At 44.3% G+C, this 232,528-nt stretch overlaps 2 protein-coding genes across 2 annotated transcripts; one reads left to right on the top strand and one right to left on the bottom strand.

Moving 5' to 3' along the window:
• The first annotated feature begins 35,458 nt into the window (after positions 1-35,458).
• On the top strand, positions 35,459-109,427 carry LOC144499774 (heat shock protein 105 kDa-like). Its single transcript, XM_078222217.1, has 18 exons — positions 35,459-35,899; positions 54,294-54,351; positions 61,524-61,661; positions 62,261-62,383; positions 71,802-71,901; positions 71,988-72,121; positions 73,136-73,380; positions 73,804-74,032; positions 78,339-78,445; positions 78,588-78,721; positions 81,619-81,818; positions 83,490-83,630; positions 90,396-90,536; positions 97,006-97,131; positions 101,150-101,257; positions 107,409-107,528; positions 107,606-107,767; positions 108,734-109,427. Exons 1-18 carry the CDS (start codon positions 35,793-35,795, stop codon positions 108,950-108,952), a joined length of 2,592 nt encoding a protein of 863 aa, XP_078078343.1. The 5' UTR covers positions 35,459-35,792; the 3' UTR covers positions 108,953-109,427.
• Positions 109,428-117,793: 8,366 nt separating this feature from the next.
• On the bottom strand, positions 117,794-206,713 carry wdr95 (WD40 repeat domain 95). Its single transcript, XM_078221451.1, has 29 exons — positions 206,597-206,713; positions 204,279-204,332; positions 201,856-201,939; positions 195,680-195,745; positions 191,636-191,866; positions 190,419-190,501; positions 190,228-190,320; positions 189,737-189,782; positions 186,626-186,672; positions 185,037-185,154; positions 181,116-181,185; positions 178,416-178,659; positions 175,900-176,005; positions 174,396-174,547; positions 166,632-166,734; positions 160,552-160,658; positions 160,388-160,467; positions 153,227-153,278; positions 149,386-149,431; positions 143,659-143,718; positions 133,643-133,805; positions 128,748-128,806; positions 128,091-128,177; positions 126,334-126,475; positions 125,043-125,082; positions 124,865-124,953; positions 123,205-123,395; positions 121,921-122,015; positions 117,794-118,001 (listed from the first exon to the last, which is right to left on the bottom strand). Exons 1-29 carry the CDS (start codon positions 206,711-206,713, stop codon positions 117,803-117,805), a joined length of 3,024 nt encoding a protein of 1,007 aa, XP_078077577.1. The 3' UTR covers positions 117,794-117,802.
• Positions 206,714-232,528: the final 25,815 nt, after the last annotated feature.

Genomic DNA, 232,528 nt, shown 5'->3' with positions numbered 1-232,528 from the left:
GAGCAAAAAAAGGATGCACAAGAAGAAAAGGAACCAGTCTGAAAACTACTCTCCTGAATTATGTACATTTTAACTAACTTTTTTTAACTTTTATTAGTGTCACAAGTAGGCTTACATTAACACTGCAATGAAGTTACTGTGAAAATCCCCACACTCCGCCGCCTGTTCGTGTACACTGAGGGAGAATTTAGCATAGCCAATCCACCTAACCAGTGCATCTTTCGGACTGTGGGAGGAAACTGGAGCACCGGGAGGAAACCCACGCAGACATGGGGAGAACATGCAGACTCTGCACAGACAGTGACCCAAGCCAGGAATCGAACCTGGGTTGCTGGAGCTGTGAGACAGCAATGTTAACCACTGTGGCCCTTTGCACCACTTGGAGGAAGCACTGAGGGTGGCAGGGGTGCAGAATGTACTCTGAGTGTCCAACACCAAGAGTGGCTCGGTAGCATCACCTCAAACCAAGCTGGCCAGGTCATTCTGGACATGACTGCCAGGCTCAACAGTGAGGGAACCAACAAGAGGGGACCAATACTTGACCTCATCCTCACTAATATACCTACCACAGGTGCATCTGTCCATGATGTATTGGAAGAAGTGATTGATGCACAGTCTTGTGGAGATAAAGTCCCATCTTCACATTGAGGATACCATCCATTATGCTGTACAGCACTACCACTGTGCTAAATGGGACAGACTTCGAACAGATCGAGCAACTCAAGAGCGGACAAACATGAGACATTGTGGACCATCGACAGCAGAATTGTACTTAGCCACAATCTGTGACCTCAGGCCCTGCATATCCCCCACTCGCCCATTACAATTAAGCCGGGGATCAAATCTGGTTCAGTGAAGAGTGCAGAAGGGTATGCCAGGAGCTGCACCAGGCACACCTGGTGAAACAGGGCAGGACTTACTCAGTTAATGGTAGGGCATTGGGGAGAATTAAAGAACTAAGAGATCTAGGGGTACATGTTCATAGCCCCTTGAAAGTGGAGTCACAGGTGGGCAGAGTGGTGAAGAAGGCATTCGGCATGCTTGATTTCATTGGTCAGAACATTGAATACAGGAGTTGGAACGTCTTGTTGAAGTTGTACAAGACATTGGTAAGGCCACACTTGGAATACTGTGTACAGTTCTGGTCACTCGATGATAGAAAGGATATTATTAAACCAGAAAGAGTGCAGAAAAAATTTACTAGGATGCTACCAGGACTTGATGGTTTGAGTTATAAGGAGGGACTGGATAGACTGGGACTTTTTTCTCTGGAGCGTAGGAGGTTGAGGATAGATCAGCTAGATAGTCAATATCTTTTCCCAAAGGTAGGGGAGTCTAAAACTAGAGGGCATAGGTTTAAGGTGAGAGGGGAGAGATACAAAAGTGTCCAGAGGGGCAATTTTTTCACACAGAGGATGGTGAGTGTCTGGAACAAGCTGCCAGAGGTAGTAGTAGAGGTGGGTACAATTTTGTCTTTTAAAAAGCATTTAGACAGTTATATAGATAAGATGGGTCGAGAGGGATATGGGCCAAATGCGGACAATTGGGATTAGCTTATGGGTTAAAAAAAGGGCAGCATGGACAAGTTGGGCCGAAGGGCCTATTTCCATGCTGTAAACCTCTATGATTCTATGACCTAAAAATAACATGTCAACCTGGTGAAGCCAAAACAGAGGACACTTTGCATGCCAAAAGCAGAAGCAGCTATGTTGATAGTCAGAGTCAAGCAATTTCACAACTAATGGATCAAATCAATGTTCTGCCGTCCTGCCACATTCAGCAGTGAATGGTGGTAGACAAGCAAGCAACCAGTTGGAGGAGGCAACACCATAAATTTCCCCATCCTTAATGACGGGGAAGCTCAGAACATCAGTACAAAACAGAAGGTGGAAGCATTTGCAAAAACCCTCAGCTGGAAGTACCAAGTAAATGATCCAGCACAGCGTCACCCTGTGCTCCCCAGGATCACTAATGCCAGCCTTTATCCAATTTGATTCACTCCACATGATATCAAAAAAAGGCTAAAATCATTGGATACTGCAAAGACTATGGACGCTGAAAATGCCTCAGAACTAGGCGAACCCCCAGCCAATCTATTCCAATACAGCTATACCAAGTGCTGGAATAGTCTCAACATTAATTTTGTCAGAGTTTCATGATTTTTATGTGAACAGATTGAACACTCTATTTTTAATTTTAATGTATTCTTCAAGCAGCTGGTGTCAGATGTACGAATGCAACCAAAGTGGCTTGACCATCAGTTTTCTATGCTTTTGGAAAAGCATCCAGCTTCTATTTAGACAGAGTGGAGGTTATGGAATCAAGGGCACCAAGTGGTTTGATTTAAATTTTGCACGTGAAATAATGTGAGCTTATTCTAAGATTAAGCCCAACGATGGAGTCAGCATTAAAGATATTTTTTAATTACTTTTTAGTATGATCATTTATATCCACAATAATTTGCTGCTGTTGCTGTTATACATGCCTAGATTCAAGCTGACAGTGATACACTCCCTCAAAGATTGAACTCTGGAACCTGAATGGCATGTCACATGTTTAATGATGTAAAGAGGCAATTCCATTACCCTAGGTTCACTTTTCTAGGCAGTATCCTCATTGAGGTACAGTAGAATAGTTTACATTACTGGATTAGTAATCCACAGGCTTGGACTGATAATCTGAAGACATGAGTTCAAATTCCACTGCAACAGCTGGGGAATTTAAATTCAAGTAAACAAATTGGTAATAAAAAGCTTGCATCAGAAATGCTATCTATGAAACTATTGGATAAAACTTCGCTCATGTCCTTTACGGAAGGACATCTGCCATCCTTACCTGTTCTAGTTTATACACGACTCCCAACGCATAACAATATGGTTGATTTTAAATGCCCTTGCAAACCACTATGGTGTATTTAGGAAGGTAGCTGACCACTTGAAGGTAATTAGGGATGCACCATAAATGCTGGCCTCACCAGTGACACCCATGTCACATGAATAAATATGAAAATCAATCATGAAGATCCAATCATTTTACCACAATTTTTCTATGTCTTATTGTGTGTGGTGGCGTGTAGTGAACTTATTTCTTAGAGGAAATTGCCGAAAATCCTTACCCAAAAACAACGATCCCTTATAAGGGCTGTTTGGAAATTGATCCGCCGAAAGGGGCATGGCTATTCCCTGTGACCCATTTAAAGAACAAAGAACAATACAGCACAGGAACAGGCCCTTCGGCCCTCCAAGCCCGCGCCGCTCCCCGGTCCAGGATTGAATCCTGAATCCAGGATCCCCGCCCAATTTTCCAGCCTATCTACATACCAATATCCTATCCACCGAGCTGTCCCTCACAGCTACGATGCTTTGTTCATTACAACCTATTAACTCACCCCCACCCCCCTATTCCAGACCATGTGATCCCCAGGGAGAGGCGAAAACCCAGAGTGAAAAACCCCAGGGCCAATATGGGGAAAAAAAAAAATCTGGGAAATTCCTCTCCGACCCCCTGAGGCGATCGAAACGAGTCCAGGAGATCACAATGGCCCTGATCGGAAAATGCTTCCCAACCCTAGTCATTTCCACTTCCATGAACACCATATGAATTCCCTGCCCCCGAGACAGGTTCCCAACTATCCGCAGTCTCGCTCTGTACTGGCACCAGCAAGATGATCATAGAATGAAGCCTTGAAACGAGAAACAAGGAACAATTAGCCCGCGCTGCTCCCTGGTCCAAACTAGACCACTCTTTTGTATCCCTCCATTCCCACTCCGGTCATATAGCTGTCTAGATAAGTCTTAAACGTTCCCAGTGTGTCCGCCTCCACCACCTTGCCTGGCAACACATTCCAGGCCCCCACGACCCTCTGTGTGAAATATGTCCATGCTGTAAATTTGCCCCAATTTTCATCTCAAACCCAGCATACGCGACATTACGAATTGTGGAGTCATATGAGGGGCATCTTATATGTTGAGACTGAAGTTTGAAGTTATTTTGTCTTCATATACATTTCTTTAATACGTTGGAGAATCAGTCAGGAATTTTGCCACTATTCAAAGTCAACTCACACATAGGATTAAATTGGATATACACCATTTGTTATGCCCAGTAACAATATATCGTATTTCTAACTCCTAGTACAGACTTTCTTCAATGTAGACTCTTTGAAGTTGATTTTTCCTTTAAAAAGTGGACACTGTGCTGCAAAGATGGCCACCAAAGGTCAGGTCTTTTGTGATTTCCAAGCAGACAAGGATTAATTCATGTCTGAACACACTTCTGGAAAATCATTAAAATGTAAATATCCACCAATCTCCCCCCCGAGAGCTCCTCATTAGGCCCCATTCCATTAGGCCCTACCCCCTTGGCACTGCCCAATGCCTGGTAGGCAGTGCCAAGGGCCCCCTGGGCATTGCCGGGGGCCAGGCTGGCATTGCCAAGATGGCAATGTCCAGGGGCAGCCGCCTTACCCCCCACCCTCTGGGGGGCCTCAATGGCTCCCCTTTGCTCTAACAGGGTCGGGCCGTCAGCTCCCCGCTAGTGGGGAGCTATTGTAAACCCCACTGGAGTGAAACACTCCTGGCTGGGGTGCAGGGGGGGTTGGGGGGGAGGGGCAGATGAGAGGCTAGCGGGCCCAGAGATTTCAGTCCCGGGCCCCTAATCAAATGTAAATTATATGGAGATAATTATTTAAGTAATTTATGCAGCTCTGCACCGATTTCTGGCGTGGAGCTGATGGCACCGGAAATCCGGTGGCCGGAGACTCGCGGAGGCCATGATGCCCGGCAGGGGGCTCGCTAAACAGCCTTGACTTGAGTCTCCCAGCCCGCTGCGCTGCTAAAACAGCACAGCAGGCTGGGAAAATTGCCCCAAGTTATTGGTTTCTTATTTTTTATGACCTTGCTAATCAATGGCTCAACTTGATTGGTGTCTTTGTACATTTACTATGAATGAGAAAGACTATGTTGCATTCAAACTTAATACAAAATTCTGATCATATTATGGTCACTATTTCCCAAAGGCTCCTTTAGAGCAAGGTTATTAGCACTTTCTCATTACACAACACTAAATCCAAAATAACCCAACCCCTAGTTGGCTCGAGAACACACTGCTTCAATGTTTCCCATTGTTCTACATTATTGTTTGCCAATATTATTGCCCATTTTATTATCCCAAATTCTATTCTCAGCCACTCAAGATCAGCTTTTATCTTATCTCTTATTCTGGTTTTCATCATACATATGTCTTTCTTTATTACCAATCTAAAGCAGATCATATTATGGTAACTATTGCCGAGATAGAATCATAGAATCCTACAGTGCAGAAGGAGGCCATTCGGCCCATCGAGTCTGCACTGACCACAATCCTACCCAGGCCCTATTCCTGCAACCCCACATATTTACCCTAGCTAATCCCCCTGACACTAGGGTCAATTTAGCACAGCCAATCCACCTAACCTGCACATCTTTTGGCTGTGGGAGGAAACCGGAGCACCCAGAGGAAACTCACGCAGACACAGGGAGAATGTGCAAACAGTGCACATTCAGTGACCTGAAGCTGGAATTGAACCCAGGTCCCTGGCACTGTAAGGCAGCAGTGCTAACCACTGTGCCACCCCTAGATATTCCCCTAGTGTCACTTCCCTTATCTGCTTTTGTTTGTTTCCCATTAGTAGACTCAATAGTGAATCTTCCTTTGTTGGGATATTTACGTACTGGGTTAGAAAGAATGCCTGTATATACTGCAAGAACTCCATTCCCTTTTCTTCCCTCTTCTGTCCAGTTAATTTTGGCATGATTGGCATCCCCTATTATTCTTATTCTGTATTTTTTACTCAATTCCCTAATTTGTCTGCATATTTTCTCCTCCACCAATTGTAATTGGTGTTCTGTAAACTAAACCAATTGGTGTGTTGATCCTTTATTATCTGTTATCTCTATACATGTGGATTCTATTCTATTTTTGTCTTGTTGAAAGTCTCATCCCTTTTTCTACTGCCATTATATTATTCCTAATAAGTTGAACTACCCGACTACCCATTTCCTCAATATTTTCTAGACATGTTATGCCCTGCAATATGTAATTCCCAGTCGATTTTTTTTTGTCTCAGTAACACCCGCCATACAAGGTTCCTCCCAATGCATGATTACCTCCAGCTTGCCTGTATTATTATTGACAATGTATATTTTACGGCGGATACTGAGTTTTAATTGGATTTCCTCTCAAGTTACGTTTAACCACCCTTTTAGAGTCCTGCTCTAAAACTTTATTTATTCTCTGCCAATAGTGTCCTGCCTAAATTTATTCTTTCCTATGCTCTCCTTTTCTGTTTTGATTACATTTAGGTTGCTAATGCACTAATTTACATTCAGAACATGGATTGCCCAATAGAAATACTTCTATTTTTACTGTTACGATTTCAGTAGAGATGTGTAACTCTCAAAAATAAATTTGAATTCCCCGTTATTAACTGAAAAGACCACACACCGATATTCCATGTTTTGAAATGTTTATTGACAAAAGAAAAAGAACCAGCACTATTGCCTTAACATTATATCTCGTGAGCAATTATTATTTATATTTTTAAACCCTAATTCCGAACTGAATGGTCCCCATTCTACTTTTAATTTCAAGATTTTTTTTTACATTATAGTGTCACAAGTAGGCTTACATTAACACTGCAATGAAGTTACTGTGAAAATCCCCTAATTGCCACACTCTGGTGCCTGTTCAGGTACACTGAGGGAGAATCTAGCATGGCCAATGCACCTAACCAGCACATCTTTGGACTGTGGGAGGAAACCAGAGCACCCGGAGGAAACCCTCACAGACACGGGGAGAACGTGCAGACTCCACAGACAGTGAACCAAGCCACAATCGAACCTCGGTCCCTGGCTCTGTGAGACAGTAGAGCTGACCACTATGCCACCTTGCTCCACTTGATCCTACACTTGATCTTAGCCAAAAAGCTGAGAAATGATTTGCCTTCTCACAGACTGAATCCAGGCTGACAGCTTCCCAGACTGTGGAAACAGCAGAGATGTATTAAAACAAAGGAACCAAATTCCTTAGTAATGTAACAAACATGGCCTATCCCCAAATATAAATATAAATTACTTATCATTAACTTTAAGCCTTTGATCCAAAAACATATTTGGATACTTTAAACCCTTTCCTGGCATACCTAACGCAGTAGCCTTCAAACCTTCTCTGATATGGTGAAATGCATTAATAATTTAAGTCCCTCTGGTTTATATCTTAACTTCAAACCCTCTTCCAAGACACATTACAGACAGTCAGTCACCTCAAGAGATAGTTAATAAGGTTCCCATTATTTAACTTTTCACACTCACCATCATAGCTTCTCTAACATCACATGGATCTCCCTTTGATCTGTAATTAGCCAAGGCCTGTCTGTCAACCCCCCCCAGACCAAATGTTCTTTAATTCATCCTCCACTTAAAAATTACAATTACTAAACTAAAAATAATCTTACATATGTATTTTTAACATTCGACCATGAACAGGAGGAAATGGAATATGTGGCAATTGTTTAGAGTAAGGCATCACAAAAGATAAATTTTCCTGCACATACATAACCGTTCACTAGGATTTACACATCAAGAAAGCCTTACTTAGACTTTTCTGACAGTACTCCCACTTGGAGTACTGTGCTCAGTTCTGGTCGCCTCACTATAGGAAGGATGTGGAAAAGATTGAAAGGGTGCAGAGGAGATTTACAAGGATGTTGCCTGGATTGAGTGGCATGCCTTATGAGGATAGGCTGAGGGAGCTCGGTCTTTTCTCCTTGGAGAGACGAAGGATGAGAGGAGACCTAATAGAGGTGTTGAGAGGCATAGATCGGGTGGACTCTCAGAGGCTTTTTCCCAGGGTGGAAATGTCTGCTACGAGAGGACACAGGTTTAAGGTGCTGGGGGGTAGGTACAGGGGAGATGTTAGGGGTAAGTTTTTCACACAGAGGGTGGTGGGCGAGTGGAATCGGCTGCCATCAGTGGTGGGGTGGAGGCAAACTCAATAGGGTCCTTTAAGAGACTCCTGGATGAGTACATGGAGCTTAATAGGATGGAGGGTTATAGGTAGGTCTAGAAGGTAGGGATGTGTTTGGCACAACTTGTGGGCCGAAGGGCCTGTTTGTGCTGTAGTTTTTCTATGTTTCTATGGTTCTCCTTGGAGAGACGTAGGATGAGAGGAGACCTAATAGAGGTATATAAGATGTTGAGAGGCATAGATCGGGTGGACTCTCGGAGGCTTTTTCCCAGGGTGGAAATGGCTGCTACGAGAGGACACAGGTTTAAGGTGCTGGGGTGTAGGTCCAGGGGAAATGTTAGGGGGAAGTTTTTCACACAGAGGGTAGTGGGCGAGTGGAATCGGCTGCCATCAGTGGTGGTGGAGGCAAACTCAATAGGGTATTTTAAGAGACTCCTGGATGAGTACATGGGACTTAATAGGATGGAGGGTTATAGGTAGGGCTAAAAGGTAGGGATATGTTTGGCACAACTTGTGGGGCCGAAGGGCCTGTTTTGTGCTGTAGTTTTCTATGATTCTAAGATCATAAGATGTAGGAACAGAAGTAGGCCATTCAGCCCATTGCCTCTGCTCTGCCATTCAACGAGATCATGGCTGATCTGATATAATCCTCAACTCCACTTTCCCGCCTTATCCCCATAATCCTTGATTCCCTTACTGATTAAAGATCTGTCTATCTCAGCCTTGGACATACTTAATGACCCAGCCTCCACAGTTCTCCATGGTAAAGAATTCCACAGATTCACTACCCTCTGACTGAGGATATTCCTCCTCATCTCTGTTTTAAATGGATGTCCCTTTATTCTAAATTATGTCCCCTGGTCCTAGTGTCTCCCACAAGAGGAAACATCCTCTGCCCTGTCAAGCCTCCTGATAATCCCATATGCCTCAATAAAGTTGCCTCTCATTCTTCTAAACTCCAATGAGCACAGTGCCAACCCATTTAACCTCTCAAAAGAAAATCCTTTCATACCCAGGATCAATCTAGTGAACCTTTTCAGGAATGCTTCTAATGCCAGTATATTTTTCCTTAGATAAGGGGACCAAAACTGTTCACAGTATTCCAGGTGTGGTCGAACTAGAACCGTGTATATTTTTAACAAGACTTCTCTACCTTTCTACTCCATTTGCTTTGAAATAAAGGCCAACATTTCATTTGCCTTCCCTATCACCTGCTAAACCTGCATGCTAGCTTTTTGTGATTTATGCACGTGGACCCCCAAATCCCTCTGCGCTGTAGTTTTTTGCAGTCTTTCTTCATTGAAATAATATGCAGCTTTTTTATTCTTCCTATCAAAGTGCATAACTTCACATTTCCTTACATTATATTCCATCTGCCAAGTTTTTGCCACTCACCTAACCTATTTATATCCCTCTGCATACTCTTTGTGTCAACCTCAACACTTGTCTTCACACCTATTTTTGTGTTATCAACAAACCTAGCAATTGTACATTCACTTTCCTTGTCCAAGTCATTATTTTATATATTGTAAATAATTGTGGCCCCTGCATGTATCCCTGTGGGACTCCACAAGTTACAGGTTGCCACCCTGAAAATACACCTCTTATTCCAATTCTCTGTCTTCAATCAGTTAGCCAATCCTTTATCCATGCTGATGTACCAACCCAATACCATGGGCTCTTTTCATGTTAAGTGTTGTGCCTTTGTTTAAAAAGGGCTGCAGGGAGAAGCCTGGGAACTACAGGCCAGTGAGCCTCACATCTGTGGTGGGTAAATTGTTGGAAGGTATTTTGAGAGACAGGATCTACAGGCATTTAGAGATGCGAGGACTGATTAGGGACAGTCAGCATGGCTTTGTGAGTGGAAAATCATGTCTCACAAATTTGGTTGAGTTTTTTGAAGGGGTAACCAAGAAAGTAGTTGAGGGCAGTGCAGTTGATGTTGTCTACATGGACTTTAGCAAGGCCTTTGACAAGGTACCGCATGGTAGGTTGTTGCATAAGGTTAAATCTCATGGGATCCAGGGTGAGGTATCTAAATGGATACAAAATTGGCTTCTTGACAGAAGCCAGAGGGTGGTTGTAGAGAGTTGTTTTTCAAACTGGAGGCTTGTGACCAGCGGTGTGCCTCAGGGATCAGTGCTGGGCCCACTGTTATTTGTCATTTATATTAATGATTTGGATGAGAATATAGGGGGCATGGTTAGTAAGTTTGCAGATGACACCAAGATTGGTGGCATAGTGGACAGTGAAGACAGTTATCTCCAATTGCATTGGGATCTTGATCAATTAGGCCAGTGGGCTGATGAATGGGAGATGGAGTTTAATTTAGACAAATGCGAGGTGATGCATTTTGGTAGATTGATCCAGGGCAGGACTTACTCAGTTAATGGTAGAGTGTTGGGAGAGTTACAGAACAAAGAGATCTAGGGGTACATGTTCATAGCTCCTTGAAAATGGAGTCATAGGTGGGCAGAGTGGTGAAGAAGGCATTCGGCATGCTTGGTTTCATCGGTCAGAACATTAAATACAGGAGTTGGGACGTCTTGGTGAATTTGTACAAGACATTGGTAAGGCCACACTTGGAATACTGTGTGCAGTTCTGGTCACCCTATTATAGAAAGGATATTATTAAACTAGAAAGAGTGCAGAAAAGATTTACTAGGATGCTACCGGTACTTGATGGATTGAGTTACAAGGAGAGGCTGAATAGACTGGGACTTTTTTCTCTGGAGCGTAGGAGGCTGAGGGGTGACCTTATAGAGGTCTATAAAATAATGAGGGGCATAGACAAGGTTGATAGTCAATATCTTTTCCCAAAGATAGGGGAGTCTAAAACTAGAGGGCATAGGTTTAAGGTGAGAGGGGAGAGATACAAAAGTGTCCAGAGGGCAATTTTTTCACACAGAGGGTGGTGAGTGTCTGGAACAAGCTGCCAGAGGTAGTAGTAGAGGCTGGTACAATTTTATTTTTAAAAAAGCATTTAGATAGTTACATGGGTACGATAGGTATAGAGGGATATGGGCCAAATGCGGGCAATTGGGATTAGCTTAGGGGTTTTAAAAAAAAGAAGGGCGGCGTGGACAAGTTGGGCTGAAGGGCCTGTTTCCATGCTGTAAACCTCTATGACTCTAAGTGACCTTTTGTGTGATTGCTTATCGAACGTTTTTTAGAAACCCAAGTATACATCTATTGGTTTTCCTTTATCTATCCTGCTCATTATCACCTCAAATAATTCTAATAAATTTGTCAGGTATGATTTCCCCTTCATGAAGCCATACTGACTCTGCTTGATTATATTATGCATTTCTAAATGCTCTGCTATTACATCCTTTATACCAGTCCTTAACATTATCCTGAAACAGAAATTAAACTAACTGGCCTGTCAGTACCAGTTTTTTGTCTCCCTCCTCTTTTGAATAAAGGTGTTACATTGCCAGTTTTCCAACCCTCTGGAATTTAAGGATTGTTGAAAGATTACTACAAGTGCATCCACTATCTCTGTAGCTACTTCCTTTAATATCCTGAGATGCAATCCATCAGGTCCAGGGAATTTATTGGCCTTTAGTCCCATTATGTTCCCTAGCACTTTTTCTGTAGTGATTGTTATTGTATTTATTTCCTCTCCTGCTTCTGCCCCTTGATTTAGTATTTTTTGAATTTTATTAGTGTCTTCCACTGTGAAGACTGACGCAAAGTATTTGTTTGACTCATCGGCCATTTCCTGATTCCCATTATTATTTCGCCAGTCTCATTCTCTAAATGGCTTATGTCCACTTTACCCTCTCACTTCCTTATAATGTATTTACATAAGATCTTACTATCCATTTTTGTATTACTTGCTAGTTTACCCTCATAGTTTATCTTCTCCTTTATTATTTTTTGGTCAACTCTTGTTGGTTCTTAAAACTTCCCCAATCCTCTAATCTTTGTCACATTACTTGTTTTTTTCTTTCAGTTTAATGCGAGGATAATGTCAACAACATAGGGAGCACAAAATCATGGTACACAGGTGCATTGATGGTTATATAGGCCAATATGCAACACATAAGGCAGAATTTCCCTGTCGCGCCCGCCACGGGAATGATAGCAGGTGGGGGGCAGACCATGCAAAAGTCCTTTGACCTCAAGCAGGATTTTCCAGTTCTGGAGCAAGCACGGCCGGAAATTCTGTCCATATTGTCTACCACAAGTTTCACTTAACTATGTTGTTATTGGGGTGAAGGGAGGAGGCGGTGGTTCTCACTTTGATTCCTGATTTTGCCAATCCTTCAGTCCTAACAGCCTTCTGAGATGAGCTGAGGTCATGAAGCGCACTATGTACATGCGCTTTTCCAACTTTCACAATTTGCTTTCACACTGGCACAGCATTGTAGCTAAAATTTCTTCACTTCTTCCCTAACTTAAGCACATCATTGTTGGTGCATACGGTTTCTAAAGAGTTGATGATCAATGTTCAGTGCATCCTTATAGAATTGATGTTCTTCCTCCTGCTGTCTTCTACCATCTATCAGTTTTCCACAAAATACCTGCTTCAGCAACTACACACCTTCCATCCTAACATGTCCAGCCCAATAGAGCTAAACCATTGATTAGTATGGCCTCAATGCCAGTAGTGTCAGCAAGTTTCAGTACTGGTTGTTGATGAACTTGTCCTGTCATCCATAAAAATTAGTCTTGGTGAGCCTTTCAACTGGTTAGTCTGCCTTTGATACAACATCCATGCTTTGCATCAATGCAGAAAACTGGTATGGGCAACAAACTTGTAAAACTGCAGTATAACTAGGGTTCCCTGAGCCACAACCTGTCCTTACACATTCTTCCTTCTTTAGGTACCATATCTTAAGAGGGCATTGGTGACTGACTTCCATTGGTTTGGTCCATGATTAGGCTTGGCAAAGTGCTGCAGTGGTTTGCCAGTGATTTCTGCACTTTGGCTGACCAGAAAACTCTCCCACTCTTGCTGTCTATCATCAGATGCATTGAAAGAACTTACAGGCTGATAATCAATCTCTTTGGCCATGTTATGAATGCACCCTCCTTGGTCATCAAGTCCTAAAGTGGGACTTGAACCCGAAGCTTCTGGTCCAGAGGTAGGGACATCACTACTGTGCCACAAGGCCATTACACATTCCTGATGTGAGTACATCAATTACTAACTTCTTTCTGATTTCTCTGCATATCTCCAGGACATCTAATACACTGTGACAATCTTATGAACCTATTAAGAGCCAGCAATATCTGTGAACTTCATTTTCATGAAGATTCATGAAGATAGAAACTGTACTCTAGAGTACTAAGGGAATGCATCTAACTGCCTAAAAAGGCCAATTTCAGGGTCAGTTGATACTTCCTGGTACTATCTTCCAAGACCATTAACACTCAAATCTTTCTTACCTACAGCAACTTTAAGGATTATAAAAAACTTGTTCGTGGATGTAGCAAGAGTCCAATTAGGAAATATAATCTTACAGCAAGAGGTGCATTCCCACCTAAAATAGTCCTTGGACGAGCAACTGAAAATTGCAAGCAGAAGTGGGCAGGTTGCCTTTTTCCCCAATGTGATTGGGCGGGTAATTTATCATATTTATCAAAACAAGGCCCAGTGGTTAAAATGTCTCAGGCCCCGACCTGCCAATAAAAGCAAAATACTGCGGTGGGTGGAAATCTAAAATAAAACTAGAAAATACTGGATAAACTCAGCAGATCTGGCAACACCTGTGGAGAGAGAAACACAGTTAACAGTTTGAGTCCATACGATCCTTCTGCAAAACAACCTGCCAATGTTGTAGAGGTTTCCCTGTGTAGTATAGAGAGTTAACAGATGGCATATGGTAATATATGATGCTGATGTCACTAGATAGACAGAAAGCTTTGGTCCAGGGTGTTCATAGCAGAATAAAGGTCAGCAGAATCTGAAAGCAGAAAAGCAGAATATATTAATAGCAGAAAAATGGTCAGCACTGTCTCAAATCGAAAGCATGAGAACAAGATACAATCTGGCACTTAGGGGAAAATCAAAATGGAGGATAGAGTTCATGGTCTGAAGTTGTTGAATTCAATGTTAGGTCTAGAAGGCTGTAAAGTGCCCAATCAGAAAATGAGGCACTGTTCTTCCAGCTTGCATTGGGTTTCACTGGAACATTGTAGCAGGATAAGGACAGAAATGTGAACAAGACATCAAGGTGGTGAATTAAAATGGCAAGCAACAGGAAGGTTAGATAGAGTCATACCTGAGGACTGAGCGAAGGTTTTCCGCAAAGCAGTCACCTTGTCTGCTTAGTTTCCCCAGTGTAGAGCAGACCACATTGTGAGCAGCGAATGCAGTAGCCTAAGTTGAAAGAAATGCCAGTAAATTGTTGTTGCACCGAAAAGGAGTGTTTGGAAGCTTGGAAGGTGAGGAGGGAGGAGGTAAAGGGGCAGGTGTTACACCTCCTGTGATTGCATGGAAGAGGGATGAGGTGTTGGGACTTAACGAGGAGTGGACCAGTATATCATGGAGGGAACAGTCCCTTTGGAAAGCTGATGGGGTAGGTGAGGGAAAGATGTGTTTGGTGGAGGTATCATGGCAGAGTTAGCTGAAATGGCAGAGGATGATCCTTTGAATATTGAGGCTGGTGATGTGGAAAGTAAGGACGGAGAGACCCTCTCATGGCTCTGGGAGGGAGGTGAAGGAGTGAGGCCAATAGAATTTGTATTGTAGAAGGGGTTTAGTGGGCTGATCAAAAAAAAGTTGGAAAGGAGACAAGTCTGCAAAAGACTTGCATTTGTATAACACTTTTCACAACCTCAGGATGTCCCAAAATGACATACAGCAACAAAATTTTTGCAGTAGTGTAGAAAGGGGCGGCACGGTGACACAGTGGTTAGCACTGCTGCCTCACAGCGCCAGGGACCTGGGTTTGATTCCTGGCTTGGGTGACTGTCTGTGTGGAGTTTGCATGTTCTCCCCACGTCTGTGTGGGTTTCTTCCGGGTGCTTCGGTTTCCTCCCACAGTCTGAAAGACGTGCTGATTAGGTGCAATGACCCGAACAGATGCCGGAACGTGGTGACTCAGGGAATTTCACAGTAACTTAATTGCAGTGTTAATGTAAGCCTTACTTGTGACTAATAAATAAATAAACTTAAGGTGATAAAGATGTGATTCTGTTTTGATGATGCCCTAATGCCTTTGAAACTCAATTCAGCATTTAATAAGACACTGATGTTATACACCATGAATTTTAGGCAGATTGAACTACTGTAGAAGAATCAATGGATTCTTCAATAGAACTTCCTGGAGAGAACTGAACAGCATTGCTTTGATCTTTCCAGTGTTTGATTGAAGTGAATTCTAGGCCAACAGGGCAGTCGGGTATCATGGGCTGAATTTTCATATCAGGGTAGGAACTTAGCATGGGGGCTAGTTCTAGGTCCCTAAACAGTGTGCATTAGACATGCCGTCAGGCTGGAGAAATTGTTGTCCAATATATATTAGAGGCAGTCTCTTATGTATGCATTATGTCATCAAGGGGCAGCACATATCAAAGGAGCCTAGGATGCAATCTTAGTATGCATCAGATTTGGCCTAGGGATTAGAGATGATGGAGATAGCAAGAAGGATGAAGCAGTCAAACAAATTTTAAAGGCTAAGTAAGATGAAGAGGGACAGAATGATTTTAGTGCTGCCGTAATCAGCGAACACGTAGCCAATTTAAATAGGGATTGGTGATGAAATGGATGGTGATCCTTAAGAAAAATATTACATGCAGTATTAAGACAACTTATTTCAACTATTACATGACCTGCACCATCTGATATAAAAGGTACATTTATTTCAACGGAGTGTTTCTCCAAATGTTTCCAGATTTCAGTCTTTTAGGTAGTTCTTTTTTTATGAGGTGTGTAGACTGAGGATTGATTTTATTTATATAAATATACAGAAGCTATCACACAGAAACAGGCCATCTAGTCTGGACGGCATAGTGGTTAGCACTGCTGGGACCTGGGTTTGAGTTGGCTTTGGGTGACTGTGTGGAGTTTGCACTTTCTCACCGTGTCTGCATGGGTTTCCTTCGGGTGATCCGGTTTCAACCAACAGTTCAAAGACCATACAATTATGGAACCCCTACAGTACTGAAGACCATTTGGCTCATCGAGCCAGCCCCGACAACAATCCTACCCAGGCCCTATCCCCGTAACCCCACACATTCATCCGCCAATCCATCCATGATGTTACTGCATCTACCAATCTGCTCAACCACTTACCTCCACCTTCGATTCCCTAATCCCAGTTGGGACCATTACTCTCCCTCACTTTGGCAATTCCCTTTGAATGGCCCTCATTTTCACTTCCTTAAGTCCAAGACTTGAACAGATATGGCACACTTCATTGTACAATGTGACACCAACACCATGCCAGTTTTGGAACAGATCTAGCAGTTCAAACCTGGGCCCCAATGAGACATTGTGGGCCATCACCAGCAGAATTGTATTAAAACACAATCTGTAATCCCATGGCCTGGTAGAAATAATTTACCATGGCCAATCCATTTAACCTGCACATCTTTGGACTGTGGGAGGAAACCGTAGCACCAGAGGAAACCCACGCAGATACGGGGAGAATGTGCAAACTCCACACAGACATCCACCTGAGGCCAGAATTGAACCTGGGTCACTGACGCTGTGAGACAGCACTGCTAACAATTGTGCCACCTTACTGCCCAAATGTGTGGATGAGGTTGATTGGCTATGCTAAATTGACACTTAAGCCGGAATTTTACCGGCATGCCCGCCCCAATTCCGGGACAGGCAAGACGCAGAGAATGGCAACCTCGGGCAGACGTGTTGGTAAAATTCCGCCCTTAGTGTTAGGGAGACTAGCAAGGTAAATATGTAGGGTTATAGCGATAGGGCCTGGGTGGGATTATTGTCGGTGCAGGTTCAATGGGCCATCTGGCCTCCTTCTGCACTGTTATGATTCTATGCTTCTATATTGCAAATTACCGCTCAAGCAATTAGTTCTAATCATTTTTACCCACCTTATTCCCTCACATTTTAAACCATTTCTTTCATCAAGCTATCTAACTTAACCTTGAATGTTGACAGTTTCCACGTCAAGCACCAACCCTGGAAGTAATTTCCTGACCAGCACTGTAGCTTTTGGCTTTGTGTCTGGCTTTACAGTGTAAATGCTGTCTGTTTTTGAGTATATTATCAGGGCCTTATCTAACACCACATTCAAGGTGAGTATGACTCTGTGCAACAGATAGCAGTGCATGTCACATTGTTTCAGTCAGTGCAGGCCTTAATTGGCTCCCAATTACTGTCCAAGTATCATATTGCTGAGAAATGGTTTTAACTTTGCACCAGTTGGCAACTTTGAAGTGTGAAAACACCACAAGATGCAGTGCCTCTGGCTCATTATTACTGTTTCACATTTGTATTATTTTACTTGAATAGATATTTGTACTGTTAATCTGTCATTCCCTATATACTCCTAAATATTTCCTTCACTTCCTATTACAATGCAAGATGTTTGTAATCTTTTAAAAATATATTTTTATAGCTGCACTAGCATCATCTCTCCTTGCTCTCTCTCTCTCTCCTGTGTTTATTACCCTCCTACTCTGCATTAATCTCACTTTCCATAAAAATTTCCTAACCTATTTTCATAGCTAACCACTTTCTTTGCCATTTCATATGACCTTGCTATTCCCATTACTTCAATCACAGGTAAGGTCATTTCTGATCACTTCCTTGTATCGCTACCCACCTTCATTGCCTTTTCCCTTTCCAACCTGATGCGCGATTAAATCACTTGGGAGGCTAGATTGTACCTGGGAAATAAAGGCTTTTATTACTAACAAGAATGGAGCACACTATATACAATACAATCCCAGACTAAAGGGTCACCAGGCAGTGCAGTGACCTTTATACTTCCCCAGGTAGGCGGAGCCAACTGGAGTGTACCACAGAACAATATCAACAGGTAGAACAGCCCAACCTTAACCCCAACAGTGACAACAGTGACATATCTACAAACACCCATAGTGCTGACCATCCATGTCTCAGCACTCATAGTGGTAACCAACTATGGTTCACCACATTCACCCCTCCTTTAAAAACAAAGGCCGGCGGGGCAAAAAAAAACCAGAACAACTGTTCATATATTCACAAGTTCAGTCGTATTGGAGGACCGCACCGTCTCTGTGACCTCCTCAACACTGGCGGTAACGCCGGTTCTGGTAACCGTGGCGACCTTCTCTCCAAGGCGGTGTCCAGTGACTCCTCCAGTTCCTCACGGACAGGTGGACCACGAGGTGGCGACAATCTGCTGGACTCGAGCACGCCTCGAGGTGGCGACAATCTCCTGGACTCAGGCAAGCTGTACACGGGAGTAAGAGGATTAAGTGGTGGTCCCGATACTGCCCGTGCCATGTCAGGAGGGGAGATAAAGGTGAGGGGGTCCCTAACTAGGGGTGTGGGAGCGACTGGGGTTTCCAAGTCCCCTGCAGGCGCCAGATCTCTAATAGAGACCGTGACATCTCGCCCGTCAGGATATGCCACATAGGCATATTGAGGGTTGGCGTGGAGGAGATGGATCTGTTCAACCAAAGGGTCGGACTTGCGGGTCCTAACATGCCGCCGCAGGAGGACAGGTCCTGAGTACGTCAACCAAGATGGTAATGAGGTCCCAGAGGAAGACTCCCAGGGAAGGAAAACATCCTCTCATGTGGAGTAGCGTTGGTTGCCGTACACAGGAGTGAGCGGATGGAATGGAGCGCATCAGAGAGTACCTCTTGCCAACGGGAGACTGGAAGACCTTTAGACCTCAACGCCAGTAAGACAGCCTTCCAGACTGTAGCATTTTCTCGTTCAACCTGTCCGTTACCCCTAGGGTTGTAACTCGTAGTTCTACTTGAGGCAATCCCTTTTGAGAGCAGGTATTGCCTCAAGTCGTCACTCATGAATGACGAGCCCCTATCACTGTGGATATAGCTGGGGTAACCGAACAGGGTGAAAAGATCCCGTAATGCTTTGATAACCGTGGCAGCGGTCGTATCTGAACAGGGAATGGCAAAAGTGAATCGTGAGTACTCGTCAATCACATTGAGGAAGTACACATTCCGATCTGTCGAAGGGAGGGGGCCCTTGAAGTCCACACTCAGTCGTTCAAAAGGGCGAGTGGCCTTAATGAGGTGTGCCCTGTCAGGTCGGTAGAAGTGCGGTTTGCATTCAGCACATACCTGGCAGCTTCGGGTTATGGACCTGACATCATCCACTGAGTAGGGTAGATTCCGGGCCTTTACGAAATGGAAGAGCCGAGTGATCCCCGGATGGCAGAGATCATTGTGGAGGGCCTGTAATCGATTCTCCTGCACACTTGCACATGTTCCACGCGACAGGGCGTCTGAGGGCTCATTGAGCTTCCCTGGACGGTACATGATATCATAGTTGTAGGTGGAGAGTTCGATTCTCCACCTCAAGATTTTATCATTTTTGATCTTACCCCGTAATGTGTTGTTGAACATGAACGCCACGGACTGCTGGTCCGTGAGCAGGGTGAATCGTTTTCCCGCCAAGTAATGGCGCCAATGCCGAACGGCCTCCACAATGGCCTGGGCCTCTTTTTCCACCGCAGAGTGCTGAATTTCAGGGCCTTGGAGGGTGCGAGAGAAAAAGGCGACGGGCCTGCCCGCCCCTGGTTAAGTGTGGCGGCCAGGGTGAAATCAGATGCATCACTCTCCACCTGAAAGGGGATGGACTCATCAACAGTGTGCATCGTGGCTTTCGCGATGTCAGCTTTTATCCCTTCAAAGGCTAAGCGAGCCTCTGTTGCTAGGGGAAAGGAGGTAGACTTGATGAGCGGACGGGCTTTGTCCGCATAATTGGGAACCCACTGTGCATAGTATGAAAAGAAACCTAAGCATCTTCTCAGTGCTTTGATACTAGTGGGCAGGGGAAGTTCAAGGAGGGGACGCATACGGTCTGGATCAGGGCCAAGGACCCCGTTTTCCACCACGTATCCAAGAATTGCGAGGCGGCGCTTGCGAAATACGCACTTCTCCCTGTTGTAGGTCAGATTCAGGCGAGACGCAGTGCGTAAAAATCTAAGGAGGTTGGCATCGTGGTCCTGCTAGTCATGGCCGCAGATAGTGACGTTATCCAGGTACGGGAAGGTAGCCCGCAGCCCGTTCTGGTTCACCATTCGGTCCATTGCACGCTGGAAGACCGAGACCCCATTCGTGACGCCAAAGGGAACCCTTAAAAAGTGGTAAAGACGACCATCCGCCTCAAAGGCCGTGTATTTTCGATCCTCTGGGCGAATGGGGAGCTGGTGGTAAGCTGACTTCAAGTCAATGGTGGAGAACACCCGGTACTGCGCAATCTGGTTGACCATGTCAGATTTGCGCGGGAGAGGATACGCATCCAGCTGCGTGTATCTATTAATGGTCTGACTATAGTCTATGACCATCCGGGGTTTGTTTCCAGTTTTAACCACCACTACTTGCGCTCTCCATGGACTAGAGCTAGGTTGAATGATCCCTTCCCTGAGGAGCCGCTGAACTTCAGATCGAATAAAGATCCGATCCTCAGCGCTGTAACGCCTGCTCTTGGTTGCGATGGGCTTGCAGCCTGGCACGAGATTCTCGAATAAAGATGGTGGGGTGATTCTGAGTGGCGAGAGGCTACATGTGGAGCGCGCTGGGCAATTTGGAGGCTGCTGTGCTCCCACTGAAAGTAGAGGGAGTGGCCCATCGTACTGCAGGGTTACAGTCCTCAGGTGGACCATAAAGTCTAGTCCCAGGAGTATCGGAGCGCAAAGGTGCGGTAACACGAGGAGCCTGAAGTTCTCGTAAACTGTGCCCCGCACCGTTAGGTTGACCACGCAGCTCCCTAGCACGGTAACAGACCGGGACCTCGACGCCATAGAAATTGTCTGTCTGACAGTCCGTACTCGGAGACCGCACCGTTTCACGGTGTCAGGGTGAATGAAGCTCTCCGTGCTCCCGCTGTCAAACAAACAATGAATTTGGCATCCATTTACCTCTATGCCCATCATGGACTTGTTGAGTCTGTGAGGCTTGGCCTGGTCCAGGATGATTGACGCCACCGTTGGGTCTTGGGTGCAACTGCAGGCAGCTGAGATGGTTGATGATGATGACCCCTGCTGGTCGTCTGCGGTCGGTGCCGACCAAAATGGCTGCGTCCATGGATCGCACGTGGCCGGTGGCGCTAAAAGTGGCAGCCCCTGCAGGTCGCAGGTGTCTTGCGTCTCCGTCGTCAGGAACGGTGGCGCTCTGGAATCGCACGTGGTGGAAGACCTCGAAGACGCTGGAGACAAGGAGACAGGCTCTGGAGAATCACACGCCGCGCTGCTATGTTTGGAGGGTGGTTTGGTCCTGCAGACTTTGGCATAATGCCCTTTCTTTCCACACGCGGAGCACAATACCGTTCCAGCTGGACATCGCTGCCGAGGGTGTTTCACCAATCCACAGAAGTAACACCGCGGGCCTCCTGGAGCTGCCGCCGTCTTCAGGTCCGAGGTTGGAAACACAATCGCGCAGTTTTTCGGAGCCGCTGAATCAAGTTGAGTCGGTGGCTGTACTTGCCACGATGTTCCCACGTGGTCGGTGGGGTACGTTTCTAGACTTCTGGAGGCCGTTTCCATAGTGTCAGCCAATTCTACTGTCGTAGCGAGGTCTAGATTACCTTGCTCTAGCAGCCGAAGGCGAATATACGACGAGCCGATTCCCGCCACGAACGCATCTCGGATCAAGTCGTTCGTATACTGGGCCGCCGACACTGGCTTGCAGTTGCAGGCTCTGGCTAGCTGCTGAAGTTCACACAGGTACTGTACTGTCGTTTCGCCGGGCTGCCGCCGTCGAGTGGCTAGAAGGTGTCGAGCATGGATCTCGTTTGGCGGTTTGTTGTACCGTTTCTTAAGTAGTTCGATGGCCCCTTTGTAGTCTTGGGCATCGCGGATTGATGAGTATACGGTGTCGCTTACCCTCACGTGGAGGACCCGCAGTCTATCGGTGTTGTTTTGAATGGCTGTTGAGGCATCGATGTAGTCTTGAAAACACTTTAACCAATGGTCGAAAGTGTTCGATGCTCCTGCCGCACGTGGATCTAAAGTAAGCCGCTCGGGTTTCAACATTTGCTCCATGGTTTTTTTTTACCAAAATTTTGTTAGTAATAGAATTGATGCGCGATTAAATCACTCGGGAGGCTAGATTGTACCCGGGAAATAAAGGCTTTTATTACTAACAAGAATGGAGCACACTATATACAATACAATCCCAGACTAAAGGGTCACCAGGCAGTGCAGTGACCTTTATACTTCCCCAGGTAGGTGGAGCCAACTGGAGTGTACCACAGAACAATATCAACAGGTAGAACAGCCCAACCCTAACCCCAACAGTGACAACAGTAACATATCTACAAACACCCATAGTGCTGACCATCCATGGCTCAGTACTCATTGTGGTAACCAACTATGGTTCACCACACAACCCTACTGTTTCCTGTGACAACCCCTGGAAAAACCTTTCTCTATATTCATTTACAATTTCATTTTCAAATTCCAAACTATCCAGCCTTTGGGCCTTCATTTACCATAATGTTACTGCATCTACCAATCTCCTCAACCATACTCTTACCTTCACCTTCGATTCCCTAATCCCAGTTGGGATCATTACTCTCCCTCACCTTGGCAATTCCTTTTGAGTGGCCCTCATCTTCACTTCCTTAAGTCCAAGAGCTGCAGACTTGAACGGATATGGCACTCTCCATTGTACAATATGACACCAACACTATGCCAGTTTTGGAACAAATCTAGCAGTTCAAATCTGGGCCCCAATGAGACATTGTGGGCCATCACCAGCAGAATTGCATTAAAACACAATCTGTAATCCCATGGCCTGGTAGATACATCACTCTAACGTTATCAAGCCAAGAAACCAACCTGGGTTCAACGAGGAACGTAGGAGAACATATGAAAAGCAGCACTTGGCATTCTAAAATTGAGATGCCAACCTGATGAGGCTATAACACAGGATTACACAGGATTACATGCATGCTAAACAGCTGAAACAGTATGCTATGGACAACACTAAGCAATTCCACAACCAACAAATCAGATCAAAGCCCTGCAGCCTTGCCACATTCAGTGAATGGTGGTGGACAATTAAACAATGATCAAAGGAGGTGGCTCTGCAAACATCCCAGCCAAAATCTTGCTGTTGTTCATGCTGGCGGGATTTTATGGCCCCGCTAACCGCACACCTCTGCCGTGGGTTTCCCGGCGGTGGGGGGGTGCGTTCAACGGGAAAGCGCGTTGACAACGGCGGGACTATAAGATTCTGCTGCCAGTGAACAGCACTTGCCTCCTGCCGCCATTTAACAAACCACAAAAAGGGAGAAAAATCCTGCCCACCGCGCCCCCTCCCCCCATCCTCAATGATGGGAGAGCACAACATGTCCGTGCAAAGGACAAGACTGAAGCATGAGCAACCATCTTCAGCTAAAAGTGCCAAGTAGATGATAGATCTCAGCTTCTTCTTGAGGTTCCATCATCTCAGATGCCAGTCAAAGCTTCCAACTGTTTAGGCACGAAAGGCTGGAATTCCTCCCTAAACCTCACATCTCTTTCTTCCTTTAAGACGCTCCTTAAAACTCACCTTTTGGAGGTAGCTTTTGGGCACCTGCTAACATCCGGTCAGTGGCTGAGTGATAAATTTGTTTGGAGGCATTGATACATTTTACTACTACATTAAAGGCGCTATACAAATGCAAGTTGTTGTTGTTGCTGACAAGATGGAATTGAATTTTGATGATTTGGAACTACTGAAATAGCTTAGACTTTTCTGGTTTGATATTTTGTTAAGACTTTTGAAAAAAGCGACCAAAAAAATCAGTGGGCAAAATAAAATTAACACAAGCCAACCATTGATAGAAGTCTACAAAATTAAGAGAGGCATAGAGCTAACAATCAGAATCTTTTTCCCAGAGTTGAAATTTCGAATACTAGGGGGCAAGTTTTTTTTACAGAGAATGATAGGTATCTGGAACGCGCTGCCGGGGCAGTGGATACGATAAGGGCTTTTCAGGGGCTTTTAGATAAACACATGACTATAGAACATAGAACATAGAACAGTACAGCACAGAACAGGCCCTTCGGCCCACGATGTTGTGCCGAGCTTTATCTGAAACCAAGATCAAGCTATCCCACTCCCTATCATCCTGGTGTGCTCCATGTGCCTATCCAATAACCGCTTAAATGTTCCTAAAGTGTCTGACTCCACTATCACTGCAGGCAGTCCATTCCACACCCCAACCACTCTCTGCGTAAAGAACCTACCTCTGATATCCTTCCTGTATCTCCCACCACGAACCCTATAGTTATGCCCCCTTGTAATAGCTCCATCCACCCGAGGAAATAGTCTTTGAACGTTCACTCTGTCTATCCCCTTCATCATTTTATAAACCTCTATCAAGTCTCTCCTCAGCCTCCTCCGCTCAAGAGAGAACAGCCCTAGCTCCCTCAACCTTTCCTCATAAGACCTACCCTCCAAACCAGGCAGCATCTGCCGTGGTTCCCCGTGGACGGCAAGAAGAATTCATCAATCAGAATAGAGAGTCTGAGTCTTGATCTTCCAGGCAGCAAGGCTTTATTAGCTAATACATTTCAATAAAGCCGGGATTCCCAGATGAAATCCAAAAAACCAGTGCTCTCACAGTCCTTTTTATCCACATTTAGCTTCATATTTCATCATTCTTATCTTACAGTCAAGGTTTTTTTGTTGCAGACCCCAAGGCCACTTTTCGTTAGCCACCATGATTTACTAGACCTACGTTATCTGCCTTCTTTCTGTTTTTTCACTAATGAATGTGCTATGATATCACTGTGGTTACATCCTGCCTTCTTATCTGAAGTTTATTGTCTAATCAGCCAAGGTTGTTGCTTGTTCAACCATTGTAGGGCATCCTGCTATGCCAAGTCTTTTTTCCCGTTGTCTGACTTTCTCACGTTTATTTAAGAAATTACTTTCAGCTTCTATGTTCATTTATGCAAGTATCCATGTGTATGCTTAATAAGATATGTGATATATATGAGAACTTCTTAAGTAGTGATTATCTCTTCTATGTTAATTATTATCTCCTACTTGTCCTAATAATTATTCCTTCCAATATATGTTGTCTTAATGATTATTCCTTACATATCCCCTCTTTGAGACATCATTGTCTCACTAAACTATTTCTTGATATATTTTCCCAATATATGTCTTAGTTATGTTTGGTTTCACGAAATGTGGAGGAGCTTAAGTGTAGGATCAATATCCCTTTTTGTTTATTAATAGCCTAATTGCGAACTGCTCCTCCAGATTTCCTTTACCTGATAGTTCATTAAAATCCATTTTTGCATTAATACATTTCATACACTTTGTACTAACACATCTCTCCCTCCTTGATTTTGCTTGATCATTTAAGTATTTCCCTCTATGCGTATGGTATCTAGGGTCATATTATCTCCTCTTATTTTCAAACTATTGATAATGGTACATGCTGTCCATTGCCCTGTTAATTACACATCGACATAAGAATCCTGCTAACGCTATCCCTACTATTATAAGCAGCAGTAACATAAATGATTTAAAAATCCAATCAAACATCCCATTTCCTACCCATCCTAACCATCCAGGTGGGTTATAATCATGGAATTCATGACCTATCTTTTGGAGTTGGTCTGCTTGTGCCTTGATATGCTTTGCAAGGTTAGTTATATTCTCAGATTTATCTGGTATGTAAGTACAGCATTCTTGTTAAATTATGGCACATGTTCCTCCCTGCGAGGCCAATAGATAGTCCAAAGCCAGTCTATTTTGCAGGGCTACTGTGCCGACTGCCATCAGTTCTGCTGATACTTCTGTCAAGGCTTGCCCTGTTTATCGAGCTACAGCTGCAGTGATATTAGCCAGTTGTTCCAGGGCTGTGGCCATCAGAATTAACTCATTTGCCGTTCTTCCTGTCCCATGTAATGGAAAGGCCATCATAAAGAACCAGTCAGTCTTACTGATTGTTCGTTTTGCTCGCGAAGGGTAGCTTCGTAGGGAAGGCATGTGGTGCATATAGGGCACTACATATCCCAGATAACAGGAGCCTGTCCAGTTCGCAGGAAGCCAGGGATATGCCTTTGTACCGCATATAAAGTAAGTTCCATTGTAGGCCGTAAAGTTCTCAGCCAGCGTCATCCAAGGTTGTACAGCTTTTCCTTCCCACACGTTGCTTGATGTGATGTTGCATATTTCAGTCCAGTCTATTTTGAACATACCAGCTGTACTTAAATCTTTCACAGGTGGTTGCCATTCTACAGTTTGCTGACATTTACTTTCTCCAACTCTTGCTCCATCCACATTTTTCTTTAAACAGAAGGATCCTGGTCCATTTGATTTTAGGACCGTCGGTACAGGTGGGAACTGGGAATGGTCGTAGGTTGGTTGGTACCATGTAGCAAACCTGGTCATTCTATACCCAGCTGACTCCCACATTGTCATGCTTCCTCCTTCCCCTGTCTTATTTTGTCTCAATATCCATTCTATAGTTTCTGAAATCTGAAAGGGGAGAGACTGGAGTGGTAGGCCTTCTTGGGAATGGCTTGGGACATGAGTGCAGACCCAACATTTGCTTATGTTCAATCTTTCTGCATACATATATGACATATATAGGTAAGTATTTATATGCGATCTGTCTTCTTCCTGTTCATTTTTACTCTTGCCACCCCCCATACTAAGTACTAGTATTATCCCCATCCATCCTACCCCTACTTTTCCCATGCTATCACAAGGAGGGAGAGTACAATTTATCACAGTTTACACAATTCTTTTCCCGCGCTTAGTCGCCGCTACTACTATTTAGTTTATACAGTCTTTCAGCTTCAATTTCAGTGATTTCTCTTGTTTTGTCAGTTCAGTTGATAGCTCAGTTTCCTGGGTCGAATTCGGTGAACCATGAACTTGAGCGGTAGAGTTTGTGTCAACAGTCCTTGTTCCTGAGGAAGGAAAATACTGATCACTGGTATACAAATCAAATTTCCATCTTCTTTTAACGCATTGAAACAGATCTTCCCCTCTTTTGCAGTCTTTAGTGCTACATTGCAAAACAAGGAGCGTCAGTCTCAATCAAAGTTATCATGAGTCTATTCGGTGGGGGTAATTCAACTTGACCCCATTCCTGGACTTCTTGTTCGGGGATTTGTTCATTCTCTATTCGCACTACCATTTGTCGCATCATTAGTCTGGTAATAAAAGATCTCAAAGCAGGCAGTAAACAACAAAAAATTAGTCCAATTATGATTATTACTACTACTATTATAACCCCTGCCTTTGCAAACCATGCTCCCCATTGTCCGAATACATTATCAAGCCAATTCCAAATATTATGGCCAATTCTTTTGGGCCCATCATAGCTTGTATTAAGGCTTTTATTTGACTTTCATGCTGTATTGGTCCCCCACTACTTTTCATAAAGCCTCTCTGTTTCCAGATTGATCCAAACAGATGACACACTCCATGTGCATAAGCCGAATCTGTATACACTTCTACTGCCTCCCCTTTTGTTAGTTCACACGCTCTGGTTAGAGCCTTAAGTTCTGCTAGCTGGGCCGAACAGGGCTGTTCACATTTTTCTGCTTCTATAACTTCAAGTCCTCCTGGTCTTTGTTCAACTATGGCATAGCCTGCATGGTTTCCCAAGTGATCCCTGTAACATGAGCCATCTACATACAGTGTCCTCTTCTCTTCTGTCACTAGTCCCTCTGCTCTTAAGTCTTCTCTCAGTTTCATAAATGTTTTTGCTTCTCTTAAGCATTCATGTTCTTCTCCTTCATGAGGTAATGGCATGTAATCAGCTGGATTTACTCTGTTGCACTTTATTATCGTGATATCTGGGAATGTGGTTAGCATTCGATAATGATGGATCCTAGCAGGTGTCAGCACAAATTTTCCTTGCTCAATCAATTCAGCTACTTTGTGATGTACATGTATGTTTATTAAATGTCCCATTGTGATGGTAGCTGCTTTTTCGTAAGCCCACCAAGCAGCTGCCAAACCCTGATAACATGGAGGGTACCCCAGGGCCACATCATCTAACTTGGTGCTATAATAAGCTATTGCTTGTTTCTTTCTTCCTTTACAGCTGTCCTGCATTAACACAGCAGTTGCGAATCCTGTTTCCCTGTTGCTAACAAAAAGGTCAAAGGGCTTATCATACGAAGGCAGCATCAGTGCTGGTGCTTGCACCATCTCTTGTTTCACGTTATCAAATGCTTCTGAGGCCTCCCTGTCCCATATCAAGATCGCTTTTAACTCCTCACATCCGGCCTCTTTCATTATTTTCCTTAACGCTTGTGTTTTTTCTGCATAGTTTTCTATCCATTCTGAACTAAATCCTGTCATTCCTAAGAATGTCATCATCTGTCTCACTGTCTGTGGTTTTGGGATTTTCAATACTGCTTCTATCTGCTGGTGAGCTATTCTTTTTTGTCCAACAGTTATTTCCCTTCCAAGGTATTCTACTTTTCTTTGACAGAACAGTAATTTCTTTCTTGACACTTTATGTCCTCCTTTCGCCAGCTTTCCCAGCAGTTTTAAACTTTCTTCCCTACACTGTTCCTTTGTTTCTGTACACAACAACAAGTCATCCACATATTGTATCAGTGTTCCTTCTAGTTGTATCCCTGCCAAATCTGCTCTCAACACTTGGTTGAATACATGTGGGGAGTGTTTGAATCCTTGTGGCATTCTATTGTATGTGTACATAAGAACATAAGAACATAAGAAATAGGAGCAGGAGTAGGCCATCTAGCCCCTCGAGCCTGCCCCGCCATTCAATAAGATCATGGCTGATCTGACGTGGATCAGTACCACTTACCCGCCTGATCCCCATAACCCTTAATTCCCTTACCGATCAGGAATCCATCCATCCGCGCTTTAAACATATTCAGCGAGGTAGCCTCCACCACCTCAGTGGGCAGAGAATTCCAGAGATTCACCACCCTCTGGGAGAAGAAGTTCCTCCTCAACTCTGTCTTAAACCAACCCCCCTTTATTTTGAGGCTGTGTCCTCTAGTTTTAACTTCCTTACTAAGTGGAAAGAATCTCTCCGCCTCCACCCTATCCAGCCCCCGCATTATCTTATAAGTCTCCATAAGATCCCCCCTCATCCTTCTAAACTCCAACGAGTACAAACCCAATCTCCTCAGCCTCTCCTCATAATCCAAACCCCTCATCTCCGGTATCAACCTGGTGAACCTTCTCTGCACTCCCTCCAATGCCAATATATCCTTCCTCATATAAGGGGACCAATACTGCACACAGTATTCCAGCTGCGGCCTCACCAATGCCCTGTACAGGTGCATCAAGACATCCCTGCTTTTATATTCTATCCCCCTCGCAATATAGGCCAACATCCCATTTGCCTTCTTGATCACCTGTTGTACCTGCAGACTGGGCTTTTGCGTCTCATGCACAAGGACCCCCAGGTCCCTTTGCACGGTAGCATGTTTTAATTTGTTTCCATTGAGATAGTAATCCCATTTGTTATTATTTCCTCCAAAGTGTATAACCTCGCATTTCTCAACGTTATACTCCATTTGCCATATCCTCGCCCACTCACTCAGCCTGTCCAAATCTCTCTGCAGATCTTCTCCGTCCTCCACACGATTCACTTTTCCACTTATCTTTGTGTCGTCTGCAAACTTCGTTACCCTACACTCCGTCCTCTCCTCCAGATCATCTATATAAATGGTAAACAGTTGCGGCCCGAGTACCGATCCCTGCGGCACGCCACTAGTTACCTTCCTCCAACCGGAAAAACACCCATTTATTCCGACTCTTTGCTTCCTGTCGGATAGCCAGTCCCCAATCCACTTTAACACACTACCCCCAACTCCGTGTGCCCTAATCTTCTTCAGCAGCCTTTTATGGGGCACCTTATCAAACGCCTTTTGGAAATCCAAAAACACCGCATCCACCGGTTCTCCTCCATCAACCGCCCTAGTCACATCTTCATAAAAATCCAACATGTTCGTCAAGCACGTGTACTGTTTTCCCTCGTACTTGAAAGCAAATAAGTACTGACTCGCTTGTGCCAAGGGCACACTGAAAAATGCTGAGCATAAGTCTTTTACTGTAAACCATCTGCTTTCAGACGGTATGTTAGTCAATAAGGTGTAGGGGTTAGGGACTTCTACTGGCATATTTTCAACTACTTCATTAACTGCTCTCAGGTCGTGTACTAACCTCCACTTTTCCCCATCTGCCTTTTTAACTGGTAATAAGGGTGTGTTACATTTACTTCGGGTTTCTTTTAATATTTCTGCGTCTACTAATCCTCTGATTGTTTCTCTTATGCCTTTTACTGCTTCTGCCTTGATTGGATATTGTGGTTTATAAGGTCCTTGACATCCTGGCTTCAATTTTACTTTGACTGGGGTAGCTGTTTTAACTTTGCCTACATCTGTATTGTTCTTTGACCACAATTCCTCAGGGAGAGAATCTAAATCTTTTTCTAACTTTGCTCTCCATTCTTGCTCTACTTCTTTATCTTTTAACTCTATTTTTACCTCTTTTGGTCTTCCAGTCATCCTTGCATTAACAGATATTTTCATCATTTGTCCGTCAGTCGACATCCAAATATTCTCATTGTTTGCTTTAATAAATTCCAGTTCCTGTGCCCTAAACGTCATAAGTCCCAAATCCTTTGGTCTGTAATCAGGATTCACCTTTAGCGTAACATGTGGTTCTGTCTCAGGCACTGAGAACCATTTTCTGACCCATTCATTCTTTCTAATTGTGAGGGCTGCTCCCTCTGGTCCGATTAAAATGCTGTCTGAATTTATTTCCTGTTCTTGTCCTGCCTCTTTATTCCACTTCTCCTGTATCTCTGACTGTTGTATTTTATCAAAAATCATTGTGCTATGTAGTTCAGTTTTTGGCCATTCGGCGTCTGGAATCTGTGCCTCTACAAATGTCCCCCAAATTTCCCATACCTGCTTTTTAATTTGTTCTTCTATGTCCCCTAGCCAATATACATTGGCCCACTCTTCTCCCCTTACCCTAATTACGTACATGCCCGTCAGATTAATTCCTTGAGTTGTACACTCTAATTTTAACCCTAACCCTAAGATTGCATCCCGGCCTAACAAATTCAGTGGTGTTTTATTGCATACTAACACAGGCACATGAGTGGTTTTGTTTCCAACGGTGATAGGCACCGGCATCGTCATTTGAGTCAATACTGCTTTCCCCGAGAACCCCATAGTTTTTACAAACTGACCTGACAATGGTAGGTGTCCTGCATATTTTTCTTGTATGCACGTACAAGTAGCTCCTGTATCTATCATCATGGGGATCTCAACCCCCCCTATTCTAACATTGATTACAGATTCTTGATTTGCTGTGTCCATTATTTGTACATACTGGCCTACCATTTCGGGGTTCTCTGGGCCTCCCTATAGGAAACTCTGGTGATTTACTGGCCCCTGACTCATTGGGCAGTCACTGGTTGGCACTTGCATCATTTGCTGACTCATTTGTTGTTGACCTCCTTGTCTATAGCTGTTTTGGGGACAATTCCTTTTTATGTGTCCTGTTTCCCCACATCCCCAGCATACCCCTGGAGGGCCAGGTGGTCCTCCCTGCCTGGGGCCTTGATTATATCCTTGGTTTTGTCCCCTCTGGTTCTGATAGGGTGCTTTTCCCTGTCCCTGTCCTTTTCCTCCTGCACTTCCCTTGCTATATTTACATTTTTCATCCCATTCTTCCTTACCCTCCTCCTCTTCACACCTTGCCTCACTGTCCACTGCCTCCTCACCTTTTTTACTCTGTTCTTCCTCCATTTTTCTATTTGCCCATTTTAACACCCTTACCCGAACCAACTCTTCCTCTAACTCTTGCCTCATACGGCGTATGTTATCCAGTTCTCCTTTCACTTTAGCACCTTCTTCTTCCCTTTTTACCTTTCTTTCCACCTCCTGCTTTGCCCATTGTTCGCGGGTCATGTCCCTTTCTTCATATTCCCCCTCAAAATTCACTGTCCCCTTTATTACTGGATACAGCCCAGCAAAATCTTGGTTTTCCTTATAAGGGGGCGGGGCTATATTTGGGTCTTTCAATTTTTCCTTTTCCTGAATCTGAACTGGCATTTGCATTTTCCATATGCGCTTTTTCTCTTTTCCTTCCTTTTCAAATAATGTTAGTATCTCCAATTCTTTTCTTCTTTTCTGATTTCTCTTTTGTGATTTACCCCTTAGTTTATAGTTCTTTACCAGTCCTTTCTGATCCTCACATCTTTCTGTACACCAGGTGCCTCCCTCTGGCCACTGTGTGTTTAATTTACTTGTTCTTTTGGTCCATTTTTGGGAGATATGGGCTATGTCTCCTTTCAGGGCTGGGTACTTTTCTCCCAGAATTTCCACCGGTGTCTTAATTTGATATGGCATGTTCTGTTTCTTTGCACTGCCTTGCGGCTTAATATTTCCTGATATGTTGGTATTTGGCACTATTGTTATTTTTATGCGATATACTGTTTTCCTTTTTTCTGTCCTTGGACTATCTTCCCACTGCACTTCCCTGACTGACACCTGTATTTCCAACCGAAGTCTCAGTATTTGCTTCCCTGTTCTTCCCTCTCCTGGTGATAATCCTTTTTCTTCTGCTAGTGGATAATATGCCTCCACTTGCTCACTGATTTCCAACAGAGCCTTACTTGGTCTGATTTCTTCTATTAATTCTGTCAATGTTTCTTCTACTGCTTCACTCGTCCAATTTTTGTATATTATTTCGTCCCAATTTACGTATGGCCACTCCTTATTCACTTCCTCCAAATTAACTACTTCAGTTATTCTTCTTAGCAGGGCATTTCTCTCACCCTCATACCACTCCCTAAAACCTCCTCCAACTATTTTTACTAGATCTTCTCTAAAAAAATGTGTGTTAACACCACTACTTAAGAAATCTATTACTGCAATATTCCTACGTGACTCATCTGTCGTGATCCTGTCGTGATCCTGCTTTGCACTCCACATTTACCAACAGCCGCTTACACCGCTATTCCAGATCAACCTTTTCAGGCTTCTCCTTGTAGCCCCTTTACTTTATTTCACTACCTATCCCCTCTCTTCTTCCGGCGATCAACGTAGGTCCTTAATTACTATATCAGGTAGGAGACCAATCTCTCCTAGATCTCTCCTTCCTCTCGGCTGACGTCTCTCTCTCCGAGGTCCTGGGTAGGTTTGGACTGGCAGGCTTGCCTACACTTACTCTCCTTGGGCAAGTCGTAACCTGGAAGCCCGCTCCAAACCGCTCGACTAACCTAATTGCATCAATTAGCATTCGGTTTTTGTAGCGTCTCACTTTTTACCCATTCGTGGACAATACAGTACATAAAACTAAAGCGTGCTTTTTACATGCAAAATTTGCCCTTCCGATCAGACTCAGTCTCTCAATATTTTACACAATTTTAACTTTACCAATGCAGGTTATCTTTTGGGCAGGTGAGATCCAGGACCAGTGGAGAACCGGGTGCGCCAGGCCTCGAAAACCCCTTTCTGACAACAAGGATTTACATGCATGCAAGTCTGCTTACCTTGTTGACAGAAGGCCGGCTGGGGACTTCTCGGTTCCGGTCGGACCACCGTCTCCCTCGATCCCTCCGGGGTTGAGTCACCGGACGACCTCAACTCTGCCCTGCTCGCAGCGCCAAATTTGCCGTGGTTCCCCGTGGACGACAAGAAGAATTCATCAATCAGAATAGAGAGTCTGAGTCTTGATCTTCCAGGCAGCAAGGCTTTATTAGCTAATACATTTCAATAAAGCCGGGATTCCCAGATGAAATCCAAAAAACCAGTGCTCTCACAGTCCTTTTTATCCACATTTAGCTTCATATTTCATCATTCTTATCTTACAGTCAAGGTTTTTTTGTTGCAGACCCCAAGGCCACTTTTCGTTAGCCACCATGATTTACTAGACCTACGTTATCTGCCTTCTTTCTGTTTTTTCACTAATGAATGTGCTATGATATCACTGTGGTTACATCCTGCCTTCTTATCTGAAGTTTATTGTCTAATCAGCCAAGGTTGTTGCTTGTTCAACCATTGTAGGGCATCCTGCTATGCCAAGTCTTTTTTCCCGTTGTCTGACTTTCTCACGTTTATTTAAGAAATTACTTTCAGCTTCTATGTTCATTTATGCAAGTATCCATGTGTATGCTTAATAAGATATGTGATATATATGAGAACTTCTTAAGTAGTGATTATCTCTTCTATGTTAATTATTATCTCCTACTTGTCCTAATAATTATTCCTTCCAATATATGTTGTCTTAATGATTATTCCTTACACATCCTGGTAAATCTCCTCTGCACTCTTTCCAGTGCTTCCACATCCTTCTTATAGTGAGGTGACCAGAACTGCACACAATATTCCAAATGTGGTCTCACCAAGGTCCTGTACAGTTGCAGCATAACCCCACAGCTCTTAAACTCCAACCCCCTGTTAATAAAAGCTAACACACTATAGGCCTTCTTCACAGCTCTATCCACTTGAATGGCAACCTTCAGAGATTTGTGGATATGAACCCCAAGATCTCTCTGTTCCTCCACAGTCTTCAGAACCCTACCTTTGACCCTGTAATCCACATTTAAATTAGTCCTACCAAAATGAATGAATATGCAAGGAATATAGGGATTTGGACCAAGGGCAGGCAGAAGGGATTAGTTATATAGGGTGGCACGGTGGTACAGCATTGCTGCCTCACAATGCCAGCGACCTCAGTTCAATTCCTGGCTTGGGTCACTGCCCGTGCGGATTCTACATATTCTCCCCGTGTCTGCGTGGGTTGCCCCTGGTTTCTTCCCACAGTCTGAAAGATGTGCTGGTTAGGTGCATTGGCCATGCTAAATTCTCCCTTAGTGTACCCGAACGGGCATTGGAGTGTGGCGACTTTCATTGCAGTGTTAATGTAAGCCTACTCATGACACTAGGGAAACTTTAAACTTAATTTGACATCATGTGTGGCACAATATCATGGGCCGGAGGGCCTGATCCTGTACTGTTGTATGTACCCATTTTACTTGGAAAACACAAGGTAAAATATGCACCTTCTGGCTAAAAGAGCAGATGGGAGGAAGCCCTATTTTTTATGTAAAACGATCCCTTCAGTTGAATGGTGGGGTTGGGGAAGCGGGAGCCTGTATATATATATATATATATCTCGATGATGTTTTTCCCCCTCTTGACTCTGTGCTATGTGAGATTACGCGTGGGGCGAGGGGAAGGGCTGAATGGCCTCCTGCCCGGGGAGTCTCAGGCAGCGAAGCTGGCGGCGAGTGGAGAGAGCCGCCCAACGGCCGTGGAAGCTTCCAGGCGCCTCTCGGAACTTCCCCGCTCACGTCACAGCGTCCGCGGTCGCCCTGGCGACGGAGAGGGGCGGGCGGGCCGGCCGAGCGGCCAGGCTGCCGCGCCCTGATTGGCTGGAAGTGGGGTGAATGCGGATGAGCTCGCGCGCGGTTGGGCGCCGCGGGGCGGGGGGCGGGGGGGAGCGGTGAATGCTGACAGTTTCTGGAACTTTCCCCCTCCCCGTGCGCGAGCCAGCCAGCCGGCCCCGTATTTAAAGTAGAGGAGCAGCACCCCTCGAGGTAGCAGTCAGCGCTGGGCAGCGGCTGACAGAGCAGGGACAGGGAGGGTGTCGCGCGAAGGGACAAAGAAAGATAAAGTCGCATCGGCTCGACTCGACTTGACAGAAAGATGTCGGTGGTCGGCTTTGATGTCGGATCGCAGAACTGCTATATCGCCATTGCTCGAGCGGGAGGCATCGAGACCGTCGCCAATGAGTTCAGTGACAGATGTACCCCGTAAGTAACTTCAGTCAAGGTGTGCCATCGCTTAAAATGACCGCAGCTCTCATTATTCCTGTCACCGTCAAGTGTCTGTGGCTGGATTATTTCTACCATTTGGGCGGATTCACGTGTTGAGCACACAAAGTGCCCCCCATCCCCACCAACCCCAATCTTTTTTTTGTTCTCATCGCACACATTTTCTTATTAAGCCGGCAATATTTTTCACCCTTAACGCCCAGTGTTCTTGCTCACCCATATTAGACGTCAGGAATTTTCTTTTTCGTTTGACAACGATATTGCCAGAGTTCAGCGAAAATAAGATGCTGAACTTCAAAATGATGCCGTGTAGAGAGCCCCCCCCCCCCTCCCCCCCAAAAAAGCTTCCAATCTTAAAACATTTGTTCCCATAATCTGGAAAAAGAAACGGGAGCATCTCGCTATGAAGTTATTTCTTTCAATCGAGTTGGAGTTCTGCTTGAAGTGTGGGTTGAATGAAGAATGTGGAATGTTCTGGAAATTTCTAGAAACGAGGAAATGGGTCCTGCTCTTTCTCTCTTTTTGAGCTGGGTTCTGATCAAGTTTGAAGCCTGAGAATAATTCGAGGTTAAACTAATTGTTGTTTACAGGTGGGTTGATACAATCGCCAGGTAATATTTTATTTTTAATAAAAGCAAATTACTGCAGATGCTGGAATCTGAAACCAGAAGAGAAAATGCTGGAAAATCTCAGCAGTTCTGGCAGCACCTGTAAGGAGAGAAAAGAGCAGACATTGACTTCAGATGACCGGTTTTATTTGAATTATAACATGCAGTTGATAATTACTACACAGGTTCTGGATATTGTGTTCATTTGGGTAACAGGGTTGTTTCAGACCTTGGACTGGTTGTCCTTGCACCAAGTCTCCCCAGGTCCAGGTAATGGTCCCACGTTCAGGGCTACAAGCTACCGGTAAAGGTGAAACCACTGGTATTGGTGGAAAAAGAAGAACCTTGAGTGACAAAGGTGGAGAAGAGGATGAGTTTCCTTTTAAGCATACACGAGTGAGGCACCAGACAACTACCTCATCTATTATTTTCCCTAATGTTACTCAATGAGGCTGAAAATGGGAGGCATTTACTTTTTGTAAGTGCAGGACTGCAAAGCATGGAAAATGAGTAGAGGAGCTGCCCTTGGGCAGATCATATATATTCATTAGGATCCATATGTATGTCTCAGATCAGAGTCCTTTTATGTTTGATACATTTTGGTGTAGAAATTCCATCACATCTGGTTAATATTGTGAGTGCATTTTCAACTGAACATACACACTTTGCAGTCAGATAACCTGTACCAGAAGTGCATAGGAAGCAGAACGTCATCAAGCTTTTTTATTTTGTTCGTCGAATGTGGGCATTGATGGCAAGATCAGCATTATCATCCTTGAGAAGGTGGTGTGAGCCATCTTCTTAACAGAGTGGCTTGCGAGGCCGTTTGAAGGGCAGGTAAGAGTCCAGCACGTTTGTTGACGGTTTGAAGTTACATTATTGAATCATAGAATGGCTATAACACAAAAGAAGGCTGTTTGGCCCATTGTGTCTGTGCCCATTGAGACTCCTTTTTGAAAGCCAGGATTGAATCTGCCTCCTTTACACCTTTTCATCTAGATCATAATTTGTTACATGAAACGTTTTCCCCTCATGTTGCCAAAAGCGAATCGCTATTGACATGGTTTGGACTTGGAAGAGTTTCTCTCTGGCCCTTAGTGATTTTTGAACACCTTTAACAGATCTCTCTGCCTCCTTGGAAGTGAACAATATCAGATTCTCCAACTTATTCATGTAACTGAAGCCACTGGTCTTTGGAATTATTCTCGTAAATGATTTCTGCAACTACTTTAATGCCTTCACATCCATTCTAAAGTGTGCTCACCAAAATTGGACACACTTCTCCAGCTGCGGTTTAACCAGTGCTTTATGAAGATTCATCATAACTTCCTTGCTGTTGTATTCTGTGCCTCCATCTCTAAACTTCAGGGTCCCATAAGCACTTTTATCAACCAATCTTGCTTCCTTCGTCAAGATGCATTATAACCCCAGGGTGCTCTAATCCTGCACCTTACCCTTGAGTTTACATTGCTTCCTCCTCCCCCCAACCCCTTACAGGCCAGACTAGTCAAAGGTAGTAGATTCCCTTCCTCAAAGAATATTAAACTATTTTTAATAATTCAGTAGTTAAAGTTGCAATCACAATTTTTAAAAATTCCACATATACTTTAACTGGATTCCCCTGCTGCTTTGCGTTTTACATACTCGGAGGGTTACAGGGAGAGGGCCTGGGTAAGACACTCTGTTGGTGCAGACTCGATGGGCCAAATGGCCTCCTTTTGCATTGTAAGGATTCTATGGTCATAAAGTTTAGGTATTATAAGCGCAAGGATTCTATGATCACTTGTCCAGTTCTCTCAATTTATTGTGTTGTGCTCAACTTTGAGCATTGCCTAATGTGGCTCAGGCGCTCCACTCTGGCATGGCATTCACTGTCTTCCTGAGAGCAAATGCAGCAATGGGCTGAGAAGGCGTAAGATTTGCTAGTCCCTGTTTTCTTTGGGCCCTCTTCTAGGCCAGCTGAATATTTGGTTCTGTTCATTTTTTCCTAATGGTCACGGCCATAACTGACTGTCTTCCAATGAGTGTATGCTGCTGATGGAATTAATACACTCCTCTAAATTGGTGAGCTCGTCCTGCCAAACAATGCCAAGGATATGTCAGAGGCAATGAAGATGGAAACTGTTTAGCCATTTTTTTTTCTTGCCTTGTATGTGTTGTCCAGATCATACCACTGTTGAGGAGTATAGTGAGAACATAGGCTTGGATAGACTTGCAGTCTTGTGTTCTCAGTCAAGCTACTGCATTCCACACTGTTAGTCAGCTTGGACATAATGGTTGCAGCTTATTCAGTATATGTCCTATTTCAGATCAAGGGACAGATGCACTCAATTGTGGAGCCTAGGTATATGAAGATGAGAACAACCTCCAGTTCACATTGTCAATGCTGATGGTGGTATGGCAACATCCTGGACCATGACATTTGTCTTCCTGATGTTGATTATCGAGCCAAATTCTTTACAGGCATGAGGGATCTGTCCATTTGCCACTGGAGATGTTCCTCAAATGTGGCACTGTCATCAAAGAACAACTCTGAGGACTCAGCGCACATTTTGTCTTGAATCTCGGGCAAGCTAGGCTGAACAGCTTTCCACCGTTTTGGTATGCAAGTAGATGCCTTCTAACATCAAGATATATGACCACAGCAAAGAAAGGAATGACATCAAGGTATATGACCTGCACCAGAAGAATAAAAAGCGTCAGTGGCAGAACACAACCCTATTTGACCCCCGCTGTGGATTTCAAAGGGTTCCCTTGCTCCCCCATTTATATTTAACTTTGGCCATCTTTTAGTGCAAAGAGCAGCTTCATCAGGCAGACAATTTTGCCCAGCAACTTAATTAGGCTGCCTTCGCTCTCGTGGCTAAGCTTAGTGAAATAGATTGAAGGCAATATATAGTGGTCTTTTTGATCACAGCATTTCTCTTGTAGCTGTTGGACTGAGATGATCATCTTGATTGGTTCTGAAGCCACACTAGGATTCTGAATAGATGTGTTCAGTCAAGTTCTGCAGTCTGACCAGGGCAACATGCTCAACATAGATGCTTTAATTTAGTTTTACAATCACTGTAGTCAACATTCTTGCACAGTGTCACAATCTTTGTATGATGCATATCTTGGGATACCTGCCTCTCGAGGGGAGATGGTGATGTCGTGATAATATCACTTGTTCTATAGAGGCCCAGGTTAATGCTATAAGGTATGCGTTCACATCCCACCACAGCATCCAGTAAAATTTATGAAAAGTGAGTCTCAGGAATGGCAACCATGAAACTGTTGTCAATTCCTTTTGTTTAAAAAGCCCCATCTTGTTCACCAATGCCCTTTGGGGAAGAAAATCTGTCATCCTTTATAGTATGGCCTACATGTGATTCCAGGTCCATTCTTAAATGGCCTAGCAAGCCACTCCATTTCAAGGGCATGAGGGATGGGCAATGTGATGACTTCAGCCAGGCTAATGAGGTTGGCTTGCTAGAGTATGAATACCCAAGAAGTACCTGAGTCTTAATTGATGGTTAAATCAGGGAGCCTCATGCTCCCTATTTGAAGCAGGTGTGTCAGTCTCCCAGCCTGCATTCTGCAGGAGAGCTGGCTGTGTACAGATGTATAGGGTCGTAAAGAGTGCCTTTGGTACATTGGCCTTTATAAATCGGAGTATCGAGTATAAAAGTTGGAGTGTTATGGTAAGGTTATATAAGGCATTGGTGAGGCCGAATTTGGAGTATTGTGTACAGTTTTGGTCACCTAGTTACAGGAAAGATGTAAATAAGATTGAAAGAGTGCAGAGAAGGTTCACAAGGATGTTGCCGGGACTTGAGAAGCTGAGTTACAGAGAGAGATTGAATAGGTTGGGACTTTATTCCCTGGAGCGTAGAAGATTGAGGGGAGATTTGATAGAGGTGTATAAGATTTTGATGGGTATAGATAGAGTGAATGCAAGCAGGCTTTTTCCGCTGAGGCTAGGGGAGAAAAAAACCAGAGGGCATGGGTTAAGGGTGAAAGGAGAAAAGTTTAAAGGGAATATTAGGGGGGGCTTCTTCACGCAGAGAGTGGTGGGAGTGTGGAATGAGCTGCCAGATAAAGTGGTAAATGCGGGGTCACTTTTAACATTTAAGAAAACTTTGGACGGGTTCATGGATGAGAGGGGTGTGGAGGGATATGGTCCAAGTGCAGGTCAGTGGGACTAGGCATAAAATGGTTCGGCACAGACAAGAAGGGCCAAAAGGCCTGTTTCTGAGCTGTAATTTTCTATGGTATGGAGTAAATAAAGTAACTTGGTGATGGGACTTTCACCTCCATGGAGTTAGTACAGTGGCGAGGAGGAAAAAAGGAGTGATGAATCACTGCACGTATTGAGGGTAAGCCATTGTTGAGAAAACATGCCACTGTTTGGGAAGTTGGACTCTTTGACCCCGCAGTGGAGGACTGGACCCAATATGTGGAAAGGATGAAGTATTTCTTCAGGGCAAATGATATAATCTCCGATGAGAAGCAAAAGGTTATCCTGCTGGCTGCGTGTGGACCAGCAGCTTTTGCGATTTATGCACAGTTTAACTTTCCCGGACGCAGAGTCCTTCCAAGAGTTGTCAAACTTAGTTCAAGAATATTATGACCCTAAGCCACCCCTGATTCTGCGGAGGTACTGTTTTTTACTCCATTTAGAGAAGCGGGGGAGTCAATCACCAGTTTCCGAACAAAGCTAAAACGTCTGGTGAAGGCTTATGCATTCGGGGCGGGGGGGACACACACACACACACACTAAATGAGATGTTCCGACACTGGTTGGTGTGCGGAATTAACGATATGACTATACAGAAACACCTGTTGGTGGACTGTAAACAGGCATTACAGCTGGCCTTGTCATTAGAACAAGCGGAGTGCATGAGCTCCAAGGTATCCACATGGAAGTAGAGGCCAATACCAGGTGGACTACCACTACATAGCGGCCCTCCGGAAGGATTCGGATACAAGGGAGCCCAAGTCCGTCTATAGAATCACACCTAGACAAGGTCCAGTTAAGCCCAGAGTGACAGCAGTTCCTGTAGAGCCGTGCCTGACACGACATTGCTATGGTTGCCAGTGTCAGAATGCACAGAGGAAAAGCAAGTCTCCGAAACCAATATAGCTGAAAAGAATATGTGGGACGGGAGAATGCACAACCTGGAAGCTCACCCTATCTCTGAGGAACAGCTACTGTGCGTAGCGATGACAAAATCAGAACCCATCAAATTGTCAGGTGAGACTGAATGGAGGTCGACACAGGCGCAGCTGTATCGGTCATAGGGGAGACAGTGTTTAACAAGATACACACTGGACTCCAACTCTTAGCCCTGACCAAAATTTCAGCAAGGCTGAGGACCTATACGGGGGAAACCACTGAAGTGATGGGTACAACCCAAGTGCCAGTTGCTTATGGGAAACAATTAGTTGGGCTCCCATTAATGGTAGTGGAAGGTTTGGGACTGAGCCTATTCGGGTGAAGTTGGCTGACAGAGATCCAGCTGGAAAATGGTTGCTTGAGTGAAGCCCTGAGCAAATATCTGGAGATTTTTCTGGAAGGCCTAGGGACAATCAAAAGAGTCGAGGCAAAATTGCACGTTGACCTGGAGGCTGTCCCAAGGTTTTGCAAAGCCCGAGCGGTACCATTTGCGTTGAGGGAAAAGGTTGATGCAGAAATCAAAAGATTACAGCACAGAAGAATAATAAAACCGGTCCAATTTGCAGGAACCACTGGTGCCGTCCATTCTATCTTAAAGCCAGATGGCTTGGTGTGCCTTTGCGGCAATTTCAAACTGACAAATCATTATACTCAGCGAGACAAATACCCAATTCCCAGGATTGAGGACCTGTACACAAAGTTGGCAGGAGGGCTCCTAGTCACAAAACTGGACATGAGCCACGCATACCTGCAACTATGGCTGGACGAAGATTTGCAAAAATTCGCCATAATAAATATGCTGAAAGGCCTCTTTTACTATAAAAGATTGCCTTTCGGGGTTTCATCTGCTTGTGCCATATTCCAAAGGACCATGGAGAGCACCCTACAAGGGTTACCACAGGTTGCCACTTACCTCGATGTCCTCATTACGAGTAAAACGAGGGTGGAACATCTGCAAAACCTCAAAGTTCTGAGGAGATTTGCAACAGCAGGAGTGCGTTTTGAAAAGGGAAAAATGCATCTTTTTAGCACCACAAGTAACCTACCTCGGGTACAAAGGTGGATAAGTTGGGCCTACATCCTCTGGAGGATTGGGTACGAGCAATAAAAGACGACCATCCAGTAGCTACGGTTGTTTTTAGGACTGGTAACATACTATGGGAAAGTCATTCAGAATAGGGTCTCCATTCTGGATCCCCTCTCCCCAATTGCTGAAAAAGGGACAAACTTGGGAACGGTCAGCCCACCAAGAAAATTTATACAGCAATTCTCACCCGCAAATGTATTGGTACATTATGACCCCAAGAAGGAATTGGTACTCGCCTGTGAAGCGACCCTATATAGAATTGGTGCAGTCCTGGCACACCGGTGGCAGAACAGACAAATGGCCAATAGTGTATGCCTCCAGGACCCTGGCAATGGCAGAGCGAAAATATGCCCAGATTGAAAAGGAAGGACTGGCAGTAATCTTCGCAGTTTAAAAAAAATTCACTAGTATTTATATGGGTGAAAATTTACAATCATAACAGATCATAAACCCTTGCTGGGCCTACTGAAGGAAGACCAAAGTAGTGCTGCCGATAGTATTAGCCCGGATCCAGCATTGGGCATTATTGTAGGTGGCATATCAGTATCGATTTGGAGCACCGACCAGGGACTAGAGTGGCAAATGCCAATGCCTTAAGCCGGCTATCATTACTGGACACACACCATTGGCACCCAGAATGGAGGAGACTGTGATGATAAACTTTATGGATACCCTCCTGGTGGACGCAGAAAGACCCTATATTGGCGAAGCTAAAGCACCTGGTGCTATTGGCAGCTGGAAAGAATGGTCCATCCACAGTTCCACCCATACTGGAGCAGATCACAGGATACTGCTGTGGGGAGCACGGGTCATCATCCCAAGGCAGGGCTGTCAGGCCATACTGGCCGAACTACACCCTGGAGTATCAAAAATGAAGATGCTGGCCAAGAACCACATCTGGTGGCCAGGTCTGGACGCAAACATAGCGAAACTGGTAGGACAGTGCCCATGGGCAGAAGGCACCACCGGCAGCCCTGCTGCACCCGTGGGAATGGTCAAGTAGACCATGGTCATGAGTCCATGTCGGTTTTGTATTTTTGCAGGCCTGTTTATGGGGTCCATATTTCTGGTGATGGAATGGGCGTCTAAGTGCTTAGACGTCTATAAACTAAACTCTGCAAACAACGGCAACCGTTGAGAAACTGCACACCTCGTTCGCAACACACGGGATCCCAGAGGTATTAGTTTCTGATCATGGTTCAGTGCTCACCAGCCTAGAGTTGGCAATTTTTGTGAAATCAAATAGGATCCAGCACATCAAGACCACCCAGCATTAAATGGGCTAACAGAGAGCAGTCCAGATGTTAAAGGCCGAGTTGAAAAAAACAGCCAGCGGCCTCATTAGAGACACAACTTTCAAGGTGGTTATTTGGCTATAGGACCATTCCACAGCCACCACGGGAACTGCGCCAGCAGAGTTACTGATGGGCAGATGGCCCCACACCACACTGAGCCTGTTGCCAAACCTGGGAGGAAAGGTGGAAAGACACCATGAGGCCCAATGCAGGAGCCATAACACTCGCTGAGAGAGGCACTTTGAAGCGGGGTTGAGTTTCGGTCAGAAATTATGCAAATGGCCCCACCTGGGTAACCGGAACAGTCGAGTCCAGGACAGGACCAGTATCCTACCGAGTACGTGTAGGTGAGGCAGTGGTAGGGAAACACCTGCACCCTTGGTGGGGACCTCAGAGTCCAAAATGGACACGGGATGAAGCTGCAGCAATTTTTTTTCCCCCTACCACCTGAAGTGGACGGGGAACCAGACATCCAGCATTCGTTGCAGAACAGACGGGAACCCAACTGTTAGACAGCACCGGCACCAGAGGCCTAGTTGGAGGATCCTGACCCGGTGCTCAAGTGGGGGAAAAGACGCCTGAGGGAAGCAAACCGAGGGGATTCCTCAGACTTTGGGCGGGAGGGGAAGGAGGAGGAGTGTGATGATTTCAGCCAGGCTAATGAGGTTGGCTTGCTAGAGTATGAACTACCTGAGTCTTAATTGGTGGTTAAATCGGGGAGCCTCATGCTCCCTATTAAAAGCAGGGGGTGTGTCAGTCTCCCAGCCTACATTCAGCAGGGAGCAACCTCCGAGCTGGCTGTGTGGATATCTGGAGAAGTCCATTGCTGCTACAGTGATGAAAGGAGCTGAGTGAAGGGTTTTTGCTTATTGGAAGGAGAGAGGAAGAAGGAGGAAACAGCCATTGCCCCCACCTGCCACCCAGCCACTGGAAGGTGCTCCCTCTCTCCCTGGGAGAGGAGAGGGAGGGAGAACGAGCGTGTCCATATGCAGGAGGGAGGACAACACTTAACACAGCGGGACCAGAAACAGCAAAGGACTGAGTTGTTGGGCTGGTGCCCCCATCAGAAGCCAATGCCTGAAAAGGGGGGGGGGGGAGGAGGGAAAGACTAAAGAACTTTTTTTCATCATCTACAGGGGTGGGGGGTGAAGACACCCCTGGACCTTTTTATTGTTAGGCCTCGGGGCCGAAGAGGAAACCCCCCCCCCCCGCCATAATCCCTTCCCTCTCTGCGCCTGACTATAAAGGCTAGAGAGGCCTCCCTGCACACAGACACACACACACACACCCCCCCACATGGAAAAACCACGACCGATACGCCCTGTTGTGCACCTTTTTTATATTAATCACTAAACAACTCGGTCAAATGCTGCGCCCACCCCGACATGACCATCGAGGCCTGTGTTCGGGCAGTGGCTGGAGTTGTCAGCCCCTCAGCCATTGGAGCGACCTCAAAGATTTATGGCAAGGCCATATTCTTTCTGAAGGCCGAGCGGGGCGGTCCACTGAAAAAGGGGCTTACGGTGGGCGGGACGTTCTTGGCGGTGGACCTTCTGGAGGCCACTGCCCATCGTATTGTCATCTCTAACGTCCCACCCTTCATCCCCATGGAGCTCCTCCCCAACCTCCATCTACTGGGGAGATCGGGTCTGGGGTGGCACCGATCCCACTCGGCCTTCATGACCCTGCCCTCCGGCACGTGTACTCCTTCCGGCACCAGGCCTATGTCCGCCTGGCCTCGGAGTGCCTCGAGAGGGGGCGAGGGGGAGGGTCGGTTCTACGTCCCCTTCAAGGGGACCATCTACTGAATCTCTTCTGGTCAGCGGACGGTGTGCGGTGCCATGCCTGTAAGGAGGCGGGGCATATTAAAAAGAACTGGCCCACCTACAAGGCCCCCAAGGCGGCCGCAGCGGGCACCACAGCCCCCCAAACCAAGTACCACCTGGCCCCCTGCAAGGGGAGGCCACGCCAGCAGCGATTGCCACCTTGGCTGCCGGTGGGGGGAGAGCAGAGCCTCCGCGAGGCCAGAAGACCCCGGGAAACAGGAAGTGGGGGGGAAAAGCCAAGGGGCGGGGCAGGAAGGAGAGGGGCAGAATGCGAGGGGCATCCTCTGCCAAGGGGTTGCTCCTCAGAGGCACTACACCTTGGGGGAGGGGGAACGTGAGACCTGTGGGACTCCCCACACCCTTCCCTAGCTTAAAGGTTGTGGTGCCTACACCCCTCTCCCAGTTCATACCATCCCCCGCCCTGCCTCCACACGTCTTCGTGCCTTGCCCCCAGGAATGAAAGCTGATAAAAAGAAACACGTGCTGCCGCGGTCCTCCAAGCGGGACTCCCTGGGGCCAGGTGAGAGCAGGGCCCCCGTGGTCCCGTTCCACCCGGTGCATTTCAGCACCCCAGAGGAGTTCCTATTTAGCTTGCTGGAGGACTGCGGCAGCACCCCATTGTTTGGGTCCTTGGGTGACAGTGGCAAGGAAGGCCTGACCTCTGATGCTGGGCGCCCCCGACCTGAGACCGGAGGACTCTTCGGACCTGTGGGGTGCCCAGGCATCTGGGGCAGAGCAGGGGACTGAGCCGCCGTAGCTCTCGGACCCAAAAACCCAGGGAGAAGAGCCTGGGGGCAAACCCCTCCTCTGCCGATCCCGGGGGGGGGGTGGGGGGGAAGAGTCAGGACTAATGCTGCCCGCTGTACACCCTGTGGCGGGCACTCTGAGTTGAAGGGCGACGGCCCCAAGGAGGTAGACTGCTCGGTGGTGGGCATGGGGACTATTTTTTGGAGTCCACCTGGATAGTGGCGGGGAACTCGGGGCCTTTATAAAAGATCACTCTGGTCGCCCTGACATCGTCCGACTAGCTCTCGACCGTTGGTCGGACTTGGCTCTACTCACCCGGTCCGCACAGGCCTGCTCTCAGGCTGCGTCGGGCCTGGCTGAAAAAGAGCGGCGTCGGGTACAGGAGTTCCTCGTCTGGCTCATGGGGGAGTGGACTGGTGCGTCTTGCGCCCGCGCTCCCCTGCGCACTTATCTAAGTGGTGACGGTAGCACAACGCTACTGACATGAAAGTGACTATAGCCAGCCTCATCGTCAACTGTAGCAGTGAACCACTCCGCAGGTTCCAGAACTTCTCGATCCTCCGTGATGGGAAGTATGCGATATGTTTCCTGCAAGAAAGCTGTACCATTCTGGGAGACGAAGCCCGATGGTTCCTGGAGGGGTGGGGGTGGTCTACATGAGCCACCTCGCGCTCGCTTCTAGTGGGGTGGCTATCTTGTTGGCCCCGCATTTTCAGCTGGAGACCTTGCCCCGACCGCAGCCAACGACTTTCTACGAGAAAGTGTCCGCTCATCTCGACACCATCGCTGGGGGTGAATGCATCATCCTCAGGCACGGGACTGCACCGGCCTCTGGCTGCACACCTGACTGAGGAGGTGGTCCTGGTGAAAGACGGGCAATGCCTGCAAGGTCATCGGAATACGCCCCAGATTGATATGCAGGAGCTGCACGTCGCAATTCAGGCCGTGCAACTGGCGGAAGAAATACGTCGCCAGGGCACATCATCGTGGAGGAGGCTCGACGTAAAGGTATCTGCAGGGTCTGGAGGTGGAAGGTCGCTACCTGTGTATGAAGACACACCAGACCCTGGCCGCCGCCCTCAAGCGGGAGATGCAGACCCTCGGCAGAGACCCAGTGCAGTCAGTTGTCCCAGAAGAACCGCACAAGGGTTTTCTGTATATTGTGACAAAGCCAGGGGGAGGGGTCAAAGTGACCAGCCAGTACCACAACATGGAGGCAAGCAGCTGGTTTATGACGAGAACTCGCACCCTTTAGGACAGCACTCGGAGCAGTCCTGTCCAGCGATTCAGGTGGGCGGAGTCTTTGGCCTCCAGCTCCCACCAGTTCGCCGGCCAGGATTCCTCGGCTGGGAAGAGATGGACCCCCAAGTAGAGGAGGTTGGTCCTGCTCCAGGTGAAAGGCCTGAGCTCCTCCCGGAAGGGGCCTGTCTCCCACGGACCGACCTGGAGCCCGGAGCACTTGGACCAGTTGATCCTAGCGGAGTACACCGCCTGGCATTCTCGCATCCTCCGCAGGTCAGCCGGGTCCATGAGCATGAGGAGCATGTCATCGGTGTAAGCCGACAGGACCACCCCTACGTCCAGGCCGTGCAGAGCCAAACCCAACAACCTCAAGAGGAGCAGGAATAGCTCCACGCAAATCAAATACAGTTGGCTGGACAAGGGACAGCGCTGCCGTACTCCTCTTCCAAAGTGAAGGGGTGCCGTCAAGGGCCCGTTAACCTTAATTAGACACTCTGCGGCAGAGTACAGTAATCGGATCCGGGCGACGAAATGCGTCCCGAACCCGAATGCCCGCAGAGTTACGAGTAAATACTCGTGCTCCACTCTGTTGAACGCCTTCTCCTGATCGAGTGATAAGGCGACGCTCGACAGACCAGCCCTCTGGGAATGGTGGACCAGATGGAGATTATCATGTATTGATCAGCCCGGCTCCCGCATGAGAGCCGCTACTCCTGGAACATAGACCAGGGACACAAGTTGTTGACGCATAGGCCCTGAGTCGCCTACTTTTGCCCATTAGCTTGCCATCACCACTGAAAATGGACAGTCATGATGGCATTAAATTTTATGGATATTTTGGCAAAACAAGTTAGGACTTGGACTGGAAACAATTCCATGTTGGCAAATTTAAGCCACGTGATATTAAATGGAGGAATGCAAGAATGTCCAGCACAAGACTTGAAGCCATATGCGACAGAATACCCAGAATTAAGCATAGAAGACAGCTTTATCCTGTTGGGAGCCTGGGTAGTTAACCCATGTCCCACTCTTTAAGGCCTATCTTTCAAGAACTGCATAATGGCCATCCAGGTGTATCAAAAATGAAGATGTTAGTGGGAAACTGTCTGGTGGCCTGGAATAGATGGGGGCAAAGAGAAAATGCAGAATGTGCCAAGAAAACCAGAAGACACTACCAGTAGCTTCCTTACACCCCTCGGAATGGCCAGGAAAGGCATGGGTTAGGATACATGTGGATTTCGCTGGACCATTTATGGGTTCCATGTTTTGTTTGTTACTAATTGATGCCCAGTCTGTGGTTGGAAGTGCACCGGATGACGTCCACCATATCGCAGAACACAATCGAGAGACTAAGGCAATCTTTTGTAGTGCCCATGAAATCCCAGAGGTTTTAGTGATGGACAATGGAATCCCATTTTACCTGTAGGGAATTTAGGACATGGAAGCAAACACCGTATGCCTGCACATTCTTTACCATCGATCATCAAATGGATCAGTGGAACGAGCAGTTGAAGTTTTTAAAAGGGGCATGAAAAAACTGACCAGGGGTTTGTAGACACTAAACTGGCACATTCTTTGAATTACAAAATGATGCCACATGTCGTGACAGGTGTTGCCCTGGCTGAGTTGCCCAGTCCAACACCGGCATCTCCACATCATGAGTTACTGATAGGCAGATACCTATGGATCAGGCTAAGCCTTACATTCCCAGACCTAAATAGAAGAGAAGCAGGAAACCCCCCCCCAAAAAAGGACCATGGACTAAAAGCTAATAGTCTTTTCAGCAGAGACATGGTTCAAGTGCGAAATTTTGGAGGCAGTGTCCCATGAACGCCAGGAACAATTCTTTCTAGAACAGGGTCAGTGTGCTACATGATAACCGTTGGAGACAAGATTCTAAAGAAACATGGAGACCAGCTGAGCTGTCAACAGATGCAGCCAACTCAGTGAGCATGCCATTGGAGACCCCAACTATACTGGGGAAGGAAAACAACTCAACCAATGGGAGGCTCGACAGCATAAGAGACTTCCAACTCCAAAATGGAAACAGAGGCAATTGAGTCCCAGCCAGAAGCAGTCATTGAGGAAGAACCACCTCCAGTAATATTTCGGTCATCTGGTATACCCTGCCTGACCAGGCACAACGTGCAGTGCAGTCTACCCACGAGCCAAAGAGCGAGGAGAGGCCTCAGGCGTGGAGGGGAAGAGGTGTGTGAACCCCTCTGACTTTCATGGGGAATCACTGACCTCCCTGTAGAAGCCATTAAATACAAGCTCACTGGGGATTGGTAATTAACCAACCAGATGGAGCTCGTATACAGAGTCCTATATAAAGCAGGCCCCTGAGTGAGTCCATTAACCTTTTTCTGTCCTAATTGGGACCAGTTGTGTTCACAGGGTTTTGTTTTACTTTTATTTTGTGCAATAAAAGCATTGTTCCTTTACAAGTGACTCCTGGAGTTATTAGACCTATCAACCCAATCTGGATTTTTTAAAAAGCCATTGAAACAGCATTATCACTGGAGAATGCAGAAAAAGGGGCTCAGTAGTGACAAGGGGTGTCAGTCCTCAATGAAGAGTGCTTGTGTAAACCAGGTGGCCCTTACAATATCGAACCTCTAATAACACCACTAGACACTCGAGGAAAGGTAGTGAAGATCTCCAAAGAGTATTAAAGAACATACCGCAGGGGTGCAGATGCCAGACACTGGATTATTGCAAGCACTGTCAAAAGGAGCAGCCAAGGCAAAATTTTAGGAGCAGGCAAAACACATGTTGCTTAGTGAAAAGTCAAGGCTAGTACCCGACCGCACCATGCAGATATCCCCTCTTCTAGAGACAGGGACGCTGCTATTGAATCACGTCGTCATCACAAAGGTTGCCCCTGAATTACTAGTAAATGGCCATCCTTTTGAAGATGGTGGACGTGGGGGTTGCCGTCTCTGGTCCCAGACACCAGTCAGACAAGCGCCTCCAACCTGGCATCCAACTCCTTGAGTTTGGGAGACACATGGGAAACGCAAAGGCCAGACTATCCATCTACGTGGGGCTTTACAAAAATATGGCCCCAGTGACTTGCAGATAGCAATCAGCTCATCTCCCACTCAATGTATGAGGCAAGGGCCACCCCTTATGGGAAGAGATTGGGTCTGGCCGAATTGGTTGGAAATCTTCAGACTTGGTGTAAAGGAATTGTACAAAGTAATCCTCGAGTTTTCCAAGGACGACGACAAATTAAAAGGGTCCAAGGCCAAGATCTATGTTGACTCTGATGTCACATCTGGGTATTTCAGAGCAAGACCAGCCCCATACTCCTTGCTGGAGAAGGTAGAAACTGAACTAGGGCGCCTTGAAAGTTTAGATATCATAAGGTCTGTGCAATTTGCAGAACGGGCTGCGCCTGTTGTCCCCCTTCTTAAGCCTGATCAAATTAGTCCCCACAAAGTGAAAAACAATCAGGTTTCCAAACTTGATAGGTATTCCATGCCCAGAAACGTAGTACGGATCTTTGATTTGATAACAAATAGCCAGACATTCTCCAATCTCCAGCTTGAATTAGATGAGTCCTTCCCGGAAATATGTGACGAACATGCACAAGAGATTATAGAGTATGCTTGTTTGCCCTTTGGGGTTTCGTCAACATGTGCCAATTTCCAATAAGTCACGAATAACACTCTTCAAGGGCTACCCAAAGTAGCAGTGTACTTGGATGTCCTGATCATGGGTACTTCAGAACAGGGACAACTGGCAAACTTAAGTCTTGTAGAAATTTTCAAAAAGGGAGAAATGTGTATTCCAAGTGGTTGAAGTAACCTATTTAGGCTACCAGGTAGATGGCAAAAGGTTACATCCAGTGGAGGATAAGGTAAAAGCAATCAAGGGAACACCACAGGAGTTGAAATCCTTCCCAGGATTAGTAAATTGTTATTGATTTATCCTCACTTTGCCTTCCATGCCCCCCTCCTTGTCCTGGGAAGCTCTGCAGGCAGAAGTTTTCATTGAAGTCAAATGTCAGCTACCATCATTGAGCCTTGTTATTGGTAGCCTATGAATATCTTCTAGAGCACTGCCCTGGAACTGGATAGCCAATGCCAACGCATAAGTAACCTCCTGTTGCCCACAAGCCTAGCTCCTTTACCAGCCCCATGGCTCTAACATCCATCGTTAAGAAGTGTTTTGAAAGGTAAGTCATAGCTCGCATCAACTCCGGTCTCCTCCTAGATTGTCTAGATCCGCAATAGGTCCAAAACAGAAGCCATCTCCCTAGCCCTAAACTAAATCCTGGAACACCTAGATAACAAAGATACTTGTGTTAGACTCCTATTTATTGACTACAAGTGCTGTTGCAATTGTATAGGGTGTTGGTGAGACCACATGTAGAGTATTGTGTCCAGTTTTAGTCTCTTTATTTGAGGGAGGATATGGTTGCATTGGAGGCAGTTCAGAGAAGGTTCACCAGATTGATTATGGGGATGAAGTGGTTGACATGTGAGGAAAGATTAAACAGTTTGGGCTTGTACTCGCTGGAGTTTAAAAGGATGAGGGGGGAATCTGATCAAGATATAACATTTTAAAAGGGATTGATAAAGTAAATATAGACTAAATATTTCCTCTTATGGGGTAACCTAGAACAAGAGGTCACAGGTATAGGTTGTGAGGTGATAAATTTAAAACTGAGATGAGGAGTAACTACTCGGAGGGTAGTGAATTTGTGGAACTCGCTGCCCCTTAGCGGTGGAATTTGAATCATTAAATGGTTTCAAGAGGGAAATAGACATTTTTCTAATAAAAGAAAAAGGGAAAGAGGGATATGGGGAACAGATGGGGAGGTGGATTTGAGATAAAGAAGAGATCAACCATGATCTTATTTAATGGCGGAGCAGGCTCGAAGAGCTGAACTTTCCTACTTCTGCTCCTAATTCCTATGTTCCTACAGCTTAGCCTTCAACACCATTAGCCCTACAAAACATATCGCCAAACTCCGTGGCCTGGAGCTTGGCTCCTCCCTCTACAACTGGATCCTAGACTTCCTTACCCACAGACCGCAATCAAAAACGATAGGCACCTCCTCCACGATTATATTAAGTCGATCTAGGGTGCAACACTACATTTTGCACCCTCCCCGTTCCTTCTCCCCTATGTACTCTGAACAGTGTGCTTTGTCTGTATAGCGTGCAAGAAACAATACTTTTCACTATTCCAATACTTGTGACAAATTAAAAAACATTAGAAGATGTTGTGATGACACTCAAAATTTTGGAGGCGTTGTCGATGTCCGCAAGGCAAATTAAGGCCTGAACACACACACATCCAGTCTTTGTCTAAAATAAAACACATGATCCTACATGGTGGATTCCAAGGACCACCCTATGAAAAAACGAAACCCTACCTAGCTAGGAAAGACGAGCTCACTGAGGACTGGATCTTTGGGGGCCTCAAGTAGTTTCTCCACCTCAGGATGACGTCCAATATGAGTGGAGCTACATAATAGTCATTCTGAAATAATCAGAAATGAAAATGCTGACCAGGAGATGCATCTGGTGGCCTGGCCTTGACACAGACATTACAAACTTGTGCCAAGAAAATCAGAAACTCCCTCCCTACACCCATGGAGTGACCTAGCAGGCCATGGGTGCATGTACATGTGGACTTTGCAGGGCCTGTTATGTGTTCTATGTTTTTAATCATGGTAGATGCACACTCCAAGTGGTTTGAGGTGCACCACATGTGTTCCATGATTTAGGCTATGATCGAGAAATCACGACAAAGCTTTTGCACGCATGGAATACCAGAAGCCCTGACAGTCGCCTTTATTAGCCATGATTTCCAGAACTTAATGGTCTCTAATGGTATCCTACAAATCTCACTCTTTTTCAAAGGGATTGGCAGAGCAGGCGTTTGAAACCTTCAAAAATGGCATGAAGAAACAACCGATGGCATCATGGAGACTGAATTGGCACAATTTATGTTTGACTATAGGACCAGGCTGAACGATAGCCGCTTCATACCAGGCTAAGCCTTCTGTTCCCAAACCAGGCAGGGAGGTTGGTGTCCCGAGCAGAGAATCAGAAAGTCGCAATTTTTATGGTGAATGAGGATGTAGGTGTGGGAAATATGGCTAGTTTCTTGCCATTCCCGATAGATTACTCCAATGTTGAGAATTGAAAGGATGTGTATTTCTTCTCAGCACACTTAGATGTTCAGAAGGTGATAACATTTGGGATGAATTAATTGGTCACAGTTGCAACAGGATTGATTTTATTGCTACACTCCAGCCAGCCAAAATTTTGAATCCAGAACAAATTCCCTCCCGAAAGAGGCCATGTGTAGGATCTAGATTAATTTTGAAAAAAGGTTGATTTGCTATTCATATACAGAAATATGAAATCTTATTTTTTTTTCCACTTTAGGGCAGTTGTATCTTTTGGGTCGAAGAACAGGGCTGTTGGGGTTGCAGCTAAAACTCAGGTAACTTTTTTCTATTAAGATTTTCATGGAAGTTTTATGTATATGGAATTTCCTTGTTAGTCTTGAGTTAATAAGCATAACTCGTGTCTCATTAGATACCATTTAGTCACCAGGTAATATGTTTCACACTGTACCATGCATTCCTACTGTTAATTCCTAAACCTGTACTGATAAGAGGGAGGAGATGCAGGTTGGGGAGGAAAGAGACGCTGCCTGTTATGCAGGTTGGGGAAAGAAATGGAGAATGAAACTACAGATCGCATGCTCTGTCGGTACATTTGAATATGTTGTGAATTGTTACCATGACAACCCATGTTTTTCCAGAGTTAATAGTATCGAGTTTTGGCTTGATGCATCAAAATAATGGCTCTGCAATTGAGTTCTGCAGCTTGTGGGAACTGAGACTACTGTTTGGTGTAACAGATTTATTTTGTGTGCCTGAATGCATCTTTCAAAGAGTTAAATTTGGAATTCATTTCAAAAATCTATTTATCACTTATTTTGCCGCAGGTGGTGCAAACTTAAGGTTTGATGGCACAATGGTTAGCACTGCTGCCTCAGCACCAGGGACCCAGGTTTAATTCTGGCCTTGGGTGGCTGTGTGGCGTTTGACACATTCTCCCCATGTCGCATGGGTTTCCTCCGGGTGCTCCAGTTTCCTCCCACATTCCAAAGATGTGCAGGTTAGGTGGATTGGCCATGCTAAGTTGCCCTAACGTTTAGGTTAAGTGGATTAGCTACGGTGGATACACTGGGTTGCAGGGATGGGGTGGACCTGGGTGAGATGTTTTGAGGGTCGATGCAGACTCGAGGGGCCGAATGGCCTCCTACACTGTAGGGATTCTAACTTTCCAAGTCATTTTTTTTCACATATTAAAACTGCAGCTAATGTGAGAAAAGGAGCAAGAAAAATGGTGAAGACTATGGGATAGAAACAAAACAGTGGCACAATCAAAGATGAATAATGTGGTGTATTTCTATTTGGAAACTCCTTTCTGTTTCTAAGAAGCAAGTTGATCATTGGTTCTGTTGGGAGTTTATGTTGGTACCAAAGCATACCCTGTGCCATACCCTGTGCCATACCCTCTTAGAGATTCTTGACAACTCCAAGGAAATAATGTATTTAGCAATCATTCCAAGACATGCAAATCACCTGTGAATATTACATTTTAGGATTGTAATAGAATAATACACAATGAACAGCTTAAAAACCAGTTCCATGACTCTTGAAAGATTGCAAAACTAATAGGTCAGCAGATACATAAGAAACTAGGGGCAAGAATTTCACTTGTGTGGCTTCTAGTGGTGCTGTGAAGGCCTACTGGAATTTTTCAAATGCATGTGCCAGTGGTCATTTTCTGTGCAGCTGTGTGGTGTAATGAAGTGGAGTGGTGCATGCATCTATCCTCTACATGCACCCATAGACCTTAAATCGGCACTGTCATTACATCAGTGACATAAACAGGATGATGTAACACCAGAATATAAAGTTTGGTCAATCTATGCACAGACAGTCTTCAGTAATCACTGTTGAAACAACAAGTATCATGAAGCAAAAGCTTTTCTGAGGGCCAGCTTGCAAGTTTGAATGTACTGTGGGTGGGTTGATGGAACATTTAGGAGGTTTTTTGCTGACTGCAAGAAGGAAGATAGAAAACAATACTGTACACTGATATGGGAGTAGTAGTTGCAGGACATGGAGAGGAGGAAGCAAGTGCAGAGGAGAACAAAGTAAAGGAGGTCTCCCCAGAGGAGGGTTTGTCCTACCCTCTAAAGGATCTTCTGGGAGCACCACTCCTACTTGGCAATGAGCCAGGAGTAATGCCTACAGAAACTGGGGTTGGCAGAATGTGGAGTTGAAGCCACAATCCAACCAACCGTGATCCTGTTGAATGGCAGAGCAAGCTTGCGGGCTGAATGGCCTATTCCTACTGTTAATTCGTATGCTATAGAGTTATCATAGTAATGTCAGTTTCTTCATGCTAGCCAATCGTGGGTTGTAACTGGGATTTACTTGTGGTTCTATCAATAAGAACAGACAAGCTGTGGGGGCAATTATCCCATCCCGCCGTGCTAATTTTCTAGCGCAGCGGGGTGGGAGAATCTAGCAGCCGGGCATGCACGGGGTTCATGCATGCGTTCCCACCTTGAGCGCATCTCCGAGCGCTGGATTTCTGACGCTGTCAGATCTGCGCTGGAAACCGGCGAGAAGACCAGGTAAATCATTTTAATGTTAATGTAATTAGCAGGCCTGGGATTGAATTCTCTGGGCCCACTAGCATCTCCCACCCCGCCAGCATGTTTCAGTCTAGTGGGGTTTACACTAACACCCCACTTTCGGGGAACTAGCGGGACGACCCCGCTGGAGTGAAGGTGGGGCAATCAGCCCCCCCCCCCCCCCAAGGGATTGGGCACTAGGGGTGCCCCCTGGGCATGGGTACCCTGGCAGTGCCAGGGGGCAATGTGCCCATGTCCAGGGGACACCTTGGCACTGCCCATTGGGCATAGGGCAGTGCCAAGGTGTCACGGTCTAGGGAGCGATCGGTGGGGGTTGGGGGTCCAGCTGCCACTCTGCATTGGGATCGATGGGGGCAGGAGGGAGACAAGTGATCGGGGGTGGAGGGGAGAGAAGAATCGTTACTGGGAGGGAGACTGAAGATCAGGCCCAGCTGGAGGGGTGGGGGGGGTGCGGTGGTCTGCCTGCTGGGAGTCAGCACTGCCTTGAGGAGGGGTGGGGTCGGGATTACTGGGGGTGGGGGATTGGCACTGCAAGGGGGGTTGCTGGAGATCGGAGTGGTCCAGGATTGGGGGAGGTGGGGTCGAGGCTGGCTCGAATAGTTGGAGGGGGCTGCAATCGGGCTGAGGGTTTTGGGGGGGGGCAGCACTGCGGGGGTCCCGGGCTGGCCGGCAATCGAGCTGGACAACCAACAGGAGGCTGACAGTGCGGGGCCACTACGCATGCGCAGAGGACCACTGGTTTTGGCCTCCTGTGCGGCAATAGGCCACACCCCCGGAAATCTAATGATATTCACGCTGGTGGCTTCTGCATTGCACAGAGTATGGAAGATTCTAGTGTGAGCTACCACTGGAAAAGAAAAACAGCGTGAATTACCCCAGTTTTCCCACAAATTCGACACTTAGAATTTTTGGGGGAGAATTCCACCCTGTGTGTCATTAGGTACATGTTTCTGTCATAATGCAAATTAATACTTGTGTAAAATTGTGAAAAGGTGGACTCCAGTTCTATTACCAGGCTTATTGGAGTATAACATGGTAGGAGAGGATGATTACTTAAAAGCAAAGGTTGGAAACTAAAAAATATTTTCTCACAAAACTGAAATCCTAGTGACCTTTGTGGAAAATAGTAGAAAGCTGCAACTTGGCAGGTTATGATTAACTTTGGTGTCCTCAGTTCTGAGCCATATAGTCAATGGAAGACTTAGTGGACATGAGTTCAAACACTACCAAAGAGAATGCAAGATATGGATGTGGCATCATCGCATCCTTGTAGAATCAGAATTAGGTATTTTGTGAGATTGCCAGTCAGTTAGACTGCAAGAAAAATGATTTGATAAATGCCTAGGTGTATTCAAAATTTGATAGATTTCAGCAAACAGGCTTCTCTGTGGAAGAGTACCAAATTCAAGTTGGTGATCCCTGGATCAGTACTAGCATTTGAAGCAGTGGTTTGTGCTGAGGGCAACTGTTTCTAACACATGTTTGGTTCTCAAAGAAGGAGACTCCTATGGCTGCTGCCTTAAAATTCCTGGGGAAACAGTAATTTCCTTTAGCCTCCTTGGAACAATTGAGACATTCTGCGGTGACACAAATCATAGAAAACTCTGATTACTGAATTTCAAGAGGTTCACAAACTGGATGCCAACGTCAATACAATGGAGGTATTAAAAGACTAAAATGAAGGTGAAGGCACCTTTTTAGCAGACCTGACAATACAGCAGATGACAAGGTTGGAATAGTAATAATGGGCAAATGTCAACTAACTTTTTAAGCAAAATAAAGTGGAGAGGCAGGGTCCTCAAACTGATACATTACAAAGAGGATCAAGACGATGATGAATCCACACAAATTGTATTGGTCACCATAGGAATCTTTTGGTCCTGTGAATGAATGTTAAATCCAGACTGTGCAGTACTTGATGGTTCTTGTACTTTCAACAGTATGTAGAACTGAATTGAGGATTGATTGCAATATTCGGGAATTTAAAAGTACTCCTTGCTTTAGGTTTGATGACAACCCGTTGTCAAAATCAAGTTAAAATTTCACGAAAAATAGCTGGAACAAACGATTTTGCAAACATTGATCTAATTTCCAATAAGATAACTATGCTATTCAGTAAACCTTCATCAGAGTATCAGACAAGTATTGATGGCATCAGGGGATGAGAATTGGAAGGTGGGGAAAACTGTCTTAAAATGATATCAACAGTTTTTTCACTCTATTTGCTAAATGTTAAAAATTCAGCTAAACACTGCATATCTAGTCTAGAATGTGAGGGGTGAATCCTTAGTGCCAGGGAGTGCACTAGGTGAGTGGCGTGTGCTGCATTAAGAGGTATGAGAGGTGGGTGCTGTGTTGGGTGTACCATGTCCTGAAAGTGGGCCTGGAACAACCCATTTTCACTTACTCCCAATCCCTCCTGAAGCTCATTCATGAAGGCTTCATGCGAGCCTTCCTTCTCCCCTCAGCAGAAATAGGATCTCTTTCCTACCCTCCATCTATTTGACTTGTGTCTGGTGGTGTTGCTGAAGTGGACAGCCCTTTCCTAGTCATGGTTCTACATTTTTCTTGTATCTAAGTAATCCAAGGTGATTAGTGCAACTTCTCCTTTTTTGTTCCATGCCTTTTTTAAAAAAAGGAAAGCTGGCATTCTTTTTTTATATGGAACATTTGGTTAGTTCAGAACACTACTCTTCCCCCTACAGTGTGCAGAGGACACTGACAGTTCTGCAGTAATCAGCTCAGCATGAGTGGCACTCGCAGCTACTCTACAATCATGGAGATGAATGGGAGCACCAATTTTACACGAGTTCATTTCTTTTAAAACCAACAGAGGCAGATTGCAAATTGTGATCCCATCGTCCAGCAAATGGTGCTATCAGAATCCTAGCCCTAGCACTTAAGAACATAAGAACATAAGAACATAAGAAATAGGAGCAGGAGTAGGCCATCTAGCCCCTCGAGCCTGCCCCGCCATTCAATAAGATCATGGCTGATCTGACGTGGATCAGTACCACTTACCCGCCTGATCCCCATAACCCTTAATTCCCTTACCGATCAGGAATCCATCCATCCGCGCTTTAAACATATTCAGCGAGGTAGCCTCCACCACCTCAGTGGGCAGAGAATTCCAGAGATTCACCACCCTCTGGGAGAAGAAGTTCCTCCTCAACTCTGTCTTAAACCGACCCCCCTTTATTTTGAGGCTGTGTCCTCTAGTTTTAACTTCCTTACTAAGTGGAAAGAATCTCTCCGCCTCCACCCTATCCAGCCCCCACATTATCTTATAAGTCTCCATAAGATCCCCCCTCATCCTTCTAAACTCCAACGAGTACAAACCCAATCTCCTCAGCCTCTCCTCATAATCCAAACCCCTCATCTCCGGTATCAACCTGGTGAACCTTCTCTGCACTCCCTCCAATGCCAATATATCCTTCCTCATATAAGGGGACCAATACTGCACACAGTATTCCAGCTGCGGCCTGTTAAAACACTTCCTAAGAATATGGCAAGATCTAAAAAACAGATTACAGGTTGTTGAAGACAGGTGTTGCAGTTTGCCTTTTGCCTGCATTTGTTTTACTAAACATTTGTTAGCAACAAAAAAACTTTGTTATATAGTGTGTTTTAGCAAGGTGCGTTACAGGAGCATTATAACACCAAACACATGAGGCATTAGGTCAGATGATGAAGTACTTAATCAGAGAAGTAAAGAGTAGCTTAAGGAGGAAAGTGATAGAAAATCAGAGGGCGTGATCTTGCCTGCCATTCATGCTGTACTCCCACTGCAATGAGGTCGGAAAATTTGGCGGCCGGCCAAAACTCCGTTCACTGCAGCAGGATGAGAAATTCCGGTTAGAGAATGGGAAGTGTAGAGTGGGTATTTCAGAACATAAGGCCCTCGGCAGTTGCAGGCACAGCTACCAGTAGTAGAGAGATTAAAACTAGGAATGCTCAAAACCAGAATTAGAATAGCCTAGATACCTTTGAGGATTGTGGAGGAGATCAGAGATGCAGAGGGCTGAAGCCATGGAGAGATCTAAAAACCAGGATGAGAATTTTAAAATCCAGGTGTTGCTTGGCTTGGGAGCCTTTATAGGTGAGCACAGGATGAAAGGGACTTGATGATCTGAGTTAAGACACAGGCAGCAGACCGTTGGATGACTTTGGGTTTATAGAGGGTAGAATATTGAAGACCAGTTAGGGATGCATTGGAATAATGGCGTCTAATGGTAACAAAGGCATGAGAGTTTCAGAAGCAGATCGGCTGAAATGGAGGCAAAGTTAGGTTATGTTACAAAGTAGAAATCGACAGTCTTTGTGATGGCAAGAAAAATATCGGAAGCTCCTCTCTGGATCAATTGGGGCACCAAAGTTATGAACAAACAGGCTTAAATCGGAGAAGGATGGAGTCGGTAGTTAGGGGATGGAGCGGGAACAAAATGACAATGTTCAGTCTTCTCAATATTACAAGAAACCATTCTTATACTGTATTGATGTTGACTAATCAATATTGATTAGTTTAGCAACGGTGGAGGAGTTGAGAGAGGTGGTGGTGAGGTAGAGCCTGGAGTTGTCAGTGTACATGTGAATATTAATGCTGTGTTTTCAGATGATGCCACCGAGGGGCAGCGTGTAGATGAGAAATGGGAGCAGGCCAAGGATAGATCCTTGGAGGACACCAGAGGTAATGGTGTGGCAGCAGGAAGAGAAGCTATTGCTTCATAAGTAGAAAATAAATTTGTATTATGTTTATTTGTCTTAGCTACAAGTAGACACTATTTGTAGCTTTAATTTCAGTTGTATCAGTAACAAACTGAGTTCTTTCTATATGTGTAAGTGTTAGTTTAAAATCAAGGCTTGTAAGTCAGTAAATTGGCATTAAAATGTTATGGCAATTGGCCAGGATTCAATTGTTTCTGTTTACTTTTCAGCTGATTACAAATGCCAAGAACACCATAATAAACTTCAAAAGATTCCATGGCCGAGCATTTAATGATCCTCTAATTCAAAATCAGAAGGCTAAACTAGCTTATGATCTTGTTCCTACAAAAACTGGAGTTGGCATTAAGGCAAGTCAATTTGAATTTTATCAGCAAGCACATTTTTGACTTCTATAGGATACTTCTATAATGTATTTGATTTCAGCTTTATAGTTAATAAGAACTGGCATCACAGAAAATATTGATTTTTGAGAAACTTTATATATCTTGGCACTTGTATTTGACTAACTTATTTCACTGTTCCAACTTGGGTCCAAGGCAAGTGAAATGTACATAACATGCATTTTTTTTAACCTGGCCTGACCTGAAATTACCCGTATTTTTGGATTTAGGTTAACAGGCTCGAACCAATATGAATCAAATTCGCAGCTTTTAGCATCCAGTGGACATTATCATATTTCTAGGCTAATAAGTCACTCGTTAACTGGGTATGACACTGGCTTGGGTTGGGTGAGTGCAAGGTCTTTCCAAGGAGAAGGAAAAGAGCAACCCTATCTTCTACAGAGCTGCCTCATTGTTTTTAAACCGCAAAATGATAGATTTAGGTTGAAAGATATCAGAAGAATGATGGAATTATTATGCATTATTTCAGGAAATGATGGCGCTTGCAAGTACAGGTATTTGTAAACCAGCTCCTCATTAAGCTGCATTTTTATAATTTGTTTCAGGTAATGTATATGGATAAAGAGCAACATTTCAGCGTAGAACAGATCACGGCCATGCTGCTGACCAAACTAAAGGAAACAGCTGAGAGCAATCTGAGAAAGTCTGTATCTGACTGTGTGATTTCTGTAAGTATGTAGGCACTGAAAATTGCAGCAAGCTCGTGGATTAAATTTTCTTGTTAAAGTTGCGAGGCAAATGTCTGACAGATATACAGGTCACAAAGCTGGATGATGACCGTTGTGAGCATCAGTTGCAATTTTCCCAAAGGAAGCCTATGAAGAAGCCACTTTTGGGACTGCAACTAAATAGAGACGAAGGGTAGCCTGAGGATAGGAAAGGATCAATCAGAATGCTTAAAATGCAGGGAGACCAGCAGACCCACTGTGAATAATGTGTGCTGCTAAGGTGAATAAAGGGAGAACAACATAAGATGGAGTCTCCCTACTGCTGATGGAACCACGAACAATTTCTCACGCAGCAGTGTGTCTGCAGGTGACAAAATTAATTGGTAGCACTTGCCTGTGATGTCCTGAGGATTGCTAATTTTGTTTTTTAAAAGTAATCATCACTTATGAATCTTATGGTGTGCACCTCCCACCGTACTCTCACCTCCTCTAAGTAGACAAGCTGTAGATACAGCCGGGTTCAAATGCACTGCTGGCAAAATTCACAGCCTTCCAAAAAATGCCTGCTACCAATAGCTTCTATCATTATTATAATTCCCTTTCTGCCACTAATGTGTGGTTTTGCATCTACGCATTCTCCCCACTCCTTGGAAAATTGGGAGAAGGTGGAAGGAAACATGTCAGGATACCTACTGCTGATATTTTTCCAAATTTTCCTGCACCACCCCCTTGTACTAACAATTTTGATGCTATTTCAACCATTATTGAAGTTGACATTTACCCTACTGTATTTTGAATCTATTTACTGTTGACATTTTATGCACTTCAGTCTTAATTGTGTAGGATTGTACATGCTGAATAAGAAGAACAGATCAGCATGTTGGAAATCCTAAGGAAACTATTATTGAATTGGGCAGGGATTCTCCAAAATTAACATCTTCAAAATAACAATAATGAAGAAAGTAATGGCACTAAACTGAGATCCCCAAGACCAAATGGTTTCCATCATGGGGCTCTAAATAAAGTATTATAAATGCCCTAACTATAATTCCTTTGTATTGCAAAATTGTTCTTTCTTCAGTAATAGTGGGATGCAGAGGGAATTATAAACTTTATGGCTCAACATCATCTGTTGACTGATGTTAGCAGGAAATTGCTAGCGTCTATAATTAAGGATACGGTGGATGAACACCGTGGAAATTTTCTGGTGGAGACACAGAATGGATTTGTAAAGGGCAGGTCATGTCTGACATCCAGATGTGAATTTTTTTTGAAGAGGTGACCATGGGTATTTCAGTAGATGTTACGTGGACTTGCAAAGAGAAAAGGCAGTGGTGCAGGGCAATGATTATCGGTAACGATAACCAGCGAATGACATGAAGAGACAGTGTACAAATCTAAGAGTGCACCAACAAATGGGGTCAGAGTAGGGATAAATGATAAAGACAAAATTTAAGGCTGTCATGCTGCATTCGTAGCAAGATGGATGAATTGATGGTGCAAGTAGTAATAAACTTGTGTATGATGGCCAGTACCAAGATATGGGGGCTGTATTTTGGCTTGAAGTGGGTAGTTTAAGGCAGGATTTTTTTTGACTCCCGAGACCCATCTTGGTAAAAAGTGCCCTGAATTATTTTCAGGGTATGTGCGACATGGATTCAGCCTGCCGACCCTGGAAACAGTCATGGGCGAGCAAGAGCCAAGGTGAGCTGGTTAGGACACTTACCTCGGTTCTGTGGGACTTTGTCTCGGGGGTTTTTAAAGATGATTTTAGGCTCTCTAGTGCTCAATCCTTACATCCCACTTGCCCCCACCCACAACCCATGTTTCCTCATATCCTTCATGTCAACTTAATAGCCACTCGACCAGTATCTACCATGGGCAGATCTCAGGAGCAATTTGGAGATTAAATAAAATGAACTTCTTAAAATCTAATATAGCTCTCAGTATACAGACTTCCATAATGAATGTTCCCATTCATGAAAGCATTTAAAGTTCCTAAATTGATCTTTTTTCACAAGCAAACTTGCGTTAATACGTTCATACCATTTTTAAGCTGTGAACTCCGAAGTCCTGCTGAATTAATACAACTTCTGAAACTCAACCAAGCATCATAATCAATAACCCTTGGGAGAACATCAAGAAAGAACTCCGCTGAAATAGATGACTACACCAGATGGGCCGAATGGTCTCCTTCTGCACCGCAACAACTCTGATTTTTGTGATAATAAGAGAACTATATTTATTTAGCTTATGCTAGGTTGAGCTGGCTTTTCAGCACAAAAGATCAAGAAATTTCAAACACAACGTCACAATGTATGATGAAACCAAATTACATAGGATTATGTAGGCTATACAGCATAGGCCATTTAGCCCAACTAATCCATGCCAGTGTTTATGCTGCGCTTGAGCCTCCTCCCATCATTTCTGATCTAAATATATCATAACTTTCTCTCTGACTTGTATACCCCCTCTAGCTTCCCTAAATTCATCTATAATACTCATTTCAACCACACGCTTGCAACAGGTTCCACTCCTCAGACAACCACTCCTGCCTTTATAGTCCATATGCTAATTTGTGCCAACTCGTGTCATTACATCCTCCACGTCAACTCACTCAATATCCACCACAGGCAGACCTAATGAGCCATGCTGAGATTAAATAAAGTCCTTGGGTGTCAAAACACTCTTGTTTAATTTAAAAAATAAACATTCACTAATTTAACTTTGACCACTGCATTTAACTTTGAGGACTCCTAAGTGCTTATAATCAAACTGTGAACTGAGCTGTATCCTACTGTGTGTGATAATAGGTTATGAAATCAGTCATGCAGAGGTAATCCTGTAATAGCTCTCTGGCTTATGGTAACAGACAAAGGCACTGATTTTTTTCAACACTGGACGTATTTCAGGACTGACTGAGATGTGGAGAACTTCTTCACCCAGAGTTGTGAACCTGTGGAATTCTCTACCACAGAAAACTGTTGGGTTCAGCTGTTGGGGCCCTTGCAGCTAAAGGAATCGAGGGGCATGGAGAGAAAATGGGAGTGGAATACCGAAAGTGCATGATCAGCCATGATCATATTGAATGGTGGTGCAGGCTCAGAGGGCCGAATGGCCTACTCCCACAACTATGTTCTACGTTCTCTGTTTTCTATATTTTAAAGTATAGATTTAAATGCCTTGACTGCTATGTTTTAACATTTCCAATGAGTTGATGCACTTTTTACAAATATTCCTGTTTACTTTTAACAATCCCAAAGGGCACCTGACCTTCGTCAGTTCATAGAATCTACAGTGCAGAAGGAGGCCATTTGGCCCATCAAGCCTACACCCACAATAATCCCACCCAGGTCTGTCCTATTCCCATAACCCCACATATTTACCCTCCTAATCCCCCTGACATTAAGGGGCAATTTATCCTGGCCAATCAACCTAACCTGCATTTTTGGACTGCGAGGAAACCGGAGCACCCGGAGGAAACCCACGCAGAACACGGGGGAGAAGGTGCAACCTCCACACACAGTCACGCAAGGCCGGAATTGAACCCGGGTCCCTGGTGCTGTGAGGTGGCAGTGCTAACCACTGTGCTACCCAGTTAGAACCATAGAAAATTACAGCTCAGAAACAGGCCTTTTGGCCCTCCTTGTCTGTGCCGAACCATTTTTTGCCTAGTCCCACTGACCTGCACTTGGACCATATCCCTCCACACCCCTCTCATCCATGAACCTGTCCAAGTTTTTCTTAAATGTTAAAAGTGACCCCGCATTTACCACTTTATCCGGCAGCTCATTCCACACTCCCACCACTCTCTGCGTGAAGAAGCCCCCCCTAATATTCCCTTTAAACTTTTCTCCTTTCACCCTTAACCCATGCCCTCTGGTTTTTTTCTCCCCTAGTCTCAGCGGAAAAAGCCTGCTTGCATTCACTCTATCTATACCCATCAAAATCTTATACACCTCTATCAAATTTCCCCTCAATCATCTACGCTCCAGGGAATAAAGTCCCAACCTATTCAATCTCTCTCTGTAACTCAGCTTCTCAAGTCCCGGCAACATCCTTGTGAACCTTCTCTGCACTCTTTCAACCTTATTTACATCCTTCCTGTAACTAGGTGACCAAAACTGTACACAATACTCCAAATTCGGCCTCACCAATGCCTTATATAACCTTACCATGACACTCCAACTTTTATACTCGATACTCCGATTTATAAAGGCCAATGTACCAAAGGCACTCTTTACGACCCTATCCACCTGTGACGTCACTTTTAGGGAATTCTGTACCTGTATTCCCAGATCCCTCTGTTCAACTGCACTCTTCAGAGTCCTACCATTTACCCTGTATGTTCTACTTTGGTTTGTCCTTCCAATGTGCAATATCTCACACTTATCTGCGTTAAATTCCATTTGCCATTTTTCAGCCCATTTTTCTAGTTGGTCCAAATCCCTCTGCAAGCTTTGAAAACCTTCCTCACTGTCCACTACACCTCCAATCTTTGTATCATCAGCAAACTTGCTGATCCAATTTACCACATTATCATCCAGATCATTGATATAGATGACAAACAACAATGGACCCAACACCGATTCCTGCGGCACACCACACCAGTTGTGTCCCTGGACCTATTTAAAAGAGTACCCTACTTCTACAAAGAAGTTCAGTAAGTTTTAGGTCTTTTACAAAGAAGATTCTTAAGGGGCTTGACTGGATAAATGTTGAGGATGTTTCCCCTCTAGGACCAGAGGGGCACCTATTTGGAAGACTGAGATGAGGAAGAATTTCTTGAGGATTGAGAGTCTTTGGAACTCCTTGCCACAGAGTGCTGTGGGGGCAGAGTCCTGTGTATATTTAGGCTGACGTAGATTTTTAATCAGTAAGGGAATCGAGGGTTATGGGAAAAGAGCAGGAAACTGGACACGAGGATTGCCGGATCAGCCATGATCCAATTGAATAGAAGAGCAGGCTTGAGGTTCCCAAGAGCCCAGTCCTGTTCCTATTCCTTATGGTCTTAATCTACCAGGATGGCTTGAAGGGCCCAATGATCTACCCCAGTTCCATTTTCTTATGGTCTTGTGTCTACCAGGACTAAAGTGCACAAGTCATGTTTAACATCCCAAACAAAGGAAAATCAGACGTGACTGAATTCAGCTGCTTCCATGAATCATGGATGTACAAACCATAAGCAGGCCCCATTTCCATCCATTTGCCCTACATGTCCTGAAAATGGTGGGTGGGGCAGGTTGGGTTTCCAATGCCAATTTTGCTATGACTGGGAGGCTCTCCATCTGTACAGATTTGGGCCATTTTCTCTATCCTCTATCAAAACCAAATCTTTCATAGCTTAAGATAACTTTTATTAGATTACTTTTTTATATGACAGTTCCTCTTTGTCCTTGTTGTAATATAGTGACTCGAATTAAAACGTTCATTTATTAGTCACAAATAAAGCTTACATTAAAACTGCAATGAAGTTGCTGTGAAAATCCCCTAATCGCCACATTCCGACGCCTGTTCGGGTCAGTGCATCTAACCAGCACATTTTTTCAGACTGTGGGAGAAAACCGGAGCACTGGGAGGAAACACTACACAGACACGGGGAGAATGTGCAAACTTCACACACAGTGACCCAACCCGGGAATTGAACCCGAGTCCCTGGCGCTGTGAGGCAGCAGTGCTAACCGCTGAGGGGCAGCACGGTGGCACAGTGATTGCATGGACTACTATGGTATAACCAAGGTTCGATACTGGTTTAGCATTACACCCTATGTTTCAATTCTTTTCCCTCTAGAAATAAAGTGTAGTACTTGGTTTGCTTTTTTTTCTAACCTGTGGCACAACTTGTAGTGATTGATCGTTTTATTTGTATTACAAGATCCTTTTTATTCCACTACCTTAACTCTGCAACTTCCAAATCACGTGATCTCCCTTTTCTTCCTACCAAAATCTAATGCTTTATGTTGACCTGTGTTGAACTTCATTTGTCAATTATTTGCCCATTCTGCAGATTTATTAATTTCCTTCTGTAATTTTTTAAATCATTCTCCTCAGCGTTGACTACTCCTGACTCTGTTCTGAGGTCAAACAGGGGCTGCAGATAAAATTCAAAGCTGTCCAATTAAAGGAATTCAGACAGCTCAAAACTTGGCCGTGTGACAGTTGTTTCAGGTTGAACTGTTCAGCTAGGCCCCTGGTTGAAACACATTGTGTTTTGGAGCAGGCAACAGTAGGACCATTAGCACCACATTGGAGATGGGGAATCTCAAACAGCTGCCATTGTCCATAGCTGCCTGAGGCAAACACTTGCTAATCTGTTGTGTTGGCTTGGTTTGATTATGTATACATTATAATGGGCCCGATTTTACCAAAACTTTGGGCGCGAAATCGCGGTAAAGTTGGGTGTTGGGCCTATACCGCGATCTGCACCCGATTCCGAGCAGATCGCGGCTTTATCGACACCCGATTTTGGACGCGGGTCCAGCCCTCGCCCGAATCGGGCGGCCCGACGATTTAAATGCATTTGCATGCATTAAAATCGACTTAATAAACCGCGCGCCCAACCCTACCGCAAAATCCCACTTTACCGTCTTCTGGCCCGTTCCGCATCCGCGCTGTAAGCGACCTGCAAAATAAAAGTCTGAAGTCGTTGCTGCAGCTTCCGAACAGCGGGGTCAGAGCTTCCAACAGATTACTCTTCCCTGCAGGGGCAAGAGAGTGGGAGAGATGGCTGTGGCTGGTAGTGTACTAGTGATGATGTATCCCTTTACAGGCCCAGCTTGGTCCTTCTCCAGTGTCTCCTCTTCGACTTGTACTGATCTTGTAGCCGGTTTTCAAGCAGATCCACTCTGGAATCGGCCGGTTCTGCTTCATCCTCTTAGCGAGGAATCGCTTCATCCTGAAGGTTTTGTGGGATGGCATGGCCGCACGTCCACTCCGACAGGAGGGATTCATTCCTCCAGTGGGGAGGAGGGATCACACGCAGAGTGGCGGCGGACCCCCCTGCCCCCTCCCTTGCCGCAGACTGGCAGCGGACCCCCCCCCCCCAACTAGAGGATGGTCTGGGTCCCACCACACACACACCCCCCCCCCCCCTCCCCCGACCAGAGAATGATCGTCAGAGAGCCGCGCTCTCCGCTTTCTGCTTTTTTTTCCTTTCGCGCCCGGGCGCGCGCTCAGATTTTTTTTCGAACTGTGCATGCACAGTTCAGAGCTCCGATTGGTCCGCCAGCGCTAAGCCCCGCCCACAGCGCGAACCGGACCGGAGCCGGCAAAACACGTATGGGCGCACTGGAAAGAGGGTTCCAGGCGTGGATCTATTTGACGCCCGGATTCGTCACTTAGACTCAAAATGGTAAAATCAGGCCCTATGAGTTTTACAATCAGGCGGTGAGAGGTGTTTAGAGTTTGTTGCTTTCAGACTACTTGGAAATTCCCAGGAGCAAGCATGTGATCAGATGGAACAATTTTATCAGCTTAGGATTGTCCATTTTTTTTTAAAAACAGAAAAAAATATAAATTAGCCAGGCTGACTGTGATGTGTACATATTTCTCTTCCAATCCTCTGCCCAGGACAGTGGTTGCCTCTTTCCTAACCCTCAGTTGTTCCCTTGTGTCTTTACTTCTCCATGGAGCTTCACTAATGTTTAGTTTGTTCTTTTCTTTCAGCAGAATATTTTCCCTCAACTATAAATGTCATTTAATTTTTTCCCATTGTTCTACATCATTGTTTGCCAATATTGTTGTTCGTTTTATTTTCCTGAGTTTTATTCTCAGACCCAAAATCAGCTTATTTTCTGATTTTTAACCTGGTCAGTTTATTTCCTAACTTAATCCAGAATGTTTCTTATTTTCTACTCTATCGTCATCTTAATGTTTAGATATTATGGTCTCTATTACCTACAGTATACTTCTCTTATCAACTCTGGTTTATTCCCCATTATTATTAAAGCGCTTCCTTTGTTGGTCTTTGCATATATTGGGTTAGAAATGTCTTGCACAATGTTCCAGCCATTAAGAATTTGAAAACAAGGTCCTTCATCCTAACGAACCACTCAACTCCAGTAAGCCAAGCTTGGCTAATAAAGTTCACAGGGGTCACTGTCTGGGCAGTGCCAAGTTGCCCCTGGTACAGTGTCCATGCCCCCCCCCCCGTGGCCTGGATTGCCGCCCCCCCCCCCCCCCCCGCTTCACTCCAGCGGGATCTTCGGCTAGTTCCCCAAAAGTGGAGAGCTACTCTAAACCCTGCTGGTGTGAAGTTGTACTGGCGGGGTGCGAGATGCTATCGGGCCTGGAGACTTCAGTCTCAGGCCCGATAATGACTTTAAAATTACTTACCTGCTGGTTTCCAGCGTGGTCCCGACTGCACTGGATATCCGGAGCTGGGAGATGCAGGTGCGTCGGGAACGCATGCACGAATCGGTGCACATACGATTCTCCCGGCCCGACGTGCTAAAAAATTAGTGTGTCGGGATGGGAGAATCGCCCCCAATGAAGCGCAAGTGTCTTGATACTATCTGATAGTTCTTTTGTTTAGTATCACAACTGGGCATAGCTTCAGTCATGTTAAGTCATTGACCAGTTCAAGAAGTTTAGCAATTCTAGATTAGAAATTCTATATGGATTATTATGAGTAGTCTTAGCTCTGATACAACGTGCAAATGAGTTTGATGGAATCCCTGTCACTTCTGAAAACTCGTACAATTTGCCATCAGATCGCCAGTTGCACCTTGAGTGGGAACATTTGGTCTCAAAGAATGAGGCTGTGACTCTCCCAAAACTAAGTGCCCACCGGGCGAGGAAAATGGGAGTATTTCCCACTTTTTTTTTTTGGGGCATACTTACCAGAACCAATCTCCAACACTGAGCAATGCAGAGTGCCTCAGCGTGATTCACTCTGAAAAACAGGAGCCGGGGCCTAATCCCACCCGAGAGGCCAGCAGCATAGTGTGAGCAGGCCACTGCACATGCGGAGATCAACACATGCACTGGCCTCCGCTTGCTGGGCCTTTCCCTGAACCCGCCTAATCACTGGCCTTCCCGACCTCCCCCCGCCCCACCCTGATGACCAGGCCCATTCACCACCTCCCTCCTTCTCCCACCGATCCCGCTTGCAGAGTGGCAGTGGGCCCCATCCCCTTGGCACTGCCTGGTGCCCAGTGGACAGTACCAGTTTGGCCCTTGGGCAGTGCAAAGATACCAGGCTGGCTCTGCCCCAAGGGGCAACACCCCTTGCACCCTACCTCCTGAGGAGGCCTTAGTGGCCTCTGTCTCCACCAGTAGGGTGAGTACGCCTGTCCCCCTTAATGGGGAGCCGATTTCTGGCACGGAGCAGCTCAGTGGGCCGGGAGGATCCTGGCCTTAGTGTTTTAAGCAGCATGGTGAAAGTTTAAAGCATAAAAATGTTCCTTTTTTTTTGTAGGTGCCCTCCTTTTTCACCAATGCCGAACGGGGCTCCGTGTTAAATGCGGCTTATATTGCTGGTTTGAATTGTCTCAGACTGATGAATGATACTACCGCAGGTATGATGTAAAGTAGGAATTTTCAAATAGATAAAAGTTTATTTTGTGAAATAAATTGTGCTAATGGTAAATCTTTAAAATGTTAGCATCTCTAGCTTATGGAATCTACAAACCAGATCTACCAGCCCCTGAAGAAAAGCCAAAAATTGTGGTATTTGCAGATATGGGTCATTCAGCATTCCAAGTTTCTGCCTGTGCTTTCAATAAGGGAAATCTTAAGGTAATTATTTTGTATTGTAAATTATGAAAATCTAGCTGAAATAATTTTGTGGTGTGACAAATTATCCCTAAGTTTACTTGCAAAGTTATCAATTTTCTAATTTTTTTGACAAACCTTTTTAGTAAGCTGCTTCTGGAAATGTTTATTTATTTACAGCTGCTATTGCATTGTTAAAGCAACGGGTGTTCAAGCTCAATCATTGAGCACTCAATTACCATTGTTGATATTAACCATTCTATATTTTACTTAAGGTCATTTGATGGTGTAATGTTTGGTGATTTGTGTATTTTTACTCTGATTGTTTTGCCCTTCCACCCCATTTAGATTCTTATTTTCCTAGTAACGTGTGACCTTTTTGTCAGTTAAATTAATAACTCATGGATTTGTAATTAATTTACCAATTACATGCTTTTTTGTTTTAGCCCCATTTTTTGATGATAAAAGATTACATCATAAGTATTTATCCTTTCAAAGGATGGATCAGTCTTATAACATTTAGATGAAATTCCAAATGCACACCATCATCGTTGAACCAATTGCCAGCCTGCCTTTGGAGTCTCCCAATTCAAAGTCAGTTCACATATTTTCCATAGAATCCCTTCAGTGCAGAAGGAGGCCATTCAGTCCATTGAGTCTGCACTGACACTCCAAAAGAGCACTCTTCCCAGGCCAATCCACCTAACCTGCACATCTTTGGACTGTGAAAGGAAAGTGGAGCACTCAGAGGAAACCATGCAGACACGGGGAGAACATGCAAACTCCACACAGTTACCCCAAGGCCAGAATTGAAACGATCCCTAGCGCTGTGAGGCAGTAGTGCTAACCACTGTGCCATCCTATTTCAAAGGACGGAGAAAATAATCTTCAAGCATTTGATGCAGTGCAAAACAACTTGTGGTTGTTCACCTGAAAAATGTTTGGAAAGATTTTCATTGATTTACTATAAGTAGTTTATTTGCAAAATTATTGAAATGCAGACACGTGCTAAAATTCCAAGTTATTTTTTCCATTCAGGTACTGGCAACAGCCTTTGATCCATATTTTGGAGGTCAAGACTTTGATGATGTACTAGTTGAGTATTTTTGTTCAGAATTCAGAACCAAGTATAAATTAAATGTGAAGTCTAAAATCCGAGCCTTATTAAGGCTGTATCAGGAGTGTGAGAAGCTGAAGAAACTCATGAGTGCCAACTCCATGGATATTCCCTTGAACATTGAATGCTTCATGAATGATGTGGATGTAACTGGAAAAATGAATCGGTAAAGTACCAGGATAATTAACTAACAAAATTATGTATCACCCGTTTATAGTTTGAGGCATCTTCAAACATATTGTGGACTGAGGGATGTATGCTTATCCCATTTGCACCTTAAGGTATTGCAATAATATGTCTAGCTGCTTTCATTATCTAAAGTTAGCCACCTACATCCACTGCTTATTTACTCAGAGATGGCATCCATGGTACTTTGTTACTGGTACACCAAAAGGAGGGCTGTGTATTAAGTTGATGTGAACAACCTTGTACTGGAAGAAATAGCATGCATCTTCAAATTCTGTTTAAAATTTCAATGTCAAAATTCTGTGTTTAATCCATTATACGCATTTCATTTAAAAAGCAAATCTGTTTGAAAGCTCTTTTTTTACAAACCTAACATATCGCTTGTCAACCTATTTTCCTCCAGAACTCAATTTGAGGAACTATGTGCTAGCCTGCTGCAAAGGGTGGAGGCACCTCTTCAATCTGTTATGGAGCAAACACAGCTCAAGCTCGAAGATATTAGTGCAGTTGAGTTAATTGGAGGATCCACACGTATTCCTGCAGTCAAAGAAAGGATTGCAAAATTCTTTGGGAAGGCTGTCAGCACTACACTCAATGCAGATGAAGCAATGGCCAGAGGCTGTGCTTTGCAGGTAAAACATCAATTAGAATGCCAATAATTTTGTTTACTTCTGAATTTTTGTTATTTAAAATTAAAAGAAGTAAAAGCTGTAACCAAATTATCCTGGAATTGGGAGTGTGTGTTTTGCTTGCATAGCAAATGCACCAGGGATTTGAGGAAGCACTTTGGTTCCTTTTTAAATGTTATGCCCTTTTTCTTTAATAACTTTTGATATCTACTTAGCCTATAAGTAGACAGAATATGGATTAGCATGAAAATTATCGAGTAAAGTTAGTTTTGAACTTCTAGGAATCAGGAAGGCAAAACTGCTTAGCTCATTTTGAGTATTGGAAATTTGGTTAGATTTTGTAATTGATTTTGCTTCATATGGCTAAAAGTAGCAAAAATCTAGGCTGTATACATCTATGATTATCCAGATACTGCACACTGAAATGTATATTTATCTCCATAATTACCCAGAATGTTACTGAAATGGATATAATTGAGTATAATGGGTGCAAGCTAGACTTTTCCTGTAATCCTGTTCCTCAGTTTGTATCTGTAGCTCCAGAAGCCACTAGGGTCATTTTGAACGCTACTGAGTTTGCAGAAATGGGCAAGTGAGCAGCTTGACATTTGACTTGTGCGAACCATTTTTAAAAAAAATAAGGATTGTTCTGTGGATTGCAGAGGAGCTTGCCTGACTCCGAGGTCCCTTATTCAGAACTATGATTGCATTTTAACTTTGATCTGAACAAGAAGCCCCAAGCTGCCCACCGGCTGAAACAGGAAAAAGCCAACCGAAGAGGCCTGTCAGGGTCTCTCCTGCCACCACCACGCCCCCCCCCCCCCCCCCCCCCCACCCCCCGACCCCCTTCCCTGCCTGTAGAGCCTCTGAAACAATAAGAATATCAGCAGAGAGGACTGCCCATCTTAATATCAGCAAAAACTCAGTATCTTCTTTTGCGTGCTTGGAGCAGAAAACAAACAGTGTTTAAATGAGGTTCAGGAGTTTAAATACCTGTACCTGAAGCTTAAGTGAGCGACTGTGCTTTGCACTCATGACTCCTCCACGACTTTAAATCAACGTCACTCAGAAGGTGAGAACAGGTTAAGGGCCTTTTGTTTCCAATATGAAGTTCCAGCAAAGTTTTATTCTTTCTTGGGATGAGGATATGCTGGCAAGGCCAGCATTTTTTTTGCCCACCCCTAATTACCTTTTGAGGAAGTAATGTTGAGTTTCCATTCTGGTTTCCGGGAGTTCCAGGATTTTGATCCAGCAGCAGTGAAGGTACGGCAATATAGTTCCAGGTTTCGATGATTTTCCCCACAAGCACAACCTCTTTTTTTGAAAAAAAAGTATTGTGTGTTATGTAGTAGATATTGGGCCAGACTTTCATCTTGAGAGACAAAAGTTGGGAATATTGCATTCTGTCTCCTCTCTGGAATGTCCACCAAAGCAGATTTCTTGGCGGAAAGTTGAGAACTGGTTAAAGTCTGGCCTACAACCTCCAGCAGCAGTCATGAGACAGAGGTGGGCTGATGCTGAGATAAACAGATTAAAAGGCCCGCCTCCGTTCACTGAGACATCGGTCCAGTTCTAGAAAGGATTGTGAGGCTCCTTAAAACTCATCATTCACCCCCCTCCCTGCCAAGCTCCACTTTCACCGCCTCCTCTCCTTCCCCCACAACCCACTCTCTCAGTATTCATTATAAACAGAACTCTATTGAAACATTTGTGAAGTTTTTGAGAAGCTCATGAATCTCTCAAAATAAATAAACATGATATGTTATTCACTTAAACGAAACCAAATCATCTAGCTCACATTGCCCTCGATATCTTTGTCAACAACCCTCATTGAGGAAATTCATTCGTGGGTTTGAACTCAGCCAAGCATTCATAATGAGATTCCACTGAGAACTGTAAAAATAAACCCTGCTGAGCCAAATTCATTAGTGGGTTTGGAAGTCAGTAAAGTATTGATGATGTGATTCAGTTAAACAAGTGTGTGAACAAACCCTCCTGAACTGAATCCATTAAAGCCTGTGAAGACAGATACACAAGCTCAGCCATCAACCAAAGCTTTGAAATTGCCAAAAATATGGTGGGGCTAAACTTCAAGGACAAAATGAAAGCTATGGGTACATTTTGCACCACAAGATCTGTTGTATGTTGCAGAATAGTATTTTATCCAATAGATAATGTGGTCAATGCATCTGAAGACTTTTCCAATTTCACAATGCTGTTCATTCCTTTGACATCTTGCCAGATGTCAGAGGTGACAACCTGGCAACCACATTTAGTGGTCGCTTACCTTTTCAAAACGAAGCCCCTTTCATCACTCACCCTATCAAAAAGATTTGTAATTCCTGATACTGCATTTTGTTATGACATGTGAAATTGGCAACCTTTTTTGTACTTATCTTCCATATAGTCCCCAACTCCAATTCATGGTTCCCCATCGTTCATGACACCTCTGCTGGTATAAATTGTGTCACCTTCCAAAACCAATCCAATGTCAGGAAAATTGCCCACTTTTGCAGTGTTGCTGGCAACATTGGGATATGTGTGTGGAGTTGATAGCCAGCTCCAATGAACAGCCAATGTTGTTCCTTTGTTGAAGAAGGGTAGCAAGAATAATCCAGGTAATTAGAGGCCGGTGAGCCTTACATCAGTGGTAGGGAAATTATTGGAGAGGATTCTTCGAGACAGGATTTATTCCCACTTGGAAATAAGTGGACGCATTAGTGAGAGACAACATGGTTTTGTGAAGGGGAGGTCGTGTCTCACGAACTTGATCGAGTTTTTTGAGTAAGTGATGAGATAATTGCTTGAGGGTAGGGCAGTGGATGTTATCTACGTGGACTTCAGTAAGGCCTTTGACAAGGTCCCTCATGGCAGACTGGTGCAGAAGGTGAAGTCGCGTGGGATCAGAGGTGAGCTGGCAAGGTGGATACAAAACTGGCTCGGTCAAAGAAGACAGAGGGTAGCAGTGTAAGGGTGCATGTCTGAATGGAGGGCTGTGACAAGTGGTGTTCCTCGGGGATCAGTGCTGGGACCTTTGCTGTTTGTAATATATATATAAATGATTTGGAGGAAAATGTAACTGGATTGATTAGTAAGTTTGCGGACGACACAAAGGTCCTCATAGTTATCCGCAAATCCACCAACCATCAGAGGATACAGCAGGATATAGATCAGTTGGAGACTTGGGCGGAGAGATGGCAGATGGAGTTTAATCTGGACAAATGTGAGGTAATGCATTTTGGAAGGTCTAATACAGATAGGAAATATACAGTAAATGGCAGAACCCTTAAGAGTATTGATAGGCAAAGGGATCTGGGTGTACAGGTACACAGGTCACTGAAAGTGACAATGCAGGTGGAGAAGGTAGTCAAGAAGGCATACAGCATGCTTGCCTTCATTGGCCGGGGTATTGAGTTTAAAAATTGGCAAGTCATGTTGACGCTTTATATAACCTTAGTGAGGCCGCACTTGGAATATAGTATTCAATTCTGGTCGCCACACTACCAGAAGGATGTGGAGGCTTTGGAGAGGGTACAGAAAAGATGTACCAGGATATTGCCTGGTATGGAGGGCATTAGCTATGAGGTGAGGTTGGAGAAACTTGGTTTGTTCTCACTGGAGCGACGGAGGTTGAGGGGAGACCTGATAGAAGTCTACAAGATTATGAGAGGCATGGACAGAGTGGATAGTCAGAAGCTTTTTCCCAGGGTGGAAGAGTCAATTACTAGGGGGCACAGGTTTAAGGTGCGAGGGGCAAGTTTTAAGAGATGTACGAGGCAGATTTTTTTACACAATGGTGGGTGCCTGAAACCCGTTGCCGGGGGAGGTAGTGGAAGCGGATACGGTCGTGACTTTTAAGGGGCATCTTGACAAATACATGAATAGGTTGGGAATAGAGGGATATGATCCCCGGAAGAGTAGGGGGTTTTAGTTAAGTCGGGCAGCATGGTCGGTGCAGGCTTGGAGGGCTGAAGGGCCTGTTCCTGTGCTGTAATTTTCTTTGTTCTTTGTGATCCACCCTCTTCCATGCCGATACAAATTTCAGTTGGGAATAGGGGCAGGTATTGCGGATTTGGGTATCTCGCACCATTTTTAAAGCCTGCCCAATGCACTGCGGTCCCACATCGGACAGGAAAACCCAGACCGTTGTCTGTTAATTTAAAGCACCATGATTGAACATTCCAAATAATAACAAAGGCATAGATTGGAGAGGTGGGCAGCTTATTTTCTATATATTTTTAAAACCTTGAGCATTCTTCTGCCAATACTAACAAATAACACAGGACATTTCTATTATTCTTATTTTTAGTGTGCAATTCTTTCACCTGCTTTTAAAGTACGCGAATTCTCCATCACAGATGTAGTACCATTTCCAATTTCTCTGAAGTGGAATACAGAAGCGGATGAAGTGGAGGGGTAAGGATCCAATTTTCATTTGATATTTTATTCATTTTCTTCATTTCTCAAATAATTTCAAGCATCATTATCACAGTTTTAAATGGAATTGGCTGAGTTACTGGTGCATTAATTTAAAATGTTGTTTGTTATTATCTATTAGGAGTCATGAAGTATATTGCAGAAACCATGAGGCACCCTTTTCAAAGGTCCTCACTTTCTGCAGAAAAAATCCATTTGAATTAGAAGCTTTTTACAGCAATCCCCAAACACTTCCTTATTCTGAAGTTCAGATAGGTAAGTAAATTTTCTGCGAGAACATGAATTTAGTTCAAAAATCTCCACATGGTTTAAATAAAATTGAGCTATTATTATGGGCTCCAAAAAACAAGCAGACTGGGAACCTTGGCTGACTTGGTAATTTTCTGGCTAAGATGAGCCATCTCAGGAGAGCAAAAATCCACCCTTTCTGGGCTGTCAGGCTAGCAGGTGATCACCTCTGATTTCACTTCACAGGAATTTAAACTTAAAAGGTGCTCTGGTGCTCATGTGATCAAATACCCAGGAATAGATTAAACCGGTTGACTACATTGGGGATCCAGTTGAGACCAGTTTGAAAGTAAACTGTCAGCTTTCGTTCAACAACGAAAACAGAAAATGCTGGAAAATCTTAGCAGGTCTGACAGCATCTGAAACATTGAACAAAAAGTCATCCAGACTTGAAATGTTGGTTCTAGTCTCTCTCCACAGATGCTGCATTTTCTGTTTTTGTTTTTGTTTCAGATTCCAGCATCCGCAGTAATTTGCCTTTATATTATGCCAGCTATACTTGTTACATATCACTTCCCTCATTTCTCCTTGCAAAAGGATTGATGAAATAGGGCAACATAATTGTTAGGCACTGTTAAGTTGGTGCTGTACTACTTGACCTTTTCCAAGGGGGCCCAAGGCCCTTTACTGCAATTGGCTGCCAATCATGAATCAATATCAATGATTTTCCCCTACTCCAAATACCTTTCGTTCAGGATCATAAGAAATAGGTGCAAGAGTAAATCACATTATCCGTCGAGCCTGCTCTGCCATTCGGTACGACCATAGCTGATCTGCCTCAACTACACTTTCATGTCCACTCCCCATATATCTTGATTCCTCAGAGATCAAGGCCGGAATTCTCCCAAAAAATTTATAAGTAGTTGAATTTGCGGGAAAACTGGAGTAATTCGTGCTGCTTTTTCAGTGGGAGTTCACACTAGAATCACTCTCACTCTGGACTGCAGAGCCACCAACGTGAATATCATTAGATTTCAGGGGTGGGGCCTATTCCAACCCAGGAGGCTGAAACCAGCGGGCCTCTGCGCATGCGCAGTAGCCCCAAACTGTCAGCCTCACGATTGCTGGCCAGCCTCGATCCCTGTCCCGTCCTGGAGTGCCCCGATCTGTAGTGCCAAGCCCTCAGCAGGCAGAACCTCCCATAAGGCCCTGATCTCCAGCACGCCCCGATCATTGGCTTCCCACTCGCCCTGACTGATCCATATGCAGAGTGGCAGTGGGACCCACCACCCACACTGATCGCCCCCTTGGCACATCCCCATGTCAAGGTGCCCCCGGGCATGGGCACTTTGTCCATTTGGGAAGTGCAAGGGAGCACAGGCTGGCACTGCCAGGGTGGTCCATGCCAAGGGGACACCACCCCCCCCACCGCCCAGCCCCCTGGGGAGCCCGATTGCCTGCGCCCCCTCACTCCAGCGGGGTCGTCCCAATAGTTCCCCAAAAGTGGGGACCTACTGTAAACCCCGCTGGAGTGAAACACTCTCTGGCAGGGTGGGAGAGGCTAGCGGGCCCAGAGAATTCTGTCTCGGGTCCGCTAATTACATTTAAATTGTATTAAAAACAGATTAAAATGACTTACCTAGTCGACTTGCCGGTTTCCAGCACAGATGTGACGGCATCAGAAATCCTGTGCTGGGAGATGCGCTCGTGGCAGGAACACATGCACGAATCCTGCGCATGCTTGACTGCGAGATTCTCCCACCCTGCTGCGCTAGAAAATTAGCGCGGCGGGGTGGGAGAATTACCATCCCCCCCCCCCCGCCCAAACAAAATCTATTTGTCCAGCCTCGAATTTACTGAACAACGGAACATCAACATCTGTGGTAAAGAATTCCAAAGACTCACAACCCGTGAGGAAATTTCTCTCGTCTCTGTTCTAAATGATTGATCGTTTATCCTGAGCTAGTGTCTGTATTCTAGATTCCCCAACCAGAGGGGATAATCCTCTCCACCCCTTCAGATTATTATGTTTAAATGAGATCAACTCTCCCTCTTCTGAACTCCAGAGACCATTTAGACTATTTACCACCAGACCTTTTAGTCTATTAATACCAGAATGTTTAATAGCCAATCTATCCTTGGTTAACTCTCCCTTCATAACTTCTTGATTCTTGCTTTGAACTTCAGTATGTGCTATCAAACTTTAATAGAACTGAATTACGTATTATTATTAACAGTTGTTTTTCCCAGATAATCTTTTTACTATGAGACTATAATTAACCTTGCCTCAATACACAATACTAGATCTAAAATAGCTTTGTCCCTGGATAGGTCCACAGAGTGTATTGTCCTGGGAAGATGTCACAAATTATAAACTCATCTTCCAGACTGCATTGTCAATTTGATTCTTCAGTGTAAATGTAGAGTAAAATTCCCCACAATTATTACATATCTTTGTTCCAATTATATCTTGTGCAATTCTCTGTCCAACAGTATAACTATTTTAGTTGGTGTATGAACTACTCCCTCCAACATTTTCTGACTCTTGCTATTCCTAAGGTCGACTCATACGGATTCCACTTCCTAATCTTCTGAACCAAGATCCTTTCTTGCTACTTTAATTTTCAACAATTGAAAATGTATTTACTTGCAGGTAATGGATTGACAGAGTGGCTGTAAATCCTTTCATTAGTGATTCAACCCTTTTTTAAATATATTATTTGAATTTTAAAAGGATGGTAGCTAGGTGTAGTTTGATGAATACACCTAGCTACCATCCTTTTTAAAGGAATAGTTTTTAGAGCAAAATTATTCTTTCTTAAAAATTGACTGAAATACAAATGAGTATGAGTGTAAGTTTTGATGTACAGAATTTTGCATATGTTTTCTATCTTCCTAATTTTAAACCACTTTTTGCATTGTAGGGCAGTTTGTCATCCAGGATGTTCTACCTCAGGTAAATGGTGAAAAGTCCAAAGTGATGGTTAATGTATGTGTCAACATTCATGGCATCTTCAGTGTTTCAACAGCATCTATGACTGAAAAGGTAAAAGTTGAAGAGAATGAAGCTACTATGGAAACAGAGTTGGGTCCCTGTAGACCTGACACAGTTGAGAACATTGAGGTAAGCTCCTTAAAATAATGACACGAGTGTCAAATATTCTGAATAAGTAATCAGTTTTAATGGAGCTTTAAGAAATCACATCAACATTAAAATAGCACTGAGAATTAGTGTTTCCTGAAATCTCTCAAATTAAGGTGAAGCATTTGTTGATATCCCTATTTTCATAAATTTTCAATTTTCGGAATGGTTTTTCAACTTCTCTAAGAGACCAGATACCATATGGATGAAATTATTTTTTAAATCCTTTATTGGAATGTGGTTGATTTGTTTCCCAGATGGTCATTGCCTGGCACTTCTATGACATGTATATTACTTGCAACTTGTCAGTCCAAACTTTAATGTTGTCGAGGTCTTTGCTGTACATGGAAACAGATTCTTTCAATATCTGAGGAGTTTCAAATTGTTTTCATTATTCTTTCATGGAATGTGGGTTTCGCTGGCAAGGTTAACATTTGTTGCCCATCCCTAATTGCCCTTGAGCCTTTCCGAGGGCAATTATGAGTCAACCACATTGCTGTGGGTCTGGAGTCACATGTAGGCCAGACCGGGAACGAATGGCAGATTTTCTTCTCTAAAATATATTATTGAAACAGATGAGTTGGTACAACAATCAGTGATAGTTGTCATGGTCACCATCACCTGACTAGCTTTCAATTCCAGATTTATTGAATGCACTCACATTTCAGCAGTTGATGTGGTGGGATTTGCACCCATGTCCCCAAGGTATTACTCTGGTCCTATGAATTACCAGTCCAGTGACATTACCACTACGCCACCATCTCCCAGTGATGCTGTACATCAGCGAGCATTCCCTCTTCTCATCTTATGATAGAGGAAAAGTTATTGAAGTAGATCTCCAGAGCAGGCTAAGATAGATCATCCTCTTGGCACTTCTGGCTGAAGATGGTTGCAAATGCTTCTCCATTGCACTGATCTGCTGGGCACCCCCGTGATTCAGGACAGGTGATATTTGTGGAGCCTCTTCCTGTTGGTTGTTTAATCGTCCACCACCATTCACAACTTGATGTGGCAGGACTGCAGGGCTTAGAGTTGATCTGTTGCTGAGGTTTAAGTAGGTGAATCAATTATCCTCCATCCTCTAGCAGCTTGTTCTGCTCTGGTCTCTGTTCATTCTCCAAGTCATGCCGTATTCCAAAGGGAAGGTCTACTGTGCAACCATGTCTGGAACCAGCTGTTTTCTGCCAGTCTTGGAATCAAGATCCTATTATAAGAAATAGTAGCAGGTGGAGGGCTTGGGCCCTTCGATCCTGCTTTGCCATTCGATAAGATCATTGCTGCTCTGATTCTGGCCTTAACTCCACTTTTCTGCCTGTTCCCCTTGACACAAAACTCCCTTTATTGAGCAAAAATAAAAGCAGCAGAAGAAATCAAACAATTAATATAAGTAACTTATGATCCCTTTTCAGTAATGCTGATTATTTGGGGAGTACTGTGAGTCCTTCCTGCTGCTGAGTGTACATTCAACTGCAAGCTTAAGAGAAGCACGAACTGGGGCATTGAACTCCAAAATGGCAGTGTTGATGTTAAACGGAATACAGTAACATAGTATTTACACTTCATTCTGTTGGAAAGATTGAAATTTTTGTAAGCAATTAATTCAGTTTGGCCTAGATCAGTCTGCACCATTTTCTGTGTTTCACTTCATTTCAGAGCAAGACTCGGATCGACAGTGGTGAGAGTGAAGTTCAGCCACAAGTACAATTAAATGGTCAAGATTCTCCACAATCTCCCATTTCCGCTGAAATGGAGCAAGAGGAAAATAAATCTGAAAATGCTGAAACGAACTGCAAAGTAAATGATCCATATACTATTTGATTTGATTTATTATTGTCATATTATTAGTATACAGTAAAAAGTATTGTTTCATGCTATAAAGACAAAGCATACCGTTCATAGGAGAGGGTGCAGAATGTCGTGTTACAGTCATGGCGAGGTGTAGAGAAAGATCAACTTAGTATCTTATGGGTCCATTCTCTGATGGCAGCTGGGAAGAAGCTGTTCTTGAGTCGGTTGGTATGTGAGCTCAGACTTTTGTATCCTTTTCCCAATGGAAGAAGGTGGAAGAGAGTATGTCTGGTGTGCGTGGGGTTCTTGATTATGCTGGCTGCTTTTCTGAGGCAGCAGGAAGTGTAGACTGAGTCAATGGATGGGAGTTTGCATGATGGACTGGGCTTCGTTCATGACCCCTTGTAGTTTCTTGCAGTCTTGGTCAGAGTCGGAGCCATAGCAAGCTGTGATACATTTGGAAAGAATGCTTTCTATGGTGCGTCTGTAAAAATTGGTGAGTCATAGCAGACATGCTGAATTTCCTTAGCCACCTGAGAAAGTAGAGGAGTTGATGAGTTTTCTTAACTATAGTGTCAAGTTGGTGGTGATCTGAACACCTAGAAACTTGAAACTTTCGACCATTTCCACTTCATCACCATTGATGTAGACGGGCACGAGCTCTGCTACGTTTCCTGAAGGTGATGACTTAACTGACATTGAGATTGTCACCGCACCAAATATGGAGGAATCTCGCTTCTCCATTGTCAGCAAAACCTTTGTCAGACTTTTTTTGTGTTTTAATTCTTCAATATAATAATGTTGCTCCGGGATGCCTTCCATACTTTTGGGATGTCAAAAGGGTTCTGCCGCTGGAAATGTTTGGGAAACCCTGATCTGAGAGATCCTGTCTCAATTTAGTCGAACTTTCTAGGAGTAGATCAGTCTTAACAGTCAGCTACATACTACTGGAACCCTAACAAACGCACCAGGTGATGAACGTGGTCATCTTCACCTCGAAGGACAAACAAGTGTGATACAGGTCGGTGCTAGAGGACTGGAGAACTAAAAATGTTAAAAAGTGGCAATTGGGAGAGCAGCAACTTGAAGTATGGATGAATAAAGGAGTGCCAACTTGTGTTTGACTGACTTTGCTGAATTTTGATGAGATAACAGGAAGGTGGGTGTAGATAGTACAGTTGATGTATATATGAATTTTCATAAGGCATGTAATAAAGTAGCATGGATTGGATTTGTTAGCAAAATTAAAGTCCACAAAATAAAATAGGCAGTATCAGTATGGGTACAAAATTGGGGAAGGGATAGAAAACAAAGCTGTAGTGAACAGCTGTAGACTAGAGCTGGGGTTGTTCTTGTTGGAGCAGAGAAGGTGAAGAGGAAATTAAGTATAACTGTTTAAAACCATGAGTGGCTAAGATAGAGAAATACAGTGAATCAGTTTCCGGCGGCTGAAGGGTAGGTAACCAGGGGACACAATTTTAAATTGATTGGCAAAAGAACCAGAGGCCACATGAGGAAAAGCTCTTGCGCAATGAGTGGTTCGGATTTGGAATGCACTGCCTGATAGGGTGGTGGATACAGATTCAGTAGTAATCTTAAAATGGGAATAGAATTAATACTTGAATGAAAAAAGAATTGCAGGGATAGGGATGAAAAGCGACCAACTTTGAGAAAGCACAGAATCGGTGGGGTAAATAGCCTGCTTCTGTGCTATACTATTCTATGATTCACATTACTACTTTGAAGTGTGACGAGTTATGTAAACAAAGGTGACATTTATTTATGTAGAGCAAAGTCTCATAAAGAACAGCTGAAATAACTGACCATTAGTTTGGAGGGATGAATGCTGGTCAGGACACCAGGATAATTCCTTGGTCTCTTAAAAATAAGACCATAGGCTCCATGCATGATGTTACCTGAAAGTTGGCACTTCCACTAATTTAGCACTCGCACAGTACTGCACTAAAGTGTTACCTAGATTTGTGTTCAAGTGTAGTTTGAACCCACAAACTCATGACTCGAGGCAAAATTGCTATTAACTGAAATCTAGACTATCCCCCAGTACCCTGTGGTTCAATGCACGGGTGAACCACCATCACTGGAGAGCTGCAGCAGCAATTAAACAGGTTAAAAATAACAAAGCCTATGCCCCCCTGCATTATGGCAGGAGTTTTACCGCCCGCCTGCTATGGGAATCGAAGCAGGTGAGGGGTGGACATGGAAAGGTCCGTTGACCTTGGGCAGGATTATATGGCTTCAGGACGATTGAGGTCGTAATATCCCACCCTATGACTCCCATGCACTCATCCTATGGACTTGGAAGATAAAGAGCCCCCCCCCCCCCCCGACACATCCCTGACTTCAGGAATGTGACAGGTGTAACCTATGCAAGGATTCGGAGCAGGGGGAATTAAGAACAAGAGGAAAAGACAGTAAGGAGAATAAGGAAAGTGATAGGCAGAGAATTCATGAGCCAGAGTCAGATAAAGACCGAGCAAAAAAAAAGTAGGAAAGGGAAAAGAAATGTTAAAAGTGCTCACCTTAAGGTTTTGTGCCTGAATGCTCGGAGCATTCAAGACAAAGTGGATGAATTAGTTGCACAGATAGATATAAAGGGATATGATATAGTTGGCATTACAGAGACGTGGCTCCAGGGTGAGCAAGGATGGGAACTAAACATTGAGGGCTATTCAGTATTTAGGAAGGACAGCAGAAAGAAAAAGGTGGTGCAGTTGCATTGTTGATTAATGATGATATTGAGGAAAGATATTAGCATAGATGAATAGCATAGTAGAATCTTTATGGGTCGAGTTAAGAAACAACAAGGGGCAAAAACCATTGGTGGGGGTGGTATACTGGCCACCAAACTGTAGTGGTAATGTTGGGAAAAGCATTAGACAGGAAATCAGAGATGCATGTGTTAAGGGTACGTCTGTGGTTATGGGTGACTTTAATTTGCATTTAGATTGGGAGAATTTGTCACAATACAGTAGAGAGAGAATTTTTGGAGTGCATACAGGATGGTTTTCTGGAGCAATACATTGAGGAAACAACAAGGGAGCAGGCCTGGGTGTTGTGAAATGAGAAAGGATTAGTTGGCAATCTAGTTGTGAGAGAACCCTTGGGGACGAGTGACCATAATATAGTAGAATTCTTTGCAAGGTGGATCGTGATGTAAATTCTGAGACCAGGGTCCTGAATCTCAATAAAGGTAACTATGATGGTATGAGGCATGAATTGCTCATGATGGATTGGGAAACATTACTGAAAAGAAAGACGGTGTACAGACAATGGCAGGCACTTAAAGAATGAATAGGTGAACTCCAGAAGTTGTTTATTTCTGTTTGGTGCAAGAGTGGTGAGGGAATTGTAGCCAAACCATGGCTTACAAGGGAAATTAGAGAGTATCAGATTCAAGGAAGAAGCATACAAATTGGCAACAAAAAGCAATAGGATTGAGAGCAGTTTAAAATTCAGCAAAGGAGGACCAAGGGATTGATTAAAGAAGGCAAAAATGGAGAATGGAAGTAAGCTGATGGGGAACATAAAAACTGACTGTAAAAGTTTCCATAGATATGTAAAGAGAAATAGATTGACAAAAAACGAATGTAGGCTGCTTGCAGTCAAAAATGAAAGAATTTATAACAGGGGATGAAGAAATGGCCAAGGAATTAAGTTTGTACTTTGCTTCACCCTTCACAAAGGAAGACATGAATAATGTACCAGAAAATGAGAAACAAGTTTTGGTGAGGAGATGAAGGAAATCAGCGTTAGTAGAGAAATGGTTTTGGGGAAATTGATGGGATTGGAGGTGGATATATCTCCAGGCCCTGATAATTTTCATTCCAGAGTACTTAAGGAAGTGGCCCTGGAAATAGTAGATCCATTGGTGGTTGTCTTCCAAAATTCTTTGGACTCTGGACTGGTTGCTACAGATTGGAGGGCAGCTAATGTAAGCACGCTATTCAAAAAGGAAGGTAGAGAGAAAACCGGGAACTATAGACCAGTGAGCCTAACGTCTGTATTGTGGCAGTTACTAGAGTCTATTGTCAAAGATTTCATAACTCGGCATTTGGAAGTAGTATAATCAGACAAAGTCAGCATGGATTTGCAAAAGGGAAATCATGCTTGACGAATCTCTTTGAGGATGTAACTAGTAGAGATAACTGAGGAGAACCAGTGGATGTGGTTTATTTAGACTTTCAGAAGGCTTTTGACAAGGTCTCGCATAACAGACTACTATGTAAAGTTAAGCACATGGGATTGGAGGTAATGTCTTGAGATGGACAGAAATCTGGTTAGCAGATAGGAAGCAAAGAATTGGCATAAATGGGTCTTTTTCTGATTGGCAGTCAGTGACTAGTGGGGTTCCGCAGGGATCTGCTAGGACCCCAACTGTTCATTATATATTAATGATTTGGAAGAAGGAACTGAATGTATTATCTCCAGATTTGCAGATGATCCAAATCATGCTGAAGCATCTCGGCATCCTCCTCACAACTCACCCTCCCACCCAACTTGGGTGGGAGGGTGAGTTGTGAGGAGGATGCTGAGATGCTTCAGCATGATTTGGACAGGTTGAGTGTGTGGGCACATATGGCAGATGCAGTATAATGTGGATACATGTGAGGTTATCCATATTGGTAGCAATAATAGGAAGACAGATTGTTACTTGAATGGGTGTAAATTGAGAGAGGTGGGTACTCAACACAACCTCGGAGTCCTCGTGCATCAGTCGCAGAAAGTAAATGCACAGGTACAGCAGGCAGCAAAGAAGGCGAGATGATTTGATTATAGGGATAGGGGTGTTTTGCTACAATTGCATAGGGCATTGGTGAGGCCTGTGTGCAGTTTTGGTGTCCTTATCTGATAAAGGATGTCCTTCCTATTGAGAGAGTACAGCAAAGGTTTACCAGGCTGACTGCTGGGATAGCAGGTCTGTCATATGAGGGGAGACAAAGTTAGTTAGGTTTATATTCACTGGAGTTTAGAAGAGTAGAAACTTATAAAACTTTAACAGGTTTAGACAGGGTAGATTCAGAAAAAATGTTCCCAGTGGTGGAGGAGTCCAGAATTAGGGATCATAGTTTGAGGATAAGGGGTAAACCTTTTAGAACTGAGGTGAGGAGAAATTCCTTCACCCAGACGGTGGTGAATGTATGGAATTCTCTACCACAGAATGTAGTTGAGGCCAAAACATTGTCTGATTTCAAGAAAAAATTAGATATAGCTCTTGGGGCTGAAGGGGGTGGGGGGGGGGGGGAAATCGGGATTTTGAATTTGATGATCAAAATGAATGGTGGAACAGGCTCAAGGGGCCGAATGGCCTACTCCTTCTAGTTTCTATGCAACTGTCTTCAAGAAGGAAGATAAATCATGCTGTGGAAGCTGTAAAGGTATATTTTACTCTTGGCCATAGCAGGGATAACTGTGACACAAATTGTCCTGAATCACCTATTTCCAATGCCAGAGGAAATCCTCCCAGTGACGGGCGTGGTTTTAGACCTTCTGAAAGAACCTCTAGATTTGCAAGCCACTCTTGATCTCTTCAGTTCTGCATATAAGTGACTCTGTCTGTCCTTGAATATAGCCAAAATAAAACTCATACCTGCCTAGAATTGTTCAGTCATATATTCTACATCCAATACACACAATGGGGTGACTAAATATGTTGAGCACTTCCCATTCTTCTCTCAAAAGGCCATCTTTGACAAGGAGATCCATCACCTGATCAGCCGTGCCAGCTCAGCTTCCTACAAAATATAGCAGTGAGTGTATCACAACAAAGACTTCCAAATTAATAAGTGTCCTGGTGTGCAGTGCATTTACCGTCATTTGCCGAGACCGCTGAAATCTAGACTGTGTATCAGCAACATAAGAATGCTAGAGAAATTCCATTCAGCAATGCCTCTGCTGCATTCTCCAGATTCATTGGGAAGATTGTTGAACAAATGCTAGTGGCCTTGAAGTCAGCTCCACAAGCATTCAGGCAAAACTCCTGAAAAATCAACTACAATGATCTCGACACTTCACCTTGCCAGGTCCCGTTTTCTCAACTCTCAAATGGCCAGTTTTCCAGGGGATGGCACAGAAAATGTTATACGGATGCTCTGAAGCTTTCTGAAATGTAGCTGCATTGACATAATTACAGGGAGAAGGGAAGAGCTTGTTACCAATGTTTAAAAATGGTGACAACTTGACCTTTAAAGCTGTGTCATTCTTTTGAGTCCAAATGCCTTAACAATGAGTCTGTGTGTGGAAAGAGGAGGAAAGAAGAAGGAGCAAATCCTGCACTCTGAATCCCATTCTCATGAGACATCCTGCCTTATGTACGCGGGGATCTATGGGTAGAGAATTGGCCTGTTCAATCACAGGAAGACACATGACACAAACTCAACCCTGAGTAAATGTCAGGAATATATCCCAATATAGTAAGTGTCGTTGTTATCGATGTTCATTCAGAGTCTCCAGACAATGTGTAATATACTGCACACTTATTCTTACTGATTTAATCTGTGTTTATGCTGCTGTCTCCAGTTACAACCTTGTCAAAGACTACTTTTACAAGGAGTCACCTTCCATAATGTTAATCCAAACGCAAGGTAAATTAGTGGCTAGATTGCGTTGGGCGGTTAAAATATTAAGCTAGTGTGAATGGTAAAGGATACCTTGCAAGATTATTTTTTAAGTTAGTTGGGGAGATAAACTTGTTGTGACAAAAAGTCATACATGTCAAATTGCAATTAATTTATTTTGGATTTCTGCCCACAGTCCAATAATGAAAAGAAAACTGATCAGCCTCCTGATCCAAAGAAGCCAAAAATTAAGTTAAAGACTATACATCTTCCAGTTGAAGCTAAACTGGTGTGGCAGTTTGGGAAAGATTTACTTGAAATGTATTTTGAAAAAGAGGTAAGTAGAACATGGAAACATTCTCTCTGTCTCTTGATTGAAAGAAAGAAGACAAGGTACTATGGACCATTTATCTCAATGTCGGTAGTAGGAAAGATCAATGGAATCCTTGTGCAAAGATATCACAAAAATCCCAGACTGAAAATACAATAATCCAGTACAGATTCCAAAGGAGAAGCTTAAACCTGAGAGTACTGACATTCCTGTGCATGTGCAGAGGGCTGCTGGCAGCCTGGGTGCAACATAACGACGCCATTGTTTTCCTGCGCATGTGTAGACATGGTGGATTGGCCATGCTAAATTGCTACTTAGTACCAGGGGGACTAGCAGGGTAAACGCGTGGGGTTGTGGGGATAGAGTCTGGATGGGATTGTTGTTGGTGCAGGCTCGATGGGTCAAATGACCACCTCCTGCACTGTAGGGCTAATATTCTATACTGGTGCGCATACACAGATGGTTACCAGTAGCCATGCTGCATTGCCAGGAGATAGTGTTTTCAAACTGTCTGTGATAAGGTATGCCATAACAAATTTGAGATTAAATTCCGACATGCCAATTCAAGGGACAAGGAGCAGAATAAATGTCAAGCTGGCTAAAAATGGAAAACAACGTAGGGTTTAAAATTAATCACAGAGATTAATGCTCAACTTTATATTGTTCACAATCTACATGAACAATTTGGATTTTGGAATTCGAAATGCAATTTCAAAATTTGCAAATCACTAAATTGAGGTGGTATGGTTAATATCGAGGTAGACTGCAACAAAATACACCTTTTGGTAGTCATATATTTCTTGCAAAATATAGCCCTGATATTTACAGGATTGCATGTTTGGACTGGTCAGTCAAGGAGCATGTCGCTTGCTCCGGTTCTCATACCCTCTCGCACTTTAAATATGGTAAACATTAAAGTTTAGCAAACTCGGGCATACTTGCTTTAAAGTAGTTAACAGCTTTGAAACCTGCAGAGAGAGACTTGGCAGAAAAATTATGTAGAGAGAGAGACTTCTGTCTTTAAACAGCTCCAGCCACCAACTCTAAAACTGAAAGATAAACTGTTTCTCTGCTACAAGCCTAGCTCCTCCCATTTCTAATATCATGTGACTCTGTATACCTAAACAAAACCTTCCATTCCTTTCATTAAAAAAAAACCTCAGGGGACCTTTTCTTTGTAAACAAGAGTGGATTAAAACTTCTGCTAAATATACACTAACATGGCTAAAATGAGTAACTATCCTGCTTTGCAGCATCTGTGGGAACGAGAGAGACTCGCGGCTGGTGTGTTGCCTCCCAGATGCCAGGGTCCGTAATGTCTCGGATCGTGTTTTCGGGATCCTTAAGGGGGAGGGGGACCAGCCCCAAGTCGTGGTTCACATAGGCACCCAAGACATAGGTAGGAAAAGGGATGGGGATGTAAGGCAGAAATTCAGGGAGTTGGAGTGGAAGCTTGGGGCTAGAACAAACAGAGTTATCTCTGGTTTGTTACCCGTGCCACGTGATAGTGAGGAGAGGAATAGGGAGAGAGAGCAATTGAACACGTGGCTACAGGGATGGTGCAGGAGGCAGGGATTCAGATACCTGGACAATTGGGGCTCATTCTGGGGTAGGTGGGACCTCTACAAACGGGATGGTCTACACCTGAACCAGAGGGGTACCAATATCCTGGGGGGGAAATTTGCTAATGCTCTTCGGGAGGGTTTAAATTAATTCAGCAGGGGGATGGGAACCTGAATTGTAGATTCAGTGTACAGGAGGTTGAGAGTAATGAGGTCATGGATAATGTTTCAGTGTCGCAGGAGGGTACTGGCAGGCAGGAAGGTGGTTTGAAGTATGTATACTTCAACGCCAGGAGCATCCGGAATAAGGTGGGTGAACTTGCAGCATGGGTTGGTACCTGGGACTTTGATGTTGTGGCCATCTCGGAGACATGGATAGAGCAGGGACAGGAATGGTTGTTGCAGGTTCTGGGGTTTAGATGTTTCAGTAAGAGAGGGAAGGTGGTAAAAGAGGTGGAGGTGTGGCATTGTTAGTCAAGGACAGTATTACGGTGGCAGAAAGGACGTTTCATGAGGACTCGTCTACTGAGGTAGTATGGGCTGAGGTTAGAAACAGGAAAGGAGAGGTCACCCTGTTGGGAGTTTTCTACAGGCCTCCGAAAAGTTCCAGAGATGTAGAGGAAAGGATTGCAAAGATGATTCTAGATAGGAGCGAAAGTGACAGGGTAGTCATGGGGGACTTTAACCTTGCAAGTATTGACTGGAAAAGCTATAGTTTGAATCCTTTAGATGGGTCAGTTTTTGTTTAATGTGTGCAGAAGGGTTTCCTGACACAGTATGTAGATAGGCCAACAAGAGGCGAGGCCACATTGGATTTGGTACTGGGTAATGAACCAGACCAGGTGTTAGATTTGGAGGTAGGGGAGCACTTTGGTGATAGTGACCACAATTCGGTTATGTTTACTTTAGCGATGGAAAGGAATAGGTATATACAGAAGGGCAAGAGTTGTAGCTGGGGGAAAGGAAATTTTGATGCGATTAGACGAGATTTAGGATGCATAGGTTGGGGAAGGAAACTGCAGGGGATGGGCACAATTGAAATGTGGAGCTTGTTCAAGGAACAGCTACTGGGTGTCCATGATGAGTATGTACCTGTCAGGCAGGGAGGAAGTGGTCGAGTGAGGGAACCGTGGTTTACTAAAGAAGTTGAATCTCTTTTGAAGAGGAAGAAGGAGACTTTTATGTAAATATGAGACGTGAAGGCAGTTAGGGCACTTCAGAGTTGCAAGTTAGCCAGTAAGGACCTAAAGAGAGAATTAAGAAGAGCCAGGAGGGGACATGAGAAGTCTTTGGCAGGTAGGATCAAAGGAAACCCTAAAGCTTTCTATAGGTATGTCAGGAATAAAAGAATGACTCGGGTAAGATTAGGGCCAGTCAAGGACAGTAGTGGGAAGTTGTGCGTGGAGCCTGAAGAGATAGGAGAGGTGCTAAATGAATATTTTTCATCAATATTCACGCAGAAAAAAGACAATGTTGTTGAGGAAAATACTGAGATACAGGCTATTGGACTAGACGGGATTGAGGTTAATGAGGAGGTGTTAGCAATTCTGGAAAGTGTGAAAATAGATAAGTCCCCTGGGCTGGATGGGATTTATCCCAGGATTCTCTGGGAGGCTAGGGAGGAGACTGCAGAGCCTTTGGCTTTGATCTTTATGTCGTCATTGTCTACAGGAATAGTGCCAGAAGACTGGAGGATAGCAAATGTTGTCCCCTTGTTCAAAAAGGGGAGTAGAGACAACCCTGGTAATTATAGACCAGTGAGCCTTACTTCTGTTGTGGGCAAAGTTTTGGAAAGGGTCATAAGAGAGGATTTATAATCCTCTCGAAAGGAATAATTTGATTAGGGATAGTCAACACGGTTTTGTGAAGGGTAGGTCGTGCCTCACAAACCTTATTGAGTTCTTTGAGAAGGTGACCAAAGAGATGGATGAGGGTAAAGCAGTTGATATGGTGTATATGGATTTCAGTAAAGCGTTTTGATAAGGTTCCCCATGGTAAGCTATTGCAGAAGGTACGGAGGCATGGGATTGAGGGTGATTTAGCGGTTTGGATCAGGAATTGGCTGGCTGTAAGAAGACAGAGGGTGGTGGTTGATGGGAAATGTTCATCCTGGAGTTCAGTTACTAGTGGTGTACTGCAAGGATCTGTTTTGGGGCCACTGCTGTTTGTCATTTTTATAAATGACCTGGATGAGGGCGTAAAAGGAGGGGTTAGTAAGTTTGCTGATGACACTAAAGTCGGTGGAGTTATGGACAGTGCGGAAGGTTTTTGCAGGTTACAGAGGGACATAGATAAGCTGCAGAGCTGGGCTGAGAGGTGGCAAATGGAGTTTAATGCCGGAAAGTGTGAGGTGATTCACTTCAGAAGGAGTAACAGGAATACAGAGTACTGGGCTAATGGTAAGATACTTGGTAGTGTGGATGAACAGAGAGATCTCGGTGTCCATGTGCATAGATCCCTGAAAGTTGGCACCCAGGTTGATAGGGTTGTTAAGAAGGCATACGGAGTGTTAGCTTTTATTGGTAGAGGGATTGAGTTTCGGAGCCATGAGGTCATGTTGCAGCTGTACAAAACTCTGGTGTGGCCGCACTTGGAGTATTGCGTACAGTTCTGGTCGCCGCATTATAGGAAGGATGTGGGAGCATTGGAAAGGGTGCAGAGGAGATTTACCAGGATGTTGCCTGGTATGGTGGGAAGGTCTTATGAGGAAAGGCTGAGGGACTTGAGGTTGTTTTCGTTAGAAAGAAGAAGGTTAAGAGGTGACTTAATAGAGGCATACAAGATGATCAGAGGATTAGATAGGGTGGACAGTGAGAGCCTTTTTCCTCGGATGATGATAGCCAGCACGAGGGGACATAGCTTTAAATTGAGGACAGATGTCAGAGGTAGGTTCTTCACTCAGAGAGTCGTAAGGGTGTGGAATGCCCTGCCTGCAGCAGTAGTGGTCTCGCAAACATTAAGGGCATTTAAATGGTCATTGGGTAAACATATGGATGATATTGGAATAGTGTAGGTTAGATGGGCTTTAGATTGGTTTTATTGGTCGGCGCAATATCGAGGGCCGAAGGGCCTGTACTGCACTGTAATGTTCTATGTTCTATGAGTTGTATGTTCCAGACACGCTGACTCCCTGTAAGAAAAAAACTGAACTTTAAATCATTCCACAGAAATGTAAAAATATCAATAGCACGGTATCATCACACCTCCCCTCTTTAAACAAAATGAACTAACAATATGAAAAGTGGGCTTCATTTTTCTAAAGCCTCTAGTTTTCACTTTAGTACTCTTAGATATACACCTTGTTACATCTAAGCAATGCAAATTGAATAATATAGTCCAGTTTCAGTCTGTCTTTTCCCATTTTGAATGTTCCATCCTTTGTTCATCAAAGTCGTGATCATGCATCTGCAATCACAATCTCTTTTCCTGCTAATGCTTGATACTCTATTGTTCAGGTGCTTCCTCTTTCTTTTCAGAGGCCTCCTTCTGTTCTTGATCCTGCTTTGATTCCGAGTGCAAGCTCGGTTCCATTGTCATGATTGTAAATTAATCCTGGTGATGTCCTCGGAGCTGGGCAGAATCCGGAGGGTAAAACTTTACATTGAATGCAAACTGCCACAAACACACTTCGGATTTGCTTTTTAATTTCCTTCACTGAAACCAACCACTTCTTTTGAATTTCAGAGTAGCAAAAAGTCAAGCTGAAGTAATCTTTTTCAGAAGGTTGAGCTGTTCACAGATTTTGTCAGAGAATTTGTCCCTTTGCACGCTTTCTCAACTTCATATGCATGTTGAGGGCCATTCCAATAGGTCACTTTAACCCTGTCCCCTTTCTTATTCACTGACCTTTAGTTCGTCCATCAGGTAGTCCAACTCCCCTTCCTGTTGCGAAATGGAATGCTCAAAACAGAGTCTCCGATTGTATATTTTTCTAGTCCAGTGTGGTTTATTAATTAATTTGTTTGTTCTGGATCTTCTTCATAATTTTCTGCATATTCTTTGGCAAAGTTATAGCAGGTTGGCTTTTTTGATCAGATTTGTTGTAATTATGGTTTTATTGATCATTGTGGCAGCCATGCTGTTGCGAAACCCATTGTAATTTTCGCGAACATCAGCTATGAACAGTACTGTTTCCCTGGGCATCCATGTCTGTGCAAACTATATAGATTGATTATTCTAGCAGTTCATTCGGAATAATGGTACAGTTTCATCAAACAGTCTTACTTCATATCGTTGTTCCTTTTCTTCAGCCTGTGGTGGTAAAATGCTTCTTTTGAATGCTGTTGATGTCCCGCAGTTTATGTTCTGTTAATTTCAACAATTCGGGAACAGGCTCCAAATCAGTTAACTTTTTCTGCATCTGTTCCTGCATCTGCTCATTTTCCTGATTCATACCATCTTTCAGTAACTTGTTCTCCTTCTCTGCCTTCCCCAGTTTCACATTGCACTCATCTGCCTCCATTTGTGTCTTCATTTACTGAGATTTGTAACTGTCTACCAGCCCTTCATAGTGTTTGATCGAGACTTTTGGCTGCTGTATCTGACTGACCAAACATCAGCTTCTCCTTCTGAACCTGTGCCAACTTGAGTGGATTAAGTCTATAGAGATGTTGCTTAATTGGAACAGTATTTCATACATTCACAACATGCACAATTACAATTACTCCACTCCTGATCTTGTTTGATGGAGAGAAACCTAACAGTTGGCTGAATACTTTGAAAGGTACTAGGAAAGGAAGCTACTGCAGTAAAGCAGGATGTATTTACATGGAGGAATATTTTATATTCTGCTCCACTCGCCTGTACTAAATAAATGCAGGGATTAATTGTTCATGGGTTTGGATCAATTAAGCCATGTTTCAATCCTCAGCATATAGCAGCAGTAACACTTCCTGCAATTTTTTTCAAAACAGGGGTATATGATCATGCAGGACAAGTTAGAAAAGGAGAGAAGTCACGCCAAAAATGCCGTGGAAGAGTACATATATGACTTGAGAGAGAAACTCTATGGGCCGTTTGAAAAATTCATCAGTACCAAGGTAAGTTATCATTCCATTCGAGGTGCTAGATGAAACTAACCATAAGGGGGAAAAAAAATGAAGGATGAGTATTTTTTTAGTTCAAAGTGCTCCCTTCATTTTAAAACTCGATGTAGTATTAAAAATCCTGCACCTATAAGACATAGGAGCAGAAGTAGGCCATTCAGCCCAGCTTGGCTGCTCCGCCATTCAATGACATCAGGACTGATCTGATGTGATAATCCTCAACTCCACATATCCTCATAACCCTTGATTCCTTCACTGATTAAAAATCTGTCTATCCCAGCCTTGAACATTCTTAACAATCCAGCCTCAACAGCCCTCTCGGGTAGAGGATTCCATAGATTCACTGGCTTCTGAGAGAATAGTCTGTGTCTATATATGCCCTGTTTGTGAACTCAACTCTCCACTCACCTGATGGAGGAGCGCTCCGAAAACTCGTGCTACCAAATAAACCTGTTGGACTTTAACCTCGTGTTGTGAGACTTCTTACTGTGCCTACCCCAGTCCAACGCCGGCATCTCCACATTCTGACAGAATAAATTCTTCCTCATCTCATGTCATAAATGGGTGACCCCTTACTCTAAAAATATGCCCTCTGATCCTAGAATCTCCCACAAGGGAAACAACCTCTCAGCATTCACCCTGTCAGACTCCTGAGAGTCCTACACAGTCATATTTTATTCTCTCAAACTCCAATGAGTACATGCCCAGCCAACTCAACCTCGCCTCATAACAAAATCACTCCATTCTCGGAATCAACCTAGTGAACCTTCTCTCGACTAACTCCAATGCCAGTATGTCTTTCTGTAGATAAGGCAACCAAAACTCTTCACGGTATTCCTAACTCGTGCTTTGTGTAGTTTTAGCAAGATTTGTCTATTTTTATACTCCATTCCCTTTGAAATAAATGCCAACATTTTCATTTCCCTCTGCATGCTAGCTTTTTGTAATTTATGCATGAGGCCCCCGAATCCCTCTGTGCTGCAACTTTCTCCATTCAAATAATATTTAGCTCCTTTATTCTTCCTACCAAAGTGCAAACTTCACATTTTTCGGCATTATATTTCATCTGCCAAGTTTTGCTCACTCATTTACCTTGTCTATTTCTTTCTGTAGACTCTTTGGGGGTGATCCTACCATTGTGCCCTGCCGGCTGATGGGCTGGACAGGGTGAGCTGGTAAGATCGTGCAAGAGCACGATCTTACTGGCTTCTCACCTCTCGGGTCTTACCGGCACCAGATATCTGGCGAGGTCAGCCTCACACCCATTGAATATATTTAGCATTGATTTAATGAGACTGAGATGGAATCATTCGGGCTCACTTGCCTCTGTGGCCTCGCTGGAAAAGGTTCTCTCCATCGAGAATCACAACGGGGACCAGCTGTGATGGCCTCGCCGGTAGAACCGGAGGCGGGGGTGATCTTGTTGGGCAATTCCAGCCTGGCACCCTGGCACTGCCCACCAGGCACCAGACAGTGACAAGGTGGGAGCCAGAGGGGGCAGGGCCTACTGGGGATGGGGGCCAGACCAATGGGGGGGTGGGAATCCGCTGTCACTCTGCATTAGGGCTTGTTGGGGGGAGGGAGAGGGACGACCAGAGCTGGCCGTAGTGTGGGGGGGAGGTTACGTTGGGTGGATCAGTCCAGATGGGTCGGGGGGTGGTCGCGATAAGCTGTGGGTCCCCGCAGTAGCTAGGAGTTGCTTTGTTTAAAGCTGACTGAGGGCAGCAGAGACCGAGTGACAGGCTTCTGCTGCTAAAGACCTATATGTGCACAATTGCGCAGAGGCCTCTGCTGCTCTCAGCCAGCTTTCAGCAATTTAAGCCACCCCCCCCAGCCCCTCACAGGCAAGAAACCGTTTGAGGTTTTCTTTTGTCTAAGTGGATACGATAGCAGATTTGAACTTGATCAAAAACTCTCCCGTTTTCACACTTGTCCTGGACTTAGAATTTTTTTCATAAGGTCACCTCCTTTGTCATCCTCACCACTTGCCTATTTTTGTGTCATCCACAAACTTAGCAATAGTACATTCACTTCCCTTGTCCAAGGCATTTATTGTAAATAATTGTTACTAGAGCACAGATCCCACTAGTTATAGGTTGCCATCCTGAAAATGCTCCTCTTATCCCAACCCTAACTGGTATTTTACGACCTTGCCAGGCGAGGCTCATAAAATTCCACCTGAGGCCAACGGAGAATTCTGTTCTGCGAGCCTTGCCCTTCCCGATTCCAGGGCGGGCGAGGTGGTAAAATTCCGGCTTCTGTCTTCAATCAGTTTGCCAATCCAAAACCACAGGCTCGTATGGAATTGTATTTGAATGCTTTTTGGAAGTCTATGTACATTATATCGACTGGTTCCTTTTTTATCTACCTCTGCAGGAACCAAGTGCCATCCAGACTTGAAATGTTGGTTCTATGTTCTCTCCACAGATGCTGTCAGACCTGCTGAGTTTCTCCTGCTTTTTTTGTTTCAGATTCCAGCTTCCGCTGTATTTGGCTTTTATTCAAGTCTGAAACCTTCATTCATATCTTTGTTATCTATAGACTTGACCAGTCCAATACACTCTTGACTGGTCTCTCATATTCCTGTAAACCTGAGATCATCCAAGAATCTGTCCATGGCCTAACTTGCATTAAGGCTCGTTCACCTATCGCCCATGTGCTCACTGACATAGGTTAGCTCCCAAATTAATTGGATTTATTCTTCAGGGCAATGCCTTAACCAGAGTCAAGCTTCCTGTTAAATTTTCAAACTCTTCTTAACAGTTAACTGTTAGTCCACCATTAACTGGTGCATTCTCCATGGCAATGCCTTTACCAATCCACTTGTTAACCAATCAGTGCACTCTTCTCATATAGTATAAAGTTGTTGTTTTCCCTGACATTGGTATCCTTGCAATTGTCCTGATGAGTAGAACACAAAAAGCTTTGACAAAATCTCTTTTTTCAACAATACTATCAATATCCCTTAGCAGAATCATTGGCCTGAATTTTCAGATCAAAGGCACAGTTGGGAGAATTCCCAACTTCAATAAACCTGCCCCAGAAGAGTGGGAGGAGGATATATGGAGGCAGCACAAGCTGCTGGGTGCAAAGATGGTCGGGTGAAAAGCCAGCCTCAATGATCTGGCATTTTGTCATTTTGTTTTATAATGTTCTTTGAAGTGCCTTGAGACATTTAATTACTTTAAGGGTGCTATATAAATATTTTTTATTAATGTTGAAGCAATTACACCCTAAGGGCAGAATGCATGATTTTAAATGAGGGCTAAATTACATTGGTTTGTTGTGGTCTAATTATTCCTTGGGCCTTTAACACTTCTCCACTGCAGTCTACATCTGAACTTAACACCCTGTGTATGATGGGAAATTGACTAGTAATAAATCAAAATTCTAGTGTATGCCTGCACTGAAACTTCCCTAATTAATTCTCTTATCAGGCTATTTTGATCATGTTTGAAAATTTCCCATCTATACTTAGTGTTTGATTGACTGGCTATTCCCAGCTCCTGATTTGTATCTTCAAAGCAGATTCCACTGTACATCCAAATTTAGGTTAAAGTACTGGTCCTCCTGACCCCTGGGGTGCACCACTAGATAAGCTTCTCCAATCCAAGAAAGCCCTGTTTCCTATCGCTCAATGAATTTTGCATCTATATTGCCATTGTCTCTTTGATTCCAACTTCTATCCTTTCTCTTTCTTGATACAAATGAAATATTTCAGTAAATTACGAACATGCACCAACATCTTCATTACCGTTCCTAATGTGGCCACATTTACCTCATAAGACTTTTATCAAGATTTCCCACTAATTCTCTCATTTTAATGTAGATTTTCCCTCTTGCAAAAAAATGGTTTAAATTTTCAATGGTAGCATTGAATTAAACGTATAAATTAAGGTTGTGGAAAAATCCTAAAACCGGTTATTTCAAGTATGAACCGCTAACTCTAAAGTTCATACATGGATGGGGTAAATTAATGAAATAGATATTCAAGATATTTTTGTGATTGCAGGATCAAAAACAAATTTCAACATTATTATGTGAGACAGAAAATTGGTTATATGAAGATGGAGAAGACCAAACTAAACAAGTATATGCCGATAAGTTGTTGGAGCTGAAAGTAAGTGCCAAGAAATTTAATTATTCGTTCATGGGTTGTGGCCGTTACTGGCTAGGCCAGCATTTTTGCCCATCCCTAATGTAGATGAATTTATTAGTAATTTTTTGCACAACAGATATCAAAACTAAACCTCTAGCTAATCCCAGAGTTGACCTTGATGTGTGAGTTAGCTGATCTCAGCTAGGTTAACGAAGGAGTACTAGGATTGGTCTCTCCTCCTGTGCAAACGAGTGGGGGAAAAAAATCATCCAATGTAGATAACATCCAATGGCACCACCTGAAATGCACACCTGATCAGGGGAGGGCTCCAGTGGTCACGTATTTGGTCTTTCAAAACAGGTGGTTGTAAATCATCAGTTTGTTTTACACTGTCATTTTCTTATCCAATGCCATCAATGAAAAATGATTGGGAATGGTGTAAAATGGACTGTCAGTTTGTTATAGTCTGTTTTACATTTTTGCCAAAGATTAATTTGGTGCAAATGAAGAATGGTTGCTCGTACATGACAGCAGAGCACTCTGTACAGTTGAGGAGTACCTCCACAAGAGTCAGTTGTGGTGGATTTTATGGTGAGTACGTGGGTTTGAGAGATATTCAGGTAAACTATGATTGAGTTGGGAAGCTTGCTCCAACCTGAGACTTGAAAATGATACTGCAACATATCATGAAGCCTGGTGAGAGAGGCGAGCTGGCAAATTCAATATGTCAATCACCTGAGTGATAACAACGTGGGTTTTACGGTTAATTAGATCAGCAGGTTTCTTGGACTTCCTAGAACCTGCTAGCGAAATCAAAGCAAGAACGCAATTGAAGGAGTTGAAATCATGATAGGGAAGTATACCAGGAATACTTGGTACTCATTGCTGCATTATTATCTGCTTCTGTGAAAGGGTTTGTTCAATGTACTTGTCCTGGAAGATAACTTGACACACTTTGGCGGCCTGATTTGCAGTTGAACTTCTGATCTATCAGATCAGCATGGGTGTCATGGATGCTGTTACATTGGACCAAAGACAAGGACAAGCAACAGGAGGAGCAGCTGTTGCCTCCTACTCACAGAGCTGCAGTGCTACAGGAGAGATGGGAGCAGTAGAGCATTGCAGGTCACAGCAGGGTATATCCATTAGCACATTGTACAGACAGCGAATAAGCTTACTTGACATGTCAGATGACACTGTTTGAAGATGCTCAAGGTGTCGAATCAGTAGGTGGCAGACATTTCAGCAGGTTGCAATCAAGGCATGCTGCCAATTGGAACTGGTTACTATCTTTTACCAATGACTCTCAAAGTCACCAGTGCCCTCGACTTTGTGTCCTTCTAGGGTTCTACTGGAGGTATTTGCAGGATCTTGCAGTTGGCATCACTCATGAGGAGTGACAGTTGGCTTAGTTTCCAGGGATTTAAATTACATAAACTTTGCCTGTTATGAAGCCTGGGCACTCAGATTTTATGGGTTAGCTGGCTTCTCAAAGGTGCAAGGCATTATCATGTTAGTGGGACCTGTGATCGTTTGGTGAATTGATTGGTGAACTCTGAAAGCACCTGCAGCTTCTGCAGAGGCAGGGCCAGGAAGAGAAATCATGAAGATTGCTACTTCTCCTGTTTCCCTTATACCGCACTACCACACCCAACCCCCCTCTCAATCATGTATGATATTTTTTCCCCTTTCGGAGTTCACCAATCAATTCACCAAACGATCACAGGTCCCACTAACATGATAGTTCCCATTGTTGGCATTTGGTCACAAATACTTGCCTATACATATGCAGCATGGGCGAGCAATGATATATTGCACTGTTAGTGTGCACCCTGTAGATGATCCTACTGCAACTATTGAATAAACCATAGAATATAAATTTTACTTTCAGCATTAACTTGACAGGAAACTATCCCACTAGTCATTTATAATATAGTGCAGACCATAACACTGATTTTGATGACTGCCTCAGTCTTTATTGACATGTTCTGCACATTGCACCATTTGGACGTGGTGACAGTAAATTCATATTTGGAGAAAAGATTCAATATTGCAACCCAGATAAACTACACAAGACATTTTCTATTCTCTAGTAGAAATAGAAAACTTTCTCCTACCTACATGCATGATACTATTCAGTATAATTTCATACAATAGATTTGTATCAGTAATCTCACTGGGTAGAAAACCTGCACAACAAAGTGGAATGATTGAACAACATAGATCTTCATGGTCAGTGAGAAGCGATGAAGTGCCTGGGTGTCTGAACTACTTCCTGTGGTAGCGAATTCCATAGGCTGACCACTCTCTCTAGTTGAAGAAATTTCTTATCGTCTCTGTCCTAAATGGTCTACCCTCTGTCCCCAAACTGTGACCCTTGATTCTGGATACCCCCACCTTTGGGAACACTCTTCTCTCATCTACCCTGTCTAGTCCTGTTAGAATTTTATAGGTTTCTGAGATTTCCCCCTCCCCTCATTCTTCTGAACTCGAGCAAATAATCCTAACTGACTTGGTGAGCGGGATTTTACAGCCTCGCTTGTCCGAAACTCTGAAATCCTGCCTGAGGTCAGCGGACCTTTCCACTGTACGCCTTCGCCTACTTCGATTCCTGTGGTGGGCGGTGCGGTAAAATTCCAGCCCATCTCTCCTCGTACATCAGTGCCAGGAATCAATCTGGTAAACTTTTGCTACATTCCCTCCATAGCAAGAACATCCTTCTCAAATAATGAGTCCAAAGCTGCACACACTATTCCATGTGGTCTCACCAAGGGCCTGTATAACAGCAGCAAGATAACCCTGCTCCTGTACTTGAATCTTCTCACTCTGAAGGCTTGTTTGCTACCTGCTGCACCTGCATGCTTACCTTTGGTGACTGGTGTACGAGGACACCTAAGTCTCGCTACATACACATCCCTCTCCTAATTTATGGCCATTCAGATAGTAATCTGTTTTCTATAAAAGGGTCTTTGGATTTTCTTTCAGATTTCAATTGTTTTTGTCAAAATTAGAATGATTGGGAGAATCCTCATCCACCAAAGAAATTTTAGTCCCACAGTGCCCCACCTTCTGCTAGATTTTAAACAGATTGGTGCAGAATGAGGTGGGCCTAAGAGCCCAGCATTCAATTGGCTTTGATTTCAGGGATTTCACTCACCATTGTTTGGCCGGGAGGAGTGGGGTGGGCATGGCTAAGATGTAGATTTGCTGTGCTGGATAGCCTCCTTCTGCACTGTAGGGATTTTATGATTTGTGGTTTTTTTTGGTGGGCTTTCAAAGAAAATTCAGAACCGCAAAGGTTGGAAGCAGCAGCGCAGCAAACTCCAGTGTAACAGACCTGCCAGATTCGCTTTAAAAGAAAATCAGACCCATCACCATGATGGATCCAATTTTTAAAGTCGGTCAAAAGCTTCAGCTGCTCAATATGCACAATGATGAGAACTCGATATGCAGCACTGAGGCTGGGCTCCAGTGTTTTTATATCTTGTGCACATCACAGTCCCTAGCCCTGGCTCATATCCCTGCTCTGGCTGCTGAGATTTTTATTTTGCCAGTTTCTTCTGGGTTGTGGAGCCCATGAGGCCCCATCAAAGACTCTTCCACCTTCACCTTTGAAAAGGCAGGTTCAACCATCAGGACAGTAAGCTTCTTGTGGAGTACAGAATGAAGGGTGGACTAGAAACAGTTGAGAAGTGGAAGGACTTTGACATAGACCTTCTATCACTATGCTGAAGAATACTTCACTGCAGATCAGTTCTGTGATGAAATGCCAAGGCTAGAATTTCATTCATTCTCTTTAAGGCAACATTCATTTTCTGGGATTTTATGCCCCTGGGAGTGGTTGAGCAGGCAGGGAGGGTGTAAAATTGCATCACAGTTGCACCATGTGCCCCCACCCCTCAGCGGTATTTTATTTGCAGTAGGGGAGATGTTAGGTGGCCCACTCAACTAATTGATTACCGTTAGTTGGCTAATTAATGGCTACAAAAGAACCTTCTCCCGCTACCAACAGTTTTTTGTCCACATTAGGTCAGGCTAGGTAGCAGTTAAACACAAGTGAGCCCACCGCCAACCTCATTGGAGGAGGCCAGGGATCCTTCCTCCAGCATAAAATTCAGCTAACAGCGGCAAAGGCCTGTGTGCACTCCGCTGATTGCTGTGCTTTATGCTCCCTGCTCCATTGCAAACTAGCTTGTTCCTACAGAGAGGGCAGAGGATTTGGTGATCTGTGCGCACAAAGCCTACAACAGGTATGTGGGTCTGCAGAAAATAGGGAGATGGAGCAGAGGCTGCAGCAGAGCAAGCTGTGAGCCATGCATCTGCCAATTTGGAACCAGACTCCTCCTCCAAACTCCATAATTGTGACCGGTAGGCCAGCCAATACACCCAGAATCTCAATGTACAAGTCCATCAGAGCTGTCCTATGCACCTTATCCGAGCCCTCTGAAACAGAACTCACCTGTGACTCATCGCCTAAATTAATGGCAGGTATGTAGGAGTCGTTGATACATGACAATCTGGTATTCAAATTGTCTTCCACAAAGATGACTGACTGGACGGTTAGGTACTGGGTGATTCTGGGTATCTTCCCCTATACCAGTTGCTGTGACATTCCTAGTTTCCCTCAGGCCATTAAGTATTAGCCATGTAATATGGGATTGAAGTCACATGCAAGCTAAACAAGGTAGAAGTAGAATGTTCCCTTCCCTTGAAACCACTTGCCATCTTTCAGTCACTTTCTGGACCCAGCCTATAAATGACTAAACTTTTTATTGAACTCGGTTTTATAATTTCCCATTGTTGAATCCCAACTCTCAACCTCTTAAGTTGCTTGTCCAATACTATATTATGTGTTGACTTTTAAGGCAGCTTTTATAGTAAGATGGCAATGTGCTGACTATGTAAAGGGCAAAATACGTCAAGTTCTGCGTGAAACCAGCATTCAGTAGGTCATACACATGCTAGTGTATGCTTAGCAAGATACAAAGTGCTTAAAGGAATCATTCATTTATAAGTAATGGATCATCCCCTGCACAGTTAATACTATGACTAAATATTCTGAGATCTCTTATGCCAGGTGGTAAGTTGTTGAGGCACTGCCAAATGTGCTGCAAACTTGAGGGCCCAGCTGTGATGGCAAAGTAGCAGTCAGCTTGTAAGGAATCACAGAAACAAGGATTATCCCTACTCTTTAGGATGAGCCTACTGTGGGTTGTGGTTTTGATGGAGGAGAGTGAGACCTGTGAAAACTGTATCCAGTCCTCTCCGATGTGGTGATGCCAGACCAAGCCAATTTTAAACAAGATAAACTCAAGTTTATGCTCCTTGGAATTAAAAGTCAAGATGGGATGTGTGAGCATACCAGAAGAAAAACCAGGATGGCAAAAGTTGGAAGTTTTGTTTGGGACATCAACGTCAATGATGGGGTTGAGAATGTGATCACAAAACAAGGCTGCAGAGGTATTGGGGCGAACAGTAGGCAAAAGTTAATAGGGAGTTTGAAAATTAAGTTCCAAGACTTGAATCAGTTTTTACCAGGAGCAATGCAGATGGAAGTTGAGTTAGGAGTTTTGGGAATATAGGTAGTGAAGACAGAAACAATTGTCAGAAATGGCCTTCAATGCAATAAGAAGTCTAACAACACCAGGTTAAAGTCCAACAGGTTTATTTGGTATCCATCTGGATGTGCATAATCTCACTGGCTGTCCTGTCTGGAGACAATACACATCTCTTTAACCTGTGCTTAATGCTCCCTCCACTCACTGTCTGTACCTTTTAAGACTTGATTAGCTGTAAAGACTCACATTCCAATCATTATTCATGTAAATTGAGTTTGTCTTTTGTGCCCTGTTTGTAATCAGAACTCCCACCCACCTGACGAAGGGACAGCCTGTTCCGAAAGCTAGTGGCTTTTGCTACCAAATAAACCTGTTGGACTTTAACCTGGTGTTGTTCGACTTCTTACTGTGTTTACCCCAGTCCAATGCCGGCATCTCCACATCTAGAAGGATAAGCATGCTTCTGAAATTATAGCAGATGTATTCTGGGTTTTTCCAGGGCAATTGAAATATCAAAAATAGATGTAAAGTTATTGAATTTTTTTTTTAAAATTGAGTTCTTTGTTTTGTTTACAACTCGCTGTTACTCAACACTTTTTTTTATAACTCTGAAGAAATTAGGTACCCCAATTCAAGACCGATATCTGGAAAATGAGAAAAGACCAAAAGCCTTTGATGAGCTTGGGCAAAGACTGCAACATTACACAAAACTGGTGGGAGAATCCAGGAATAATGTAAGCAACAATTCACAAGAGAAATTCAGTCTATTGCATGAAGCAGATAGAAAACATAACATTCATGCATTTTACAGGTTGAGAAGTATAACCATATTGATGTTTGTGAAATGGAGAAAGTGGAAAAAACAGTGAATGAAACAATGGAATGGATGAATAATGCAATGGACATGCAGGCCAAACTAAGTTTTGATCAAGACCCAGCAGTACACGTGGTTGAAATCAAAGATAAACAAAAGGTTGTATTTCATTTGTAATATTTTGATACAACTTAAAAGTGTAACATAGGAAGTGTTCCTTTCTATGACTATATGTTATTAGAATTTGAGGATTACAGAACTGAAGTCAGAGAGATCTATGGCAGACCAGAATTCTGGTGCTGATAAAGGCTGCCCCACAGATTTTCAGAACTTCTCTTTGGGTCTGAAATCATCCTGATAACTTTTCTGTCTGTACCCTTTCTGATGCATTTATCCCTTTTTGAGATAGTGATCAAAGCATTGATCTATAGTTAAGAATTGTTTCACCATTAATCTGCACAATATGAATATAATTTCAGTGTCCTTCAGATACATTCCAATCCAATTTGCTCTAATAACTGTTCAACATAGACCAGATGGTTATGTACAATCAATGATCACTTTTTAGTGAGTTGAGTAGTGGCCCTGAGTACATATTCCCTCTTGCTAGAATTGCTCTGATTTTATTCATATTAAAATTCACCAGCCTTGTCACCGTTACTCTATAATTGATTTGGTTATTTTTGAAGTTGATCTTTCTGTTATTAATCTGCTACTAGTTTAAGAATTTCATGTTTAACATCATTTACAAATGCTGTCAACAGTAAATATCCTAAAATGTTAGTTACTTTTATGATTGGGGTGTTCAAGATTTACCATTATGCCACACTTTGCTAAACACATTCTTAATCTTACATGCTTTTTATTCCAAACCAAACAAAACAGATGATCTTATTTTTCTACCTCAACCAAAGATTGGTATTTCCCAAAAATGTTCCACTGCCTGGGTGATGCATGTTTGAAATTTTTAATTTTAACAGACAAATTGCAATGATAACCAAATTGCGATGAATCTAATTAGATGTTTTTATAGGAGTTGTGGACTGATTTTGAACATAAAGTCCACATGAGCTCAAAAAACTCTTGATCAGCAAGGTAGGTAATATTCTTAACTTTTCTTCATAGGAGCTGGATAATATCTGCAATCCAATAGTAACCAAACCCAAGCCAAAAGTAGAGATTCCTAAAGAAGAAAACCAATCATTGAACAGTGAAACTAATTCTAAAAATGGAGGAGGAGAGCCAATGGAGAATGAGGATGCTACCAAGGATACAGAAGTTCCTTCCCAAAATGGTGACTGCCATCCAAGAGATAACTGCACTACCAACATGGACATGGATTAATCTGTGGAGATTTGAAAGGAATATTTTCTCTCTACAACTTTTTCCTTTTTTTTCCTTTTACTATTTCTAAATGCCCAGCCGATTGTCAAAAGTTTTTGAAATACAGTTTCCTTGGTACAAATGGTGAAGAGTTCAGCTATTTAATATGTACAATGTGTTGGTTAAATGCTTAAGAACAATGGCAATGTTAAATTCCTGTGGAATTGTAAATTTCTGTTAGTCACCTACAGAGCATGATGCATCAGACTATTTTGTAAGTTATGCTCCATCAAACTGAGTATTTCAGCATGAAGCTCCAACAGGTGCATGTTTCAACATTAGTTGGGCAGATGTACGTATTTGCAGCTTTGTTTTTTCTTTTTCTGTCTTTGTGCAGTAATGATGACGATGGAACCCATATAATTAGAATAAATTGAGTAACTTGAGCAGAGAGGCTATATATGATTTTCTACTAGAAAATAAAGTTTTCAACATCAACATGGGCTTGATTTAAAAAATATTGGGAAAATTTTTAATGAGAGAAATTTAGAAAATCAGTTCTTCAAAATAATTTCCAGGTGACTGTTTAAAAACTGAGAAGAATGTTATTTTATTTAGGCTGGATTTTCCTGTGGGCTTCAGGACACTGACATCCAGATCAACTGGTGTCCTGAGTCCATACCTGCCAGCAGCAAGGTCAGCTCAGCAATCTGCCAGGAGGCAGGTTCTTACCAGGCAATCTTCGTGTTCACTGTCCTAATAAGCCTGGCATCCCTGAAGCCTCAGCAGCCCCATTGTGAGAGGTGGGTGCTGTTAAGGCAGGTCAATGATTGAAAGGACACCCAAGCTTGGAGGTGCCCTTGCTGTCCTGCACAGCAGTAAATAAATAAACAAGACCTATTTGGGGTGAAGGAGAAACCTCTTTGCTGTATTGAGCTCTGCTGGGATTAAGGTCTTAAATACTTGTGATCCTGGAGCCTTTAGTGTCAAGGATGCCACCTCACCCCCAGTCTGCCACAAAGAAACTGCCTCCATTGAGCTGATGGAATCCACTTGCAGAGGGGCCACTCGACTTTTGGCAAAATGCCAGCGAGGTCACAAAATCATCTTGATTGGGACTTCACCAACTGGCAGTTTTTATAATAATAATAAGGGTCTCTAACTAATTTTGTCTTCCAATTGCACCCAGGCAGTTCAGCATGTGCATTGATTTTTGACACATTGGGCCCCAGCAGACTTCTACTTCATAATGTCATGCATGTGGGAAGTTCTCTTGCCGAGCATGGATATTCCATGCTCGGTACAAAATTAAAACCTGCTGTCAAACAGAGAGACTTAGTGGTGCAAGTACGTAGTTCCTTGAAAGTGGAGTCACAGGTAGATAGGGTGGTGGAGAAGGTGTTTGGCACTCTTGCTTTCATCAATAAGAGCACTGAGTACAGGAGTTGGGATGTTATGTTACAAAGGTAGAAGATGTTGGTATGGCCACATTTGGAGTACTACGTACAATTCTGGTCACCCTGCAATAGGAAGGATGTTATTAAACTGGAAAGGGTGTAAAAAAGATTTACAAGAATGTTATCAGGACTAGAAGGTTTGAATTATAAGGATAGGCTGGGACTTTTTTCCCCTGGACTGTAGAAGGATGACGGGGTGACCTGACAGAAGTTTATAAAACCATGAGGGGCATAGATAAGGTGAATGGCCAAGGTCTTCCCCAGGGTAGGGGAGTCCAAAACTGGAAATGAATGAAAGTCATCCATCTGAAGAGAATGTCAGCGACCAGCTTGTCGCAACTGTGGGCAGTAGATTGGGTCAGGCCACACAAATTTCCCACTGACCCCTGGACCAAAGGTGAAAAAACTGAAGGTTACTGTAACCTTTAGAGCTACTGGCATACGGTGGCCACCTTCATAGTTGGGGACAATCTCTGGCGCAATTATCTGGCATATAGAGGTAACATTTTTCCGAGAGAGGCGGAGCATCCTTTGACTCTGGCTGCAGGATAGCGGCCTCTTCTACAGACCCTTCCGTCTTGCACTTCCTGCTGGCCCTGCATCCCCTGTGGCTATACCTCTCTCCATAGGTTATTCTCTGGGACACTGCCTGTGAACACCAGGCACCTCTCCCTTCAGACCCTCTTCAGAGAAGGTCCTACCAATGGAGTAGACAGTCCCCATTTTCAGAAATGCAGATGGCACTGTCATGCACTGAAGTGTGTAATCGGCAGATAGTCTCCAAGAAAGTTTAAGCCAAAATGCCTTCAAAAGAAACATTTGCAATGCAAGAGTCCAGTAGAAAATGCCATGAACTATCAGAAATAAACCGACAGCAAACTCTCACCTGAACTCCTACCTACTCTCACTGCCAAGGCTCGAGTCCACTTTTATCATGCCCTGAATTGAGCAATTATTAATAATTGGATAGCCTCCTGTCAGTGTTCCCGGTGTGCTGACTGTTAAATCACACAGGCAGCATAATATTGTGAAGAGGAGTTCTAATTGCCACTTTCATTGTTGGTGGGCACATTTCCAATCACCCATCAATTGTAATAGCAGACAACATCATGATAATGTCATGATGCCCCACTCAGTTGGGTCAGATGTGCGTCTGATCCCAGAATATAAAGGCAATTTCACTCTAACTTTAATGTTTACTTTTTCTCAGCATAGTAGCTTGCAGCATTTTGGATTAAATGCCAATTGTTTCCAAATCTTTTAGCTGCTTCCTCAAAATAATTTTATCTGAATTTCTGATATGTACAAAGAATACCCTGCTTTATCAATGACTTGATGGTGCTCAGAGTGTATGTATGCTTTCCGCTGAATAAGAATGTTCCTGGGGTTGTAGTAAATATCTCAAATGGTGGTGATGGAAGAGTCAAAGTTCTCTCACATTATTTGCTCCCAGCCTCCATTACCTACAAAGCAGTCTACTGGACTCCTACCACCATTGTATCAGACAGGGAAAACCAATTCTTTGTGGCAAGCTAGCTGGATTCACTGGGGGCCGAGTTATTTGTCCAGGTACCTGATGTACTGCAGCAACAAATCTAAACTCTGTTATTAATTTGCATGGTCTCTATTGCTGCTTCGGTTCTCTCTAACCACTGCTCAGCAGGAGTGGGACTCATCTGTACTATAGGATAATGGGGGAAGCAAGGTTCATTTTCCTGTCAGCTTGTACAATGCACCTATTGTGGCAGTCACAGAAATAGTGGCCTAGCAAATAGTAATTGACGTTGGGCACTGGTGTACCACTTCTCAATGCCAAGCTCCTGAATGGCCTGGATTTCTGGCTACACAATAGGTCTTCAATGTGGTGCTCAGGGGAGGTTACCACAGACCTGTTCCCAGGCAGTATTACAATGATGGATCAACTTGTTCCAGACCGCTGCCTTAGCATTATAAACACCCAATGCACAATGGACTAATAGCTGGAACGCTTTAAGAAAGGCTCTTGAAGTATAAGCAGTCAAAATGGTGAACCACTAAGCTCCCTCCTGTACTGGTAACAATCATGGAGCCTCTCTACAAATGCGCCCAGGTTCTCGTTGGGGGTCTATTTGGTGCTAACCGGAACCTTTCCCTCGGCCCTTTAAAAATCAGCTTCTACCTCCTCAAGCAAGCCTTCAGTTTTAGAGTTAATTTAACTCTTGAGAGTATGCAGTTGTTTAAGGTCATCTTTCTCTAACTCCAGGTGCGATGAGATTGTATAAATTTCCCTTTTTGGGATTGGGGGGAGGGGGGTTTGTCACTGTTGATATCCACTGAGAGCCGCAACTCTTCGGTCAGATCCTTAATTTCAGCAGGGAATAGGGGCTTATGCAAGGTTGTGGTTGTGACCGCTTCCCTGGCTCCAATCGATGATTCTTCATCAATTCCTGTTACCCCTTCTGTCCTGGTCTTAGCCTGTCCTCTGGCCGTGGACTATGATAACATGCATTGCTCCACTCCTATGTGATAAGGAAATGCCAGAGGGCAAAATGCCTTCAACCTGCCCTGCTTTTGGAGACAGCAGGCAGGAGTGCCCTTTATTGCCCGATTTTTGTACCTGAAGCTGTCTGATATTAAACACGGGACTGATGAGGTGGGATTCTCCCAAAAGAATTCTAAGAGTCGAATTTGCGTAAACACATTGCTGGCCCCCTGGATGTGTCTGGGAAAGTCCTGACCACCCTCCGCCCCCCCCCACCCCCCAAAACTGTCCCGAACTCCCAATTTCCCTCCCACCACCGGCAGCCCCAATCAGTCTCGAGCCCCTGGCAGGCTGCTGCCCCCCCCCCACCCTGATGGACAGCCCCGATCGCTGGCCTCCTTTCCTCTGTCACCGCTAAAGGCAGAGTGGCAGTGGGATACCTCCACCGATCTCCCCCCAGATGCTCTGGCCCTGCCCTCTTGGCAATGCCTGGTGGGCAGTGCCAAGGTGCCCCTGGGCATTACCACCTTGCCCCTTGAGCAGTACCAGTCCTTATAATTGAAATAGAGGCACTGACCCAGATATTAGGTGGCCCTGCTTATACCTGGCACTGCCAAGGTGGCAATGCCCAGGGGCACCCCCCCTCACCCTGTACTTCCTGGAGGCCCTCGATCGCCCCCATTCACTCTGGGGGGGAATCGGTCCACCAGGGCCTCGTTGGTGGGGAGCTGCTGTAAACCCTACTGGAGTGAAACACTCTGAGGGGGGGGTGGGGGGAAGATGCTAGTGGGCCCAGAAACTTCAGTCTTTGTCACTATCTGCTTCCTGTTATTTAATGTACTCTTTTCTCACATATTTGCCTTATCAGTGACACCTTAATGAATGCCTTTTGGAAATCCCAGTAAACTGCATTAACTGGTTCCCTTTTATCTAATCTCAGCCTTATACACAACTCAAAACAAGCACAATGGATCTTAGCTACTGCTCATCTGTCTCTGGTTATCCCAGACAGAATGCCAATCTTTGATCCTCTATCTTAATCTAAAAGGGAAAAAAGTGCTTAAGGTGGAGAGGCTGAAAGCATCACGCTGCCTTCTCTAGATTTTTAACTGGCTTCCTGACTACTATAAAAATATACATACTGGGACCAAAACTGACAGGAGAAAGCAGATGAAGAGGGCAAGGAGGAAGAGAAAAGGAAGACCAAGACCAAGCAGTGCAATGGAGTAAATAATTGAGCAAATTCTTCCCTTACGTATAAGCAGGGCCACCTAATATCTGGGTGGGTCAGTGCCTCTATTTCAATTATAAGGACAGCAGTCTTCATTATTGTGTAGTTAGTTTGAGGTCTTTATTCAACTGATCTTAAAATCTCTGCCTCCATAGGCAGAGTCTGCAGCCATTTTTTACTTGCTCAGTCATTCACTTTCAACCTCTGTTTCCTTTTTCTCTTAGCCCATAATTTCACTTGCACCATTTGTGTGCTTTTCTTTTGTCTTTTTATTTAAATCTGCTTTTTTGCAGATTTGTACATTTTTATGAGCACAGAAATTTGCACATACGCAATGGAGCTCTCTGTTGCTATCAGCTGGCTTTTAAGCGATTTAGGCCCTGTCCACTCCCCCTGCTGGTGGAAAACAAATTTGGCAAGAGTTTTTTTGACAAAGTCAGGTAAGATTTGATTTTTAAATCGTTCAAAAAAAGGTGCAAATTTCTCTTGTTTTCACATTTGCTTGGGACTTCGAATTTTTTTTAGTAAGATCACCCCTAAAGAGTCTACAGAGGGATATAGACAGGTTAGGTGAATGGGCAAAAACTTGACAAATGTAATATGGTGTAGCAAAATGGAATGTTATGCACTTTGGTAGGAAGAATAAAGGACCTGAATATTATTTAAATGGAGAAAAACTGCAGAAAGCTGCAGCACAGAGGGAATTGGATGTTGTCATGCATAAATCACAAAAAGCTAGTTTGCAAATTCAGCAGGTTATAGGAAAGGCAAATGGAATGTTGCCTTTATTTCAAAGGGAATGAAGTATAAAAATAGGGAAGTCTTGCTAAAACTATACAAGGCACAAGTTAGACCACACCAGGAATACTATGAACAATTTTGGTCCCCATATCTAAGGAAAGATATACTGACATTGGAGGCAGTAGAGAAGGTTCACGAGGTTGATCCCGAATATGAGGGATTTTCTTATAAGGAGAGGTTGAGTAGGTTGGGCCTGTGCTCGTAGTTTAGAAGAATGAAAGATGACTTTATTGAGAGATATAGGATTCTCAGCGTGCTTGACAAGGTAGATGCTGAGAGATTGTTTCCCCTTGTGGATGGGTGTTAGGCCAGAGGGCATAATCTCAGAGTAAAAGATCACCCATTTAAGACAGAGCTGAGGAGGAATTTCTTCACTTGGATGGTAGTGAATCTGGGGAGTTCATATTTCAGAGGGCTGCAGAGGCTGGATCGTTAAGTATGTCCAAGGCTGAGATAGACAGATTTTTAATCAGTAAGGAAATCATGAGTTATTGTGATTAGATGGGAAAGTGGAGTTGAGGATTATATCAGATCAATCCTGATCTCATTGAATGGTGGAGCAGACGCGATGGGCTGAATGGCCTACTTCTGCTCCTATTTCTTATGGCTGCAGCAAGGATTAGAGATTGACTATATGTGTAACCAATGATAATCTATTGACAGTTTTTGTATATTTAAATGAAACTGTATTTTGTAACATTCCTTTTATTAGAAAAGTGCAAAATTTCACAATATCAACAGTAAAATACACCCAGTTAATGTGCTTTGATTAATACACAACAAAATAAACACAGCCAGAAACAGCAAAAATTCACGGTTGAACTGAGGTCTCATCCTCTCGATGCACATTGGGTTTGATGGAAAACAATATCAGAATCAGTGGCACTAAAGAGGTAATCAGCATACATCCACTGAAACTTCATTTGCCTTAACTGCTGTAAATAATATGTACATAAAATATACACATACATTAAACACAACTACCAGAGTTGAATCGTGAATGCTGCCTCGCCCGCCCGAGACTGGTAAGATCCCACCCGCGGCCAACGGAGAATGCCGTTCTGCGAGTCTCGCCCACCCCGATTCTGGGGCGGGTGTGGCAGCAAAATTCCAGCCAACAAAACAGACATCTGCCAGAAGTGTTAACACCTTTCACACACTGTAGGAACTTGTCCAATAGTGATTGGATCAAGGAAATTCTGTGCTTCAACAATCTTATTGCCACCTCCAACTTTCTATTTCTTCATCGATAAAAGACCAGGACCTGAATCAGAATGGATGGTTGGGAAGGGTTGTGGTGTGTGAAGATTGCTAGTTGAAGAATGAAGAAGATCCTATCACACAGGCAGGTCAAATTTCTTCATCATCATATCTTTCCTTTAAAGTAAAAGACATTCCAAAGTTGTACTGATTTAAAGAGGTCAGAGGGCCTACCTACGTTTCTCCAAACCTTACTGCTAATATCTGAAAATATCGTGCTGAGTATTGGGCACATTGAAAGAGAAATCTTTGGTCAGCATGTGAGAGATTCTCCACTTAGCTGCCGTACAAACACTAAATGGAAATAACGCAATAATAATTTGGACTCGTATGATAGTCTCATATAAGGGAGCCTGGACATGAGAAAAAGTAGACCAAATAACTGATTGCATTGTCAAAAGGAGGTTCTGAAGAAGTTTCCAAGATGGAACTAAATACAAAACAAATGAGGTTTAGGGAGAATATTCCAGATGCAATCCAGGTCACCTTATGTACAGGGAAATCATAGTGACCCTTTCTAAAACACTGGTTTAACCTCAGTATTATCATGTCTAATTCCGGGGGGGGGGGAATACTTTAGGAAGAACGTGAAGGCATTACGGAGGGTTCATGAGAATGATTCCAGGAATGCGGGGCTGCTGTTACATATTTAAATCGCAGAGACAGGGCTCTTTTTGTTACAGAAGGTTAAAATGACATTTGAAACAGATGTTTAATCTATGAAGGATCTGGAAAGAGAAGAGTAGTGATATAGGAAGAATGTTAAAGAGAGTAGAAAGGATGTTAGAAATTAACACTTGGCAATTAAGCTGAAAATACACGAGAAAGGCTAATGAATTACAAGACAAATGATGGAAGCTGTAATAGGTGGACTGGAAGATTCTAGGGTGGAGCAAGGCGAGCTATGGGTATATCCAGGAAAGAATCCAGCTGAGACCAACAGAAGGGACTGACAAGGCAATAGTGTTGAACAGGGTGTGGGAACTGAGAGGAGGAAACTGCAGAAGGCAATTGGAGGTCGGGAAACTGAGGAGGCTGAGAGCTTTGGCTCAAGGAAAATTGCAAAAAAGGACCAAGAAGCGGCTAGTACCATCTGTATGATTGTGTGCAACAATGGGAGCTTTAGATAAGATAAACAAGGTGCCACACTACCAGAAAGATGTGGAGGCTTTGGAGAGGGTTCAGAAAAGATTTACCAGGATATTGCCTGGTATGGAGGGCATTAGTTATGAGAAGAGGTTGGAGAAACTTGGTTTGTTCTCATGGAGGTTGAGGGCCGACCTGATAGAAGTCTACAAGATTATGAGGGGCATGGACAGGGTGGATAGTCAGAAGCTTTTTCCAGAGTGGAAGAGTCAATTACTAGGGGGCATAGGTTTAAGGTGCGCGGGGCAAGGTTTAAAGGAGATGTACGAGGCAAGTTTTTTACACAGAGGGTGGTGGGTGCCTGGAACTCGCTGCCGGGTGAGGTAGTGGGGACATCTGGACAAATACATGAATAGGATGGGAATAGAGGGATACAGTTCCCGGAAGGGTAGGGGGTTTTAGTTCAGTCAGGCAGCATGGTTGGTGCAAGTTTGGAGGGCCGAAGGGCCTGTTCCTGTGCTGTAATTTTCTTTGTCCTTTGTGCAGAGAAAGCCGACATATGGCTAAGCAATTCCTTAGGTAGAGGCTGAGAGGTCAACTGTACTCTCTTTAAAGCAAATGGTGAGAAAGGGATCTGTTTTTGCTGCTGATATGTCAGGTTTCTCACATGCAATTGGGGCATTAGAAATGTCAAAACACTTCAGGGTATGATAAGCAAAGGGGCCTCCATGGTTCAGTGGCTTATTCAAACTCTGGTATCTTTCATGTCGAAGTCTACAGAAAAAAAGGGGAAAAAATTAGCATTGCCACAAAACAGAACTTAATTCACAATAAAACATATTGCAAAGCTACAGGAATATTTTATGAATATAATTTTTATACATGCGGATGAATATTGATATTTTGTGGTTAGGTCCCAAATGGTGCTAATCTTTTTTCTAAATCTCTGAAACAGCTGACTGCTGCTATTTATTAGTAACTTACTGTTTATACATTATGTTTATTTTGGGCAGTACCTTTCTATCTATACAATGAACATAAGGTTTTGTGTTAGAAATTGTATTAGAAGCTTTACTACCCATTTCCACATGTTTGCTACCTGCTGCATTATTAATGACTCAGTATTCTAGGCATCAGATATGCAGGCTAGTGTCTCATGAATGCATGCAAAGTCAGGGTCCTAGGATGTCAGCTACGACTCTCACCAACATTTACAGATACAGCATTGAAAGCATTCTTTCTGGTTGTATCACAGCTTGGTCAGGTTCTTGCTCCGCCCAAGACTGCAAAAAAACTACAAAAGGTCGTGAATGTAGCCGAATCCATCATGCAAACCAGCCTCCTATCCATTGACTCTGCCTACTCTTCCCACTGCCTCAGAAAAGCAGCCAGCATAATTAAGGACCCCATGCATCCCGGACATACTCTCTTCCATCTTCTTCCGTCGGGAAGTCTGAGGTCACATACCAACCAACTCAAGAACAGCTTCTTCTCTGCTGCCTTCAGACTTTTGAATGGACCTACTTCACACTAAGTTGATCTTCTCTACACTTAGCTATGACTGTAACATTAATTCTGCACTCTCTCCTTTCCTTCTCTATGAATGGTATGCTTCATCTGTATAGCATGCAAGGAACAATACTTTTCACTGTATACTAATATATGACAATAATAAATCAAATCAAATCAAGCCACGATGTAAATTTTAATTAATCAGAACTGAGGTTGTCATGAATGCTAAACGATGATCATAGAATCATAGAAACCCTACAGTGCAGAAGGAGGCCATTCGGCCCATCGAGTCTGCACCGACCACAATCCCACCCAGGCCCTACCCCCACATATTTTACCCGCTAATCCCTCTAACCTACGCATCCCAGGACTCTTAAGGGGCAATTTTTAACCTGGCCAATCAACCTAACCCGCACATCTTTGGATTGTGGGAGAAAACCAGAGCACCCAGAGGAAACCCACGCAGACACGAGGAGAATGTGCAAACTCCACACAGACAGTGACCCGAGCATCGAACCCGGGACCCTGGAGCTGTGAAGCAGCAGTGCTAACCACTGTGCTACCATGCCACTAACATGATGATGTTGTGAAATGTCCATTTAACCTAAAGTGAAACAGAGCTTATTGAGAAGGGATTGTCGAATTCCTGATAAATACCTCTGTTCAGCGAAATGCCCATGTTATCTTTATTGATTTTTAAAAATTTGATTTATTATTGTCACATGTATTAGTATATAATGAAAAGTATTGCTTCTTGCGCGCTATACAGACAAAGCATACCGTACATAGAGAAGGAAACGAGAGCGTGCAGAATGTAGTGTTACAGTCATAGCTAGGGTGCAGAGAAAGATTAATTTAACGCAAGGTAAGTCCATTCAAACGACTGACAGCAGCAGGGAAGAAGCTGTTCTTGAGTCGGTTGATACGTGACCTCAGACTTTTGTATCTTTTTCCCGACGGAAGAAGGTGGAAGAGAGAACGTCTGGTGGGGTCCTTAATTATGCTGGCTGCTTTGCCGAGGCAGCGGGAAGTGTAGACAGAGTCAATGGATGGGAGGCTGGTTTGCGTGATGGATTGGGGTACATTCACGACCTTTTGTAGTTCCTTGCGTTCTTGGGCAGAGCAGGAGCCATGCCAAGCTGTGATACAACCAGAAAAAGTGCTTTCTATGGTGTATCTGTAAAAGTTGGTGAGAATCGTAGCTGACATGCCAAATTTCCTTAGTCTTCTGAAAAAGTAGAGGTGTTGATGGGCTTTCTTAACTATAGTGTCAGCATGGGGGGACCAGGACAGGTTGTTGGTGATCTGGACACCTAAAAACTTGAAGCTCTCAACCCTTTCTACTTCATTCCCATTGATGTAGACAGGGCTGCCATTAGGGGAGATTCCCAAATAGAACCTCACTGATCCTCTCATCAATTCCCCCGTGGATCAAAAGGCTCTGGATACATTGGCAGCCCCAGCTTCCCACTAACCCGGTAAGTCGCTTTTTACTCAACTTTGTATTTTGCTCCAATCCATCGAATTCCAATTGTATGCTGCAAATCTCTCTGGTAGGACCATAACCATAATAAATGTGACATTTACGAACAATTGATTCACCTGAAAAATGTTGGTGTGCCTGGAATCATTTGTTTCATTGAAGGGTGCCATGTTACTGAAAAGGTTGGGAACTACTATTCTATATCAGTGTGTTAGTCCTCACACTGCTACTCTAATAGTTACTGGTTTCCTTAAAAGCATCATTGAAATGGTCTTTCTCATAATATGAGCAGCATTCTCATAACATCAGAACAGTGGTTAGCACTGCTGCCTCACAGCGCCAGGGACCCGGGTTCAATTCTGGCCTTGGATGACTGTGTAAAGTTTGCGCATTCTCCTCGTGTCTGCGTGGATTTCCTCCCACAGTCCAAAGGTGTGCAGGTTAGGTTGACTGGCCATGCTAAATTGCCCCTTCGTGTCCCAAGATATATAGGTTAGCGGGGTAGATATGTGGGGTTATGGGGTAAATCGATGCAGACTCGATGGGCCGAATGGTCTCCTTCTGCACTATAGGGACTCTATGATTATGTGGCAATATTATGTAGTATTATAATTTTGATGGCGTCAGTGATCACCAATCCATTTTGCTGGCACAAGAAGTCATTCCTTAAACCGACATTGAATTTTTCAAACCATAGTCATTTTAAAGTATTCACTTTAAAGTATTCACTTTAAAGTGTCATAGTCATAGCCATTGTCATAGTCATAGTCATAGCCATTGTCATTGTCATTGTCATAGCCATTGTTATTGTCATAGTCATAGCCATTGTCATTGTCATTTTAAAGTATTCACTTTAAAGTATTCACTTTAAAATACACAAATACATATTACACCAGAAAATCAACTTCCAAGATACTTTCTAATCATTCAAGTTAAAGATTGTTAGTGAATTGAATGATCAGAGATCAATGCTAAGGAAAACAACTCCCGGCACTCCCGGACTGACATATGAAAAGAGACTGGATCGACTGGGCTTGTACTCACTGGAATTTAGAAGAATGAGAGGGAATCTCATAGAAACGTATAAAATGCTGATGGGACTGGATAAGCTAGATGCGGGAAGAATGTTCCCGATGTTGGGGAGCATTAGAACCAAGGGTCAGAGTCTAAGAATAAGGGGCAAGCCATTCAGGACCGACATGAGAATAACTTCTTCACTCAGAGAGTTGTGAACCTGTGGAATTCTCTACCACAGGAAGCTGTTGGGGCCAGTTCATTAGATATGTTCATGAGGAAGCTGGACGTGACCTTGTGGCTAAAGGGATCAAGTGGTATGAAGAGAAAGCGGGAGTGGGATACTGAAAATGCACGATCAACCATGATCGTATTGAATGGTGGTGCAGGCTTGGAGAGCTGGACGGCCTACTCCTGCACCTATTTTCTATGTTTCCATGTTTCTAACTGTTTTAGAAACCTTGAGAAATAATAAACTACACAAAAATATTTCAAGTGAAAAGTATTATCCTATTTTAGTTCACATCAATGAAAATAAAGTATTTTCATCCATGGACCCGAGGAGCTTGATCTCCATGGATTTATACTTTTTCTGGATTTTTATCCTGAAATCAGGATATTTCATTTGAACAAAAGGATACTGTGTGCTAGGTTCTTGGAGGTGTTAGAAACTACAAGAATTACCTTTTACCAAGGTTGTTCTGGAAGGTCATCTTTTTTATTTCTTCATTGATATCATCATCTGAAATGAACACCTTTAGCGAATTGGGGTGAAGATCCTAGAATCATAAAATTTTACAGCATGGGAGACCATTCAGCCCAACATACCTGTGCTAGCTCTTTGAAAGAACGAACAGCCATTTTCTGTTTCCCCATATCCTTTTGGTGCTTTTCTTTTTCAAGTATTTATCCACTTCCCTTTTAAAAGTAGTTAAAGATTCTGCTTCCGTTATTTCTGGCAGCATATTCCATGAGGTAATAAACTCTTCTCTTAACTGTACACTTTATTCTATTTCTCACTACCTTACATTTATGCCTTCCAGTTGTTATTGCACAGACCAATGCAAGTAGCCTTCCTTCCAACTCATCATATCGAAGCCTCTCATAATTTTGAATACCTCTTATCAATTCGCCTCTTAACATTCTGGATTTTAATGAAAAAGACACCAACTTCTCTACTCTCATCATTACTGAAGGCTCTTAACCCTGGTATCCTCTTGATAAGTTTCTTCTGCATCCGCTCCATGCTGTTGACATGGTTCCAGAAGTAGGCCATTAAAAACCAAACAGAAGATTCGAACTGTTGCTGAACTAAAGATTTCTATAGATTTCCTTATCTCTTTACTTTTAAATACAATATGCGTTGGAAACTCAGGATCTCATATACTTACTTTTAAAATAACTTTAATCAAGTTGGCCCCTCGCTTTTCTAGGTATTTGAGCACCTACCTTTCTCTGCTTATTTTCTGCAGCTGAATCCCTCATTGGTAATGCACTCCTGGCTGGTCTCCCACATTCTTCCCTCTGTAAACTTGAGCTCATTCAAATCTCTGCTGCCCATTTCAAGTCCTGTTTTCCTATCACCCTATGCTAACGTATACTGGCTCTTGAGGAAGCAATGCCCTGATTTTAAATTCTTAACGCTTGCTTTCAAATCCTTCCTTGGTCTTGCCTCTCACTATCTATGTGATCTCCTGGAGCCCTAGATATCTATGCTCATCCAATTGTGGCCTCTTCATCTCCGATTTTAATCACTCCACCATTGGTGGCCATGCATTCAACTGCCTCAGCCCTAAGGTCTGAAATTTTCTCCCTACACCTGAGCCGTGACCTCTGAGCCCCCTCAGCCCCCTTCCCCGAATGGCCGACCTCTGCTCCTACTCATGGTCTTATAGTCTAAAAGTTGTGAACATTTTCCGATCACAGCATTCTTTTTCAAACAATTAATCTTTCAAACTGTCTACAAACCTTGGACTCTGTATTTTTGATTTCCTCTTCACTTTGTTTGGAACTGATGAGCTGTATGACAGGGATCCCTTCCTCCAGCACTGGGTGAATGGGCATGCTGAGTGGATCGATTAGAATTTCATAGGGAACCATTGGGTGCTTCCAAGATGCTGGTGCATAAATTTCCCAGGGCTGTGGCTGTCCAAACGTACCTTACAAACAATCCAGTAAGTATTAAACAGGGATGACTAATATATATTGATTAGAAGACAATCGCAGAATCATAGAATCCTTACAGTGCAGAAGAGGCCATTTGGCCCATCGAGCCTGCATCGACAGAGTATCATACCCAGACCCTCCCCATGGCCCTATCCCCATAACCTCACACATTTGCCATGGACAATCTCCCTAACCTACACATCTTGGGACACTAAGGGACAATTTAGCATGGCCAGTCCACCTAACCTGCACATCTTTGGACTGTGGGAGGAAACTGGTGCAGACATGGGGAGAACGTGCAAACACCACACAGACAGTCACCCAAGGCCGGAATCGAACCCGGGTACCTGGAGCTGTGAAGCAGCAGTGCTAACCACCATGCCACCAATAATAATTTCAAAGGGCCAGCTGAAGGAAACATGAACAACTTATAACTGTCATATAATTCCAGAAATGAAACAACAGCTTCAGAATTATTTCCATATAGTTGCAGTGTATCTTGTCATTCAAACAAATTAACGTAAAATATCTTGTGTAACTCTGGCCAGCCATATTCTATTTTGGTCTTTATTTGTCAACATAGAAGTTTATGGTCAGTGTTATTGATATTTGATGGTTAAAATATGGACTGGGGGAATGGAGAGAGAGTGAGCGAAAGAAGGAAGTGTCGGATGAAGAGTAAAATGGGAGAGAAGGTGAGGGAATGCAGAGATAATGGAGAAGTAAAGATATATGGGAGAGAGGGAAGGGGAACAGCAATATGAGGAGGAGTAGGAGGAGGAGAGGGGGAATAGCAATAGGAGGGAGGCAAAGGGAAGAGGGAGATTAATTATAGGAGAAATGGGTAGAGGGATGAGAGAGGAATGGGCAGGATGGGTAGAGTGGAACAAAAGCAGGACAACGTTCAGTCTCCCAGAAAGGGTTGTGGGATACAACCTTGGACTCTCTCCACAGGCAGAATCGTGGATCAGCCTTCTGAAACTCACCCAGAGGGAGCAGGAGGGAGAGCAGAGGGGAGAATACTTTCAAACATTGGAATTGGACCCCAGTAGGTGAGAACCCAAGGGGTTGAGGCATGGGTAGCAAGAGCAAGCCAGGTTTCAGGGTGTGAGTGTTGAGGGTCTTCTCCTGCCCAATTAAGTCTCTTTCTTAGAGTTGCCAGCAATGGTCCCTCAGGTTTCTAGAGAGAATTTTTTATTTTGCAAACAAATATTATCGTGGGACCTCAATGTGATGGAGAGGTGATGTAGTTTATTGGCTATGAAGTGCTTTGGCATGGCTTGTGGGTATAAAAAGTGTAATATAAATGCAAGGCATTTTCTTCTATTACAATAACCAACCAATTTTTACTTTTGCTAAATATTGTATCTGCAGTGCTGACTAATTCATGAATATTTAGCTAAGAGTTAGTGGAGCCCACAATGAGTAGCATCACAGTTCATTATTATACACTAGCATTTACCAATAAACTCTCCATCCACACTCCACAGTCGTACAGTACCCTCAACAGAAGAGGTCACCATCACCTTTTCTTCTTCAATCAGCTCCATGCTGGAACATAAATCAAAACCATTTATCATGAAGTAAGAGTGAACCAGAAGCTTCTAGGATTTAATGCAATGTACACGCCATATACATACCAAGTCACACCACTTATATGGGCCCTCCAGTAGTTAACAACTACAATAAAGATAGATGAAAACACAACACAATTAGATCGGCACTACTCTAAGCTGTTGCTCAGAATGTAATTTTTACAGATCATGAAACACATTTTAATTTGTAAAACAAGTAGCAATCCCACATCATAGTCAGCCTTCCTACATTGGGAAATGGGAGCTATTTCTTGAAAAACAGCCAGCAGAGAGTACACAAGGCCGTATACATTCACAGTTAAACTGTTACTATGCATTGATGGTATGTCATCAATAACGTACAGGCAAATATCATAGTGAAGGGTAAACTATCATTCTATGGATGAAGGCCTGGCACTGGTGGACACAAATTAATTTCACACATATTCCGTGGACATCTTCATCTACAGGTGTCCTTGCATTCTTCTCCTGCTGATTAGAAGCAGAGTGATTATCAGTCTGATCTCTCTACAACAGCACAGAGATAACATGCAACATAACAGCAAATTCTATCAGCAAACCCCCCCTCCCTCTGCCCAGCTTGGAGAGAATCCTGTACTCTTTACCTACAGGGCAAAAAACACAATCTTACTGCCTCAGATAGGACTTTCTGTCTATACTTTCTCAGAAGACTAAGGAAATTTGGCATGTCAGCTATGACTCGCACAAACTTTTACAGATGCACCATAGAAAGCATTCTTTCTGGTTGTATCACAGTTTGGTATGGCTCCTGCTCTGCCCAAGACCGCAAGGAACAACAAAAAGTCGTGAATGTAGCCCAAACCATCACGCAAACCAGCCTCCCATCTATTGACTCTGTCTACACTTCCCACTGCCTCGGCAAAGCAGCCAGCATAATCAAGGACCCCATGCACCCCGGACATTCTCTCTTCCACCTTCTTCGTCAGGAGAAAGATACAAAAGTCTGAGGTCACATACCAACCTACTCAAGAACAGCTTCTTTCCTGGACTTATCTTGCATTAAGCTGATCTTTCTCTACACCTTAACTATGACTGTAACACGACATTCTGCACTCTCTCGTTTCCTTCTCTAAGAACGCTATGTTTTGTCTGTATAGCGCGCAAGAAAAATATTTTTCACTGTATGCTAATACATGTGACAATAATAAATCAAATCAAAAATGTTTGTAATATTTCAGCACATTTTTATGACATGGATCTAACTTTAATTATTATCTTCTTGCACAATTTAACAAAATTGTTTATAATGTGGTACATCCATTATTATTCAATTGTTAGAAAAATACTAGAATAAAAAGATGTTTACATGGCTTACCTCTTGGCGGATCTACTTCTACTCCATGAACAGCGAAGTCTTTAATACCATAAACATAAATATATCCAACACAATCAGCGACGTAAAGCAACGAGTCGTCGTTCGACACAGCCAGGCTGCTTAACTGAGATTTCACTTTGGACTGAGGAGATAGAAATACATATTATCAGAATTCAGAATGAAAATATCCCAGGGTAGTGTGTGGGTGCAAAAATCTCACCCTGGCTTTGTTTCAGTCCTCTTCAATCTGAGTTACATGGCAGATGAAGTGTAAAGGACAATCACGCATTGCAACTGGAATCTACAATTGCCTTTCTCCTTATGATAGGCATGGGGTATATAGTGGCTAAGAATCCTTCATTGATTCTTTGCCATGAAGCCAGAGCAATTTTAACTCCGAGGCCTTATATACATTTATCAGAATAGTCTGCAGCTCAAAGCTAGTGAAAAAGAGGTAAGAACGACAGACAAGAGAGGGGATGTGACTGAATGGGAGGTGGGCATCACTTAGATAACAGTCACTGGTATAAGTGCCGGGAGGGTGTCTCAAAATAGCTACCAGTTGTGGGAGTGAGGAGAAAGCTGGGCCTGGGTAAGGCTCCCTTCTTCCTCCTGGCTCACAAGGAATGCTCACAAGTTATTTTATAAATTAAAATTTAATTTGCCTCTTCTGGTCGCTCTGCTGCCTCCCGCAGGGTTTGGGGCAATGTGAATTTCCTCAGATTTCTCATAAAAATGGGATCACAGCTCCAATGACATTGTGAAGCAGTGATTTTTCCATGTGGAGCATTCTCCCACCTGCCTGGACAAATGATCCCCCTGTACCTGATCTGAGGTCGGTTAGGAATGTAGTGGGGGTTTTTACAGAACGACTCGGGAATGTGGTGTAGTCCACCTGCCAACTCACTCTCTCAAACTCTATCACCATTTCCAATGGGTGGAAAGAGCCCAAATCTACCATCTTTATTCGGGCTTAAAACTAAAAAAAATTAAACATTAAAGAACAAGCAAATATATAACAAATTGTTGGCAATTTATATCTCAAATCATTTTTTTTTTACATCAAGTTTTTTTAAACCTTCCCCCAACTATAATGTTTCAAACAGATAACTTTGAGGATTACAGACAACCTCAATAAACAGTCATCTAAAATAAATAGTTTGCAATACAGTTCTGGACAGATTTATTAATCTGAGTGGAATTAAAATAGCTTAAATTTAAAATGCTGCTGGCCAGATTTTATTTGCATAAATTATACAGCGGCTCCACAGTTGAAAGAAAGGCTTGGCTCCTATCAATGGAGAGCCAATTAACCATCAAACCATTGCACCAATTTAAAATGGAGATAATTTTATTTGATCAAAGCAGATTTCAACCATATAATTAAACCTAAAATTGTAGTTAAATCTTCAGGAAAAATGCTGCATTTCAGTCACAATAAATTCCTTACAAAGGAAAAAAAAAATCCACATTTTTAATCAATTTAAGAAAGAGTGGCCAGGAATTTCCATTCCCTTTTGTGTTGGGTGAGTATGGAGGCGAGAGCGGAAAATATCGTGAGAAGGCCTAAGTCGTGTATCATGTTGATGTAAATGCAGGACGCAATCATGCCCGTGCCCCCCCCACCTTCCCCCATCAGTGGCAGGCTACATCACCCCCACCCCCGTTCAATGTTGGGAATCTCATTACATTACCATATCATTATTGGGCCCATATGTCAAATATGGCATCCATATCAATGGAACAGCGCAATTTACCACTGGTTTCAAAAGGCGTGTACCCAGCGAGCAGAACTCCGAGGGGAGCTCAGAGGTGAGCGCAGCATTCGTGGAGTAGCTCTGGGTCTTTAGGGGAAGCAGGCAACAGGGGTTAAGTCTAGGGGGGTGGCGGTGGGTGGGCGACAGGGATTGAGTCGGGAGACAGGATAGGGTTGAGTTGGGGGGCTTTGGGAAGTGAATCGGGGGAGGACGGGGAAAATGAATCATGGGTGCCTTGAGGGGTGCGTCAGGGGAGGATGGGGGGGTGATGAGTGGGGGGTGAATGGTGAGGTGGGGAGGATGATACGGCATGGAACCCGTGCCGACCAATTGTTTTTGGCTGCATGTCACACAATATGGAAAAAGCCGCCATTGCCGTTGGTGGGCGCTTTCCCACCGGGCCTGTCTTTTTCTAAAAAAAAGAGTTTCCAAATTCATTGTTTCCCCTCAATGCATTAGTTAAAGGAAATGTTTTCAAAGTACAGATTTCAGAGAGGAAGTAAATACTTTATCAGTGCAATATTTCACACTGAGATTAATATTGCCATTAATGGAGGTTTCCCACAAGGGATATTAGATACTTAAACACTTTTGAGTGACGTATTTGTTTGCTAATCGCTGAGTGAGGGGTCAGAAATGTCATGTGTTGTAACTCACAGCAGGAAAAATACCAAAGAGCTGTCCACCATGAAACAGATTCCAGAATGCAAGTGAACCTATATAATCAGAAACAAATACAAATTAAAAACATGATAGAGAAAAGTCGCAATGATAGGAACATTGGAGTGGGCCATTCGGCCTTACGAGCCTGCTCTGCCATTTGATAAGATCATGGTTGACCTGATGTGGCCTTAACTCCACTTTCCTGTCTGCCCTCATATCCCTCAAGGCCACCGCATATCAAAAATCTCTAAAGCGCTATATACAGACTGGGAATTCTCTGGTCTCGTATGCCCCGCTACCGCTGCCAGCGAGAATGGAGAATTTTGTCGCTCAGCCAAATTTTAATTTCACTGCAGTGGGACTGGAGAATCCGAGTTGCGGATGAGGTTGGGAAATTCCATCCACAATGTACATTGCAGTATGTTATTGACAATTTCCATTAGAGTGGTTAATACAGGCTTGGTCATGAACAAAAATATTAAGGAAAATACTGAATTCCAGTCCGGAATATCCAGCAGATAAAGTGAAAAGGTTGGCCTTTCCCAGGCTGTGACCTACAATTTCAGTCATTACCATCTCCTCATTGGCTGCTCCTCCTATCAGGTTCCATAAAGATTCCAGGGTGCATATGGAATACTCTACTCAGTTCAGGAAGGGATTTAAACGCAGCAGCAACCTTAAAGTGAGAAAGACAATGACCGCCCCATAAATGGACCAGAAAGACTTTGGGTGTAGTTTTCTCAAAAAGATTCAAAGTGTCGAACGAGCGAGAAAATGGTAGGCACTCTGTGCAATGCAGAGGGCGTAATGCGAACCTCGCCAGTAGGGGGGGGATGAAGTCTCAGCCCACTTGTGAGGCTGGCTGCTGAGCTCTAGGGGCGCCATTGTGCAGACACCTTGATCTCCCAGTATACTGTGTACACTGTGTCAGGCTGGCAGTGCCAGGGTGTCTGGTGGGTACTGTCAGGGTGCCAGAGCACCTGGTAGGCACTGCCAGGGTGCCTTGCTGGCACTGTTCCATGGGCACTGCCCCAAACCATCCAGAGGGCTTCAATGGCCTCTGGTCCCACCAGTGAGGCCATCACATCCGCTCCTTGTTGGTGGAGACCATCTGTGATCCTCATCAGTGAAGATCTTGATCGGTGGGGGTGCTAAGGTAAGTGAGCCCGGATGATAGCATCTGGGGCTTGTTAATGACGTGTTAATCATATCATTAATATTTAAATCAGCCTTGTGCCCTTCCCGGGTGCGAGGCTGATTTCACCAGCAGAATGGGGTCGGCAAGATCGCAAGAGGTAAGAAACCAGGTGTGAACCCGATATTTAGCTTCTTTCCCTATCTTACTGCCTTGCCACGACGGCCAGCTGATGTGATGAGCCGGTAAGGTCCCCTTTGAATATGTGGAAATAGTATTTTCATCGACCGTTTCTGATGAATGTTGGTGAGGCTTAAATTGTCTTATCGTTCTTCTTGATAACAATGTGCTGTGTGCTCAGCAACTTTTTTATCACTCATTCTGAGAACAAGCTGCCTTTGACACCAAACTTCACCCTCTCATCTTGTCCTGAACACCCAACCTCCACATCCACTCAGAGCCCAGCAGACAAGGGGAGTGCACACAGTGCTAATCACTGGGGCCTCTGCCTGCAGGGGGCTTGGCAGCAATGCCCTTCTCTCATGTGGCTGCCTCACACCACAGTGTGCCCACTAACCGCATGGTGGGCGCTCTGCTCAAGATCAGATTATCCTGAAGTCAAAACCAAATTTTGAGTGACTACTTGTTTTGAGAGCCAGGGTGTATCCTGGGTGATATAGCCCAAGTCTGCCCTTTGCCATGCTCTGGCCCTCCCATGCAGTTGCTGGCTCACTGAAGGACCCTGAATGCTGTGACTAGAGCATGCTCTTTTCCATGGGTAATTGAAATGTTTTCACCCAAGTTGGCAATGAAGATGCCTTTTTAAATTTCCTATTCCCCTCCCGTACAACTTCCTCTGCTTTATTACAATGGTTTTCGTATTGCTATAGCAAGGTTTATCTGTGCGTGACTATTGGATCACTGCTGTTGGACCATATACCTCTATTTTTCTCCTGCTTTCTTTATTATTTATTTGATTAATTGTTGATTGGCTAATATCTTAATTACTACCATAAGTCAGGTTAATAATCCCTGTATGATGAATTTCTTCATTAGCTCTTTATAACATTTAATTACCAGCTTTCTATATAATTGATAAAATCATGTTCTCTGTTTTGACCACTAAAATCAAATGCCATTGCAAATATACAATTGTTATTCGCGGAATGCTCTTAGCAACTTATCCAGTTCAATTATCTAACTCCTTTCTAAATTACTTTTTCATTTGCACTTGTCATATGCACACTATTTCAGAGCTTGTGAGGTCCAGGTCTTTTGGATGTTGCTGTCCTGACATTGCATAGGACCAAGTTCAAAGATGGCTGAATAATATGAATGACCAAGTCGTGGGTAATTGTCTGACAACACTGTGGTTGTGAAGTGTATCATATTGAAATCTGAACTTTCAGCATGTTTTATAAGTAGAGGCTTAGAGTACAAAACTCAATAAATTTTGCTAAACTGATCTAAATTCAGTTCAACCCGACTGTGATTAGGGCTCTCAATTCCCAGAAGGTGAGGGGCAGGGATGAAGGGGAGAGTCAAAGGGGAGGGCGGGGAACAAGGGGCCCGGAAACAGCAGAGGCAACCGGAGTCATGATTTCACTCCTGGGTCCTTCTCGCTAAATTGCTGACTACCCAACTCAGCTTGCATTCCCTGGAATTTAGAAGGTTAAGAAGTGATTTTGATCAAAGATCTTAAGATTGTATATTGAGGGGGGGACAGATATGCTGCATTGGAAGAACCTATTTCTGCTAGGGGCATTGTCAAAATAAGAGCCACATCTTTCAGGAGCGAAATTAAGAAACATTTCTTCACATGAAAGGGTGTAGAAGTTTGGAATTCTTCTCTGCCAAAAGCAATTGATGCAAGATTTTAAATCTGACATTGATAGATTTTTGTTAACAAAAAGGTATTGAGAAAAATGGGGGAGAAGGAAGGAAGGAAGGAAGGCAGGGAGGGAGGGAGAGAGGGAGGGAGGATGCAGATCAGCCACGATCTCATTGACTGGTGGACAGGCTCAAGAGGCTAAATGGGCTTTTCCTATTCCTACTTTCCAAATTCCTTCCTGACTGCTCCCTCCATTCCATGCTGGCTGATATTATAAATGGTTCCAACCCTCAACTACTATTTGTTACTTTCAATACTAGCCCCCCCCACCCCTCACTCCTCAAAGATCTCCAACTTGGAATCCTTCATCCTTAGAAATAACTATCCCAGCTCCAATCTTCCATTCCTCTCCAAGCTCTTGATCTTGTTCTCACCATCCAAATCAGGTATCATCTTTCCTTCAGTCCCATGCTTGATTTCTTTTCCATCAGCTTTACTGCACACAAATGGCCCTCTAAGCAAAATCACAAAGAACAGCCTCTTTGGCTATGCCCAGGCTACACTGTCCTTCCTAAGCCTCCTTGTTCTCTGTGACCTTGCATATGGGTTGAGCAGACCATCCTCCCCCTGTTGTCCACCTCAGCGAGATTTATTTTTCTTGCTTCCATCTTACTTAGCGGATTGTAGCTATAGCATTTCCACCTCTTTCTGCCACCGCCCCGTTGGCTCAAGACTTTCCCAAGGACTAGCTCTTGGATCCCCCCATTTCTTCATTTACACACCGCCAACTAGCAACATCCCTGTCTATATACACACTGGGCTCTCAGCTCAAATTCTCCACCATCTCTCCAACCTCCCCAGTGTTATCACATCTCCTGTCTGATATCTACTCATGCAAGGCTCGCAATGTCCTCCAGCTAAACATTGGGAAGACTGAGACATTCGCCTCTGACCCTGCCACAAAGTTTGTGTCCTCACCATTAATTTCATCCCTCTCCTCAGTCATTGTCTGAGATCTCTTTGACTCCAGACTAAATTTCCAATATCATGTGTAATCTGTCAACAAACCATCTATTTCCAGCCGAACTTAACATTGCTCACCACTGCCCAACCTCAGACCATGAACTGCTAAAATCATCATCTAAGTCTCCAATACCTGAACTACTTCAATGGGCTGCTTGCAATTCAGAATTTCTGGCCTCCCAAATATGTTGCACCCACCAAATTCTTAACAGAGCAGTGTGAGCAGTTGAATGAAAGTGAAAAGCAAGATAATCATTTTTGCTGCCACTGTGATGCTTCGGGTCTGAAAACTGCTTCATTTGCTTTTCACTCTCTGCATATCTGCTGCGTACTTTCAGCAATTACTGTAATTGTTTCAGATTTTCCGAGTTTGCCACTTTTCTAATCGTCAATCTCTTGCTTACCTTGGCATCCAGTGGCAACAAGTGAAGCTCCTAATTCAGCCTTCAGCACACGAGTCTTCAAGAATATGACTTTATTTACACTTTTGTCTACTTCTGCTGTGTGAACATTAAAAATTGAGTAAATCTATGAGCATTGTACCATAAAACACTGAGATATGAACAATAAACATGTTATTTAATGTACTGGTACCAGTAAATAATTGTCACGGTTTTTATTGCTTACTTGCTTCTTGTTCAGAGCTTTTCTGCCAAGATTAGCAATGTTAATCAGTAACCTTTAAACACATTACTGAACAGTTCGCTAAAGCTGTGGTTATACTAAAGTCCCATGGCTTTTCAAATTGGAACTAAGTGGACCACAGCTATAAGCAATCACTCATTTTAGTTCTTGTCAAGTAGTAAATGATTCAGTCCAATATATACTGTGTTTTCCTTCTGACAAAAACAACAAATCCCCCCCCTCCTCCCCCCACCTCCACCCACCACTAAAATTTACCTTCTCCATCTCTCCACACTGCTGTTTGGGGATTCTGTAGACGGCAATAGCTATGTCCTGAGATCATATTCCACACTATGATTTCCCCATCATAGCTAGAGGTGGCAAGAAGGGTAGGAGGACACTGAGCTATACATAGAATGTCATCCTTGTGTCCTCGTTTCTAGAAAGAGGCATAAAATAATCATTGGCACGACAAACATAAGGTGTATATTCAAATAACTCTACACTCTTGTTTCATAATTCCTGTTCAAGATGTACATTCCATTAGCTTAACGGCACAGGACGTGTATTGGCAGCCTCTGTATGAACTCAGTGAGTGGTAAAGATCAAGCAATTATGTTTTCAGAAGGGGCATGTACTTTAAAAGGTAATATAAAAACAGTGTATAGATTTTAAATTTGGATGGGGGAGGGAATTATGAACAGACTAGTATGAAAAATACTCAACTTTTTCAAGGGCAACTAGGCCCTCACACATTTCTTCATTTATCCCAGTTATCTAATATAACTTGATGTGGTTGGTGTAATTGTTACATCACCCATTCTAGGGATTGTTTTCATTAAAACCATGATCACATTTATTTCCAGCGGAAGAGAAATCTGTTGTTAGGTAGGGAACAGAAGGATTATTGACCATGTGATAGTTCTATGCTAGGTGTCCTTCCAGGTGCTGCAGGTGATTGGTTTGGAAAGTGCTTTGGAAAGAGCCTTGGTAAGTTTCTGCAGTGGTGGATTGCAATGCTAATCAGACTTCTTGATGAGTGTTGTTGGAGCTGCACTCATTCAGGCAAATGGAGAGTATTCCATGACTTGTTCTTTTTTAAATGGTTGAAAGACTTGGGGAATCAGAGGGTGAGTTACTTACTGAATTAAATTGAATTGTTTTATTATTGTCGCATGTTTTGGGATACAGTGAAATGTATTGTTTCTTGCGAGCTATTACAGACAAAACATACCGTTCATAGAGTACACATGGGAGAAGGAAAAGAGGGGGCGCAGAAAATAGTGTTACAGATACAGGTAGAGTGAGGAGAAAGATCAGCTTAACATATGAAAGGACCATTCAAAAGTCTGATGACAGCAGGGAAGAAATTGTTCTTGAGTCGGTTGGTACGTGTTTTCAGACTTTGTTTTTATATCATTCAAGACTGAATGTGACAGGATTACAGAGTTTTGATCCAATCCAGTGTGGGATCACTTCGCTCAGTGGTGAAGTCTGTAGCCTGGGGTCCACATGTGGCCCATCTGGGTTCTGAGCGTGGCCCACAAGACACTTTGTTGACCGTTGCCCATGCACGGGGTTGCCACAATCCGCTGATTTCCATTTGTGTAGTTTTTTTTCCTACCAGTATAACTGAAGTGATTCGCACTTAAAGCAAGGGCAAGTGAAGTGAAGTGCATGCTGATTGCTCACAGCATTGACTGTGAGAGCCGTGCACTCTCTCTGCATCCAAAGTGTAAATATTTATTTTGTTTTTACCATTTAAAGTTAGAACATAGAACAGTACAGCACAGAACAGGCCCTTCGGCCCACCATGTTGTGCCGAACCTTTTCCGAAACCAAGATCAAGCTATCCCACTCCCTATCATTCTGGTGTGCTCCATGTGCCTATCCAATAACCGCTTGAAAGTTCCTAAAGTATCTGACTCCACTATCACAGCAGGCAGTCCATTCCACACCCCAACCACTCTCTGAGTAAAGAACCTACCTCGGACATCCCTCCTATATCTCCCACCGTGAACCTTATAGTTATGCCCCCTAGTAACAGCTACATCCACCCGAGGAAATAGTCTCTGAACGTCCACTCTATCTATCCCCCTCATCATCTTATAAACCTCTATTAAGTCGCCTCTCAACCTCCTCCGCTCTAAAGAGAAAAGCCCTAGCTCCCTCAACCTTTCCTCATAAGACCTACCCTCCAAACCAGGCAGCATCCTGGTAAATCTCCTTTGCACTCTTTCCAGTGCTTCCACATCCTGATTATAGTGAGGTGACCAGAACTGCACGCAATATTCCAAATGTGGTCTCACCAAGGTCCTGCACAGTTGCGGCATAACCCCATGGCTCTTAAACTCAAACCCCCTGTTAATAAACGCTAACACACTATAGGTCTTCTTCACAGCTCTATCCACTTGAGTGGCAACCTTCAGAGATCTGTGGATATGAACCCCAAGATCTCTCTGTTCCTCCACTTTCCTCAGAACCCTACCTTTGACCCTGTAATCTGCCTTCAAATTTGTCCTACCAAAATGAATCATGTTGGTGGTAGTTCTATTAATATATAAATGATCAAGCACTTTCTACAACTCATTATGAAATATTCAGTGTGTATTAAATGTATTTAATATTATTCATGAGGTCATGGTTAGTGAACAAGCCTAATTTCAATCTTGCGGCCCACTGACGGCCACTCTTGCTGCCCACTCACCAGCCTAGGTTGCCCATCACTGACGTAGCTCAACCTGTTGCACGCTGCTTCTGCTGTTGAGCAAGAATACAGCCCTGTGTTGTGTTCACCAGGTTGGCAACTCATTTCTTTTCCCCCAGTGCTGTTCATGGCATGTTCTTCTACACTTCCTATTGAAGAGGGTTTGGTCACCTGGCTTGATAATAGAGTGAGAGATGGGTCGGACAATTAAGTTTCAGATTGTGGTGGAGTACCTGAACAGGTGACTGAGTGTAGTGACTAGGGGATTTTCACAGTAACTTAATTGCAGTGTTAATATAAGCCTACTTGTGACATTAATAAATAAACTTTCTAAAAATAAATACAATACTGCTGTTGCTGATGGCCCATATTGCCTCATGAATGCCTTGTTTGGAGCTACTGGATCTGTTCTAAATCCATCCAAATAGTACATTGGTAGCGCCACATAACATGATGGAAAACATCCTCAGTATGAAGATAATACTTTGTCTCCACAAGGACTATGCGGTGACCAATCTTGCCAATATTGTCACAGATAGATGCATCACCAATCCAGGGTAAGTTCACAGAATCACAGATCTAAATTGATTTCCCCCCTGTGTTGGTTCTCCTACCACCTGTCCCAAGCCCAGTCTGGCAAGTATATCCTTCAGACCTGGTCAACTTGTTTGATAGTGCTGCTACAGAGGCACTCTTAGTGATCCTTGTTGCAAGGATTCAGAGCAGGGGGAACTAAGAACAAGAGGAAAAGACAGTAAGAAGAATAAGGAAAATGATAAGCAGAGAAATCAAGGGTCAGAGTCAGGTAAGGACCGAGCAAAATATAGTAGGAAAAGGAAATAAAATGTTAAAAGTGCTCACCTTAAGGTTTTGTACCTGAATGCTCAGAGCATTCGAAACAAAATGGATGAATTAGTTGCACAGATAGATATAAAACGGTATGATATAGTTGGCATTACGGAGACGTGGCTCCAAGGTGAGCAAGAATGGGAACTAAACATTGGGGGCTATTCAGTATTTAGGAAGGACAGACAGAAAGGAAAAGATGGTGGAGTTGCATTGTTGATTAAAGATGACATTAATACAATATTGAGGAAAAATATTAGCATAGATGATGTGGAATTTGTATGGGTCGAGTTAAGAAACAACAAGGGGCAAAAACTATTGGTGGGGGAGGTATACAGAACCAAACTGTAGTGGTAATGTTGGGAAAAGCATTAGACAGGAAATCAGAGAGGCATGTGTTAAAGGAACATCTGTGATTATGGGTGACGATAATCTGCATTTAGTTTGGGAGAGTCAAATTATTCACAGTACAATAGAGGAGGAATTTCTGGAGTGCATACAGGATGGTTTTCTAGAGCAATATATTGAGGAACCAACAAGAACATAGAACATAGAACATAGAACAGTACAGCACAGAACAGGCCCTTCGGCCCACGATGTTGTGCCGAGCTTTATCTGAAACCAAGATCAAGCTATCCCACTCTCTATCATCCTGGTGTGCTCCATGTGCCTATCCAATAACCGCTTAAATGTTTCTAAAGTGTCTGACTCCACTATCACTGCAGGCAGTCCATTCCACACCCCAACCACTCTCTGCGTAAAGAACCACTCTCTGCGTAAAAAGGAAGCAGGCCTTCTTGGACTGGGTGTTGTGCAAAGAGAAGGGATTAGTTGGCAATCTAATTGTGAAGAACGCTTGGCCATAGTATGGTAGAATTCTTTGCAAGGTGGATAATGATGTAGTTGATTCTGAGACCAGGGTACTGAATCTCAATAAAGATAACTATGATGGTATGAGGCATGAATTGGCCATGATAGACTGGGAAACATTACTGAAAGGAAAGACAATGGACAGGCAATGGCAGGCATTTAAAGAACGAATAGGTGAACTCCAGAAGTTGTTTATTCCTGTTTGGCACAAGAGTGGTAAGGGAATTGTGGCCAAACCATGGCTTACAAGAGAACTTAGAGCTAGCATCAGATTAAAGGAAGCAGCATAAATGTTAGAAAGAAAAAGCACTAGACCGGAGGATTAGGGGTAGGTTAAAATTTAGCAAAGGAGGACCGAGGGATTGATTAAGAAGGGAAAAATAGAGTATGAAAGTAAGTTAGTGGGGAACATAAAAACTGACTGTTAAAGTTTCTATAGGTATGTAAAGAGAAAAGATTGACAAAAACAAATGTATGCCCCTTATAGTCAGAAACAGGGGAATTCATAATGGGGAATAAAAAAATGGCTGAGAAATTAATATTATACTTTGCTTCAGTCTTCACAAAGGAAGACATGAATAATGTACCAGCATGTTTTAGTGAGGAGCTGAAGGAAATAAGCATTCGTAGAGAAATGGTTTTGGGAAAATTGATGGGATTGAAGGTGAATAAATCTCCAGGTCCTGATAATCTTCATCCCAGAGTACTCAAGAAGATGGCCCCAGAAATAGTAGATCTATTGATGGTTATTATCCAAAATTCTTTGGACTCTGGAATAGTTCCTACAGATTGGAAGGTAGCTAATATAAGCTTGCTATTCAAAAAGGGAGGTAGAGAGAAAACCGGGAACTATAGACCAGTGAGCCTAACGTCGATACTGAGGAAGTTGCTGGAATCTATTATCAAGGATTTCATAACGCGACATTTGGAAGGCAGTGGGAAAATCAGACAAAGTCAGTACGGATTTCCAAAACGGAAATCATGCTTGCCAAATCTATTGGAATTTTTTGAGGGTGTAACTAGTAAAATTGACCGATGAGAACTAGTGGATATGGTTTATTTAGACTTTCAGAAGGCTTTCGACAAGGTCTAACATAACAGACTACTATGTAAAGCTAAAGCACATGAGATTGCAGGTAATGTCTTGAGATGGATAGAAAGCTGGTTAGCAGATAGGAAGCAAAGAGTTGGCATAAATGGGTCGCTTTTTGATTGGCAATCGGTGACTAGTGGGGTTCCACAGGGATCTGTGCTAGGACCCCAACTGTTCACATTATATATTATTGATTTGGAAGAGGGAACTGAATGCACTATCTCCAAATCTGAAGATGATACAAAGTTGGGTGGGAGGGTGAACTGTGAAGAGGATGCAGAGATGCTTCAGCGTGATTTGGACAGGCTAAGTGTGTGGGCATGTGCATGGCAGATGCAGTATAATGTGGATAAATATGAGGTTATCCACTTTGGTAGCAATAACAGGAAGACAAATTATTACTTGAATGGGTGTAAATTGAGAGAGGTGGATATTCAATGAGACCTTGGAGTCCTTGTGCATCAGTCACTGAAAGTAAGCACGCAGGTACAGCAGACAGTAAAGATGGCAAATGATACGTTGGCCTTTATAACGAGAGGATTTGAGTACAGGGATAGGGATGTTTTGCTGCAATTGTGTAAGGCTTTGGTCAAGCCACACCTGGAGTATTGTGTGCGGTTTTGGTGCCCTTATCTGAGGAAGGATGTCCTTGCTATAGAGGGAGTACAGCAAAGGTTTACCAGGCTGATTCCTGGGATGGCAGGTCTGTCATATGAGGAGAGACTAAATTGGTTAGGATTACATTCACTGGAATTTAGAAGAGTGAGAGGGGATCTCATAGAAACTTACAAAATTCTAACAGGATTAGACAGGGTAGATTCAGAAAGAATGTTCCCAATGGTGGGGGAGTCCAGAACTAGGGATCATAGTTTGAGGATAAGAGGTAAGTCTTTTAGAATTCACATGAGGAGAAATGTTATCATCCAGAGGGTGAAGTGTGGAATTCACTACCACAGAATGTAGTTGAGGTCAAAATGTCTGATTTCAAGAAAAATTAGATATAGCTCTTGGGGCTAAAGGGATCAAGGGATATGGAAGGAAGGGGGGGGGATCAGGATATTGAATTTGATGATCAGCCATGATCAAAAACGAATGGCAGAGCAGGCTCGAAGAGCCAAATGGCCTACTCCTGCTTCTAGTTTCTATGTCTTTATGAATTAGTTGCACAGATAGATGTAAAGGATCTAAAGATCTAAATCTGCCCCTCTGACTAAAGTTCAAGTTAAAGTTTATTTATTAGTCACATGTAGGCTTACATTAACACTGCAATGAAGTTACTGTGAAAATCCCCTAGTCGCCGCCTGTTCAAGTACACCGATGGAGAATTTAGCATGGCCAATGCACCTAACCAGCATGTCTTCCAGTCTGTGGGAGGAAACCGGAGCACCCGGAGGAAATCCACGCAGACATGGGGAGAACGTGCAGACTCCGCACTGACAATGACCCAAGCCGGGAATCGAACCCAGGTCCCTGGCAGTTTAAGGCAGCAGTGCTAACCACTGTGTCACCATGTTGCCCACTCTGTACCCTCACTTATGCATGCTAAAAAGTACATATATTCACACATGCACACACAAGCCTGTTGTTTGCAGACAGAAAGAGCATGTCCACACTTTGAGTTTTTTCAATTAAACAAAAGCTTGAGGGACAGCCATTTCATGGTTCTTTCACCATGGCAATGCCTTGGCCAGAGTTCATCTGCCTTGTTTGAACAAAAGCTTGACAGTTAACTGTTCCCTGGTGCATTGTTCATGGCAATAGTTCTACCAATCAAAGTGCATTTGCCAATCAATCAGCACTTTCTTCTCATGCAGTATAAACTGTTGTTCTCTTTACTGTTGGTATTCTTGCAAGCTGTCCTGATGATTGCTGGTCAAAAAGCTTTGACAGAGGGGGCAATTCTACCATTTTTTTTCAAAGTGTTGGACGGACTTGAAACTGGGAGAATTTCAGATCCGTCTTTTGTGCGTGTTTTCAGGTCCCCCTGTACGCACTCAGCCTGCAAAAATATCAGCAAGCCTGTTGCTCTCTGCAGAAGCCTGTGGGTGGGGCTTAAAGCACCCGAAACCCTGCAGAGGGAGGTAGTGCGCATACGCAGGCCCCTGATGCTGCACATGCGCATTAGCAGTAGCAGGAATCTGACAGAAAAGAGAGAGCTGTCAGGCCCCTGCTAGTGCAGGCAGCCTGGAGCAGCTACATCCACCCCCACAATCACGCCCCCCGCCCCCCCCCACCCCCCCCACCACCAGTTCACTGCAGATTGGCAGCAGACACCCACCCTCCATTAGCCCCTCCCTGACATTAACCCCTCCCCCATTGGTCCCATCCCACTGGCCCCACTTCCACTAGCCCCATCCCCCACTGGCCCTGTCCCCATTAGCCCCACCCCGGCACTGCTCGGTGGGCATTGCCCATGTGCCAGGGCAGCACTGCCGAGCTGGCACTGCCCAAGTGGCATGCTCCCCTTGCCCTCGGCTTCCCTGGGGGGCCTCCATGGCCTCCGGTTCCACCGGCGAGGCCAAGTCGAGTGCTCCCCGTTCATTGGGAGCATGTCTATTCCTCGCCGGCGAGAACCTTTCCCGGCGAGGTCATAAGGTGGGGGCGAGCCCGGATGATGATTGATGAGGGTAGGGCAGTGGATGTTGTCTACATGGACTTCAGTAAGGCCTTTGACAAGGTCCCTCATGGCAGACTGGTGCAGAAGGTGAAGTCGCATGGGATCAGAGGTGAGCTGGCAAGGTGGATACAAAACTGGCTCGGTCAAAGAAGACAGAGGGCAGCAGTGGAAGGGTGCGTTTCTGAATGGAGGGCTGTGACAAGAGGCGTTCCTCAGGGATCAGTGCTGGGACCTTTGTTATTTGTAATATATATAAATGATTTGGAGGAAAATGTAACTGGTTTAATTAGTAAGTTTGCGGACGACACAAAGGTTGGTGGATTTGCGGATAGCGATGAGGACCATCAGAGGATACAGCAGGATATAGATCAATTGGAGACTTGAGCGGAGAGATGGCAGATGGAGTTTTAATCCGGACAAATGTGAGGTAATGCATTTTGGAAGGTCTAATATAGATAGAAAATATACAGTAAATGGCAGAACCCTTAAGAGTATTGATAGGCAGAGGGATCTGGGTGTACAGGTACACAGGTCACTGAAAGTGGCAATGCAGGTGGAGAAGATAAGCAAGAAGACATACGGCATGCTTTCCTTCATCGGCCGGGGCATTGAGTTTAAAAATTGGCACGTCATGTTGCCGCTTTATAGAACCTTAGTTAGGCCGCACTTGGAATATAGTGTTCAATTCTGGTCGCCACACTACCAGAAGGATGTGGAGACTTTGGAGAGAGTACAGAAAAGATTTACCAGGATGTTGTCTGGTATGGAGGGCATTAGCTATGAGGAGAGGTTGGAGAAACTTGGTTTGTTCTCACTGGAACAACGGAGGTTGAGGGGCGACCTGATAGAAGTCTACAAGATTATGAGAGGTATGGAAAGAGTGGATAGTCAGAAGCTTTTTCCCCAGAGTGGAAGAGTCAATTACTAGGGGGCACAGGTTTAAGGTGCGAGGGGCAAGGTTTAAAGGAGATATACGAGGCAGATTTTTTACACAGAGAATAGTGGGTGCCTGGAACTCGCTGCCACGGGAGGGAGTGGAAGCAGATACGATAGTGACTTTTAAGTGGCGTCTTGACAAATACATGAATAGGATGGGAATAGAGGGATATGGTCCCCGGAAGGGTAGGGGGTTTTAGTTAAGTCGGGCAGCATGGTCGGTGCAGGCTTGGAGGGCCGAAGGGCCTGTTCCTGTGCTGTAATTTTCTTTGTTCTTTGTTCTTTGATTGAGTGCCAGGCTTGCTAAGCAGATGTTAAACAGCATTTAAATAAATTTCCATACATTACCCTGCCTCTCGTCCATTTCCGATGAGACGCTAACCGCACTGGAAATGCGGTGCTTGTAAAATAGCCCCTGTCGCAAAAACCAGTGCCAATCACGTTAAGCACTTTAAGCCTGACTTTACCACTGCGCGGTACCCAAAAACGGGCACAACGCAATGGCAACATCGCCCCCAGAATGTCCCTTTTTTCAGCAATACTCAAGTTTTATTTTCTTAAATGTGATTAAAAGAATGATTTTTTGTGTTGGTTGTGTGCCCTCTGGTTGGCAACAGGGTAAAAAGGGATTTCAGCAAGTTTCTCGTGGGTACGTCAATTTCCCTGATTTTAATGGATTTCCTATCAAGCAGATCGTATTAAAATCAGGATTCCCAGTATTATGAAGATTCCTCACTGGAACCACCTTACCACAGTGACTTCACTTCATAAGTAATTCATTCATTAGCCATAAAGTGGTTTGAGATGCATGGTGATCTTGAAAGATCTACAGCAAGTGGGTTTTTTAAGTATGCATATTTTAACCTTATGATAAATGGCCATGGTACAAGTTATTATTCTCATCCTGTTTTCTTGATGCTTGGCTTGCTCTGGTTAATTTATATGAGGTTCTGTTTTAATTATATTTTTCTAGCTCTATTTATCACTGTGGATGCCATTGTAAATTCAGCATGCATTTCCTTGGGGTGTATGTAGCACAGCAAACAACGGAAGATTTCAAAGCAGACCATGCATTTCGCTTGGAGGGAGATCCACTTGCAGAGCAGAAAGATTCTGAATGAAAATAGTGGAGAATAAACATTTCCCCGAAAAATCCCATTCTGAAATTTAAAAGCCACAGGATTAACTACAGACATATTTAAATGTCAAAGAGTGCTGCTTACCAGATCATCTTGCCAGTGTGGCTCAGGGAACTGAGTATGATGATGGTCACTGAATGAATCCTGAACCATACAAAGGAAAACAGAGTTATTTAAATTTATAATGTTACCATTTATCCCACTGTGTTCAAATACCCTGACAGAAACAGACACATCGCAGTACGTCAGACACCCTGCCATATATTAATGATCTGGACCTTGGTGTACAGGGCATCTTTTCAAAATTTACCAGTGATATCAAAGTTGGAACACATTGTGAGGATTATAGTATAGAACTTCAAAGGATCAAAGCTGATGGAATTTGCAGAAAAGTGGCAGATGAAATTCAATGCAGAGAAGTGTGAAGTGATTCATTTTAGTAAGAGACTATATAAAACAAAGGGTACAATTCTAAAGGGGTTGCAGGAATAGAGAGATCTGGGTGTGTATGTGCACAAATCATTGAAGATGGCAGGGCAGGTTGGGAGAGAGGTTAATAAAACATGCAGTACCTTGGGCTTTATTAATAGGCATGATGTGGAGATGCCGGCGTTGGACTGGGGTAAACACAGTAAGAAGTTTAACAACACCAGGTTAAAGTCCAACAGGTTTATTTGGTAGCAAAAGCCACACAAGCTTTCGAGGCTCTAAGCCCCTTCTTCAGGTGAGTGGGAATTCTGTTCACAAACAGAACTTATAAAGACACAGACTCAATTTACATGAATAATGGTTGGAATGCCCACGGATAACCTCACGATGCTCCACTTCTCCAGCTTCCACCCTAAACACGTTAAAGAAGCCATCCCCTACGGACAAGCCCTCCGTATACACAGGATCTGCTCGGATGACACCTCCAGACGCTGAAAGATGCCCTCATAAGAACAGGATATGGCGCTAGACTCATTGATCAACAGTTCCAACGCGCCACAGCGAAAAACCGCACCGACCTCCTCAGAAGACAAACACGGGACACAGTGGACAGAGTACCCTTCGTTGTCCAGTACTTCCCCGGAGCGGAGAAGCTACGGCATCTCCTCCGGAGCCTTCAACATGTCATTGATGAAGACGAACATCTCGCCAAGGCCATCCCCACACCCCCACTTCTTGCCTTCAAACAACCGCACAACCTCAAACAGACCATTGTCCGCAGCAAACTACCCAGCCTTCAGGAGAACAGTGACCATGACACCACACAACCCTGCCACAGCAACCTCTGCAAGACGTGCCGGAACATCGACACAGATGCCATCATCTCACCTGAGAACACCATCCACCAGGTACACGGTACATACTCTTGCAACTCGGCCAACGTTGTCTACCTGATACGCTGCAAGAAAGGATGTCCCGAGGCATGGTACATTGGGGAAACTATGCAGACGCTGCGACAACGGATGAATGAACACCGCTCGACAATCACCAGGCAAGACTGTTCTCTTCCTGTTGGGGAGCACTTCAGCGGTCACGGGCATTCGGCCTCTGATATTCGGGTAAGCGTTCTCCAAGGCGGCCTTCGCGACACACGACAGCGCAGAGTCGCTGAGCAGAAACTGATAGCCAAGTTCCGCACACACAAGGACGGCCTCAACCGGGATATTGGGTTCATGTCACACTATTTGTAACTCCCACAGTTGCGTGGACCTGCAGAGTTTCACTGGCTGTCTTGTCTGGAGACAATACACATCTTTTTAGCCTGTCTTGATGCTCTCTCCACTCCCATTGTTTTGTTTCTTAAAGACTGGATTAGTTGTAAGTATTCGCATTCCAACCATTATTCATGTAAATTGAGTCTGTGTCTTTATAAGTTCTGTTTGTGAACAGAATTCCCACTCACCTGAAGAAGGGGCTTAGAGCCTCGAAAGCTTGTGTGGCTTTTGCTACCAAATAAACCTGTTGGACTTTAACCTGGTGTTGTTAAACTTCTTACTTTATTAATAGGAGCATAGAATGCAAGAGCAAGGAGGTTATGCTGAACTGGTATAAGCCACTGATTCAACCTCAACTGGATTGTTGCATCCAACACTTTAAGAAAGATGTGGGGGAACTCTCCCATCCCGCTCACCGCGGGAATTGTAGCGGGCGGGGGGCGGACTATCCAAAGGTCCATTGACCTTGGGGGGTGGAGGGGGAGGGCGGACCATGCAAAGGTCCATTGACCTCCGGCAGGATTCTCCGGTTTTGAGGTGAACACGGCTGGAGAATCCCACCCGCGAAGGCATTAGAGCAAATGCAACAAAGATTAATGACAATGCTTCTAGGGACGAGGAACATTAGCTACGTAGACGGATTGGATGAGCTGGGGCTTTTTCCCTTGGAGAAGAGAAGGTTGCGAGATTTGATGGAGGTATTCAAAATCAGGAGGGGTGCGGACAGGAAAAGCATTCCCACTGGTGAAGGGAGTGAGAGGGCACAGATTTAAAATAATTGGCAAAAGAGGCAATGGGGACGCCAGGAGAAATGTTTTCACGCAGTGAGTGGTTAGGACCTGGAATGCACTGCTGGAGAGTGTGCTGATGGCAGGTTCACTCACAGCTAACTGGATTATCTGAAAAGGAAGAATGTGCAGGGTTACTGGAAGAAGATGGGAGAATGATTCTAATTATAATTAGGGGCTGGCGAGACAGGTCAGGTGAATTTGATTACCTTGACACTCAAGAACAGCTTCTTCCCTGCTGCCATCAGACTTTTGAATGGACCTACCTCGCATTAAGTTGATCTTTCTCTACACCTTAGCTATGGCTGTAACACTACATTCTGCACCCTCTCCTTTCCTTCTCTATTTACCGTATGCTTTATCTGTATAGCGCGCAGGAAACAATACTTTTCATTATGTACTAATACACGTGACAATAATAAATCAAATCAAATCAGGAATCCCGATTTTGTGCCCATGCTCAATGAGCATCAGGATTCCCGTGGGCTGTCTCACAAGGCTGGGGAATCCCGCCAAGAAATTAAAATAAAGGTGCAGACTGACATTCAATCACTTTCTAAATGCACTGGCGAAGAGGGGGCAGGAGAGAAAAGGTTAATAACTGGGAGATGAGTGAGGATGAATGTAAAAACCCAGCACACGTCTCCAACTAAACTAGAATAATCAGATCTGTCTGAGGCGGGAATCAGGTGAGCCTCTTGACAATTTCTTGGCAAGATTGAAAAATGCAGCCAGAAAATGGAAACTCAAGGAAACAAATGAAAGATCAGCTCATTTGGGGCTCTGCGCACCTTGAAGTATAAAAAGATATAATTGGAAAGGATAAGCTCACAATATCACAAACTACATACACTAGCAGAGCAGCTGAGAGTAGACGGATGGATATTGACCATCCAAGCAACTAGCTTTCAATTAAGTCAAAGAAATGGTGGCACAGTGGTTAGCACCGCTGCCTCACAGCACCAGGGATCCGGGTTCAATTACGGCCTTGGGTTACTGTTTGTGTGGAATTTTGCACGTTCTCCCTGTGTCTGCATGGGTCCCACACTCCAAAGATGTGCAAGTTAGGTTGACTGGCCATGCTAAATTGCCCCTTAGTGTCAGGGAAATTGGAGGGTAAATATGTGGGGGTTATAGAGATAGGGCCCGGGTGGAATTGCTGTCGGTGCAGGCTCGATAGGCTGAATGGCCTCCTTCTGCACTGTAGAGGATTCTATGATTCTATGAAAGGCAGCAGGGTTGATGCAGTGAAACAGCAACAGACAAATGCACAATAGAGGGAGAAAAGGTTGTGCAGGAAGAATGGATAACCACAGACAGAAGGAAATGTCTCGCATAGGGATCAAATTGCAGAGTTTGTGGAAAGTCTATTCAGTGGGAAAGGATGTGCAGAACAAAGGAAGAATGGTGAATGATTTATCCGAGACAGAACAACAGGGTGAATGAGAAAGGAAAGAAAGCAGAGTATCCATAACCTAAAAGATGGTGATGAGTTTGAGGACACAACAGGGATAAGAACCAAACAACTGCATGAAATGATTGGTTGTGACAGTTCCCAGAGAAACTAAATTCACACAATGATATAGGTCAGGAAGAGGGTGACAAATAAACCCACAACCATCAACCTGAAGCTTGATACCACAGCACAAAGTAACATCATCGCACTCAGATGATCTTGCCTAATAATTTGAAAGAAAATGATCACCCAAAGGAAGATGCTCTGGCAGAGAGCAGCATCCTACTAACGACATGTGGGGAAACTGAGATTCGGCAGCTAGGAAAAACTCCAAATCAGAGGGGCACACAAAAGGAAAAGATGTGAACTGTTCTATATCATTGAAACAGATGCTCCTGCCACCCTGGGGTTGTGCAATTACAAAGGACTGCAGTTTATTTCAGTAAATGAGTAGCGTGGTTAGGCCGCATTTGGAATATTGCGTGCAGTTCTGGTCACCATAAGGCCAGAAGGATGTGGAAGCTTTGGAGAGGGTGCAAAGAAGGTTCACCAGGATGTTGCCTGGTCTGCAGCATTTTAGGTACGAGGAGAGGTTGGATCAACTCAGATTGTTTTCAATGGAAAGATGGAGGCTGACAGGTGAAATGATAGAAGTCTACAAAATAGGAGAGGCATAGATAGGGTGGATAGTCAGAGGCTTTTTCCCAGGGTGGAAAGGTCAATTACTAGAGTGCACAGGTTCAAGGGAGAGGGGGTAAGTTTAGGGGAGACGTGCGGGGAAAGTTTTTCAAACAGAGGGTGGTGGGTGCCTGGAACGCATTGCCAGTGGAGGTGGTGGAAGCAAACACATTAGCAACGTTCAAGGTGTATCTTGATAGACACATGAACGGGAGGTGAACAGAGGGATAGAAACCGGGTATCGGCAATAAGTAGTGGGTCTGAATAAGGATCAGGAATCAGCTTGGTGGGCTGAAGGGCCTGTTATTAGCTATATTGTTCTCTGTTCTAAATCATGAAGTGAAGGAGGGGGAACTGAGGGTTAAAGGTAGTACACACTTTGAAAAGCTCATTCCAATTAGGAGCAAGGTACAAATGTATCCACAGGATTTGAATGAGATGGTTGAATGCTTTGATGATTTTGAGCATCACCTCACGACTGATCCAGCAAAGAAACACAGTGGAGTGATCCCAATGGTTCAGGAGATGCAAAGTGACAAAGCCAGTCCGGATATCGTGTCAAAGGCAGATATGATCAACAACAAATTCAAATCCAAGTTCTTTGTTGGCAAAGGGATTCTGTGATTGAGTATTGAGGCAGCAGCATGAGGAAGCAGTCAAGGCACAAGAACAGGGCAAGTAAAGTGATCAACTGGAAGCTAACAAGAAAGCTGGAAGCATGTACATGTGTGGGTGTTACCACCCAAACTCGGAGTTTGCAGATTAGAATGGAGAAGGAAAAATTATAGTCTCTGCTTCAGTTCATTATATAATGATTCCTGCTGGAAATGTGCAGAGGTGGATATTATAGATAAGGTATTATAGATAACGTAAGGTTTGAACTCAGCTCCGAGTCCTACAAAACCTTACAACACTCTAGCAACTCAAAATGGGAACCAGGAAACTGGATTGGGAATATTATTGCCATCAAGACAACACTCTAGCTGTGCTCACTGGAGGACATCTCTGAAGTAAAGCTTGCACCAAGAAAACAAAAACATAGCTGGCTGTGTAGTTGACATTGAGCAGTGTATAATGAAATCTATTTGAACAAAATGCTTTGCATCGAAGAATATGAAACCATCAGCACACACAATAGTTAGAAAGCAAACATGCCTTAGACTATATACACACACCCGTTACTCACACAGTATATGTTAATTCTTCTATCCCATCCAACAGCAAGCACATATCTGCAAAGAAATTTAAGGTATGTGGTTGAGAAGCAAATGCAAATTGTTCACCAATCAAGAACACATCTGTATGACTTGGCTGGTTTAATAGGAGGCTCTCAGATCAGTCCCTGGTAAAAAGAAATGTAAAAAATATTGGTGACACTATTTAAGAGGCCCGTGTGTAGTTTGGACACTCCCTTGAAGAAGAGAAATTAAAACCAGAGAGACCATGTGGAATCGTAGAAACTTACAGCACAGGAGGTCATTCATATAATGCCCATACTGGCAATTTGTAAAAGCAGTTAGACTTGGCTGTTTTATTTTGTCTGTAACAGTGTAAGTTCCTCATCCACATGGACCTGTTCATCTTCCTTTTTAAATTATTTATGGAATCACCTTCCACCATCCTTTCAGGTAGAGGCTGACAATTCTCCAACTAAAAAATATTCTCATCTTCCTTATTGATTTTTAGCCAATTATTTTGAATCTATGACTCCTCGTTACTCACCCAGTGGCTAGAGTGTTTTGATTTAGGTTGGTAGAGAAAACCTATCATCTTGAGAAATTATCTTAGGTCACATCTTAAAAATGAATCACCTTCGCTCCAAGGAGAAGGACACCAAGGTTTCACCGTTCATTACACTTTTCAGAATGATGCTATTTATGATGCAGTGCCTTTCTATATTAGTCTTCTCCAAGTACATCACTTCACACTTCTCTGCATTAAACTCAATCTGCCATCTTTCTATCCACATCATCATCCAGTCTGTGTTATCCTGAAGTTTATAACTATCCTCATCACAATCTACTACTTTACCAAGTTTTATAATATCTGCAAACATTGTAGCGCACCGTCCTACAATCGAGTATAAAATCGAGTATACAATCCTTGTAAAATGTGCAATGGGGACCAGTTCTTGGGTGGTGGAGGTGACGGAGAAAATTGTTCACTCAGCAAATAGTTAGGATCTGCATTGCCCAAGGGTGTGGTGGAGACAGATTCAACTGAGGCATTCAACAGGGAACTGAATTGTTATCTGAAAAGGAAAAATGTGCAGGACAATAGGGAGAAGATGATGGAGTGGTATTTGGAAAGCCAGCTCAGACACAATGGGCCGAACGGACTCTCTCTGTGCTAAAACAATGCTGTGATTCCACACTGGCTACCCAGGCAAACAGACCCCATTATATTTGCACAAACATCTTCTGCATCTTTCTGTTCTTAGTTTCAAGGAGCTGTATTTTCATCCCGGAAGTGGGAACCGGGAGGTGGGAATAATCCCACTGTCACAATCCTGCTTCCATCGCCAGGTTGCCGGAAAACAGGATCTTCCAGCAGCCGCAACCTTAATTAGCCTTGAGACAGGAGGCAGCTGGCTCAAACCAGGTTCAGAAATGGGATGATTGCAGAGTGGGCAGGTTAAAAGGCCTATCTCCATTCCAAAGAACACTGGCCCAGGTCTTCCAATGGAACAAATAGCAAAATGTGAGCTGCACTGGAAGGGCCTTGCAACATATAGGAATTAAACCTTCAGATCAACTTAACCCACCACTCCGCCTCTTAATCCTACCTTCTCATCCATTATATACTTTATTAACAGATCTCACAGGGACTATTGTAACAGTTGGAAGCCCTAATTCTCCCTAAATAACAAACTGACTCTTCAAATGAACTTGATAAGCAGAATCAAACATTTGCAAAAATGTTAAGGCAGTTGGATTCCAGCCAAGAGCCCATAATTGTCCCAAGTAAACAAACTGACCTCAGAACTGCTACCTCAACCGACATCCAGATTCATAAAAGCAACAGGAAAGGCTTCAACAATTAGTTATTGTTATTGTAATAGACTACAATTTCAATACTGCAAAATGGAGTCTGCTATTTTATCCATTCTATTACCTTTCTAATTAATCTGAAGACATTTCTACATTTGCAATAGTAATTTACTTTTATTTTGGTTACGAGGTAGTTGCATCTTCCAATCACTGCACAGTCATTGGCCGCACTTGGAATATAGTGTTCAATTCTGGGCGCCACACTATCAGAAGGATGTGGAGGCTTTGGAGAGGGTACAGAAAAGATTTACCAGGATGTTGCCTAGTATGGAGGGCAATGGCTATGAGGAGAGGTTGGAGAAACTTGGTTTGTTCTCACTGGAACGACGGAGGTTGAGGGGCGACCTGATAGAAGTCTACAAGATTATGAGAGGCATAGACAGAGTGGATAGCCAGAAGCTTTTTCTCAGGGTGGAAGAATCAATTGCTACAGGGCATAGGTTTAAGGTGTGAGGGGCAAGGTTTAAAGGAGATGTACGAGACAGGTTTTTTACACAGAGGGTGGCGGGTGCCTGGAACTCACTGCCGATGGAGGTAGTGGAAGCGGATACAATAGTGACTTTTAAGGGGCATCTTGACAAATACATGAATAGGATGGGAATAGAGGGATATGGTCCCCGGAAGGGTAAGAGGTTTTAGTTGAATAGGGCAGCATGGTTGGTGCAGGCTTGGAGGGCCGAAGGGCCTGTTCCTGTGCTGTAATTTTCTTTGTTCTTTGTTCATGATTCGTCTTAATGGATGTAGATACAAATCATGGGATAGCATTTCTTGTGGAACTGTAAAGGCGGGAAAAACATCTTACCTTGTAAACTCCTCACACCTCCAATCCATGGTTCATGCCTCTATGAAGCTGGAGATGATGTCTCAACGAGCTGTTCATTTCCTAGTCAATAAAAGTTGGCTAATTCTGGTGCCCGCTCATTCCCTGCCCTCATGAAAACAGAAGACAGTGGAAATGGAGACAGAAATTTTGGGTGTGCCACTAGGCCACGATTCCTTTTCCAATTCCACCTACGTTTGATTCCATTTGGGACAATGAAAATTCAGCCCAGGAGTTTTCCCATTCCGGCCTTTACCTCAGCTAATTTTTAAAAAATCAATAAACGAAACAGAAAACATGGTAGCCTGTCATAAGATTGAGTGACCTCACACCTCCTGACACAACCACTTCCTCTGCTATTGTTGCTCTACCCCCTCCCCGCACCCACTGAAGAAAATAGAGCCCTTTAATCAACTGCAGCGTTTTAAATACTAAATCTGGTACTTAATTTCTCTCCCTCTGAACTTTGAAAAGCCAAGACTTCTCAAAATCTGTCCTGAATAATTAATAAGGGCTTGTCAAGGATACTTTGAGGGGATTAGCTGCAGCCTTACACCAGATACAGAAGTCCTTGCTGCAAAATCACCTACACAAAGATGGGGAGGTGATGGCCTAGTGATATAATCGCTGGGCTATTAAGCCAGAAACTCAGTTAATGGTCTGGGGACCTGGGTTCAAATCCCATCACAGCAGATAGTGGAATTTAATTTTAATATTTAAAAAAATCTATGATTAAGAATCCACTGATGAACATGAAACAATTGTCAGAACAACCCATGTTCTTTAGAGAAGGAAAGCTGCTGTCCTTAACTGGTCTGACCTACATGTGACTCCAGATCCACAACAATGCGGTTGACTCTCAACTGCCCTGCAAGGGCAACAAGGCATGGGCAGTAAATGCTGGCCAGCCAGTGATGCCCATGTCCCACGAATGAATAAAAAAATATATTCAAACTCAGGAACGGGCTGGGATTGTAATGCCCCCACCCCACCCCCCCCGCCCCCCCGACCCATTTCTCCTTTGCCCTTTACCTCTTCAGTGAAGGCTGACAAATGAAACCCGGAGGGCACCAATACCTGCAGAAGCATTTGCAGCAGAGGACCATGTACCGTTAAAGATCAGCCGGAGGATATATTGTAAAACGCTTCTTACTCACTTATGTTTGTGCATCTCCACGTAGATGCAGTCACAGATTTCACCACATCTCTCTGGAACAAGGAAAACAGAATTTGTCACACTTTGTTCAAAATGGGCATTTTTTTACGTACTAAATTATTTTGGCAATATTCAGAAATGAGCATACCTTTTATGTATTTGCTTTGCAAACATTTTCAATGTTGTTGCTACATGTGAATATCATTTTGTGATAAGTAACATTCAGACTGTTTCAAATTGTCTTTTAAAACACAAAACCTAAAATCATTAAAAATGCACTTTTGGTTTTATCCTGGGTCGCTGCATGCTTGTTGATAATTTATATTAGCTTCATGTGACACATGAACCTAAAAAAATCATTTACACCTAGTGTAGCTCCCAAGGAGAGTTCAGGTCAAGTATATTCTGCGGGTGAAATAGGGTCATAGAGTGCACAAATGTAATTTCATCCCCACTTTAAGGTCATCCATTCTGTTCTTATTCTCATATATATTCTTTTTAAAGTTCTTCACTCCCATAAACCACCCATGTAATTTCAGCATTCTGTAATTACACTCTTTTACCAATGATATTGGTGACCACTTGGCCCATCGAGCTTACACCACTGACTCAGCATCTTAACACCATCTGCCCAATCCCCATAGCCACGAATCCACATTACCGACACAGCTTGGGACACTAAGGGGCAATTTAGAAGGCCAATCCTAAATGTGGACAGAGGAATTCATAGCAAAGAATTGACAGGAAACAAAATATTTTTGATATATGACCCAGCTAGATATGCAGAAAGTTTACATACTTTAAACATGTTTGAAATTCTGAATTTAATTTGCAGGTGAAATGTATATACTCTATTGGGGAGGAATGAGTGACAGTCAGAATGTTGCACTCTTCAGTAACTCAAATCAGAGAGTTTTGATATATCCAAAGAGGCTTGATTCGCTTTTAACTCCCTTTAAAATAATATAACAATGGCAGGTATATCATTCTTTATTTATTATCATGAATGTTTATTGTTTCCGCCACACGCATAAATTACAAAATATATGTCCAACCTTTTTGCCCAAGCAGTCTAGCATAGGAGAGCATTTGGAACAATGTCGGGTCACTGTTGCAGATGAATACAATCCCAGGTTCCTCTTTCTAAATCTTTTTTCTTGACTGTATGTCTAAGCAGGCAGTTATACGACATTTGGCTACATTCATTGTATAAACATGAACGTGCCATTCAAGGTTTCAAGATAGGTTTTTGCTGGTGAGTGTACTTTCAGGTCATTTAAGTTCCCACAGCTGCTCCTTCTTCCAGAATACTGTCTCTACAGTTCCTGAAGAACAAAGACCTTCCCAGCGTGATATGCGTCTTCAAAGACTGTTCCATGTACAAAGCAGTTTGACTTAGAAGGAAGCGGGAAGAAAACAACATCTTACTTAGACCAAAGAGTGGGGGAGGGAGAATATAATAATGAAGTGCTTTATGAGGTGATTGTGGTGAACCATCGTTGGTTACCACTGTGGGTTATTCCTATGTTACTGTTGGGTTAGGGTGTTGTCACTGTGGGGGTTGTATAATGTTGTTGGGTTAGGGTGTTTACCTGTGGTAGATGTTGTTATGGCACATCCCGGTCGGGCCCCGCCTCCTGGGGAGAGGTATAAGACCCTCTGCTCAGGCGGGACCCCTCCAGTCTGAATTGGTGTACTCGTGTTAGATAGTTCCATTGTTTGCTAATAAAAGCCTTCAATAGCTGAAGCCTTGTACCTTGTGCTTGATTGTCGCGCATCAATTTTATTAGCAAACATAAAACTCTCGACAGTAAAGGGAGTATGGAACAAATATTAAAACCAGAGCGTCTGACGCTGGACCCACGTGCGGTCGGTGCCGCTAACACCTTCGACCACTGGTGGAAGTGTTTCGAGGACTACCTGGCAGCCTCTGCAGCTATTACTACAGACGACGACAAACTCCAGGTCCTCCACGCGAGGGTAAGCGACACGGTCTATCTTGCGATTCGTGCGGCCACCACTTACCTGAGGGCCGTCGAGCTCTTGAAGAAACGATACACGAGACCACCCAACGAGATCCACGCTCGTTACCTCCTCGCTACACGACGTCGGCAGTCGGGCGAAACCATGGAGGACTACGCCAATGAGCTCTTGCAGCTTGCCAGGGGCTGCGACTGCAAGGATGTGTCGGCAGAGCAATATATGTACGACCTCGCCCGAGATGCGTTCGTAGCAGGGGTAGGGTCCTCGTACATCCGGCTTAAGCTATTAGAGAAAGGGAACCTCAACTTGACCCAAGCGATGGAGATGGCTGAGATGCTGGAGGCAGCGTCGAAAAGCTTAGCTCTGTACCCCGAAGACCACGTGGAGACAACGTGGCAGGAGCAAGCACAAATCCCTCCTCACCCCACGGGCTCGCGCTCCCATATCGATCCGACGACGGCGGCAGCTCCAGGCGGCCAGCGATGCTATTTTTGCGGCAGAGCCAAGCATCCACGGCAACAGTGTCCTGCAAAAACGGCGATCTGCAGTCAGTGTGGTAAAAAGGGGCACTATGCTAAAGTTTGCAGGTCGAAGCCCAAAAACGGCAGTGCAGCCTGTGACCCTCCAGAGCGGAGACAATCTCCTTCGGCGTCGCAGTACCCACGAGGTCCGACCACGTGCGAACCCAGGACGACGCCATTGTGGCTGACGGAGGAGGAGGAAGACCACCAGGTGTCGCTACGCTTGGCGCCCTCACCCACGTGCGATTCATGGGGGCGGCCATCATGGTCAACGACGACTAGGAGCGACCAGCAGGGGTCCTCAGTATCAACCTCGGCTGCATGCAGTGACGCCCAGGGGCCAACGGTGGCGTCGATCTCTCTGGACCAGACAAAGCATCACAGGCTTGACAATTTCCATGGCATCACGGTCCCGGTCTGTACCGATCCAAGGACGTTGTATGGTAACCCTAGAGGTGCAGGGCACAATGTACGAGCGATACAGGCTCCTTGTGTTACCGGACCTTTGTGCGCCAATTCTCCTTGGACTAAACTTTATGGTCCACATGAAGAGTGTGATCCTACAGTACGGTGGGCCACTCCCTTCACTGGCAGTAGGGAATCAGCCGCAGCCTCCAAATTGCCCAAAGCGCCCCGCATGCAATCTCTCCACACTAAAAATCACCACACCTTCTTTATTTAAGAATCTGGTACCAGGCTGCAAGCCCATCGCTACTAAGAGTAGGCGTTACAGCGCTGAAGACCGGATCTTTATCAGATCTGAGGTTCAGCGGCTCCTCAAAGAAGGGATCATACAGGCCAGTGCTAGTCCGTGGAGAGCGCAGGTCGTGGTGGTTAAAAGCGGGAACAAACCTCGGATGGTCATCGACTACAGTCAGACCATTAACCGTTATACGCAGCTGGATGCGTATCCTCTCCCGCGCATATCTGATATGGTCAATCAGATTGCGCAGTACCGGGTGTTCTCTACCATAGACCTTAAGTCCGCCTACCATCAACTCCCCATCCGCCCAGAGGACCGACAATACACGGCTTTTGAGGCGGATGGTCGTCTATACCAGTTTCTTAGGGTTCCATTTGGTGTCACCAATGGGGTCTCGGTCTTCCAGCGTGCTATGGACCGAATGGTGGACCAGAACGGGTTGCGGGCTACCTTCCCGTACCTGGATAACGTCACCATCTGCGGCCATGACCAGCAGGACCATGACACGAATCTCCAAAACTTTCTGCGCACTGCATCTCGCCTGAATCTGACCTATAACAGGGAGAAGTGCGTATTCCGTACGCGCAGGTTAGCTATCCTTGGATACGTGGTGGAAAACGGGGTCATCGGCCCTGATCCAGACCGTATGCGCCCCCTTACTGAACTTCCCTTGCCCGCTAGCACAAAAGCACTGAGGAGATGCCTCGGCTTCTTTTCGTATTATGCGCAGTGGGTCCCCAACTATGCGGACAAAGCCCGTCCGCTCATCAAGTCCACGACCTTCCCACTCACGCCGGAGGCTCAATTGGCCTTCAAGGCTTTGAAAAGCGACATTGCAAAAGCCACGATGCATGCGGTGGATGAATCCATCCCTTTTCAGGTGGAAAGTGATGCATCTGATTTCGCCCTGGCCGCCACACTAAACCAGGCAGGCAGGCCCGTCGCGTTTTTTTCCCGCACCCTTCAAGGCCCCGAAATTCGGCACTCAGCGGTGGAGAAGGAGGCTCAGGCCATTGTGGAGGCCATCAGACACTGGCGCCATTACCTGGCGGGGAAGCGGTTCACCCTGATCACGGATCAACGATCCGTGGCGTTTATGTTCAGTAACACGCAGAGGGGCAAGATCAAGAACGATAAGATCTTGCGGTGGAGAATTGAGCTCTCCACCTATAATTACGATATTATGTATCGTCCAGGGAAGCTCAATGAGCCCTCGGACGCCCTCTCGCGCGGAACATGCGCCATCATGCAGGAGGACTGCTTGAAGGCCCTCCACAATGACCAGTGCCATCCTGGAGTCACCCGACTCTACCACTTCGTAAAAGCCCGCAACCTGCCCTACTCGGTGGAGGATGTCAGGTCAGTAACAAGAAGCTGTCGGATTTGCGCGGAATGCAAACCGCACTTTTATTGACCGGACCGGGCACAATTGGTCAAGGCCACTCGCCCCTTCGAGAGGCTGAGTGTGGATTTTAAGGGCTCCCTTCCCTCAACGGACCGGAATGTCTATTTTCTCAATATAATAGATGAATACTCCCGGTTCCCGTTTGTTGTCCCCTGTGCGGACACGTCGACTGCCACAGTGATTAAGGCATTCAGTGATCTTTTTACCCTGTTCGGGTACCCCTGCTACATACATAGCGACAGGGGCTCGTCGTTCATGAGTAACAACTTGAGGCAATTCCTGCTCTCATATGGGATTGCCTCTAGTAGAACCACGAGCTACAACCCTAGGGGTAACGGACAGGTGGAGAGGGAGAATGCTACAGTCTGGAAGGCTGTCCTACTGGCGCTGAAATCCAGGGGCCTTCCAGTCTCCCGTTGGCAGGAGGTCCTTCCAAATGCGCTTCATTCCATTCGCTCCCTCCTGTGTACGGCAACCAATGCTACTCCCCACGAGAGGATGTTCTCATTCCCTCGGAAGTCGTCCTCGGGGATCTCCTTACCAGCCTGGTTGACGTACCCAGGACCCGTCCTTCTGCGGGGACATGTGAGGGCCCGCAAGTCCGACCCCTTGGTCGAACCGGTCCAACTCCTCCATGCCAACCCTCAGTATGCCTATGTGGCATATCCTGACGGGCGAGAGGACACAGTCTCGATTCGAGACCTGGCGCCCGCAGGGGACGTAGCAACTCCTGTCGCTCCCATACCCCCTGTCACGAATCCCCTATCACTTGTTTCTTCCCCAGACGTGGCGCGGTCAGCACCGGGACCAGTGCATAACAGTTATACTCCCATGTACAGCTTGCCTGAGACTCGGAGATCGGCGCCACCACAGAAGGTTCCAGGATCCCCTGCACCATCGCCTCACCAGGGTCAACCGGCCCGGGAGTCCTCGAGGGGACAGCCGGACGCTGTTTTGGAGAGAACGCCACCGCAAGCACCTGCTCCGGTGTCGCAACCGGTGTTGAGGAGATCACAGCGACGGTGTGGTCCTCCAGACCGTCTGGACTTGTGAATTTTGTATATATGTGACCTGTTTTCGCACCCCGCCGGCCTTTGTTTTTAAAGGAGGGGTGAATGTGGTGAACCATCGTTGGTTACCACTGTGGGTTATTCCTATGTTACTGTTGGGTTAGGGTGTTGCCACTGTGGGGGTTGTATAATGTTGTTGGGTTAGGGTGTTTACCTGTGGTAGATGTTGTTATGGCACATCCCGGTCGGGCCCCGCCTCCTGGGGAGAGGTATAAGACCCTCTGCTCAGGCGGGACCCCTCCAGTCTGAATTGGTGTACTCGTGTTAGTTAGTTCCATTGTTTGCTAATAAAAGCCTTCAATAGCTGAAGCCTTGTACCTTGTGCTTGATTGTCGCGCATCAGTGATGACTCAACTGTGAATTGGAATGGGGATGAAACCAAACCTCCGAGGACAGGAATCCTTCAAAGGAGATGAAACCTCAGCTACAGATCATTGGCAGCCAAGATTCATCACCTGCCTTCTGCTTGGAAGGCAATGTCATATTATATACTTAATATGGGGTCTTTATGTGGGTGGCACAATGGTTAGCATTGCAGGTTCACAGCGCCAGGGATTGGGTACAATTCCAACCTTCGTCTGTGTGGAGTTTGCAGATTCTCCCCATGTCCATGTGAGTTTCCTCCGGGTGCTCAAGTTCCCTCCCACAGTCCAAAGATATGCAGGTTAGGTTGATTGGCCATGATAAATTGCCCTTTAGTGTCCCAAGATATGTAGATTGGGGCAATTAGCAGGGTAAAATATGGGGGGTTACGGGGCTAAGGCCTGGGTAAAATGTTGGAGAGTCACTGCAGACTCGATGGGCCAAATGGCCTCCTTCTTCACTATAGGGATTCCATGATTTATGATGCAGAGGTGGGAGCTCATTGATGAGGCTTGTGTGTTTAAAAGATAAACACCTTTATTGGTAGTCTTGAACTATGTATGATTCCAAGTATGGTCATGCATAGTGTCGCTTCCACTACGTAGGCAAACTGTTCTGTTCTCTGACCATGTGACTACATACATCACACGGTGGGTGGTATCATTCTGTAGTCCCACATTGACCCTTGCTCTGCTGAGCACCTTTCCGTTATAATGCATGCAGGTGCACATCGTCACAGGCGGTAAGTTAATTGGAGGTTACTTTATATTTTTTGACTGCACTGTTGTTGGGTATATAAACTGCTTTGTTACATGCTGGTTGCTTTGCTGAACTGAGCCACCTAAAGTAAGATTATATCTGTAGAGAAACCTGTAGAGCTAATTATTACTGCCAAATGTACAGCTAATTGTTTAAACTGAGCTATTTATTACCACAGTCAACCCCCAGTATGATACTAGTCTAGGGTGCTGGAGGTCTACATCCACATTACTCAGCAGTGTAAAACAATTCATGCATTATAAACTCAAAATTAACATCCTGTAGGATAGGTGTCCTAACTTCCACGGTCTTGAATCTAAATCTTGGACGACGAAAAGCCCTTGTTGACGTAATTTACCTTTCTTTAGTATTCTTAAACAGTGGCCATTATTATGATTCCAGATCTTCAAACATCCATCTCTTCCTCCTGTGATTAGCCTACAGGGTAAAAAAAGGTTATTGTGAGATTTCCTGTCGCTAAGTCAACAAGAAATTCATATTCACAAAGTCACAAATCCTCACCTCCTTCCGCTGTCATCAAATGTCATGCAGCAAATGGCACAGTCACCATGAGCTCCACTGAATTCAAATGTAAGGTTCCCTGTGTCAAGGTCCCAGACTTTGATCACCTCAATAAAACAGACACAATTTACATTACTCTTTGCTGCATTAAACAAGGCTTTTAATGACTTCTCAAAAATCTAAATTCAGTTATAATTTTATGAATTCATTTTTGCATTTTGATTAAGCCAGCAAGTCTCTTGTGGCATTGGTCACAGAGAGTGAAAGGCTAGGTTTCCTCTAACTTCAGTTTGCTGTGTCTGGCCAGCTGTTTGCAATGTCTGGCCAGCTGTTTGCACTGTGTGGGGCCAGCTGTTTGCACTGTGTGGCCAGCTGTTTACACTGTGTGTGGCCAGCTGTTTGCACTGTGTGTGGCCAGCTGTTTGCACTGTGTGTGACCAGCTGTTTGCACTGTGTGTGGCCAGCTGTTTGCACTGTGTGTGACCAGCTGTTTACACTGTGTGTGACCAGGTGTTTGCACTGTGTGTGACCAGGTGTTTGCACTGTGTGTGACCAGGTGTTTACACTGTGTGTGACCAGCTGTTTGCACTGTGTGTGACCAGCTGTTTGCACTGTGTGTGGCCAGCTGTTTGCACTGTGTGTGACCAGCTGTTTGCACTGTGTGTGACCAGCTGTTTACACTGTGTGTGACCAGGTGTTTGCACTGTGTGTGACCAGGTGTTTACACTGTGTGTGACCAGCTGTTTACACTGTGTGTGACCAGCTGTTTGCACTGTGTGTGACCAGCTGTTTGCACTGTGTATGACCAGCTGTTTGCACTGTGTGTGACCAGCTGTTTGCAGTGTGCGGCTCCTTTAAAAGGTCAAGATTGATACGCAGCCACACATGTGCCCCTCTTAAAGGGAACCCTGTTTGGGTGCAACTGTTCACTTCCCGGGACATTCCCAGTTGCTGCAGGGTTGGGCACCTGCATTGTTTGGAAGGACCACTGATCGCAGGATAATAACAGCAACATTTACATCACCAGGGGTACAACACCAGAATCATTGATTTACAGTGACTGAACTCGTCAAATTTAATTACAAACAGTTCTGTGGCTTTCCTACTTCTTTGGGGCTTGAAAACCACTCTGTTATTCAATAGTTTCGGGTTTCCTTTATTTTTATATATATAAACTATATCTGTACAATATTCCTTCCACCACATAATCCCTCCTCATTGTTGAAGAAGTGAATCATCAGAATGTAAATTGCTCCAGTTGAGGGTTAATAAACACCGATAATGTAATGGTGTTGTGGACTGAAGAATCCTTCTCCTTTCTGGTGGTAATTGCGGCAGTTTTGGGCTTTAAGAATGGAGAATGGAATTGAAGAACGGCTACAGCACGGAAGGGACTGCTGTCTGATCTGTTAAGTCCATGCCGGCTGTCTATAATTGAGCTAATCCGACTCGAACGTGCTTTCACCCCAGCCCTGCATTGTTTTTCTCTTTGGTTTATTAACCAATTCTCTTCTGAAAGTAACAATTGGATCTGCCTCTTGGAGGCAGCCTTTTTGGCAGTATAATCCAGATCCTAACCATTCACTGCGCAAAAAAAGCCAGTTTCTCATGTTGCCTTCTATCCTTTTGCCATTCTTCTTAAACTGGTGTCCTCGGGTGCTCAAATCCATCTGCCAATGGGAACAATTTCTTCCTATCTACTTGGTGTAGGCCCCTCATGATTTTGACTGCCTCTGTCAAATCTCCTCTCAACGGTCTCTGCTCTTAGGACAGAGGTCAGCAATTTTTATCACCTGAAGAGCTTTTTCTTAAAAAAATTGCTGAAAATAATGTGTATTGGGAACCACGAGACAAAAAAAAATCAGCATTTCTAAATCAAATATGTGGCAAATTTCCATGTGTCTTTGATCATAAGGCCATAAGACATAGGAGTAGAAGTAGGCCACTCGGCCCATCGAGTCTGTTCCACCATTCAATCATGGCTGATATTTTTCTCATCCCCATTCTCCTGCCTTTTCCCCATAACCCCTCATCCCCTTATTAATCAAGAACCTATCTATCTCTGTCTTAAAGGCACTCAATGACCTGGCCTCCACAGCCTTCTGCGGCAAAGAGTTCCACAGATTCACCACTCTCTGGCTGAAGAAATTCCTCCTCATATCTGTTTTAAAGGATCATCCCTTTAGTCTGAGGTTGTGCCCTCTGATTCAAATCGTATATAATAGATTCAATACACAAATCAAAAGCAAAAAAAATCAAAATTACAATAGACCTAACTTTTTACCTATTTATTAATATTTTCCGTATATCTCCAGTGTATGCATATTCAGGGCTTATGCATCAAATTGCATGAATTATAACTCAATATGTTTAAAAAGAAAATGGTGAACCATATTAATTTAATTGAAAAAAAGCTTCTTTCCACTTTCAACAGAAAAGTAGTAAGGAATTTATATATATCACTGAAAGAATGCTTTTGTCTTTTTGTAACACATCCTGTAATAAATATAATTACTTTTATAAACTTTAACTTTGTCATTAAAATCACCTTTAAAACAAGCATTAAGATGAGTAGGATTCATACATTTTTTTCAGCTATTAATTTTCATAATTTAAAAAAAAACTTGTAATAATAGAGCACATTCAGTATAAGTTTTCATCTCTTGGGAATAAAAAGCTGTGGGTTGAACCAAAGGCATGATCTATAATCAAGTTTGGATCCACAAAGGTGTTGTTAGAGTTATGTACAGTTCCAGTGCTGAGGGTTGTCAGCCTCTGCCCAAGGCTTCTCCAATTTATCCATATAACTGAAATCCTTCATCCCTGGAACCATTCCAGTAAATCTTTTATCACTCTCACTAAATCCTTCGCATCCTTCCCAAAGTGCAGTGTCCAGAATTGAACACAATACTCCAGCTGAGATCAAATGCATATTTTTTAACGGTCCATCACGCCTTCTTTGCTTTTGTACTCTATAACCTTGGTTTACAAAGCACAGGATCTAATATGCTCTTTGCGCCACTTTCTCTGTTTGCCCTGTCGACACCAACAACTTGTGCACATACACTCAGTCTCTCTGATTCTGCAGCCTTTTTAGAACTGTATTCTTCATTGACTCTCCTCATTCTTCCCAGTAAAATGTGGCACTTTACACTTTTGTACTGCCTTTCTATGTTGTTTTCAAGTCTCTCAGTATCCTCCTCATGGGGAGGGGGGAGAGCTCTGCCACAGATGTGTAGAAACACGGGGTGATGCTGCCAGAGCTGTGGGTGGTAGGGGTGGAGAAGTGAGGGGTGGTGATTGTGCCTAATTTGTTAGAGTGAGCTCTCAGACCCGGTCTCAGTCCACACTGAATACCCCTGAGTGCAAATCAAAACAGTTTTGGTGCTGATGTAAGCATAAATAAAACACTGGCCAATACTGCACAAATCAGACTGGCCAAAGCATACACAAAGACTAGCCAATGCAGGTGAATCCTGGGATGCCTGACCCGGGATGTGGGACAAAAAGGCCGAGTAATGGGACAGTCCCAGAAAAATCTGGGACAGTTGGTCCCAATGGGGGAGAGCCCCATATCACCTCTCAGTTAAATGCCAATCAGGCATTTTAACTGAGAGCTCCAGCAGGCTTTCCCCAAAATCAAGGACCCTGGAGCATAAATCCTGCCCTCCAAGAGCTGCTGGCCAATCAGATTGAGGCCAACAACTATACATTACTCAGCAGCAACACTGGGTGAGGGCGGGGGGGGGGGGGGGGGGGGGGGGGGGGTGGAGTGGGGGTCCGTGGGCATGGATGCTGCCACCAATGCACCCACCCCAAGGCGGAAGGGGATTAGGGTCAGGGTGGGGTGGGGCAGGGGGTGGGGTGGGGGGGGGGGGGCATGGGACTAATCGAGCCACTGAATGCCTTTGATTGAGGGAGAACTACCCCCCTTCCCCAATCCACCACTCTAAGATACAATGTTCAATGTTCCCTAAATGTCCCCCTATTGATACTTGATCCACCTCATTCCCTATAACCACATTCAGCATTGCCTCACTGTGCCAGAAATAAACTGATTAAGAAAATATGCCTGGGCATCCTTCAGAAACTAACCCCTTCCCTCCACCCCCTTGGTTTTTGCATTATTAGTATCCCAGTCTGCAGTAGAATCATTGAATCCCCCACCTCCCCCCCCCCTCCCCCCATCCCCCACCCCCCAAACCCACCATTATCACTACTGTATAGTTCTTACATTTCTACAATTTGGCAGAGCTGGGGATGGGGATCCCTGGATTTTGACTGTCCTTCTGCCAATGTGGAATAATATAACCTGGGGTAAGGAATCCTGGTGGAGGGAGAATCTGGAGTTTGGCAGAATCAGAATAGTAAAATTGAGATTTGGTGCAAGTAGAGTGTCAATGTTATAAATTTCAGATGTGTCCTAGATAGTCTCTTGGCTCATGTCATCAGTCACTCCCACAAGCAGAAATTGAGGCACTTACAATCTGGAGATTAAATTCAATACTCAATATCCAGTGGTACAATAGCATGACCCAGGGTGGAATAATGAGATGCCCTTAGAAAAGAGACTGGGCGACAGAATCTTCAGCATGTGTCCCTCAAGTACGCTGCTCTAATTTACTAAAGTAGATCAGTTCAATGTGAAAAACTCACTTTGTCAGAATGAATGAAAAGTCATTAACCTGAAACATGAGTTGTGTTTCTCTCTCTCTCTCTCACACAGCATGGCCTGCTCAATATTTCCAACATTTCCTGATTTTACAGCAAGGTTTCTGTTACCCAGCACTCTGCCAGCTGGAATTCTGGGCTTAGCTCTGTGCTTTGTCTGGCGGTATCAAACTCACTGGTACTAGTTATTGTTGGTCTGTTCCCTCTCTGGGCTCAGCCTCCCACTGCCCTACAGCACCATTCCCCCTCGGTGCCGCTCACCTGATTGGTGCGCACCCATACCTCTCGAGACCACAACACCCTGGAGCTTTCTCATTGGATGAAATCACAGAGGACACCTTGCGTCTTGTTTGAGTAAGCAGCACCTCCCAAACCCAGAGCGTGCCGGATAACAGAGGTTTTTCTGTATTTCAGATTCCCGGCATCTGCAGTATTTGGTTTTGGAACAAAAGTAAACCACACCGGTCCTTTAGCAGCCTTTTCTTGGGTAGACATCCAGACAAAAAGGTGTTCTGAGCCTGGTCAATGAGACAGGATATCAGTGCTGTTTTCTAACATATCCTAGCCTGCATTGATCTTAGCATTGTTTCTTGTCAGAATTTACTTACCTGGCAGGGGAGAGTCAGTGATCAGGCAAGTTGATCTTCTCGGCATTTTGGCTAAGATCAAGCATAAGCTCTCAGGATAGCCAATGAGGTTAAACTGAGGCTTCACCGGATGCAATTTTTTAAAGCTATCTGGGCCTTTTGGCTAAGGTGAAGCTCAGATCAAGCCCGGGAGTAGGTGTAATGCCTCATCCTGTCAGCTTGGATCTTGTTTGCTCAAGCCCAAGATGGGTGTATATTCTTGTCTTGGTAGCTTGGATCTGGTTTGTCCCTCGTGCGGGGACTCTGACTGGACTTAATTAGCTTTTTAGATGAGGAATAAAGTACCAAAAAGGTACAAATTTGTTTTTACCCTTTTGGCTAAGATTAAGGGTCAGATCGTGCCCAAGATAAGGCAAAGCCTTATCTTGTCAGCTTGGATCTTGTTTGTCCCTCTTGTAGGGACCATGAATTGGATTCAAATGGAAATTTAATTTGGTTTTAGGGGAAAGCAGTGAATGGATTTGGGTCTGCACAGGTCCACTCTGAGCTCTGGCTTTGCTAACTTTAAGGATGGAATAAAAAGATAAATTTAAAAATTACCAATTGAGCTAAAAAATCCCATTTCCTTTGTCCCTTTCCCTGGATTGGATACGAGACAGTTTGTTGCATTTTCAGCAGCTACAACACCTCTGCATTTAATTTGAAATACAATTTTATTTGACATTTCAACACCCTAGAAGAATTTATTAAAAATTAAAGAAAAACTTCAATCAACTGTATCAATAAATCCTACTGTAATTATTTATCAGTGCAGGCACTTACAGATCCTTCTGAACAAGTGGTGACCTGTCGAAACTCGTTACTGTATTTGCAGCAGAGTACTGGTTCATTGTGAGAGGATATATTGTAAGGCTTCGGCACAGGTCTGCAGGATATCAGAGAAATAGAACAAATATGAAACATATTCAGTATCAGGTAGAATCCCTTTAAAAGCAGTATTGACAAGATATTGACAAGAAAGTAAACGCGCAGGTACAGCAGGCACTAAAGAAGGCAAATGGCATGTTGGCCTTCATAGCGAGAAGATTTGAGTATAGGGATAGGATGTTTTGCTGCAATTGTATAGGGCTTTGGTGAGGCCACACCTGGAGTATTGTGTGCAGTTTTGGTGTCCTTATCTGAGGAAGGATGTCCTTGCTACAGAGGGAATACGGTGAAGGTTTACCAAGCTGATTCCTGGGATGGCAGGTCTGTCATATGAGAAGAGACCAAGTCGGTTAGGATTATATTCACTGGAGTTTAGAAGACTGAGGTGGGTCTCATAGAAACTTATAAAATTCTAATAGGGTTAGACAGGGTAGATTCAGAAAGAGTGTTCCCAATGGTGGGGGAGTCCAGAACTAGGGTTTATAGTGTAAGGATAAGGGGTAGCCCTTTTAGAACTAAAGTGAGAAGAAATGTCTTCACCCAGAAGGTGGTGAATGTGTGGAATTCACTACCACAGAAAGTAGAGGTCAAAACATTGTCTGATTTCAAGAAGAAATTAGATATAGCTCTTGGGGTTAAAGGGGTCAAGGGATATGGGGGAAAGTGGGATATTGAATTTGATCATCAGCCATAATCAAAATGAATGGTGGAGCAGGCTCGAAGGGCCGAATGGCCTACTTCTGCTTCTAGTTTCCATTGTTCATCGTGTGCAGCTGATTTACTGGTCCAGTTCCTGGGACTGGGGAGGATACAAGTTCCATTGACACCCTTGGCATTGGTGAGCGCTTCAGATCCAACACGATACTGCACTGATCTAGATAGGATGGGCTGGATTTTCCAATCACGATGCAGGCTACAAACAGATGGGACTTGAGTAGGGGACTCCTGCTCCTGTTGCTGCTACCAGCAGCGGTACTGGATAAGGGGATAGGATAGGAAAGCACACACTAATTTCCTGACACTGTCGGCACCATTGTGAAAGTCAGCATTTCATAATATTTTTCATTCATTCGTGGGACCTGGGTGTCACTGGTTGGCCAGCATTTATTGCCCATCCCAAGCTGCCCTTGTTCAGAGGGCAGAGTTCACAGTTAACCACAAACTTTATGGGCGAAATCTTCGCAAGTTCACTCTGATGTAGAGATGGCGTGGTGTGATGTCACACCTGCTGAAGATTCTGTGCGGGCTCAGTATCCGGAGAGAGGGCTCACCAATGACATGTTAATGTTTTAAGATGAGCATTCTGTAATCCCACGGCATGTTTCACGCTACTCCACTGGCAGGGGCCAGGAAGATAGGAACTCAGAAACTCGCCAGCGTGAATCGGGCCATCTGGATCTTGAGCACGGGCCACCATTCCCGCAGACGGGGAGTGCAGCCTCAAAATCGCCCCTTTATCTTTCTTGTCAAAATGCAATAATACAAATTTATATGTTGAAGTTAATTTGCTAATTATATGTCTTCTTCGAGTTTGTTAGTTTTTTCTTGTAACTTGTCGCAGTCCTCCTCAGTATTGGCTATTCCCGAATGTGGTGTCATCCACAAATTCAGGAATTGTGATTGTGTTTCCAAAATCCAAATCAGGAATAGAAATTGTGAAAAATCATGGTCCAAGCACGAGTCCCTGTGGATCACCACTTTCCGGCTTCTCCCACACTGAGTAACTATCTTTTATTTCCATTCTCTGCTTTCTGCATTGAGTGAATTAATTCTCCTTTCTGCTGCTTGTCCCCTGATTCTGACTTTATTCATTAGTTTATAATGCGCTACCTCATCAAAGGCATTTGGAAAATCTAGATAAATTACATTTAAGTTACTACATTACCCCTACCTAGCCTCTCTCTTAAATCTTCAAACATTGAAGGTTGATCAAGTGAGATTTCAAATTTTCAAATCCAAGTTGATTATTCGCCCTTATATTTTTGGTTTCCAGATGCTCATCTATTTTCTCCTTGAGTAGGGATTTCATTTCTGTTCTACCATCCATGTTAAGCTGACTAGTCTAACTCCCCTCATTAAAACATATAACGTTCGCTATCCATCAATCTTCTAGCACAACACCTTCCTCCAATGAATTATTAAAAATATGAAGCAATACCTCTGATCTCTCTTTCCCAAAACCTTTTAAAACACTAAGATGTAATCCATCCAGGCCGGGGATTTTATTCTCTTTAAGTTTAAATGGATGATTGTTTAATATTTCACCTATTTTAAATGAAGTTAACTAATTTCTAATCTTATCATTCAATGTCATGTCCATTGGTCCTGTTCCCTTGGTAAATTCTGAAACAAATTACTTAATATTTTTACTATATTTCTATTGTTGCCTGTAAATTAATAAATGGCCCTATCCCCATTCCAACTTTCCTGGTGTGTGTCTGTAAAGTATTTTAATATTTCATTCAATGGGCCTTGTAAATTGAATGTTGTAGTTCCTCTTTGCTCTCCTACCTGTATTTTTGACTTCCCTTCTAATATCTGCATGCTTTCCCTTATTGTTCTCTGACCTTCCATCCACATACTTAGTACCACGCTTCTTTCTTCACTTTCAATGTTTTCTTTATGTCTTTATTCATCCATGGCGACTCATTAGTGTTGAGCTTGTTTTTGCTTTTTTGCAAATGTGTGTCTTTTAAGGGTAAGCTCACCTTTCCATTGATCAATGTTGTGCACTTGTTCACATACACTGCATAATGCAGTGAAAATGTAGTAATATGTCCTCGGTTCTCCTTTAGTTTTGATTTGATTTAATTGGACTTCCCGCTCTGGCTAAAAAAGTTCTCCGAAAGGTGGAAAGATGTTGTGCTCTTGCTCCCCCTCCATTGTGACAGCTTTGCTGCTTTGAAATGAAAATGGATGCCCAGAGCAGGATTCTCGGCCGAGCTCACGTGAAAACCGGAGAATCCCGCCCAACTTCAATGGACCTTTACATGGTCCGCCTCTCCCCCCAACCACCCCCGCCCCTGCCTGCTAGAATTCCAGTGGTGGGCGGATGGGAGAATTCAGGCCCCATTCTGTCAATGGAGCTGGTAGCCTTTGTCATGATAGCAGTTCCACTGTAAACCTTGGCTGGCTTTCAAAAGCTTCGGCTCAGCAAATAGCCTTAGAACTATGGAAACGTTTATCAGACTGTGATGTGGTTCCTTGTTTGTCTGCAAACCTAACATGTATTTGAGGGATGTAGATTCCCCCCTCCCCCCGGGTTTATTTTTTCTAAGATCGTTAGAGGTTTAATCCTTTACTAATGATTTTAAAATAAATTCCATTCCAATTACATGGCTCCTGAGGAATGTACATGGTGCATACCGAGTGAGTGGCTTTGGAGGATATGTGGGGGCATGGCGGTGCATCAGGGTGATGTAGTTGATCTGTGGGGGCGTAGAGAAGCATAGAGGAGGCATGGGTTGGCATTGACTGTCTGAGGGCTATTGGTCGGCATTGGGATGTCTAGGGTGTTAAGGGGGTGTGAAGTTTAGAGGGCCTTTAGGCAATGCTAGAAACTCAGATGCTGTCTTGGTGAACTGATGTGGAGATGCCGGCGTTGGACTGGGGTAAACACAGTAAGAAGCCTCACAACACCAGGTTAAAGTCCAACAGGTTTATTTGGTAGCAAAAGCCACTAGCTTTTGGAGCGCTTGCTGCTCCTTCGTCAGGTGAGTGGGAGTTCTGTTCAAAAACAGGGCATATAAAGACACAAACTCAATTTACAAAATAATTTGGTTGGAATGCGAGTCTTTACGGGTAATCAAGTCTCAAAGATACAGACAATGTGAGTGGAGAGAGCGTTAAGCACAGATTAAAGAGATGTGTATTGTCTCCAGACAGGACAGTTAGTGAGATTTTGCAAGCCCAGGCAAGTCGTGGGGATTACAGATAGCGTGACATGAACCCAAGATCCCGGTTGAGGCCGTCCTCATGTGTGCGGAACTTGGCTATCAGTCTCTGCTCAGCGACTCTGCGCTGTCGTGTGTCGTGAAGGCCGCCTTGGAGAACGCTTACCTGAAGATCAGAGGCCGAATGCCCATGACCGCTGAAGTGTTCCCCAACAGGAAGAGAACATTCTTGCCTGGAAGAGAACACTTGCCTGGAAGAGAACACTCCTGTCCTGTCTGGAGACAATACACATCTCTTTAACCTGTGCTTAACGCTCTCTCCACTCACATTATCTGTACCTTTGAGACTTGATTACCTGTAAAGACTCGCATTCCAACCAAATTATTTTGTAAATTGAGTTGGTATCTTTATATGCCCTGTTTGTGAACAGAACTCCCACTCACCTGACAAAGGAGCAGCAAGCGCTCCGAAAGCTAGTGGCTTTTGCTACCAAATAAACCTGTTGGACTTTAACCTGGTGTTGTGAGACTTCTTACTTGGAGAACTGAAGCATATGCTTCATGCAATCCATCACTGTTCACAAAATGCACTGCGATCCTGACTCCTGGAATTTAGAAGAGTGAGAGGGGATCTCATAGAAACTTATAAAATTCTAATAGGATTAGACAGGGTAGACTCAAAAAGAATGTTCCCGATAGTGGGGGAGACCAGAACTAGGAGTCATAGTTTGAGGATAAGGGGTAAACCTTTTAGGACCGAGGTGAGGAGAAATTTCTTCACCCAGAGGGTGGTGAATGTGTGGAATTCACTACCACAGAAAGTAGTTGAGGCCAAAATGTTGTGTGATTTCAAGAAGGCATTAGATATTGCTCTTGGAGTTAAAGGGATCAAGGGATATGGGGGGGGGAAGGCTGGGTCAGGATATTGAATTTGATGATCCACCATGATCAAAATGAATGGTGGAGCAGGCTCGAAGGACCAAATATCCCACTCCTGCTTCTAATTTCTATGTTTTCTGTGAAAAGACAGAATGGTATTTGAAGTCACCAGATCCAGTGTGAGGTTTTGTAAGCCACAAGGCTGCACAGATTGGGTTTTCCCAGTCCGAGGCAAAGATTTAGCCCATAGTGTGCTACTGCACAGACATTTTAATTCATTTTAAACTATAATCCCATTTACTTCTTTTTAAACATCTTTTCACACCCAAGTTTACCACAATCCTAATTATCCCCTTTCCATCTCAGTCCTCACTTAGTTTATTTTTTTCCCTACACTCTCCATTCTTGCTTAACTTACTCATATTCCTATTACGTACATGATTTATTTATAGAATGAAACATGAGCATGAAAAGCAAACATAAAAATGATCATTATGAACAGAATTGTAATTTAAAACAGTATGATCTTTCACTGTTGAAATCTGAAGTATAAAACAGCACAGACTGTTGGGAACGAATGCATCGTGTTTCTGAGTAAAACAAGCACCTCATCCAGATCAAGCAGGCCAGAATTTATCCAAAATTGGTGCTAATTTGACATTTGTGGTTTCCCTCGAGTGAAAATACCAAATGGCGCCAATCTGTTCCAGATCATTTCAATAACATCTCATTTTCACATATAGCATTCCCAAGTTAGGTTCGGCACTGCCAGTACTCCAGCTTCTGTCAGCAAGCCCTGACTATCCTCATTTTATTTATTTTAATGTTCTCTGTTCTTCCATTGCTAATAATGGCCTAAATCTTTTTTAAAAACACAGTTTCTTCCCAGGAATCAGTCTGGTAAACCTTTTCTGCGTTCCCTCCTTAGCAAGAACATTCTTTCTCAGAAAGGGAGAGCAAAACTGAACACGATATCCCAGATGTGGTCTCACCAAGGCCCTGTAGAACTGCAGCAAGACATCCCTGCTCCTGTACTCGAATCCTCTCATTATGAAGGCCAACATACCATTTGCCTTCAACAACAGAAAATGCTGGAAAATCTCAGCAAGTCTGACAGCATCTATGAAGAGAGAACAGAGTTAAAATTTCGAGTCTGCATAACCCTTCATCAGAGTTCTGACAGCTCTGATGAAGGGTCATCCATACTCAAAATGTTAACACAGGTCTCTCTACTCAGATGCCACCAGACCTGCTGAGATTTTCCAGCATTTTCTGTTTTTGTTTCAGATTCCAGCATCCACAGTAATTTGCTTTTATAGCATATATCATTTGCCTTCTTCATAGCCTGCTGCACCTGCATGCATACTTTCTGTAACCAGTGTACAAGGACACTCAGATCGCATTACACATTCTCTTCTCCCAATCTATAGCCATTCAGATAATAATCTTCCTTCCTGCTTTTAGAAACATAGAAACATAGAAAAGCTACAGCACAAACAGGTCCTTCGGCCCACAAGTTGTGCCGAACACATCCCTACCTTCTACACCTACCTGTAACCCTCCATCCTATTAAGCTCCATGTACTCATCCAGGAGTCTCTTAGAAGACCCTATTGAGTTCGCCTCCACCACCACTGACGGCAGCCGATTCCACTCGCCCACCACCCTCTGTGTGAAAAACTTACCCCTAACATCTCCCCTGTACCGACCCCCCAGCACCCTAAACCTGTGTCCTCTTGTAGCAGACGTTTCCACCCTGGGAAAAAGCCTCTGAGAGTCCACCCGATCTATGCCTCTCAACATCTTATACACCTCTATTAGGTCTCCTCTCATCCTTCGTCTCTCCAAGGAGAAAAGACCGAGCTCCCTCAGCCTATCCTCATAACGCATGCCACTCAATCCAGGCAACATCCTTGTAAATCTCCTCTGCACCCTTTCAATCGTTTCCACATCCTTCCGATAGTGAGGCAACCAGAACTGAGCACAGTACTCCAAGTGGGGTCTGACGAGGGTCTTATATAGCTGCATCATTATCCCCGGACTCCTAAACTCAATCCCTCAATTGATAAAGGCCAGCACACCATACGCCTTCTTAACCACCTCCTCCACCTGAGTCCTATGGACCCGGACCCCAAGGTCCTTCTGATCCTCTACAGTACTAAGAGTCTTTCCCTTTATATTGTACTCCTTCATCCCATTTGACCTACAAAATGGACCACGACGCATTTATCTGGGTTGAAGTCCATCTGCCACTTCTCCGCCCAGTCTTGCATCCTATCTATGTCCCTCTGTAACTTCTGACATCCCTCCAGACTATCCACAACCCCACCAACCTTCGTGTCGTCGGCAAACTTACCAACCCATCCCTCCGCTTCCTCATCCAGGTCATTTATGAAAATGACAAAATGACAAACAGCAAGGGTCCCAGAACAGATCCCTGGGGCACACCACTGGTGACCAACCTCCATTTAGAAAAAGACCCATCTATACCCACTCTCTGCCTCCTTTGGGCAAGCCAGTTCTGGATCCACCGGCAAAGCAGCCAGCATAATTATGGACCCCACGCACCCTGGACATTCTCTCTTCCACCTTTTTCCATTGGGAAAAAGATACAAAAGTCTGAGGACATGTAACAACTGACTCAAGAACAGCTTCTTCCCTGCTGCTGTCAGACTTTTGAATGGACCTACCGTATATTAAGTTGATCTTTCTCCACACCCTAGTTATGACTCTAACATTACATTCTGTACTCTCTAGTTTCCTTCTCTGTGAATGGTATGTTTTGTCCGCATAGTGCGCAAGAAACAATGCTTTTCACTGTATACTAATACATGCGACAACAATAAATCGAATCAAACCATTCTGTAACAGTTTTGAAAGAAGCTCACTGTATCCTTAGATGCAGAAGTGCGATGCCATCTGCAGCAATGCAAAGTGCTTTGGTCCCAGGTACATAGTGACAGGCGGACACATCCCCTTTAATTCGACTAACTTTAGAATTGGCTGTGTACAAGCAACTCTGATCCTCAATATCCCAGATCTAGGAATAAAAACAAAATGACTATTTTAGAAAGTGATTGAATATCACACAGAAATGTTTCACAAGCTTAAAAAAGCAAGTTCTACCAACTTGCATTTCTATCATTTCCCAAGAGTGAAAATTGCAAATGGGCAAATGAGACCTCACTAACACAGAGGCAACTATTCAGCTTACCATTCAAATCCCATCATTAAAACCTGAATGGCCCAATGGAGAAGCTGTCTTGAGAGGCGATAATTGTTCTATTTCAATAGCATTAAATAATGAAAATTGCCCTCACTCTGTTAAATGTGTCGCTAGATAGGACTTTGCTTTTCATCCTGTTTTTTTTCCAGGGAGGGTGAATTAACATTCACACAAGGGCCTGGATACTGGGAATTAAAGACTGTTTCTGACTGGTCATAAATCAACATTCAACACTCACTCGTGTACAAAATCTACCTCTTTACCCAGGCAGTTTGCTCCCCCTCTGAGCATCTCCATCTCTGCTTCAGTATGTATTCTGTCGAAGCTCCAAGCAATGTTTTTCAATGTCAGAGGCACTCTATAAATCCATCTTCTTAGCAAAGGAGAAGCTGCTGCTCCATCACACTCACTCTGTGACTTTAACCGTAATCTCGCTGAGAGATTTACTGCAGCACCATGTGAACTTTTTTCTATTTCCCACATCGAGCATCTCCCATTTCAGACTGATATTGACAAGCTCTCTTACAATTGGTTTGCGGTGTGAGCTCACCCCCTACAAGGACATGTGCCCTTGCAGGCAGCATGGTGGCACATTGGTTAGCACTGCTGCCTCACAGCGCTAGGGACCCGGGTTCGATTCCCGGCTTGGGTCACTGTCTGTGCGGAGTTTGCACATTCTTCCCGTGTCTGCGCGGGTTTCCTCCAGGTGCTCCGGTTTCCTCCCACAGTCCGAAATACGTGCTGGTTAGGTGCATTGGCCATGCTAAATTCTCCCTCAGTGTACCCGAACAGGCACCAGAGTGTGGCGACTAGGGGATTTTCACTAACTTCATTGCAGTGTTAATGTAAGCCTACTTGTAACACTAATCAATAAACTATAAACTATCTGAAGAAAGTAGATTACACAGGACTACAACGTAAAGGTGAAGGAGTGGAACTAGCTGAGTTGTTTATGACACAGCAGATTGCTCCAGTTGGATTCAAACCTGTATCTCAGATGTACTAACTTACTTCACCACTGTGCACACCAGTCTCTGCCTCAATTGAATGGAAAGCAGAAACATTTGGAAATAGTTTAAAATCACCTCACAGACACTGACATGAGGAACCTGGGTTAGAACGTGACTGGCATCATAGGTGAGGTCTGATGCCCTGGGCTAACAAACCTTCACAGTGTTGTCAGTGGAGACTGAAAACAATTTATTGTCATCAGTGGAGATGTATAGGAAGAAAATCGGAGCAAGGTGGCCTCTCAGCAAGCCAGTGGGTTTCCTTTAAAGAAAGAGATGAATGTTAAATAGATACAGATCACAATTTGTAATAAATGCAGCGCACAATGTCACACTTTTTACTTTTCCTTCAACGGGAATGCATTTAAAGCTTATAAAATACTAGCATTTTGGTGATGGTGTAAGCTTTTATTTTGTTCCTATTACATTTTCTTCCTTGAGCAGCATCATATTGCATACCCAACAAAGTGGAATGAATCATAGAATCCCGACAGTACAGAAATAGGCCATTCGGCCCATCAAGCCTGCACCGTCAACAATCCCACCCAGGCTTTATCCCCCACTTATTTACCCTGCTAACCCCCCTGACACTAAGGGGCAATTTAGCATGGGAGGAATCCAGAGCACCCTAAGTAAACCCACGCAGACATGGGGACAATGTGCAGACTCCGCACAGACAGTGACTCGAGGCTGGAATTGAACCCAGGTACCTGAAGCTGTGAGGCAGCAGTGCTAACCACTGTGCCACCAGTTGCTGATTTACTTCCAGACCTTATCTTTAACACTGTTAGTGTCACTGAGGGGATCGTTGTGACAGACCTGGGTCACACCTTCCATTATGCGTTTCCTACTTCCATATAAGCAGCAGTTCATGTCCGCTGCTCCGTACCACCCCTGTGCACGCTGGCCGACATCGATTCGCAACACCTTGATTTTACAATTCCCATCCTTGTTTATAAATCCTCCTACCCCACAACCCTCTGTGTCACCTAATTCTGGCCTCTTGAGCACCCTGATTTTAACTGCTCCAACCTCAGTGGCCACACCTTCAATTGTCAACTTCTGGGGTCCTCTAACTAAATCTCTCTGACCGTCCTTAACATCAGCCCTGAGACCACTGTGACTGCACAGGTTGTGGCCCAGTTAAGAAAGTCTTAGAAATCCTGTGGGTGTTCAGAGAGTGAAAACCCAGTGAAATGTACCTCTGCCGCCATTTGCTTTTCATTGTCCCTGCGGAACTGAACATTCCCCAGGCACAGGGGAGAGGAATACCAACCTGCCTAAGAGTTGTTGCGAATAGGGTGCAATCATTAATCGAATAGGCCTCACTTTTTGAAAACCACAGTTACTCACTTCACACAAAGGAGGAAGCTTGTTCTGGTTGCCAATGGTCGGGGGGGTTTCTGCCTCCCACTGGCCGTGGTGGATTTTCCCGCAAGAGATGCGGAGAGCCATTGGCTGCCGACTGAATTTTCCAGTTCTGTCAAAGGCTTTTTGCATGGCTCGCTCACCCTGCTGCTGGAGGACCCGCATGGAGTGGGGGGATGGGGAGGGCAGGGGGAGGGGTCAATTTCGGTGGGACCAAACATTCCGTTCGCAGGAAGGGCTGGAAAATCCCACCCGACATGTAGCAAAACCACAACCTGTTCTTCCTGGCTACTTTTGCAATGCTATCTGTGATGATAGTAGTGCAATTGATATAAAAAAATATTGTTTTTTACATTTAAGGGGAATGTTTAAAATGCAGCCTTATTCTACAGGTAGTCAGTATTCTGGATAACATTTAGCTCAAATGTAAAAGCAGGATAATTACTCATTTTAGCCTTGCAAGTGTTCACTTAGATAGAGCTAATGGACTTTTGTTTACCCAAAAGATTCTTTGGGAAGTTGATTGACAGGGTCATGTGATAATGTGGTTAATGTGCAGAGCTGGGCCCGGAGCAGAGCTTTTGCAGTTTAGAGTTGAATTTCTGGCTGGGAATTGTTTGAAGACAGAGGCTTCTCCAAGTTGCACTGAAACTCATTTTCTCTCTGAAAGCTTCAGGACTGTCTGCTCTCATTGCAGCAAGCATATTTATGGTTGCTAACTGTATTTAAAGTGGCATTTAATTCTGTCAGAGGAATGTTGCTTATTTGGAACTGAAACAGTGATAAATTAGAAAGTAAAGTTGTTTCCTTTCATTTTTAAATATTGTTCAACTGTTAATGGTTAAGTTGATTCATTTGTTAAGAGTTATATTTAAACTGTGTTGTTATTTTTTTACTATAAAAGATCCATAATTTGTCAGTGGAATTTCTTCTGGGGTAAAGCATCCTTTCCTCAAATTTATGTCGAAATAGAAAAATTATTGGGGGCTAGTCTGGCTTCCTAATGTAACTTGGGGCTCTGGTCCAGGACTCTAACATATTACATAAAGCAACAAAAGCAATTCCATCTTCAGGCATTCCCTCATTCGTCAAAAGTTACATCTTGAACTCAAATAGTCCAAATGAATTACCTTCTCTCATTCCAAAACTCTATTCCCTTTTATTGTACTTTTATCATGCAGTAAACTAATTGGTATGTTACAGAACCATTGAATTTCCTTTCTATTCATAGACATGCAAAAGAATCTTTGCAGAAGGCTATTTGAAGCAATACATAGCAATTAATGAGAGCAAGGCCACCTTACCCAGGAACATAGGGGTTCCACATACGCACAATCCTGTCCATTCCTCCTGTTACAATCATGTTGTTCTTCTTACAGAAGTCAAATGTTTTTACACCTTTGTGAACACGGAATACAGACTGATCACACTCGAGCCTCTTCTGAGGAATGCCAGGAACGCTGTGACACTTTACACCCTTCCCCTCTTTCCAGCATTCCTTCAGCTCTTTCATCTGTCTTTCCAAGTTGGTGGTTCCAGTCGTGCAGCCTTCAACGGTCCGACGAAGAAAATAATCAAAACAAAATCAAATACCACTTGCAGGAAATGGAAGACAACAAATTAACAAAAATATGGAAAATCCTAAGTTTCAAGAACTTTCCCTCTTCCAATTTATAGCAGGGGAGGAGCAGGTGATGGTTTGGTTTCCATTTCAGAAAGCAGAATTTCAGTCAAGGTGGATTAATTGGGATTTTCAAACTGAAGAGAAATTTTGTGTAATGAAAATATATCTCAAAAAAATGATGCCCGAGATTTCAGTAGCAACATTTTAAATCTATTTTTGTTCACTGATGTGTATGGAAAAATTGACCTGTTGAATAGATTCACTGCTGCTATGTGAACTATTCTCCCTGAATGGCCGGAACTCTATCACCTCGCTTGCCACAGAATTGGCGCCGGCGAGCGTCCGACAACGGAAATCCCTGTTGACCTCGGGCGGGAATTCCCGGTCTCACCCGAGTGAGTGCCCCATCTTCTGTTGCTTCTCTCCATCTTCTAATGCAATGATGTTTGTGGGTCTGGAAGTCTTCTTTTGCTGCCTCTGCTTCCTCTAGTTGCCAGCAGGTTGCCTTCACTTTTCAAACCCACGAAAGGAAATGCTGCCTCACTTTCTCTTGCTGGACCCAACCTCTCATCCTAGCCAGGGCTGGACTTCTAGCCTTCCATCTGACCACCAGCGCCCCAGCTCAGCTTCCTGCAGTGCGGTTAGTCTGATATCCATGGAGAATTTCCAGCAGGATTGCCAGAATCAGGAAGGAGTATCCCATTGCCCACCTGCACATCAGTGGGACCGCTTCTGCCCCAGTCGTAGAAGCAATTGTGAAATTCAGGAGGGCCCCAAATTACAGAACATCAACAACCCAAAACAAGCTGGGTGGAGTCTGGAATATATGGCGGACGCCATAATGAGGCTCTCGCCCTCCATTGGGGATCTGAGGGACATTAATGCCACTCTCTGGAGCCTACTGCCTAATGCGACACAAGGGGAAAATGTTAATATGGACGGCAGGGAGCTCAGCACTGCAACCTGATCCTGGAGAATCCTGTTAGAATAAAGTTCCTAAATGGCAGCAGGGACTCTGGGACTCCTGGCTCCTCTGGGATCCTCCAGGCTCATTGGTGCAATGCTGGATTTCTCACTCCCGGGGGCTGCCAGCCAATCAGAGGCCTGCAGCACTGCAATGCCACTGGTAGCAATGGCCACTGCCAGGGCTGCACAGGGGACATCCCAGTGGATCAGTAATGGATCATCTGGTGTCAGATAAGTGGTGTGGGATGGGGAATCCCAAAGAGGGGGACATTGATCAGGAGTTGCCAGCAAGAGGGAGGGGGGTGCTATTCCCAGTGCCAGGTCCCTTGAGTCCCCCTGTTCACTATTTCTTGCATAGTAGCTGCAATAGGATGAGGGGCCTCATTTGGTCTCCTGACAGGAAGGCCACTCTGAATTTAATCGATGGGAGGTGACAAGGTGGTGGAATCTCCACCCCACACCCTCCCACCCATTCACACGGCGCACCGGCCCCCAGGTCCACCTTTGGGGGGGAGGGTATTAAATTCTATGCTAGGATTCTAGGAAGCTGCAGTAACACAGGTGGGTGTGGAGGCAATGTAGCGGAGACTAGGGTTCTGCCTATGCCACAGTCACGTACACATTATGACTGGGGGAGGGGAGGCCTGCATTGATGGGCTTGGGAGATGGGGGGAGGGAAATAAAGAGAGGCAGTGATAGGCCACATTGTCCTTCTGCCTAAGGTACAAATACTGATTTCCATGTGACTCCACTGGAAACCAAACCCCACTCAGGGTTACTGCAATTAATAACTGGCCTTCAATACAAACCCCACCAACCCTGTCTAAAATCTGCTCGGCAGTCCAACAGGTCCGCAGCACACCGTCTAACTTCAGTCTTTCATATGGCACTTTGCCAACAGCTTTCTGAGAATCAAACTCACCGCAAAGGTATTTACATTATACACAGTAGCTGAAGTTTACTGTTTCCTGGAGCAGGAGACTAATGTTGTCCCTTTATATTATTCTCCCTAACCTGGCTTCTAGTGCGGAACAGCTAATGAGACTTTAAACTGAGTCACTTTAGAGAATCCCTACAGTGCAGAAGGAGGCCATTCGGACCATCGAGTCTGCACCGACCACAATCCCACCCAGGCCCAATTCCCATAACCCCACATATTTACCCTGAAAACCCCCCTGACACTAGGGTCAATTTAGCATGTCCAATCAACCCAACTAGTACATCTTTGGACTGTGGGAGAAAATCGGAGCACCCGGAGGATACCCAGGCAGACACGAGGAGAACATGCAGACTCTGCATAGACAGTGACCCAAGCCAGGAATTGAACCCGGGTCCTTGGTGCTGTGAGGCAGCAGTGCTAACCACTGTGCCACCGTGCCGTCCTTGGGATGTGGGTAAGTGAAGAATAATTTACCTATGACCAAAGCGGAAGCTTCATGGTTTGAGGAAGATATGATTGCTCTGATTGAATCGTAATACTTCATCTGGAAGAAAGAATATGATTGTTGCGATTAAACTCTGCACAGATTAGCACACTGCAGATTGAAAGAAAATAATTACAATGAAAACAGCTTTGAAATTCAACAAACAACAACCTGGCACTCCCACAGAAAGAGTCAAGCTGATTATAGTTTGTGCTGTAACTCAGGGGGCCAATTCACCTCCCCCGATTTAATATCGACAGGAAACCTGATCATATTTTGTGATTGGACATCATTTAAATATTGGATTCAAGCTGCCAGCACTAATCATACAGCCTCGAGACATCAGGGCAGCACAGTAGCACAGTAGGGCGGCACGGTGGCACAGTGGTTAGCACTGCTGCCTCACAGCACCAGGGACCCGGGTTCGATCCCCGCCCTGAATCATTGTCTGTGTGGAGTCTGCACATTCTCCCCATGTCTGCGTGGGTTTCCTCCGGGTGCTCCGGTTTCCTCCCACAGTCCGAAAGATGTGCTGGTTAGGTACATTGGCCATGCTGAATTCTCCGTCAGTGTACCCGAACAGGCGCCGGAGTGTGGCGCCTCGGGGATTTTCACAGTAACTTCACTGTTTTCAGGGCAAATATGTGGGGTTATGGGAATTGGGCCTGGGTGGGATTGTGGTCGGTGCAGACTTGATGGTCCGAATGGCCTCCTTCTGCACTGTAGGGATTCTTTAAAGTGACTCAGTTTAAAGTCTCATTAGCTGTACCGCACTAGAAGCCAGGTTAGGGAGAATAATATAATATAAAGGGGCAACATTAGTCTCCTGCTCCAGGAAACATTAAACTTCAGCTACTGTGTATAATGTAAATACCTTTGCGGTGAGTTTGATTCTCAGAAAGCTGTTGGCAAAGTGCCATACGAAAGTCTGAAGTTAGACGGTGTGCTGCGGTCCTGTTGGACTGCCGAGCAGATTTTAGACAGGGTTGGTTGGTTGGCAGTGTTAATGTGAACCTACTTGTGACACGAATAAATAAATAAAAATGTAATGCCACGCTGCAGTTTTTAAAGGAAGGGTTGAATTTTCAGTGTGAAGAAAAGGCTATTAAATCCCACCGGAAGCAAAGATGAAATTCCAGAGAATCTTAAGATTGGGTAGAGGGTCCCCCTCCAGTTTGTCTGAGATTCTGACCTTTTTGTGCCACCAAAAGGCATGTTCTGGGTTGTTAAGCACAGGAAGAGCTCCTGCCTACCTGTCACGCTATGCCTGGGGGAATTCCTGGGTCACCCCAGGTTTTTCACACATAGACCTGGATTTTCCTGGAACCAGGGAGACTCAGCTGACCTTTAAAAATGGTGGACTGGATTGGAATGTGGAAGTGCCCCCCCTCCCCCCAGATTCCAAAAGATCCGAGTTCTACTGGCAGGGGAGAGGAGCTAGGGCTTGATTCACACAGAAGGAAAACCCAAATTCAGGGGCATTTCAAATAGACCCTGTTTTTGTTGCTTCAAGGACCTTAATCCACAATGTGGAAGTCACAGATTGATGGAATAGGGATAAATGGTCTTGAAGGACAGAGAAGGTAACTGTGATGATCTGAAGGTTTTTAAATACTCCACTCTTTAAACGTGAAAAAAAAATTGTCTGCAATTTTCATTGAGGGATAAGAAATCTTTGCTGGACTGCTTTGATTGGAGTGTGTAAATTAAAAGCATCTGGTCATGCAGTTTCAACACAGCTCGCTATTGACATTTCCCCAAGGGCAATCAGTATGTTATTTTGAATGCTTGGCTGAATTTCAAGCTCATTACAGAAATCAGCAACACTCCTGACCTTTTTTGAATTCTTTCACAGAATGTGGGCATTACTGAATAGGCTAGCATTTATTCTCCAGCCTTAGTTGCCCTTGAGAAGGTGGTGGTGAGCTGCCTACTTGAACGATTGTAGTCCCTGTTGTATAGGCACATCCAAAATGCTGTTAGGGTCAGAGTTCCAGGATTTTGCCCCAGCAACAGTGAAGGAACAGCAATATATTTCCAAGTCAGCATGGTGAGTGGTTTGGAGGCAAACTTCGAAGTGGTGGTGTCCTCATATATCTGATGCCCTTGTCCTTCTACATGGTCAGAAGTGGGTTTGGAAGGTGTTGCCCAAGGAGACTTGGTGAGTTTTTGCAGCGCATTTAGTAGATGGTAGACATTGCCGCCACTGTAATGGAGGAAGTGAATGTTGAAGGTGATGGATGTGGTGCCAATCAAGCAGGTTGCTTTGTTATGGATGGTGTTGAGCTTCCTCATGGCACTCATTCAGACAAGTGCAGAGTATTCCAACACTCAGTTCAATGCTGCCTTGATGTCGAGGCAGTCATTCTCACCTCCCCTCCAAAGTTCAGCTCTTTAGTCCATGTTTGAACCAAGGCTGTAATGGGGTCAGGTGAGTGACCCTGACGGAACCCAAACTGAGTGAGCAGGTTGTTGCTGAGTAAGTGCTGCGTGACAGCACTGTCAGCAACACTTTTGATCACTTTGCTGACGATCGAGGGTAAACGGATGGGGCAGTACTTGGCTGGGATGGTTTTGTCCTGTCTTTTGTGTACAGGCGATGTCTGGGCAATTTTCCATATTGCTGGATCGATGCCAGTGTTGTAGCTGTACTGGATTAGCTTGGCTAGGGCTGCAGCAAGTTCGAGACAACATGTCACTGAGTCACAGAATCACAGAATTGTTACGGCGCAGAAGCAGGCCATTTGGCCCATCGTATCAACACCAGCTCTCCAAATGAGCATTATGACTTGTTGCCATTCTCCTGCTTTTTCTCCCTAACCCTGTACATTGTTTCTATTCAAATAATCATCTAATGTCCTCGAATGCCTCGACTGAACCTGCCTACACCACACCTCCAAGCTGTGCATTCCAGACCCAAACCGCTTGCTGTGAGAAAATTCTTTATCTCACATCACATTTGCTACATTTGCAAATTATTTTAAACCTTCAGTTCTCAGTACTATTGCTGGAACTTTATCAGGACCCATAGCCGTTGCAGTATCCAGTGCCTTCAGCTGTTTCCTGATGTTACGTGGAGTGAATTGAATGGGCTGAAGTCTGGCATGCTGGGCACCTCCGGAGGAGGAGGAGGCACTTCCGGCTGAAGATTGTGACCGAAGGACTTTGCAGGGTGGACAAGGCTGGATTTGCCTTTGTCGTTTCCTGGGTCAATGCCAGGTTATCCAACCAGTTTGATCCCTTTTTGCAGACTTTGCAGCATTTTTTGATAAAACTGAGTGGCTTGTCAGACCATTTTAGAGGGCATTTCAGAGTCAACCATGTTGCTGTGGCTCTGGAGTCACATGTAGGCCAGACCAGGTAAGGACGGCAGATTTCCTTCCCTAAAGGACATTAGTGAACCAAACAGATGTTTGCAACAATCAAGAATGGTTTCATGGTCAGTATCACTGAGACTAGTTTTTTAATTCTAGATTTATTAACTGAATTTAAATTCCACTAGCTGCCATGGTGGAATTCTAACCCAGATGATGTGGTGAACCATCGTTGGTTCACCACTGGGGTTTGTTACTATGTTACTGTTGGGCTAGGGTGTTGTTACTGTGGGGGTTGTACTATGTTGTTGGGTTAGGGTGTTTACCTGTTATAAGAGTTATCATGGCACATTCCAGTGGGGTCCCGCCTCCGGTGGCGAGGTATAAGACCCCCTGCTCCGGCAGGACCCCTTCAGTCTGAACTGGTGTATTTGTGTTAGTAGTTCCATTGTTACTTTATTAAAGCCTTCAATACCGAAGCCTTGGTTCCATGTGCTTATTGACGCGCATCAGATGACAAGAGCATTATCCTGGGCCTCTCGATTATTAGTCCAGTGACATTAGCTCTGCACTCCCCTGAAGTATATAGACACTTACCTGTGTTACCCAATCTTCATGTACCTTCCATCGAATGCACGTGACATTTGGTGACAGGATGGCATTTTCTACGCTGATACTGGGCAAATTATCCACCTTGGGCCATTTTTTCCATGTTCTACATTGAATAAAAATACACAGGAATTAAAATATACTCTCCTAGCCCTGATCGCATTCCATTACCAGGAGTTGCAGGCGGCACGGTGGCACAGTGGTTAGCACTGGTGCCTCACAGCCCCAGGGACCCCGGTTCAATTACCAGCTTGGGTCACTGTCTGTGTGGAGTTTGCACATTCTCTCTGTGTCTGCGTGGGTTTTCTCTGGGTGCTCCGGTTTCCTCCCACAGTTGAAAGTTGTGTGGGTTAGGTTGATTGGCCATACTAAATTGCCACTTAGTCTCAGGGGATCTGTCAGGGTAAATACGTGTGGCTACAGGGATAAGGACTGGGTGGGATTGTGGTTGGTGCAGACTCGATGGGCCGAATGGCCTCCTTCTGCATGTAGGGATTCTATGGAGTCAAAATGGAAGAAACATCCCTGCTGAATGGCTGCTTTTTGTTATAATCTTAAGTTTTCATGTGTTTTGATATCAACCGTTTTAATTGTTTCAAAATTGCTCCCAGTTCACAGTTATTCTCTGCATAGTTAGACTAGTAACATCACCCAGAGCTTGAAGATCAGGAACCATTAGATTTAATTAAATGGAAGGGATAGAAGGAGCAATAGTTAGATCCAGACATGAAGGTGGCAGTAGGTTTCATTGCTAATTTTCATTAAGCATAATTCCAACAATCTATTAAAGGTCATTTGTAAATATTTTTCTATTTCTTTTCTTTTTCCATACAAATTAATTGTCCAAGTTTACAACCACATAATGGCCGCTGAGCTTTGCCATTCGGCTATGACTGACTGAAAGTACTTTGAATGTTATCACAAACTCCAATCAGAAGAAATGATTCATTGTGGTGTATTTTAGTCAGCATTATCGTTAAGATAGCAAGCACTTGAGGCTAGAGCAGAGAAAACTCTAGAATATTACTGTTCAACTTTAGGAATTTTCCAGTCCTTCCTGCCAGCAGGATTTTCCAGTCCCGCTGATGTGAATGAAGATTTCAGTGCCTCATGTATGGGTTTAATCCCACTTGTAGATGAGATTTTCTCCTCTTATCTTCTGGGGGGTCTTGGGAGTCCCATAATGGCTTTTACGCTGGTGGTGTTTCCCCGATCGAATGCCCACCACAACCCCGATCTCGCTTCGCGCACACACACCCCACCCCCCCCCCCCCCCCACCCCCCCCAAACCCCCACTAGGGACAAAACAGGAAAGCTGACTTTAAAGTATTTTGGAGTATTGTGTACAATTCTTTGCCGAAAAATGGCAGAATTCCACCCGTGGTTTGAAAGATTAGTAAGGGCAATGGCTGGGTGGGTTTTTCAGAGATTTGGAAATCTGTTCGTTCACATGAATTAAAATCAAGCCACCTGCACTTAGCAAAAGCATTTTAACCTCACGATATTATCATTTCAGGGAACAGAAACATTCAGAAACGTTTTCATTTTAATATCGTACTTTAGCAGATTATACAAACCTCAACGTCTCCCCTACAGATTTCAGGAGTAAAATATTTACACAGCCCTGCAATGAAAAGAATGTTTAAATTTACAACAACAGAAATGTCAAGATTGCAGCATCCAACAAGGGGGAAGACTAGTTCTGACTGCAGTGTGTAGCAACAGTAAGAGCGCATTTAGAAATAATGAACGGAATTCACCGACCTTGCCAGCAGCTGGGATTCTCCAGTCCCGCTGCAGTGAAATGGAGACTTGACTGAGCGCCAAATTCTCCATTCTCACTGGCAGCATCAGCGGGGCTGGAAAATTCTGGCTGACATTAAAAACTGTGTTATACATGGAGACCAAAGCAATTCTTCCCCTCATGTGCACATATTTCCCTCACAACTGCACCCAATCAGCTACCGTATCTTTGACCGAAGATTAGAGTAATCCCTGGTTGAATGTTTATCCGAGGTTTCTGCCAACCTAACACCAAAATTAAGGCAGCCAATCAAGACATGCAATTGCCAAAAATTTCCTAGGGTCCCTATGGGCAATGTTATAATAGTGGGTGGCACGGTGGCACAGTGGTTAGCACTGCTGCCTCGCAGTGCCAGGGACCCAGGTTCGATTCTGGCATTGGGTGACTGTGCGGAGTTTGCACGTTCTCCCTGAGTTTGCGTGGGTTTCCTCCGGGTGCTCCCGGTTTACTCCCATAGTCCAAAGATTTGCAGCTTAGGTTGATTGGTTGTGCTAAATTGCCCCTTAGTGTCAGAGGGATGAGCATGGTAAATGCATGGGGTGATAGGGTCTGGGTGGGATTGTTGTCGGTGCAGATTCGATGGGCTGAATGACTTCCTTCTGCACTGTAGGGATTCTATAATCATAATTACTGAGGGGTAGAGGCTCGGAATGTGCAATATTTCAAAGGTGTGTGATTTTTGCAGAGCTATCTAAGGAGCTCTTGCAGTTATATGACAATGTTAAATATTTCAGCTCCAGGGCCAGAAGTGATTTTTATCATTAATCAGTGCATGAGGAGGGAGAGTGCAGAGAGACGATTAGTTCTTACTGCTGCTGCTGCCGTTATGACAACTCTCCAACAGGATTGTATTTCCTCCACACTAAGTGTGACAGAGCTTTTCCGATCCAATATTCTGCCCTCCTCCTCACAATGCTGAGTGATACAAGGACAAGGTTTCAAAAGCAATGACATGATCCCTCTAGCAACTAAAATCACTGCACTGACTGTGACTCGGAATGTATGTGCTTTAAAATATTAATGTTACACATTCAACAAAACGTATAATAGGAAGGTAAATGTAATTGCATCATGCTGCTGTTGCACTGTGCATTTTGGATCTAATTGTATTGCTCTCAAGGGAAGATTAGCTCCAAATGTTTGGTACAACGATACTAATTCTAAGATTTAATAAGGGTGGGGAAGAATATGGTCCCTTTACTGCAGCTTGAGAATGTGGATAATGCTGACATCCACATCCCATAGCAAACATATTAATATTGGAGGGCAAGAGCTAGACTCTCATCCATTTGTGCCTCTGATTCTATTGCCTTTGTATTACATACTCATTGCCACACCAACCTTTGCTTCTTTAGCTTTCTGCTGCTGTAACTAATGATTGCAATGCAAATTTAACATTTTGTTTTCTTTCTTTCTGGCTGGCCAGCAATGTTAAAGTCCATCCATAATTGTCCGTGAGAAGGTGGTAGTGAGCCGCTTTCTTGTACTGTGGTGTAGATACAACCACAGCGCTGTTAGGGAGTTCCAGGATTTTAACCCAGCCACAGTGATATATTTCCAAGTCAGGATAGTGCGTGGCTTGGAGGGGAACTTGTAGGTGATGGTGTTCCCATACTCTTGTTCTTCTGGATGGTAACGGTTGTGGGCTTGGGAGGTGCTGTCAAAGGAGCCTTGGCGAGTTATAGCAGTGTATCTTGTACACATGGCTGTTGCTATTTGTTGGTAGTGGAGGGAGTGAATGTTTGTGGGTAGGGTGCTAATCAAGTGGGCTGTTTGTCCTGGATGGTATCGAGTTTCTTGAGTATTGTTGGAGCTGCACCCATCCAGGCAAATGATGGGTGTTCCATCACACTCCCGACTTGTACCTTGTAGATGGTCAACAGGTTTTAGGGAGTCAGGAGGTGAGTTACTTGCCATAAAATTCCCAGCCACTGACCTGCTCTTGTAGGCTCAGTATTTATATGGCTAGTCCAATTCAGTTTTGGTCAATGGTAACCTCCAGGGTGTTGAAAGTGGGGGATTTAGACTTGATATTGTAATTGAATGTCAAGGGGCAATGGTTGAAGGTGGTCATTGCGTGGCACTTCTCTGATATGGGGTAGGGGCGGCACGGTAGCACAGTAGTTAGCACTGCTGTTTCACAGCTCCAGGGACCTGGGTTCGATTCCCGCTTGGGTCATTGTCTGTGTGGAGTTTGCACATTCTCCTCGTGTCTGCGTGGGTTTCCTCCGGGTGCTCCAGTTTCCTCCCACAGTCCAAAGATATGTGGGTTAGGTGCATTGGCCATGCTGAATTGCCCCTTAGTGTCCCAGGATGCGTAGGTTAGAGGGATTGGCGGGGTAAATATGTGGGGTTGCGGGGATAGGGCCTGGGTGGGATTGCTGTCAGTGCAGACTCAATGGGCAGAATGGCCTCCTTCTGCACTTAGGGATTCTATGATTCATAATGTCATAACACATACAATGAAACCAATTTAGCCAATTGTATGATCATCCTCCCTGCCTCAGGGTGGTACTGTAATACATTAAATTTAAGTGTGAATGGACAAACGTGTTCCAAGTTCCTCTAATGCTCTGATAGCAGCCCTACATGCTTTGTGTGTTGAATACCAGACAGGCACCACTACAGGCGAACATGCTGCTGCCAGTACAAGTGCTGTTTAATTACCTTATTGATGTTGACACCAGTAGTATTATTACAGCATGAGTTAATAAATGGCGTTCCTTTTAATTTACAAGATTTGTGTTTAAACCATCTCTGGAGGAGAATCTCTGTGCCAGTAGAGACACAAGTATGGTTTTACGAGTATGGAAAGATTACTGGTGCATTTAGGACTTCTGGCAGTGTAGAACTATATTAGAAATGCACCATCACTCTCTCATACCTGGTCATCTCCATACAGAATCATGCAGTCGTCTTCACCTGTGGAACTGGTAGATAAAAGAAATTAAATTCATGCCATTGCACAATAGCCTCTCATCGCCCTTCACAGATATTTGGGCCACTTTGCAGCCCAAGAGATCACGGAATGTAATTCTGATTCAATGTCACTGCCAGCAGCCCTGAGGACTTCCTTTCTTTATTTTTTTTAAAAGTGAAACCACAATGAAATGTTCATCTGTTCATTTTACAAGCTCTATGATAGTATTGGAGGCAGTATGTTGGGATAATCCAAGAATAGGCTGAATGTTGTGATTTATTGGCTCGGGGGTTGGTTCCTGAACGATGACTTAGGATGTAATTTCTCACTCATTTTAATTTTGTAATCTTGTAAAATGTAAAAAACAGACAAGCGGTGTATGATTCTGATGCTCTTTTAAAAAGATTCAAATTGACGTTACACTGCAGAGTGCCTGACCAGTGGACATTTCTTACCAATAATCAAGCTGCAGTGGTCCAGTTTCCAAACCAGCGATCTGACAATATGGCTCCAAGGTCGACAGCTCATAAATCTGAATTTCCCGATCTCTAAACGGAAGAAGATAAGAAATACAAAATCCAACTTTCAAATGCCTCATGTCTCTTCACGTGACATACAAAATAAAGCTGACAGGAAGAAGCCATACCCAGTAGTTAGGATGAATTTGTTATATTGAGACATGATGGTGAAGTCAGTTATCCATTTCGGCTTACGGCCAACGGGCCTCTCCTGAAAAGTAAAGGCGGCGGAGCTTTCATTATCCTTCCAGCTTGTATTTGGGCATCTTTACTTTAATAAACATGATAAAGTTTAAAGTTGATTTATTAGTGTCACAAGTAGGCTTACATTAACACTGCAATGAAGTTACTGTGAAAATCCCCTAGTCGCCACACTCCGTTTGGGTGATAGCTCGCTGGCTAAATGTCGTGTGTGATGCAGCACTAAGCCACACGTGAAAAAATGTGACCTTTAGGTGTGATACCCAACTGATGGTGTCAAGTTAACGGGACCACATCAGAAGTCACTTTGGTCAGAGAATGGGAAAATTGGGAATGACTCTTTTACATTTGGCCTGGTTTTAGGTGGCAGTCGATCACAGGTAATCACACACCACACTATTGCTTGGGTACACGGAGGGAGAATTTAGCACGGCCAATGCACCTAACCAGCACGTCTTTCAGACTGTGGGAGGAAACTAGAGCACCCGGAAGAAACACACGCCGATACGGGGAGAATGTGCAGACTCCACACAGACAGTGACCCAAGCCAAGAATCGAACTCGGGTCGCTGGCACTGTGAGGCAGCAGTGCTAGCCACTAATAAAATCCTGCACACACACACACACACACACACAGTTGGTGCAATAATGAGCTATCACAGCAGCCTGATATTCACTGATATGGCCACTCACAAGGTTAATTGCTGGTGGGTCCTGTGATCATGGAGGGTGGGGATCCAGGGCAACATTGGCCCAAATTATGTTTTGGGTCCCAGAGGAGTGGGAATTGAATTGGGATCCCCATTCTGCACAGCAAAATAACTCCATAACTGTCTTGCTGCCCAGACAGTTGAGCGGTGTCAGAAAACTGTGTAGGAAAATACTCAACAGTACTTTGGGGAAAAAAAGCCCTCAGTGTATATTACAGGAAAACCCTGCTGGTCAGAACCATCTCTGTGCATTACACCAATGAATAGGGATAAAGGGACACATAACTATCCCAAAATCAGACCCAAATATTGTACAGCTTAGCAATTGCAGGAGTATTTTATAAACTTCTGCTGGTGACACATTGGTCAGATGGTTCTGTTTGAAGTCCATCTCCATGAGTTCAATGATTGGAAATTGTAATTGTTTATACGTACAAAGAGTTTTCTGCTTCGTTTGAGTTTTAGCTCAGCTGACCAGAAAGAAATAATCCCGTCCTCCCGCATCATGATGAAGGTATTATCGGGTGTGAAGTAAATGCGCAGGATCTGCTCTGCATGAAGGAGCTCCCGGATTGTGGCAGGGAGGGAGAAGGAGATCCGTTTGGACCGTGTGTGGGATTCTTCAACCTCCTTGTACTTCAGTTGCATGTAGGTACAGAATTCATCCTGTCAAAGAAATAATTACTTTCAACAGGGTACAGGGACCACTGAAGGACACGGAAAAGGATAAACAGATGAGAAGCAGTAAAATGATCAAAAAGCCTGAGATCAGAGGAGGAATGACACAAAGATCAGAAGGAATATATTTCAGCAAGTCATTGGTGAAACAGAATTAGAATCGGCTTCGATTTGGATTCTGTGTTTTGTATTTTCACGGGCAATCCATTTGCTGAAGGTCAGCAACCAACAGGCCATTCAGCCTGTCCTTTTTTGTGCCAGCCCTCTGCAACAGAAACTCGCTCAGTGCCACTCCCCCACCTTCTCCACAGTATAAAGTCTCACAACGCCAGGTAAAAGTCCAACAGGTTTATTTGGAATCATGAGCTTTTGGAGCACTGCTCCTTCATCAGGTGGATGCCTGGTGAGTGAGTCACTCACCTGACGAAGGAGCAGCGCTCCAAAAGCTTGTGTTTCCAAATAAACCTGTTGGACTGGTGTCATGAGACTTCTTACTGTGCCCAACCCAGTCCAACACCAGCATCTCCACATCACCTTCTCCACAGCACTGCAAATCTTTCTTGACATCTTTCTCAGACAATGGGGGAGCCTAAATGGTGAAGGTGCAAATAATCACTAGTTATCCTGCAGAGCAAGAAACAGAAGTTTATTGGATTATGTCAGGCTCTCCGAGCACAGTAACATATTCATAAAATGTTGGGTGGAATTTAATGCCCTGCATCATGGCACGTTTGCTGGTGGAGAGGCCTGTAATCAGGTAGGAGGGTGGCAGCTGTGGACCCCACCGCCATCCAGTCACCATCCTGATAAAGACCTCAGAGAGCCACACCCTCCCCATTCACCCACCTTTGCTGCCGAATCGACTCCTTCCCCGTGACACCCTACCCCAAAATGTCACTCATCCGTGGTCTTCCTCCCTTGTTGGGGGAGGAAGTCTTGACCTTAAGCAACTAATGCTGCTACCAGAGTAAAACAGCTGTGAGAAAACTGATTTTCCAGTGGGTCTCACTGTCGATTTTCTAGTGGGTTCACTGTCGATTTTCCAGCAAATTCACTGCCAATTTTCCAGTGGGTCTCACTGCCAATCTTCCACTAAGGGGATTGTGGAATACAGCACCCCTTACAATCCAGCCCATGGACACCACATTAACTTGTTGCTATGATACTGCATCCTGATGATTTATTTGCTCTTGGGCTGGTGTCTTATTTTTCTCACTAAAGTTAGACAAAGCAATCAAATACCTCTGATCAATTTCCAGATCTCAAGCATTGACAAGCGGGGCTGATTGGATCCAAACCATACCGTGCAATATAATAATAAATATTCACATGTTTGATTCACTGACCACTATTTGAACCCATTTATAAATTTCACAGTGGTCACTGGTATTTCACAGCTGAAGGTGAACACATTGGTCAGGATTTTCCAGCCCTTCATGCCATCAGGATCTTCCAGCCCCACCGACATGAATGGGGATTTCAATGGTTCGCCATACCCGCTGCGGGGGTCCTGTCGCGCAGGGACTGGAAAGTTAAGGCCTCCAGTTCTGAAAGACTTGCTGTTATTGTACAGTTCCATGCTTCGCAGAAGGGAACAGGAAGCAAATTAAAAGCTAAAGTTAAAGTTTATTTATTAGTCACAAGTAGGCTTACATTAACACTGCAATGAAGTTACTGTGAAATCCCCTGGTCGCCACACTCTGGCGCCTGTTTGGACACACTGAAGGAAAATTTAGCATGGCCAATTCACCTAACCAGCACACCTTTCAGAGGGAACCGGAGGAAACCCACGCAGACACTGGGAAAACGTGCAAACTCCACACAGACAGTGACCTAAGCCGGGAATCGAACCCTGGTCCCTTGTGCTGTGAGGCAGCAGTGCTAACCACTGTGCCCCTGTGAAAAACTGACATTTAAAATGAAACTCTGGAAACAATCAGCAGCTCTGGCAGCATCCGGTGAGAGAGTTAATGTTCCCAGTCGATTATGAGTCGAGTTATGTAAACGAGTCTTATTCAAGTGGAAATGTTAACAGTATGCAACAGTGGCCTTGAAAAAGACAGCAACATAGACAGAAGAAGCAATCTCATTACAATGGACTGGAATCGAGGGGTGAGAATAAAAGGTTTTGCAGCCTGTGCTGATTTTAAATATATATCCTAATGTGGGTGTTATTAAAAAGAAATCAGCAAGTGTCAAAAAATTATTATTTTACATAGTGCTAATTACTAATCTCTTTTTAAAAGTAAATAACCTTTTCTCCTCTGCAGTTATTTCATGTAGTTGCCCTTTTCCTGAATATCTATCTAATTTAAAGCTTCAAGCAGCTTAATGATGTTTTTCCCCTGGTGTGAATTCAGCCAATTTCTGAAAATGAGAGCAGATTTGATGGCTTTAAGCAACGAATGCTGATGGCACAACTAGAAATACAGAGCCTGTTCTGCCCATTCATTATCATCATGGCTGATCATCAAATTCAGTACCCTGATACCCCCCTTCCCCCCATATCAAAAGTTTTTTAAGTTTTAAAGTTTACATATTAGTCACAAGTAAGGCTTACATTAACACTGCAATGAAGTTACTGTGAAATTCCCCTAGTCGCCACACTCCGGCGCCTGTTCGGGTACACTGAGGGAGAATTTAGCATGGCCAGTGCACCTAACCAGCACATGTTTCAGACTGTGGGAGGAAACCGGAGCACCCAGTGGAAACCCACGCAGACACGGGAAGAACGTGCAAACTCCACACAGACCCAAGCCGGGAATCAAACCCGGGTTCCTGCCACTGTGAGGCAGCAGTGCTAATTACTGTGCCACCGTGCTGCCCATATCAAACAGATATCCAAGTTGTTTTAAATATCAAAGAGTTTCTGCTGCAGAAACTCTTGTCAGGCACTGAGTTCCAGGTCCCTATCACCTCCTGGGTGAAAAGATGTTTCCTCATCTCTCCTCCAATCCTTCTGCCAATTACTTTAAAATCCAAGTCCCCTGGTTTTGAACCCCTCTACTATGGTAAATGGATCATCCTTACTTACCTTATCTAGACCCCTGATAATTTTATACTCCTCAATTAAGTCACTCCTCAGCCTCCTCCAACTCCAAGGATAACAATACCAGCCCAACCAATCTTTCCTCGTAACTAAAATTCCCTGGCAGCTGGGTGAACTGATTCAGAAAAGTTATTGTGCCTATTGAAGCCCACTGAAGTGGTGGAGGCTACCTCGTTGAATATGTTTAAATCACGGATAGATGGATTCCTGATCGGTAAGGGAATTAGGGGTTATAGGGATCAGGCGGGTAAGTGGAACTGATCCACTTCAGATCAGCCATGATCTTATTGAATGGCGGGGCAGGCTCGAGGGGCTAGATGGCCTACTCCTGCTCCTATTTCTTATGTTCTTATTGTGTAACGAGATGATTCACTTCAGGAAATACACAGTTGTTGATTTGGGTGATCACGTAATTTTAACTGTGCGTGTTTATTTAACTCTTTTACAGTTGGCTTCTTGCAGTCAGTTGACGACGGCATCAAAAGCTCTTTTGGATCCCACTAGCTGCTGCCCTCCCTGGCCTCTCCAGTATCCATATATGCTTTTGTGTCAGCCATGGTTTAGTTGGCAGCACCTTTGAGTCAGAAGGTTGGGGGTTCAATTCGCACTTGAGGACTTGCGCACACTATTCCAGGCTGATGCTGGAGTGGAGTAATGAGGGAGTGCTGCACTGTCAAAGGTGCCATTTTTCAGAGCATTGTAAAATAGCAGTGAGTATGTTAACAAATGAACGGTCACAATGTTGCACGTACCCAATCAATCTGCTCATTCGCAGAATAATCAATCTTTCGGAAGAGTTCTTCAATCTGGTCATCATGCTGGAATGAAGAACGGAACAGTGAAATACGTTATACCAGAAACTATAAACACCATCTTCCACTGAGGTCAAGAATAAAACAAGAAACACCAAGAAAAAAAAGGCTATTTAGTTTATTGGAGGTCGGTTCTAACTAGCTCTCCCATTATAGCACACAGCAACATTCTGAATATTACCGACATCTTTATCCTCCTCCCTGATAGATTACTCCAAATATTCATCATTCTGAGTTAAGAAATACCTACTTTACATTGACTTTGTGGTGAACTTCTTTCTTAACTGGTTTAGAGGCATAGAGTCATAGAGGTTTACAGCATGAAAACAGGCCCTTCAGCCCAACTTGCCCATGCCGCCCTTTTTTAAAAACCCGTAAGCTAGTCCCAATTGCCCGCATTTGGCCCATATCCCTCTATACCCATCTTACCCATGTAACTGTCTAAATGCTTTTTAAAGGACAAAATTGTACCCGCCTCTACTACTACTTCTGGCAGCTTGTTTCAGACACTCACCACCTCTGTGTGAAAAAATTGCCCCTCTGGACCCTTTTGTATCTCTCCCCTCTCACCTTAAATCTATGCCCTCTAGTTTTAGACTCCCCTACCTTTGTGAAAAGATATTGACTATCTGATCTATGCCCCTCACTATTTTATAGACCTCTATAAGATCACCCCTCAGCCTCCTATGCTCCAGAGAAAAAATTCCCAGTCTATCCAGCCTCTCATTATAACTCAAACCATCATGCTACCACTAGGTAGCATCCTAATAAATCTCTTCTGCCCTCTTTCTAGTTTAATAATATTCTTTCTATAATGGGGTGACCAGAACTGTACACAGTATTCCAAGTGTGGCCGTACCAATGTCTTGTACAACTTCAACAACTCCTGTATTCAATGTTCTGACCAATGATACGAAGCATGACTCCACTTTCAAGGAGCTATGAACCTGTACCTCTAGATCTCTTTGTTCTGTAGCTCTCCTCAACACCCACCATTAACTAAGTAAATCCTGCCCTGGTTCAATCTACCAAAATGCATCACCTCGCATTTATCTAAATTAAACTCAATCTGCCATTCATCAGCCCACTGGCCCAATTGATCAAGATCCCGTTGCAATCCGAGATAACCTTCTTCACTGTCCACTATGCCACCAATCTTTGTGTCATCTGCAAACTTACTAGCCATGTTTCCTTTATTTTTATTCAAATCATTAATATAAATGACAAATAACAGTGGACCCAGCACTGATCCCTCAGGCACACCACTGGTCACAAGCCTCCAGTTTGAAAAACAACCCTCTGTAACCACCTTCTGGCTTCTGTCAAGAGCCAATTTTATATCCATTTGGTTACCTCACCCTGGATCCCGTGAGATTTAATCTTATGCCACCATACGGTATCTTGTCAAATACCTTACTAAAGTCCATGTAGACAACATCAACTGCACTGCCCTCATCTACCTTCTTGGTTACCCTTCAAAAAACTCAATCAAATTTGTGAGACATGATTTTCCACTCACAAAGCCATGCTGACTGTCCGTAATCAGTCCTTGCATCTCTAAATGCCTGTAGATCCTGTCTCTCAAAATACCCTCCAACAATTTACCCACCACAGATGTGAGGCTCATTGGCCTGTAGTTCCCAGGCTTTTCCCTACAGCCTTTTTTAAACAAAGGCACAACATTTCTTTCCAGGTTGAGCTTCTCTGAGCTTACCTTGAACGTTTGTCTCTTTACGCCACACATTTACTGCCTCCTTGATGCCCTCTCCAATGTCAGTGTGAGCTTTTGTTTCAGCCATAGCCCAGTTGATGGAACGCTCACCTCCCAGTCCGTTTGGGCTGAACTTTATGTGGAGTCTCATCATAAAAGTCAGGGGTGAGCCCGCCTGCCCATTTCTAGCTCACTCCGTTGCCATTTAATGGTGTCAGGCCTTTGACTTGAGGCAGTCCTTCCACCCCCATAGAAGAGGAAGTCCCACCTCAGAGAGTCACTGGTCACATGATCAGGAGCTCTCTCATCCCAGCAGCAGCACCGGGAGTAGTGGCCATAGGTGGAACTGCAGGGAGTCTCCCAAAGAAGAGCAGCCATGGGGTGTGGGCTGAGGCAAGCCCAGGGTCACACTGGGGCCGACTGGCAGGCCCTAGTGAGGGGAGTGGGGAGACCGAAATTGAGACCTTGGGAGGGACAAACTTTTTTGGAGGGGCGGGAAGGGAGGGAGGACTGTTGGGTACAAAGTGTTCAAGAAGGTACCAACAACACCATCAATCATCCCCATCGGTGAGACCAGACTGGACACTTGGACCAACTTTCCCTGCCACTGGTAAAATCCCAGCGATGGCAGGAGCGAGCCATTAAGTGGTTATTAAATGTACATAGCTGGTGGCTATGGCAATGGACATGGCACCACGGGTACAGCACCCAACTTTGCACCCCCCACCCAACACAATTCAGCCCTATAAGTAGTTTGTGTCCTGCCCCAGGACTTGAGCACAAAAATCAAGGCTGGCACCACAGTGTGGTACGAAGGGAGTACTGCACTGTCAGAGATGCCATCTTTCAGATAAGACATTAAACCAAGGCCCAGTCTTCCCTCACAGGTGAATGTAATGGCCTCCAGTCCCACCAGCGAGGCCTTCACACTGGTCCCCATTGGTAGGGACCATCTGTGATCCACACCAGTGAGGACCTCGACCAGCGAGGGGGCGAAGGTAAGTGGGCCCAGATAATTGCGTCCTGGGCTTGTTAATGAGATGCTAAGCATGTCATTAATATTTAAATCAGTCTGGCAGCCTCCTGGCTGTCCCAGCCCCCTGGGAGTTGGGAGTCTCTCTATGTTAATCCTCTGGTATGTGCACTTCTCTCTGTAGATATGCATGTGAAGGTACTGGTGGGTGGCACAGAACGACTCATAGGGTCCCTACAGTGCAGAAGGAGGTCATTCGACCCATCGAGCCTACACTGACAACAATCCCTCCCAGGCCCTATCCCCGTAACCCCACACATTTACCCTGCTTGTCCCCCTGACACTGAGGGACAATTTAGCATGGCCAATCAACCTAACCTGCACATCTTTGGATTCTGCTGCAATGTGACCTGTTGGTGCCCCTCCAAAAGTCCCCCTCTCCTCTCCCTGTAAACCCAGATTATCGAGCCAGCAGCAGAAGAGTTGCCACATTGCGCATTGAAGCAGAAATTAGTCTCAACGAGGGTCACCAAAATGATTTGAAAATCCATCACTCAATCATCTTACAAGGCCCTATCAATAAGTTTGTGTGTGTAGCTGTTGCCTTAGCAGCCAGGGACACCCACTCCAGAAGAAGGGTAGAGAGTTCATTTAGTATTCTGTCCACACAAGTATTGGGAAACAGTGGGGAAACGGTGTGCGGGATCAAATGTTGTCTCTTCCACATTTAACACCAAAGCCCTTTTCCTTCTCCCCCAGAAATGTGCACAAATTGTAAAGAAGATGGAGGTCTGATGATGCAGATTTTTGCCTATTTTTCCACTTGGCTTTGTTCATTAATGTTTCTTAGTGGGTGCAAATGCTGCAAAATTAAATCATTGTTTAAATAGTTTAGATCAAAGAGTTTAGGCTCTGCATGAGTGGAGATATGATCAAGAATAATTGCTCAAGGAAGTCTCACTAATTCACTTTAACCCGTGATTTCAGTCCCTCTCGGGCACCACAAGCCGAGTACCTATTGGAACGCTTCTCCAAGTGATGGTTCACAACTGCAGACGGTATCCTGGTCTGATCTTTATGCTTGGGTGGAAACCTTGCCATTGAGTTGGATGCTTGGTGAAAATAGTTAAGGATTCTGTTTCTTCACAGAACATTGACAGATACGTTAAATAGCACATAGGCAAGTTTCACCCCCATTGAATGAGAACAATGAGTTACTGACCTGTACCTCACTGTCCAAAGATGTGCGGGTTAAGTTGATTGGCAACGCTACTAAAGTTGATCCTAGTGTCAGGGGATTAGCAGGGTCAATGTGTGGGGTTACGGGAATAGGGCCTGGGTGGGATTGTGGTCGGTACAGACTCAATGGGCCAAATGGCCGTCTTCTCCACTATAGGGATTCTATGATTCTATGAACCAAGTAAGTAATTGTTCATTGGAAAACACAATGGGCGGGATTTTATGGCCTCGCTCGAGCGAGATCGGAAGTTCCACCCAAGGTCAACGAACCTTTCCGTGGTCTGCCCCTCGCCTGCTCTGATTCTGTGGCGGGCAGGGCGGTAGAATTCTGGCAATTTTATCTGTCTTATAGTACTGATTAATGTGGTGTTGCTGTGTCATGTCTTTCATATCCTTTCCAGTGAGCAGTGGATCAGAACAGGAATTAATAATAAAATTGGCTCCACTCAATGCTTTTGTCAATTACACCGGCATCTTGAGATGTGAATTAATAATGCAGCATGAAAATATTACTTGGACAGAATCTCGATGGAAGGGGTCTGAGGCAGTGTGGGAGGAACCCATGGCTGTGCCCTTCAGATTTTTCAGGGAGCCACCTCACACTTATTAGATTCTCAACACGGAGATGAAGGCTTCGCTAATTGAACTTACAGAATCATAGAATCCCTACAGTGCAGAAGGAGGCCATTCAGCCCATTCAGTCTGCACTGACCACAATCCCACCCAGGCCCTATCCCTGTAACCCCGCATACTTATCCCGTTAATCCTGCTAAACTACGCATCCTGGGACACTAAGGGGCAATTTAGCATGGCCAATCAACCTAACACACACATCTTTGGACTGTGGGAGAAAACCGGAGCACCCGGAGGAAACCCACGCAGACATGGGGATAATGTGCAAACTCCACACAGACAGTGACCCAAGCCGGGAATCGAACCCAAGTCCCTGGAGCTGTGAGGCAATAGTGCTAACCACTGTGTCATCGTGCCGCCCCTCATGAACACTTTATTGAGAAGTTAAAGTTGGAAGCATGAACTAATGGTGCGCTTTTACACCAGACTGTAATAGTCATTGGGGTCACGTTAGAGATGATCGTGTTGAGCACTTAAACCTGAGAGGAATGTGAGCAGGGTTGAGGCACCAGCCATTTAGGAGCAGAGCTGCAGGATACTGGCAAGGTGCTCAATCAAACTCTGTCAAATGCATTGTTCAATCAGTCATGGGCCACATTAACAACTCCTCACCGGTCAGCAGAATTAGTCGTGAGAGGAAATATCAATCCCCTTTAATTGGGAAACGTGCTCAGCACAGAGAGGAAATAATGAACATAGAACATAGAACATAGAACAGTACAGCACAGAACAGGCCCTTCGGCCCACGATGTTGTGCCGAGCTTTATCTGAAACCAAGATCAAGCTATCCCACTCCCTATCATCCTGGTGTGCTCCATGTGCCTATCCAATAACCGCTTAAATGTTTCTAAAGTGTCTGACTCCACTATCACTGCAGGCAGTCCATTCCACACCCCAACCACTCTCTGCGTAAAGAACCTACCTCTGATATCCGTCCTGTATCTCCCACCACGAACCCTATAGTTATGCCCCCTTGTAATAGCTTCATCCACCCGAGGAAATAGTCTTTGAACGTTCACTCTATCTATCCCCTTCATCATTTTATACACCTCTATTAAGTCTCCCCTCAGCCTCCTCCGCTCCAGAGAGAACAGCCCTAGCTCCCTCAACCTTTCCTCATATGACCTACCCTCCAAACCAGGCAGCATCCTGGTAAATCTCCTCTGCACTCTTTCCAGCGCTTCCACATCCTTCTTATAGTGAGGTGACCAGAACTGCACACAATATTCCAAATGTGGTCTCACCAAGGTCCTGTACAGTTGCAGCATAACCCCACGGCTCTTAAACTCCAACCCCCTGTTAATAAAAGCTAACACACTATAGGCCTTCTTCACAGCTCTATCCACTTGACTGGCAACCTTTAGAGATCTGTGGATATGGACCCCAAGATCTCTCTGTTCCTCCACAGTCTTCAGAACCCTACCTTTGACCCTGTAATCCGCATTTAAATTTGTCCTACCAAAATGAATCACCTCACATTTATCAGGGTTAAACTCCATTTGCCATTTTTGAATGTCATGAATGTCATGAATGTCAGAACTGCCCACTCCCAGCACTTACAACTCCATGAAATCCCAGACAATTTTTCATTATCTTCTTGAATGCTTCCACATCCAAGTATTTCCTTCCAGTGTTTTCAAACTCCTAAAAATAACAGAAGCAAAGGAAGATTTACTTTTCACACATTAAGCCCATATTTTAATTACTGAGACTGTGTTCCACACAGCACAAACTACAGGCCCGATGCGGGGTGCATTACTGCAGTGGGTCAGGCAGGAATCCCATAGACAGCGGAACACAAGACCATTTTAACTCCAGGTCTCATTAGAATAGTAGGACTGGGCCATCCTCACACTGCCCGTAGAAACGGACAGCCCACGCTGTGTAAGGCAAGCTCCAAGCACCTGCCAATCGTACTTCCAGCGTGAATGTGTTTCTATAAGCAGTGTTGCCTTTCCTATTTTAATTTGCTGTGCTCAGACTGCATTAAGCACTGCGAGATGTTATATTTATTTATTACTGTCATATGTAGGCTTACATTAACACTGCAATGAAGTTACTGTGAAAATGCCCTAGTCGCCACACTCCGGCGCCTGTTCAGATACACTGAGGGAGAATTTAGCGTGGCCAGTGCACCTAACCAGCACGCCTTTCGGACAGTGGGAGGAAACCAGAGGAAACCCACACAGATACGGGGAGAATGTGCAGACTCCGCATAGACAGTGACCGAAGCTGGGAACTGAACCCGGGTCCCTGGTGCTGTGAGGCAGCAGCGCTCACCATAGTGTCACCATGCCACCTGTTGTAGTTGGTTTCTTGAAGTTAAGAATGAGCAAGAAGGCTGCCCTACCATTCTCTCCTGTCTCTCTGGGGGATTTAGTTGAGAAGGTGAGGGGAAGGAGGGTGAAATCCCCCTTAGCTGTTTTGCAGCTTTGACAGAAACTTAAATGGCTGCCGTGCAGATCCGGATTCAACATCAAGGGAGACTGGACTCTGATCTAGACCTACCATAACACAAGACTGTATGCAGCTGCATCTCAACATTCATACATCGCCATGCTATATTTCTAGCATCTGGACTATCTGGAAATGCTCTTTCCTTTGTCTTATTTTGTTAATGCCATCTTTCCATTACCATTAAAGTATGTTTTTTGTTTTATAATGTCGCATAAATGGTTTACAACATAATTAATTCATTCCACATAATTTCTTTATCCAGAAGATATGGTTGTACAAATTGTTTCGCTATTAATATCTCCCTGATGTTGTAGTTGTGCCTTTCTATCTTTCGCTTAACTTCTAATAAAAAGAGGTGTCGACAGCCACATTCTTCCCACTGTTTTAAACAGTCACATCATATTTGTACACCATTCCTTCCTTTTGCATGTGATGGTAACCACTGAGTATCATTCAGGGCTAATAACGGCCTGTTAGAATCAGATGACTACCCTGACTGAGTTAAGTGCCGCTCTGTTTGTCTTTTCAGAAACAGTTTCCAAACAGCCATCCCATTGCAACTCAATGAAATCACGTCAGAACAGCAGGCAGCAAAGTAAGCTGTGGTGTGGGCATCATAATTACAGAGGATATGTGTCCCTGCATAATTGTAACCCAGATTATTTGATGGAATGTAACATAATCCAATGCTTACCTTTTGTTTTTGGGTTCCGCCACTTATGGAATTGATTGGAATGTGCATGCTGCGGTGTCAGACCAAAGGTAAGGAGGGTCTTATTCACATTATTAGACCCACGGTAGCACAGTAGTTAATACTGCTGCCCCACAGCGCCAGGGACCTAGGTTCGATTCCTGGCTTGGGTCACTGTCTGCAGAGTCTGCACGTTTTTCCCGTGTCTGCGTGGATTTGCTCCGGATGCTCCGGTTTCCTCCCACAGTCTGAAAGAGGTGCTGGTTAGATGCATAGGCCATGCTAAATTCTCCCACGGTGTACCCAAATAGGCTATAGAGTGTAGCGACTAGGGGATTTTCACAGTAATTTTATTGCAATGTTAATGTAAGCCTACTTGTGACACTAATAAATAAACATAGTTTCCAAACTAAAAGGGTTTTTTGCCTGAAATAGACCCATGGTTCGACACATGGAGCTGGCTGCATCATCAGCGTTATCCGGGCAGTGAGATACCAGAAAACTTTCTGAGGCTATTCCTTTCCTCTCAACATCTGGTGAAGGCAGTGACTATCAATCCCAGAGTCTTGCTTAGCTCTGTATTCTGTATGTTGCTTCTTAAAAACTTTTGAGTTACTGATACGAGATAGCACTTTGGAGAAATGATAATTTTAATGGTGAATATTTAATTGGAGCTTAATGTGCTATAATTGTGACAGAATATTCTTACTTTTCTTCATGATACTGTAATTAAATGGATGCTTGTCTAATCGCCTGTCTCATTCACTCAAATCTTCTCATAATTTCATTCAGATCTTTGATAGTATGCTAGATTGAAAAGGAGGAAAAAACTCACCTCAAAGGCAGCCTGGATGCTCCTCAGATGTTCCAGGGAGACCTGTTGTTCGATCTGTAAATGAAATAAATAGTTGTTATTTATGTACTAAAACTGTTTTTTCTTTTAATTCATGGTGTGTGGGCAGGACCAGCATTTATCCTTATACAACTGAGTTGTTTTCTAGCCCATTTCAGAGGGTAATTAAGAGTAAAGGTCTGGTGTCACTTGTTGGCCAGACTGGAAAAGAATGGCAGATTTCTTTCATTAGCGAATCAGGTTTTTATTTCTAAATAAAATCCAGTAAGGGGGAGGAGAGAATTGGGTCTGAAACTGGTGACAACTTTCAATATCCGGTTTTGGATTGCTCTCCAGTAGTCCTTCTTAAGGACAATAGTTAGGCCATTGTATGCCCAGCACCAAAGGAGAGTGTGCACCACACTTATTCCATCATTTCTACACCAAAATTGTGTAAGGATCCTATGTGCATCATAGATGAGAAGCATTATTAGTTGGTATAAGTGGTAATGTCACTGGACTGGTAATCCATGTGCTAATGTCCTGGGGATGTGGGTTCAAATCCCAACACGGCAGCGGATATGATTTAAATTCAATTAATAAATCTGGAATTTTTTTTTCTTAATTCACTCGTGGGACATGGGCATCGTTGGCTGGCCAGCATTTATTGCCCATCCATAGTTGCCTTTGAACTGAGTGGCTTGCCAGGTCATTTCAGAGCGCAGTTGAGAGTCAACCACATTGCTGTGGGATCTGGAGTCACATGTAGACCAGGCCAGGTGAGGATGGCAGACTTTCTTCCCTAAAGGACATTAGTGAACAGATGTTATTTTTTTCCGACAATCAACAATGGTTTCATGGTCATTAGTAGATTCTTAATTTGAGATATTTTTTATTGAATTCAAATTCCACCATCTGGCGTGGCAGGATTCAAACCCAGGTTCCCAGAACATTAGCTGAGTTTCTGGATTAATAGTCTAGCGATAATGCCACTAGGCCATCGCTCCCCCTTGAATTGAAAGTTATTCTCAGTAATGATGAGCATGAAACTATCATTGTTATAAAAACCCATCTGGTTCACTAATGCCTCTTTTAGGGAAGGAAATCTGCCATCCTTACCTGGCTTGGCCTACATGTGACTCTGAATCCACAATAGAGTGGTTAGTGATTGATTCTTAACTGCCCTCTGAAATGACCTTCGCAAGTCGCTCAGTTCAGGGGATGGACAACTCATGCTGGCCTTGCCAGTGACGCCCACATTCCATGAATGAATAAAGAATCAAAAATAGAATCCTGCTTTGCATATCCTGTAAACTCTTGCCTGAAACAGACAAATACTCAACAATACTGGTTGGTGGAATAAAAGCCAAAACTGGACAGTAAATCCATTCCCACAATTTCTGAAGGCTGTGCCTGTGCTGACCTTGGTGCTGCTGTCCCATTCCTGTTGGGCAAAAGCCCCACTGTTTGTATTCACATTATTGCTACTGCAACATGAACATACAAACAATCCATTCTATATTCACCAAAATCTTACTCAACATTCATCTTACTCAACATTAATTTCTCCAAGAAACTGTCTACTCATTACTGTCTTGCAAATAGAAATGTTTTGGTGTGCGATCTGCCTTTGGTCAAGGACTAAGAGGAATCATTCTCCAGTAAAGGATACAATGCAAACCTGATGGGATTGTTAGAATGTAACCGGTGACAACTTAGTATTGGATGTAATGTGACCAATGGTACCAAGCTGTAAGGGTCAGCTGACCCAGTAAACCATGGAACCTATTACAGAATGATGGGATGGTCAGCTGACCAGCTGACTCACTATAAATAAGAACCTGTTGGGAATTGTGGGAAGCTTGGAGTGGCCCAGGGCGAGGCCCCAAGTTTGGAGTAATGAAGTTTCTTTATTAAACCCTTTCTTTGATTTATAAGTTGGAGTAAGTTTTGTTATATTTTTATTGTCTGCATTTGAAGAGTTCCTTCTGAAGAAATATGGATTTGGGTTTGAGAAAAGAGAGCAGGTGGTAAGGTTTTATTTTCTTTTGCAGACTTTCAATTTTAAAGTAAATATTTCAGTTGGCTGCTAGAAATTACCTCTCTGATTGAAAAAGGAAGAAATAACTTATCAAGAACAAACGATAAAAGTCTCGAGGACACAGTGTTTGCAGCCACGGCAGAATAAAAAAAACTGCATAAAGCAGACTTTCATTCACAACCATTTAAAAATTTACAATGCCACTGTGATAACTCGAGGCAACTCGGTAAGGGAGGTATAAAAGAAGGTTTATTCAATGAGAAGAAACTATTTTATTTACAACCAAAGGATTTGCAACACAATAACACAGGTCTGCTCCCGACAACTCCCCAACTCGTTCCGCCCACTTCCAGCCCAGGAATGTGCACCCTCGCTCCCAATTGGCAAAGATTCGCATGCTCGCGTTCCATTGGTTCCGACCTGGTCACGTGGCCCTCAAAGGATCGCCTCTTAAAGGGACCATACTACCCCAACCACTATCTTCTTTTTGACTATCAATGGCAGAATCAGAGAACCAGACATGCTGACCATTTGGCCCGTTGTGCCTGTGCTGATCCTGGTGCTATTGCAATCCAGGGCTAATTCACTGCAACACACACCCCGTAACCCTGCGTCTTTCTAAACTTCAAATATTGATCCAGTTTTCCATTGAAAGATGCTGTTGTCCCTACCTCTGTCCCTTGCTGTGGCACAGTATTCCTTACTCCAAAAACCCTTTGCATACAGAACTCTTTTCTAACCTCTCTATTCAGTCTCTGGGGTATTTTAACTTAGTAAAACAGGTGACAGTGAATTGGCAGTACATTTTACATCCGCCTCGATTGTTGCTTCCATTAAAGCAATAAAAATCAGGACTGATGTAAAACAGCCTGCTAATTTACTATCATCTGCTTTTCATGTCTGTACAAAATCAAAATCTGCCCTTCTCCTTGTAAATTGATGACTCTATTTACTGACTGACCAACTACACGGAATAATCATTTGCCATTCACTGTTAAATTTTGTCAAGATAACAAACCTCAATTAGATCTCTTCCTGGCCTTCTCTGCTCCAGTGGAAATACCCTAGGTGCCTTGGATGGGGTATGGCTGGAATAGTGGATTCAGACGGTTGCTCTGTTGAAACTGGCCCTTTATATCCAGATGGATAACGGCCAGATTTTCTACCTACCCTCCATTTTGGGGGTGGGGAGGATTGGATGGGGGGAAATCCCAGCCGTGATCTAATCGTGGTGGAATAGCAACAGAACCACGTTCCGATTCACATTCCAACAAGCATCAAGATAGAAATCGGGTTTCCACCATCTGCAGTTGCAGAAACGTTAGGACAGCTAGTTCTAATCTCTGGCATTGTTCTATGGCTTTAATACCCTTTATGTAATGGGGCATCTCAAACTGCATGCATATTTGATGGTTCATGCAAATATATCTTTATTACTTTGGTCCTAAATTCTAAATCGGGGGTCAGTTTAGCTCAGTTGGCTGGACAGCTGGTTAGTGATGCTGAGTGATGCCAACAGCATGGATTCGATTCCTGTACCAGCTGAGGTTATTCATGAAGGTCCTGACTCCTCAACCTTGCCCCTTGCCTGATATGTGGTGATCCTCATGTTAAAATGATTATGGTCACTGCCTATGGTCATCTGGGAGTATGGTGACTTTACCTTAACTTTACACTCTATCTACAAAACCAGAAAGTACATTTGTTTCAGTTATTATAAACATACCTTTTGTCATGTTTTAGTTCAATTTGCTAAATTTGGTGAGTGGTTTTATACAAACAAATTGAAAACAATTGTCAAATGCAACATAGAACCACAGAATCCCTACAGTGCAGAAAGAGGCCGATATGGCCCATCGAGTCTGCACCAATGGGCATTTTCTCCATTGTCCAAGATATCTACATTATTCACCTCAAAAACCACAACTCTGCAACTTCAATTCTCTGCATTGCTTCTCTGACTGTCCAACACTTAGAATTAGAGTGATGTAGCATTCATGATTCTCCTGGCTAATTTTGAGTTGATCATCCTTCTCATTTTTTGAAATGCACTTTTGCCATTCCAATGGGCATTTTCTCCCCCTTATCCCATCCCCCTAACCCCACGCAATTACCATGGCTAATCCACACAAGCCTATACACCTTGGGACACTAAGGGGGAATTTAGCATGGTCAATCCACCTACACATCTTTGGACTGTGGAAGGAAATGGGAGCAGCTGGAGGAAATCCCAGCAGACACAGGGAGAAAGTGCCAGACAGATAGTCAGCCAAGCCCAGAATCGAACCTGAGTCCCTGATGAAGCAAATGTTTGAAGATGTCAGGTGAGAACAGGTACAGTTAGCTATGATGCCGTTTAGATGGAGTTGAGTAGGCTGCCAATGACTTGGCCTGACATGAAGGTGGTCACCAGGAGAGGTACCAGTGAAGTTGTAAGGGAGCTTTTAAAGAAATGGGGAAAAGGATGAGGGGAAATTGACAGAAAAATAAAGATTATATGAAATATGATAGGATGAGGGATGAATTGGCTAAGGTAGACTGGGAGAGCAGGCTGGCAGGTAGGATAGCTGAGGAACAGTGGAGGATAGCTGAGGAACAGTGGAGGATTTTTAAGGAGATCCTTTTCAGTTCTCAGCAAAAATATATTCCAGCAAAAAACAAGGATTGTAAGAAAAGGGAGAACCAGCCGTGGATAACGAAGGAAATAAAGGAGAGTATTAAAATAAAAACAGCTGCGTACAGAGTGGCCAAAAATAGTGGAGAAACAAGTGATTGGGAAAAATTTAAGAAACAACGAAGAGAGACTAAGAAAGCGATAAAGAAAGGAAGGATAGACTATGAAGCTAGGCTAGCAATTAATATAAAAAATGATAGTAAAAGTTTTTATAAATATATAAAAAGGAATAGAGTGGCTAGAGTGAATGTTGGACCCTTGGAGGACGAGAGAGGGGAGTTAATAGTGGGAAATGAGGATATGGCTGAGTCTTTAAATAAGTTTTTTGTGTCGGTCTTCATGGTGGAGGACACAAATAGTTTGCCAAATATTAACGATAGAGGGTTGGCAGCAGGAGAAATACTTAATACAATTAATGTTACCAGAGAGGCAGTGCTGGGTAGACTAATGGGACTGAAGGTGGACAAGTCCCCGGGTCCGGATGGAATGCATCCCAGGGTATTGAAAGAAATGTCAGAGGTAATAGTGGATGCATTAGTGATTATTTATCAAAACTCGTTGCATTCTGGGGTAGTGCCGGTTGATTGGAAAACGGCTAATGTTACGCCGCTGTTTAAAAAAGGAAGGAGACAAAAGGCGGGTAACTATAGGCTGGTCAGCTTAACGTCTGTAGTAGGGAAAATGCTGGAATCCATTATTAAAGAGGAGATAGCAGGGCATCTGGATAGAAATGGTTCGATCAATCAGACGCAGCATGGATTCATGAGGGGAAAGTCGTGCTTGACGAACATGTTGGATTTTTATGAAGATGTGACTAGGGCGGTTGATGGAGGAGAACCGGTGGATGCGGTGTTTTTGGATTTCCAAAAGGCGTTTGATAAGGTGCCCCATAAAAGGCTGCTGAAGAAGATTAGGGCACACGGAGTTGGGGGTAGTGTGTTAAAGTGGATTGGGGACTGGCTATCCGACAGGAAGCAAAGAGTCGGAATAAATGGGTGTTTTTCCGGTTGGAGGAAGGTAACTAGTGGCGTGCCGCAGGGATCGGTACTCGGGCCGCAACTGTTTACCATTTATATAGATGATCTGGAGGAGGGGACGGAGTGTAGGGTAACGAAGTTTGCAGACGACACAAAGATAAGTGGAAAAGTGAATCGTGTGGAGGACGGAGAAGATCTGCAGAGAGATTTGGACAGGCTGAGTGAGTGGGCGAGGATATGGCAAATGGAGTATAACGTTGAGAAATGCGAGGTTATACACTTTGGAGGAAATAATAACAAATGGGATTACTATCTCAATGGAAACAAATTAAAACATGCTACCGTGCAAAGGGACCTGGGGGTCCTTGTGCATGAGACGCAAAAGCCCAGTCTGCAGGTACAACAGGTGATCAAGAAGGCAAATGGGATGTTGGCCTATATTGCGAGGGGGATAGAATATAAAAGCAGGGATGTCTTGATGCACCTGTACAGGGCATTGGTGAGGCCGCAGCTGGAATACTGTGTGCAGTATTGGTCCCCTTATATGAGGAAGGATATATTGGCATTGGAGGGAGTGCAGAGAAGGTTCACCAGGTTGATACCGGAGATGAGGGGTTTGGATTATGAGGAGAGGCTGAGGAGATTGGGTTTGTACTCATTGGAGTTTAGAAGGATGAGGGGGGATCTTATGGAGACTTATAAGATAATGCGGGGGCTGGATAGGGTGGAGGCGGAGAGATTCTTTCCACTTAGTAAGGAAGTTAAAACTAGAGGACACAGCCTCAAAATAAAGGGGGGTCGGTTTAAGACAGAGTTGAGGAGGAACTTCTTCTCCCAGAGGGTGGTGAATCTCTGGAATTCTCTGCCCGCTGAGGTGGTGGAGGCTACCTCGCTGAATATGTTTAAAGCGCGGATGGATGGATTCCTGATCGGTAAGGGAATTAAGGGTTATGGGGATCAGGCGGGTAAGTGGTACTGATCCACGTCAGATCAGCCATGATCTTATTGAATGGCGGGGCAGGCTCGAGGGGCTAGATGGCCTACTCCTGCTCCTATTTCTTATGTTCTTATGTTCTTATGTAACGTGATTCACAAACATCTATTTCAGAATAAAGCACAAAAACTACAGTTGATTTGATTACAAAGTATATTCGGAATATGCATATGCAATGCCTGAATATTGTGCTCTGCATTTAGACTGCAACGGTAAGAAGTCTCACAACACCAGGTTAAAGTCCAACAGGTTTATTTGGTAGCAAATACCATAAGCTTTCGGAGCTTGCTGCTCCTTCGTCAGATGGAGTGGTCTCTGTTCTCCAACAGTGCACAGACACAGAAATCAAGTTACAGAATAGTAATTAGAATGCAAATCTCTACAGCCAGCCAGGTCTTAAAAGGTACAGATAATGTGGTTGGAGGGAACATTAAACACAGGTTACAGAGATGTGTATTGTCTCCAGACAGAACAGCTGGTGAGATTATGCAAGACCAGGGGCAAGCTGTGGGGGTTACTGATAATGTGACATAAATCCAACATCCCGGTTTAGGCTGTCCTCATGTGTGCGGAACTTGGCTATCAGTTTCTGCTCAGCGACTCTGCGCTGTCGTGTGTCGTGAAGGCCGCCTTGGAGAATGCTTACCTGAAGATCCACGGCTGAATGCCCATGACTGCTGAAGTGCTCCCCCACAGGAAGAGAACAGTCTTGCCTGGTGATTGTCGAGCGGTATTCATTCATCCGTTGTCGTAGCGTCTGCATGGTTTCCCCAATGTACCATGCCTCGGGACATCCTTTCCTGCAGCGTATCAGGTAGACAACGTTGGCCGAGTTGCAAGAGTATGTACCGTGTACCTGGTAGATGGTGTTCTCACGTGAGATGATGGCATCCGTGTCGATGATCCGGCACGTCTTGCAGAGGTTGCTGTGGCAGCGTTCTGTGGTGTCATGGTCACTGTTCTCCTGAAGGCTGGGTAGTTTGCTGCGGACAATGGTCTGTTTGAGGTTGCGTGGTTGTTTGAAGGCAAGAAGTGGGAGTGTGGGGATGGCCTTGGCGAGATGTTCGTCTTCATCAATGACATGTTGAAGGCTCCGGAGGAGATGCCGTAGCTTCTCCGCTCCGGGGAAGTACTGGACGACGAAGGGTACTCTGTCCACCGTGTCCCGTGTTTGTCTTCTGAGGAGGTCGGTGCGGTTTTTAGACTGCAACCACAGTGTAGTGGATTACATGGCATTACATTGCATTTACAGCATTTACAGAACAACATTTAGCCTAAAAGGCTCGTGTCAATGTAGATGCCCCACATGTGCCTCTTCCAACACTTCTTTACATCAAACCTCATCAATCCACCCCTGCCAATGAGCCGAGGTGAAAAGTGTTGACATGGAGTTGCATTATCGAGAATTTCCACAAAGATTCTCCCAATTGTCAACCATAAGACTACACGTGTGATGACTTTCAGCCAGGCTAATGAGGTTGGCTTGCTAGAGTATGAACTACCTGATGAGTCTTGTGTGAAAACACATACCTGATGAGGCCTAATTAATGGTTAAATCAGGGAGCCTCATGCTCCCTATTTAAAGCAGGTATGTCAGACCCCCAGTCTGCATTCTGCAGGGAGCAACCGGAGAGCTGGCTGTGTTCAGATGTATGGTGTAAATAAAGTAACTTGATGACGGGACTTTCGCCTCAGTGGAGTTATTACAACAACAATCATGGAATTCCAGGCACATGCATTTATGTATTAAGCAAAAGGATATATTTATCAAAAATAGTAATACAATGAAGTTTCTGACATTTCACAACACACACACTATACAAATGTGAAACTGCACAGAGCCTGGCTCAGTAACACATTCTTCATCAAGTATCTGATTACTCAAGACATATTACACAAATGTGCTGTCACAATTTGACCAAGTTCTCAATGGTTCCAGATGTCGGCAACTCCCAGTGCTTAAATAAATCCATACTAACAGTTTAAGAAAAACATCCAATCTGCCAGAGCTGGACATTCTCAAACCATTTTAATGCTAATATATTTTATCTCCTTCAGGAAATATTATTCCACAGTACAAGTGCAGAATTAAATATCATTGTTACAGCTACAGGCACTTAATGTCTTTGAACTTGCCTCTGAGCCTATTATGAATACTTGGCTAAGTTTCAAAAGCTCTCGAGCCACTTATCTCAGCAGAGGGGCTGTGTTCATATTATGACTGACAGTTTGAAGAGGTTATTAAAGAATTATATGTCTTTGATGTGGTTATTGGAATAGGTGCTTGTTTGCTTTTACAACAGATTGACCATCATCTGCATCTTTCCAACTACGTAAGATGATGGGCTTGCAGAGAATAACTATTTCAGATGGGGTATCTTCATATGGTGCATCTTTGCTGCTGTCTGGAGGCCAATTCTTGAGCGGCGGTTTCAGCCACAAATGTGGCACATGAAGCTTCCAAGTGTTATTGTGGGTTGTTGCTTTCAGCATTGGTGTCTGTTGCCAGGTCGCTGTAGCCATTGGTGATTGTGATGGTGCATGCCAGCCCTCAGGACGTGTTGCTATTTTCCTCTGTCATCAACTAATGACTCCCAGGTATAATACTCAATGTTTAGGGCCTTCATGTCTTGCTTGCAAGCATCCTTGAAGCAGAGCTTTGGCTGTTCCACTGGTCATGTGGCTCCGGCTACTTCACCATACAGAAGGTCCTTGCGTATACAACCGTCTTCCATCCTGCGATGTGTTTGAGCCAATGAAGTCACCAGCGTTTGATGAATGTTTGAGAGCTCTAACTTTGATGGGGCTGCCACATCCGTGCTTTTGTCCTGATCAAATATAATCATGATGGACAGCAACGATATGACTACTTGGAGGGATTTAACATTTTTAAAGGGTTTTAGGAATGAGAAATTTTTACAGATAGTGTGACACACTATCTGTAACCCCCACAACCTGCCTGGATGTGCAAAATCTCACTAGCTGTCCTGGCTGGAGACAATACACATCTCTTTAACCTGTGCTTAATGCTCTCTCCACTCACATTGTCTGTACCTTTAAGACTTGATTAGCTGTAAAGACTCACATTCCAATCATTATTCATGTAAATTGAGTTTGTGTCTTTATGCCCTGTTTGTGATCAGAACTCCCACCCACCTGACGAAGGGACAGCCAGTTCCGAAGGCTTTTGCTACCAAATAAACCTGTTGGACTTTAACCTTGTGTTGTTAGACTTCTTCCTGAGGGCCTCCCAGAGTAGGTATCGGGTGAGTAGTTGTGGAGAATACATGGGGGGCATAGAGGTGGCTTGGGGAATATGAGGAGTTATGAGGGAGCATGGTTGGATGAGGAATGCGAGGGAGCATGTCGGGTAGGGGTTTGAGGCCCTGACATTTATCATTAAAACTGGGCCAGTCGAGCCTGGCTATCCCACCCGCCTTTTGTTGTCACCTCAGACCTGCCTCTGGGGGTGGTGGACCCATCTCCATCCTGCCTCCACCTCCTCAGAGTGAAAACATGGTGGGCTGGGGCCTTTATAAAGGAGACAACTCTGCTGGGTCAGGATGTTTCCCAACTTGACCTTCCAGCCCTGATTTACATTACACAGCCGGAATTTTCCAGTCATTCACACCCCACCACCGCCACAAGCGAGGACGGAGAATTTGGCGCTTGGCCAAATCTCCATTCACAGCGGCGGGTCCAGAGAGTCCCACTGGCGTGAACGGCCGGGAAAATCTGGCCCACATGTCTGGCATTAATGGAAAGCCAAAGTTGTTCTGTAACAACCTTTCGTTTGGACTGTGAAGGAGATAAAAACCACATCTTTCAGAAGCAGTGAAGAGTGAAGGGATTGAACCAATCAACCATGAAGAGTGACAGTTCAGATATTGAACTTGCCTTTTAGTTTAGATGCTGATGAATCTGCAGGTCTGATTTCCAGAATTTTCTAATTTTTCCAGCATTCACAATTTTCTTTTTGCTTCTTTAAAATAGTTGCATTGTGCTCCCCCTCGTGGTCTAGTGACCTAGTAATTGTTAACTTTACATTTGCTGTTGCTATGGATACTGGGAGAAAATTTTAATGATTCTTCTCCCCCTGACACGCGTGGTGACAAAATATTAACTTACTGGCACCGTGCCAGAAACAGCAAGTTGTGCTTTGGAACAAACTGCACAGTGAAGATCATCACAGTCGCTTTAAAGAGCATGGTGAGGGTGTGCGGGTCAGTGAGAATGCTGGAAGTCATGGCCAGATGAAAACTTGTCAGCCTCCATTCTTGAGCACCATAGAGATTGTCTCTCAAAGCTGCCCACCCAATGTGGTTAAGGGGAATGTGGGGCCGTTAAAAGACAGAGGCGAGCAAGGACAGGAAAATGAGAGAAGCGTTAAATGAGCAGTCTGCATTCCGTCTACAGTGGAGAAAGAGAACGAGATATCAGAGGTGCAAGGAAACCTAAAATTAAGTCAAGAGGAGGTACTTATCGGATTAAATATAAGTTTAAAAATATTGCTGAAAAAGAGACATGCGGTCAAAGCTTTTTATCTTGCACTTATCAGGTCAGTCCCAAGAATACCGAATTGGAAACGGAACAACAATTTATTGTTCAACTGGTTTCAGCAACAATCAATTTCTGAATGACCAAACAATTAGTTATAAAAAGCAAGAGCATCAAAGAATATGGACCCAAAGGTTGGCAAACAGTGCTGAGGTGTAGATCAGCCATTTTCTAACTGAATTTGGATTCAATTTACTGAATGGCCTAGTCCTGTTCCTATTCCTGGTACAGGCCAAACTAGAACTTAAAGGATAAACACAGCAGCCAATATTTAATAACACTGGGCAAAGAGTAAATTAGTATAACGCTTAAAGGAAGGTAACTTCATAGTTCTCATAGTAAAGACTTAAGACCCAATTTTAACTCAGAGTGAACTGACCAGGTGAGGACTAAGGCAAACACCAAGCTCCAGGAGATCCCCAATCTTGATGCTTCAGGAGTCTAACTGCTGTTTGCACTGGTCAGTGACCTAAAACTCAAAATGGTTGAGTGGTGGCAGTTGGCTGGTGAGTAAATGCCAGCCAATGGGAGGCACAGATCAGGAGCAAAGTAATGGTCTCTGACATTCAGATAAGTCACCTGGAGGGGGTTTCCAGTGAATCTCCTGATTGAAAAAGAGTGAGGAATGCATGGGGTGTCTAAGGAAGGCCTGAATGTTACTTGTGGGCACAGGATCTTGCCCCACTGATCCTGCAAAGAAAATAAATAAAAACCTACTTGATTGGACCTCCTTCACCTGGTGGAAAATGCACAACAGTTTCCCTACTCACAAGACTGGTTGAAAAAGAAATTAAGAGCCCATGATAACATCATCATACTTTGTGTGTTTAAAGGAAAACCTGTTGGTTTCAAGTGGGTGTTCTTGCTTTCCACTCATAAGCCGCTTTGCCTTCACATGGGGTGCAAAATTCTTGAGAGTCATTTAATTAACATAAATTCAGTAGGGTGAAATCCCACCCTCTTTATCCCCATCGACTGAAGAACAGCTTCTTCCCTGCTGCCGTCAGACTTTTGAATGGACCTAACTCGCATTAAGTTGATCTTTCTCTACACCCTAGCTATGACTGTAACACTATATTCTGCACTTATTAACGGTATGCTTTGTCCCTATAACGTGCAAGAAACAATATTTTTCACTGTATACTGTATGTGAGAATAATAAATCAAATCAAATCAAATCAAAATCACTTTATCTCCAAGTCAAAGTCCCCATCCTAAATCCTGGGAATGGGAGCACTTTAACCACCAAACAGCAGCTTGCGAGATTATGTTAGATCATTCACCCGAATCTCCAGCAGAGTCTCAGACTGGCACCATGTCACCCTGACAACAGGGAGGAGACCCTCAGGAAAATCCTCTACTGCCCATCTAATTACAATGCAGAGCCCAGGACTCTTCAATGAGGGACAAGTACCTTTCCCCTGGTAAATGTTTGAGTCCCTTCGGCAGGTGGGGTTTTGCACAAATACCCCAAGGTGGGCGTAAAAGAGTGAATACCCAAGATAGGATGGAACCTTCCCTGCTATTCATCCTTGACATAAGGGCATGAGTGGGAGAGCCAGCACTGGGGCACAAAGCTGGCAACATTGTAATCACTCTGTTCTCTAATGCCTGATCCACCTTGGTCCCTATTGGCATTTCATGGGCATTGTATTTTACATCAAAGGAATCAGTTGGCTATAATGTTCCACTTAATAACTTTCAGTAGAGAAAAGCAAACAAGGACAGGTATCCTAGCAACTAGATTATAAGGATGTCAGTTCACTAGTTAAGCAAAGGAAATGTCTACAGGAAGTGTCTATTCCCGTGTAGTGAGTCAGTTCCATGCATAAAAGGCTGTACAAACACTGCAAAACAAAAGGATTGCTGTTCTCATGTGTATTGACAAAGCAGAATAAGGAAAGCAGAATTATCTGCCATATAACATGCTTTTGAATGAGTGTGAGAGAACGAATGGGAATTGAAGGTGCATTGTCTTGCCTGCAAACCCACCCGACTTCCTGCAGCCGAAACCGGGGACCACCAGGAGCTGGGCAGCAATAATCCCTGGGGAAATATCGGAAGGTGTAATGGTGCAATATTAATGGTCACCACTCACGTTTTGGCTCCATGAACATCTTTTTGAAGCTTTGCCCCAATCTAACATCTAAAGCAGACATTGGGTGGAATCTTACTGAAGAATTTGGGGCTTGACAGTGGCCGCAGGTATGTGTCGGCAGCATGGCTGGACAACAGCACTTCCCCCTCAGTTTTACGAGTGCTAGCTCATTGATTAGTTGATGTCAGGATTGCTGCTCCATTCAGGATAGCTTCCTGCCCCTGAGGGCTGCCAGCCCAATCAGAGGGTCACTAGTCCAGCAGTGTCACCCCTCTGAACAAATGGCTGGGGCTGGAGGGGCTGCCATCTCTGTCCACTGCTCCCCTCTTTGAACAGAAAATAGTTCCTCTGCAACTGCGGCTAGGAGACCACCAGCATTCAGTTAGCGGCCTCCCCACTGGCCGAGGGCCAGGGGAAGATCAGCCATTGGCTAAATGCTAACTGCTTGGTAAAATGGCTATAAGTTTTCAAAATTCCTTCTTCTGATAGGCTCCCAATTAGCTGGAAAATAGTTAATGTAAGACCTTTATTCAAGAAGGGTGGGAAACAGATTGCAAGAAACTACAGGCCCATTAGCCTCATATCTCTCATTGGGAAATTGCTTGAATCCATCATTAGGGAGGTTACAGCACAATGCTCAATCATTATCTGATCAAGCAGAATCAGCTTGGATTTGTGAAAAGGAAATCATATTTAAATTAGAACTTAATCTAGTAAATAATAAGTTATTAGAATTTTTCAGGAAGTAACAAGCAAGATGGATAAGGTAGATATGGTTTGTTTGGATTTCCAGAAGGCATTTGATAAGGTGCCATATCAAAGATTACTACACAAGATTACATAGTGTAAGAGCTAACATGTTAGCATGGATAAAGGATTGGTTAGCTAACAGGAACCAGAGGGTAGGCATATACAAGTCAATTTTGGGTTAGCAAGCTGAAATTAGTATGGTTCCAACAGGGATCAGTGTTGGGGTTTCAACGATTCACAGTGATGAAGGGACTGAACATATGGTAGCTAGATTTGCTAATGACACCAAGGTAAGTAGGAGTGTAAGTTGTCAAGAGAAGGTAGAGCCTGATTTGATTTGATTTATTATTGTCACATGTCTTAGTACACAGTGAAAAGTATTGTTTCTTGCGCGTTACACAGACAAAGCATACCACACATAGAGACAGAAAGGAATGCAAAATGTAGTGTTACAGTAATAGCTAGGGTGTAGAGAAAAGATCAACTTAATGAATAGAGCATTGTTAGACAGTTTAAAAGAGTTAGAATAAAGGTTTAGAAGCATAGAACGAGAGTAAAAGAATTAGAGGGTATGCTGGGCACAGCATGCAAGAAGTTGCCACAGTCCGGCGCCATCTTGGGAAAAAAACATTTGCAAAGATATATAGATAGGTTAGGTGAGTGAGCAAAAATTTGGCATTTGGTAGATGGAGTATAATATGAGAAAATGTAAACTTGCCCACTGTGGCAGGAAGAATAGAAAAGCAGTGTACTATTTAAATGAAGAGAGATTGCAGAATCCTGTGGTACAGAAGGATCTGGCTGTCCAGGTAAATGGATCACAAAAGGTTAGTATGAAGCAAGTGTTTAGGAAGGCAAATGGAACATTAGTATTAATTGCAAGGGGACGTTTTACTACAGGTGTGGTCTTTGAAACCACATCTGGAACACTGTACGATTTTGGTTTCCTTATTATATATATATAATTGCTCCAGAAACAGTTCAATGAAAGTCCACTCAAATCACCCCTGGAATGGAAGGCTTATCTTATGAAGGAGGTTTGAACAGGTTGGGTCTATACCCATTGGAGTCTAGATTTGATTTGGCTTGATTTATTATTGTTACATGTATTAACATATGGTGAAAAGTACTGTTTCTTTCACGCTATACAGACAAAACATACCGTTCATAGAGAAGGAAAGGAGAGAGCGCAGAATGTAGTGTTACAGTCATAGCTAGGGCGTAGAGAAAGTTCAACTTAATGCAAGGTAAGTCCATTCAAAAGTCTGACAGCAGCAGGGAAGAAGTTGTTCTTGAGTCGGTTGGTACTTGACCTCAGACTTTTGTATCCTTTTCCCGATGGAAGAAGCTAGAAGAAAGAATGTCCGGGGTGCACGGGGTCCTTAATTATGCTGGCTGCTTTGCCGAGGTAGCAGGAAGTGTAGACAGAGTTAATGGATGGGAGGCTGATTTGTGTGATGGATTGGGCTACATTCACGACCTTTTGTAATTCCTTGCAGTCTTGGGCAGATGAATGAGAGATGATCTTACTGAAACATAGGAAACATAGGATCCTCAGGGGCTTGAAAGGCTGGATACTGGACATATGTTCCCACTTGTGGGGGAGCCTAGAACTAGGGGACACAGTTGAAGAATCTGAGGTCTCTCTTTTAAGTCAGTGATGAGCAGAATTTCTTTCTCTCAGTAGGTCATTACTCTGTGGAATTCTCTTCCCCAGAAAGAAGTGGTGGCTCAGTTATTGAATTTATTCAAGGCTGAACTGGACAGGTTTTTGACAATGGAACCAAGGTTCTGGGGGCAACAGGAAAGGTGAGTAGAGACAGCTGCCAGACCAGCCATGATCCTATTGAATGGTGGAGCAGGCCCAAAGTGTTGAACGGTCTACATAGAAACATAGAAAACTACAGCACAAAACAGGCCCTTCGGCCCCACAAGTTGTGCCGAACATATCCCTACCTTTTAGGCCTACCTATAACCCTCCATCCTATTAAGTCCCATGTACTCATCCAGGAGTCTCTTAAAAGACCCTATTGAGTTTGCCCCCACCACCACTGACGGCAGCCGATTCCACTCGCCCACCACCCTCTGTGTGAAAAACTTACCCCTAACATCTCCCCTGTACCTACCCCCCAGCACCTTAAACCTCTGTCCTCTCGTAGCAGCCATTTCCACCCTGGGAAAAAGCCTCTGAGAGTCCACCCGATCTATGCCTCTCAACATCTTATATACCTCTATTAGGTCTTCTCTCATCCTACGTCTCTCCAAGGAGAAAAGACCGAGCTCCCTCAGCCTATCCTCATAAGGCATGCCACTCAATCCAGGCAACATTCTTGTAAATCTCCTCTGCACCCTTTCAATCTTTTCCACATCCTTCCTGTAATGAGGCGACCAGTACTCCAAGTGGGGTCTGACGAGGGTCTTATATAGCTGCATCATTATCCCCGGACTCCTAAACTCAATCCCTCGATTGATAAAGGCCAGCACACCATACGCCTTCTTAACCACCACCTCCACCTGCGGGTCCAATTTTAGAGTCCTATGGACCCGGACCCCAAGGTCCTTCTGATCCTCCACAGTACTAAGAGTCTTTACCTTTATATTGTACTCCTTCATCCCATTTGACCTGCCAAAATGGACCACTTCGCATTTATCTGGGTTGAAGTCCATCTGCCACTTCTCCGCCCAGTCTTGCATCCTATCTATGTCCCTCTGTAACTTCTGACATCCCTCCAGACTATCCACAACCCCACCAACCTTTGTGTCGTCAGCAAACTTACCAACCCATCCCTCCACTTCCTCATTCCAGGTCATTTATGAAAATGACAAACAGCAAGGGTCCCAGAACAGATCCCTGGGGCACATCACTGGTGACTGACCTCCAATTAGAAAAAGACCCATCTATACACACTCTCTGCCTCCTTTGGGCAAGCCAGTTCTGGATCCACCGGGCAGCAGCCCCTTGGATCCCATGCCCTCTCACTTTTTCGAGAAGCCTTGCATGGGGGACCTTATCGAACATCTTGCTAAAATCCATATAAACCACATCTACCGCTTTCCCTTCGTCAATGTGTTTAGTCACATTTTCGAAGAACTCCACCAGGCTCGTAAGGCACGATCTGTCTTTGACAAAGCCATGCTGAGTATTCTTGAGCATACTAAACCTCTCTAAATGCTCATAAATCTTGTCCCTCAGGATCTTCTCCATCAGCTTACCAACCACTGAGGTGAGACTCACCGGTCGGTAATTTCCTGGGCTATCCCTATTCCCCTTCTTGAAAATAGGAACCACATCCGCAATCCTCCAATCCTCCGGCACCTCTCCCATCTCCATCGACGACGCAAAGATCATCGCCAGAGACTCTGCAATCTCTTCCCTCGCCTCCCACAGTAACCTGGGGTACATCCCATCCGGACCCGGCGACTTATCTATCTTGATGCCATTCAAAGATTCCAGCACAACCTCTTTGTTAAAGTCCACATACTCAATCTTTTCAGTCCACCGCAAGCCCACAGTACATCCACCCATGTCCTTCTCCTCTGTGAAAACCAAGGCAAAATACTCATTAAGCACCTCTGCCATTTCTACTGGTTCCGTACAGATTTTCCCGCCTTCACCTTTTATAGGCCCTATTCTTTCACGTCTCATCACGTCTACCCTTGCTCCTAAGTCTTAGGTTCCCTTAAGAAGGGATTTGGATATTTTAATTTGCTTCCTGTCCCCTGTCGGCAGACAGCCTCCTAAAGCTGGTCCCGCTGTGGTAATAAAATGTCTTGATGGCAGGACATGGTCAGGGAGTGAACCCAGCCTGGTTCACTCAACTTGACCATTCCCCCATTGGTGATCGCACCTCTTACAGCCGGAAAAATTCTCCCCAATGTGTCAAATTTGGGATTCTTATGCTCCTTTTAATTTGCCTTCAGTCTCTCTCTGTAGTGAGACCACATCCAGAATATTGTGTACAGTATTGGTGTCCTTATTTAAGGAAAGATGTCAATACGTTGGGAAGAGTTCAGAGAAGGTTTACTGAACTAATACCTGGAATGGGCAGGTTGTCTTATGGGGAAAGATTGGACATGGTTGGTTCTGTATCTGCTGGAGTTTATAAGAGTGAGAGGTGACTTGATTGGAACCTTTAAGATCCTGAAGGGTCTTGACAGGGCGGAAAAGGGGGGGGAATCTTTTCGCTTGTGGGAGAATCTAGTATTAGGGGTCACTGTTCTCAAGTAAGGTATCACCCATTTAAGACAACAAAGAACAAAGAACAATACAGCACAGGAACAGGCCCTTCGGCCCTCCAAGCCCGCACCGCTCCCCGGTCCAGGATTGAATCCTGAATCCAGGATCCCCGCCCAATTTTCCAGCCTATCTACATCCTAATATCCTATCCACCGAGCTCTCCCTCACAGCTACGATGCTTTGTTCATCACAACCTATTAACTTACCCCCACCTCCCCATTCCAGACCATGTGATCTCCAGGGAGAGGCGAAAACCCAGAGTGAAAACCCCAGGGCCAATATGGGGAAAAACAAATCTGGGAAATTCCTCTCCGACCCCCTGTGGCGATCGAAACGAGTCCAGGAGATCACACTGGCCCTGATCAGAAAATGCTTCCCAACCCTATTCATTTCCACTTCTGCTTTACGAACACCATCTGAATTCCCTGCCCCCGAGACAGGTTCCCAACTATCCGCAGTCTCGCTCTGTACTGGCACCAGCAAGATGATCATAGAATGAAGCCTTGAAACGAGAAACAAAGAACAATTAGCCCGCGCCGCTCCCTGGTCCAAACTAGACCACTCTTTTGTATCCCTCCATTCCCACTCCGTTCATATAGCTGTCTAGATAAGTCTTAAAAGTTCCCAGTGTGTCCGCCTCCACCACCTTGCCCGGCAACACATTCCAGGCCCCCACGACCCTCTGTGTAAAATATGTCCTTCTGATATCTGTGTTAAACCTCCCCCCCTTCACCTTGAACCTATGACCCCTCGTGAACGTCACCACCGACCCGGGGAAAAGCTTCCCACCGTTCACCCTATCTATGCCTTTCATAATGTTATACACCTCTATTAAGTCTCCCCTCATCCTCCGTCTTTCCAAGGAGAACAACCCCAGTTTCCCCAATCTCTCCTCATAACTAAGCCCCTCCATACCAGGCAACATCCTGGTAAACCTCCTCTGTACTCTCTCCAAAGCCTCCACGTCCTTCTGGTAGTGTGGCGACCAGAACTGGACGCAGTATTCCAAATGCGACCGAACCAACGTTCTATACATCTGCAACATCAGACCCCAACTTTTATACTCTATGCCCCGTCCTATAAAGGCAAGCATGCCATATGCCTTCTTCACCACCTTCTCCACCTGTGACGTCACCTTCAAAGATCTGTGGACTTGCACACCCAGGTCCCTCTGCGTCTCTACACCCTTTATGGGTTCTTCCATTTATCGTGTAGCTCCTCCCTACATTATTCCCACCAAAATGCATCACTTCGCATTTATCAGGATTGAACTCCATCTGCCATTTCTTTGCCCAAATTTCCAGCCTATCTATATCCTTCTGTAGCTTCTGACAATGTTCCTCACTATCTGCAAGTCCTGCCAGTTTTGTGTCGTCCGCAAACTTACTGATCACCCCAGTTACTCCTTCTTCCAGATCATTTATATAAATCACAAACAGAGATGAGGAGTTTTTTTTTCTCAGAACGTTGTGAACATTTAGAACTCTCTTCCTCAAGAAGGGGTGGAAACAGAGTTTGCATATTTTTAACACAGAGTTCGATAGGTAAACAAGGGGGTGAAAGGTTATCGGGGGTAGGAAGGAATATGGGGCTGAAGTGACAATCAGATCAGCCATGATAGTGTTGAATAGTGGAACAGGCTTAAAGGGCCGAATAGCCTATTCCTGCTGCCAATTTGAATGTTTGTATGTTTGCATGACCAATAGGAGCAGCCATGAAAGACTGAGGAGTGACCTCTTTGCAACATGAGAAAAAATCTGAAAAGAATTTCAAACCTGAAAAAGTGAAATCAGTGGGACAACAGGGCCTGTGGGATTGCACCCAAGTAACTTATAACATAATTAACCATCTCATAAAATCACAGTGCAGAAAGAGGCCATTCGGCCCACCGAGCCTGCACCAACCACAATTTCACCCAGGCCCGACACCCATAATCCCATGCATTTACCCTAGCTAGTCCCCCTGACACTAAGGGCCAATCCACCTAACCTGCACATCTTTGGAGTGTGGGAGGAAACCAGAGCACCCGGAGGAAACCCACGCAGACAGGGGGAGAATGTGCAAACTCAACACAGACAGTGACCCAAGCTGGGAATCAAACCCGGGTCCCTGGCGCTGTGAGGCAACAGTGCTAACCACTGTGCCACAGTGCCTTATTTAAGTCAAGTTTTTAACACTGACAATATCTTACCCAGGCCCTGTTCCCTGCTCTATCCCCGTTAGCCCACACATTCACCATGGCCAATCCACCTAACCTGCACATCTTTGCACCGTGGGAGGAAATCGAAGCACCCGAACGAAACCTACATAGGCACGGGGAGAACATGCAAACTCCACACAGTCACCCAAGGCTAGTGGGACCACTGACTGAAACATAACATTATTTGTTAGCATTCATGGCAAATGTTGCTCTTGTCACATTTAATTCAATCCTTCCGCCTTCATGTGCTGCTAGGTGAGAGGGAGAGCTGACTGATAGGTCACAAAGGCTGTATTCTCCGATTGTACTGACTACCATACAGTACACAGGTTCAACTCTCTGAAAGCAAGTCTTGCTTCAAGAGGAGGTTGATGGGCTGGTAATTAGTCATTTTGGATTTATCTTGGTTTTTTCGTGAACAGGATACTATAGAATCCATACTGTTCACGAAAAAACCAAGATAAATCCAAAATGACTAATTACCACCTAATTTACCAAATTGTCGGGTAGGTACCCGGGGGTTGACTGACAGTTTTACAAGCTTATAATAACACGCTCACTCTTTCATGTGGTTTCATTCAGAGTACATGGTTGTTTCTTTACACAACATAATGTTCATTTAAAAGGTTAGCTTATAGCATTTATCTAGCAACACTGCAATGAAGTTACTATGAAAATCCCCCAGTTGCCGCACTCCGGCGCCTATTCGAGTACACTGAGGGAGAATTTAGCATGGTTAGGTGCATTGGCCGTGCCAAATACTCCCTCAGTGTACCCAAATAGGTGCCAGAGTGTGTCAACTAGGGGATTTTCACAGAAACTCCATTGCAGTGTTAATGTAAGCCTACTTGTGACAAATAAATAAACTTTAAATGATTTACATTCCAATAGCCAATTGACTAAGTCAATAGAATTCAACTGTCTAGGAATGTAAAGAAAAGATTCTCCATAATTATATTTTTGCATGTTCACAAACATTTGTTAAACAGCTAAATATATTGGTTTAAGTGGAAACTGCATTTGAACAGATAAGGTATTTGTGGCAGGGTGTCTGGTGTCAACTTACTGCCAGTATAACAATGGGTCAATGCTGCTCTTGTATCTGTTACAGCTCAATGAAGTCTAGCATCCACACTGTTCATCTCACTAAAACAAAACCATCGTTTTAATCAGGGGATCAACGAGTTCACTTTACTCAGATACTCACAATTCCAGAAGTCTTTGCCACTATCTATTCCCATGGCCTCTTAAAGAAAGTTCAAAGGTGTTCCTTTATTGTTGAGGAACATGCACAAACTCAGCTCTCTGCGGTATCGGTAGATCGTACAGCTCAGCAAGATCTGCTTTGTCCTCACACTGGAGGTGTCTGCACTAATGAAGTAATGTTCACAGACACAAACTGCTTTTCCACTATTTTCCCCCAGAATAATTTTTCCAAGAATACTTACCGACTGTAACATTTCCTTGTGACTTTGGCAATGTAATCTTCATTCCCAGAAAGGAGGATTGGCAAACTATATCGGAGAGTTGGAGCAAAATGGTTTGAAAGATGGACAGAAGTTTTATCAAGCACTGTGTGTTCCTGGGAAGAATATTTTCAGCAAATCCCTGCAGATTCATCGTTGCAAAAACAGCTAATCATTAATGGGCGTAGGTGCAGCTTAAGTGTTGAAAGTTGACTAATCATTGAACCATGTAAAACTCATGCTAAATAAAAGTGTAGGGCATGGATACAGTGAATAAACAAAGACAAAACCACAAAGAGATTCACACTCTGTAATTGGTGCTGGTTGAAGATGCATATGATATCACTGCACAAGAAAATCGTTACCCAAATCTTCCGGATTGTCAAAGACTGAACGTACGATTGTCAGCACCCTGTGGAAGTGGGAATTGGCCAGGAAGTTTCAACTTCCACAGGAATAGGGTCTGGATGGGATGCCCTGTCAGAGAGTCGGTGCTAACCCAATGAGCTTAATGGCCTCCTATTGCAAGGATTCTATGATTCCAATGGGCAACGTCCCTGCTCCCTGGGATTCTCAGTGAATGTCACTGACTCTGAGATAGAGTTAGGGATTTTAGAAGGTTTTGCAGTACTTACCTGGTAGTTGGCCAGGAAATGTTAGACATAGTAAAACCTCACAGTAACTGCACAACTGACAGCACAATCACTCCTGCAACTAACCATGACACAACCACCCCTGACCCAACTATCCTCCCACCCCCTGACCTCCTACCTCCTGACCACCTACTGATTCACCCATCCATTCACTAACATTAACACTGCACCTTTAAAATGACCGCATTCAGCTCATGTAAAAAAGGGACAGGTCCTCTCTTTCTCTGACTCTACTGCACTTTGATGAAGTCCTCTGACAGACACTGTGCATTTCTGCAAATGTTGGGCTCAGAAGGTCCCGGTAGCAAGGTCCAATCAGGGGAATTATCCTTCTCAGCTGCTGTCCGACCATTATTGCTGCTGCTCAGATCCAGGCCAATGAACAAACTCAGAGCAACTGGAAAGCTTTCCTTCTGTTTTCCGAGCTATTGGAAGGATGACTATTTGAAAGAACAACATCAATGACACAACAAATCAATGAAACCCATTACTTCCTGTGTAGCTAATAACACACAGTTGTAACCACGCACTGCTCCCAACCACAAACATCTAAATCTGAAATACTTTACAATAGTTTGCATTCTCTTATCTACAAGTACCTGCATTTCCATCATATGAATTTTCAAAGTGCAATCAAGATACTTTAAGTTGTTATGTTTTCTTTACCTGCATGTTTGTGAACGTTCTCTGATAATTAGACTAGTCCTCTTACTTGGAAGCTTCTCATTTGCCTCGCTGCCTGCAAGCCTCCTATGTTCCTGCGAGTCATAAATTATACATTCACAACCAGCATGACTCTTGCAAAGACAAGTCATCCCCACAGGCATTCACACACTGCTGTACTTTATTACACATATACGATATAATTCATGTTCGCTGCACTTGAAAAATAGATGTAATTAATAATATTCATTTGTCGCATTGCTAAGTTGCAATTAATATTTGGCCATCAGTTCACAACTATGTACATAGCTTTTTAAATCAACCTTTCAGTCGACCTTTGTTGTAATGAAGAGCAAACTGGGACAGATATCAAGAAGATGATCCCTACATTGAAAGTGATCAGCAACTAGGCTGGTGGTAACATTGCTAGACTATCAATCCAGAAACTCAGCTGATGGTCTGGGGACCCGAGTTTGAATCCCGCCACGGCAGATGGTGGAATTTGAATTCAATAAAAAAAATGACCATGAAACTATTGTCAATTGTCGGAAAAACCCATCTGGTTCACTAATGTCCTTTAGGGAAGAAAATCTGCCGTCTTTACTTGGTCTGGCCTACATGTGACTCCAGAACCACAGCAATGTGGTTGACTCTCAGCTGCCCTCCAAGGGCAACTAGGGATGGGCAATAAGAGCTGACCAACCAACTATGTCCATGTCCCACAAATGAACAAAATTGGGATGAGTTGAATGGGGAGCAATGAAAGCTCTGGTATTTCAGGCAAAGCACCTTCTTCATCCAAACCATTTTCAGACCTACCCTGAAGGAGGTGACGCATAATCTCTAGTATCTCACCCAAATCTTTAGCCACGGGTTTAGACAATTAGCTTTGACAATTAGTTCCTGGCACTGGGTCGCAGTGACATCAAAGTTGGGCCTAATCATAGCATCTTGAAGCTGCACATCTCCAGTTTCCAATAATAATGGACAATGAAAGGAAATTGAATTCGCACCAAGGATAAATGTCTTTGATGCGCTATTCAGACACGAGGCTCGAAGCTCAGTAAATGAAGGCTTTTATTTACTGTTAATGAAGCTACCAGAACTTATATACACTATCCCAGACTGAAGGGGTCCCGGCCAGAGCAGGGACTCTTATACCTCTCCCAGGAGGCGGAGCCCGACTGGGATGTGCCACAACACTACAGTACAAAGGTGTAACAACCCCACCCTAACCCAACAGCAACAATAGCACAATCCAACAGTAACATATGTACATCCTTGTAGTCCTGGCCAGCCCCTGGCTCAGCACTATCCAGTGGGAACCAACGATGGTTCACCACATTCACCCCTCCTTTGAAAACAAAGGCCGGCGGGGTACAAAAAAAACCAGAATAAAATGTCAGCAGTCTATAAGTTCAGACGGTCAGGGGGACCTCACCGCCGTTGTGACCTCCTCAATACCGGCGGTGACACCGGAGTAGGCACATGCGGTGGCGTTCTCCCCAAAACGGCGTCCAGCTGCTCTTCCATGGACTCACAGGCCGGTTGACCCAGAGGTGACGGTAGTCCAGGGGATTCTGACACGCCCTGCGGTGGCGACCATCTCCTGGGCTCAGGCAAGCTGGATATTCATCATTGAACGGTCGAGTCTATGAGGCTTGGCCTGGTCCAGGATGATCGACGCCACCGTTGGTTCATGAACGCCACTGCAGGCAGCTGAAATCGATGCGGAGGACCCCTGCTGGTCGTTCGTGGTCAGTGTCGACCAACATGGCTGCCCCCATGAATCGCACGTGGGTGAGGGCGCCAAACTCAGCGACCCCTGGTGGTCATACTCCTCCGACTCCGTCGACCGTAATGGCGTCGTCCTGGTCTCGCACGTGGACGAACCCCGCGACGACTTCGACGATGATGACCCAAGCTCTGAAGAATCGCAGGCCGCACTGCCGTTCCTGGGTTTAGATCGGCACACTTTTGCATAATGCCCTTTTTTACCGCATGCGGTGCACAATACAGCTTTAGCGGGACACTTTTGCCGGGTATGCTTCACTCCTCCACAGAAGTAGCACCGCGGGCCGCACGGGGCTGCAGCCGTCGTCTGGCCCGAGTGGGAGCACGCCATTACACAGCATTTCGAACCCGAGGGACGAGGAGGGATTTGCGACTGCTCCTGCCACGTTGTCTCCACGTGGTCCTCTGGATATAAAACTAAGCTCTTTGAAGCCGACTCGAGCATCTCTGCTAACTCGATGGCCTGGGTAAGATTAAGGTTACCCTTCTCCAACAGTTTAAGTCGAATGTACGACGATCCGACCCCGGCCACAAACGCATCTCGGGCGAGGTCGTACATGCTCTGCTCAGCCGACACAGCTTTGCAGTCACAGCCCCTGGCTAGCTGTAGGAGCTCATTGGCATAGTCCTCCATCGTTTCGCCAGACTGCCGTCGTCGAGTGGCTAGGAGGTAACGAGCGTGTATCTCGTTAGGTGGTTTAGTATAGCGCTTCTTTAGAAGCTCGAGGGCCTTAGGGTAATTAGTGGCCGCACGGATCGCGAGGTAGACAGTGTCGCTTACCCTCGCATGGAGGACCCGGAATCTGTCATCATCTGTGGTGACCGCTGCGGAGGCTGCCAGGTAGTCTTCGAAACACTTCAGCCAGTGGTCGAAGGTGTTAGAAGCGCCCACCGCACGTGGATCTAGCGTGAGGCGTTCCGGCTTCAGAATTTGCTCCATACTCTCTTCCTTTTTTTTTCTCCGACAAGAGTTTAACGACAGTAAATAAAATTGATGCACTATTCAGACACGAGGCTTGAAGCTCAGTAAATGAAGGCTTTTATTTACTGTTAATGAAGCTACCAGAACTTATATACACTATCCCAGACTGAAGGGGTCCCGGCCAGAGCAGGGACTCTTATACCTCTCCCAGGAGGCGGAGCCCGACTGGGATGTGCCACAACACTACAGTACAAAGGTGTAACAACCCCACCCTAACCCAACAGCAACAATAGCACAATCCAACAGTAACATATGTACATCCTTGTAGTCCTGGCCAGCCCCTGGCTCAGCACTATCCAGTGGGAACCAACGATGGTTCACCACAGTCTTATTGTCTCATACTGATGTAGTCCAAAGCCAGTCATATGGGACAGCTTACTCAACACTGAGAAAGAACTGAACCTTGGGACTTATTGGTCAGTATCACTCAACGCTACACCAGACAGTAAGGAAATCTTAGAACTGAATTCCTGAAATTTCAATACGTCTTAGTTAATGCCCAAATAATGTTACACTCTTGTATATAACAACAGAAGAGTCCTGCCTCCTGTTTTATTATAATTCTTTGAAGCAATGTTAACATACTGGCTAGCCAAATATCTGTTGCCCATCCTTAATTGCCCTTGAGAAGGCAGTGGTGAGCTGCCTCCTTGAAACCTTGCAGTCCACATGATGTAGATACACCCATAGTGCAGGTAGGGAGGGAGCTCCAGGTTTTCAACCCAGCGACTGTGAAGGAATGGTGATATGTTTCCAAGTCGGGATGGTGTGAGGCTTGCAAGGGAACCTCCAGGTGCTGGTGTTGACATGCGTCTGTTGCCCTTGTCCTTCTAGGTGGTAGAGGTTGCAGATTTGGAAGGTGCTGTGGTGGGAGGCTTGGTGAGTTGCTGCAGTGGATTTTGTAGCTGGTACAGATTGTTACCACCATGCGCCCATGGTGGAGGGAGGCGATGTTTAAGGCCATGGATGGGTTTTAATCAAACAGGCTGCTTTATCCTGGATGGTGTTGTGCTTCTTGAATGTTGTTGGAGCTGCACTCATCCAGGCAAGTGAAAAATATTCCACCGCACTGACTTGCACTTTGTAGTTGGTGGGCAGGCTTTGGGGACTCATGGAATGATCGATTCACTGCAGGATTCCCAGCCTCTACCCTGCTCTGTAGATATGGCTGGTCTAGTGAAGTTTCTGCTCAATGGTAACTTTGAGGATACTGATGGCAAGTCAGTGAATGTCAAGGGGAGATGGTTTGATTCTCTTGTTGGACAGAGTCATTGCCTGGCACTTGCAACTTATCAGCCTAAGCCTGAATGATGTCCAAGTCTTAATGCACATAGAGATGGGCTGTTTCTGAATCTGAGGAGTTGCGAATGGTGCTGAACATTGTGCAATCATCAACATCCCCACTTCTGACCTAATGATGAAGGGAAGATCATTGATAAAGCAGCTATGGGCTTATGAGACTGCCCTGAGGAACTCCTTCAGTGATGTCCTGGACCTATGGTGAGCAACCTCCAACAATAACCATCTTCCTTTGTGCCAGGTATGGCTCCAGCAAGTGGGACCATTGACAGCAGCATACGTTTATTAGCATTTATAAGAAATGTCCCTTTTGTTATGTTTAATTCAATCCTTCCACCTTGATTCACTGCCGGGTGAAGAAAGATCTTAACAAATATAAACAGGTCACAAAAAAGTCAAATTAAGAGGTTGTGTTCTCCCATTGTAGTGGCTGCCATACATTGCCCAAGTTCATCTATTTGAAAGCCAGTCTTAATTCCGAGCAAAGATCAGTTTGAGAATATAAACTCTTGTCCTTGTTGAGACAACCATGGATGTGCACTTTCCCAATAAATGATCCTCTCCTCCGGGATTTCACCCTGCCAGGTCTAAATATTTAACAGTTATAAAACTATCCAATCTAGCTCGAGATATATCAAATAAACAATCCTAGGTAATATTGGACCATGCCACTCATAGCAAAGCGACACTTTACCATGATAGGCTCACAAGCACTGTGCATCAAATGCCCAGGCAGTGAACTCACTTGGTCTGACTTTAGATTCACATGTGTATCTATACAGCGGAGATGTGAGAAATCCCTCCTACCATTCACGTGGGAGAGATTTTAGATTTCTCTCCTACATGAGACACTTCAATTTTCAATCCT

The sequence above is a fragment of the Mustelus asterias genome, chromosome 10 (assembly GCF_964213995.1).
Source record: "Mustelus asterias chromosome 10, sMusAst1.hap1.1, whole genome shotgun sequence".
Lineage (NCBI taxonomy): Eukaryota > Metazoa > Chordata > Chondrichthyes > Carcharhiniformes > Triakidae > Mustelus > Mustelus asterias.
This window is presented reverse-complemented; position numbering and strand designations above follow the sequence as displayed.

Excerpts from the sequence above, each read along its gene's own strand:
- wdr95 (XM_078221451.1), bottom strand. The coding sequence starts at position 206,713 with ATGCGAATCTTTGCCAATTGGGAGCGAGGGTGCACATTCCTGGGCTGG. Across the intron at positions 186,673-189,736 it reads TTCTGTATGGAGATGACCAG|GGCTGTGTAAATATTTTACT; the intron begins GTATGAGAGAGT and ends TTTTCATTGCAG. Across the intron at positions 176,006-178,415 it reads TGGAACCCCTATGTTCCTGG|GAAACCCACTGGCTTGCTGA; the intron begins GTAAGGTGGCCT and ends CTTTCTTTAAAG.
- LOC144499774 (XM_078222217.1), top strand. The coding sequence starts at position 35,793 with ATGTCGGTGGTCGGCTTTGATGTCGGATCGCAGAACTGCTATATCGCC. Across the intron at positions 61,662-62,260 it reads AAACTGGAGTTGGCATTAAG|GTAATGTATATGGATAAAGA; the intron begins GCAAGTCAATTT and ends AATTTGTTTCAG. Across the intron at positions 78,446-78,587 it reads GAAGCGGATGAAGTGGAGGG|GAGTCATGAAGTATATTGCA; the intron begins GTAAGGATCCAA and ends ATTATCTATTAG.